This window comes from Seriola aureovittata, chromosome 9 (assembly GCF_021018895.1).
Source record: "Seriola aureovittata isolate HTS-2021-v1 ecotype China chromosome 9, ASM2101889v1, whole genome shotgun sequence".
Lineage (NCBI taxonomy): Eukaryota > Metazoa > Chordata > Actinopteri > Carangiformes > Carangidae > Seriola > Seriola aureovittata.
In genome coordinates, this window is record NC_079372.1 from 11,547,501 (window position 1) to 11,787,500 (window position 240,000).

The window sequence follows — 240,000 nt, forward strand, 5'->3', positions numbered from 1 at the left end:
GGATGGCTCAGATCCGACAGGGTGGGTCAGAGGAAGAAGGGAGGTGGTGTGTGTGTGTGTGTGTGTGTGTGTGTGTATGTGTGTGTGTATGTGTGTGTGTGTGTGTATGTGCGTGTGTGTGTTTGGAGGATTGGATATAGGGAGCCTTGTAGCATGTCATACCGATGTAGGTCACTTATGAAAGACCAGATGGAAGTAGATTGCTGTGCGAATACGAGAAAAAGCCTGAATTAGTGCTGTTGTGTTCTTACAGTTCTTACACAGTTTGCTTTCAAAGGCTCACTTTAATATCACATGCAGTATATATTCCTATACATAAATGTGTATGCCATTGCCATATCCCCACAGTTTATGACCTCTTCAGGGGTATTTGAATGTAGGTAACAGAACAGATTAGCACTGTGTAAGCAATCAATGGAGACACAGGAACAGGTATTTGCGTATGAGAGCTGTCCAAAAAAGATAACATAGTGTATAAGCAGAAAAGTGAAAATGAGGTGAGCAGGGTGTTTCAAAATCTGCCTGTGCAGCAACACAGAAGAGGGATGAATTTGGCCAAAAGAAATTAAAATCTGATCATAAAAAGAAAAATAAAATTCAAAGTGTGAATATTTTCTTATCATTCCATTACCTTTAGGTAATTTAAGTACAAGGAAAAAATGGCATCAGTACAGATTTCATTTCCTCAAATTTACACTTTGATCTCTTAACACTCTGCTCGCACAAATGAGATGAAACTATTCAATTTCACACATTTTAACTGCTCAGTATTGACTTGCTCATGAAGAAACCTTATTTATGGGAACAGGCCAAGTACGAAAACTTGAGCATGCTGTGTAATTGAAACGACGACAGGATTAATTTAAATCACTACATCAGTCGATATTTTGTAAACAAGATTCAGTTATACAATTATCTGTGAATACCTCTAATTCACATTCAACAAAACTAGCTCTTGTTTCTAGAAAACATGATGCACAGGGGCTGTTTCAATCTTTTGTGGATCTTATAGCCAGTGCAGCTCTTCATCAACACTATATGATATGTGTCCTCCTAAGAAAATGCTATTCAAACATTAAAGTCACGCTGTGTGGTATTGAACTCTATCCAATCAAAATATATGTCATGTTAATCTAATGGTATAAGGTTTTTTTTGTAGAAAAATTAGACAATCCCAGTTGACCAATTGCTAATCCCCGCCCCTCATAGTTACCATAGCTACTTTCAAGTTTGCATTCTCACATGGCAAATATGCAGATAACGAAATGCATGTAAATTCTTTGTAATTTTTTTAATTTCTCATTCCTAGCCCACGGTCATCAGTTCTGCCGACTGTACTGAAACTCTCACAGGAAAATGTTTCATCACATCAACAAACTATAGCTAGCTAGCTCATTAAGCTAACATTAGCTCCATGAGTTAGTTGAAAATGCGCTCTCGCATTAACTCATTTGCAAACAGGAACCCTGTAAAAGTGTCTTAAATATGTACTAGATGTAGTAGCTACGTACATGACATCAGGCTGAGAGACTGAAGCTAGTCTGCATCTTCTCCATGAATATGAAGAAACAGCGTTAGACTTGTGCTGAAGTGTACAGCTATTTAGTCCTGGTGCTTTCAATATGATAAGAAAAAATGTAACACCAGACTTTTATTTTGATTTGTTCTAACATACCCCTGTTTGCCAGCTTAGCTTATCTACTTAGACAAGCAAGCCAGAGTTTACTAATGCTTTACTATTTGTATGTTCTACTTTTAACATTGCATGCCAAAGGCTTTTAGGATGAGGACTAACCAAAGTGTTTGGGGAAACATGACATTATTTCAGACAACAAGTCTGGCTTGGGTTGTAAACTTCCCCAGATGTTATAAAGAGCCGGACAGAGTCGATAACACTACCCCTACACTCAATGCATTCAGGACCAGCTTCCACACAGTGAGGAAATACTGTGATTTAGTGAAATGCTTAAGTATGGATTGATGTTAGGATAGTAAGTAAAGACTGGGTAGTGCCAAAGTCATGTAATTTCCAGTTTTACAGATAGTGTCTTCAATATAAGTTGCTATAGAGAGCCGAAGTCATGACACACATCTGAGTTCTGTTCCACAAGCTTCAGTAACTCAGTACAATCTCTCACTTAGTATTTCTTTCATTGGTCTTTCTGGTAAAATGAAGCCTCTTCCTATTAGGAACTAAAACCTTTGAGCACAGTTGTACTTGCAACAATAAACAAAAATATCTTTTAGCTAACCGACACAATCCAGAGACCGGCAGGTTAGGTTGTTCGGTGACTCTAGATTGCTCGTAGAATGTGAGCATGAGTTGTTGTTTGTGTCTGTAAGTCAGCCCTGTGATAGACTGGCGACGTGTCCAGGGTGTACCCCACCGCTCACCCAGTGTCAGCTGGGATTGACTCAGGCCACCCTCCGACCCTCAAAAGATAAGCAGTATTAGTAATGGATGGATGAATAGTACTGTCAGACACTTTAGATAAAAGCATTCACCAAGTGATATGTTATTTTGTTTTATATTGGTTCTGATTATCTACATTTCTTTGTTCAGACTACAGTAGTTTTACAGCTGCTGAGCCACTGTTCCAAGATCAGGTGGGAAATTGTATTGCTGTAAATTTGAATTTTGCACCAATTGCAGTCACAGATACTTTGCGTAGCAGCCATCTGTGTGCGTCTGCCTCAGTCAGTTGTGCAGGGCTGTGGAAATTATTATTGACAGTAAAAGAAATGCAGTTCAGTTTGACTTCTTTTAGGTCACATAACCTTGGCATCCTGCCGACGATTGAAAGCTTTGTAATAGTGCTGTCATGTTGTGACAACTGAAGCTTTCCTTCTTTGACGAATTCAACTTTTATAAAGATATATGGAATTCTTTTTATTCATTTAAACTTTTTGCCATTTGACACAAGGTTTTCATTTTGTCCAGTTTGTGTCATTGGGACGTTATAACGAATAAAGCTGCAGACAAACATGCGCAAATGTGAAAGACATTTATCATGAACATCAAAGGAAGATTTAAACAGTGGTTTCCATCTCCAGGAACAACTGCAGGGTCTGTCAGTGTCTTGCCTTTACAAATCTCTTGCTTACTTTTCATTTGCTGTAGAGCACTACACAGAGACACGGACAAAGAATGACTGATTAAAACATGCAGCACCCTTCTTGTTGCCTTGAGTTGGTGGAGAATAGGTGAGGGAGAGCAAAAGACAAAGCTCTTGACTACAATTTCTCTTTTAATTTTTTTTTTTTTTGTTATAATTGTGAATGCTGTTATTTCAAAACAAGTTGAATCACTTAGCACATATTATGTTCTCCAACAACAATACGCAACCTAATTTGTGACTTCTCTGTTTCACTGTGTCTGATTTACTTTGTTCTTCTCTTGTCATTCAAAATCCCAGCTATGCTGTTCAACACATACACTTTAACCTAGCAACCTCAACTGGGACTATAGATGAAAGTGATTCTCACCTAACTTGAAGGCAGTTTAGTATTAACATGTTCAAATTATATAAATGTAAAATCTTTTGGACAGATGAGTGCTAAACATGTGTTAGTGGGAGTATTTTCTTAAATTCTTTCTTAAGTTGTTCTTAAAAAAGTTCTTAAGAAAACTCCAACTCAGATTCATGAACGTGTGCACACGTGTGTTCTTTTGTGTGTTCTTTTCTATTGATGAATGACAATCATGCCAGTTGGCCCTAATAAGCATCGGTAAACACCCGAAAATGCCCTTAAACAGTGCAGACACAGACAGAAGTCACAAAGAGATACCAAAGTTGAGAAAATGCCAAAACGAAAATCTAAAGACGGAGCACCAGAATCGTGTTAATCTAGCGTTCACTTATTTTAAAAGACCATAATGCTTTGTAAAATAACAAAAGTGTTGAGTGTTTGTCAGCACTCAAATGTGCGTAACAGTACTCTTCAGTGTGCGTAGATTCTGTTCTTACATAAGAACGAATCCCAAATAAGAAAACATTGGTGAATGTAAGACTCTTCTTTAAAAAGTGCGTAAGTGGGTTTTAAGAAGAAATTTGTTCTTAAGAATGGTTATGTATATTTAATGAGGCCCAGTGATTGCAAAAACTTCTTCCAATTCACACAACATAAAAATAAAAGCAAAATCTTGTCAAAATGACACAATCTAAAAGAAAATAACAATGAGCAATGAATTCATGTTACCTTCTATTTCAAGTTTACTCCCTCACAACAACAAATTCAAGCAACAACACCAATCATTTGCCTTTTATTCATTTTTCATTGAATACCCGAGTGCACACTGGCAGAGCACACTGTCAGCTGAGGGAGCAGCAGACACAACCAATGTATTACATGAAGGCATTTAATAAAAATGCAAAGACCATAAAATTCAGTTCAATATTGATGACTGAAAATGAAAAATATCAGTTGTGTTAATGGCTGCAGGCACCACTGCACTGCAGAATTCCCAGCCAATCAGATCTGCGGCAGCATCCTTTCTCTGCATAGTGTGATTCAGTCTTTGTATTTTCCTGGACCACAGTAATGAGTGTTGAGACGAGCTGGGGCTGAATCAGTCTTTTTGAATTGGAACTATCCTAATCAGTTTCCAGGCATCAGAAAATGTCTGTGTCCACTTTGATCTCTCTCTAGTCTATGTGACATCATGTCAGAAGAATAATACTTTCAAACTTCAGCCAGGCTCTCACCTCCTCTTCTCACAGTGACACAGAACAGAGCACTTATAGCACAGGGACGCACACCGGCCCCCGGCCGCCACCTCAAGGGGACAATCCTTGGAATGCAGGCAGACCTCCTTTAACCTCACACCCCCAGATGCTCTCACAGGCCTCAGACTCACAAAGCTGTTCCCCTCGCAAGGACCTGTGACACTGCTAAAAGCCAGGCCCTGACTGGAGGTCAGTGTGAACGGGAGTCTGGGAAAAAAAAAAAAGTCTCAGTGGAGAGAAAGTGAGAAAAGAAGCCATGTTACTGCACAGCGTCGAAGCTCTAACAAAAGACTCTCTGGTTAAGATTTGTGAGGCCGCTGTCATTGAAGTTAGACTCACTGTTTTAGCTTCTATTTGAATAGTTTATTATTTATACTGTATCATAACCCCTTCTGAATCCTTCAGACTTCCATTCATTCCTATTGCTATTTATAGTTAGAGGAGACTGGAGGCTGCATTATTCATAATTCAGTATTACTAAACTACACAATATGTGCTCTGTTAAAGTGCTTTCTTTTGGCGAATAAAGACTTAATTTTACCTTCACCCTATAAAAAGTAAAGTTGATAGTCTCATTCTATTGGTTAATATAGGGACTTTTTTTTCAAATGCTGTCAATCAGGCTTTGAAAGATACCTCTTCATCTCTTTTTTAAATTTGACCTTCTAAAAACTGAACAACAGATATACAGTACGGCAATTTTTTTTTGCACCTGAATTTGCTCTTTTGACAGATTTTGGTTCTGTGTTACAAGCTAATTTTTGCTTTTAAAATATGAAAAAAAGGCCGGTATTGCTGGCACTAAGTGGGGCTTCTAAGAACAAATTCAGACTTTAAATGAACACAGTTTATGGCTTTGTGGTGGTGAAAAAGCTGTTTTTGTATTTATGCAGGATGCCATCAGTCAGAGTGAAGAGCTGCCTGAGAAAAAAAAGGCTTTTGTGTACTTGCAGGGAGACAGAATATTTCACAGTATAAATAAAATCTTTTGGAAGGGGGAGGAGGGGTAAAGAAATAATGTTAAATGATGAAGATGATGATGATAATGTACCACATTAACTTCCAAATTGACCATGCTCATATATCTCAAATGCCAAATATACACTGATGAAAACACTGATGTTTTTTCATTGTTTTTCTTAATGTGTACAGTCTGTCTTGCATTGCTTGTGTTTTTTTGTGTGTTTTTTATGTCTACTCTATGTGCCTTTAAAATTTCCCCCTGGGGACAAATAAAGTTTCTTGAATTGAATTAAATTGAAGAACAAAATAAAGTCAATGTGTGTACTAGCGGAGCAAAATGAATAAGCCAAGCAGATTCAATATAGGGGGAAAAAAAGATAAAAAAAAAAAAAAAAAAAAGCACAAGTAAAAAGGAACTGTACAAATAAACCATCCACTTCCACATAACCTCCTGTGGAATACTTCTATAACTTAACCATCAACCACTGAACAACAGATTCTGTAGAAAGTCACCTCTGTGAAGGTTTACGCCATTATCTTCATCCTTGCTTCTGTGATTCCATAATGGGAGGTGGTTAAGATGATAATGAAAACAGGCTGGATGTCTGACCACTATGAATTCAAAACAGCTGGAAAATCTACATGAGAGTCCTATGAAACTGTGGTTGCTAAGGAGGCATTTATGTATATTAACCCTGTAAAGTAGCCTCTTTAAATTCATGAGAATCAGCAAGTTCACCTCCCCTCCCCCCAACCCAATCCAAACTCTCTGCTCAACAAAAATAATTTCCTCCCGTCCCTCACCACCACTACGGGTTCACTTTCACGTCAGTACTTCAAATGGAAAAGTTTCCCACTTCTCTGCCAACTCTCTGTTTATGTGCCTGCGTTATAGATAATGTGCCTTTGGAAAGATGGAAAATAACTCCTGTCATGAGTGGACTTTTCACAATCTACAAGTGCTGCTCAAATCCCCAAACTTTATACAGATATTTCCATATAATTTATCCTGCTTCTCTACAGTTTTGATGCTCCTCCACTGTTCTCGTTTGCATGGTTCTGACAGTCCATCCTCCAGTTCTCATTACCCAGTGGGCGTGTGGGACAGAAAGCTGTAATTCTGATGATGACAAATTGTCATGAAGGTCATTTTTTATTTGTGGACAAGAAATAATGAGTTACAACAACAGCAACAACAACAAAAAGCAAACAGACATATTGTTCTGGCTTTAACAGACTGTAACAGTGAGCACTGCCTAAGGCTGCTCTGTTCAGGTTGGAGGACTTGTTGGCTAATTACAGTGGTGTGACATCCGTGTGGGCAGTGGGGTCGCTAATGTTAAGAGACCTGGGGTGCTGTTTCCCTTCCCAGCAGAGCGATGTGTTAAAGATGCACGCAAACAAACACTCAAGCAAAGGACAACGTTTCATGAGGACTCAAGGTTGGATATATGAATAATGCATGACAGCCAACAATCAAGGCATTCAAAACATTACACGATAAGTGGATGGTGTGTAGGAGAGATTGAGCTCTGTGAAGTTTCAGCAGCTGCGCATGTCTTATAGGTGGAATACATAAAAACCAAAACCCTGCCGGACAAGGTAGAAGGTTTTGTGTGTGTTTCTGTGTGTATCCGTTGAAGTGTGCGAGAGAGGTTTGGGTGACCTTCAGGGAACAGGTGTTGGTGTCAGCATTTACTCTGTCACGGCACATTGAGCAGCACTGTACAAACACACGAGGGAGGAGGGAGAGCGGGAATGACAGAGAGAGGGAGACTCAACGTGTGTGAGAGATAGAGAGAGAGAGTAAATACTTGATATTGTATAAAGAGGACTTACAGAGACAGATACATATTTAATGCCAAGAAGACATTTTAGATGTTGAATACAAGAGATGTGACATGGGAAACACAGCATGAAGACCAGTGAAGTGGGAACTAAGTACATTTACTCAGGTATTATACTTTTATGATACTTCTAATTCACTCCTTTTCAGAGGAAAATATTGCACTTTTTTTTTTACTTTTTTAGCAACACATTGCTAAAGAGTTTTGGCTCTGTGTCAAGTTTCAGATGTCCATTAGTTGTTAGCATTTCCCCTCTTCGCAAATATTTTTGTTTAAATATATGTTTGAGACCAAAACAGAAAAACTCTTCCAGCGTTTCACAAAAATAAGCAGAGATAAGGGAAAAGTCTGAAAATGAAAACACATTTGAGTGGTTTCTTTTTTTCATCTTTCCCACTAATCATCTCCTGACCCCTCAGATTTATCTTAAGACTTTTAAGAGTCTCCACTGACTTAAACCTGCTCACTGTATAAAAAGTAGTTAAAAGTAGTTTCACCACAAAGAGCTACAACAGTTACACACTGATGTGTTGCTATGAATAATGTAGTTTATTATAATATAATATTCACAGGAACAGATTTTTTACTTTTGATTCTCTCAGTTAATTTAGCTGACAATGTCTGTACTTTTACGTAAGTGGGATTTTAAAAGTAGGACTTTTACTTGCAATGGAGTATTTTTATATTGTGGTATTGGTATTTTTACTTAAGTAAAACATCTGAGTACTTTTGATTACCACCACTGCGACATATATCTGTGTGTCAGATGTTTTACTCACCAGTGTTGTCAAATGTGATGCGACTTTAAATATTGTCAAAAACACACAGAGATCACACAAGATTTAATTTACTGACAATATGTTCTTGTGCTGACGGTTTAAAGCCACAGAGGAGATGCTGTGTAACAGTGCAGGGGTTTATTTGCTGTAATTATCTCCAGTCACAGTAATCCATCTGTGCAAAGTGCTGATGGAAAACGTTATATTTTTAACATAAATTAAATGCACCATCTGTAAAAATAGAAACTAAAGCGTATCTACATGTGTTCTTTATTATAGCATGTGCGTCTACACATTCTTTCCCTGCTGTTATTTTTATTTTTTTTTATTTTTACATACATCACAGATTTTATTACTTTTAAAAAGGATAAGAGGCCCATTTTAGACATGTATTTACAACAACATGAAAACCTGAGAGAATCTGTTATTGTCTACTTCGGTGCTTCAGAAAAGAACAACCTCGCAGCAACAAGATGAGAGAAACTTAAACACAGCACACAGCTTGCCAGAAGTCCTTGAATGTAGATTAGCAGGTAATAGAATCCCCATTCATGTCCTCATTATTTAGTAGGTTGGTTAGGAGGGATGTTTTACAGTCACTGCACAGGTGGTTTATGGGTAGAAGGAGCCGAGCATCTGTTTAACCCGCGACAAGAATCAGACAACCATGTTGCGTCAAACTCAATTGCTTTCAATTTTCCCCTCAAACATTCATCTGGACTATTGTAACAAGCAGATCAATATGGGTAAATAAAGACAGAAGACCCTGTGATATCATTCCAGTCAGCCACTGATAATCACTCACACAAGCAGAACCTGCTGTCTTCCCAGACTGCACCTGTTCAATATCTTTCTCTCCGTCGTGAACAAAGAAAAATGATTTCGTTTTCATTTAAATTAAGCTATGTGTTTGTTTTTTGCATGAATGGGTGTGAACATGCAGCCTTCCTGTGAATATAGTGTACATTTGTGTGTGCTTGTGCACTGTGTCACACAACACAGCAGCCTCTGCATCGGGAGCATAATGAGATTTCTGGTTCCGCTAATCGCTTCATTTTTTTCATGCCATTGTCGATAGAGGGAAACACACACTCACACAAATCTGTGTTTAAGAACAGATCAAAAGTGTCTGTAATCTCTGGCTTAGGATGCGGATCTTGGGGGAAAAAAACATGTTTCATGTGAGATGCACTCATTTCCCAAGTTAATTATTGCAGCTCTTAAGACAATGGATTCTTTAAGCATGCAAGTGACAGTGAAAGAATAATTAGATGTTGCAGGCCATTTGAGTTGAGCAACTTTAGGTAAGACTTTTGAATATGAGACAATGGTATAAACCATCTAAATCCTGCATTGAAAAGGTCTAAGTAAGTACAAAGTATTAAAGTACTGGGACCATCTCACATTCTTCATTGTTTTGGCTCTGTACTACACACTACTCTGCACCCTGGAATGGGATGAAACAATGGCTATGTGGTTAAAGTGCTGTCAGACTTAAGGGTTTGAAGGTGTTCGCATGTCAACAAGTCCTCCAAATTCACTAACAAAATGTTTTTCCATGCTTTGCAGAGCAGCACATAGAAGCATTTCCTGATCTGATGCCCTTTTCAGTGGGAAAACATATTTTGTCTGTGCCTTTCAAAGCTATTACAGAGAATAATAAATCGACTTTATGATGTGAAAATGCTATGGTTCAGGTTTGGATAAATTTAGGTGCAAACATGACTTGGTCAGATTGAGGGAAACATTGTGGTTTGGTTTAAAAATTACTACTTCGTTCAGGTTATATGACCTCAGTTGTCATGGTTACAATGATAAACTCTTGTTTAAGGGTTGAGAACAAAATTGGTCATGCGTCAATAAAAACAACACTGACTATTGGTTGTAAATAGGAAGATGTGTCATGTGTCCTGTGTTACCATGGTCACTAGAGGTCTTTATCACCTCAATGAAAAATATGTTGGGTTTTGTTAAGCAAAAACCCATCTGATAATGCATTTCCACTGATCTGTTTAGGGCAGTTATGTGCCAAAACATTTAGCAATGTGCAAAAGGGCAAAAAAATAAGTATTCAAAATATTTTTTTAATACTGGCTTTGCAAATGATTTATGAGGAAAGAAATAAATTCAGCATATTTCCCAGGCCTCAAGGATACACATAATGCCATTTGGTGAAAGATACTGAATGTTAATACAACTGTGCTTGTTTACAAGAAAACTAGTTTATTACAGGAACTTATTCAAGTGGTATCAGTCCTTTAAAAGTGGGGGACTATGCACAGAAATGTGTAAAATTCCTACACTGATCATCTGATATTCAAACACCCTCAAATTAAGTCAAAAATGTGTCACTGTCCTATTATAGGCTACAGTAGTAGGAGCTGACGTTTTGTAGATCAGCTGAGTTTGAATTTCATGTCAGGTAAAATGTTCTCAGCAGAACTATAACCTCATGAATCAGCATCAGCTCAGTGAAGCTTTTAAAGCACAAGTGTTAAGAATTGAATATGTAGATCAGTTAATCATGTTGATTGCACATATATTAACAGGAGATTTGTTAATATATGCAGATGGGGGACAAATTAAAGGAAAAACCTGAATAAATGCAGTAGCACTCATGTTACAACTTCTTCTGAGTTAAGAATTTGAACACAAAAGCTTGCACAAACGGATTTAAAATATCTCACAAGCTCACAGGGTGTGGAGACAGTAGTTGTAACATCACTGCTACTTCCTAATCTCATTCACAAATATTTCTCTGTGCTACCTAGCACTCTGCTCAATCATACACCACTTCCCTCGCTAAGCCCTCTAGCCAAAAAGCTTAACATGCAGTGGTCCTACTACATGTTATACTCTTTCTCCCCTGGTCAATGGTGCAACACTTCCGTCATTCACCCCTCTCACTGAGAGCGAGGTATAAAAAGTTCTGACTCAGACGGATTATAGTTATATACAGATTTTAAATGTAACTCATGTCAGTGATTCCTCAGTGTGATAAAATAATTAATTTAGTTGGAAGTGGCAATGATTCGGGCTGGTGATGAATGGGTAGAAGGAGGTTCTATTGAAAAAGAATATCGGCCTTTATTTATTTAAAAAGAACAGAACAAATGAACGTGAACTATTTCTTTTTTGGAACTGTGAACTTAGTTCAAAATTTAAAAAAATGAACTACGAACGTGAACTAGTTCATTTTCATCTGTATGAACTGAACTTGGAACTTGTTCTTTTTAAGTGTGAACTGGCACATCACTGTTCACACATACGAAAACACATGTGATAAACGCTTCCCACTGCAATCAAACAGGCTTGGGTAACACCTCTGCTCAAAAAGAGCACTCACTCGACCCTGCAAAAATTGCGAACTATCGATTAGTCTCATTACTTCCATTTTTATCTAGTGCTATTGAAAGGGTGGTTTTCAAACAGGTCTCAGAATTCGTCACGGGATGTGACTGTAAGAGCGGCCACTCCATGGAAACAGGTCTGTTGTCAGTGACAGAAGCCCTAAGGGCAGCGAGAGGTTCAGCTCATTCTTCAGTTCTTATCTTGGTGGACCTTTAAATAGCCTCAGACACAATGAACCACTGCATCCTGCCATCCATGCTCTCTGATATGGACATCTCGGGAAAAGCGCATCCTTGATTTGTATCCTGCCTCACTGGGGGCCCTTCTCTTTGCAATATACACCACCTTCTTGGGTAGACCAAAAATGAGGTATTGGTCAACTTCTGGTACAGACCATGATTATCCCTCATCTTGACTACTGAAATGCCCTTCTCGCAGGTCTCCCCTCATGCACAATGAAACCCTTACTGATGGTCCAGAATGCAGTGTAATTAAGCTTTTCGAACAACCTAAAAGAGCATGACACTAATGCCTGCCTACAGAGTGATTTCTGAGTCTGAACCCATCTACTTGAACTCAGTCATACAGGCTAAAGCTCCTTCTTGGCCGCCAAGGAGGAATCCAAGGAACATCGTCCGGCATTACCATCCCTATCTTCAAGAATCTCTTCCAAACTCATCTCGTCTGCAAGCACCTCCTCTCCTAACTCCTTACCACTCCTAACATGCACTTGCTGTGCATTTCTTTACCTGATCTCCTTGCACTTTTTCTTACTGAACAGATTTAGTATTTAGTGATTATTCCAAAGTCTCCTACTGTATTGAAGCTAGTGTTATCCCTCACTTGAAAGTTGCTTTGGATAAAAGCCATATGTGTAAATGTAATATATTGTATCTTTGAATTAAGCCTTTCAGTCATGACAGTGTGAATGACAAATTTTGAGAAGCAGTAGTTTCAGAGAAAACATTCTACATAACAAGCCAAAGTGAAAATAACACTGCATTTATTCATTGCTGGAATCCCACTGCATGTTGTGGGTGTACACTGAACAGTAAAAGGAAGAGAAAACAAGAGAGAGGAATAGAGATGAAAACAATGTGAGTTTCTGGAACTATTTTTCCTCTTTCCTCTCTCTCTCTTTTTCCTCTGCTGTGTTTTTACAGAGGAACATGAGATTCAGCAAACAACTGCTGTCAGCTAACAAAGCAAACAAATTACACAGTCACTCCTCATTGTAACATACCGGTGATGGATGATGATGTGCCTTGAAAACACTGTAAGAAATATTGTCTGTTATTGTAAGTGCTGTTCTTGCGAATAAGAGGAATGTTTGGAAACTATCTTTAAGTTTCTCGCCTTCAAAACAAGCTGCTGACTATTTATCACATTTCACAGATAGCGTTGCTTCCCACATTACATGCATTTCATTATCTGGAAAGAAATGACTTGTCACACAGCAGTCAAATTAATAATGCAAATAGTCTTTCTGCTTTTTCTCTTCTATCTAGAAGGGGAATAGCATCTTGTGACGGATGTATTACAGTCTGGCCAGTGTTCAGATAATTAGTTCCTACTTCAGTCAGAAAAATCCAATTAAGTGGATCTATAACCCCTGGTCAATGCTTCTTTTTTTTCAGCCATAGATTCAAAGGATTGTATAGTATGTGTGGTAAAAAATGGTCACTAGGGAGATCTAAAAAAGGTTAAGAGAGAGATTACGATCTTTTAAATATTGGACTTCACAGTCTAAGAGCTAACCGTGAATTATTTTCAGTAGGAATTAGAAACCTTCAGCAATCCCTCAGCCAATTAATGTCCTGACGGTAGCCTTAGCCATATGCTTCTGCGAGACACCTGCACCTGTACTGCCACCGTTAGCATGTGTTTGGATTACCCTGCATTAAACATCTGGGTCTCCTAAATGCCACTGTTTGCCTCTGAAGTGTCTCAATTACCACTGATGCTATCGGAGCCTAAGTGGGCCCACACCGCGTAGGTTGCAGGGCATTTGTTAAGTGGGCCTTTGTCGTCGAGTTTCAGGGTTAATGTGGAGTGTGAGCTAATCCACTGGCCACTCAATAGCTTTAACAGCGCATGAAATCTCTTTTGTTAGTAAACCCTGTGCTTCAGGCCATATCTGAAATTGATCATGTTCCCACTCCCTTCCTCTCGTCATGGGGCTTTGGTGGAAGGAGTATCGACAGACATCCCTCTTGAGGGGAAATAGGATAGGGACAGATAGAGGCTGCTGGGAGGAATTAATAAAGGCAGGATAGAGTGGGAGCACTGCTGAGAGACTGTCTCTGAGCTTGTATTGTCTAATCTATCTATCCATCCATCTATCTATCTATCCATCCATCTATCTATCCATCCATTAAAGGGGTACCTCTATAAAGTTGGACGAGAGATTTACTAACACTAAACTGACACAGTGGAAACCCAGTTTTCCAGACCCTTAGTCCCTAGTATGAGGAAGGCTCCAAAACACTTCCTACTATTCCCATAATGCAACTCCAAAGGGTCTTTCATGTCACCCTTACTAAGCTGGTGTATGCCCACATATTTGAATCCAAGCACCCATTTTATATTGCAGGCTTTCTATTGAAAATGTGTAGTCTAAAAACCCAAGCAGCGATATCCATGAAATCATCAGAGTTCTTTTCTTAGCCTTAAAAAGCTCCTCCAGGGGCATCAAGTGGCGCCGAGTGGCGCAGTGGGTTGAGCAGGTGCCCCATATGTACAGGCTACAGTCCTCGCTGCAGTCGGTCCCGGTTCGAATCCTGCATCGGACGGCCCTTTACTGCATGTCATTCCCCCCTTCTCTGCATCCCCATTTCCTGTCTCTCTCTACTGTGCTATCAAATAAAGGCATAAAAAGCCCCAAAAAATATACTTTAAAAAAAATCTGCTACAGAAAACATAATACATCATTTTCAGATTGTGTAGAACTCTTTGTTACAAATAAACTGGTCTACTACTACCTGCAGCTCTACTTTGTCATTCATGCTTTGAATGGTACTAAAAAAAAAAAATTGCCTCATTAAGATTTTATTGGATTTAACATGCGAGAGGTTTAGAGTCGATACAAACAGCTACTGTCTACGGTAGCCAAAAGAGTGGAGTTTTACAAACATGCACCCTGTGGTCAGGGCAAATATTGAGACAGATGTCAGTTTGACTGTTGCCCAGATATCCATAGTTTCAGTGCTTCTGACATATGCAGGATTTGGCATTCATAATGTCCAAAATGTCCATCAGAAAACCACGAGCAGTCCAACCTCCTGCTTTTACTGTAATTGCTTTACTGGACTAGCGACCGCTTGGATTTGGAAACAACAACACTTTTTCTTCTTCCAGTTTTATGTTTGTGTACAGAGTTCAATATGGCAGCACAGGTGCCAGACTGAATTTTCATATTGAGTGCTCAGTCTCTCTGTCATGACTTTTAGACTGTGGAAGGATGGATGGTGAGCTGGGAACGAACAAATGGATGGAATTGAATATGCTTTACCTCCACTCAGTTAAACTCTTCAACTGGAAAATGGTGGGCTAATGGTGTTAGAAACAAAATGACAAATGGAACGTTGTGTCTTCACAATGCCCAGTGCAGCCAGATATTAATAATTGTGTTTAGGACATTTGCTGAGCTGAAATATTGATTTTTTTTTTTCAAGGGGTAGTGCTCCCATCAAGTCAGAAATAAATCACTGAAAAGTTGCTCCAGAATCTGTTCATTGTATTCAGAATAAACCCAACCCATAAAATGTTTGTTTTTTCAGTGAAAATAAACACACTGTAATTCTTTAGCCCCAATAAACCAATCATTATAGCCATTAGAGAGCTGTCAGTCAAACCACTAAGTGCGAAGTCCTCTATATTCAACCTGTTAAAAGCTCTGTTTATGTGTTATTATGTACATTGGTCTGCACCACATGAATGCCTTATTTTGCTCCCAAATCACAGCTTTTATTTTCTTACTCGGTTCCTATTTGATATATTGCCAGTGACCACAGAGGCAAATCCAACAGATGTTTCCAAGGCCACTGAAGTGAAACTAGCAAACACTCATTTGATTGTTTTGTGATTTCTTTTGGCAGCCATCGGGACTTTTTGTGTCCTCTCTACAAAAGAGCACCACGAGAAAACTTTTTTCTCCTCAAGTGATGGGAGGAAAATAAAGTTCTGGTGGTGCGGTGCGTGCTCCTCGTATGTGTGCAACCTGTCAGAAAAAAAAAAATCAGTAATCTATGAGCTTTGAGTGACTGACAGCTGATGGCTCCACGTCAAACTTTTAAGGATCTGTCTGTCTTCGCAGCGTCTCTGTGTGTATGTGTTTGTCCTCTCATCTCCAATCGCCCATGTTTCTGAGTATGATCAATCAGCATCAGTGTCTTTAGCTGGAGCCATGCCCTCCACCCCTCCAACACCACCACCACCCCCCACCCCCTCCACCAAATCTCTTCACCGCTCCTCTTTACCACAGCATCTTCTGATCAGCGGCAGCCTTGGAGCGGGCTGCTGTATGTGGGGGGAGCAGCTGCATGGCTCTGTGACACATGACAAGTGCTTCAGCTCTGATCCGTTTTCTGTAAAGAATCATTAGCTGCAGAAAACGCAGCTGTGTCGCACAGGTTCACAGCTCAATCGCTACAATCCATCTCCCTCGCTGGATTCTTCCTCAGAGCGTGAGGAGACAGAGACGTCTCCCTGCACTGTCTCCTCTCTCACACTTACCATCACCAGTTTATTTATTTCATTCTTTAATGAGCTGACCCTAACGAGCGCTGACAGTGTGTCTGGCGTCTGGGCCTCCTCATCACTGTCACCGGTACGACCTCCTCCCAAGTGACAAACTCGTGTCTAAATGGGGATGTGAGAGGCTGCTGGGCTATGTTTAACTAGCAGGGCACCTACAGAGACAGCGTTATCTAAGAAGATGTTTCACATTTTCAATACTGCCTCTCAATTGTTCTTTTTTTTTTTTTTTTCCGGTGGTTGATTGTGGAGCGATTTGGGGTATGAGATGAAAGCCATGTTGTCAAGCTGTCAGTTTCTCTGCTTGACACACACTTGGAAGTTGAGTAGGTGCCATAGGGGGGTCTCTTGTGATGTTACAGACAATTGCACTGTTTCAGTTCCCTTTGTCATCTATCCCACTGTTTATAAAGACAGTGTGACCTGCCTCTGCTTCCTCTGAGAGACGTGGGACTTGACGTGCATTAGCTCAGCCTCTTACACAGACAACAACAGTGCAAATGCTTAAAGTAAAAGTATTTTAATTTTCAAATTGAACATACAGTGGGGTTCAAAAGTCTGAGACACTGTATATTCTTCAAATAAATCCCTGCAAACACTCAAGCCTCTTGTTTTTGTCTCCCTAAATCTCACCGTGCCGGAAAAGACGAGGATGATATGGCAGTGGACTAGTGATAGACTGTCTCTGTCAGAGTTACCTTGCAGCAGAGGAATAATGACGCCTCCTGGTAGAATTAGACTGATGAAACCATTAATTCTGTAAACACAAATTGCACTGAACTTTTCAAATCCCCAACAAACTACGATGGCAAACACTAATGAACAATTTATCTCAATGAATTCATTTGGTTCTCATTAGTCAGCACTGCAGTCAGTGTTTGGGTTTTGCATGCGCTTTGTGTGAGTCCCTCTCCTGAGTACTTACAGAAACTGGCCACATTTTCTTTCTCTTTGCTTTCATCAGCAGTTCTGCTTGGTAAAATGTGAGTGCTGCTCAACTCAGGCTTCGAATAACTAACAAGGACTGTGGTGCTGTAGTATAAATGTTTTGTTAGACTAAGCATTTTTTAATGTTTGCAGCACGTATGTAATCAGAAAAGCTGCACACCGTGATCTCTATCTAACTATAGTGCTTAAAGGCGAACCTTCCATCTACTGTGAGAACCAAAAATGTATTTTAGGTTGTAGTATATTTAACAAAAGTGTTAAGGGAATAGTTTGACATTTTGGGAAATACACATATTTGCTTCTTTGCCAGGAGTCAAGTGAGAAGATTGATACTACTCCTGTGTGTGTATGGTGAATATGAAACTACAGCCAGTAGTCCGGTTAACTCACACCCTTTTTCCAAATTAGCAGGTATAAGCAGGTTTTGTAAACATGAGTACACTCGCTAATAAAAGCTCATTGACTCCTTTTTCCGCTGCCAGTGGAGTTTGCCTTTGTATTCGGACTGAGGACACACACAACTGCAGAGAGCGATATCATCACATGCAGTTACAGAGCGAACACACACAGACACAATGGAGAGAGAGTGAGCTGCTAGCCACCGTGCAAACTGCTAAAATGGATATGTCTCGTCTCAGCTGCGGGTTGGTGCTCCTGTAAAAGTGTCGGAGGCTCCATGTGTGACGCTTCGATCCGTGATTGTGTGTTTTTAAAACTTATTTCACGCCTAAGTTCACTCTTTCATCTTGGGGTGCAGGTTTAACAGCACCGTGCTGGACAGATGACGGGTGTGTCTACAGTGTCTGTGTGCTCAGCAGGAAAAGGTGCAAAAAGTGGCGGGTCCACCCGGGTGTCGTATTTACATCAATGCGGATCGGGGCCCAGAGCCGATAAATACCCACATCTACTGCATTTGACAAAAGCCTGATGTTAGCTGGTCTTAGTGGGTTTTTTGACCAGTGGAAAAGGGGCTTTAATTTAGGATTAAGACTGGAATTAGGCGAACATCTAGCCTGCCTGTCCAAAGGTGTGTTTCTTTTTTCTGTTTTAGCAAAGTACATTACAAAAGTCACAGGGTTCGTGCAGCTTTGCTTTGGCTTTCAGACCCTGTCTATTTTATCTCCATCATCTGGTCACAACAGCAGAAGCTGGATAATACAGTCACAGTTTCTCCTTATCACATCATGATATAAATACAGACTTGTGCTGATGTTAACACAACACTCTCACTCAACAGATGTTGATTGCTGAGATAAACCCTACCACTGGCTAACTGTCGCATTCTGCCTCCCTTTGCTCTCTCTGTGCTTTCTGCTGCCTTATGATGGGAAACTTCAATAAGAATTTGCATTACAAAAAAATCCAGGCAGTGAAGCCAAAAAAAGAAAAGGTGAACAAAAATAAAAAGAAAAGAAAAGGCATAAAGTCAACAAAAACAACACAAGATTAGAAAATATTTTAAAAGAAGGTATTTTTAAAAAAAATAATTTTATACTTTTAATGAAGTTTAACGTTTAATGAAACGGTAGTGTTACACCCCGCCCCCCATAGGTGAATATAATTGTGTGTTGTGGGTTAGGAGTTTGATCTGTGCTGCTCTTCAGGCTCTGTAGGCCTCAACTCTGGATCTTCCCTCCTCATGATTATTGGTGGCATCTGAGGACCAGCCGCTGATCAGTCCAGCCCCTTCACTTCACCTGGACTATATAAGGACTGACGGGCTGCATTTCGCCCTCTCTGCCATGCTGCTTGTTGCCTGCCTTCCTCCATGTCTGTATGTGATATGTGAAAGCCGGTCTGTGCCAGCTTAGAGTTTTAATGATCAATAACTTGTGATGCTGAGCAAGAGCAGTGTATTTTGATGTGATGAATTTTTCCCTTGAATAAAAAAATCCCCATAAGCAACCATTCGGGGTAAAATCTAATGACCAGCATGCCCACCTTGCAGCCAAGATGCAGTGCCTTTAACGAAACAGGCACAATCTCTAACATGATAAAGCCTACAGGGACTAAAGACTACAGGGTGTCTAGGTGGCTCAAGGTAAACTGTTTGCAGTGTTTTTTCCAGGCTAACAGCAGTGACAAGGCCCACAGCGTAGGGGTAACTGGTAACATAAAACAGAACCTGAGACCCAGTTCACACCAATTTAGGACAAATCACTTTGAGGTTTTCAGGAGGGTCAAGTCCATCTAGACCTCTGGTCTGAACAGGAATTCAGAACAAGTGCACATCACACTTGAAATAATCCTTGACATCAAAATTGTACTTGAGTGCTATTGGAACTGGCTCACAATTAATGGGAAGACAACAAAATGTGGAAGAAAAACCTGTGTGCATCTGATGCGGTCACAAAGCCTCCATCATGTGAAAATAGGGTTCACAGCGGTTACACAAAACATACATGTAGCGTACATACATGGCCTGGCATCAGTCACAAGCCATTAAGGAAGTTCATTATAAGGACATGCAGAGTTACGGACTCACAATTGACACTTTGCGACTCTTTCCACCATCAAACTATCAGATTGATAGGAAACAGAGACAAAGCTCTTCCACAAACAGACCATGCTGTTAGCATTGCTGAACGACACAGAACCAGACCAAAGATCAAAGGGTCAGCTCCAGAGGATCAACCAATGGACACCAGATAACTGGAGAAGTGATATTTGATTGTTTCTTGTATAGGACAAGTAACAACAAAAAGGACTGATTAACACTAAGGTGTGAATCCTGGCCTGTCTGTGCCATGCATGAACACACACACACACACGCACACACACAAACACCAACCTCTCTTCCTCTGTCCCTCTCTAGATAAGAGTCATAAACTACAACCCACATTCCAATCCTGGGTAGTGACCAGCAGGACACTCCTCACAGACACAGATCAAAGGATCAATGTAAAATTAAATATCTAACTATTCTCTAACTCATGAGATGTTCCTATGTAATAGTTTAATCCCAAACTTCTATCCCATAGAATGTTTGAAATGTAACATATAGATTTTAAGACAAGGTCCTTCATGTGACCATACTGTCAGCACCCTTCACACAAGGTAACACACTACATGACATCCAGAATGTGCATATTATTATTGTTACAGTCGAAGAACTGCTGTGTAATCCATATGTATAGATTATTAGCTTTGGGAAATGTTTATATTGTTGTTTGATCAATTAACCACTTGTATCATAATTAATTCCAGGTTTGAAGGATGTAATATGAAATCAACACTCCTATTACTCCTCTCTGCTATTATTAGTGCAAGTAGTTTTATGTTATTCCATTTAATGTTTTGTGGTCATGGTGGAAGAAGGATGTGCGAGTTTATAAGTAAACTCTAGATTTAAATTATTCTAAAAGTTCAGTGGAAAATTACTCTCTTCTCCAAGTGGTAACACAGGAGAAGATGGGTGACGCCCATGAAACATGCGCCAGCCCCCAGGGGATAAAACAGTCGTGAACAATTCACACATAGCCTTTTTTCTAAGCCCCCTTTTTCTAAGCCTATTTTCTAAGCCTGTTCAGAAGCCAAAACCAGGCCTAAGCCTAAATCAGGACGACAAGAAGATGCGAGAAGCGAGAAACGATGCAGAAACTAGAAGCTGAGAACTTTGCTCAAAGCTCAGAGTCCCGGCTCAAAGCCCGGCTCTGTAGCCATGTAAACTCTTAGCTCTAAGCTGCTCGCCACAAACTCATGGCTATTAGTCATTTTGCACTTTTCGCGTCTTTTATTTTTCTTTGCCACAAGCTACAAGTAACATGATTTTTGTCTACATGCGCAATCTTTTATTTTTATAAGCCAAGTCAAGACCAACTGAACCAAAGCAACAGAAGTGCCTCAGAGTAATTTTGTAACTTTTAATCATCATCAAGTTTTCCTTTTTGAAGATTTTGACAACTTTAGAGTCATCTGGTCAACGCCAGTCTCCTCTAAAGTTATCCAACCAAAGTGAAGAGCATTAGAGTTTATTTCGCATCAACCCGCAAGAGACGCCAGCAGATAACATCTGCACGACCGCCTGCAGAGAAGCCGAGCAGAAATCAAGAGTTCCCGAGACAGAAAGTCTCCTGGCAAACTCTACCAGAGCTAAACCGCTGAGACACCGGCAGAATCCGTCATCGTGATAACGGGACACGGCCTCCAGGAGAATCCATCTCGATCCCGCGTCTCCAGGGTTACCACGGCAACCACAGCCACCTGGGTTCCAGCCGAGGGTCTTCAGCTACAGCGCAACTCACAGTAGGCCGGTCTTAACACTCTGCTCATGACTGGGTTGATGTCGAAATATAGCAATATTTAATCATCAGACCTAATTCGTAGATGTAGCATCATTAGCTGTATAGTCATAGTGTATAGCCATAACATATTCTCTCCCACCATTGCCAACTCATCACACTGCTCATTCATTATTATTTTCATCTTTATGATTATTACACCTTGCATTTACTCTGTAGATAGTAGTTTAGTTAAATAAACTCATTTATTTACACCCAGTTGTTGTCCTGTTGTATTCTTTTGACGTAGAGACTGGAGATCCATTGAATCGAGAAGTCATGGCTTCCGATATGAGATTGATAAATTTGGCAATGAAGTAATTCATTGTTGTCCTCCTAGAGGACTGGTGCCCCATTTCAACGAGAGTAAATCATTAAATATAGCGTTAACGCTACATACAGAACACACAGACCGACATACACACACTTATATACACAAGTGTTCAGCTATTCAGGACAGTAGTGTGCATTGGTTGGCATTTAATACCCGTTTCCCCTCTTCTGTTTATAATAAAAAAGATATCCATAAGAAGCCTGAGAGAGCTAGTGCTTAAGAATAGCTTACTTTTTGTGTGATGAACTACTGGTCCAAGAACTTACAAAGAAGATGAACCAGTTGCTGTGAACACTGCTGCTTTTATGTCTGCACTTATCAGCAAAGTTCCTGTGTGGATTAGTGCTAATCCCTTGCCATTATGACCACAATAGTTTCATTAAATAACCCGACATATTGTAGCAAAAATGTGTTTGTCATAAAATGAAACTGCAGAGGATATGCCAGTAGGGTGCAATGAAGAATACCCAAAATGAGAGAGGGACATTCAACGTGGCTTAGCCTAATAACACACTGACTAGGCTTGTTATGGCACGAGATTATTATAGGAGGAGAAAGGGGTTTTACTCTGTATGGTATTATTAAAGATTAATTAAAATTCAAACAAAAGGAAATGCTCAAATGAAGACAAAAAATAAATAAATAATCTAAAAATGGCTAGTTTGCATAAGAGCATTAAAGCTTTGGTGTAGACTGCAATTTTCAACATGCCGTATAGTTCCTTTGTGAAAGTCATTTGGTGCTCAGCTGTATTCAAACATTTTATGACTGTTATCTGAAAACACATTAAGATATCATACTTTGTTTTTAATGGAATCCTGTCAGTTTTAACACAAAATACATTTGCTGTACTGAGTGAAAATAAGGTTGGCGTAATGATAAAACATGAGGAAGATCTGTTGAGTAAATAAAAAAATTTAAAAAAGGGCCAAAGATGTGGGTATCATATCACCATTGTTAATTTACACTTGTTTAACCTGTAGAATACAATATACCAGAGAGAGAGAGTTCACCACAATTTAACTGCGTATTACATATGGGTGGGGATCCGTCTCATATTCATACATTAAGTACAGAGTCAGACATACTTAGTCTAGCTTAGCATAAAAATAGTAAGTAGGCAAAAACAGCTAGCTTAGGTCTGACGAAAGCTCAGACAAATATCTCTAAACTTAGCTTATTAACATGTTCTAACTTGCTTGTTTAATCCCTACACATACAGAAATGTAGAATTGACAATTTATAGTTTGGGGGATTACTTGCTGGAAATATGTCAACATCCGGTTACAGTGACTGTCCAAAACATCCCAGAATATCATTGTCACAGTGAGAATATCAGGTTTGGTGCCATCACTTCTTTCAGTCCAGAGAGCTATACCAAAACCTGTGTTGTTGCACCTGTTGCTACATACAGTCTGTATCTGGCCGAGTGTAGTACTACAACAGAAAAATCCCCTGAGGCCCAAAAAGTATTTTCCCCATAGACTGTTGTCATGAATAGACGTCTATACAGACCCGGTTCAAGACCAAAATGACTTAGGGTTCATCTGAAATTAGGGGGGGTGCACTAGTGAACACCTCAAAGTGATTGTCATCCTCCAAAAGCTGATTATAACCCAGTTTATACGTCTACAGCTGGTTTTGACCGAAAGAACCAGTCAGAACTTCCAAATACACATATTTTTATGTCCGTCCATGGTAATAGCAAAGTCTTGAAATTTTAACATGTCTTGTAAGTGAATAATTAAAGCCAAAGAAGTGTTTGCAGTTTAAAGAATCATCTGGCATGACATTTATGCGATTATTGGCAATCTTATAGTATTGTTTGTTTCCAATGTTTATATGTGTTTGGTATGTCTAATAGCCTCCCTATATTTGGAAACTAGACAATAACAACAATGAAAAAAATTGTGTGGATCATAAGCGTGGTCCTCAATGAGCAGATTATGGTGGAACACAACTGGAAAAAGTTGTAAAAGAGGAGTCACACGTGCACAGACTCTTCTTTACCAGGGTCATGTTTGTTGAAGTTGCAGGCCAAGGAGCGGAGGTGAGTGAGACAGCAGGAGTGAGCTGGTGGTAGTATGCACTAAACTTGACACAGCTAGGCTAACTTTGGCTGGAGTCTTTATAACGACTTTGCTGCTTGTAACATTGCTGTTGTCGCCATGATCTGCCTTGGTATTTGCAGCTGTGGAGGCTGTGGTGCTGCCGGAGTTTAACTTCATCCTCCTCAACCATTTTCAAATATCCATGTAACGATATTTGGACGATCAGCAAACACTATTAGACTGACGTCATGCAGCCACAGTTAAAGGCACCCCATTGTGGCTGCGCAGACCGACTGAACGCAGCAGACCAGTGTAAAGACTATGGACCGTGTGGGCAAGGCTAGCAAGAGAAAATGATGGGCCACACAATGCTGAAGCAAACCAGGAAACGCAAAACCTTTTTGGCTTATAAGGTTAGCGAGCGATGTGTATTTAAATGAATGGGCGCCATGTGGCCAGGTCTTATAATACACCCATAGTTCTTAAGCTCGGCTACTTAAGTTCAAATTCCAGCTCCATACTTAAAGTTCAGACATGGAGCTGATATCAAATTTCTCATCTCACTCTCAGAAGGAAACTGAATACGTTTATTTGTCAAAATATTGATGATCTATTTATTTAACAAATCGGCTATAATATCTCTCTATATAGGTAAATGAACAACTCTTATTTTTAATGCAACTTGTGGGGTATTATCCCTTACATATAGCAAAGCAAGGCAAGGCAGTTTTATTGACTGAGCTCATTTCAGACACAGAAGCAATTCAAAGTGTTTTGTAAAGAAAAGAATTACAGCAACATTCAACAACAAAAGCAATCAAATTCAGAATATAAAGTAAGAATAGAATACTTCCCCTCTGTGATTGTTCATATTCTGTGAACATACAGTATTTTTCTGATGACAGAGAAACTGGTAATTAAGGATAGGTACTTTCAATGCATCGCTTGACTCAAATTTTTTTCTTGTGACAAATTTATGCTGCACTTGCAAAAATGTGCTGGGCTTATGAGTACTTTCCAACGGGTGGAGAAGCATACTGTAATTTTCCTACTACCTTGTATGGTGTGACACAGCCTCACAGTGATAAGGTAGAGTCATATACAGAAAAATCAACCAGAAAACTCTGATATTCAATCCAACACTTCTCACTTAGGAAAAATGTAATAATGCATATGTAAAACGATGCTATGAATAGTTTGCAGTACAGAAAGTAATTGTATAGAGGTCGTCTTTTAAAATGCTTTGATCACAAATGGAATGACAGAACTCGGACTGCTGAACGCTACAGTAATGTGCAGTAAAACCAGCCCTGATGTTGGATGAAAGGCGAAGACACAAGACAAAAATAAATTCAGTGGTTTTGAGTTTAAGTCTACTCATGCATCCTTTCATTCATTCAGTCCAGCTGTTTGTGCATACATGTTGTAATTCTACTGTCATTTCAGACCCTGCCACTCCCACCTCCCTGCCTTTCTCGCCAGCCACCTCAACTGCTCCTCCTCCCCACTCACTGCTTTCCTGTTCCCCGTTCCCTCATTAGCTCCAGAGTATATCAATCGGTCCGTTCCCACTTGCTCCTGTGTGCTCCACGCTTAACTTTCTGCACTGTTTTTTGCTCGCTTGTGTTGATCCTCATCATGTTTTGGACCTTGCTTGTGTTTTTTGGATTTTGCTTAAGCCTTTGTACATTGTTTGCATGCTTGGATATTTTAGATCCTTTTTCTTTCTAGGTAAAGACTTTTTATTTTTACATCGGCCTCCTGAGTCGTGCTCTTGGGTCCCTTTTCTGAGAACTGTGACATATGTCACTATAACAAGGAAACAAGAAGCATGAGTTGATCTTAAGTTGGTCTCAGCTCCCACTCAGCTCTCAAGGTCATAATTAATTGAATGAGAGTGGGTATCTGTGGGACTAGTTGCTCGAGAGCCAACACAGCGTTCTATCCTCTGAGTGACTAACTAGTCTCCCAATTACTTGTTGAAAGGTTATATCTAGGGGAGTACAGAGAGACATGCTGTGTTTGAGGACTTAAATGAGACATAAGGGCAAACAAAAGAATCTTCTGGGTCTCAATAATTGATAGACCATTCATTATAAGCACTGAATTACATTAAGGTATTCACTTGAACTCTCAAGAACTCTCCTAAGCGACAAAACATTTGACAACTCAGCTGTACTCATTGCACCGTTATAGATGTAGAAAGAAAATACGGCGACAAACACATACACAAACATACTCACAGACTCTTGCAACTTTAATCAGGACAACCTTTCTTGCTTTATTACCCCTGAGATTCCTCCTTCAGCCTGAGGGCCACTTTGGGAAATTGACAGAGGGCCAGGGGCCAGTTCATATAATTATGTGTTTTGGCTGTCAACCTTTCAACATTTTACTGTAAGCACTGCTCTCAAAATGGCAGGGCATGTCAGCTCCAGGTGTGATGCTGACAAAAATCTAAGAAATCATACAAATCATTCTTTCTACCATTGCTGCGGTGTTTGATTAACTCATTTGCATTCTATCATGTAAGAGAAAATGACATGCTAGAGAACATAATATTCATGAATTAAGGAAATGAGACAGCACTGAATTCAGAAATATAGATCACCTCAAACAACACTTTCTGCATTTGGACCACCTCAGTGAAGCTTGTGAAGCAGACAGTTTCCAACCAGCCCAACGACAAACAGCTTATATAGTCTGCATGCAGTGTCCTAATAGCAAAACTCTGTTTGCTTCTACACCCATGCTAGCAGCCCTGCTAAATGCTACTGCTAGCCTGGCAACATTCTCACAATGACGCGCAAAACATGCTGATGTTAACAAGTATAATGTTACCATGTAACCATTTAACATAACAATTCATACAGCCACTTAAAACTTCTCAGGTTAACCTCATGTTGGTGCTGAATTTCGCATTAGATGAAAGGTCAGGAAATCCCCAAAATCAGTAGGATTCATCCTCTAACATCACCATAAATGTCTGTATAAAATTTCAAGGCAATAGCATAGCAAATATATTATATAAAATTATATTAAAATTATATAAAAATAAAACATAGGTTGAAAAGTATTCAAAGAAGTTGCTACACAATTACTAGTGAGGTAACAAAAAGATCTTTGCTGTTTGCTAACAATAAAAATATTATCACAATGAGTAGTGGTACAGTATGCACAGAGAAATCTCTTTCACTACAGGAGACTGAGTGAGTGAATGAATGAATGAACAGTTTTATTTTGGTGTCTGATTACTTACTTACAAACCAAACATTACTTTAACTATACCTGCTACCATCTAACAGCACAATATACTGACCTCATGCAAATTTTGAAAGGCCACATATACAGTATTAACCCAGGAGATGGGCTACATGTGCACAAAGCCTCACATAAAATACAAACACCATAGAGTATACACATATGAGCAACCACATGACATAATAACATAACAGTGTGAGGCTTTTATCTATTAGGAGTTTCTCTTCTTACACCATCCATTAATCCTTCTAATCAAATATGAACCCAAATAATTAAAAAGAAAATGCTACAAAGCGTGATAGAAAGGACAGTAGAGAATAAAATGAATTTTGTTTTCCACCTCACAAAACTCACAAGTTAATCCATCATCATCCATCCTTCTGCATCTTACAGATTTACTATGTAGGGGCAATATACCACATCTTATGTGAACACTTTTTCATACACAAATCATACTCATACTTGAAGAAGGAAAAATCATATGGATGTGAATGACAAAATTTACCGAGGTAAGCAAGTGCCATAGTTGCTGACCAAAAAACTGGAGCCTTTGACTGCCATTGACATTTTAGCACTGACTCACAGTATTCTAATTCCTTGTTGAAAGCATATTAGAAGACAGCAAAGCCACAGAATCAATTATAATCTGATAATTCTGTTGTAAATAATAAGCTCCTGACCTATTGTGCTGACCTTGTGTGCTGTGCTTCTATGGATAGTTTTGAAACGAACAGAAAGTAACATCTCTGACTATTGACAGACTTAAAGAATTCAGAAACAGAGCAAAACATTGGGCTGTATGAATGGACATGCATTCCCTACTGTTGTCGGTAAGTAACATTTGAAGAGTGTACTGTTGTATGTGGTGAAGTCTCTGAATGGCAATGAGTTCAGAAGCAGAGTGGGAGTACAAATTGGCCTGGGATTATGTACTAAACCTGGTGGAGATAACCCATCACATACAGCCTGTGTCACACTTGAATCATGCACTAAACAGATGGTAAATTAACTTTGATGATTTGTAGAAAAATACATGAAATAGTAACTAGTAATAGCACACAAATAATCCTGTCATGGTCTAATTGTTATTTATATAATTCAAGTACAGATTTGATGATTTCACTATTGTAGTTCAGGAAGAAAAACCTATATGAGAAATACCTTTTCATGTTACAACCCACAAACTGAACAGTACAGCATTAACTACAGCACCAGACATTTTCATTTTAGTGGCTTGTTCTTCCTTTACTGGATGTTTCTGTAAAAATAAATAAATAAATAAAAAAAAGTCTGTCGATCTGAGTTGATCACACAGACTTCGAATGCTTAAATTAGCCTATTAGAATTTCTGATAAAACCAGAAAACAAAGTTACACAACATTATCCTGCTAAATAACCTCATACAAGCTTCCTGTTGTCTTCCGCCTATTGCTTTTGCTGTAAAATCTGTTTATACTGGATTTACTGGGAGCTGTCTTAAGAGCTGAGGTCTTGAACTCTCTCGGCTGCTGTAACCCTAACCCTAACCCTTGGGTTTGATCTTCTTTTCTCTGATCTGTAATATGAATCACCAATAGTCCACTGCTGGCCGCCTCAAATACAATAACAAAGGTATAAAGAGTAAGTGTAGCTAGCTGGCGTTCACTTACCGTTGTAGGAGCTACGGTGTGTTAAACAGTGATTTACTGATGTAGGAACTGGGATGCCTTGAGCAGTGATGTGTTCACTCAGCCTGCTGTTATAGAATACACAGTGAAGCGAACAGGTGATTGGCAAAGTAATACAGTGCACACCATAGTTGCGTTTGTGTGTAAAAATACAGTAGTTCAACTGTTCACAAAATGTAGTTCCAAAGGAAAGGACTATTTGATGGCAAGATAAAGTGTAGAAAAAATGTCAAATATAGCGTGCACTTTAATTAATATTAGCTTTTTTTCTGTGGGCATTTTCTTTAAGAGTCTAAAATATGTTTTAGGTGCTGGTACTGTCCACAACAGCACATTGCTCAGCTTCTGTGCCATTGGCTCCCGACTGATTCTCTAAACTGGAAGATTCGAATCTACTGCAGGTAATACACTGACTTTAGATAACTACCTAACACAACCCCATGTCAAATAACCCAAACTGTCACTTTAAAGGATGTGCTATGATTTCAGTTTGCATTTTTTGGTGCATTATCACCACCTTCTGGTGCATGTTCATGTTCATTCATTGCAAATGGATTTGTTCAGTGCACGATCAATGAATGCATGTTAACACACTCCCCCCACTGCATGCCCACTGTCGATGCGAAAATGAGCAAAATCTCCTTCAGTAATCACTGCCTCATAAAACATTGCCAGAATCAGAAACAACTGAGAAGGTAGCAGAGCACATGTGAGAGTTTGCTATAGCGCAATTGTGCAACAGTAGGTCTGAAAGACAAGGTTCAGATATGGTTCCTAAAAAACGCACCACATTTGGACAAACTGGGATGTAAAGGTAAAGGGAAGTAAATATCACGGCTTACCACTTGCAATAAGGGCGTGTCCTACATACCCCACCTTTAAGACACATCTCAAACATGTTTTTGTCTTTTTTATTCTGTGTATTTTATATTTGTAGTAGTTTATTGTGACTTATAATGTTTTTGTTCTATGTAACCTGCTCAGGGATGACTGATTTAAATGAACATTTTTGCTACAATCTGACATGTTTACATTGTGTATTTTGTAGTGATGTTCATTAACATGTATTGTCCCTATCAAACAAACAGACAAACAAACAAACAAATAAATAAATAAATATGGTGACATCAGGATTGTGAATGGAGAAAAATTACAGCTTGAGAAAGTGGAAGTGATGGAGAAATATAGATCAGTAGTATAGCCAGCGTTAATCCATTGAGAAACAACACAAAATGTGAGGGATAATATCTTCCTTATTGGACGTTCACCGAAGCTTAATTTAAAATGATAGTCGAATTTATACTCCTTTCTAAATAATGAAACAGTGTTTTTTCAGTTTTGGCTTTAGTCAGATTTCGTCTGACAATTTTTCTATTAATTTATCCCTGACATGGTGTTTGCTACAGTGTTAGGAGATAAATCCCAGTTAAAGATTTTACTAGCAACCACATTGGTTGGTAAATCCAGCAGCCTATTATTCCACAAGATCATCATGCTGGCTTTCCATCTACTCTCACCCCTGTCAGTCCCATCCCATGAGTCCATTAACTGACAAAATATGTGCATATTTGTGAGCTCCCAAAGAGAGTCTAATTGCCCTATTATGGACATTTTCACTTTTTGGAAACCCTTTATAACCTCATATTTCTGACAGATAATTTAAAATAGGTCAAAAAATGTTTGACACAGTGTGAAATATATAGAATAACCCTTATCTCTCAGGATTTAAGTTTTTCTTGTAATACCTCCATAAGGCCCCACTTGTAGAGTTTGAAATGATGCACAATATAAAAATAAATTTATCTAGAAAGAAACCAAGACACTTAAATATACCAAGAAACTATGATTCACATGGAGAATCGTCCTTGTTGAGAGGTAGAACATGTCTTCAAATAAAACATATATTTTGGATCCTATTTATCTATTCTAATCCATAAGGAAATTGTTAAAAGAATAGACTATATCCAGGCATATCTAGGGACAGGAACATCTGTGTTAGTGATCAGAGCTACACGTTCAGCCTGTTAAGAGTCTTCCCCACTTCCCAAAGATTTTGACAAACAGATGAAGGATTTCTGACTTCTTTTTGACAATTTTCTTCTATCAAGTTTTTAGTTTCAGCTCTGTCTTTCCCTTCCCGTGTCTCCAACTCTAACCCGTATGAAAGAGACTGCAGGGATATAAAAAAAAAAAAAAAAGAAAAAAAAAAGTGAAATGACGGCCCTTTTCTGAAGGTGGCATCCAGCCACCAAGCTGCGTGTAAGGCATGGATGGACAGGTACACGCTGGGAGACTCTATAGGCCTCCATTATGAAGCATGCTGTGTGCTTTGTCTCTGTGCAGGAAGTCGTACAGTTTACCCTTGATGCAAACAGATCAGTGTGAGACTGCAGGGATGATTGTTTGACAAAAATATATTAGAAGAGACGTCTGTAGTGCCCCTCACCTTTGACATTTTTCTTTTGCTTTCACTAAAATCTAGACATTTTGCATTTATATATTAACAGCCAAACAGATGGAAATCATATAGAATGAAAAAAATACACAAAACTACTTCCAGTATATGAATTTTCGCCAAACAATAAGATTTGGTAATTGTAATGAAAATTGTATGTATTTGATGTTGATACACACCACACTTAAAAAAAACAAAAGATGTAAGGTGAAATTATCATCAACGGCTGGTTGTGTAAAATGGCCCCACAATCCTTGAATGTTATTGGATCGGTGTAATTATGAGATCTAATGACTCCCAGGAGATTACTGCTCATATCATTACAGTTCGACCGTCATGTGAAATATCTGCCAACTGACAAAAAGTGTCTAAGTCTATTTGACATTCTCCAAAGGTAAATCTGTCCTCATTGGGGTGGAAAGATAAAAGATGACTCATTAGGTTATATTGCTTTGCTCTATTGTTGCAGGGGTCAGGTTTTGTATTCCTTACACTCAGTTGTGTTTCTCCTGCACTGACCTGCATTGAAATACATATAGTTTGTGAATGACAGCCGTGCACTTAAGTAAGACCTTTAAAGTGAGGCCGTGCAACTTTTACTGAACAACGGCCAAGTCACTGAGCCAACTCACTTATGTCCTTTACACAACAGTATTTCTGTAAAGTTGGCTAACATTAGCCACCACTAGCTACTTGGTCATTCCAGACCACATCACTGTTGCAGCAAAACCCGTAAGCTTACTTGATCTTGTAAGGGTGTATTTTATTGCTCTATGAAATATGGACTTGGAGCCAATTAGGTTAGCAGAGCTTAGCTTAGCTGAAAGAGTAGGAGCAAGAGGAAACAGTTAACCTGGCTGTGTCTGAAGGTTTTAAATATCCATCTACCCTGATCAGGAGGCACAAGAAGATTCCTGGTGGGCCAGGCTTGTTGCTGGGCCACAAAGGGCCAGTGATAGGGTCGGTAAACACAATAATGTTATTAAGAGATCATGTAGGCTGTCACCTTAGGTCCTTTAAATAAAGGACTGCAAGTACGTTTATGACTTTTATTTAACATAAACTTCACACAACAGGTTTTAGCAGTAGGCTATTGGGCCTGTGGCTCAATGTGAAAAAAGGAATAAAGAGCGAGGGGGGGGAATAATAGTGCTGTGTGTGGTGATCAGTCCAGTGGAGAAGGCTTTGCGGTCCACTGTGGATCTGTGTGGCCGTCATCTACCTCACATCTGCCTCTCCAGCAAACTACGTGTCTTTGTCATTGTTTAAACACAACAGGAATCTAGTCTGACTTACCTATCTAGTGTACTTATTTACCCTATCAAGTTATTTAGAAAACATACATGAGTTAAGTTTGTCAGGCCTCTTCCTTAAGGTGGCACCTACTGTTACTTTACTTTCAGTCTTTTGCAACCACCTTTATAAATGTTATCTATTGTAAAGTGCCTTTTAACGCAGTGTTTTCTATAATGCATCCACAGACACGCACTCAAGTAGACACCCACCTCCAGTTAGAACCGTTATATTGCCCTGGCCTCTCAGCTTTAAGTCTCACGGGTGTTTCATTTTGCGAACAGGGAAACTTTACTCATGACATTGCAGATTTTTACCAGACTTTAGTGAACTATAGCTCTCAGCTCTCAATCACCAAAACCATGGCATCAGCCCATGCAGCAGATTGTAGAGATTTTACCCTATAACTTTTCTCCAGAAGTTGTGTGAGACATGATGTTTCCTTGAGTTTGGGCTTTCCTTTGTGACTAGCTTCCCTTACCGTCTGTTGCTCTGTTTCTTGCCATTAACTTAGACTAAACCTCATGCTCGGTGGCCTACAGAGGGTAAGGATGAAAATCAAACTCATCTCTCTGCCCTGCCAACTGCACTCACATATCTAGCCTCGAAACCTGGAACACACTCCTTCTGAGTTCCCCAGTCTCTTAGCATTACAATAGTGCAGTCACATCTATCAGCACAAGAAACAAGCAGCCACTAACAAAACTGTGGTTTCAGGAGACCTTCAGTTCACTGACTCAGGTTTCAGAAACATCAAGCTCAGCCCCAAAGTCTCAAATTATCAACCCTAAAGCCCCAAAGTCATCACATGGAGGCAATCAGGGGATTTACTCTGCGCTTTTTGGCCCAAGATGTCAGCTTGTCAACTACTGGGCCCCTGGCTCTTTGAAAACCCAGACAATGATCCAGAAAATGACAGCACACCAATACTGACATGGATCCCTGTGCAGCTACCTTTTATTAGCATTCATATCTTTAATTGTTACCATATTGATGTCACTTTTTTCCCCAAATATCTTGACATGATGTGGCCACCAGAGTAAACTAAACTTTTCAATTTTGCAAATCAGGAAACAGCAATTCTCTACAGGTATAGCTGGGAGGGGGCAAGTTAACCTCAGGTTTTTCTCTACCAAATGGAACCGAATATTGGGTTGTAAGATCTGTATGCAAATCAAGTCAATATTAATTTTGGCTCCATAATTTAGTTTCTACAAAACGACTCCCTTGGCATATCTAAAGTGAACATTTGTTACAGAGTATACATGCTTTGTTAGTGTAAGTTGCAAGATCCATCTGGCAGTGCTGTAAGAATTAGTCACAGACATAAGAATTAGGGAACAGTGGAGATGATATAGCCAACCTGAAGCGCTCACTAAAGGAACATTTCAACATTTTGGGAAATGCTCTTATTCGTTTTCTAGGTGTAAGTTGGTGAAATGCAAGGTGGTTTATTATTACTCAAATCTGTATGGTAGCCAGCAGCCACTTAGCTTTGGCTGTAGCTTAACATATCGTCACCTTCCTAAAATAATGGCCTAAGTCATGTTTTGACAAAAATGTTTTTTTTGCCTAAATCACCCCCTCATGATGCTGGCCACCTCTGGTAAAATCGCCTGAATCCTCAGTTGAGGGGAACATGCAATTCTACCCCCGGTTGTATAATGGCCTATGTCAAAAGTGTGACTCTTTTGTTGAGTTTTTTGTGTTTCCTGAAAAACCTCAAAAAATGACTTAGGCCATTATTTTAAGAGGGTGTCGATATAATAAATAAATATTACTAGTTGTCGATCTTCTCATATTACTCTTGGAAAAAAAGCTCAAATGGACGTCAGAAACTAAGTAATGCCTGCTGTAGCCACAGATGACGGCCAAATTTCAAAACTTATGGTCTGACAACAAAAAGCAAGAAGTGAACTTGAGTGGATACAAATAAATGTCTGCATGTATATCATACCATAGCCTGCATATCTGTTTTGCCACAGGGCATTTGTAGCAATCTTATATCTTTGGTGGTGGTGACTCTTGTCCTATGATGAAACCTACACCATGTGAAAAATGCAGGTGATTTACTAGATGATATGACAGAACTGGAGGAATCCTTTGGACTCTTTTCAGTCCAATATTATTATGTCAGAATGGGAAGTAGATGAAATATAAAACAGAAGCCAAAGTAAGTGCTGTACTGTAATGAGAGCCATATCATATAAACCTTTTTGCTGTCAAGCGTCTCCTTATTCACAACTACAACTTGCCGCTGTTCCCTGCAGTTGGGTTTTAAATTTATAACTAAATGGGGGAAGGAGCCAATGGGCAGATGAGATGACAGAAACTGGAGACACTTAACTCCTTGGCATAATCATCACATCTGCCAGATATCAGTAATTAATTACCATGAGCAAGTGGCATGATTTTATCAGCCATGAAAAAAAAAATGGAATTAGTGGGGGTTTATTAGCTTCTATTAATGCATTGTTAGGAGCCTCTAATGGGCTGATGAATATAATATTCATCCTCATTTGGATAAACGGTTGTTGGGGGTGGGTTCTGGACAGCAGAGCTGTCTCAAAAAAAAAAAAAAAAAGTGTTAAATCAAAACATTCAAGCAGGACAAAATCATTCAGAGTCTGGCTAACAAAAGCAAATTTCCATTTACTGTTGTTTGGATTCTTTGAAAAATGCAAAGAAGTACACCATAAAAAAACATTAATGTTATTACCCTCATAATTATTTCTTACTCTTGAAACATCGGAGTTGACCGCAACACTTCCCCTTGTTTATCTCAAATCCATCAGGTAATTAACATCAATTTTGAGGCAATGTTTGGGAATAGGTTCTAATTTATATCCAAATGTCTCTCTAATGTTCCTTTTATTTCTTGTGTTTGGTATCCTGAGAGTTAGTAAACAAATATATTCTTAGAATAAATCACAGAGAGGGAGAATAATAAACCACCAGGAGACTCAAGCTGAATATTTAATATTGACTGATAATTACCAGTGTAAAACAGAGTAAATTAGAAAAATGCAAAATTAGGCTTTTGGGTCAGTGCTAATTTGAAATCCATTATCCTATACTAGATTAAATGTGCAATGTTGAGACTTTATAGGTCTTAGCTGCTCTAAAATGCAGCCAAATGATATTTAATTGTGAACTGCAGTTGGTGAGGTAACGTATTTTCACTTTACGAGTTTACAAGGACCACCTGAAAGAGCCACTCAACCAAAGTAAAGACATATGCGGCATGTAGGAGGTCATGAACATTGGAGGTTTTCCTTTTGTGATAGCAGTAATAGAAATTGCTTTTCAGGCTGTCTTGAGGGCTCAACTTGATTTGTTTATCGGTTTCAGTTTATTCTTCTGAGTGCAGAAAAGCCCTCAACCTCCTATCTGTTGTCAAAGGGTGAAATGTTTACAAAGCACATATTGCTCCTTTGGATGGCTTGTATCTCTGATGAGAGTGACTGAAAATAGGAAATACAAATCTTCAAAGTAGATCCTTTAGCTCAAATCAAGATGGAATGCATATGGTGTGTTTGCGTAGTTGCTACCTTTGAGCCTTCGCTTGATAATAGTCATCCATTTTCGTCTATAGCAGACCACTGGAGTGGAGCAGCTCCCTCATACTGACACATCTGCTGCAGTTATCATTCAAGCAGATGCATGAAAAACAGAATGATTTAGAGGGAAATGAGAAATATTCTGACGGATTCATTTTATTGTGTTTGCCATCGACGGTCAGCGATCTGTAGCAAAAGCCTGTAAATATATGAGCCATTCTGATTTTATGAGTCAGATTTACCCTCTAACAGAGCAACTTTCATCAAAATGTCAATGTCGAGAGACCCTAACGGTGCCATGTACTCGGGCAGATTTATCGTTTTGAAAAGTTTTCCAGTGCTTTCTCTTGTGACTTGAGATCGTTTCAATCTCAGCTGTGTCATTTCTTTCATTTCAAGACTGTATGAGAGTGTACTTTTGTAAATATGGTGTCATCTTTCCAAGTACTGTATACTGGATGTGCAGCAAGTGGCTTCACTACCACCATTACAATCTCATCCTTCTCTATATGCACATAAGTGCCTTCACAGTGCTTACTGTGACTGCAAAACATGGTCTCACCTTCCCTATAGTGAGTGTACAGTAAGTGTATTTCCATCTTGTGGTGGCATTGGGTCACCTTGCAGGTGCAGCTGAGGTATTAAGAGATTAGGGGCAGCAGCTCACCCTGCGGAAGGTTCTGGTCTGTGGTGTGCAGCCACATGCCTGGACCTTAATTGGCTCTGGTGGCAGTGAGTGCCCTGCCGTTACTGAGCTGAGCGCTGGTCAGGGGTCAGCCCAAAACAGCTCCTTCCTGTCATCCTTCCTGTCAGCCTGAAGGTCAGCGCTGTAGACCAGCATGGCAGGAAGAGTGGGTCTCAGCCACTTACCACGGTGTGTGGACAGGTGTACCACAGCGACCTGAGGATGAGACGGAAGGTTTCCAGGTGGAGGAGAGAAGTAGAGAGGAAGTGGAAAAGTTTGGAGCAGGGTTTATTGTGGCTCACAAGTTCAAATATCCCTTCCTCGAGCCATGGTGTTTGACTCCAAGAAGTTTTAAGACTCACGTCTGAGGTGACCGATGTGTTTATAGGTTAGTATTGGGGAGTTGTCACTGCCAACGGTATTGATCAGAGAGTTGAGAAGGAGAGTTGGCTATGAAATGAGCTGCAGCACATTGATGGATGTGGACAGGAATGAGAACCAAGAGACTTAACAATTAAAACACCAGGAGAAAGATTTGACTTTGAATCAATGATGGAGCTTGTGCCTGGGGCTAGGACAGAAGGAGAAAAGGAAAAAGAGGAAAACACTGGCAGATTTCAGATGATTCACAGTCCTGTGTCCTAGAGACCTCTTTGTAGGAGAGAAACAGACAGAGCAAGAACAAGACAGAATGAGGCAGCGAGAGTGAGAGAGAGCTTTGGGGAGAGGGAAGGTTTCTGAAAAGGGGCTGCTCTTTACAAAATTTTTCTGAATAAACTTCTAATAAGTAAAAGTAATTTAATTTTCCTCCCAGACATCTTGTGTCACAGACAGAACTTATCTGGCTGTTGTGAAGCTAAAGGGGTTTTGCCTGAACAAGATATATGGTTTATTCTGTTAAGAAGAGGCCTTTCGAGCTGTTGATTAAAATGTTGTATCAAATGCTGCGCTGGCATTCCTTGCATCTTTAACAACTCCTCTGATATTCAGAACCACAGACAAACATAGCTTTTGCAAATTAAATTTTTATCCTATGTCACACCTTTGTTTTTAACTTTATTGGCATCACTGAATACGCAATTGGTCTTTTTATTTCACTTGTTCCTAAGTTACAAGTGTAAGTGCAATTTGCATAGCTAATCCCAAAGAAATAATGTGTTTTCTTTTATGTAGAACTCAATTATAGAGACCAGCGTGGTACACCACATTAACAATTTTATTGGATTTGTTTGAAGCAATTTATCAAGATCCTGGAATGAATTACAAAAAAATGCTCAGACAGTGGGGAGCATTTGAAGAGACAACACATTTTTTTGCGTCATATTTATTTGTATTTTTATGGATCTGGAAATAACTCTCATACATTGTAAGTTAAAGGCAGATTTATTTTAAGTGCTTTATCACCAATAGGAGCAAAGGTCAAAGAATAAAATAAAAAGCTACAAAATCACACAAGCAGACTTACAGATAAAAACAAGATGAAAAAAAAGATCATAGATCTTCATTTTCCAAGTTATAACTACAAAAACAATTAAGTGTTACCAAAGGTTTAAGTGTCAAGTTTTCATTTCAGATAGTAATGCAACATATGTGATGCCACCCACATCATCACAACTGTGGAAGCCAAATGGCCAGTCAGTATAGGATTCAATGGTCTTTCTTGGGTTCACCTTCCACAAGTTTGAACAGGGTAAGTTACCTTTCCAATAGTGATTGATTCTTCAGTTCTTACTTTTAGAGTCTTGTATGTTAAGTGTATAGCCAAAGGTTATTTTTGTCATGTAATTATGTGTCATTTGAGCCAGATTTCTCATTTGAGAGAAATAAATATTTTTTTGAACCTACCATTAACTTGAGATCCAGTATTTCAATTTTAATTTAGTTTTTTTTTTTTATTTGAAGTTGTATGTCGTCCATCTGGAGGTCACTTCTTTTTTTTTTTTTTTTACTTGCTTCTCCAGATGGACTTTATGTACATCTTTTACCAGCATCTGGGATGAGAGACAACATTTTGTTAGAGGAGGTTATAGTGTTCTTCTCATTTTATGATTTCAGTTAGACACATGAGTGATAAAGAGACATATGAAAAGCTATTCCTGTTGTGCTAAGATGTGCTGTGGAGTTAAATGGGGAGGAAGGTGAACAGGCAGCCATTGTCTGACTGGACGATGACAAGTAAGGTTCTAATCTGTCAACAAATAATAATTAGGGTAATTAAAGTTATACCTCCATAGGGCTCTCTGTAAATGTGGAGAGAGTCTCACCTTCATCCAGGAACACAAAATGTTTAAGTATAGGCCAATGAAGCCTATGCATCAGGCAAACTCTGTTGAAAACGAGGCACTTGCTGATGGAGGAATGTCCACATGATTGAGGACTCCTTCAGTCAGTGGAGATTAAGGTGGTTAGATGCAAAACTGTTAATCAGCGATCAGCCTTTATTCAAATATGGTAAACCCCTCATTTGTATGAGCACCTGTCGAGTCCTGACGAGTAGTTGGCCCTGATGAGCTAACCCCACATATACCATCCATAAAAGGCTTTTCCATATCTTGGCTCACCACCAGCTCTGAAGTCGGGATGAAAAGGTAGTGGCGGGGGCTTTCCACCTGTTTTACGGGCCTCTACTTTCTTCCTGTTAACTCGACTATAATGCCTAGGGCTAAATTTACAATTAATGAAACAAATTAGCTGTGAAGTAAATAAAATATTACTTGATTAAATAATGATTTTGTATATGACCTGTATGTTTCACACCACTGGGGTTACATCTTATTCAATAACATAATATGCAGTTACCTGGTGCACAATACACAGAAGATTATTTTTTCCAAATTCTCAAATGTTATTTTAAATATTGAATGCAAAATAACTACTTCGAACAACTTGATATTTTTACACATTAACTCTGTCAACAATCATTTGCCACACTATTTCCTTCCCCTTTGCTGCTGTCGCTGTACTACTGCTATTTAAGAATATTTGTCGGTGGTCTTGGTAATGTTATCGTGGTCGATGGAGTGCTGCTGAGATAGTCGTCTTTCTGGCAGGTTCTCCCATCTCTGCGGAGAACTTTTGAAGCTCTGTCAGAGTTACTGTTGGGTTCTTGGTTACCTCCCAGACCAAGGCACTTCATGCCCAGTTACACAGTTTGGCCAACTCTAGGAAAAGTCCTGCTGGTTCCAGACTTCTTCTATTTCACTCAAGAGTTTGCCCTGATCTATGCCTCGCCACAATATTATCGTGGAGGTCGGCAGAGAGTTCCTTAGACTTCATGGCCTGGATTTAGTCCAATGACAAGTAATGCAGTGTGAATTGCGGGACTTAACATACACAAGTGTGTGCCTCTCTAAACTATGTCCATTCATTACACTTGCCACAGGTGTCAGGTGGACAATCAAGCTCTAGACACATCTCATAAAGCAAACAGAAAGCACTTGACCACAAGTGCCACAGCACTAGCACAGGATCTAGATACTTTTTTTTAAAAGAAAGATTTCAGTTGTTGATTTTTAAATAATTTCCCTTTGTCATCTTGGGTTATTGAATGAAATCTGATTGGCAACAATTTTGTTTATAAATTAAATCTACAACACAATGAAGTGTGCAAAATGTAACAGGTCTGAATACTTTATTAAGCCACTATATATCACAGTTCCAACATTTCATTTCTAGTCATACATGACATATAGTGAGCAATCATCATTCATAAGGGCTCCTCGTATACAGGAAATGTTAATATATGCCACTTACCACAGATATAACTCAATTCTTACACCCACACCAGGCCAAGTGTTGGATAAGTTATTTTTTCTACCTTCCACACTCACTCATAGCACACACAGACATTACACAACCATATGCACACACATATACACACACTTGTGTAATTTCTGCAGAGACTCCACATTGTTCTCTGCCTGTATCTGAAATTCGTACTGACTGATAACGATTTGGAAACTTTGATACCTTTTTTTGTTTCTGAAGATTTCGATTCACAGAGAAATAAATGTTCCCAGTCCCAAAAAGTACAGATGTTAGCGAATCTTTACAAAACTTCCTTTTGTCCTTCTATCAAAAAAATCTCAGCAAACAGCGCTCCACTTCACGCTGCACATCTCCTCAGCCACTCAACTTGTGGAATAATGATGCACTTCTCTCAGCTCTCTCTACCCCGTTCGCTGAGCTCATTAGAGGCATCACGCACAAGAGAAGTTTCAACGTTTTGATGATGCTGTCAAGTATATACACGTCTATCATATTACCTATCAACAGTTTAGGCAATGAATTAAACATTAAGATGCTGATATTGTCTGTTTTTCCTCAACAGATAAATTATTACCACTGGAGTCGACATTCTGTGTACCTTTAACCACAGCTGCACACAAACAAGCACTCAGACAGATAAACACAAACATATGTGATACTTTAAGGAAGACCTGCTGTCATAAATACTGTGCCGAATTTCATTGAAATTCATTTTATTTACACATGTGCACCTTTTTAGGGATAAACAAGCGGATGTAAACAATCTGTTATTTACCACTTTATCATGAATATGGAAATTTGAGATTTGAATAGAAAAGCTTAGTTTACATGTGCAATCCTAAAATATTTTCAGCTGACTCTCAATGGCAAGTGGTGCAGCTAAACCTTTGACCCAAAGGTGTCCGGCTGAAATGCAAATATACAGTATCCAAATGCTGGGTATAACTTCTCTTTTATGTCAATGTGTGTAACAGCTAAAATATTGGACACAATAGAAATAATGCACATTACCACACTGCTATCTGAATTATGACAGAACCAGAAAAAAAAAATTGTTTTGTTGCTCACGAAATATGACTTCCCTGGCAGGTCAGTCTAAGACCCTGGTAAATGAACTCTGCTCACAACAACAACCTTCTGGTTACACTTTTTCCTCATCACTAATCAGTTGTGCTTCACTTTCTAAGTGTCTGAATTATGTCGATGCTTAAGCAGTGTCACTTAATTGATGTTTTGAACAGCTACAAATTTGAGAACTGACCCTCCAACTCTCTAATCCACTTATCTACAAGTGGTTTCACATTTTTCACACCCACAATCACTTCCTCCGGGAGTTATGACTACTCCCGATCTAAACATACATAGTGCCCTGCATTGATTGACAGTCAGAGTCTCTTTGCAACATCATCACTGTATTTTTCATCATAACAGTGGCATGGCTCTAAAGAAGGCAATGTCAGTCTGTTGGTGAGTCCAGACTGAAACATCTGAATATCGGATGGATTGTAAATTACATTTTGTACAAACACTTTTTTCCTCAGGGAATCAATCCTAATGACTTTTGTGACTTTTCTTCAAGTGACACCATGAAGTTGATAATTGTGGTTCAGAGTGAAATATCGTGAAAACTTTTGGTGGATTGTGTTGAAACTGGCTACTGACATTCAAGGTTTTTAATGACTTTGGTGATACATTTGCCAGTCCCTTATCCAGTGAAATATCTTAACATCCACAGGCACAAAGGTTTGTGCAGGGTTCCCAGACTGTGAATCCTAGTGACTTTGGTGATCCCCTGACTTTGCTTCTACTGCCACAATAAAGCTCACATTTTTAGTTTTTATTGAACAACTATTGGCTGTGAAATTTGTCACAGACATTCATGGTCATCATGAATTTTAATTACTTTGATCCCTGGATCTTTCATCTTTTGCCATGATCAGGTCAAAAACAAAGCAAACAAAGTGTATGAATGCAATTAAAGCATGGCATATTTTAAAAACAGCAATGCTTTGAGCTAAATGCTAACACCTTTTCAATGACAACAGTAACTGATATATAACTGATATTTAGCAGGTATAATATCTACCATGTTCACCATTTTAGTTCAGCACATTAGCGTGCTAACACTCACTAATTAGCACTACGCACAAAGAACAACTGATAATGATGGGAATGTCATTAGTTTTACAGATCTTTAAAAGTATTAGTACTGTGCCTAAGTACAGCCTCACAGAGCACCTAGTCTGGCTCATCGCTGTTGGACCAACACACACACACACACACACACACACACACACACACACACACACACACACACACACACACACACACACACACACACACACACACACACACACACACACACACACACACACACACACACAATAAATGAGCCATCACCAAACACTGATGCCTTTCATAATCTTTGAGAAGTTTTATTAATACCTCTCATTTCCATAAATGCTGCGCACACATCCTCACTCCAGGCATAACTGACACCCCGGTCTCCTCTCTACCGTTAACAACACCTCTCCACAGGAAGAAGTGTGAGAAATGTAATTTGGAATTGCAAGTGCTTGAAAGAGACTGAGATATCACCTGGCTTGGTAGCACCCACTGAAGTTGAATATATTAACAAACAGATCAATCAGTACGTAAGTATCACTTTGGAACATCAAGACAAAGCATGTATCTCCTCCCTGGATTTGTTTTTCATTTGACAATATGCAAGTGACACTCACATTCAATTATGTCAACTCCATGTACCACTTGCACATGAATCACTTTAAATCACTTGTGAAATACATATGGGGGAAAGTGTAGCAACAGTGAGTCTATTTTTTGCAGCATTACTAAGTAGAAGTATCCTCCCTCCGGCAAAAATGAATAAAAACATTTAAAAGGAGAGACCCAGCTGTACAGGATGGATGGGTTTTACCAATCTTACAGGAATTACCAATGAGCTTTCATCCAAGTTTCTCTGGCTGAATCGCATTACTGAACTTTTTCAGATTCAAAATAGCTGAGAAAGTTCAAAAACGGTTGAAAAGTTATAAGCTCAATTTGCACTGCTGTTTATTTTGTTTTGCTTTAAAAGGTCCTGAAACCATATTCTCTCTACCAGCTTCTTTCTGTGAGTGGCAGGGTTCTACATGAAAACACAGTTTTCTGCTGAAGTTAAAACAGTTCTTGATATTTCCCATGAGAGATTTCTGTATTTGTGGTTGTTCTCGGTGCTCTTCTTGGTAGTTTGAGGTGGACGGGGCTCATTTGACCAAGACGATGTCATGTATTTCCATGCACCAATCAGGATTTAGCAACATTTGAATCAGAGGCTGATGATAATCAACTGTGATTAAACTACACCCACACAATTTAGCAGATTAGCTGGGTTTACGACTCTTATAAAGTAATGACAAAGCTTGTTTGTTATTTGTTTTACTTTAAATTTGATTGTTGCTTATTTAGTCATGAATATATAATGTTATTGGGAACACTTAAGATTTGAAACCAAGGTTGTGGGTTTTTTAGTAATATATATATATATATAAAACGTATAACGTACCCAAAATTTTATATCCTTCCTGGGCCCAGCTGAAGATGACAGTTTGCCATAACGTAAGGAAAAGCTTAAGTCAAAAAGTCTATTTGTTTATTTATGTATTTATCTAAAAGCCCACTTACAGACAGCAGAAACAAGCTGTGTAAACAAAATACTGACATATCATCAATGAAGTTGATATGGTGAACTTGTTAGCTTACAGTTACCTATTTACACATCCAGCAGATACAAAGTAACGTCAGTATTTATTTGGAGATGTATTTTTGGCCAAGTGGTGAATGTTAAGTGCAATATTCACTCTCATTTTAGGTCTGTTTTATGTTCGCTGCCAACCTGAGGGAAATGTCTGGCTCTTTTGCTGCAAAATGCTCCACCATGTTCACCAACTGATGGCTATCTGCTGTTTGGTGCTGGGCATGTGGCATACAGTGGCTTTATCTGAGCTTTTTCACTAGCTCCTTTCACACAGCCTGTCAAAGGCAGGAACGTTGTGCCTTTAATCCACATCGCCGCTCTGTATAAAACACGGAATGGCAGGGCATTATTGTTCAGCCTTTACGGCGGCAACGGAGATTGTCACAGAGCAGAATGCCAGAGTAAAAGGCAGAGCCAGCATGGCAGGACAGACTCTGATGCTGTTGTGTTACAGGTCACGCTTATGATTCCATAACGCCAGCACACTATAAAAGCACACACGAAGGCGGCGTTATGGCGCTGTTGTTTAGTTTAGTGTAAACAAGCAAAGGTGGCAAAAATAAATGGTCTTCTTAATGGCAATATAGCAGGATCTCTATGTAAAAAAGGGCAATTGAAACAAGCAGCCTGCTCTGACTGCAAGAGATGCTATGAGAGCTATGAAACTAAACCAGTAAAGGTCTGGGCTGTAAAACCAAAACAACAAGCTGAAAGATGCTAAAAAGCTCTACAGGGACCTGCAGAGTCAGTCGATAATACATTGTGGGTTTATCATTCATGACCCCTTACATATCGACACCCTCTTAAAATAATGGCCTAAGTCATTTTTTCAGGTTTTTCAGGAAACACAAAAAACTCAACAAAAGAGTCACACTTTTGACATAGGCCATTATACAACCGGGGGTAGAATTGCATGTTCCCCTCAACTGAGGATTCAGGCGATTTTACCAGAGGTGGCCAGCATCATGAGGGGGTGATTTAGGCAAAAAAAAACATTTTTGTCAAAACATGACTTAGGCCATTATTTTAGGAAGGTGACGATATTAGACATAGTGATATGATGCATTTGTTATTATAAAATTAATTCTGTATAACATCAAGTGAAAAAACAACAAACATTTTGGTATGATTTATTAAGAACACTCATAACTCATGGCTGTGTGGTTTGATTAGATTTAACTGACAGTAACCAAACACCAACTGTCACCAGATTTGTATTCAAATGGTGCTAAATCCTGCCCACTTCAAAACAGTGAGAAGGGCACAAACAAATGCACAAATTCAGAAATCTCTCATGAGAAATAACAGAAACTAGTCTAACTTTGGTGGAGGTTGGTGTGTTCATGTAGGACCCCATCGCTCATAGTAAGAAGCTCAGGGATTTTAATTTGACCCAAAAGCTGGAAGTGTTCAAGTAATCAGGTAGTTGGTGTTTGGCTGTTGTGTCAAGGCTGAGCTTTACACAGACTGAATCTTATTCACCGCAGTCATTTGCAAAACTAATTAAAGTTTAATGGCAGTCCCACAAAGCTTACTACGCGTTTCAGAGGAGAGAGGAGACAATTCAAGCTGCACAAAGAGTGTTTGGTAAATGAATCGTTTTGGTAAAACCAGAGCTACAGTATCTAATCTACATTAAGTTGATTAAACAACATGACATTCATTCCTCACACACTTGAATGTTTGGCATGGTTACACTTTGAGCTGCTTAAATAATTGAGGAAAGAAGTCAGGGGGGAGCAAGAGCATCAAGCGTTAGTCTCTGTGGTGTTGGCGTTTCTAGTCTGTGTCTATCATGCAGATGAATCTCCTGTTTCTGTGGATCTAACTGCGGTCGGGCACGTGCACAGGTGCCACTTTCACTTTTCTCCCTCTCGTGTAATTTTCTTAATTAGCTAATTCATGGTTTATGCATAGCCAATCTATTCATATATATTAATGAGAGTTTGATTTTGTTACCATCTCCCACTGTCATGATACGATATTAATGAATGAAAGCTATTAGTCCTGCATTTAGAGTGAAATGAAGGTTTTCCCAAAGAAAACACATTTTCATAACATCATGATCTGGAATTTCACATTCAGCCTTGCAGCAGCTGCCGAGGAAAAGGATATATCCCTCCTCTCCGTTTTTGTATTTCATTTCAAGATTATGTTTGGGGTACATAATTATGACACTCATTAAACGCTCCTATGCTGAAACAGTGTCAAATGGGGGAAAATATCCTTGGCTGCAGTCCAACTCATCAGAATCCCTGATGACGCTTTATGGGATCAGCTCTTTTTTTTTTTTTATTAGCAGCCACTATTTACTATAGAGCAGAATGGAATTATTACAGTAATAACTTATAATTATGTGCGAGTCCAACTGTTAATTTGAGTCGGTGACGGAGAGGCAGATTGCGAAGTGTGGTCTGCCGTGCCAACAGTCACAGAGGTGAACGGGCATTGTGACAGCTCCAGCCTCGTCAACATGGTCATCTGTTATTTTGGCCCCAACATCAGAGTGCTGACAATGAATGTAACAATACACACGGCTCAGAGTTTGGCTGAGAAGGAGCAGAGCATAGTTTCTCAACTTTGGAGTCAGAGCCCGTTGTGGGGTTATTGACAGGGTCACAGAAGATTTTTCTAAGATTCATGTGTTTCATTAATAAAAGAGCCCCACACATGCTCCTGAAAATATAATATAAACATATGCCTTATTTATATTGACAGCACAACATGAAAACTCTTTAACTGCTGGGGGTCAGGATTCATGATTCAGTAATATTAAGGAATCTAAGCTCATGTCCAAAACCGCAGTTTCAGTAGCAGTTTCCTAAAATACAAGGTTATATCCAACTAACAAACTAATTTTATAATACTCAATGCCGTCCATTGATCGTTTATCTTGAATATATCTGCAAACTGTTCACTGTCAACTTGTTTTATTTCTTTTCCCTACAGTATCTTCTCTGCGCAACCAAAGCATTATTGGCGTTTTTATGGCTGTTTAAGCCGCTCAAAGCACTTGCTTAAAAGAATATAGTTTAACATCTGGGAACATACAGTATGTGTATTTTCTTTGTCACAGAGAGTTAATTGATATGATTGATACCTGTCACATGTGAGCACATGAAATAGAAGTGACAGCCAGCAGATGGTTAGCTTAGCTTAGCATAAAGACTGGAAACAGGGGACACAGTGAGGTTATGTCCACAAGGTAAAAAAATCCACCTACCAGCACCTTTAAATCTCACTAATTAACATGTTATATCTTGTTTGTATAACCGAAATCTAAAAAAAAGACAAGTTGTGGTTTTACAGGGGAGTTGTGTGCTGGACTATTTCTTTCTTGTCTTTACTAATTACTCTAGCCAAGCTAATCATCCCCTGCTACATAATCCAGGTAGCAATTACATTTCAATCAATTGTCAATTTTTTTCCACATTTCGTCCACACTGCACTTTGAATGAATTCATTCTTTTTGCAGGAGCCTCTTTCCTACTTTTTTTGTCAGTAAGCTGGAAATTGTTCTATGAGACGGCAACAGCAATTATGTTTCCTCAACAACAGGGCTGTGCAGTCAGACACAGAAGGTTTCCACTGTTTTGTGACAAAGAAATACAAATAGCAAAGGTTCACAATGACAGTTTGACACCTAGTTTGGAGTCCTGCAAGCACGTCCTGCTGTGCAGCTTTAGACATTTGTAAATTTGAAAGTCACTTAATACAAATTATGATGTCTTTCAATCACAGGATCATGAATAATCAAAACAAGGACTTTGTTTGACAAGGAAAAGGATGAGGTCCTTAACTTGCTGTTTCAAGGAAAATCTCTTAAGACAAAAGGAACCTTTCTCCTCCAAAGAGATTAACAACCTCTCCACTGCTGAGTGACACATTACCAATTTTGATCATGTCTCTTTAAAGTAAGAGAAATTGAAGGTCGCTATCCACTTAAGTACCATTTAATCTTACCAGACAAAAGAGGAAGACTGTGTCTAGATTATGTGCAGGTGGCTGCAGGCCTAAAGTATTGTACCATCTCGATTATCCACCCAAAGCTTAAATGTTCTCTCCCCTTGTGCTGCTGAATTAAATCCACTGCAAGTGAACTCTATCTCACTCCTAATTAAGAGTGTGTGTCCATGTGTGATATTGTTTCTCATTTCATAACCTCAATCCGCTCCGAACAGCAACGAGACAAGGACTGAGGGTGGAAATGTTTGCTTTGCTTGTTTGTGTGTGTGTGTGTGTGTGTGTGTGTGTGTGTGTGTGTGTGTGTGTGTACACACTTGTTCGCTTAGCCATAGATTTATGTTTGTTATGTGTATTTATTTGTGAATACACACAGTACATTCCAACCATTCAGTTGACAGTGCAGGTGTTTTCCCTGGTGTTGTAGACAGCACGACACATACCCTCATACTGACACTTCTCAGAGCTTTCATCTTATTGCCTTATTGCTGTTACCAAACTAAAAAGCTTTAATTGGCTGTTCTCTTTGCACTGTGTCCACTGTGAATTCTTCCGAGTTTCTTTTATTACTCACAAAGCTGCTCAGAGGTCAAAGATCCATGACCTGGGATGTTCCTGCCGCATCAGTCTCATGACCCGCAGGGGCCAGGTGTCAGCAAAAGCAAAGTGCATTCACACTCTGCTTCAGTGAGTGCAGCAAGGGCGAAGCTCTGGCTGTGTGGTATAAGTTCTTTCTTATCTGCGTATTGGAATATTGTTGGTTTATTGAATAAAGATTTTCAAAATGGACAACAAAGACTGAAAAGCATTTGTTGTCATCAATCTGTGTGTTTATCTATGATTAACAAAAACACATGTACTGTAAGGTAACGGCTGAGGAATGCCAGTCTGATTTAGCTTTGGCTACAGATGAAAATTGTTTTACCATCAATTGTTTCTGGCACACACACACACACACACACACACACACACACACACACACACACACACTTCATATCAGCACACTGAGGGAAATGCACAAACAAAATCTATTGTCTCCCTGGTGATGTGATTTTGTGCATTGGGTGATAGACTGTGCTGGGATGGGGATTGGCAGCATCTCAAGATGGCTCTAAGGCTTCTCTCACTGCCATGCTTTATGGTTAAGCAGCCAGCAAATTGGGGAAGTGGCTTTATCTAATTAGAAAATACATTCCTTTAGCAAGTAGTCCCCCAGGCAGAATCATCATTATTTAAGCTGGCTGGCCTTGAGAGAAGCAGCAAGCGGCATTCTGATACATATCTAATGCTCACCATGGAAATGACGATGTGCAGCGGATATGCTCATGGTACAGTTATTGGATTTTTGATTCTTCTTTTTCCTTTCCCTCTAAATAAAATGCTCTCTTTCTATGTCACCCCTCTTAGTCTCCCAAATCTCTATTGTATATTAAAAGGCTAAGTAATAATTATCTTAGTGCCTTTTCATTAGACAATTTTCATGCTGTGGTGAAAATGGTCTTGCAGATTGTCTCAGTATGTTGTTACTCCACATTAATGCATCAGAATTTGTGCAGTGGGTGCTGCAATCACCAGAGGAAATTGGTTTAAACCACTTTAGGCTATGCAGCCATACACAGACCGTACCACCATAATAGACATGATATCTTGAACTGTAATTATGTGATATCTTCCACAACATATTAGGATCAAATTGTGATTCACAGCAACACAATGGCAGCACACTTTAATGTATGCCATAGATGCCAAAGGCACAGAGGGATTAAAAGGAGACCTAATGGACAGATGCTGGCTCAGACTGGGGGCTATGCAGCATTGTCTAAGCTAAACAACATGATACACACCATAATGAGCTTTGGCTTAAAACACACAAGATCTCTGCGCAATGCACACGGCTGTGCTTTGCACTACCTTTCTTGAGTTTGGTCTGTAAATGTGTGTTTTTCCCCTGTGTGTACTGTGCATGTGTGTCTGTGTAATTCCCACTTTGAAGCTTTTGTTTGTACAGTGAACAGTCTCTCAGTATCTTAGGCTACTGTGAGCCCTCCTATCACCCAGCACTGTTAATGAGGCCTCTGGGAATGGACACGGAGGTGTGTGTGTCAACACATAAATCCATAAGTCTGTGCGTGTGTGTGTGTGTGTGTGTGTGTGTGTGTGTGTGTGTGTGTGTGTGTGTGTGTGTGTGTGTGTGTGTGTGTGTGTGTGTGCGTGTGTGTGTAAGAGAGAGAGAAAGAGATATCACAGGCTCCTTTTAGCTACTTTTGGATTAGTGTCCCTCCAAAACTGGAACAATTATCATCATCCACATGTGCAGTGTTAGATTTCCTCAAGTTGTGCAAACTTACTGTATGCACATGAATGTATTCTCACTTTTCTCTGCCAGGTCGTGTATCCATTTTTTAACTAAAGCCTACAACCACACAAGAAACCCAGTGAGGCTGGATTCTCATTACCAACTACTAAATCTTATTTTCATCCACATCTCAATATGAACACTTGCAATAGCATCTTCAAGGGGCAGCGCATGAGCAAAATTAATCAGGAAAAAGCTATCCTTAATGTTCTCTACTGCGTTTTGGTGTCCTTATTGTCGAGCTGCAGTCTCTCCTCTCTGAGACACACACTGGACAGCACAGTGGCAGTGGTGGAGACCAATGAACGTTTTACTGTAAACATTATTGTTGCTACTCTAGAAACTGATTTTGTTTATTCTAATACTGTTCTAAATTTTATTATTTTCAAATATAATAAGAACCGATAGGAGTTTCAATAAAGAACCAGATAAGCTGTATGTTGATGAGATAGGATAAATATAACATTAAATACAGTAGCAACTCCCAATGAGAGGGTCTCGACTGTCTCACCGCTGGTGCCTGGCTGCATGGGTCATGCCTTCACACCATTTGACCAATCAGATTAATTCCCAGCTAGCTGGCATCTACCCTCAGATTAATTGGTGTCAATTTGGTGCCAACTGTGAGGTTAGCTAACACTATTGTAGAGGAAGACATAGGAACTGTACAAGCATGCTTCAATATTTATTCATCGCAAGTCATATCGTCATCGCAATATTGAACAATGTTATTGCACCTTGCAGATTTCCCTCATATCGTGCACACCTATTACGCACCACATAACCAAACTGTTCGATAGATGAAACAATTAGAGAAAACTTTGCTCCTGTTAGAGCCTTACTCCTAGTGGGGCAAACATATGTAATATGTGTGACACCAGAGAAATGGCTAGATATTGTCTAAATCAAAAGTGTTAAACCAGTAGATCAACCAGCTCCTACTGTAGCTATAAATCAATTAACCTATAACCAGGTTACTTTCATCATAACTCTAACCATTGTTTTACAGTCAGATAACTCTAATTACATTACATCTAAGCCATTAAGTCCACAGCGTGGAGTCGCTTGATTATGGGGGAAAATTGCAGTCATAGTGATATCCACTGTTTAAGGATTATAATCAGCGGAGGATTTGGACCAAGGTAGAGAAAAGTCATGTTGTTATTTGCATTAAACCTATCCACAGTTCTCTTTGTATATTTGTGTGTATGTGTATGAGCGTCTCTGTATACATGTGTGTATCAAGAGAGTGATTTGAATCAAACAGCAAGAGGGAGAGATGTGAGGCAAAGCTGCTGCATGATGTGACAAGTGACAGTTGCACGATCTTGCTTTAAAAACAACTGGGAGTTAGTATTGCAGTCTGGCCTGCTGATCTGCCCTGCTTATCAACACGGTCAGCAGCTGGAGCAGCAGCAATGACTGTGACACACAGCTCATGGAGACAATTAAGGTACTTTAAAACCCTTAGCGCCCGATTGCTGCAATCTGCTGCAATTCATATTCCCTTCTCAGAGTCAGAACTCAAATCTGAACACAAACACGTAAAACACAGATTTTTAGATTCAGTGTTTCTGTTGATATCAGTATTCTCAATTGTCATCATAAATAAATGTACATAAAGCCAACTAGAAGAAAAGAAAAGATGCCTTACATGTCTTATTGAAAACCTGATGATTCAAGGCATGACAATTGTCTGTACATCCCAGGATACATGAGGAAAATGACCTGGTAAGAGCTAATTAAGCACAGTTTTAGTGGTGGCAGACAACAACAAAAAAAAAAAAGAAGTAAAAAAAAGAAAAGAAAAACAATAAAAATAAAAAAAACTTCCACACTGTCAGACTTTGATAAAACCTGGAGTATACAAATATATGTAAACATTTTTCATGCCTGGAAACTGAAATGAATACATTTGGTGAAGTGCATTTCATGGTTTTAAAAATGTCAAAAGTAATTGTACATCTCTGGATGCAATGAAAATGTTTATAGCCAAAGTGGTCTTAATGTTTTCTGTAAACATTCAGAGGAACCTGACGACAAAAAGCTTGACATTGAAGTTAAAGCATGAAATAAAATATTTCATTGAGGAGCCAGAAGGCAGGAAAACGGAGATACAGAAAATATGAAAGTGATGAGGGAGGGCAAAGTGGATGAGATGGATATTTAGAAAAATACAGTACCTAAAAATGGTAGCAGTTGACCCTTTCATGCTCTGGTTGACAATGTAAGATGGCTCTTAGCCTGGATTCCCATGATGACAGACATTATCTAGGCTCAGATAGCCTGTGTACAATGAGCTATATAATTTAATGAAAATGAACTGCTTGAAAGCCTACTGCCCGAGATGGTCCTGAGTCACTCTTCTTAAATCCAGATTTTCTGAAAAGAACTGATTAAAATCACTCTTGTCTGTCCATAATAGAATTAACATGCAGGGAAAATTAATTATGCATTGCCATGATTGAGTTTTTGCTTTTAATCATGACAATTTCAGGCTTCACGAAGCTTAGATTGGCCAATTTAAGAGGAGGTTAATGGGTTCTTATTATGGTTACATTTCTCGCTGTACAGTGAGTGTGCCTGAACAACAAGGGGATCCAGAATGACCATCTTGCTGATACAAAGGCGACTGTCAAACTAATTTTCTTTGTGAAGAACACTACATTATCTTCCTCTGAATATAAAAATAGGAAATTTTTGAAACTGTTAAGGTTAATGGAATCTCAGAGGACTCCCAGTACGGCCTGATGCAGAAAAATTCAGTGGTTGTGTATTACATGTAATAATTAATGTCAAATAATTAATATCAAAAAATGACATTGTGCTAGCTGCTCTTCACAATTTACTGTCCTAGACTATTTTTCCATTCAGGATTGCAAGTCTATTTTTAATGATATAAAGTATAAGCAAAGGTACAAAATGTATAGTAGCAATGAATTCAATAATGTATTGTTTTAATATTCTACTAATTTGCAACAGTTAATACATTTTAAGAGAACTGCAATATAGCACAAATGAATTTTTTATCAGCACCATGAGGAAACATTTTTAATAAACCTATCTGCCAAGTTGCAAAATATCTACATATTTGCAAAACATGTACTTGTGACATTTCATTTGTTTTCCTACAAAACCCACTTTTTGATTGTTAAATGTTTTGTGGTTGAAGGAAGAGACTAACGACCATTAAATTGGGGACAGCTTGTCCAAGTGTGGACAAAAGCCATCTGCCGAGTTGGGAAAAAGCTGATTTTTGGGTCAGTGATCAAGGTTAGGGTTAGGCAAGTCCTGATGAGGGTTAAGGTCAGTCTCCAGGAAATTAATGCAAGTCTATGCAATGTTCCCAAAAGTAACCAATGACAATAGATTTTGTGTGTGTGTGTGTGTGTGTGTGTGTGTAATTTCCAGATATGGCCATTAGCTTCAAAACGTTTAGCAATCAGCAATGAAAAAGCAACACTTCTACTGAGTGAAGATAACGAGAAAAGATGCTTGAGATGCTAGGTGCTGAATTTCACTTCTGCACCAACAGTTTTAGCATCTGGACGCACTAAAATATGTTGAGCAGTTCGCCTCCTACTGATTGAGGGACCCGTTTGAGGCACCCTGGGAGTCCTGAAGCCACTGATGGCCACTAGCAACACTGCTGGTCCCGTCACCTCACCAGAAAAAAGAAAAAAAAGGTTTGAACTCAGCAACCACCAGACTTGCATCCAAAACTGCCAAAATTCTGAAAATTCTGCTGTAGAGAAACTACTCTACAGGTTTATTTTACATGTGGTGTTGCTTATTTCTACTGCACCCTGTTGTTTCTTTATTTTTTTTTAAATTTATTTCAATATCACCATTATGAAGGTCAAATTCTAGCCTTTTCAAAACTTTTCACTGTGCACTCACTCAGCCCACACAGCAAAACACCAGCCCACATGGGGTGATGTGGTCACTTGTGATGAGTGGAGATTACTCCACTCAAGTCATCAGTCTATCAAAATAGGTCAGAAAATACTAAAGAACCACCCACGACAGGGAAAATATCCAAAGAGCTGAAACGAATGTAAATTCATATACAGAATAATTGTGTCTAGACATCAAAACATCAAATTAAACCTTCTGAATGGACTTGAACAACACATCTGCAACCAGACTGTCCAGTTTGATAACTACGCACATGCAAACCATACCTGCAACAGTTACAGAATAAAAAAGTTCAGTGTCAGTCATTAGTCTCTCCTTGATCCCCTCACCTGGCAATGAAAAGAAGAAGAATGTGTGCAGCTTATAGACAATAAAGGGGTAAATAATGCAGTTGGCTTCATTTGGAGCAAGGACTTTACCCTTTAAACTACTTTGGGCCATCGACACTACAATATTAGCCTGAATATAAGACAATTTTCTGGAAATTAGGTTTGGAAAAAGTGGGTATCGTCCTATATTTGCTTTACCTCAGTATTACTGGGCTAATGAGCATTCTCAAACCTGTTTATTGTGTGTCTTACAGGGTTTGTCAGCCCTGAATGTGTTTGGTTAGTCCAGTTTAACCTGCAGGAGGATTTGAAAGCTTGTGCATCGTGTTTTGTAGCCAAGAATTACAGCTGTCATGGACAATGAACTCAGAAAGACTGAAAATTCTAAGTGTCAGAGAAAATTACATTTACCACTTTAAGAGTCTGACAGGAGAGAGTATGAGTCTGGGACTGATGCACAAATGTGGGTGTTACCTATTACTGTATTTCATGTTTCACTCATAAAATAAAAGGCTTCCATGATGACAACTCTCTTTCCTTGGATTAATGGTATCTTGGGGACGAGTGGAAATTCCTGTGCTTGTTCATTTAACATATTTTATTACTGATATTTGTTCTGTTTATATTAGTGGGATAGTCTTCATGGTCTTGACACAAGGACACATATGCTGATATTCCTGATAAACAGAGTTGAAGAGGACAATAGTGAGAAAATGCAAAAGAGCCCCTCTATTGAAAATAGTAATTTCTGTTGTGATTTCTACATACAGGAAAGGAAAAATTATGGTTTCAGTCAAAAAGGTAGTTGTGCTGATTACAGAGAGCTCCACAGAAACTCTTAACTCAGCACACATTGATAACAAGCGGTAGTACAGCAGGTGTAAGCTTCATTTCAAGGTTTATTATTGTTTTTCAGACATGAACACAGTAGCACTTTAAAAACTTGTAGGTGCAGTCATGGTCTAATTGGCAGTAAAGTATTTTGTTCTTATTTATTTATCTATTTATTTGCTGGCTTCGACTATTGGGGTCAGTGGAGCGCAAAATTACTCTGCAAATGTATATTATTCACTACATGGCAGATTTATCGTCTCCATAGAAACTGGTCTTCATTTTCCCTCGTTAAGGCAATTATCAGACAATAAGGTCAGGAGCAAGCGTGGAGTAAACATGTAAAATGTTAAAATAAAAAGACGACAAGTGTGGACATGGAGGAAAGAGGAGGGGACAGAAAATCAATCTTTATAGGGAGAGACAACTGTTAATCTGTCCCACAAATATCATCACAATCAGCCCATTCCACACGCGTGAACAAATGAGTTACAGGAACACACCATACACACACACATACATACACAGAGGCAGAGTCAACATCGAACAGCAGCGTCTGCTTTAGACTGATTGGTCAGGTAAGCAGTAATGGGCAGCATGAATAACTTCAGCTGAGGTGACACTTCAGCTCCAGCTGTTTTTCTATTAACACAGTCTAGTGGTCGACAGGTGTACTCATTTCATTTCATGATTGAGATTGCCAGCACACGGACGTGAAATGCACTGATGCATCACAAATGTTTTCCAAAAGAGAGAGCCACCATTTAATGGAGATGAATTTCACGTTTTCATCCTTTTGGGGGTTTCTAGACCAAATACCTACAACACATCTTACTCGGTGAATATGGACGACAGTACATGCAACGCAATATGGGACATCTGCAGGCCATTCAAGCGCCTGCTGATCCATATGTCGTCATATGTTGTTGATAGTTATTTTACTTGAAATGTATGGTGGCTCTGAGAGCTCAACGCACTGCAACTTAAGAAAACACACAAATTAAACACAAACAAATTCAGAAAACATCAATTTCACAACATGTGCTGCAAATACAACAACCAAATACACAATCGCGCTGCAAATACTTCCAGGGGACACAAAAAAATGATGAACCCGGCTGGGAAGCACTTGTATGGATGTATTATAATACACCTATGTGCACTTATTGTTCAATGCTTTTAACTTCAAAAGTCACAAAGCATTGAACGAGCGCACTACAGGTCACCAGCCACCATGGAAATGTGATGATTGACATGATAAAGTGGGGAAAAAAAATTGTATATAAGATGTCTGAGATCACATACTGTGGTTAATGCTGAGGTTACACATTAACCACCCATGGACTGTTCTGCAAATCCAAATGGGAACAGCAACTATCAAGGGCAAAGGGCATAATAATTGCCACATTGCTGTGGATGGAGCGCAGTCAACCCCAAAGTCCTACAGCAAAAGACTGTTGTTGATGTGACGAGATGTGCATCTCAGTTTAAGTATAGAGTAAGACTCTAACCGCTAAAAGGGGGTTTGTAGTCATGACTGACTACACAGGGTGCATTTTACTTAATATCGCCAACAGCTGTTTCTTCTTTTTTAAATTTTTTTTTTTAAGGGTCTAGGGAAATCACATTGATCTGTGCTACAAAAACATTTTCCATCATACTCAAAAACCCAGTTGCATATTTCACTATTTAAAAAGGGAAATAAACTAAATCAGTAACTCTGTTAGTTAATGTGTTCATATATTTATTGGTCAGCACTGCATGTGTGAAAATGTGCAATTTAACATTTACTGTATTTTAAATAAAAAATAATGAGAAATGCTATCAAATCCAAACTTTGATCCGTCTGAAGCAGCTTGGAAGTAGACGGTGAAAGAAAAAAAAAAAAAAAAAAAAAAAAAGGTAATCCTATGACTTCTAGAAATGCAGCAGATAAAAGAAAAACCTTCTGATACACTTTCAGTTTCACTGACACTTTAAATTTGAAATACACATTGCAAAGATTTGCCTTTGAAGTTGGTGTGCTCTAACATATTTTCAGTTCTGTTTTCAGAGGAAGGCTGCTATGAATTAGAGGAATTTATAAATCATTATTCAATATTCATTTAAGCCTCATTTTTAAAGTTTTTGTGTGAAATAATTTTGAGCTTAGTGTTCTGCAGTGGTCAAACAGCAATGACTTCCTAAGTTCAAATGTAAACTGTTAAATACTGTGTGCACATTTTAATGCAAATGTATCACTGTCCTCCTCTGTAGCTCATGTAACCAGCTGAGGTCAGAATTTCAGACCATGGTAATATTTTAAAGTCAAATGTACGTTTTGTCCACACAATGATTTTCTGTTTAACAAACCTGTTACAAGTAGAAAGAGTACTGAATGTTTTTCCCCTCGATAATGTCTCATTGATTAACTGATGAGAGTCATCATTCTCTCATCAGTTAATGCATCTCATCTCTTCTTTATTTTCTTATTTAACTTCCAATTTTCTGTTTGTAGTGTTTTCTTTTTAATATTACTTTTGATGCATAGAAAGAATTGTCCATCCATTGCTTGTCACGCTAAAAAAACTGTTAGAAAAGCTCATGTGTCTCCTTATTATTAAACGTGCACCACACACCACTGTGGTTTTGTTTTTAACCGTTTAACTGGAGAGACGTTAATTCAGGAAAGGTTCCTGCGGGTGGTATCACAGGGTAAAGCCAAATTACCTATTTGTTTTTTTTTTTTTGTTTTTTTAATTTGAGGACTTGTTGCAGTCATCATCACCTGTAGCGCTGATATTGCTTATTCCTGGGGCTTATCACCATACAAGCTGCTAATCATTACATTATACCTTTCTGAAATGCAGAAATGTGTTCTCTCTTTTCAACAAGCACAGGCCCCTTTGTTCAAGCACAAGTCTTTGTACATCCAAGGGGTTCCCTGCCGTCTGAGACTGCATATCCTCTATAATATTAAAGCCCTTGGAGGCGATAGGCAAAAAAAATACGGATGAATGCCAGTAAATGAACACTGGAACAAGAGACAGGCAGACAGAGAAAAAAGCAGACAGACCAAAAAATCAAATAGTGAATGAGGACTGATGATGAAGACTGGTCCGGGAAATGTATGTGCTCACAAGCCATTAATTTCCCAATCCCCCATCCTTCGCATCTGCTCAATCTTCCTCCATTATGGACCACAAGTATCCCCCAGTGTGTGCAGCGCCAGTGTCATTTCCATCCGACACTTTGCTCTTACCTCTGGTGTCACTGGAAAATGACAAAACTGGAACCACCGCGGAACTTTCTGTTCCACACACCACAGGCAGAAAATTGCCCTCTTTTCACTCCTCTGGCTCTACTTCATCCAGCCGTAGCAAGTCTGCAGTGTATGCATGTTCATTCACTGAAATCCATGCCAGACCTCGTCAATTCTTTTCTGCACTGTATATGTGCAGTTTATTCAGAATGTACAAGAGTAATGAAGTCAGATAGTTTGCACAAGGAAACATAAATCAACTTGTCTAAATGACGTCTAACACAAGTTGTGTTTTTTCTTTGAATCAAAATGATCTGTCACAGAGAAGGATTAGAAATCATTCCCCGACTTTTCTTAAAATGTCTCTAATCCCATTTAATTCTGTACTGGCTCCTGCACTAAGGCTGCAATCCCTGTGTTGTTTACTTAGGCCTAGTTTATTCAGATATAGCACCTGCCATCCCATCACACCCACACAAATAAACCCAGAAACCACCTTCGGAAATACTTTCTCCTGCTATCTCTTTCATGCAAGTGCTACTATTTATGGGCTTTGTCTTTCTAACTGGATGTGTGTGTGTGTGTGTGTGTGCGCGTGTCTGTGTGTGTGTGTGTGTGTACACATCACTTTATGCCTGTGTGTAGTGTGTCTATATATAAGGTATCATGTGAGAAAGCAAATAAGACAGTATTACAACTTAGCTTACATTACCTTATGTTACCTTACTTTGAAATTTAGAATATATTCCTGCCCTTAAAAAATGAAGAGGAACGCCATTAAAGAAAGCAAGCTGACTACTGCTCAGTCCTTAATACAATCTGAAAGTGACATATATACAAAACGTATAGCAAGAATCCAAAGTTATCTGGCTTTCTTAATTCACCTTTCTTTGCCCTTTCAAATTACAGCAACCTTAGTCAGGTTGATGAATGTGGCCACATAGGGACTTTTACATTTGCCATGATTTGCATCCTTTAATCACTAGGAATCATTTAAACACCTGCTGACTGATTTATAAAGCAATGTTTAAATGAAATCCCAACCCTCTGAAGGGACACATCACATTTGCACCGCTCCACCCCAGAAGGCTGCTCTAAGTACACTGTGAAGTAATATAGGCTGTTCGATGAGTTTAAAACGGCAAGTGAGTGACTAAGCAGTAGCAGCGCAATAATGCTCCTATCCAGTAGAGTGGGACATTGGGAATGAAAATGAGTGCAGGGCATGACGTTTTGTCATTTTATGTGTATTCACTTGGAAGAACATTCCTACATGACATAATCCAAGCAGTAACTATGTTTCCCCCAAAACCTACTTGGCAAAACTAATAAGTAGTATGTGACTGTAATTTATAGAAGTCAGGGATGGTTCTAGCAAACACCGCCATCTACAACACCCCATGACACACCGATAGGAAAAATAGCATGGCAGAATTTTTTGTTTCCTCTTGGCTATTTTGACGACATGCACAGCTGCTGTGTGAAGTCTGTCTCCAGCCACTAATGCACAATCACCTTCTCACATCATGCACGTCATGATGGATCATAAGTCATGCTTTTAATGTGTTGTCTGTCATTTCTCTCAACCAAGTTATGACAACCTAATCTAAGAAGGTGACCATCTCAGAAATTGTAAATGTTATGTAATCTGATCCCATTTTAACTCATACAGTACCATAACCAATTCAACCCCAACAAACTGTTTTCATTCACTCTGCAGCAGCTCTTTTGATTTGCCGTTTCAGCCGTCAAACCTCTCCTGGGAACCCTCCAGCCTTCTAATAACTGAATGATGTCACCAAATGAAAGGTTGAGGAAAATATTTTCAGATACAAACACCCAAATGTGCCCTGGATCAAACACCTTCCAACTAAATATCTTCTCTCATTCTACTGAATGCTCAAGTCATTAATCCTCGATTTCCATAAGAGAAGCATTTAAGCCAGGGGTCTCAAACTCAACTTAGATGGGGGCCGCTGGAAGTAGAGTCTGGGTGAGGCTGGGCCGCAAGTATTCAAAAAAAAAAAAGTACAACAGATCCAATCTTCTCAATCTTTATTATTAACAGTTCTTCACGTTTCAACCAAGTTTCAACCGTCGCTAATTCGCGCTGGACATTATGGTGCGTTCAAGTTGTGCTCGGAAGTCGGACTTTCTGAGCTCCGAGTTGGACATTTCAACTGGAAGTCTGAAATCCGAGTCGTTCCAATTTACAAGTTCCAACTTAACGGGAACGCACCATAACTTGACAACAAACGCGACACCGAAAGCTGTCATGAGCCTGCGCTATGGTAGCCCATAAGTGAAAAATAAAAGCCCAGGGCAAGCGTGGCTCGCCCAACAACTCGGCAAAAAGGTGCGTTTGAGAAAAACGCGCGGGCCACACTAACACTAAACTTTGATGTCAAGTAGGGGGCCACAAAATAACGTCCCGCAGGCCGCAATTGGCCCGCGGGCCGCGAGTTTGAGACCCATGATTTAAGCCTAAGTCTGCAGACCTCATCTGAAAAAGCAAACTCTTGCACTACAAATTTTGTCCGACATGATTGAAGTTTCAGTTGAAGTTTCTGCTGAGCGGTAGGACACTCGTAAACTCACTTTTTAAAAAGGTTCCAGCAAACATCCACTGAAAACTCTTTACACTGCGTCATGAATGACGTCCTGATGGGACATGATAGAACAACCACTTTTTGTTTTTCATGCCTCAGTCTAAATGTCAGACTTGACTATCACCTCGCTTTTGATGGTTGCATAATGCAACTTTTAGGAGGCCTTCGTCTACTATCTGAAGAACATTTTAGAGCTGTGTCTAACCGACAAAGTCAAAGAAGCAGGTGCAAGCCTTTTATCCCCTTCAGGTATGAAGGTCGTTATGTCTGGCAGAAGTCCCCACCATATCCACATCAGCGCTAACAAGGCCATGTAAACAACTGACTTCCCAGAGTTCAGTATCACAGGACAAAATTTAAATGTGATGTCCTGACCCTCCAGTGTATACACAGAAAACTCCATCCACTGTACCTTCTAGGAAACTTCTGACCGCACACACTCCCCATGCACACCCTCAGGTCAAACAACATGCTGCTGCTCATAGATCCACATCACTGGGGAATGCTCTTCCTGTGTAGCTGCGCTCCAACTGTGCAACAAACTACTTGACAACTTGACACCTGAGGGTGTCACAGAAACTGCGTCCTATCAATCCTAAAAATCTATGTTTACAGAATGCCATCTGCTGTCAATGAATGCCTGGGATTTTTGTCTGTTTGTTTGTTTGTTTGTTTTTTGGTCTGGATTGAATGATTTAATGATATTTTTTCCACCTTCACACTTCCTTAAAGTGTAGAGGATTTTGAGTTATCACTATAAATATTAATATTATTAGGGTTTGTTAGGGTTGGAGGACTTTCGTCATCATGGTTGCAGTGATAAACACAAGCAACATTGACTGTGAGTTTGAAACAAGAAAGTCCAGTATTTTGTCGACGTATCCAAACACCCCCACCCTCCTCCTTCTAACAAAGACTTTGTCACTCTATATACACTACTAATCAAATGACTTCTTCCTTTGCTCCCGTCATAAGTGCCACTAGAGGGCTTTGTCACTCAAACATAAACATATCATTTTGGGGCATTTCCTGAAAAATAACAACATAATCTAATGTCAGTTATTATGCTGTTGTCAAAGTGAGCATTCATCTGGATGGCTAACCTGTCATGTTTTCAATTATACATGTTAAATTATAAATCACAGAGAAAGGGTTGCCCAAGGAGACCATTCACCCAATCTGGATACTTAAGTATGCAGTATGTCACGATTGTGCAATACACGTCTGCACAGCTATTTTTAGTCAAGAGTTGCCACCCTCTGATGATGTACATCTTCGTGTTGGTGAGCTCACCTGGAGCTACAGGGTCTTATCTCCCTCTGCTCTGATTTAAACCCACAAAAATGAGAGTGCTGCTCAGAAGTGCCTCAGCAAAGCATGCAGTTTTGAGTTACGGGTAGGTCGGTAATGTCGGTAATGGAAACTCAGCCTTCGGGTGATATTGGACGCATGAGTTTTCTCATCAAACCAGAGTGCATGGTAATATAGTTGGTACAGACAAACCTGGAAGGGTTGTGGTGAGTCGAGGAGGACGGTTTCTGAGGTTGGTTAAGGTTTGAGATGATGATGTAAGAAGTGAGAGAAAACATTATGCTGCGAGATGAGGGCTGGTATTGCTGAGGTCTCTGCGCAAAGGGGAAACTAAGAGAAGCAGGAGGATTTGTCACAGGGCTGCGCTGAATGTTGTGTTTTTGTGTGAATGAGACGTTGTCCCGACTTGTGAGGATTTTCCAATTTCCTGTCGAAAGAATGATGTTGTCTTGTGAAATGTTCGGCTTGTCACATCCTGTAAATGCATGACATTCTTGGAAAATGTAATTCTTCCAAGGAAAAGATGTGCCAATCAAAAGGTGTGGTATAGTTCCTATCAAAGCAAGAATAATGCAAGTGGAGATAATCTGAAGTGCATACGCCAAAAATGCGATAGTACTCACCCTTGGTATTTGTCACAGCAGCATGACTAAACTTTTAGAGAGGTGGTCATTTCTCACTTCATGTAAAATATCTCGGATATTACTTTGAAAATCTGTATCACTGCAGCCTATTTTCTCCTTTAACCAACAGCATTCAGCCTAATGGGGCGAAGAGACAGTCTGAGTGATCTGAACAAACGATTTCAGAGAAAAAATGACTTCAGCTTCACCAAGTGTATCAGCCAGCCAAGCATTGATAGCCTTATCAGAACACTCCACAGAGAGCTCCCAAACTTTTCACATCAGTGTGCCGCTTCTGTTGCTTGTGTGTTCGGCGTGGAGAGACAGAGAGTGTGTGTGTGTCTGAGAGTGAGAGAGGGAGAGACAGACAGGCAGAGCTAGATACTCTGTAATGAGTTTCCATAAAGCACTCTCAGTGTGCTATCATTTTCGTGATTTTATGAATTCATCATAAAAGAGTGAGTAAATGTCACAGCTGAAGGTAATAGAACAGGATGCTGTGTTCGAAAAGGAAGGCAGAAGATTGAGAGAATGAAGAGGGGGAAAAAAGGAAATTGTAGGGGCTCCTGTGATGATTCAGCTGATAACAAAAGCCAGGGCCGGTGTTGTTCAGGTGTGCTTGTCTTTACCCGGGGACTCACAGAGATACGGGGGGTTCACTGGGAGGGAGCTGGACATGTCTCCAAATAAAACACGACATTGATTTATGAGTGTGAACCTGCTACGAGTGCTGCAGGTCTCTATAATCACTCACAAACACACACACACGCACACAAAATCACAATGCAGTTATACCACTGAGTAAACTCTTGCACTGTACATTTCAGCAATTCTACTTCACTTCTACAGACAGAGCACAGCTTTGGGCACTGGCGGTTTTTTCCACTTTCTACATTTTTTTATTTATTTATTTATTTATTTATTTTTTTTTTTTTTTTTTTTTAGGTATTATTCCTTCCACAGCTGCTTTCCTCTCAAACTTCAAAATACTCTTCAGCCTGCATCATCACAATGAAATTAACTTCAAAGCAGAGAAATTATTTAATTAATGAAAACCAATCACTCTGCATTTCATTTTGAGCATGAAAGTAACTGGTCTGTTTGTGTGAAATGATTGATACTGTGGCGTTTCCATCCCACCACACTGAAGTTTAAACATAAAAGTGGTGACTAACTTCTGTGCCAGGCCGGCAGCAAATACTGTAAACACTGAGGAAGTAATCACTTGTCCCTGGAATTGCCCGTTTAAAATTTCCCCGTTATGAGTTGTTGATGCTGTATTAATACCGCTGCTGTTATCTTGCTCTGCGGCTGGGTATTATGCTTTTGTCTCATTTATGTACTGCTTTAATAAAAAGCAAGAATGACAAGGTTTTATAACATTAATTTTATGTCTGAGACAAATGAGCAGAAACTATTGTCTAGAGTCACGGCAATAATACACTTAACTTTATAAATTTAATTAAAGTTCCGCTGCAAATATCATCAAAACCAAAAGGTCAAACATGAGGCAGAAAACAAGAAAGAACTGTCATTTTAAAATAGAGAAAGACATTTTCAGGAAACGAAACAAAAGACAGATGATATGCTTGAGGTAGTTCTTCACTTAAAGGTGGATGTGCTGGAAGTAACATCCGGTGTTCCTACACAGCAAAATATGCATATATCACATTTCATATATGTAAATGGGAAATACAGAAAGTGGCTCAGACCGAGTAACACAACACTATTCCAGCTGATCAGCAACAGGCAGCATTTGTGCTCGTCCACACGACAAGGGAAAGAAGAAGAGATGAGGGGGAGATTTTCACCTTTAAGGGAGCAGGGATCAGCAGACACAGAGGAAGATGGAGTGAAGAGTTGGAGGTGCTGCAGGGAAAGACTGAAGAAAACAGAAACAGGTTGGTGAATGCAATCTGTGAAGCACTTCACAGATTGGAGAAAGGTTCACAGGAAGGTTATCAGGAAAACATACAGGTAAGTCAGAAAGATTTGACTTGAAATCCAAGCACAGAAAGGAAACTTGATGACATGATGAAGAAGTGAGAGGAGACTACCACCAAGTTGACTTTACATCATTCAGAGAGTAAAGTGGGAAAAACTTTCACATCAGCCCCACACCTGCATTTCTAAGTAGGAGAGATCTATAATTTTTGACACCTATAATATCACTTGTTGAAAAACCAATGACAAAATTACTGGCTGTCACATTTAAATAAATTTCAACATTTAAGGAATGGTTCTACATTTTATAAATACGCTTATTCACTTTTTGGACGAGAGTTAAATGAAAATATCAACACCCCTCTCAGTGTCTGCAGTAAATACGAAGCTACAGCCAGCAGCTGGTTAGCTTAGCAGTAACATCCATGAAGTTACTGGATACAGCCAAGAGGTTGACCTTGCGTAAATAAACTGGAGCCACTGGGAGCAGCTGAGGAGTTATCAGAACAAAGAGGGGCGGCTGGATGAAGGCACACAGGAAGATTCAGGACCTGTAATGTGATGCACAGGACTCAGCAATGCCCTATGTTACTTTGACAATTAATCTGATTGTAATGTGTGCAAGCATGACCCTGGAGTAGAACCAACTTAAAGAAAACCAACTCTTTTTGTGAAGCATTTTAGATTAATGATGTACGATTACTGTCATTTTTTTTTCTTACCCTGCAGTACTTTGAAAAGCTCACGCTGCGATCCATTAAATTAACCAAAGCCCTTTTAAATGAGGCAAATCAAAGAGTGAGCCAACAATTAATACAGCTCTGAGAATAGCATCAGCTGAGCTGACATAAAATCCCAAGCACAGTAAAGAGCAGTGGTCCACTTTAAGATGAAAACTTTGGGGTAACAAAAAAACAGCTAAATGAATCTTAAGTCCATATAACTGTCTGTATAATTTTTTGAATGAGTTGTGATTTCAGTGTGGGTTTTGTAGAGTTTTCTGCTCTCTCACTCTCACTCTCACTCTCACTCACACACACACACACACACACACACACACACACACACACACACACACACACACACACACACACACACACAATCAGGCACAAATAATTCCAAAATGAATTATATTTGAGTCCCCTTGCTTAATGTGTAAAGAAACTATTACAAGAGAATAAATTGTACCTTAGTTAGATGTAGGGTAAAAAAAAAAACAAAGCAGCCTGAGTTGTCAGCGATTCCACAATCAGTGCAGACATTATGGAAAATTAGCCAGAGCAGTAAGAAGTGACAAAGCCTAGGGACTGAAAGCTGAAACAATAATTGCGCTTTTATTTTATTTTTTTATTTTCATCAAACTGATTCGTTTTTTTTTGTTTTTTATTCTTGCAATTTGCTTTTTTTCGTTCGGTATAAGGTTGAATGCATGTATCACCCCTTCAGTGTAGAGCGGGTTTTTTTTAATGAGTATTATCTCTCCATGCAAGGTTTATCACATTTTATTCAAATTTAACAGCAACTGCACTTCTAAAATGGCATTCATTAATATGTGATATTTCAAAGCCACCCACAACAATGGTTGCTATTACCCAGTTTCTCCTTTTTTTTCAGATGACGGAACTTTGTGGGTTTCACAGCAGAAAACAATGGGACAGGCGACTGAAAGGTCTGCACAGCTGCAGACGGACAAGGTGAATAGATTGGAAAAAGTCACCGGCGTCACCTCTGTACCTGAGCCCCCCACTCCACTATTCAGTTTCATTAAAGCTGGGAAATGCTGTTATTTTCTGTTTCCTGATCCTTAAAAGACAAGTAGTGTGGATCATGGAGTGTGAAATAAAGGAGTTATCGCATTTGTATACTTTCTCATAAATGAAGCAACATCAGATGTAAAATAAAAAGCTCTTCTGTGCACAAAATGCTGCTATTAGTTTATTTTTTTTTTATTATCATTCCAATTTGAGAACAAAGATTTTGGGGTGAGAAAATGAGTGCTGTAAGAAAGTGGTTAGTTTGTCCATGCATGCATTATCACACTGTGCCAATGTCACTATCTGTAATAGCTACTTTAGATATACTCTCTCATAATAAAAGATTCTCTCTCATAGTAGATTTTTCATTATAAATGTTCCCGCAGTGCAGTGTTTGGTTGATTCAGCCATACTGACTCTCAGCAAGCAACTACAAACAAATGTTTCACTTGACTTCATGACAGAAGAAAAGATTTAAAAAGGAGTAAAAGCTGGTTAGTTTAGCTTAAGACTGGAAACAGAGGTTCACACTAGGTAAAGCTAAGCTAACTGGCTGCATGTGTATATTTTCTCATTACAACTGAGAGTGGTATCAATTTTTTCATCTAACTAGATGTATTTTGTTTCAAACAATATATTGAAACCCATTCTCTTGAGTATTCTCTGTTGCCAGTGAAGTGAAATGTCCTCAATTAAGACATTATTGTAAAAGACAGAATATAATACTATTTGGTAGCTATTCTCTCTTTTTATGAGGAAAACAAAGCTATTTTGCTGTTCTAAATACACCATCCAGGTACTGACAGTACACTGCATGTTGCTGTACTTGTGTGAACAGGCTTATGCACTCAAAATAGCAGGTGTGAGTATGGAAGCACGCAAATTGAGACACAAAATGAATGTCGGGAGTTCCAGTGGAGTTTTTTTGGCTGGACTGCAACAGCGGGGCGGTGACAAATCTAGCAACTTTTTGGGCAAACTTTGGGTACTTTGAAGAGAGGCGTCGGTAATGCCTGCTCTCACATCTACTCTGTTCAGTGAGTGGCAGAGAGGTGGCGCAGCAGTTTGCAGTTAGAAACAAAATAAGAAAGATATTCTGTCACTTCTATATTTCGCACTGAGTGATCAAGTACATAAAGTCGAAATCAGCAGCAGAGCAGCAGCTTGGAAATAGCTTGGAAGTTAACACCTACTCTTAATTGGCCGCATTTCAGTCACTATTTCAAACTTGTCCTGTTATCTGACAACAGAAAAAACATGAGAATAATTTAACTGTATTAAAATAGTGTATATGTGAGCACAGAGAAGGGGAGAGAAGCAAACAGATAAATGGTTGAAACCGGCTGACACGAGGCAAGATACAATATGATGATGATGTCAGATGTTTACAGTGGTTCCACAACAGTTATAAAACTACGTCCTCAATTCCACACATGTACCATACGCAGTCCAGCCACACTTGCCAGTGTTTGTCAAGAGATGTTTTCCAGACTTAACCTGAACTCCATTTAACTGATTTGCTCATATCATTATATAATTGAGAGGTGGAGTCATACCACACATTGAAAAAAAAAAAAAAAAAAAAAAAATTAATAGTAATAATTACAAAATGTTTACCGTGCGGGGCGTCGAGTGGAGCAGTGGGTTGAGCAGGCGCCCCCTGCAGTCGGCCCCGGTTCGAATCCCGCATCGGACGGCCCTTCACTGCATGTCATTCCCCCTCTCTCTGCCTCCCCATTTCCTGTCTCTCTCTACTGTGATATCAATAAAGGCATAAAAAGCCCCAAAAAATATACTAAAAAAAAAAAAAGTTTACTGTCCATTTCTGGGAGAAATTAATCAGACTCGTGAATTTCTTTCCACGGCATCCACTCAGATCTATGTTTGCTCCATATTGACTTAGTAGCTATCCACATCTCCTCTATGTGTCACTTTCTATGATGTTTTAATTTACAGCCTTGCAATCACCTTCCCGTCCGTTTGCAGTTTAATCTATGCTGTTGCTCATGGAACTTTATTTAGTAAACACAATCTTACGGTCTTTCAGATTTATGTTGAGTATGAGTGAGAAAGTCACAGACATTGTGTTCTTCCTTTCATGTCATGTAGTTTCGTTATGCATATTTATATTGTGGAAGCTTGTGAAGTATGTGCTTATATGAAAACATTGCAGCACAAACACAAGGGTCTTGTATGTTGTCAAAATGTGTGCTACAGCAAGTGTGATTTTTAAAGTTTCATGAGAAAGGCTAGGGTCTAAATCACACTGATTGAATATTGGATCTGACAAGCAAAAGAAACAAGCACTATGGGAAAAACTGAATAATCGTAACGTGTCAAAATCAAGAAGCTCATCCTATAAACGTAATTACTCGGTTAGGGCTCTTATGGTGCACCAGTAAACACAATATACCACTTAGAGACTATTTCAACAGCTCAGTGCATCCTCAGAGTCAGACTACAGCAGAAACAGTCATTTGAACACGATGCGTTGCTCTGTCATGCAAGGTGGTGCCAACTTCCATGAAGTGTCAGATTCAGAAACCTCAACCAAAGCACCAGTCAGGCAAAGACTTTTGAAAATGGAAATGAACAGAGGGTTCAACAAAGGGGGAAAAGCATTGCAAAATAATACAAACTGCAATAAAACAAGCATAAATCACCTGTGCCCTTTAGCTTTCAAAATTTAATTTGTGAACACATTTGCATATTTTGGTGACTGGCAATGCTGCTGCCCCAGTTAGACGAGGGAGTTGAATATTCTATTCTCGGGTTCATTATGTGTTTGAGCTGAGTGGGCACATTTAAACTGTAGCAGGTTACGTATATAGCCGATTATATAGCAGTTTTGTTATGTACCTAAATGACACCAGCTCCACCTCCTCTTTGCTCGTCTCCTTGTCTCCTGTGCTGCTACTCGTATATGAACAGAGCTCTGAGGGTTCACTGAAGATCACATCTGGAACAGAAGCCACTGGTGCATACGCTATCGGGCTGCTCCATGTGTGTGGAGATGTGGCATTTGAAAAAAGACGAGCTTGCGTGTTAAAAAAAGACGAGGTGGAAGGGGGGGAGGGGGCAATCGAGCGGCAAAGGTACGCCAGCGTACCGTGCGCCAACAAAATGCCTTGCGCCTGCCTGCTGCCTGGTGTGGGGAGGGAGATGCGACCTGTCAGAGAGTGAGGGGGCTGGCTGAATGACTTCACATCACCCTTTCAGCTCCAGCAACTTCCCATTTATATTGTAATGCAAATCCATGGCCTGTCCCAGATGGTGCTTTTCCAGCATCGTGGGTGCATAGAAATATGATTATTTATCCCAAGCACTTCTCAAGTCTTTAATGCACCCTCCTCCGTCTGCTTCCATTCCCTCCTTCTACTGGCAGCGGTTTTAAGTCTGTGCATTCTGATGTGTCTCTCCATAATGGTTAAGGAGAAAAAAGAATAGACAATACATTTGGGGAGAATTTGACAAGGGAGCACCTAAGAGATTACAGAAAAGTAAGAGAGAAACAAACCTAAGTGCATAAATCAAGAGGGATAGAAAAAAAAACCTCAGGTAGATCATTTTCTTGGCTGAGTATTAGGCTAAGAGGCATAAGCAGTAATTCTTATGACTCAAAAATGCATTTAATCACCTCTGCTGGGCAAAACAGTCCACCAGCCCATTTCAGAGCTGAATATGATCTTTCTAAAAGCATACTCAGAATTTTGCCTGAATAAATTCACCCATCTCTGCCTGTGTGGGACACGTAAACAGCATTTTTGTTTGTTGCATGCATCAAAACAGCTCAGAACATGTGTAAGACACAATGTGTGTCTTAGACATTTCGCTGTATTAAAATGTAATGAAGAGTTGGAAAACGAGTACTGTAGACATTAATGAAGTCATATTCTGGAGCCATTTTAAAGATATGACTAACAATAGATAATGGGACCTCAAGGCAAATGATATTACACCAAGGTTAGAGTTGTGAAAATGCTGCCTGAAAATATTTTTTATCTCGTCTAAAATCATTTAAAAGTCAATTTTCAGGCTGCTTTTTAAGTGACAGCACTTTGTATTCATTGTTGATGGGATCATGTGAGCGGGGTTATGCACAATAGCATAAACAGCATAGCTGGAGGTTTCTGAGTGTCAAACAGGAACATCCTGAGAGACTGTGTGTGCTGTAATCAGCTGTGTATATGTTATAAGTTGCTCCGTTATACTGTCAGCATTTCTATACTTTCATCATAACACCTTCACCAGATCTGTCACCTGCATCAGAAGCTTTTAGGCAGCACTTGACACTTCCTACACATAGTAATTAAATCACAATCTGGAGTCAGATCAACTCCTCGAACCCCTGTCACATCATTATATTATATGCTCTGACAAGCATCTGTATCTCTAACTTCAGCTGCCTTGACACAAAGCTTCAGTGAAGCATGGAAGAGAATGACTGAATGACGATTACTGGAAGGTGGTTAGCAGTAAAACCAGGTGTCTGCAGGTGATGCAGCAGTGCAAGGCACAAAGATCATTTAGGAAAGCCAGATTTTTCAAATATATTTGTGCTGAAAAAGGAAAATAAACTTTTATGTTGCAGGATCATTTCACCCAAATCACAAAAACCACATTCTCTTACTCTTCTCTTGCCATGCATATAGTTTTGGACATTAGTACTGGGTAAGGGCGTATCGCGAAGCTATTATCTGTACCTGCTTATGTAAAAAAAATAAAAATAAATTCTGCATTGAGATTTATTCCAGGAGTGGACAGCATGCACCAGAAGCTGCTAGAAATCATCTACATTGGCCCATTTTTTGTGATAAATTTAAATCAGTTTAGCTGCCAAAAAATATATAAAATACAATAAATATATATATAAAAAAATAATAATAATTTTACCATGAAGCTAAATTAATAATTAAATAAAGCAGCATTAGTATTCAAACCAGTTAGTAAACTGTGTTTATTTAAGAAATGTGTGACTGTTAATGGTCCTGGAAACGGCTAATGGGAGGTCTCATCAGTGGGAAAATACAAGTCGGAATTACATTTGGCCATATTGCAAGATCTTTCTTTAAAAACTGGAGCTTGTCTTAATAATGGGAAGAAAATGTAAATGTGGTATGAAGCTCATTGGGTTATACTGCATAACTTAAAAGAAAAAGGAGCATGCAATGTGAGGAGGTCCAGGTGAAAAAAATGGGTTGAAGTTTCTATGAAAGAATTAAAAAGCTATACAGACAAATAGATGAGAGATGGATTGTTGCCAACTTCTGGTGAAACGTTGTTGAGGATGAACCTTGCTACAAAACTGAATATTGAACCTAATCACCCCTGTGCTTATAGCCTATCATGTTTGTTTATATTTTGGCAAATCTCCACCATGAAAAGCCATGCTGCTTTGGCTACCAGCATTTCCTGTTCACAGTGCACAGAGCACATTATCTGTTCATATCCACAATATTCATATATGTTTACATCCCTAGCCTTTCAGATGTTTGTTGCTGAAACTTCTGCTCTGACCCCAATATGATGGAGGTGAACTGAATTTTGGTTTGGCTGCTCAAAAGATGAGGGGACAAAAAAAACTGCAATTTGAAAAACTCAACAACAAAAGCTGTTTTCTAAAACAATGTCCTGATAACTCAGGGTAATCCACAAACCTTGCTGTCAACAGTTTTCCCTGCGACTATTTTTTGAACAGAAACTGATGGAAACTGTTCACAGTCACGTCTAAGTGTACTTCTCTGTCTCCTCACTGGATATATAAAGGAATACATTTACGGGATTAAAGTCTTTTTAACTGGTTCAACTGTTGCCATGTCAGCCATTAACACAGAGTGAGGTAGAGTACAGCCAATGTTAACACCACACAGATTTTAACAGCTTCTGTATATCTGCATGTAGTTGGCTTATTTCCATAATATATATGCCTTTATTTTTCTCAAGCTTTCCAAATAGAGCAAATTAAAGGCAATCTAACTTTGACCAAATGTAAATGGCTTAATGGAGCTATCCCCTGTAATTGCTCCACTCAGTCAAGCATTCATTAAGTGCTAGGGAGGCTGACTACTCTGTACTTTTTACACAAAGCAAAACAGATTTTCTCCTTGAACAACTTTCACTTCAAATTCTCCTCCTTTTATTTTATGGCTTTTTCTGTGGGCCATACAACATACATACACACACACACACACAAGCTCCTTACATGCTCTTTGAACAGTATGGGAACAGTATGCCCGACACTAAATTTCACCACAGATCTGTCACTTACTATTTCAATCTCCTCTGGACTTGTAGCTGAGCTCGGACAGTGAGTAGTAGGTATTCATGGTTTCATTGACCTTTGGTGGAACTGCAATCATAGATCAATCCAAACAGATGCATGACAACATGTCCCGCGGTTCCCAAAGAGAGACGAAGGAAAATCGACAGTCACAATAACCTTAACTGGTCAGAATGTGAGGTGAACCATTTCATCACTTCTAAAAGCGCAATCAAATCCATTTCAGCCCCTTTTCTCATACCCAACTGCAAAACAAATTGCAGAATAAAACACTTCAGACCATTACAGCTGAAGTCACAAGTTGTCCTGCAATCGGGCCTTTTTTTTTTTTTAAAAACATTCTCACACAATTGCTTATTTTCTGCAAGAGGAAAGATGAAAACAAACATCTTTATTCAATGATCCAGTCATCAGGAGATTATTGTGTTCATTATATCTGGCCTGTTGTCATTCCACATCACTCCTCCAAACAGTTTACCTGCCCGCACAAAGAGCAGTAGTTGGCCATAAGCCTGGATGGTCCCCATAGTTTCATGTTGTTCACCATCTGTGCTCAAGCAAAACCTCACTATGGCCATTATTGTGAAGGGCCAATGAAAGAGATGAGCCTGGGAGGTGACTGGGAGGTTAATGCAGCGGCTACTCTGTACTGCACATTCAGAAAGAAAGACGGAGGAATGAAGTTTGTGAAAAGGACAAAGGTAGTGGAGTGTGTTTGGGAGGTAGCAACTGACAGTGGATTTTGTGGACTGAGACATTGACTGTTGCTCGCAGATTTTATCAGCTGTAGCTAGCTAGTTTAAATTCATGACACTCCATGAGCTGGTTGAATACTCCATTTCCGCTGGCTTTTAAAGTTTCCAGCTGATTTGTTTTAAAATGAGAAGCCTGTGAAAGGGTGTGTTAACTCGCACTACACACTTTAATTTGCCTTTCTGCACGGCCAGAGACTTTGACTTTTACGCTTAAACTGTACAGATCAATCGACTGGCTGCGATGTTGGTGCTCACACTGAACATAAGCATGGAATTTTCGATTTTGTCCATTGACAATTAACCAATAAAGTTTATTCAAACAAAATGACCACATCGTAAACATTGTTGGCAAAAAGAGAGAGAGGAAATGTTACTTTGTGTAATTCTAATGAACGAAAAGTAAGAAGAAAAAAAAAAAAGAAATACGGAGCCACAGATGGCTGGATGATGCAGACAATATGTTCTGTTTGTTCTGCAGGAAGTTCAGTTTTATATCACAGCACGGGCTGAGTCATAGGTTTAGCCACAACATATAAAAGACGATTCTAGTAATATTAAAAAATGCTCACTACAGTTTATAATGGATTTTTTAGACAGCAGTCATGTGGGAAATTGGAACATGGACCTGCTCAAACTAACCTACCTAAAAACAGCCAACCAATATTTCTGGTATGCCAGAAATCAAACCAATCACCCGAGAACCAAATCAATGATCATTCAGGCAATTAATCAGACCCATTTCAGACTGGACGTCAAACCACAACTGAATTGACAGAAATTTCGCCTTATTCTAAAATTAGTCAGCAGTGACCCATTCTGGGCTAAAATTGGGCAAAGTCCATACACTACCTGTCCCGCTTTAAATGTGCACATGATAGCTTTGCAAATAGTATAATGCTAAAAGACTGAGGCTGAAGCATCCTCACCAGCAGATGTAGTTGAAACTGTTCAAACATAAACCTTGAAAAGGTTAAAAGCTTAAAATAGACCAAGATACTTGGACAACAACACAATTGTTAAAAATTTAAAACAGTAAGTTTCACTTTTTCAAGAGAAAAGAATGAAGAATAACTGGGTGTTTGGCAAAGATAACATTATCTAACTTAGGTTTGGCTCAGATAGCTGGAGTGTAAACCTCCTCAAACCAAACAAAGAGCAGGCCTGAGCTGCTATTGTTACTATAAATACTGATACAGAAGCACTTTGGTTCCCATGTAGTGAATGTTCAAGTCCTGAACAGGTATTTTTCCACCATAACCTGTGACCCTATAATGCAGTTAGCTACTGACATGCTTGTTGCCTTTGGAAATAACAGTGGGCACTGTTGGTAAAAAGCTACTTAGCCATGCAAGCTAACATTTGCAGCTTACATTAGAGCACACAAGCACGCTGTTTAATTCCTCCCTCACACTTTTTCTGTTGTGTTGTTTGGTTTTGGAAAGAAGATTTAAAAAAAAAAAAAAAAAAAGACACCACCCTCCAAAGTGTTTAGACTTATCACTCTTACAACAGCTTCCTGCACACCACTTCAACATGTCAAAAGCTTAACAGACCTGCCATGCCTCTATGGTTACTTAAGATATGATTGGACAATCGCTGCTTGGGGGTCGTGTTAAGTACACCTTTGACTGGCCAGAGTATTCAAGAGGAATTACCACCATTAATCACCATTAAATGAGAGAATAATTAAGAGATACTGGAAGAGAGCAATGAAAAAGGACTGAGCCTTGATGCTGGAGACAAATAAAAACAACTAAAATAAAAAATAAAAATCAAGGTAACAAGACTCCCAAACACAACAAAACAAACCTTACTCCAAAATAGGCGTACACCTGCAACTTTTGACCACAGCTATCTCTTTGTTTTGAGGACGGCTATTAACCAATCCCCAAGCAAAGTGAAATCATGGTGTTTTAACTCAACAACAGCAAGTGCAGCATCACCATCTATGGGCCAGAGAGGCAACAACACGCTCCAGAGCTGTAACAACAGCTGCCTTTTACACAGTCCCTGCTCACCCTGTAGACACACATTGTGCCCACAAACACCACTTTCAGAATCAATTACTCACACACCACAGGTCACGGAACAGTTCATTACTGTTCAGTTACCAGTGAATGTTCAATAGCAAGCCCATTACAGGGGAAAAGCTTCAACCTCACTGCCAAGACAACAGGAGAACGAGTATGACATTTTAATGATACTATTAAAGATGAGATGAGTGCAAACAAATAAATTAAAGCAGATTATGATGAGCTGCAAGAAATAAAATAGGGGAAAAAGTGGGAACAAGCAAGCTGACATCAGTGTAACCAACAGTAAAGCTGACTTCTAATTGTATCGATCAACTGTGCCCCATTAACCCGACTTGCCATTTATCTCCCTGAGATCCATAATGTCATTATGATCTCTGTTAATGCATTTTACCAGCACAATATTTTAAAACTACAGAATAAATGGAGAAGCAGCATGTTTTTTCTCCATTGACTCTACAGGTAGTTCAGCTCTGCATTCCCTTTGATTGCAATTTCACTTGAGAGCAGTTGAAGTCTCTGATGTAGCTAATTAGGTCACACTTGACACACCTTTTCACATCTCTCTCCCTGGCAATTTTTCTAGCAGAACACACTTCTGATAAACAGAGTTTTTTCGTTTCCCACATTTGGATTTATTGTTTCTTTTCTCCACTTCCCGTACATTTCTGTCCCCAGATTCCACAGTCTGCCTCCCAAGTGGAAGACCACAGCACTTGCTTCAGGTTTCATCAGATGAAATTGGACTAGTTGGCAAGAACATGAAAGAAAGGACTGAAATGACAAAAACACTTCCGAACTGAACAATCATCATGCCCCTCGTAGTTGATTAGATAACATCCCTGCAAATGCTCTACAATATTTTGACCTCAAGCATGTTTTTACAGAAAGACAGAACTGTCCATCTTAAAAATCAATTGATTTTTATTCCACCGCAACAAAAAATTCAAACAAAAAGATCTTCCTTGCTTTTCTAAAATTTGTAGTTAATGTTTTATATTTTGCCAGTCAACACATAGACCCAATCTATCTACTTCTTTTAAGAGGAAATCACAAATATTCTCCCAAACTCCCCTACTGTATAATCTACTATAATCTTTAGATGATCGTATATGATGTTATTAGATTGTTAACACAGATGCAGCACTACATAAAGAGCATTTTGCTGCTGTAGCTGGTCAAGGTACAATAGAGCTTATTTTAACTATTTTTTAAACTGGAAGTTTATATCAGTGTTTTCCAACAGGGGCCATGCCCCTTCCCAAGGGTCACACTAGAGTTTTCTCTAATCTTTGCTTTTTGTAAAATATTTTTTCAGCATGAAACAGTTGAATAGAAAGGTTTAAAGGGGAAAATCACTCTTTCGTTGAATGATTCATAATCTGTAAAATTGCCAGATAAATGCAGTGGAGTACAAAGAAGTATAAAGTAGCACAAAATCGAAATACTCAAATACAAGTATTTCAAAATTGCACTTGATTGAAGCCTTGAGTAAATGTACGGAGTTACTTTCTGCCACTGCTTACATCCATATAACAATAGCAGAAATATGAAAGGATACGCTGTCACTTTGATAAGTTACACTTATGAATACAGATGATGTATACGCCTCATATACATAACATTTCAAAAGGCCCAATGTAAGACTAGCCTGGTGACTGAGATGATATATCATCTTTCTGATGCTGGTTTTGTACTTTTCCATCATATGGACGGACACACAAAGGTTTCACTTCCATTTTAAAAATGGATCTATTCAATCTATTGTCAAATTTGACTTAATTAGCTCTAATAATAGTCACTGACACCTTGGGCTGCATTTAATAATGACTGTGTAATCAGTTCTCATTATGACTGCTAATGCATAACAGTATTAAATATACAGCACAATCAGATGTGGGGATACGTCTGAACCACGTGCCAGAGTAGGGAACCAATGGTCAGATTTACGACCCCGTCACACAAGCATACGCATACACACACGTGCTCAAAACACCGGTTCAACAAGCTACAACTATGCAAACTTATTTATTTCTCCCGCTAAGACAAAGCATTAGTAAAACTGCCAACCGTGCGCCCGTGTTGCTCAATGATCAGTCAACAATTAAGAGAAGAAAGAAATTAGGCCATATATGTCACAGGAGCAAGTTCCAGCATCGCCAACAACAAACTTAATCAACTCTATTGATCATTAATGCAGCAGGACTCACCAGTCACTTGTGAACATAATCCATCCTTCATTTCCTTTCTGGTGAGACATCATCACCTCCTCCTGCAGTCGCTGTCTTCAGCTGAAGAAAACCATTCGGTACATCGGCAACTACACTGATGAAGTCGTTCTAGTAGCCGCGACCAAGTGTTAACGCAGGTTAGCATCATATTCTGACAAAAAAAAAAAACGAATGTAGCTCCGAAAGTAATTTCCCCAATTCAACGAATACGATGCGTCTCAGAAAGGGCAACTCCTGCTGTCCCCAAAACACCACAGAGTCCATGAGACGCCTCTATATGTCCCAATTCTTCCCCATCTTCTCATTGTGCACACCTGTCTTTCTCTTCCTCTGCTCATCCAGGTGCAAGTCCACTCTTTAGTCCCCAAAGGTCTTTAACCGAGTTAGCCCTTACATGTCCATCAGAGCTTTGTTTGTTGACTGCCGTAGTTAAAGCGTTCAGTGTTGAAGAGCAAACATGGCCACCGAAATAGTTAATTTTTTCAGCACTTGCCGTTAGCTAGCGGAAGAGTATCGGCTATAGCTAGCATCAGTAAAGTGCGTGCTTGACGAACACTTCGAGGTCCTCAAGGTCTTGGCCTCTTCCTTAGATATATCTCTGTTATTATCTTGTAAACTTCCTCTGGAAAGATGTTTTCCGAAGCAAATCATGCACAAAGTCAATTTCATCGGTAGGCGCCATTCCTGTCGGTTCCAGACAGTGGAACGTTAGCAAGATAGCATAGTAGCGTCACGTGCCTCACAGCAGAGGAAGTACCTTAGCTTAACGGTTCCAGCTCTAAGGAGCGGTGACGGTTATGATAACTGAAATCGACCCAAAACGATTTTTAAATGAAAAATTTCAATACCAATGTAAACATGCCGGATTGTAGCATAAATGCTCAATTACATCCATAGTCCCTGCGCAGGTAACAAAAAACATTACAAGTCACAAATACAAATATAAAACACAAAAAATGATTTTAACAATAACATTAGAATTACTATTATTTACAATATTTTATTAACTAAACATTACACCTTTAAAAAAACGGTAGAGCCTGCAGAGAATCCCCTGACACATCTCTTCTGTGCAAGACTAAAGGGTCTGTTTATCTAAATCACAAAAATAAATGAATAAAAAAATATACAGTATTTTTCCCACTTACCGCTGGCAGTATCTATCCCACCAGGTAGTTTTGAGATATCCTCTGCTGAGACTTTTGTCACCACTCCAATATGTGGAGGTGGGTGAAATTTGGTTTGTGGTGCTCAAAGTATTACAAAATAACATTTGCAAAACTCAACAGCAGTGTGTCCTTCCAGAAGCAATGTTCCAGGTCCTCTGGATTATCTGAAGACAACTCTGTTGACATGTTTGCCCTACTGTAGCTATATATCTTCAGTGGGAGACGGCCCCAGTGAAGGATTAAGTTGAGGCATGGCTAGATACCCATAATGGCAGCTGGTGAAATACAGTACATAATTTATGATATAAGTGTACTGATCCTTTCACACTAATGGGAAATACAATGTGCCACTGTGCATGAGGAGAAAGCTTGAAAGTTAAATGTCTTGCTGTATGAAAGGTTAAGAAACGCATAAATGAGCCAAACTGCTGCTGTAAATACTCACTAAAGCACCAAAAGTGTATTAATCCGTGGCTAAAAGCATGGTCTTTAACAGATACATGATTTACTTCTGTTTGAGTAAGGATTGCTTAAAACAGTGCACAGCTATTTTAGGAAATTATGCAGTGTTTTTTAAATGAAACCATTTATTTCCTGTTTTTAAAGACTTATCGTCAGTGGAAAAGACAGGGCTTGGAGCCAAGAGACAAACAGTGCAGGAAAGGCAGAACAGAAGTCAAAAAGGGATTTGTTGACCCTAAATCAACACTTACTTATCATAAGTGCTTCAATGTTTCTTTAATTTCTTTTGCTGTGCAGTGACAAACACTTAAAATGTGGAAAATCTAAATTTTGATGGAGCTGAATTATCACCGCTACATGGATGTGAAGGTTGTATTCTTCTGACAGTTGCCATTAGCAGCTATTGTTGCAGGGAAGAGGAGGGTGACAGATCAAGCTAATGATAATACTGTTATCAGAGCGATTAATGCAGTCATTATGTAAAAATGATAATGGCTTGTATTTGTCATAGCACAAATTATTCAAACAGGTTTATTTGTTAGAATCTTACTCATTAAGATATTTTGCACCAAAGAGTAAAATAATATGTATAAGAAAAACAAATTTTAGAGAACTGTAAAAAAAAAAAAAAAAAGAAAAAACAGTAACATGAATATATTATGAAGCTGAAAGCCATAAATCAAGCAGAAGACAATGAAAGTGTCAAAATGTTGAATTATTTCAGAGAACACTGCATGTTTGATCACAGCTTTGAATATCCCATGAAAGCGTATTTCCTTCTTCAAATGCTCCCCGCAGAGTGTGGTTGCACAGTGAAAAATAAGAGAAAGAGCAACAAGAGAAAGTTGGCTGGCAAGTGCTGGCTCCCCTGGCATCTTTTCCAGCACACAGCCAAGATGGCCATATTGTGTCTCTAAACAAAATCGAATGGTTGGCACTGTGACAAGCCAGCCTCTGTGGTGTTCAGATCCACCGAGTCAGCACGACTGTGCTCCTTCATTCCCAGGTCACCGCATGCAGCAGCCTGCAGGGAGCTTCAGTCGTGTTTACTCTACTGCTGGATGGCGACTATGCCATTAGTCTTTTGGCTGCGAGTTAAAAAATAAAATAAAGTAAAAACAAGACGCATTGATTACTTTGTGCTAAGTTTTTAAACTAGATGCAGTTCATCTTCAGCTCTTTTCAATTCATTAAGTTATATTGTGACTAAAGATTCCTGCGGCCTTATTTATATAAATTAAAGAACGGGTCTACCCACATGGCTAAAGCTTTCACTTAACAGATTCATCTCTCTCTGGAGCTTAGCAGCAAGCAAACACAAACTGCAACTAAAACATCATTTTCATTACTAATCCCAAACTCAAAACCCAAAGATATTCAATTTACAAGGACAAGAAGCCAGAGCTATACATTATTGCTTGAAAATTAATATAAACGACTAATCATTATCAAAAGTAGCTGTAGATTGATTTTCAGTCGATTGCCTAATAATTTCAGCTCCAATAAATACAACAAGTCCTCCATACAACAAGTAACTGGCCCCGAACATGACACCTTGAAGCATTTTCTGACCTGACACCACTTGCTTTATGATGTGTCAATGCTGTGGTAAAGATTTGGTTAGTTTTAGACATAAGGACAACTCAGTTAGGTTTAGGGAAACACTGTGGTTTGGGAAATGTGTAATTTCCGTTTGCTGTTAACACTGTCAGAGAGGTGTTTCCAATATTTCGTCCACCAATTTTGGGGATAAAAACAAACACAAACAAAAACACAAACACCTGTCAATACAAAATAATCCAGTACGACCAAAGAAACTCCAAGCTCTAAAATGACCGTAAACTGTGTATTTATTAAAGGGCTGTTGAGCTGTATTGTATTACACTTTACAGGAGTTTCTATTTTTCTGCTTACTCATTATATATCCGCGAGTGAATACAATTTACGATAAAGATAAAATACAAAGAAGCTCACATTACTAAATGTACTATATACTGTATATAGCGCTACACTGTATTCCCACATAAAACTGTAATCTAGAGTAGAGAAACCTTTTTGTCTGTGAAACAGAAATGGCTCCTCTCTCTGGGGTGATGAATGTCTATTTTTTACGACAGCACTGTGAAAGAAATATCTTTAGTGGCACATACCTACACAAACCACATGCACACACCACATACATACCTACACAATCGCACATAGACAAAGACTTGACAGCCTCAGACGCACACATCCATTACTGACCTCTCAATAATAGCCTTTTACAGGCAAATAAAGGGTATTAGTGTAAGAGCTGTAAAACCTGTCACACCTCCAGTTATATGTGTCGGACAGTCAAACTCTGAGGAAAAAAAAAAGGAAACATGTCCAATGGGAGATAAAAGAATCGATAAAGGAAAGAGAGAGAGTGAAAAGGGAGTGAGATTAGCCACATAGTGCTGTTTACTCGCTGGGACGCAAGCAGGCTAATTGCTCAGAGACAAACACAAGGCGCTGGGATGAGCAGCATCAGCAGCTCTGATCGATTGTAAGAAGTTCTGGTGATATATGTGCGTGGTGGTGGTGGGGACAGGGGTGGGGGGAAGACACATGGCCCACAGGGATGATCCAGTTCAGATCAGACAGCCATCAGATATTCACAGTAGAAGTATTCTGATCCTTAACATAAGTAAAAGTAGCACTAACAGTGTAAAGATACACTGCACACAAGTCCTGCATTTGAAATCTGTCTTCAGTAAAAGCCTTACATCTGCAGAATGTACCTAAAGCTAGTTTGATCAATGTTTTACATTTTTACACATATTTTAATTCTATATATCAACAATGGATGTGAAAGGTGTTGCTTATAGTGACGAATCACTCTATTCTGTAGAATTTTTTTTATGTTTCTTCCAGCTCATTGTTTTGGTTTTCTGGCCCACAACTTTACTTTGGTTCACTCTCACCACTTTCTTCAGTGTCATTTCGGCTGCAGGAGACACAGTTAGCAACTGGCTGGTGAACATAGTAGAGCACTTAGAAGCTAAAGAGGGAGATATTTCCCTCAGGAGTTGGTGGAGACCAAAAACAGAGCTAAAAGAGAGTGAATATTGGGCTGAAATTCACCAGGTGGCCAGAAACACAACAACACACACACAAAAAAAAAAAAAAAAAAAAAAAAAAAAAAAAATAAAAATAGAAATAGAAATAGAAAATAGAAAAAAAATGTAATTCTCTGGTAAAATCAATGTAGCAAATTGTACTTAAATGTCGTACCTGAGTCATTAGTACTCAGATCCTCAATTAATTTAAGAGTAGTAATATCACACTGTTAATAGACTCCATTACAAGTAAAAATCCTGCATCAAAAAATGTACTTAGGTGAAATCAGTTTGGAATTACATCTTATACAGTACAATAAATGGCGAGTACAATATTTCCCTCTGAAATCTAGTTGAATAGAAGTAAAGTACAACTATTGTAGCACCTGAGTTACTGTCTACCTGCGGATACTGTGGCTGCCTCTGTTAGATAACAATCGAGATTACATTATATTGTATCAGTGATTATATAGATGATTATATCAGTTAAAGTGATTATATGTCAATGGGAAGCAGAAAATGTGAGGTGTCAGTGTCATTTTTTAACCACAGAGCAGTAGACAAAAAAGCATAATTTACACTGCCACAATGAGCAATGAGTATTGGCTATAAAAGATTCCTCTTGTCATCCTCAGCCACCTAATTCCATTTCACACACAGATCAGTTGTATCAGTGGCAGCTCATCCTCATTTAAAACCATTAATGACTTTCCTGCAGAGAATTCAGCGCAGTGGATGTGATTATTTTGTCCTTTTTTTATTCTTTTATGTGTGGGTCGACGTCCAATTTATTTGCTCACATATCAGTTTGAAGTAAGTGTTAAATTATTGTGTTGTTTGAGCTGCGCTACAACGAGCTCTGTCAACATTTGTAGTGAAATGAACGATCGAAAATCTCATATTGGTGTTGGCCTCTTCTTTGGTTTTCATTCAGAAAGATCCTAATTGTTATTCATCATCACTTACCTCCATCTCATACTCAGATCAGTCGTGGCAGGAGTAAAGAGGATGGGGAGGTGGGGAGTAAAGAGGATGGGGAGGTGGGGAGTTTTGGGAGGGGGTGGTGGGGGGATGGTGACAGCACACAAGCTACAGCTGGGCAAACATAGGAGGCACATTGTGTAAGCCAACTGGTGTGTCACTGCCTCCAAGTGGCAACTGCTAAAGCTGCACGGCTGATGCGTCTTCCACCAACCCTCAACTCAGTCTTAGTTTCTCTGACTCTGGGACTTATGTGACGTATAGGATGATTCAAGAGGAGGAGTGGAGTATTTCTCATTGACAGTGGAAAAAGCAAAAGCATAGACTTGGGCTAGTTTTTATCAAACTTGAGATTGCACATGAGAGACTTAGGAGTAAAAATGTTTCTTTGCTGAGTCGCATCATGTCTCCTTTTTCATCATGGCTCAATGCCAGGTCAAGACAGTGAGGAATAGGACACATTAAATCAAGCAACTTACTTCTATTACTACAGCAGAGAAACTTTACAAGCAACTTTCAAGTGATCACGTCATTAAGCACATGTAAGGAATGGTAAATTTCTTTAAAGCATTTGGCTACATCTGATGTATTGTTGGTCTTTAAAAGTTTTACTCTGCCAATATTCTTCAAATAATATTTGATGTCTTTTTTTATTTTATTTGTATGAAATGCTTTTTATCTTTTCTTGCAAATACCAAAAAAAGTCCAACTAATAATATGTAAATGGATTAAAAACTAGAAATCCTGAATGAAATGGGAAGAAAAGGGAAAACCAGACTGCAGGAAATAAATTCCACTGCTGCTAGGCAAGGTACATCAGAGGAAATATAATAAGGAGAATTTAGCACCACACTGACAAGTGAAGGCAATGAAGATGAATGGAAAGTGACTGCAAACAAAATTAAAATCTGCTTTATTCTTGTCGTTTGCATCCCTGATAAATTCAAAAGAAGAATACGTGGCGTAATGTCCTATCAAAGGTTTAAATCAAATTAAAAATAATATTCATCATAGCCAATCATACTTTGTTCAATCCATCAAAACGTGTCTCTTAGGGAACATTTGCAGTTTGATAAACACAGGCCATGGGCTGTATGCAGCACATGTTCACAATCATCAGTGTCATATCTCACAATAAAGAGTTCGGACAGGGGATTGTAGAGCGAAGGCAATAAAGATTTGGTTTAAAGTGTCCAATGCAAGCTTTCTTATAGTCATCAGTTGCTAAATGGAACAGATAATTTAAAATTGACCAGTTATCTGTGTCATGCAAGGTGTCTTTTGGCAAGAGACATATGCTACATATGGGAAAAATAAACAACCTAACAGAAAAGTGACACCGACATCCGCATGGGAATTGCTATATTTTCCCTTTTACATGGATAAAAATAATAATAGGAGACTTAAGGTGAACAACAGGAAACATAATGTTACTTCAAACTAGACCGAATTTTTATATTTATGATTAATTTGCAAAAACCCTCAGAAGACTATAGTTATCTCTCCAAAGATTACTAACACCACCATCCCATTGTGATGAATCTCTATTTGATTATCCCCTCTAAGATCTAACACCTTACTTTGATCCATGTCCTCACAATCCTCACAAAACCTAAAATTGTTTGGGCGGATAATAAGATGAATACATAAGATGAAGGAATACCTTTGTCACCAGGGGGAATTTTCTTTATGATATGCTAATGCATTAGGGAAGAAATAAGTGGAAAAAGCTGCAATGACAACTGTACTGTACAGTGCAAAAAATTGAATTAGCAGCAGGATATACTCTGATTTTTATACTCTGAAACTCATCCTTTTTAACCCAAACCTCTTATCCAAGGACATCCAAGTGAGAGTAGCATGTGAAGTGGCCATCCACAGTGCACCATGCCATGTAATTTGTAACCATTTTAGCTTCTATGTTATTAAAAGTTCGAGCATCTTTGCTGTAATCCATCAATCTAAAACGAATTGTGTTCTGGTTTTGTGCCAATATGTTCTTCGTACCACTCAGCCAGTTGGTTTAATAACTGGTTCCCGGAAAATTAATGTTTCAATCGATGTATTCAGTACAAACAATGTAGCCTAATTTGTATTAGAAATGATAGCTACAAATGTTGATTTGACAGATATCGATTGTCTAATGAAATTATGGCAACAAGGCCAGTCAATGAGAAAAGGGTCTGTGGGTAATATAAGGATCCAGTGCAGCAGCGCACTCGGAGAAATCATCCAAAACCTGAGTTATATTTGTATTTTCCTTTAACTCTCTTTTTGAAACAGTGATACTTGACAGTTAAGAGGATGTGGTTCCTCTGCCACTGAGGGCCAATGAGATGACATTTCAGACTCAGTTACAGTATCTCAGTGTTCAAGTAATAGTGCCAAAAGGAGAAGCTGATCAGTCTCATGTTAGATCACATCCTGGGCACATGAACACACTCCTGTTTCACTGCTTCTGTTGAATGTGGGCACGCATGGAGCGATCAACTCTTTAGTTCACACTGCAAACATTTGTTTTTACAAATGCCTTATATTTAACATGCATGTATACACGATGAAGTAACTAGGAGATAACAGAAATGAATTGTTTGAAATTGTTTAAAGTTTGGAAAATTACTCAGTGATGATGAAAATGTTCAGAAGTAGCCTGTAATAAAGAATTCACCTCATCTCACAGAATATGATACGACAGTATTTTAGTGAAATTTAATTTTAAAAAACATACCAGTATAAGTATTGGTGCTGGTGACTCTGGTCCTGGCATTACTTGGTATTAGATCTAGCATAATTTTATGGTTTCACCCACCCCTGCTTTCTGCTTTCATCTTCATACAAGCATCACTTTGGACAGTTAGATTAATTTCTTTCTCTTTGATGTGAATCGAGGGTCTGAGGATGGAGGTGTCGTACGCTGTGCAGATTAGAAAGCCCCTTGAGGCAAATTTTTGATTTGTGATGTTGGGCTGTATAAATAAAAATGTCTTGACATACATGTTTCTAATTCTACATTTGTGAACTAGTTTGGCAATGACCTGGACAACAGATCAAGAAGCCCCTGACACCACAAGGTCCAAGGTTTAGACTTTTGTGAACCCCTTCATGCCTTCAGATCAACCTGTGCTCAGAGGGTTGGAAACTAAAACCTGATTTCTGTAAAATGAATAAAACAACATTGGCACTATAAGTGTTATTTTGACTTTGTCCAGTGACTGTTGCTGTGATACTGTTCATTGCGTCTGAGTTAAATCAAACTACACTTTCACAGATGAACACAGGGATGAACATCAGCCAGCTCACTGCTGCCACATGGACATATACTGCCCTCTAGTGGCTTAATCTTTCCCACTTTTCTATGTGACTTTCTTCAAACATCCCCAAAGCACTCTCCCCTGCAGAGGGCCCCCTTGTCAAAGTTAATGTATCTTAATTCGCCTCCTTATTCTCTGTCGTAAGATCACACAGAATGATCAAAACCGCTCCTCCATATTTAGAAATACGAGACCAACACATTGTACAATCTGACTTGTTGCACACAATAAACAAAGGTTCATAATTGGAGTATGTGATGTGACAGTGTAAGGAAGAGAGTAAATGTCCCTATTTCTACCCCCAAGCAGTCAGAACAGATGGCATTTCATAACCAATCACCATTTCAGATTCTATTGCCCAATCAGTTTTACATTTATATGTAAAGTAGCCTACTTTTCCAGCAGATCAACAGATGGCTTGAAATGTATGCTTGGGGACACTTATGTAAAGACTTCATGATGTCTATTCCTCATTCCAAACTGAAAACAGGTTTTAAAAATAGCAAAAGGAGGCAATGTGCAGACGTTAAGACACATGATGGGATTTTATCTCATCACAGTTGACAAGGTGTGGTTTTTCAATGACTTGAAATATCGGCTTGGCTACTGCAGTTGGAGTGGAGGTATTTTTCTTCTGTTGCTGTTTATGGCTGTTTTATTGTTTACTTCATATTTCAAACAGACAGGGATGGAGAGTTAGAAACCCAGACCAAAGTCTACACCTTAGTCAAGCCCAGGACACACATATATACACACACATATACATACCCACATATATGCATACATATATACATATAGTAATTTAATCTATAACAGTGTATCATCTTGTTTATGATAAAATAAGATATAGTAATCATATGTTTTATAAAATCTTAATCCATACAGTAACAAGTACCTACAGCTTTCAGATAAAGTATAAAGAACAACATTTGCCTCTGAATTGAAGTAGAAGTATTAACTTGCATGAAATGGTAAGTAAGGTACAGTGTAAGTGCCTAAGCACAATAGCCTACTTGAGTAAATTTACTTTGTTCTGTAACTTGCAGATCAAAAATTTCAAACATTAAGTTGTGAAAAAAGTGATGTTTTTCTAGGTTACATATAAGGCTACTAAGTAATGTTTAAACACCATTTTAATGACTATAACCATCCTCTTCCAACTTTTTTTTTGGTTCAATAAACCTCAACAAAGTCTTGAAACCCTGAAAATAACCAAATGAATGCTAAGTCAGTTAGTCACCATAATTCCTGTTATCCGTCAAAGTAGCATTATTCACGCAATTTTATTTACACACTTTTCCTCTGTACCACTCCTATGGTGCAAGACTTGCAGTAGAAAAGGAAGGAAGAAGAGTAGAGGCCCTTGACTCCTCTTTTTTAATCAAAAATAAAGTCCTGGTAGTTTAAAACAGAACAGAGGAAGACAAATGAACATAAAGACTGAACAACATCACACTAATGTGATTTGATTTCTTAAATCAGTCATCTTAATCAGTTAATAAAATTTGATTAAAATAAATACACTCACACATTTACCGGTCCTTTCCTTTGGTTTAATAAAACAATACTTTAAGAGACTCACATCGAATGTGACTACAAACCGAGTCGACTAGGAAACAACACCTCCCTGGCTGGAAAATGACAACTTTTCCAGGACTGCGGGAAGTTCACTCGTAACCTGCTACATATCTGTTTTGTGCTACATCCATTGAATTTGAATCAGTCATGTAACAAGCAGAATCTCTTTAGAGAGCATCAGTTCTCAACGATGCACAGAAAAGTTATAGCTAACCCCGCAATGATTAGTAATAAAGGGATTTATTAAATTCACTGAGCTAAGAAGCCACATATCTTATGTGCTTGGTCAAAGTTCTTTAAGGCTTTTTTAATATAAAAGTATAATGACATCTTCTAGGTATGGCATGAAAAATTTAGGATTTTGTTTAAAGCAGGAGCACAGTCCATTTAGGATCATTCACATACCTTCACCGAATAGTTATACAGTCATTAATAAGCACTATATACAAAATACTTTTGTTAAAAAGCCCAACCTTTTACATCTTTACATAGCACTCATGCATTCACATTGTGTGCTATACATTCTCTTTAGCATGCACTGCACTTTGGCTTACATGCGAGGAAAACAGCTTAAATAACATAAATAATTGCATGGTAAAAGAGGAAATTAAATCTCATCTTTGCTTTACAAATAAAATGATTTTAAATAGCCACAACAGACAACCTATTCAGTTAACAGAATCATTGTCTTCTGACATGCACAAAAGAGGTGCAACACAAAATACAGTGTCATTGAAAATACTGTTTACAGTCTTTCCCCGCACTATAGTGCTCTTTACACTGACTTTCTCCTTGAACGAGGGAACTCCCGGAAGCTATGCCCAGGTGAGAGCGTGCTTCCCGGGGATGAGAGTCCAGTGTTGTCCCTGGAACCTGGCGAGCAGCCCTGGATCCTATAGGAGACCGAGTTGTAATAAACAGAATTGATATGGCAGCCGTGGTGTTCACTGTGGGACATGAGAGGACTATCACAAATCCCTAAGCGGTAGCACACGCAGGAGCAGAGGGAGCTGAGGCTCGACCCCGGCCTGTGTCTTCCTGCCTTGATCTGAAAATGCAGCCTGTTTTTGCAGGGGCTCCTTTGCCTCTCCTGATCCTCTGCTGGGGAAGCGATGAGGTTGGTGCGGCTGGTTCCCTCCTCCATCGGGAGGAAGAGCGTACTGTGGCTGCGGTTGTGCACTGCATTGCTCCTGTTCCTCTCCCTGTGACTGCCTCTGCTCTGTTCACCTACAACATGGAGACCCACAGCCCCATCCAAAAGGCCTCTGTCCCTCTTCAGTGATGCCCTCTCTTGAGCATCTCTCCTCTCATCCTCAGTGTTCATGGTGAGGAAGCGAAGCACTACCAAATTAAGGAAGGCCCCAATAACAGTTAGCCCCACCAGGATGTACATGAAACTGAACGCCACATAGGGGGTTTTCTCCTGGAGGTCCTCCTTTTTCTGCAGGGCCACAAAGTCCCCGAAGCCAATCGTGGTGAGTGTGATGAAGCAGTAGTAGTAAGCGTGGAAGAAGCTCCATCCCTCAAAGTGGGAGAAAGCTGCAGCTCCCACACAGAGTGTCCCAATGCAGGACAGGAAGCCTACCAGGACCATGTTCTCCATGGACACTTCAGTGCGTCGAAAGCCCATGCACTGCTTTGCCTTATGGAGGAGGTAGCGGACAAATGTGTTCATCCTTTCTCCCAGGCTCTGGAACATGACCAAAGTGAGAGGAATGCCCAGTACAGCGTAGAACATGCAGAAGACCTTTCCTGCATCTGTGCCTGGTGCTGCATGTCCATAACCTTAATGCAGAGAGACGAAAATTACACAGTGACTCATACTGTAGCAAGGCATGGATGGTAAAACACGAACTAATTGTTTATGTAGTAGTTGAAACAAGCCTAAAATGTTCCAGTCACGCATATAAATTTAAAATGCTACACTGTAAATACTACAGCAACTGAGTAAAGCAGCATGAAAAAAAAAACAAAGATGGATGCATTACATTAACTTACCAATGGTGGTGATGACTGTTATGGCAAAGTAAAAAGAGCCAGCAAATTTCCACTGTCTCCCGGCGCGATGGGGCTCAGCTTGCAGCACCACTCGCTCGATTTCGCGGTAGTCGTCCTCGGAGAAGCGGTACTTCTTCTTCATCTCGTTGCGCTTCTGCTCCAAGATGCGCCTGCGGGAGCTCTCCGACTCGGACTCCAGCGCGTCAAACACCGCGGCGCCGACCAGCAAGTAGGAAAACATGCAGAGGATGAGCGACAGGGTTCGGACGTTTTGCTTCTTCATCCTCGGCGTCGGCATGAAAGTCGGGAGCAGATTGGCACAGTTACAGGTGGTGGTACCGTTCTTCAGCGTACAGACTCCACATTGGTGTTGCAGCCTGTTGCGTGAAACGTAGTAGCCTATTACGAGAGGCGTGCAGAGAAATAAAACCTGGAATTGTATCTAACCGGGTTTAAATATCTTGTCAATGTAAAAACGCTCATATTCTGCGGTGCGCATCGAGAGCGATAGATGCTCTCGACACGGTCATCTGTTAAACAAAGTGGCCTCAGCTTGCCTCTTCGCATGCGCAAACCAGTCACCAGTAAAAAGCTGTCTGTAATGTAATATATGTATAGGACACATAGTAAGCTTTGGCACCAGTGTTCGGTCTTATCACACCTGTGTGCAACAAGTCAAGTCCCGACTCGACCCGGCAGATACCAATCTGGGTGGGTTGGTGGGGGGTGGGGGGGTGTTACCATGGACAGCAACCAGTGGGATCTCACATTTAAGCTGGCCTTGTATCTGCGCATCCTGAGCTGTAGACATCCAGAGGTTGAGAGACATGGAAAACAAAGGTTTAGGCAGAGCAGAAGTACAGAGCTATCTCCCCTGGAATTAAATGTATTGTATAAATTAAGGTTTTCTTTACAACACATCAGCACAAGACTTTCCTAAAATGTGAAATTTTGTTTAAAAAAAAAAAAAAAAAAAAGATTAGCCAGTCTGTAAAATGGGTGATGATGGGTGATGACAAATTTAGTTGTGACGTTAAGTTTTTGAGACCTTGTAATGAATAATATACCAACCTAACTAACCAACATACATATGAATACTCAAATGTAAGCTACATGTAAATGTACACATGCATATATACATGCATAGTGAGTTCAAATAATCATAAATAATCAGAAAGCCTTTTGATATATTTTTTTAATTAATTGATTTTGTTAGTAGTATCCTAACAGCAAGATAGACACACATTTACTGGTCTGTTTCACTGGCTTTATGACTTTGTTTAAATCATGTATCGATGATGATAGATACATGTATAGATAAACAGTATGTTTGTGTCACATTAGAGAACTGATTCATGCATGTACAGTGGCTAAATGCACAACATTGCTACACTAGATCCTTCTGGAAACCTACTGTAGATGATGCTGGTTGCCATGGTTACTTATACCAGAAGCACAGACTTGGACTGTCAGTGAGGTTGAAGCTAATATGTAAGCGCAATGATCCAGGCCCTCGTTCAGTGAATCCTGTTGTCACTGCATCACAATATGTGAACAGGTATGATTATTCAGGCTGGACTTTTCTGGTCAAACATGTAGATGAATTTGTATCAGATACAAATTGAATAGAAGCATCCTCATTTTGTCACAGAGCATATTAGCAGCACCAACAGGGTATTGCAGGTGGATTATTGTGTGCTCTTTTGTTCCTCTCAAAAAGAGCAACCTGCTCTTGGTGGCCCTGCTTTCGTGTTAAGTGGCTAAATCAGCACACTTATATCCCTGTTGTGATTCAAACCAGCTCTCCATAAATCAATTACATCTCAGCTGATAAGAGAGGAACCTGAAGCCCTAATAGCCGCCCATCAATCCACACAGCTTGTATTCCCATCCTTTTCAAAGCCCAAGGACCTGGAACAAAGTGAGGAGGCCCATCAATCCACATTGACGCTGTGCTTGAGGATGAGTATTTTGACTCAAAGAGATGCTTCATTGATTTAGTTTTGCTCTCTCTATTCTCTACTCTCAGGTACATTTCATTATCACACACACACACACACACGTATTACCATGTAATTTACAAGGAACAATGAAAACTAAAAACTAGGATTGCTGGCTCCTGCACGAGCTGAAGAAGAGTAGTATGAAGAGATGAAAAGAAAAGGGAAAAAGGGAAGAACAATGCAAACTGTCGTAGAAGCAGGGGGGTGGAGGTGCAAAATTAAAGCCCAGGAAGTGCAAGCCTTCACAGAACACATCAACTTAATGGACAGAAACATCAAATTCACACGAGAGGATGTCAGAAACAACAGCTTGCCTTTTTTCGAACTGTGCTGTACACATTGAAGACGACAGAAGCCTCCACATTGGATTATACCGGAAAGTCTCCCACACAGACCAGAACCAACTCTTTGACTCTCAACACTTAAAGCGTGTGAATACCCTGACTGGATTATTGTGAAATCAGCGACAAGATCCAGGAAGAACACCAACACTGTGGGTGGCGAAGAAAAGAATAAACGCAACAACATTGTCATATGTGTCTGGAAAGTTTGATGGAGTGTGGAGTGATGGAGTGGTGTAACAAAAAATGGCAAAACAACAATTGAATGTGCAACACTCATCCACTGTACCAAAAGTATTTTCAAATTTAAATGACAAAGCCTTTCTAACGTCAATACTCATACATCATAGGGCTTTTTAGAGCCATGTACAATACAGGATCTCGCCTCAAAAATATCAAAATTGGGTTTTCAGAAAAAAACTAAAAAGTTGCTAGCTTGACCGCCGAGCTGCAAGCTCACTGCTAGGGGAGTCAACTAGCTTGACCCCCCTCTCGGGCCGGTGCTGAGCTGCAAGATAGCTCCCTGGGGATGCAGCTTCAACAGCAAGCAAGCTGTCACACATGAACATTTCACTGTTGCTGAAGTTAGGTTTTAATGGACTTTAAATGAACTCCATCATGCAAAAATAATGCAGGAGTGTTGGATCTTATGTGAGGTTGATGAACAAAGCTGCCACCTAAACAATGAACACATGAAACCATAACACTGTTCACAAACCTGTGGGCCCTATCAATCGTCCCCAGATTCGCATCAGTATCCACCTGCACGTCTGGGTGATGCCAGAGATGATGTTCATGTGTGGATACTGCAGGTCGAGGTGGTGCAGGTCTCCCTTCATTGTTGCGAAGGTTGAAGCTGTCCCCCATGATCAAAACCTTGGCTGGATGAAAAAAATTGTAACAGAAAAAACATCTTAATAGTGAGAAATGTATCATAGTGTCCGCTATAGAGAAAAAGGAAAGTCAGTTGCACTCTGATTAGATGAGCTACACACACTTATTTGAAAATACATCATTCCCTCAGTTTGGTTGTAAAGAAAAAGGTCTGCTGTTGTGTTTCGCGTTGAATAGCAATAGAAAAGTAATACTCACTTCAGTGGCATTGTGTGGGTGCACATGTCACGGTGGTTCTCTTAGTGATGTTACTTTTTCTGAAAGAGAGAGAAATAATCATTCCAAAAGAAATTCTGACTCCGTCTTCTACAATGAAATGAACAGGACCTGCAAGAGAGTAGACTGCAAACACTTCACCAAACTTAACATCAACGCACACTCACACATCGGCCGATCTGCTTGTTCTTGGAGTAACAGCACGTTGAGACGCAAACAGTTAACTGTAGTAGGCTAACATTAGCGTTTTGTAACCATGACTTAACTACAATGACAACCCGTTGTCACTAGCTTGCACACGCTAAAATAACATTACAAGGTTACTCCTCATATATGTGATATTCGCCAAATGTGGACATGTATGCAATTAGTCACTAAGATTATTTTAACACCTAGCTATAGAGTTAGCTAACTTTGTTGGCAGCAACTTAGCATGGCGTGGCCAAGAGCCTGGTGCGGCCATGTTGCCGGTGTAGGTGGGCATGATTTGGGTCCTCGGTTCTCAGGTTAGATCCACCCGTCACTCCTCTCCGGCTCCACCTTCACCCCCACCACTCTTTTGCTGAGTCCTAAGTAGCTGTACTCTGCTCTGGTTCACAGCATCAGAGCCTGTATTGTTATCAAGCAAACCAGGGCAGCATCGCACATTTTACGGTTCTCCCTTTGGTTTCTAACTTTAGAGGAGAGTGCTGCATGTTCACAAATATTGACCAAACTGGGGCACAGGAAAAAAAAGTGAATTCTTAAAAATGGTTGGATTCTCCTTTAAAAGCACAATCCATGATCATGATAATATAGTCTTCCATCCTCAAAGCATCTGGTGCAGAAAAATAACAGATAATAATATGAAAGTGATTATAGAAGCCTATAGGGGACTTTATAAAAATGATCACGTAAACTTGAAAATGAAAATCTAATGTTTTACAAATGTATGTGTTCTAGGATTAAACTGGACTTTACTTAATGAATATGGGCGAAGCAGGAGAAGCAGTCAACAGATTCCATTTAAAGGTATTTAATCTTTTGCTTGCAGTCAGTCAGGTCTGAGTGGTTCCAGTTGAATGGTTATATTTCTACAAATGAAAGAAAGCGTACATACAGAACAAATTCTATCATATTATCTCAAATAAAGCAATCAACAAACAATTCTAAATCAAAATCAGTACATTCTCACTTTAAATACTGTATATTATCATATTAAATTCTGGCAAGTCAAGATGCCAAAGATAATTAAAATCAAATTATACGTTTTCACAGGCCTGCTTCTGTTGTTTATATCATGTTACTGCCCACATTCACTCCATTAGTATCATCTTAGTGAGGTTTGCTGAATGATGGATGGTTAGAAAAAGCATTTCTTTAGCAGGAAATTGTAAAGATACAGTAATATACAAATGTTTTTTTAATCTCAAAATCAAAAAGACAACCTCAGTGTCTGTGGTGATGCTGAGAATATGCAGATGGTACAAAACCATTTTGAAGATGCACATGGCATCACGCAGAGAAAAGAGGACCTTGTGCCTTAAGGCGCATTTCTCTACTAAATAAAACCCATCTGCCAATTCTGCAACAACAAAAATGCAAATTTGGCACAATCCTAGAGGGAGGCTTATAAAAATTAAGCTCCTCTGTAAAAGCCAAACTTTAAGAATGGAAAGGGGGTCTTTAGCAGGGAACACCAGCTGTACTTTGACAAGGATAGGAGACAATTACAGATGGGGACAATAGAGGAGTGCAAGATTAGGAAGCAGCTTGATACAGAGAGAAGATTCGTGTGCAGACAAACCTGTTGTCAGTCAGAGAAAAGAGGAAGAGGACGTGAAGACTCCAAGATACGGACAGATGTGAATTTAACTGCAGCAGATCAAGATAATGATCTGCTGACTTCCTTTGACTCACAGATTTGATTAGTCAGTACATATAATGCATCAGAATTTGAATTTGCAGTTCACGGGAGAATGGGCTAAAATGCTGAAAACTGTCAAGGAAAAGAAAAAAAAACATCAGTTACTGATCAATCACTGATTAAAGTCTTCCCAAAAACCTAATTTTGTTCTGTTTATTACCCCATTTGGCAACGATGAAAACCTCTGTGATGCCGTTAGTTATTATCACATTACTTTGTCTATCCCATTAAATTTGTAGATTATGAGCCTGTACAAAGATTACTTAACAGTGTTATCAGAGTCTCTGCCAACTACAGGATACAGCCATAATTGAAAATGTAGATACCTTTTGTTATATTCATACTCAACTCAAACTTGATCACAGTTAACACCTGAACTCTTTTGAGCAGTTTTGGTTGTAAATTAGAAGGATGACTGAAATCATACTGAGCCACAATACATAAACGTAATAGAAGCAACAACAAAAACAAAACAAAAAAGACAACTGGAGGATAACAGGGATGAGGAGGCTTTGGTGTTATGATACAATAGAACACAATGCCTTTATGTGGCAGCTGTAAAGAAGAGGCAAGAAAATATGCCACAGACCTTCTCAAACCGGGCATGATATAGAAATGTGTAAGAAGAGAAAAGGGGATTACAAGGTTTTAAAATAGAAGGCGGACAAGTTCACTTTCCTTAAACATTGCTCTGGACAAATTTTTCAGCAATAAAGAATCACTAAAGCTCCAGAACAGCTACTAAATGGACTTTGATTGTTTCTGAGGGATTGTTTTGTCAGCTATTGTGTTTTCAGTGTCAATAATGAATTTTCTATCTCAGCGTTTAAAGCATGCATAGTAACTGGTTATCAAATGAATCTTGGCCTAGTGGAATAAAAAGGCAATATCTTAATCTGAATTGTAGGGGAGTAGAACTACAAAGTAGTAAAAAGTAACAATACTACAGTGAAATACAACTACTTCAAATTGTACTTAACTAAGTATTTAATTAAATGTACTCTGTAGTTAATTTCCACAAGAAATTTGGTATAATCATATTCACCATTCTACTAACTCTGAAACAAACATATTTCTCAATCGGTGCCACAGATCTGTGTGTACATAAATAAAACCAAGTCATTCTTACATTAACAAAGAATTGGTAGTTAAGTTTCATATATTGTTCGGCTCCGTAAAACTGTTATTCTGGGGAGTTATGGTACAGCTTGTGATGCTACAGAGACTTTCTGTTTACACTGTTGATTGCTTTTGATTGAACAGCACTACAGATGTTCCTTTTTACCAATTTGCACTCACTGAAGTCTTTATTGGCTAAAACATTCTGCAAGTTTTAATGCTGTTCCTTAAGTTTTAAAGGTAAATCAGCTTGAAACCAGCTAGTAGTTAATAAGAACTTTGGCAGGACTTTACACACAAACTTAGCCATGAATCTACAAATAGCTGGTGCAACAATCCTTCCGAGCAGAATTCCCCCAGATGACCCTCGACTCCACCCACCCAGTTCCTGCAGGGATAAACTATAGGAAGCGGTATACTCAGTTAAAATGGGGATTAGATTAGTAAACTTGTTTTAAAGTCACTGAATTCTTGTCAGGGCCCCTACAAATACAGCCAGTATGGGTTTACATATTCATTATAATCTCTGGGTATATTAACAAATCTTTCCATCTGTATTGATCTCACTGAGAGTACAGCATCAGAGAATCCATTTTATGAAGCAGAGGCACTAAATAGCAACAGCAAATACTGGATGCCTGCAGAGCCCTCTGGTTTCCACAGTAACTAGGGACAAAAATAGAAACCCACACCAGCGGCCATTCAACACTGAATCCCCTGTGATAATACACTATTCTATTTATACCTTCTAATGGTGAAGATGCATAAATGCATGTGTCAGGTTACTGTCAAAAGATGGACATCATGGTCCAATTATATGTTCACACCTCTGAGTCCCTCTTTGTGCTGTGGGTTCTTATAGTATGAAAACTAATGATACAGTGTGATACAGTTATACTGAAGATATTAGACACGTCTAAGACACTTCCAATGAGACTGGACCACTAGATAAATTGGACTTTTTGTTTGTGTGTGTGCGGGTGCAGGGTGTAAGAGAGAGAGCATGAGAGCATGTGAGGTTGTGTGTGAAGGGCTGCAGTGCTTTCTAAAGCTCGTAACATAGAAACGCCTCCATCTCCCATGAAAATAAACAGGCTTTCTTGTCACCATGTTACAAACTGTACATCGCTGAATATGATCTTCAAACATGGTCCCTTTTCCTTTTGACAACCTCAACAAAAGAAGTCAAAATTGATCATTTTGGGTATTAAGTTTTAGGGCAAAATTAAGTCATTTTATTTATTTATTTATTTTTTAAGTTATATTTTTGGGCATTTTTGCCTTTATTTTTGATAGCACAGTGAGATAGACAGGAAAGTCAGGGAGAGAGACTGAGGGGATGACATGCAGCAAAGGGCCATGAGTTGAATTCGAACCCTTGGCCGCTGTGGTTAGGACTAAATCCGTGTAGTACGCGCTCTACCAGGTGAGTCATCAAGGTGCCCCAAGTTAAGTCATTTTAAATCTAACTTTCCAAAAAGTTTCTCACATTGGAGGGGCTAATTAAAGGGTTAGACTAGTGGAACCAGATATAAAGTGATGGTGGATGGACAGCTTACCAGCCAGTGGCTCTCAGATCAAGTCACCTATCCAGCCATTCGGACCAGCCACTGTAGTTTAACCCAAACAGATGCAATGAAGATATAAGGTCAGGTTGTGCCGTCTGCCTGAGTGAGGATAGGATGCTTTAATGGTGCACTAGGTTGGAAAATGGTGTGAAAAGGTTTCTGATATAACCATGGATGGATTACTGAACAAACCTTGTTGGTACAGGTCTGCAGGAAACATGGGATTAGGTAGCCCAATAGACCAGAGCCTCTGAATGGACTGTTAACATTTCTTGTTGGAAAGTCAATCAAATGACTACAGCGAGACACAAAACAAGTAAAAATAGACACAAAGCAGCTACAAAGACAATCAAAATGAGTACAAAGAGATGCCGACAACTAAAAGAGATTAAAAAAAACAAGTACAAAGAAGTGCAAAACAACCATAAAAAGACACAAATTGAGTGTGACTTGACACAAAATTACTGCAAAGAGATGCAGAATGACTAAAAAGCAACACAAAATGGGTAAAAATAGACACAAATGAACAAAAAAGAGACACCAAACGAGTATGGCGAAAAATGACTACAAAAAGATGCAAAACAGCTATAGAGACACAAAACGACTTGTGACTCGTAGGTCTTGCTCTTCTGTAGGAGGGGGCGGGGCCTTCTACAAGTCGAGCTGAAGGCTGGGCCATGGAGATACTGCCCATAAGGCCAGTGGGGTTTTAGTTCAGTTAGTTTAGCCTAAGAGGACACAATGTAGATTTAAAACCGGGTCAAGCTGCCCAGTATCTGCTCTGTGCGTGGTGAATTAAAGGCACTTAAAAGGTTGTGTCATGGGCTAGAGAATGGTGCCACCTGTCATGGTGCCCAGTAGATTTATGATGGTACAGCCTGATACCCAGCCCCAGCACGGCTTTGCTATAGGTCAAAACATAATTTAACATGAATACTGGGCTTCCATATATACATACTGTGTATAACTCCCAGTGCATATATTTTTCCAGCCCCATCACCATTGGCACACTAGTCTTGAATATAGCTGAAACGATTAATCAATGAATCCACTTGTCAATCCACAAAAAATACATCAACTATCTTAATAATTTGACATCATTTTCAAGCAGGAACACCAAACATGCCTTGTTCCACCTTGTCCAATGAGTGGATTTGTTGCTTTACTTCGTCTTATGTGATAGTAATGACCAACGTCCAAAATTCAACATTAGTGAGGCAATATATAATAAAAATAGGCCTAGTTCTCATGTTACTTTACATATTGTTATTAGTTTTTAATTTGTCAGTTTATTAGTTATCTGCACGACTATCATAGCCTGACTGTTGCTTTTTGTTATATAACAGTCAAGTGAAAGAGTTTTCTTGTACTTAAGATAGGCTGCCTGACTCATCAGCTGGTTTGCAGTTTTTATCACCATCAACCAACACTGCAAGTGTGCCGCCTTCAACTGTCTCGGGAAAATTTAAATGTTCATTCGAAGGCTCATTAATAACACATAAATAAGTGCCAAATAACTGCAGTGTCGTCAGATGTTTCTGATGAGACTTGCCAGGAAAGGGAAGGAAAAATTCCAAAAAGGAATAAATACCTTCCTGAGGTCAACTAGTGATGAACTCTCCATAATTTAAACTGTAGCTATATGTTCATCCCGTGAGGCAGCAAATCAACAATACATGTTTAGGGTTTTATACTCTTTAGCATAAAATGCCACAAAAACTGTTTTTTTAATTCCGTTTCCGATTAAAGTAATGGCGAACGCAAACGTGTGTCAAGTTGTGTGAAGTTAGATTTGCTACTTACGGGGCGTACTTGAAGGCAGCATCAGCACTGCAGCCGCCAACAGTGCCGCTGTCTGACGATGGTAGACTGGAAAGACGGATGGTCAGGGCCGTCCCCGTCTAACCTGAACATGCAACTGTAACTTGATTCATGTCCGTTTGTAGTGCTAAACCAGGTTAAACGTTTACTTATCTCTAGCAAATAATATAACTGTGTTGTTAATAATGGAGGACGACTGTGTTTGTGAGTACGACTCGACCTGGGACACAGAGAGTGATGGAGACGACCCGGCCGGAGAGAGCCAAACCCGTCGGTCAAGTCAAGACAAAAACAAATCTGGTTGGACTTTAGTACGTGCTTTCATTATTACCAAGCCAACCCGTAACTCACCTAGAAGCTGTCATATCGTGGAATATGTTGACTTCTGAATCGTTGCTTTCCCACCCTGCCAGGCGTTTGTATTATTGCCAAGACTGGAAAGCTAATGTTAGCTTTATGCCTGACTGCTGCAGGCTTGCTAACTAGCCTAGCTAGCCAATAGCCACTGATGTTAGCTCACTTTTGGGGGATTATAAAATCGCTGGCGTTACGTTTATATGATTATGTTGGGCTACTTACAGCGATAACTATCCATAGGTAGTAATTCACAGATAACATTTTTTAAAAGTTAGAATTGTGAAAATCTTTGCGGGATTGGGGAATTGATTAGCTTGGCCTTAAATACATCAACTTGTATAACGTTATGCCAGGTTTTTATGGTATTAGAGACATTACATGATATGCCATCATTAGCAATGAAAACACGACGTGTCATCGTTGCCATGGATTAGGATGCATTTATACAACAGTGAAACATTTGATGTAGTTATTTTACTTTCACTTTTACTTGCAGTGGCATCCTACGCCCAGAAACATGAGGGCAGCAAAGGACATGCAGAACTACAGAAGAGGATACCCAGTAAGTAACGGCAAAATAATACATAACAGCTTGTCTATAACAACAAAGAGTGATGAAATTATGTTTTTGTTTGTTTGTTTTTACAGAATCTTACAGATGATGAGTGCTCAGAAGACAAAATGAATAATTTGCAGTTTTATCTCAATAAATTTCCCTCCGCTCCTGATGGTAATTTATTCATACATTCTTACATGGTATTTTCAGTGTTTCGTAACACAAGTTACTACAAGTTCTGTTTGTAGTTACTTTGTTTTTTTTTCATTTGGCACAGATGTCTTCATTGAGTCATTTCTTAAGGAATGGAAAAATGACTACAAAAGACTGGAGAGAGTTCACTCCTACATTCAGTGGTATGTATTATTCAACCATTCGCCTCTTTTCTAGTCAACAGTTTTCTAGTCTTACCTGTCACTTGAGCTTTCCAAAAGAGAAACAGTGATTAAGTTTACATATTATTCCAGTGATATTCAGAGGGTTGTAATGCTGTTAGTGTTTACTTTTGTGTGCTGTTTCTAAACTGTTTATTAAAGGATGTTTTTTGTGGCTTTACATGGCTTCAGAGTTGTATTTGATGTTTTTCAAGGATGAATCACCAAGAATATCATCATTAAATTAGAGTACAGTTTCATTAGATGTTAATTGGTTTTGTGTTGTTTCTCTCCTGAATCTTCTGCCATTGGCAGGTTGTTTCCACTGCGAGAACCGGGGGTTAATTACATGGCTTCAGAACTCACCAAGAAGGAAATTGAGGTAAGAGGAAACAACAAGTCCTTTAAATGAATGCTCAGCCAAACAGTTTATTCTGCAGAATTTGGCTGTCAGCTGTGACTTGCAATTTTTGGCTCAACATAAAGCAACACAACAAATTTATTTGACCAGTTATGTTGATGCTGCAAATATGTGATGAGCACAAAGCCACTGAGCCAAAGCATCATGAATTTCTGATGCTTTGGCTAGAGATGTCATATCTTAAAAGCTCCAAATGCTATGTTCAGTCAACCAGAGAATCGAGGAGCTGCCATAGTTTTTGTAAAATAATTTCGGTCATTGTTTGAGTGATAAATTCTTTCCAGAACAAGCTACATAGGTTAAACCCTTAGACCGCGACAACACTCATGCCTTTAAGACACTTGCACATCATCACTCATCTCTGTTCACTTGTTTTCCATCACCTTTCTACTGTCAATTATCAAAATAAAGGCAAAAAGCCCCCAAAACTACTGTAGAAGTTGAAACCTGCACGTCTGGTAAAATTGTGCATCAGAAATATTGCATTGTGGTATTAAATAGTTTTTCCAACTTCATTAGCACAAAATTTGGTTGCAGTTCTGTAGTTTTAATAAAAAAAACCTTTACTAGATTTAGTCATGTCAAGTCATCGTGGAGAGTAATGTTTTTAAAAAAAGAGTCAAAGCAGAAGATTTCTTGCCATCAGGAGCAGAGGGAGACTGGGGTTCACCCCATCAGTCTGACCTACTTTTCACTCCCTATCACAAACCCTCCCAAACATTATTTCTTGCATTGTTAGACGCAAGTAAGCTCATGAGCTATTAAGCACACACTGCCATTTATTAACATTGTAAAGAAAATGTTTGTCTGAGAAACCTTCAGGGTGTCATCATTGTATAATCGATCTTATGAACCTTCTTTAAGCTTAAGAAGTGTTTACGAAAAGCATTGTAACTGAAGATGCTCTTGGAAATGATTGCAGATTAACAAGTGCCTCTTTCTGACCTGTAGGAGACAAACAGTATTTTAAGAATCCCCAGAGTCTGCAGGAGGAAACAAAATCTGCATGATTTATTGAAGTTTTTATTCGGCTGTGTTTAGATTAGAAAATAACAAAAGCAAGCACTAATTCAATGATTGATTTGCAGAAACTGATCTGATAGTTTCTATTGTATCGTTCCCCACTCCTTCTTGCCTAATATATTCTCTTCTGGCTGAGCTGACACTTACCTGATGTTAAATTTTCAGGTTCCATATCTTCTTTTTCTTATTTATTTATTTATTTATTTTAAAGGTGTTTATACAGAAATTCACAATAGATTAGAGCATATTCATGAAATTTACAAGAACCACCCCTGCCTCATTTTAGGTTAGATGCGTGTTTAAGAGAATAATGTCTGCCTTGAGAAGCAGCTAAATCAAAGCTTTCCTTCTTACATTTCCACACAGTAACATGAAGTATAGAGGGCAGAAAGCTGTAGACCTTTTGCTGCACATTAAGCTTCATTTTCAAATGAACACTTCCAAGTATAAAACATCTTCTTTTCTATGCTTTTGCTTATGATGGATGTTTTTAATACACAGCACAGCTTACAGACAGTTCAATAAGCAAAGTTACTTTAAAGTATATTCAGCATCAACTTAAGTACCAGAGACAGCTAACGTTCAGAAACTCAATGGTATGCACATGCACTCGCTCTTATCTACTGCTTTGGGAAACTGCATATCTGCTTAACATAATGACTTTCATTTATTTATTCAAATGTTTTGACCCATGTTACTGTCATTACATGATCATAAAAGCTGTAGAAATGTTGCACAATTTTTTGTAATTTATATTATCTCCACTCTATATGCTCCTTAGGCTTTTAAGAAGAATGAGGATGCCAAAAGGAGACTAGTTGAGTCCTATGAACTCATGTTGGGCTTCTACGGCATCCGTTTGGTCAACAAAGAGACAGGTGAAGTGAAACGTGCAGAAAATTGGAAGGAGCGCTTTGGCAACCTGGAACGGTAAGTATTAGATATTGTCACTTAAGCAACTTCTAAGATATGTACGTTTTTGTTTGTAATTTCAGCTTCAACCGTCTGACTTCTTGCAGGAATATGCACAACAACCTACGCATCACTCGCATCCTGAAAAGCCTTGGGGAGCTGGGATTTGAGCGCTATCAGGCCCCACTTGTGCGCTTCTTTCTTGAAGAGACTCTGGTCAAGAAGACCCTTAGCAGTGTTAAACGCAGCGTGCTTGACTATTTCTTGTTTGCTGTGCTGGACAAGCAGAAACGTCAGGAGCTTGTGCGCTTTGCCTACCTTCACTTTGAGCCAAAGGATAAGTTTGTGTGGTGTCCCAGAAAGATTCAGAAACAATTCCGGAAGGCAGAGAAAAGATCTGATGCCATTGGGAATGGAGATGGAAAAGATGAAGTGTATTCACGGGGTAAAAGCAAAGATGGAGAGGCAGTCGTGCAACAAAAAGAGGATGGATTGGATAATGTTACAAAGACTCAGAAAGGAACTGATAAAACAGCAAATAAAGACAAAAACAAACTGTCAGAGGCATCCCCTGAGCCAAAACAAGAAGCTGAGACTGTTGGAAATGGAAAAACAGAAGCTGAGCCTAATAAGGAAATTTTAGGGAATGGAAATGACTCTACAGATGATGTTGATGAAATGGATCAGTCACCCAGTCCTGACACTGTGGTGGCAAAAACTGAGCCCAGTGAGGACAGTGACCACAAATTGACCAACAACTCAAAGGATACCATCCAGGAGCCAGACAACAGTATGCAAACAGATGGGGACATAGACACTGAAAAACCACCGAAGAAGAAGAGAGAAGATAACAAGGTGTTGCCAAGCAACGGCTCTATTTGGGACTCAGCCAGTGGGCAGTTGGAGGAAAAAGCTGGTGCTCATAAAGCCACTGGTCAAATGAGCCCGTCAGCACAAACACCCCATAAGACCTCAAAACACTCTCCCTCTCTTTCTTCTGGGAGGGAGGAAAAAATCCCAAGGACTGATTTTAATCAAGTGCTAGATAAAAAAGAAGGAGACATGTCGCAGGAAAATGTGTCAGCAACAAATGGGTCACTGATGAGCACCGACAAACCTGTGGATGAACAGAGAAATGGGAAAGAGTTGGAGGATATGGATATGGCATCAAACCCCTCAAGCTCAGACCAAAATGTGGGGAATTCATGAATAAACTGGATGATTGGAGAAAATACATGAATTTGACCTTAAATGAAACTTAACATAGGGACAGAGTATGACTTTAAAAAGACTTTCTCGGCCTTATTTCTACTATATTTGATGTTTAGATATTGATTCTTTTCACTTTGAAGGAGTATATGGATTGATTAATTCACCAAATGTGAGACTGGATGTGACTCAGTTTTCGAGGATAAGGCTGGTGATATTCTACTTTTTTTTTTCGTTTGTTTGTTTGTTTGTTTGTTTCAGAAAATCCTATGAAATGACCAAAAGCGTTGGTGTCTCAATACATTGACTTCCCTACCCTGTTTGTGGCACTTAGCTCCATGCTCAATGGTTCCTACTAAAAGAAATGAATCTTTAAACAGGTCAAGAATATCTAGTCTTATTTTTCAAAGGCTACATAGTTTTACAGCTGGTTTCGCCACAGGAGTAAACTGTGTTTTGTTTTCAGTATTGGGACTACAGTGTTTACAGCAGCACGATGGTGTATGTGGGATTGACTTAAACTACAGTGCCTGTGTTTATTGTAATGAAGAAACGTGTCACCAAGTGCAACACTGGATAATTTAACATTGGAAGAGGGGGCAGAGGAATAAACTATAATATGTGAGTAGGTTAAATTCATTCTATGTTTTGGTCTTCTTGGATTTCTTGACAATAAGAAAAATATACAATATTACCAGACTTATCCTTTTAAGGTAGTAATGACTAAGACTGTCAGCAACTGATATGAAATATCTCTACAGAATACATAAGGCACTATTATTAATGTATGTCAATGAAATGATGATTTCAGCATTTTTAACACCGTACTACTTTCACAATCGAACCGTTTTGTTTTGCACTGAAAAATGATTAATTGGAAGAACTTTTTTTCCCCCTTTTTGAGCTGTTTTTTTATGTAAGTAAAAATTACTTCTGTACTTGTTTGTGTTTCTGCTGGATCCAGCTGTTCAAATGGATTTAAGACTGAATGTCACTTAAATTATATTTCAATAATGTTGCACATCTGTATGGATTCATGCAGATTTTGGAAGTAGGCTTTTGAAAAACTGCCAAAAATGAGATGAGACTGATTGATTGTATGATACATATGTCTTCTCGGCAGAACTGATTAATCTTTGGCTATAATTTAAAGACCGCTGTAAGTTAATTTGAGATCGGTGCAGACTATGAATATTAACAAGCCAGGGTGGTTATATTGATGCATCTTTCTATATTTGCACTTCATTTTGAATATTAATTGTTGAAGTTATTGTATTTACATAATGAAATGTTAATAACTTTACAAAAGTGCTGAATTCTTTATATATGTTACTTTTTTTCCCCAAGTAAATACCTGGCTGTTGACAAAGCAGAATAAAGTTATACTATTTTCTGATGCTTTTATGACATTAATCTGTTTAGTCAAAGTCTGAGTCCTGTTGTGATGTATTAAATTGCAGTTCTCAGGATAACACTGTCAGCTTTCACTCCTATTCCTGAGATTCTTCTTTCAGTTCACACTGCAGCAACATATAGTCAAAAATATTGGTCTTTTTTTTTCCCAACAAACAGACTGAGCCGCAGCGAAGTGGCATGACTCACAAGAAGAAAGATGTTGAACAGAGATATTGATGCAACATAGCTTGTTCAGACCTCAGGATCAGTGTGAATAAGGACATTAAATACTGTTTGAGCTTGCTGTTCATTATTGCATTGTCCATGCCAGCCACTATAGCTCTACCCATCCCATTTGGAATATTATAAATAAAATTCTTAACACATTTTGTTGGATTATTGTAAGTTAAGATCCCATAGTGCTCAGAATGTGCTTGTTTGCCATGACAGTGGATTTATATATTTTAAGTTATTTTATACACCTCCGCACCAGCGACAGCCGTGACCGGAAGCATTATGTTTTCAGGTTGTCCAATTCTTGTGAATGCCCATTCTCCCATTCTTCAGATTTGGCACAAACGTTCACTTGGTCTCAAAATGAACAGAGTAGATTTTGGTAGGCTAATGTCAAGGTGACAGTGACCTCACCAAACATGTTTTTGGCCATAACTCAAGAATTCATTCTCTGTTTATGACTAAATTTAATACAGGATAAAATGATGAAGTGATGGCATTTTATATCCAAAAGGTCAAAGGTCAACTTCACTGTGACATTATAATGTTCTGCAAACAACACTTCTGGCCATTATTGAAAGCCATAACTCAGAAACATAAGGGGAGATTGTGACCATCACATTTAGTTGGATACTGAACTTGTGACACTAATGGTGGGTGGCGACCATGGAACTGTGGTAATTGTATAGATTGTTTGTTCTGCTGAGTTGAAGATGTGTGTGAACCATGTATGCATCTGGACAAACATACATGTAACTGCAACTGAACTGGTAGGATTAATTTCACTCAGTTGATCTAATTTAATTGCATAGATGTAACTACATTTTATTTAATCAATTTATTTCCACTCAATTTTTACTTAATTTCACTCAATATATTTTAAGCGAGTAAATTTAAACAAAACAAGGCATCTAAAGACATCACTTTGGGAAACTTTTCAGTATTTTCTGACATGTTATAAACCAAACTATTTATCCATTAATCAGTAAAATAATCTCCAGATTAATTCACAATAATCGGTAGTTGTCTAGTGACAGATGGGGAATCAATAAAAACAATGTTTGGAAACCTGAGCTTTCCACCTTGCCACCCATCCCATTCTACACTGCTGCAAAAAATGGTTCTTGCTGAAATGGTTCTACATGCTGTTATAGTGCTTTAAAGGACCACTAAACTACATTGTCAGATTAAACTGGAAAAGCCTTGACTTCTTGAAGAGAGGTCTTTTTCTGATTCAGATTTCATTCTGATTAAAACCTTAATTGGCAAATGGGAAATCCATCCTATTTTAAATATCAAGACCAGTTTTACTCAACATGAGTCAGTCTATGAAAACAGTTGTACCTGGCCTCTGCAGCTTTGGCAGATCTTACAAAATAACCTTAATGATGCCATTATATCAACTTGGGCTTGTAAATTTAATACCGGGGTTTTAATTAAATATGCTATTGCATTATGGGAAATGTGGATCCAGCCTTTTTGAAGAGTTGATTTATTCCCCTATAAATCTAAATAATATAGTTCCCTCTTTCAGTTGTTGTACTATATGGTAACACTACAGAGCCCCCTAAGGAGCTCAACATTTTCTACCCTGCAGACACGGGGGTTTGTGTTTTAGGTCAGCTTGTAATTGGCCAAATGACCAACCCCTGCATATTTTTAACAGTTTTAGCTCGGCCCACTTTCTTCCTGTCCGGAATGGTCTCCCCTCTTCTTACTGCCTAACTTACCAGTCCCACTCCTCCTCACCCCCCTCATCCCTGTGCACAGCGCGCTACATTGAGTTCAGCCCCTTCGGCTGGAGGCTCGGGTTTATCTGGAACCAAAGAGAAAGCCATTCAGGAGCTGTGCGCCGTGAAGTGAAGGAAGGATCCGTTGCGGACGCTGGGGGGGAGTGAGAGAGGACCGGGAACCGGGGATTTGACCTTTTCCACATAAAATCGGGTTTGTGAGGGCGCGCGGGGAGCCATGGCGGTGTTCTCTGCTCTGTGGGTGCTCTTACTGTGCCAGCTTTTGACATCCTCCTCAGCCCAGGTAAGCGTTATCAAGTGCCGCATCTGTCTTTTCACTTCGGCTGCAGTTTGATTTTGTCTTTTTGCTTGTGGCGGTATAATTCACAATCTGAACTTTTTGCAGTAAGTTCGTGTGACCTGCGGATCCACCTGTTGATAATAAACGCTCTCTCTCGTGTTGATGATGGTACTGATGATGGCATTCGCTCTCTTTCACAGATGCTTTAGGCCTGAGCTGCATCCTTCTTCACCCTAAAACCTGACGCTTTCTCTCAATATTGTTTCTTAGCTGTACAGTCACACACAGTGTATTCTTCCTGTATATTTATCATATGATTGAACACAGGTGGTATTTTGCCTCTCCGGTTCTGTAGGCCTATCTATGTCATATAAGTCTAATTGTGTGCAGGTGGCTGTGCCATTCGCACCAGTTGATGAAGTCGGGGTTATGTTTTCCCTGAACCTGAGGAATGTGCCGATTGGAGATCAGTGCCACAGCGCACAATGCCACCTCTGTTCATTCAGGCTCCCTGATTGAGCTTCACTCTGGAGCTCATTTAGAGAGTCCTCAGTGAAATAACTTTATTTTGTTTAAATGAACCGTGAACTACTAATTTATTTATGTTTTTGTAGAAATCTAGTTTAGCCCTCCTCTTGTGTGGAAAGGGAAGATGTGAAGCATCTCTACACGTTCATATTTGTATCATAGTTTTCATGTTGTGTTGCAGCTGTATTGAAAAATGTATTTCCAATTGTATATTTATAATTAGACTGAATTATTACATGTCGTTGATATTGTCTGGAGTTTACATTTTACTAATTCCCGCTGTCTTGACACCAAATATTTTGTATCACTTTCTCAGATTTACACATCTCTTCTTGAGGTGGCTGCATCAAAAGAAGTGTGGATGCTTTAAAGTTACATCGGGAGAAATGCATGATTTTGATGAAATTTGTGTTTGCAGAGGCCGGGCCCCAGGGGAGCTGCTGGGCCACCAGGACCCCCAGGACCACCGGGAAGGGATGGCACTGATGTGAGTTGACCACACTCCAGGAGTTTCTTTACTTTAAGCTAATGTGTTTAAGATTTAATTGTCAATCTACTGCAGTAAGTAGATAAGGAAAATATCAGCCCCCCTTTTTTTTTTTTTTTTTTTTTTAAATTTTTAAATTTTTTAGTAATTTGTGATTTCTTTACATTCTCAATGCAATTGTCAGATTACAGATCAAGATTACCAAAAATGTGAGAATATTTATTTAAATTTGTGCCTCAGACACTAAAGTGAAAGTTCCCTGGACAGCTCAGTGGCTTCACATCTTATTCAGGATGTATTTCAAGATCAAATTCCAATTCAGTTACCTTTGGTAGAAAGTGTTTTCTTTGTGCATAAATGTGGCTAAAATGTGTCTAGATGTTAGTTTTTATCACACTGACTCCTCCCACAGCCCCACCTACAAGTATTAAATCATAATCATGGATGTCAGGGAGGCAGGGTTTAGACATGTATTTACTCTATAGACTTCTGCGAGTGAAAAACTGTCTAGTTAATTATCCCTTCCTATTAAACCCTCCATTACATTATATTCATAATATGAATGGCCTGTACTTATTCTTTAGTTGGTCACATTAACTCATACAGTATAATATCAGTCAGCCTGACCTGTGTGTATCTTGTCAATAAATGTGGTCAGATCAATAAAAATCCACTGAAATTAAAGCCCCCTGATTCTTTACAGAGTAAGGGGTTGTGCCTGTATGTAGGATATCATGTTGTGGTAGAAATAAGAGTAAAAACGATGCAGTGACACTTCATTTGTACAAGTTATAAGAGGAAATTGGATTATGGGTAAGCCAAGTAAAAAGAAAAACATGGTGACACACTTTGGAAACCCCTCTAAGTTTTTACTTCCTTTATATTTATGTCTTAGATTTTTGTCCAATTTTTCTGCTAAATGAAAAAAAAGTTTCTAAATGTTGTATTTCCATGTCCAAAAATCTCTGTTTTTTTTAGTTGTTGATATTTCTGGGACTCCTGTAAGGTTTAGGCACACAGAGGGCCCATTCATACATTCCCCAACCCTGTGAGACCATCTAGAGTTTCACATCACACCTCCTCCCTGCACCTTCAGCCCCCCCTGTTCAAACCAAACTGAGGCTTTTTTATCATGTGACCAGTCTGCAACGGGTCGGTTTAGAGGTGTTTGTTCTTCCCCAGTCGGTGCAGAAGCTAAATTTCGTATCCTATACACTGAGGCTGCAGACCAGAGACTCACTTCTTGAGTTTCTTTACCACTCCTGTTGTTGGTATTACAAGTTATTGATGAATTTGAAACAGGAAGTCTGACTCTACAGTCACTGCAGACACTGGACATCTTTGGGCCTGTATGGCAGTGGAATTTAAGGGGCTTCATTTGTATAATCCTAGATTAATCTGGAGCGTTCAAGTACCACAAATGAACTGTGAGAATGAATGAAAGGAATGTTTTTGTCTATGGCAATGATATTTATTTGTTCTTTATAATTAACAGGGCAAACCTGGACCTTCTGGACTGCCAGGGAAAGCAGTAAGTATTCGAATAAGTCAAGCCAGTTTTATTTAGGGACTGTATAAAGGTTGCTGGGGTGGTAAAGGTGTCTGAACTTTGTTTTAGTTTTTAAAAAAGAAAGGCCCTCCAAAAAGTTATTTATATTTTCTTTGAACCTTTCTCCTAACTAATAAAACAAATGCAAAATCCTTTCCATGGCATGTCAAAATGATATTGAAGTGAAGTTTTAAGCTCGTACAGTTTGTTCAATCTTGCACCTAAATTTAATCCTTAAACTCATTTTAGAACTTCAAATGTGAACCACTAATGTTCACGTTGACAAAAACCTGGTGCAGACACAAAACATATAGCAAAGCGCATCATCATGAACCGTGGCCCAAAGGAAAGTTGTGTTTTTGATGTTACTGTTTATGTAATTGCAAAGGAAGGCTAAAACAAATAATGAATTTAGAGTAAGAAGAAAATGAAAAACCGCTCCTTGCTCCCCCAAAAATGCCAAACTACTCAAATTTGAGACAAAAGAAAGATCACAGTACCCTTTCCCCTTTTCTGACCCCTGCTCTCTCCCTAATAGTGTTTTACAGTCCCTTATATTGCACAAAATCCTCTATCCCCTCTATTCTTAGACTCTTGATTTCAGTAAGGAATGATCTCCAAATAAAATGCTTTAACCACGTTAAAATAATTTTAAAAAAAGTAGAGGTGCACTATTTCATAAATCTCTGTCTGTGTAGGGTCCCAAAGGGAAAGCAGGAATACCAGGATCACCAGGAAAACCAGGCCTGCCAGGACTTCCAGGGGTGGATGTAAGTGTCCAACACACGCACGCACACACACACACGCACGCACGCACACACACATACACACACACAGCTAATTCTTACACCAACATGAATGCACCACCTCTGCCTTTATCAATGCCCAAACCAGTGAAGTTTCTGGAATGATTCAGTATTGACAATGTTCAAAACAACAGCACTGACATTCAGCTGAATGATGTACCTTGTTTTTCAGGGTTTGACAGGTCCTGATGGTCCTGCTGGGAAGGACGGACCCCCAGGGGAAGCAGTAAGTTTGTTTTAGTCTTGTGATCTTTGTGGGATGCTGAGGATCCACTTAAAGATTCACCCAATTGAGTTTTATGACCTCTCCTCTTCAAACTGCCCCTCATTAGTCAGAAGTCAAACACTTGCAAAACACACGAACAAACATGTACGCAAACTCACCCATACTGATTGGTTGCTGCGGCTAGTGTTTCCCCTGTCTGCCTGGATTTGTCAAGCCGGCTCAGCCTCTTGGTGGGAATATTTTTAATGAGGGATCAGAATTGGATTTATTTCTGCTGCTTCCCTAATCCGGCCCGGAATGCACACTGTTTCCCACCAACCTGCGAGACTGTCGGGGATGATGATCTGTTGCCGTGTTGCTGAGGGAAACAGGTGTTATCCTGTGAGAGATACAAGAGAAGACAGAATAACAACACGTGTGACACCAAACTACTGCTATGTTTTATGATTAAACAGGAAGGCGTTTATTTTCCACATGGAATATAAGATATGAGGGAATAAATATTTAGGGATCTCCGCTGTAAGGCTGCAAAGTCACTGTCAGGACGCATAAACGCCCCCAGCGATTCAACTAATTAGCCAACGTAATGAGGAAGCTTGCATCAACCAATGTCCCTAATTACTCAGATTACTACAGTGTTATTGCTGGCTCATAGTGCTGAAGAGTCATGCGAAGACAAACAGGATCAGGCTGGAGGAGTCGAACAAAGAATAAGCCAATGTATGGCAGTAAAGCAGATATACAGTTATCAGCTAACAGAAATGACAACTGGTCATTTTCACAGTACAATACAGATGGGTTTTTTTTTTTCATAATTTTAGGTACATTTTCTTATTATTGTATTCAGAGGCAATTGATTACTAGTTTATTTGTGTGCCAGTATAGCCTGCTGTCTCGTTTGCACACTGAGGAATGCAGTACATAACTGTAACATCGCTGTGTCAGGCCCGTTTATTTGGAGTCTTTTGCCCTCTCACCTCTCAGACAACACAAATACAGCTGTGAAGGGCAAACAAAGGGTTGCAGTGAGGAGGAGGAGGAGAAGGAGAAACGATCATTGTGTCCGGTTTAGGGGAAACAGAACCCAAAAGCAGCCAACACAAAAGGGGTGGGGAAAAAAAGAAGGTATTTTTAATAAACAAAAGGAAACTTACAAAGCTGGTAAAATGGCAAAGAACTCAAAATCCAAAACGAAGAGCTAAGCTGGAGTACATCAGGATACAACAAGGGAACACTGGAGCAAAACAGGATCTCAACAAGATATCAACAGAGACTGACAAAGACAAGTGAGCACAGAGACTAAATACACAAGGGGGCGAGGGCTGATTGAACACAGGTATAATCCATTAGGGCGGGGCAGACAATCACAAAGGAGGGAAACAGGACAAAGACAGGAAGTAGACCTAACATGAGACACAAAAGGGAAGTGATTACAAAATAAAACAGGAAATAAAACAAATAAAAACAGTCCAAAAGTCCAAACATAAAGTCTGTCACAGCAAACCATGACACACGGTGGTTAGAACGGAAAGAAGAAGGGACACTGCAGTTTGATCATTTATGCGTGAAACAAGTTTTACGTATTTATTTTTCGACAGCAATAATAGATGGAGCTTGTAAACAAACTGAAGTTAGTGAAGGAAAAAGAAGACTTGCAAAACATTATTATTGTGTTCTCCACAATTAACAATGCCAAATACATTGGCATTGGCACACAACACATGCAATCAGAGTAATTGATTTTGAGAAATGATTGTATTAATCACAGTAATTACCGAGATGCAGACACTTTCTTCTCTCAGTATCTTTAACAATTAGTCAATTATTCAAAGGGTTTGTGACTCTCAGCCTTCTCATGACAGCAGAAAAATACTGTTTTTGTGGCGTTTAATCATTAATGAATCATTAATTATATTATCATTCATAAATCTGTCTGTCAGTCATTAATCATGCCAAACAACACCTAAGATATCAAGTGTATTGTCATCACTGATTCCCTTACAGTGAGACACATTTTTAACCAATTTGAAGGTATTTATAGAATATAAAATGAAGCCATATAGAGCAACAGCACTTCCCATCACAACACTTCCTGTCTCTTATTGTGTCGAGCTGGAATGTGACCACACAGATTCACACAGAAAACCTTATGGTTACCACCATTAAAATAACCAAACCAAAACAAAGATTAAAGGTGACCCCCATTAGTAGTCACATTGGTGGTAAGTACACTGGTTCTATGTTATGTGCAAAATAAAACAGGACAGAGCTTTTCATTTTTGTGCATACTTCACATACTTCATGAAAATTATTAGTAATTATCTAAAAAATATCAGATTACGTTATTCTCAAGACTTCTCATATCCTCACTATCTTGGAGTACACTAAGTTTTGTGCTTAAAGACTTCTCTTAATTTTTTTAATAAATTACCAATCCCAAATATCAGTCAGCTATGCACACAAAACATTATGTTCAAAGGGTTCATACGTTGTCTGAAAGGTTGATTGTGACATTTTGCTTTGCTCTCTTTAGGGTGAATCTGGACCTCCTGGGCCACCCGGACCTCCTGTAAGTACCCCCGCATACTCTGTACCACCTGAGAAACCTCACACAGGTACACGACTGTCAGTTCATGTATGGATCCATCTCACTTTGACTATCAAAAATTATCAACAGCCTAAAGAGACTAATTCCTAGAGGCTTTATATACCATTACACAGCTCATACATGTTAACATTAAGATGATGAGGAAGCATCACATGTTTACTTTGATCTAACTGGACTGCACAGGTTCATATTCACCTCACAGCAAAGACCAGCAACAAACTTTCAAAGTGGATTTGATGCAGTATTACATCATGTGGTGGATATTGATGTTGTGAGAAAATCGAATCATCCCTTGGTGTTTGTGACTTAATTTGCCTTCCTGTGTCTTCCGTAGGGCAGAGGGAGACCAGGAGCTGCAGTGAGTACACAGCACTGCCTTTCTATGTCATTCTTACGTGCAGAAAGACGGAGAGAGTGATGTATTTGTATATTTTTTCCACTTTACTATTTTTTGTTTGCATCCTGAGAGCGTATGTTAGTACATGTTACAGTCCTGTATGTTGTAGCCCAGATTGTGTGCTACATCTACACATGTATTCTGATGTTGTGCACACATCCGGTGTCTTTTGTTTCCAGGGACTACCTGGAACCAATGGGTTGCCAGGCGGAGTTGGACCCCAGGGTCCAGTGGTGAGTGTCTCTCTGATCTCCCCAATTAGGCTTCCTGTCATCCTTATTAAGGAGTTTTATAGACTGATTTAGAATGAGATTCTTATTATCTATTTAATTTTATTCCATCTTTGATTCAGCACCCAGTTGGCGACAGAAAACTCGATTAACTTATCATCCAGTTCATTTATTAGTGAATTGCACAAAAATTCCTACATGAGCCTCTTTAGCAGAAATAGTCAATTTCATACAAACATAGATCCAGTAATTTTTTGTTGTATGATCCTAAATTTCCATATATTATAGGAAGAGACAGGAGAATGAGAATAACCAATGAAAAGGAAGGACACGTCACTACGTCAGACAGGCCTAGTGTTTCTGCTGGGTCACGCTTTGTTAGGAGTGTCCAGTGCTCATATTCATCAGCTTATGTGTGATTGAAAGCTCAGTCGGTGTCAGAGGACTTTACAGTATTGTCAGCATCAGTGTGGAGAAAAATGATCAACCAGCTGCACTTAATTCAACTGTTTGGATCCTCACTACATAGTTGTTGCCCATGTCTTTCAAACTCCACACTCCTAGTTTGTTGTACAGTATTATAGTTTGGGTCAGTCTGAGGACTGTTGTTTGGCCAAAGTCAGGGATACTGTAGTCTATGGAGATATTGCAAGTATCATTGACCACTACTTTTTTATCACCTGTTAGTGGAGTAGATTGAAGTAAGTTCCCTAAGTGATGATGAGATTGGATCTAAAATCTCACCAGTTACTTAAGATTGAAGTGCTGAGGATGCTACTAATCTTGCTGCTCTTCTATTAATTTCTCAGGGTGCTGAGGGTCTTCCAGGACTTCCCGGACCAGCTGGCCCTGATGGACCCCCAGTAAGTGGAGTCATCATTTTATACCTGATACCTGGTGCTGCTGGTACAACATAGTCACATATTTTTCCACTGCCACATAGTGGATCTCTTGTTGAACGTCTGTGAATTCACAGAAGCACTGTACCATCTGGTGGGAAGGTTGTGCGCTGATTTCTTGCTGTGTGTTGTCATTTCTCCCTCTCTCAGGGTCTTCCTGGTACTCTTCATGATCTTAACGGTGACCTTCTGGTAAGATTTCAATCATTCACCCTGTGAAAGCAGCGTAATGACAGTGAACAGAAGCTGTGACCTCTGCATACAGAGCCCTCAGTCGTTTTTGTCTCTGTCCTCTGCAGTGTCCTGCAATCTGTCCCCCTGGTCCCTCTGGTCCTCCTGGGATGCCAGGATTCAAGGTAGATATATATATTCCTGTCACGGTTCTTTTTTTTATTTGTTGTGAATTTGATGCTGCTCAATATATCCTTGAGAAAATATAAAACTCATGTCACCCTGCACTCTCACAATACATTTCCTCGTGCACACGCGTGTCTGTATTTACCTCTTGTGTATTTTTGCTCACGTAGGGTCACACAGGACATAAAGGAGACAAAGGAGAACCTGGAAAAGATGGAGAGAAGGTGAGTTTATCATGGGACATAATTATTATGGCGTCTGTCTCTGTGGCTGATTAGGTTACATAAGGATGGACTTAACCTAATATGTGCAAACTATTGGTTTTGTTGAGTACAGCTGCTCGAATTTCTGTGATTTGTTGTTTTGATGCTATACTAAGTATCCTGTTCTGTCTCTAGGGTGACGCTGGTCCACCTGGCCCACCAGGTATTCCCGGCACTGTGGGTCTGCAGGTGAGTGACAAAACAATTATTCAGGGAAATGCCGTATTATTTAAGTTATTGTTGCTGTTGTTTCACATTTTGGCTACTCATAAACTTGGATATTTACTACACCACATCCAAGCAGCATTTACAGAATTATGAAATATTCAGAGTGAGTTTACAATGTGTCCTCACCATGCTCTAATGTTTCAGGGCCCACGTGGTCTAAGAGGTTTACAGGGCACGATGGGAGCTGTAGGAGACAGAGTGAGCAACTTTTATTACATGATCTATTCCTCCCCTCTTCATCTTCTTATCACTCTCAATACAGACATTTAACTTGTGTTCAAACACGTATGCTTCAATTGACCTCATACTCTGTCTGTAGGGTCTGCCTGGTTTCAGAGGCAAGCCTGGCATCGCCGGCATCATTGGGAAGACAGTGAGTCTCTCCTTGTTTGTAACACACTATAAATAAAAACAGTCTTTGATAGTAGTATACAGCTAGAATATACGGCTGGTCCCATCAATGAATAGCTGTGTGTGTTTCATCTGATGTCTCCAGGGTGACGCTGGAGAAAAAGGACCACAGGGATTCAGAGGACCCAAAGGAGAAATTGTAAGTAAAAGACTTTGAGTTGTGACTATTAGTATCACAAGAATATATAAGATGTATAAGTGACACCCTAATGTGTCTTTGAACAGGGTAAAATTGGTCCCAAAGGAGGTCCAGGTGGAGCAGGACCCAAAGGCGAGCCTGTAAGTACATGTCTGAAAAATTACACCTTTTGCATTGACGTCGCCACTAAGAACCACGTTGATCATATTTGATGTGTTCTACAGGGTATTCCTGGCAGAGACGGCAAAGATGGTACACCAGGATTAGATGGCGAGAAGGTAAGTTGCACCTTTTCTTCCTGTATGAGGTTTTGCTTTACGTAGTTACGAGTCTACTGCTATGACAAGACTGATGTCACAGTCACAGCGTTGTTTGTGTTGACAGGGTGATGCCGGACGCCATGGAGTAGTTGGAGAGAAAGGACCAAACGGCCTTCCTGTAAGTATTGAGAGGTAGACTTGTGTGTTTCCTATCTATTTGATAATAAAGGACATCAGTTAAATGTCCTTTCTCTCATTATCTTCATTCTAAGTCTATCTCAGTACCATTCTACACATTCATTTTCTCAAAGTCAGTCCTAATCACTGCTTGTGATTTGTGAAAAAGGTGTGTTCAGCTCCTGAATAGGTAAACCAAATTAGTATAATTATGAAAATATTGTAAGTGAATACTCCTAAACACACCCTCTGTTGAAAAACTGATAAGTTTCATTGTTGTGTATTTTCTGTTGCAGGGTCTACAAGGAAAGGCTGGTGCAAAGGGATCTAAAGGAGTAGTTGTGAGTATTACAAACAGACATCAACCTTAAAGCTAACATTAAGACCATGGTGGACAACTATTATCTTCTGTCTCCTTTTACACCAGGGTGATGAAGGGAAGGCTGGGGAGACAGGACCTTCTGGAGAGCCAGGTATTCCTGTATGTATCTGATGGGCTTTTGGGGATATTACTGGGTTACAGTTCTGTGACATTTACCCACATGAAACTTTAACAAAGTCGAGTCTGGTGTCTTAACTTTCCTGACTTGTCTGCAACATCTTTCCTCTGCTCCCTTCAGGGTGAGATTGGCGTCCCAGGAGAGAGGGGGATAGCAGGACCCAGAGGAGTGGCTGTGAGTTAATGGTTGCTTTATAAGCTAATGTATGTATGTGTCTGTTTTCAAATTGCTGCACTGCTTGCATAGCTATAAATGCTTCAAAAGCATCTATTACAGGACATTTAAAAATAATCTTTGCCCCATTTACGAACCAATTTATGAGACTTTCTTCTGCACAGATGGCCATCTGTTAAATTTAACCAGTTTACAGAATTTAGATTCAGTCTCCAATATACAGCTCTAATAACCAGTCTGAATATTTGAATGCATAATGACTGAAAAAGACAAGGTATTAATATAAAGCACTCAGCTTTAAAGACCGCAATGCATAGCAGCATACAGCATGAATATGAGATCAAACTGGAATAGCAGGATAATAAACTACTGCCCTTCAAAGTTAATGATATTCTGCTACAAAGGCACTAAGATTATTGCTGCTGATTCAGTGGCTCTGTGAGGTGGAGTGAGAAGAAATGGCGGGCCAGTGATGAGAGCAGATTTTCCTAAAAGAGGAATTCATAAACAGAGAAGTCTTTGTTTCTCACATCAGCCCCTGTGGCGAGGTAAAAGGATAAAACATCATAGGAATTAACATACTTCTATCGCACTCTGCACTGCATAATGAATCATACCTCACACAATCATCACGTCCATCTCGTCTTTTCTTTTTCTCTCAAATCTCGACAACAGTGATATGTCAATAACAACCAGTTGTTTTGGGACGATATGCGTTTCCTAGTAGGAGGACATGACAATGTCTGTTTCCAACAGGGAGGTATTGGACCATCGGGCAACCCTGGGCCCCAGGGAGTGAAAGGCTACCAGGTCAGTTGCATGAAATCGCTAATCATCATTTTTTTTTTTTTTTTTTTTTCTTGTTTTTTATTATTTTTTGTTAACTTACCAACTGTGTGCATCATGTGCTGCAGGGGGTGAAAGGAGCCTTGGGGGATCCAGGTCTTCCAGGTCCAACAGGAATCCGTGGAGAGTTTGGTGATAGGGTGAGTTTGACATGTGTGGTAATTTGAAGTGTCCCAGGGTTTAATGCCACCCAGTGTAATCCATGATACAGCACATGATTATTAATGATTAATCTATTAATCAATTAAGCATTTAGTCTATAAAAGGACAGCAAATAGCAAAGATGTACTGTTACGTCCTAAAATGTCTTGTTTTGTCCGACCAACAGTCCAAAACCCAAAGATTTTGGATAACAAGAAAACTTTTCAAACTATAAACTACTAAACTATTCAAACTTGAGAAGGTGGAACCAGAGAATTAATAATTTTTTTTTTTAATCTTGACTCAATTAATCGATACTCAAAACAGTAGCAGATTTTCTGTTGATCACCTAATCAACAAATTGGTCTAATACATTTTATAAATTAAAGACAACAAAAAACAGGTAAAAATCTCCATTAAGGGCCAGTCCTAAAGATTCAAAGATAAAGCTTTGACAAAAGTGTCTGCACAGGCACAGCAGAGATATGTAACTGTCCAGCTGTCTTCATGGGAAGGTACCGTATGTCAATAACCAGGTCGTCCCTCCCCAGTCAGTGGTATAAACTCAAACTGCAGCCAGGAGAGAGCTCAAATACAAAGCGGCCTCCTGTTCAGAATCTGAAGTTAGAACAAAGCCTGTCTTTATACCAGCCCTGGTTCCCCTCAAACAGCCCACCTCACTTCCCTTCATCCCCCCTTCCTTCTCCCACAGCCGGTCTTCCACAAAAGTCTCTACATGGCTCTCATTTATTCTCTTTCTCTCTCCTTCTTCAACCCCTATAGGGTCCAGTTGGAGCTTCTGGAGCTAAAGGAGACATGGTAAATACTTCAGAGTCAAAGTTCAAACGGGTCATGGTTAAATATGACCTCAACTGAACCAGTTCAAAGGTTATACCTGAGAAATTATTATCTTAGATGCTGTTACATGGGTTTCATAAATAAGACAAAAAATTCTGTGTGTTCGTTTTTCTTAACAATGACACTGAAACTGTTTTATCAGCTCAACAGGGAATATTTTCAGTCATGTACAAAACACACATGAAAAAAAAAAAAAATCAAATAATTCAGATCTTCTGTTGTCTCTTTAGGGTGTGGCAGGAAGTGATGGTTTACCTGGAGAGAACGGAGAACCTGTAAGTTTTGTCTTTTGTATGTATTTTATTTTATGTCCTCAGTCAGAATCCAAACACAGTAAATCAGCAGTAATTAGTTGTAAAGTTGATTCTGCTGTCTGACTGGAGAGAACTTGTAACATCTAGAGTTTTTAAAAAGTCTTTATACTGGTTGCCTGTCACTTTCTGTTATGATTTTAAAATTCTTTGACATGTTTATCATGATCTTGCACCAACCCGTTCGGCCCCGTAGGTCTTCTGGCACAAGTCTCTTAGTTATTCTGATTCAAGCTGTTGGTGAGGCAGCTTTTAGTTTTTATGGCACAGTCTGTCTGAGGATCTGAGACCAGCTGAATGTGCTGATGTGTTTTGATTAGAATGTTTTTCAGCCATCGGTTAAATCTTATGTAACTATTCAATTTATTGTATTTATGTTCTAAAATGTTTCAAGTTTTTTGTCTGGTCTTTCTCAGAGTTTTACGTTTAATATTTGTTGACATTGATTGATTGGATCTAAAATCTTAACTTTTTTTCAGGGTCCCTTTGGGCCAGTTGGACAAAAAGGACAGGTGAGCTGCGTCGTTGTTTTCATTTACAGTTTTTGTATTTTAATTATTATTTATTTTGTCCTTTTGCACTTTCAGAGTTTCATAGTCTCACATGAACCTTTTACATCCAAACCAGGTTTCACCAAATATTACCATTACTTTCAGCGAACCATTTGAATGGTTTATCTGTTTCTCGATAACTGACCCGATATGAATTTTTTTTTCTTATTTTATTTGTAATTTCTCTTTTTTTTTCAAAACAGTTGAGCTACTCCATAATCTTTCCACATACCCCCAAGAAACCTATTCCCTCCCAGGGGTACAGGTACAGGTACCCCTGGGTGGGAATAGTGCAGATGTCTGAGCACAAAAAAAACACAGTTAGATGTTGTGTGTGGGTGTAATTAGCAGCACAAGTTTGTTCCAGACTCCCTCTGTCTCTGCTCCCTCACAGAACATTAAAAACTGGTGCCTTGCTCTGAGCTGTTGCCCACTTGTCAGAGTCATTGCACATGATTCAGCCTCACATTCCAGGTTTAATAGGATTAATTAGAGATAGGTATTGCTGCTTTAGCTTTATTGGCCTGTTTGCTGCTATCGCCACAAGGGAGAGACGAGTCACATTAAGCTGCAGCACAATTTATGTAACTAGAGACATGGTAATGATGAGGCTCACTCTCTTAGTCTCATTTACTGTTTGCTGTGCTCGTCGGAGTAATTATCAAGCAACGAGCCGCCATATGAATCCGCCCCCGCATTGTCTCAACAGACCCAGTTTGCTCCTTGGTTGGTGTTTAGTCAATGATCAAATCAGAGGCTTATGGATGTTTTTAGCTCTTGTTTGAAATTGATTTTTTAATTTTTGCAGAATATAATGAGTTATTTAACAGTAATTCTTGTTGATTATAGCCCGGGAAACGGGGTGAACTGGGACCTAAGGGTGTGACAGGCCCACAAGGAGAGCTTGGTGCAAGAGGGCCTCCAGGAAAACAAGGGCCAATGGGCTTCCAGGGGGAACAGGGTCTGCCTGGAATTGCAGGAAAGAACGGTGTACCTGTGAGTGTTTTTTTTTTAATCTGTATAAAATTGTAAAAATGTTCTGACTGATGGAAGTGTATTAAATGTTAATGTTTTCTAATAAACTGCATGAATGAGGTTACTCTTTAAAATGTCTCTTCAGGGTAAACTGGCAAGTGAGCAGCACATCAGAGAGCTGTGTGGCTCAATGATTGATGGTGAGAGATCTGAATTAACATTTGTTCATAATTAATTCCAGTATTGAATAAAAGGGAAGCTGGAAATTCACCTTCTTGTGTTTTCTATCATGCAGATCAGATTGCACAGCTGGCCGCTAACCTTCGAAGACCCCTGGCCCCTGGAATGGTGGGCCGCCCAGGCCCTGCTGGGTCTCCAGGAAAGCCAGGAGTTTCTGGCTCTATTGGGCACCCAGGTTCCCGTGGACCACCAGGGTACAGAGGCCTGCCAGGAGAACTTGGAGACCCTGGTCCCAGAGGTATGAAAAATAAAATCAGCAAGCTCTGCATCATAACAAATCTAATCAGTGGGCATTAAGGGTAACTTTAGCAGAGGGATGGCACAAACTGAGAATCAGTCTATGATGTAAATGCTTTATAGTGAGTCAACAACCAACACAACCCCACAAATTACAAAATATAGCGTATGTCGAAGCCACTTTTCTCCCTCTCTCGCTCACACAACACACACACACACATACAGACTTCACCATGCGCATCATTAGAGCATAAATTGAAATAAACTACATACTCCACTAAACTACACAAATAAATTCAGACAGACACAAAAATCATTCATCATTTTGCATAATAATCATGAAAGGCATCATAAAGAGAATAAAGCGTATGGCTTACCTCTAGAAGAGTTGCAGGCAGCGAGTGTTGGTGCTGAATCTCCTAAACTGGTGTTCTTCCACTAAGTTCTGCATTTTTGGGTGAAGTCCCTCTCAAACGCTAGCTGAACAAAATGGGCCTTTCTTTTGTGGAGCTTTGTCTTTCTACTTTCAACCAGTGATTAAATATTTATTTTTACAACAGGTGATGTTGGTGAGTCAGGTGATAAGGGACCCATTGGCAAAGCCATTGATGGGCCAACTGGAGACCAAGGATATCAAGGTATGTGGCCCCATACGGCCTCTAATATGTGCTACAACATTGTTCCCTACCGATTACCAAGTTACTTTATACGGTATATATAGACCTTACTCATGGCAGAGAGTTTGACTTGTAAATATAGATGTAACTAATAAGATTAATAAAGGCTGCATTCCATTTAGGTGTGTCAGCTCTAGGGGAGGCAGACACACGAATTGTTTACTGGCACAAATGGAAGGGAGCCATCATTAATGTTATTAATTACACCTGTTACAATGTGAAAATGTCCTGTGTGTGAAAGGTCTGTTGTGGTATAATTTGTAGGATTAACATTAACATCAAACCAGTAAGACAGATTTTCAGATTTTCCTTCAACAGGGTTTAATTTGATGCCAAATTGTCAGATCGATTGTGCAATTAAAACTAACTAAAATACTTCCCACAGGTCTTCCAGGAGTACCTGGAATTGTCAAAGATGGGCGTGATGGATCTCCAGGAGATCCAGGTGAGCCTGGAGAGCCAGGGAGGGTAGGTAGGACTGGGCACCAGGGACCTCCTGGAATCTGTGATACATCAGCCTGCCAGGGAGCATCAGTCGCTGGGAAATCCTCCAACCCCAAAAACCATTAAACATGACTTCCTGCAACCTGACACCATCCACCCCCAAGGAGGAAGGGTGAGAAGTGAGGGAAGGAAGGAATGAAAGAAGAGAGTGATCACAAAAATGTCCTCTTTATTTAAATACATGTATCACAAGATGGGAAGAGTAACATCAACAGATGTGATATTTTGAGAGGAATGGAGGAACATCCAAGGAGTGAATACCAGAGCAACTGAGAGACAAAAACATCAAGGTGACATCCAAAAATAAAGTGGACAGAGGCACCGAAGAGTGCAAGAGAACAACTGCATTGCTCTAAATACTATCACATAACAAGACTTGACTTTACAAACAGCTGGAAAATGAATGATGAGTCCTTTGTGTATAAAAACTTTGTACATGTTGTTTCCATGCCCCATTACTTTGGTTAACATCCTTCTGGCAAATGACACTCTAAAAACAACAGTGACTGTCTCTGAAGTGAATGTGCATGTATCATGGCCCATTAATGTAAATCACAGGTGTTACCTCAGCATACAAGCTTACATTGTAAAATATGGAAATAGGTGCCAGAGGCAAAAAAGCCTCTGTCGAGGAGCTGTGTATGTGTTGTAAAAGGAATAAAAAAGAAATAACCAGGTGCCCAGACATTGTGTAGATTAATGCAAAAATTTTTAAACTTTTGATAGTCTTTTTTTTTTTTACAGCTTGTTTTTTTTTAATTACATGTGAAGCTGATTCTCTGGATTTGAGAATCACAAACGAAATAAAACTTGTGGATGCATACATCAGACATTGTAAAATAAGTTTAAGAATCTTAGGAGCAAAGTAAAAAATTCATTTTTTTTCAATCTGCAATGACCACATCCACTATGTACTACCGGTGCTGTAACTATTAAATATACATGACTTTAAATACTATTTATTATTTGTGGGTGACTGTTGTATGTACAGTAAGATGCTACAGCGACATGTTGTAAGAAAGAACAAATAAAGCCACTTTTCAGTAAAACATTACTCTTTTCTACATATCAAATGAACAGTCTTTACTTCAGAGTAATATGCTTAACACCGTGAAAGTTAAGTAACCCAATTAATTCACAAGGCAGCGACACTTATTTCCATGCAAAATATGTGATTAGAGACTAAATTTATGTAGACACGAAAACTGAACACACTGTATGAACCAAGTTTAACCAATGTAAACAATTTAAAAAATACGCGAGTAAACAAAATTTGAATTAGGATTAAAACTATGCAAATATAAGTAAGATTAGCTAAATCAATGATAGTGAAGATCTGAAATCTACTCATTAGAACACTATCTTATATTTGTCAAAGGGAAACAGTGCCACCTGTTGATGACTTTCTTGTAACCAATGCTGGCTCTCTAAGGGGAGGTTAGAATAGCTGGCATGGCAATTGAAACACTTGCCTAGCAATTCAAACCATGTTTGAGCATCACATGGTCTGAGACTGAAAACCTTCTACTTTCTAAATCATTGTAATGTTGTCACAAGCAGAACTTCTCTCAAAAGGAGAATTTGTCATTTAAAATCTAACAACACAGCCAGACCTCATAGGACAACAGCTCATTTCACGGTTAAATGTCCTGAAATATCCGGCTGATTTATTAGATAAGATAGTGATAATTGGGGAGGGAGTGGTGTCATTGTTCTACAGCAAGAGGAATGCTCAGTGTCTCATCCATCTCCCGGTGGATTGTGTCCTGGCCCGGAGAAGGGTTGGATTTCAGAAAGAGTCCTTTCTCTTCGGTGAATGCAGTCTGAAACTCCTGTAAAGAAGAATATTAGATTATTGTGGTTAATTACATATTTTACCACTAATGTTTTATTTTATTTGACTTTTAGCGTATCTAGCCTGCTCCTCCCTTTTATTCTAGGTGGTGCTGGTGCTGCACAGTGTTAGCATAATGTGGTTGGATATATGAGGGCTTGTTTTAATTCACTGCCATTCTTTTTTCAGTACGTAAATCAATTGAAAACTGCAATACTGGATAATCCATCACAGTAAAATGATAAAGTTTATTTGATTTTAATCTTCAAAACTAAGAGGAATTTGATTTGAACTCTCTAAATAACAAAAGTCATATCGAGTCTGCTGCAGTATTATAACTCAACAAGAGGAAATGTAATAAAGCACTCATCTTCCAGCCCCTGGTTTTGAGTCTCAAATAATTCAGTTGCAGGATAATCAAGTCAAAATGTTTTTCATCAATGTTTTAACTCAACAACTCCACACAAACGTACCTCTTTGAAGGTGTCTCCGTAGGTTTTATTGATGTAGCTGAGGAAGGCAGTGGTCCACTGCAGGGTGGTGACTTTGTCTGTATCTGAGTCACAGAAAGGCACCAGCATGTTTAGCTCATCACAGCACAAACGAATCCTCCTCCTGCACAGCAGCACAGGCAATACAGATGTTAATGAGTGTCTCTTTAACTTTACAGACCTGTGACCTTGTTCTTTTCCTCTGTGCTCTCTCTTGTTCTCTCTCTCGCTCTCTCTCTCTCAAACCAACCGGTCGAGGCAGATGGCCGCCCACCCTGAGTCTGGTTCTTAAAAGGAAGTTTTTCCTTGCCACTGTCGCCTAGTGCTTGCTCTTGGTGGGAATTGTTGGGTCTCTGTAAATAATATTATTATCTAGACCTGCTCTATTTGGAAAGTGCCTTGAGATAACGTATGTTGTGAATTGGTGCTATTCAAATTAAAATTGACTTGATTTGACCTTGTCTCATCAGCTTATGTAAGACATAATGGGATCTATCTATGGCTGCAACTAACAATTATTTTCACTGTCATATAAAACATCAGAAAACAGTGCCAAATGCATGTCAAAAGAATCTGAGAGCCGAAGTAGATGTCAAATACTGTCTTGTTTTGTCTGACCAAGAGTCTATACTAAAAATATTCAGTTCTCTACAATGTCATCAAGAAAAGTGGGGAATTCTCACATTGGAAATATGTTAAATACGTTAATTAAAGACATATTAACTTATATCTAACAAAAAAAAGCAACTACACATTAGGTCACAAACCAAAAGATGATAAATTCTGTTTCAAGAAGTACAGATGGAACTACAGAATGCTTTTATAGTATTTTTTCCATTTTCAAAAATGTTTACAAAAACAAATCTTTCCATCTTTCCTTATTTCTGACAGCTGTGGACCTGAAAAATTTGTTGCAATACTACTGACAGCCAGAAACTGAGAGATCAACAGTCTTACAGTAGCTGCCACATACCTGTATATTTAAGGGTTTTAAATACAGTAATTTGGCTGTACCCGTGACTGTAAATGTTGCCTCTGTTTTTCACGTGAGGAAAAGCTCTTAAATATGTACAGTAAAAAATGGAACTAAATGTTGCAGCATTCTTGGCTCATACTCAAGGCACCCAAGGGTGTTGCATCAGCAACTTTGGAAACTCCTGGACAAAACTACTGAGTGTTGTTTATGTAGGGAATAGTGTGTAGTGAGAAAAGAAGAGAATAATTCTGGACACAGCCTGTACTGCACTTAAAATTTAACAATGTTACACTCCCAAAGTAATATGTAAGTCCTGAAAGAGGCCACATTTGTGACTGAAAAGAAAAAAAATGTATTTGAGTATTGTAGTAGAGTACTGAAATGTAATGAGTATTTCATCAGACCATGTCACAAATTGTGGAGGTTGTAGTGAAACTTTCAGCTGTTGTAATGACTGCTCACCTGCGTTCCCTCTCCTTACTGTTGTGTCTCTCCCTGCGCTGGCTATGTGACATACAAAACTGAGCTCTTTTCCTTTTGCTGCTCCCTGACTCTCCAGCTGACTCTGAGGCAGCGTTTGCAGCCTTGATGGGTTGAGAGCCGCAGGCACTACCACTTTTCCTGGAAGCAGTAGGTGTCACCTCATCATCTATGAAAAAATATGAGTGTGTGAGACTCAGTTAAATACAAACTTTTGTGTGTATTTGCGGTGTAGTATGGCAGACATCAACAAAATAACTACAGTTTTTGAAAAAAGTTAGGGTGAGAGTACTTACTATTACTTTTTATGTTCACTAACTTCTTCTCTTCTGTTGGGTTGCTGCTGCTGGTATGGTGAGCTTTGGTAACAACCCTCTCTGGGCAAACATTAAATGAAAAACTCTTGGGGATGATTAAACCCTGGTGCTTGTTAGATTCAACCATATGAGGAATATGGCCAAATACCTGAAATAAAAACAGATACAAATGATTAAACAATGAATTCTGCTATAAAGATTTAATGATAAAATATCCTGTGTATATTTTCTTTTACCACACCTGACCACACATGTTGGTGACAGGGTTAAATACACCCCCTACATTTGTAACCTCAAAAGGATTTGGTCTGTCAGTTTTCATCCACTTCTGCATCTGTGGATGTATGACTGCCTCATGAGCCTCTGCAGACTGCTGAAGTATTGTCAAAAAACTGAAACACAACACGGATTTTGCAAATTCCATAAAAAAAATGAGTATATCAGCATTATATTTACTAATAAATAGCAATAAAGTATAATAGTCAAGCCTACTTGGTGAGAACTGCTGACTGAATATCATTTCTTGGGGTGTCAGCAGACACTGTGTTGAACCTTTTCTCCAAGCAAACTCTAGCAGCTGATCTGGATCGCTTCAGTGAAGATGTCCTGCTGCTGGCAGGTGGTTCACTTGGACTGTTTTCACCTCTGATTCTGGCCATCACAAAACCTGGGACCTCTGCATAAGAAGCTGGTGTCTTTTCTCCTGGCATCACCAGACAGTGTTCATCTGTCGAAGTTGACAGGTCAATAGCTTGAGTGGTTGTGAAGGGAGAAATCACTGTGGATCCAGTGGCATCTTTAACCGTCAATGTAGCAGGGTGACCTCTGGCATCTGGCCCATCTGGAGACCCGGCTTGTGCCTCCACCTGTGCCTGGATAAGGTGCTGAAGGTGTGTGTATTCAACCTCTGTCATCTCCATCAAACTGAGCTCAGTTCCCAACATCTGCCCCTGATCATGTGACAAACAACCACCTTGGCTCAAGATCAGCCCAACAGAGTCACAGGTGTGTTCTCTGGATGAAGGTGAAACAGGGATAGTTTTACAAGCCGAGGAAAAGGCTGACATCTTTGACTCTAAAGATGGGACAGAGATCAAGTAAATTTTTACTTGTTTTACATTTACACCAGAACAACCCATTTAATAAAATCCACCCAGACTTCAACTAACTACGATGACTCAGCCATAGTGTCATTAAAATACTATCTATGTACGTATTAAAATTAAGCTCAAACAAACTAATACTTATAATACTGAAAATATAGGTAACTCCGAGATAACTAACAAAGAATTATAAAATTACAAAAGCTAGCTCGTGAATTGATGTTAGCTAATGAGGAACGTTAAGCTAGTACACTTGAGTAGACGTTGGGACAGGTTTGCTAACCAGCTCTCCGCCTTAATATTATTATAAACCCCTTAACATTTTAAATAGTCAGTTATTAAGTCGTCCATTTGATACAAGCTGGATATCAACCAAGCAACAGTTATTATTACGTTTTCATTATTACCCTTTCTGTTAGGTCGTCTACTTACTTTACTGCCAACTACTTACTTTACGGCCGCGGTGGTGACAGACGTTGGTGTCCAACTCCCGGTCGTCGTTAGACTTTGGCTAATTATAGAAATCTATTATATTTTGTGTTACAATATCTGAAATACTGTAAACAACTTTATTTTTAATAGAAAGTGATGGAACTAAGTACATTTACTGAAGTGTTTTTAACCTTAGCATAAGTAAGAGGCTTGTTTGCATTGTTTTACAGTTCATGGGAAGTACTCAGCAAAAGTATCAGTAGGCTTTCAAAATCAAGTAAAGTAGTCAAGATGGGGCTAATTTTAATTATCCGAGCTACTTTAATCTTTGATAATACATCACAAGCGAGGCTATCTGTTGACTGTATTTAGTATAAATAATTTAAATCAAGTAAATAGTAAGTAAAGCTTTAATTAAATGTAGTGGTGTATAAAGTAAAATGATTATATCTGAAATTGAGGTACAGTAGTATTTTAGTATAAAATGGAATTATTGTGTTTATTATGTCAGTTCACTGGAGCAAATGAACCTGCATTGGTGTGTATGTAAGTGTAAGTATCATTTTACTGTTGTAGCTACAGCATAGGCAAGGTGGAACTAGTTTTAACTACTTCATATACTGTTAGGCAGTTTAGTGCAGTTGTTCCTAAAGGCCAAGCCCCTCCAAAGGGTCACAAGATAAATGTGAGGGGTTGTAATCAAGTGGCAACCGAGCCCACAACTAAATTACTTTTTTTTTTTTTTTAGAAATTAAAAAAAAAACTTTAATTGTGTTTAATTTCTTAAGCTTATTATTTGTTTTAGTTTGTGTTATTTAATGTAAAATCGTTATCTATAAAGTAACCAGGAGCTACAGCTGTCAGATAAATGCAGTGTAGTCAAAAGTACAATATTCCCCTCCTAAATGTAGAGGAGTAAACACATAAAATGTAAGTTAAGTACTAGTACATCAAGTTTGTACTTAATAACTGGAGTTGAGTACACATATTCAGTAACATTTCACTATTGCAATTACCAAAGATAGATCAATTTCAATTGATCGAAGACTTGAGATATAACTGAATGCTGTCGCCCCCCTTTGGTAAAACATGAGCTCTGCAGGTGGAGGATTATGGACGATATGGCTACTAGCTGACTCAGTCCTCTTATCAGCATAGATCCAATTCGATTCCAATTCAAGACAAACCTGCACATTGCCCTTTTATGATTCAAAATTGTATTTCCCAGCAATCTACATGATACACAAGAATAAATAACATGCCAAAACCATTTCCCTGGAATAGAGATCATGTCATGATGTGTGTCAAAACAGTTTAAGTCTGTCTGGTGCTGCTTTGAACCATGGCAGGTAAAACCCAATAAATTGTGTCAATGGTCAATATTTCTCTGATGCATTGGGAGTATGGAGGGTCTCCTATAACAATACATGTGTGTGTTCTGTGTCTTAAAAGACTTCCCATTGAAATGGATGAATTCAGTGATGGAATGTAAAAAAATTACATTTATTCAAATACTATATTTAAGTTCTTCAGTGTTTATATTTTGTTTAAACCAGACTTTATGTCTATATTCATCTCCTATTGGAGGTTCTTGCCTTGCATCAAGATGACATAACATCAAGCTGTACTGTTAGGCCTTTTGTGGATATTACTTCTGAGGAGACACCAGTCTCTAGCAAAATAGAACTAAATGTATCCCTGACTTCTGTAAAAGACACTTAAATTGTACCTCTAAAAAATTTTTAAAATATAAGTTTGATTTATTCCCACAAACAGAATAGTATTGGTATTGTGCTTTTATAAAATATGTTTTTAAAAGTAACAGGTTTGGGTACTTATGGCATAGCAATCAATCAATCAATCAATCAATCAATCAATCAATCAATCAATCCAAATATCAATGACAAAATCAGACTAAATACAAATTTAAAAAGGTGTATGTACTTTTATTGACTTGAAACAAGTTATCTTTTATCAGTAGAGGAACATAAAAGCCAGATCAAGGTTACTGCACTGACGCTATGGCTATGTTAAAAAAAAAAACAAAGAAACAAAAACTGTACATTTTCTGTACAAAACATTTCTGATTATTTCCAAATAGAAATACACATTGAGTTGAATGCACAGGTTATCAATTAAATTCAAGAGGAATTGAGTCCTAATCACATAACAAAAATAAATGCATTTACTTTGAACAAAACAAGACAGAACTAGAACATAATGAAGCATTTCCATATGCTACAATATCTGATCTTGCATGGCTTTGACTGTACATGAGACATGGACAATCACTGTCCTTGAGAAAAATACATTCAGTGTGTGTTATAGTATAGTATTTCTATCCAATGTGATGGTACTATTTTTGCAGATCTAGTTCAGCAGCCTAACTGTCCTGAGGGGCCCATGGTTTTTTGCCTGCCTCTAACTTGGCTCGACATTGCTTTTATTTCCATCACTATTACCACTTTGATTAGTTTTAGTTTCTACAGATGCATCCAAATTCCCCTGTTTATCAGTTTCATTGCCCATTCCAACACCTGTGTTTGCATCTACAGATGTGCTTATTTTACCAGCAGGACTTTTCTCCTGCTCCTCTCTTTGCCCATGGACTAACACTTTTTTTTGACTCAGTTGTCTACCTCTACCCCACTCCCTATCTGTAGAGAAACCCACTTGTGATTGTTTTGGGCTGAAGAAATCAGGATTGTTGATCTTATGATTTGGGAAGCGTATGAGACCTTCTGTCGGAGTGGGAAGTAAGGCAGCTCTGTGTCTCTGGGGTTTAACTGATTGCTGATTTTGTGGGCTGTCAAAATCTGGGCATAATTTTCCTCCACTGTTTGGAGCTGGACCTGGGGGCCCATTGAACAGTGCAGAATGTGGATCATTAGGACCCTGGAATCTGGTAACCTGATGAGGACTATTGAAATGAAGTAATGCAGTTTTATCTGAATACCTCATAGCTTGCATATCATTCTTCATGGCTGGCTCAGATCCCCTTGAGTCTAAACCTACGCCTATCATGTCTGGACCTCTTCTGTCAGAGCCAGGAACCTCAGTGTTTGTATCCCACCTCCCAGGCCCATGTCTCACATCTAAACTTTTATCAGGTCCTGGCCTTCTCATGCCTGGACCTCTCCTTTCCCTTCTAAAATCATGCTCAAATCCTTGTCTACCTGGTCCATGGTTTTCCATGTCTGCACCTCGTCTTTCAGATCCTTGCCCCCCACAATCTGAAAACCTCCCATCAGTCCCTGGACCCTCAATGTTTGAACTTCTGTTTCCTGGGCGTCTTAAATCATGACCTCCTGGGTCCATTCTATTAAGACCTTCCATCTCAAATCCTTTCCTGTTTGGGCATGAATTCATCAAGTCTGGGCCTCTCTTATGGGCATCAGGTCCTTCCATGTTTGGCCCTCTTATATTCCCCCTGAATTCTGGCTGCCTCCAGTCATTTCTAATATCTGGACCCCCCTCAGATCCTGGTCCTCTAATGCTTTGACCTCTTCTATCATGGCCTAGTCCTCTAATATGTGGACCCCTTTCTCCTCTGAAAAATGCCCCCCCTCCCCTTCTGTTTGGCCCAGCACCCCCTCTACCAGGCACTCTCCATTCATTTCCAGGTCCTCCCCTTGGCCCTACCCCTAGGCACATCATATCTGGATCATCCGGTGTAGGCCCTGGGCCCCTACAACCAGGACCACTCCAATCATCTCCTACACCCCTCATGGGTCCTGGAAGTAGGATATTTGGTCTTTCCTGCATAGGTTTTGGCCCCCTACCTCCAGGGCATCTCCATTCACTATGAGGACCTTGCATACTATGTTCTTGGCACTGCTCATCTGGACCCTCGTGGATAGGTGGTGGACCACTGTTGCCATGTCTTTCCCAATGATTTCCTGAAAATTCTATTTCATTTACAACAGCCTCCATATTGGTCCCTCTTTCATCTAACCATGGTTCTGTGTCTGTCCCTTTCCATCTGTCACCCCGATTTAGACTGTTCATCTCTGGCCCTGGTCCTCTAAAGTTTCTCCTCATAGGCCTTGGACCCCTCAAGTTTTGTTCTGTTCTATCAGGTCCTGGGCCCTCTATATCTCGGCTTTCTTGGATCGGATCTGACCCTCCAAAGTCAGCCCCTCCCCAGTCATCTCTTCTGTCATGTCTTAAACCATCTGTATTTTGACCTCTCTGCCTGATTCCTGTGCCTCTTAAGTTTGGACCACCTGATCTTCTCCACTCAGGTCCTGGGCCCTCCATATTTGGACCTCTCCACTCAGGCCCAGGTTCTCCGAAGCCTGGGCCCCCCAGTTCTCTCCTGTCTGGCCGTGGGCTCTCTGCATCTGGACCTCTAAATTCACAACCCGGTGCTCTAAAATCTGGACCTCTTGGACCTTTCCCTTGAGCCTCCATAACAGTTCTTTCAGGCCCCCCTCTTCTAAAGTGTGGACCTCCCCTGTCAAACTCTGGGCACTTCATATCGGAAGGTCTTTTTTCTGGCTCAGGACCCCCCCTGAACTGTGGGCCTCCTTGAAAGTTCCTGCTGTTTTCTGTTCCCTCCATATCTGGAGGTCTTCTTTCTGGCCCAGGTCCCCTGAAAATTGGACCTTCTGTATGTCTATTGTTAGGTTCTGGGTCCTCTATGTTTGGACATGAATGATGAAGCCCTGGTCGCCTCATGTTTTGACCTCCTGGTCCTCTCCTGTCAGGCCCTGGGCCCTCCATATTTGGATGACTCCTTTCAGGCCCAGGACCCCTGAAGTATGCTTCTCCCTGTGCTTGACTGTGAAGCCCTGGACCTTCCATATATGAACCAGTTCTTTCAGACCCCAGTCCTATGAAGTCAGGTCCAGGACCCCGCATATGAGGTCCCCTCTTATCAGGACCATCAGCATTTTGATCTCCTGGTCCTCTCCTGTCAGGCCCTTGACCTTCCATAAAGGGACCTCTTCTTTCACATCCTGGCCCTCTTAAGTTTGAACCTCCTGGTCCTCTTGAATCAGAGCCTTGTCCCCGGAAATCTGGACCTCCTGATCCTCTCTTGTCAGGCTCTTGACTGTCCATAAAGGGACCTCTTCTTTCATGTCCTGGCCCAGTAAAATTGGTAACTCCTAATTCTCTCCTGTCAGGCCCGTGATCAACCATAGCAGGACTTCTCCTGTCAGGCCCTGGTCTACTGAAATCTAGACCTCCTGATCCTCTTCTGTTAGGTCCTACAGTGTCTATAGCTGGACCTCTCCTTTCAGGTCCTGCCCCTCGGAAATCTGGACCTCCAGGTCCTCTACTGTCAGGCCCAGGACTCTCCATAGATAAACTTCTCCTCTCAGGCCCTGGCCCTCGGAAATCTGGACCTCCAGGCCCTGCTCTGCCAGGTCTAGGACCTGCCATGGATATGTTTCTGTTTTCAGGCCCTGGTCCCCTGAAATCTGGACCTACAGGTCCTCTCCTGTCATTTCCAGGACCCTCCATAGCTGCACCTCTCCTTTCAGGCCCTGGTCCCCAGTCATCTTGATCTCCTGGTTCTCTCCTGTTAGGCCCTGGACCAACCATATCAGGACCTCTCCTTTGAGGGCCTGGTCCCCAGACATCCTGATCTCCTGGTCCTCTCCTGTCAGGCCCTGGACCAACCATATCAGGACCTCTCCTTTCAGACCACGTGCCCCTGAAGTCTGTACCTGCTGGTCCTCTCATTTCAGGTCCCTGACCTTCCATAGGTGGGCCTTTCATCTCAGGTCCTAGCCCCCTGAACTGTGGACCTCCAGGTCCCCTCCTTTCAGTTCCAGGACCGTCCAAAGCTAGATCTCTCCTGTCAACCCCTGGTCCCCTCATGCCAGGTCCTAGATTGTCCATAGTTGGACCTCTCCTTTCAGACTCTGGTTTCCTGAAATCTGGACCTACTGGTCCTCTCCTGTCTTGCAGTGGGACATCCACACAAGGTCCTCTCCTTTCAGATGCTGGTGGCATGAAATCCAAACCCACTGGTCCTCTGGCAGGCTCCTGACTCTCCATGTTTGGGCCTCTCCTATCAGACGGATGGATTCCCCATTCAGCTTGAATGAATGGCCTTCCTTTAACTGAACCTCTCCTCTCTGGGCCTCTCCAATCATCTCTTATATCTGATCCTGGGCCACTCCAATCTGAATCCTTTGCATATGGACCCAGGCTTTTATTTTGAGACCTAGGACCCCTGATGTCAGGGCCAACACCACTTGGTCCTGGACCTCTCCAATCTGGATTTGTAATGTTTGGCATGGGACGTCTGTCTTCTTGACCCATTTGATCATTTCTCCTCTCTAGCCCTGGAACTGAATTTCTTCCTTGCATGTCTGCATCCCTCCTATTTGGACCCATTTCTCCAATGTCTCTGCTTGAACTCCTTGCATGTGACTCACTTCTATCACCCCTTGTATCTGAGACAACCATACTGTCCATATCCTGACCAGGCCTCATATAATTTACTCCTGTCATATCTTGCTTTCTTGGTTCATGTATAGTGTCTGATTCCCTCATGTCCAGGCCATGCACACTCCTTTCAGTCCTAATATCTGTCTTTGGCTCCTTGAAATGTCCTCCAGGCCCACTACTGTCTTGTCCAATGCAGGAAATGTTAGACCCACCACTTTCATAATTTATGTTTGACCTTGGTCCTCTTATGAGTACATCTTGCCCTATATGTGGGACCTGCCTCCCAACTGTCATTGATGGGGATAGTATATCTGTTCTTTGACCTCTACCCTCTGAACCTGTAGATGCATTTGAATCAAAACTCCTTTCTTGACCCACCCTACTAAAGTCTGTATTTCTTCCCTGTGGCTGAAAACTCCCTTTCTGGTGGCCTCTTTCTTCTAAAACTGGACTGCCATCATGTCTTGATTGCCTTTGAACTCTTCTTGAGTCCCTGAAAGATGAACCTGGACTTCTAATATCTGGACTCAGATCTCTCATCATAGCAGATTTCATACCCCCAGTGTGTGGACTTTCACCTCCATCTTTTTGGGTTCTTCCTCTTCCTATAATATCTGGAGCCCTAACTTCTATCTGTGGACCCCTTGGATGATACATAGCTGAAGAAGGGCCCCTTGAGCCACTTATGTCAAGCCCACATAAATCTGGTGAAGGGCCCTTCATGATTGGATCTCTCCTCTCACTGTGTAGCCCTGATTCTCCCATATTTGAATTATCTGGCATTGTACTCCTCATTCCTCCCGCATTCCTACCGCTCATGACCGGACCTGGACCAATTCTATCAGTACTGAGATGCTGAATACTTGGTTCTCTTATATTTGGCTCTGAACTCTGCATCCCTGCCCTTGGGTCCTTTATCTGTGATCCAGAACCCCAAATGTTGGGGCTCAGGCCTTGCATGTCTAGACGTCTCATATCAGGCCCTATCTGTTGTCCACTATGTCCAGGTTCTTTCATATCTAGTCCTGGATTTCTTGGATGATTTGTTGTAGAGTCTAATTCAGGTCCCGAGCCTTGAACCATAATTTCTGGATGCTTTAAGCCTGGACTTTCCCGTAACTGTTTGTCTACCCCTATCATACATTGATTTCTGACACCTGGGCCCTGTAGATGTAGAGGACCATAATTTGAATTTCTAACATTTGATATTGTCCCCTGTATATTGGAAACTGTTGCTTGACCACCAATAGACAGAAAATTATTTTCAACTTTAACAAATGGCATTGAGGCACTGGTATGTATCTCAGGATCTCTGATTTCCTCAGTCTTAACAGAGTCTTTCTCTTCTATGCTGCTAGGTTTCAAGAACTGTGGTTCTGGATCTGGGCTCTGAGGAGAATCTCGAATGGGTGGGTCAATTTCTCTAAGAGGAACTGGGCTTTCAAGTTTGTTTTTAAGCAAGGTTTCATCTTGAGAGGGTTTCTCCACCTGTGTAGAAGAACCACTGACTGAATTATTTTGAAGATCATGGGATTCTTGTGGTTCTGAATTCTCAAGCTTCACATTGTGAAGAAGTTCATGTGAATGAGGAGAGGAGTCAGGGCTCTCAGCAAGATTACATTTTAACTGATGTCCACCAGGGTCATTTTTAATAGTAACCGGGATAGACGATGTTTTGTAACTCTCTACAAATTGTCCAACAACAGACTCTGGAGCATTACATGGAACTCTTGCATGTTTAGATTTCTCAAGGACTTGAGGGGAAGGTCCCCTGTACTCTTTTGGTGAAAGGGACACAGAATCTTTTTTTCTGGGAGATGACGGGGATCTTTTACGGCCACGAGAATGTCGGCGCGTAGAATGCTCCTTATGATGGCGACCCTGGCGTTCAGTCTGGCTTCTAGCTCTATGCTTTGACCTGTCCCTTTCACTTCTTCTGTGTCTATCCCTTTCTCTACGTCTCCGGGAATGTGAGGGAGAACGCCGCTGTGATCTTCTTGAAGGACTTCTATGGTCCCTTTCACGATGACTTCGCTTCTTTGGTGACAGCCTTTGCTTTCTGCTGCGGTATGAATTTGAAGGCGCACCCTTGCGGCTGGAACTATGCCCTGATGAATCACGAGTCTTTACACTACTTCCTTGAAATACATCGTCTTGAATTTCATTAAAAAGTGATTCATCCTCTGGGTCATAAGCTACATCAGAATCTTCAATCTCTCCAGCAGAGGAATACTTGTCACTATCCTCACCATTTTCCTGTGTTTCATCTTGCTCTGCAACAGTATCTGTGTCTTTATTTTTTAAAGTAGGGATAGCAGTGTTGTTTTCTTGCTTAACAGACTGTGAATCCACATCTGATTTGTTCAGAGTCTCTGTAGGGTTGCTGGTCTTGTCTGTTGTTTCTGAAGGCCTTGACTCTGTTTCCATTATGCCACTCTGCAGAGATGACAGTTGACTGAGGGGCAAAGATTTTGTTGGTGGAGACATCAGGGAATCAGAAACAGAAAAGTGAGCCATGAACATACCCACAGCCTCTCTCTGTTGACGTAGTGCCTCTTCCTGCTCTTTCAACTGCCGTTTTTGCTCTTCAATCTGCTTATTAAGCTCCTCAAGCATGCGCTGTTGTTCAGTCAGTGTTGCAGCTGAAACAACCACAGTGCCTGTAGGAAGGTTTGTCATTACTGCAGCTGGGGTAGAAGTTTGCACTGGAGTAGCAGTGGCAGCTGGTGTTACAACTTCGGTTGAAAGCGGCGTTGGGCATGTTGAAGAATCTGATGTTTGCATTGGAACAGGGGCCTTTGTTATAACAGTATCACTCTGCATATCTTCAAAGATAGTTTCATCCTCTGGATCATAGGCTACATCATCATCTACAAAGCCTGATAATGCAGGGTCATCTCTCTCAATTTTTTCTATGTTCTGTGAAGCAACCATTCCAAATCCCATGGCTGGATCATACTCGTCCTCTGGGTCATATGGTCTGTCAAAGTCATTGTCCTCTTCTATCTCTTTTACTTTTGATTTCTGCCCGTATTGTTGGACAATTGGATCCACCATTGCTGCGGACACCTGAGAAAACACTGGATTCTTCTTAGCACTTACTGTTGTTGTTGTTGTTGTTGCAGAACCTTCATCAGGAGAGTCTTTCTTATTGCCAAACAAAGTTTTCAAGATAGTCTGTAGTGGTGTCTTATTACCGGATGCTGTAGTGGGATTTTTGTCAGAGATGCTACTGGAGGCGGACTGAGTGACAGCAGAAATCGCTGAGGTAGAAACAGTAGGATTCGCTCTCATAGAAGTCAAAAGAGATGGCACAGTAACTGAGCCAGAAGACGAAGAATCTGATGGTGAACCAGGGCAAGATGGTGAACCAGGAGGGGTGGTACTAGTAGGGGTCTCTGGATCATAGGGTTGGAATATTTCCAATTTGTCAGACCCATAGAGGACCGGAGGTTTTGGGATCCACATAGGATCTTTGGACATATGAACTTTGGGTCTCTTCTCTTCAATTTCCTGAGGCAAGCTTCCTGGACGTTTTGTCTTCTGGATGATTGCCAAACCCAGAAGAAGATTGGGCCGTTTTTTTTCAAGCCCTGTCAAATAAAGAAAACCAAAAAAATCATTAGAACAAATGTTGGTCAGAAAGGTTAAATAATTATTCAGTTTTACAAAATAGACATAAATGGGTGTCAATGTAGGTCTCATTAGGGCTATGATCAGTAACTGATTTATCAATAAACCAATGATAATAATAGCAATACCAATGATAAAAATAACATACATTCTGCATCCTGGGCTGACACCAAAAATTGCAAGATGAAATCAAAATCACAATAGAACCTTAAAAGTGACTTAAAAGTGATTTAAAAAATGATAGTTTCCTGGTAAACACCTCTGGCAGCTGTTGTTTGTATTCTCAACTGAAGAAAGTTCCCTCAAGTAAAAAATATTTTATCATTATGCTCAAATAATGCAGTTTGTAAATAAAAAATATGACCAAACAATCTTAATTTTAATATACAGCAGACATTTGTTTGAGCATTAAGTGCACAAAATATTCAGATTTCATTGCTTTACAGGTCACAAAGACAGATTCATAAGTCAAGATCACTGCAAGACAGGAATGGCAATATTATATAGCAAGTTCTCATGGCCCTGTGGCGGTTTAGATTTCTGCACTCAAATCGATTTGGCCTATTCAATGAATGTGGCCATTCTGGGCAGCTCAGGCCTATATGATAAAAAAAACACAAATAAAATATTTGCATAGCTGTCAAATTTTGACATTACATCCCTTAGAAGTAAGTTTGTTACTTAATCATAAGAGATGTGAGAGAAATGAGAGATAGTGTTTCACTGGATAACATTTGTCAATTCATTCAGTAGATGGAACAACAAGACCTGTCATCCTCTCAATTTGACCCCATAAACAATGTAATTAAAATGGAAAAACAACAGCAGATGATTAATTTGGTGAGATACTATAGCTGAATACAAGGTGTTACTGTTGATACTGTCAATATATGTGGGTGCTTGTCCAAGCCAAATAATGCAAATGTTCATTAAACAAGCTGTAGTTGGGGAATTATCTCACCTGGTCCTTCAAAAGGTTGTAGTATTGATGGTATTGATTCCTTTGCACTGAGTGGGACAAGGTATACATCCTTGATGGAACGACTGCCATTGGCTACAACACCAAAACGACCTCTGCTGCTGAAGTATGAAAACAGGGAGACATAGGCTACCTCTTCCTCCTCTGTTGCAGGTTGAAACCGGATCACACATAACTCCTAATAAGCAAAAAAAAAGTAATATAGATATTGATATATTTTCACCATTATATACAGAGCAGAAAAAAATACTATATATACAGCTTGCCTTAGTAACAGATGTCTTTAGTTTTGCAACATAGTCCCACACTGTTTGAGGCATGATTCGTCCTCCGATTTGTATGGTATCAGGTAGGTCCTACACACATGAAAAAAAAAACATACAGTAAGTTCCGGTGACAATGACAGATTTGTTTGATATATATCTGTGAATAAAAGTTATCATTGTGCAGCACTATACCGCTTTAAGGTTTTCAGCAGATCCTGAAACCAGATATCCCTTGGTGACAAACTTGGCTACTGTGAGCATGTTTAGAAAGCCTTTCCACAGTATCTCTTGCTTAGCCAGGAACTGAGCCGTCTCACCATCAGATGGGGATTCAGAGATCACGGTCCTAAAATACAAGCCACAGCAGCACAATAACAATTATATCCACATATTATGCTGATTTCGGTCCAATTATTACTACCTAAAACTGAATAAAACAGGAAACACTTCATTAGGTTGGTATTTGCACAGTTCTTTACATACCTTGAGGATGCGCCATAGAGTCTGGGATCTGCTGAGGAAGACGGCTTCATTAAGATAGATTTAGGTAAAGTTTTTGTTGGTGGCAGTGAGGATGCTGGTGCAGAGGGCGAGGCAGAGCTAGTCTCTTTAAGAGGGGCATAAGGGGCTGATTGGTTATGGGTTGCGTTACTGGGACCTGAGGTGCTACTGGATGAGGCAGAGAACCTGCTTGCTGCAGTGCGGGGATCTCGTCTTGTGATGCTTACGGTGGAGACTGCTGGGATCACAACTGGTGTATATGCTCTCTTTGGTATAGTAGCTTTAGGGGTGTCTGGAGTTGGGGAAGCAGGGGACTCTGTGACCGGGGAAGCAGGAGATTCTAAAGTAGGGGAGGCTGGAGAATCCATTACGGGGGAAGCAGGGGATTCTACTATTGTCAGTGCTGGAGAGTCGATGATAAGGCGGGATGAGGGATCCATTAAGGGAGATGTTGGAGAATCCATGTCAGGTGAGTCAGGTGGTACGCGCAGAGGGGAGTCATCTCCTGCAGACTTTCTCCAGAAGGGTTCGTGCTTATCTCTTGTTTCAGAAACCTTGGATTTTTTCTTGGCAGGTTCCTCTTCTTCCACAGGTAGTATCTGGCCTTTTGGAAGGAATAAAAATCTTGTATAGTAAAAGGAACAACAGGTAGTCATTTAATATCTACTAGGTATGGCATAGCTATTGTCAAACGTCTTTTTAATTCACCTGTGCATATCTTGCATTTCAGGTCAAAGAGGTGAGCTTTGTGCTCTGATGTTGTGTCCTTAAGCATACACGTTAAAATATCTGGTGTAGCACTGCTCTGGCTTGAGAGTGCTCTGTTTTTGAGAGCAGGAGCAGGAAGACTTCTCTTCTGTTCCTGGGAAGCAACCTATACCGACACAAACACACAAACAATGAGACTTAATCCAAAAAGACATGCTTGGCCTTTCGTGAGAAATGTTTATATGGAGCAGGAGGCACAGTATAATGAGCGCATAAAAAATGAGTAGATACACACCGTGCTATCAGGTCTTTTGTTGGATCTTCTATCAGGTCTAGCAGGATTCAAACTGGGCAAATCAACCTTCACTGCTTCAGGTTTCTGCGGCAAACTTGTTGCTTTAGCAGCTGCATCTTTAACCTAGATTGACACAAGCAATGGAAGAACATAATCACTTCTGACAAAAAACACAGTTTGACCTTTCTGAACAAGTGCAAGTGTAATATCTGATTTTGTTTTAGTTTTTGTGCACTACATTTTACCTCTGGTGTTTCTTTCGGACTTGGTTCTGGTGCCTTGGTGGCCTGCATATCCTTCTGGCTCATCCTGGCCAGTCTGAAGGGACTGATTTCTCCACGTACAACCCGATACAACAAGCCCTAGAGGGAATCCATAACTGGATTATCAGTTTGCTAAAAACATCACTATAAAAACCTCACTATAGAGACTTCTGCAATATTAGGGTTCTATTTGAATGTAAAACAAAGATCACGAAACAGAAATGGGCTATCAGCTCAGTACAAACCTTGTTTCTTGGGTCTTTTATGTTGAACATTATAGTTCTGTACTTGTTCATGTATTTGCTGTCTGTGTTGCGGAATATGTCGAACATCTCCATTTCGATATTTGCGACAAGCTTTGCAGCGTCGCTCTCTGACATTTCCAAGTCCTCACAATCAGATACCCTTAACAACCAAAAAAGCTGTTAGTCGTCAAATTTGTTGTGCATTGTAACAGATTGAGAAGCAATTTTTACACAATAATTGTTGCAAAATCGTAAAAGCCTCAAATGATATGTTCCTGGAGTATGCAATGTGATGAAAATAATCTGTTTTTGTCAAACAATGATATGTGAGTCATATTATTTACAAAATGTGCATACTTGCTACTGAAATGTAGATGACTGACAGGTATGTAATCTGAGTAAATACGAAATATAACAATAAAAACCTGGTACTGAAAAGAATGGTGGATCATTTTATGGTGTATCTGCACCCCTTAGATGCTGTAGGTTGTAGGTTTGGCTCCTTGAACCATCACTATACTTCAGATTATACTTATGCTTTTTTATATTATCAAAGAATTCCAGACTAAGGTTCTCAGACAAACCTGTAACATAGTTCTCACCTTTTGAAGAGGATGCTGGTGAGGGAGCGCTGGATGCTCTGTCTGACCTGGTTGTTGGGTTGAGAGGGTCTGGAGGAGGGAGCACTGGGTGCAGGAGGCACCGGCAGGTTCCGGGTTTCATTCAGCAGTGTGGGGGCAGAAGAAGTTTTCTTGCATGATGCTGAGGCTGACACGGACGGAGGCTGAGGTCCGGACTGCTTCTTTGGTATGACATATGCAGTCTTAGTGACAATAAGGGCCCCTGTTTCATGATGTCTGGGTGCTGAGGTGGTTGAGGATTGTGCGGCTGGAGATGGACTAGATTTTGCCTGGGTGGGTGGTATTGAGGGATCCGATTCTGCAGATTGTTGCTTAGATACACCACTGTTTAATGGCTCCTTTGCCTTTTCTGAAGAGTCTATTTGTGGTGGGTCTGGCTCAGTGATGGGCTGGGAAGGGGGAACAGCATCTGTAGAGTTTTCCTCTGGAGATTGTGTTGAAGGAGTTACATCCTCACAGTCAGCCTCTACCTGTTTACTGTCCTTTTGAGCTGTTAGAAAAAAAGAACAGCAAGGCATTTTGTGAATAGGAAGTAATATAACTATCTGTGAACTGTGACAACATGCCACAGGATATGTAAATCAGTAGAGTTAGAAACCAAATAAGTAATTAAAGTTTCTTATTGATCCAATCTGCTATTCATAAATATAAACAAATCTGTTTTTTCCATCTAAAAAGATGTAGGACCAACACTGGATGACAATTAAATATAAGTTATGGATGCTTATTGCTGTTGTTTATATCAGAAATATTTCTTAATATTTGTATTTGGAATTTTCTCATTTGAGATATTAACAAAATGCAGATATCTAATCTATAAATCAAACTCTGTGAACATGCATGTGAATAAACCTGTGATAAATATGGTCAGAAAAATAGGAATCATGCCTTTAATGCTGTAAAATTACTACATGGTGCAATAGGCATAAACTGGATGACTGTAATTATTAGGTGGGACAACAAACATACAGTCACACAGATGTGCTCATAAACAGTTTACGTAGATAATTGGTATATAAATGAAATAATTAGATTTTATTCAATGTTGTCAAATGACTCCTCTACAATAACCAGTGGAAACATAACTGTCCTTTTTCTTGCCAATTTTAATTTAATTTTACTACAACACAACTTTATGAACATTCATTAATAGCTGTGTGTCTTTCTTTGAGTTATTCAATGACTACCTCTCTATAATATATAAAATGCTATATTTCACAAAATGCCTGGATTACTTGAATCTAAGATTGAACGTTGCATTCACACACAAATTACACTAGACAAATTTAATGTTTTCTCTAAAATTCTCAATCTGCTTCAGATCTTAAATCATAACATTAAGTTTTGTGTCCAGCCCAAAACTTAATTGTGTCCAGTCCAATTATGATTAACACGATCAAAATCTGGAAATATATTAATAAGTTTGCTGGAAGGAAGGCTCTCTTATCAGCCCTGCAGCAAATTACACAAAACAAAACCTTTCCCCCTGGAATGTGTAAGAGCATATTTCAGTGCTGGTATGACCATGGGGTCAAGATTATTGGTGATTTTTTTCAGGCTGAGAAATAGTTATAATCTGAAAAACGCCCACTTTTATGGAAAATTACAGTCCTTTAACACATTCAACACTGACAGAATTAAAGGTACATGGGGGAGGGAGTATGAGTATGGGTGGGGTGGCATGGTCTGATGCAGTGGAGTCGATAGGGAAAATCCCTCTGTGAAACAGGCTAACAGAGACAACAGGATCCTTCACAGATTGCAAGGCACATCCCATTCCCTTACTATTTTCTATCCTGGGATTTCTCCCCTCTGTGTCAAGTTTAAGAAGAAGGTAGGGTCTTACATACACACATCTGGCACTGCCCTCTGATGTTGAATTTCTGAGAGAAAGTCTCAGAAGTACTTAAGTCTAGTTTTGATAAGGAAATACAAACGGATCCTGGTTTGTTTCTGATGTATTTTTTAGGAGAAGGGCTTTCTCTGACCCAGTGCCCAGCAGAAACCTTTGAACAAACTTCTTCTATTAGCAAGAAAATGCATTCTGTTTCAATGGATAAAGCTAACCAGTGGTATGGAGAAAGCTTTACAATTTTGCCAATAGAGTGCTTGAGCTGAGTCTCACTAATTACCTGCCTAATTGCACAGCAGACCTGATACACAGTGGACAATGCTCTGTGCACTAGCATCCTCCCAGTGCCCCTGTGAATCGCTAATGCTCTCTCCTGCGTATTTTACTGTTTTGCATTAGCAGTATAATTATGATCTGCATGTCTTCCCATGTAATTTGTATATCTACAGGCATTTTTATTATTATCTTATTATTTATTATTTTCTTCTTTTAGGGTCTTTGATCTGCTCTTATCGATGCTTGCTGTCATGTGGGTTTTGTTTTGTATGCCATTATAATAAAAAAAATAAAAAAAAATTAAATCAAATTTTATATTAAAGAATTAACTGTTTTTCGGATTGATATTCATACATGAATACTGGGATGTTGATACACAAGTTTTTGTGACTCCAATGTCAGAGAGTAGCACATCCACAGTGATGATGTGTTCTTTGGAAGAGAACACAGCAGTTGCTCCTAGTTTCCTCCAATGTCCTTCACTTTTAAAACACCACCATTCACCTTCTCTGAAATATCCTCCAGTTCTCTGTCAGCATTTTGTAAGATTTTGGAGGATATGAGCATGGGTGTTTACTGCTGGATCACTGAGGCAGTGCCAATATGCTGAGTTATGATAACTACAGTCCTGTGAATACACTTCACATTTACCACTGACGGGAGTTTTATCCACATAGGCACCACAGTTTCTTTGTTTTTGTATGAGGAAGATCATATACACACAAAATAACATAACATACTATAGGTCTACTGTCTGTTTCACTAAAGATAAGCACTGGTTTAAGGAGGCTTAAAGTCACATAAGCTTTCCGATCATGTCTTTTGCTGTTTTCTATAAAACTTAACAGAAAGAGGCAAGAAAAACTATGCAAACCCTTTGAAATGACCTGTTTTCCTGCATTAAATTGTCATAAAATGTGATCTGATCTTCAGCCTAGTCACAAGTGTAGACAAATACAATGAGCTTAAGGTAATAATACACCTTTTTTAAAATTGGGAATTCATTTTTCCCTCAATGAGGCCAGCTGTCCAGGCCCAGAGGCAGCAAAGCAGCCCCAAATCATGATGCTCCCTCCACCATACTTCCTCCAAAACAATTCAGCTTAGTTTCATCAGTCCATAAAACATTCTCCCAGTAGTGTTGTGGAGTGTCAAACTGCTATTTGGCAAACGTCAGGGACATAGTGATGAGATGAGAGCAGCGGCTTCCTCCATGGTTTACTGCCATGGACATCATGCTCCATGATTTGCATAATGTATAGACTCAGGATCACAGATGTTAACCAGCTCCAATTATTCCTTTAAGCCTTTTGCTATTACTCTGAGATTCTTTGTTGCGTTACAGATCATTCTGCGTTCTGCTTTTGGACTTAACTGGCTAGGGAGAGTAGCTGCAGAACTAAAGCATCTCCAATTATAGACAGTTTGTCTAAGTGCAGACTGATTAATATCTCAACTTGAGATGGTTTTGTAACCCTTGCAGCTTTATGCAAATCAATAATTATTGATTTAAGTGTTCTGAAATGTATTTTTTTCAAGGCATGGTTCAAATCAGCAGATGTCTCTTGTGAATAGCCAACTCAAAATGTTTGAGTGCTGTTTTTAAGTCAGAATAGCCCAAACCCACACCTCCAAATTGTTTCATCAATTGGACTCCAGGTTTGCTAATTCCTGAGTCCAATTAGCATCTGTTGATGTCATTAGCCTCAGGGTTCACAGACTTTTTCCAACCTACACTGTGAATGCTGTTTTCAGTATAAGATCTTAAATGAAGATCGGACCATATTTTAAGATAAATCTATGCATAAATGCAGATAATTCCGAAGGGTTCACTCACTTTTCCTTGCTACTGTGAGTATAGATAACAAAGATACAGATATGTTATTTCTAGTAACATTTTTCACTGGGTACCATCTTAATGAGGATAAACATTAACACCAGAAAATAAGGTTTTGGTTGCCATGGTTTGTTTTCAATGCACCCCAAGGTAGATCCAACCCAAAACTGGAATATACATCTGCCCGACTGTTTATAAAAGGTTCGGATATGGGGGGTTCCGTTGAAGGATTCAATATAAAATTATTATGTTCTGTTATATTATGTATTGCAGCTTTGATGCGTAACATATAATAATACAAAAAATGTATGAATGTACTGTACGTATGTATGACTCCCATGTAAACATTTATTCATAATGCATTATATATATAGAATATGACACCTCTCTGGATGATGCATTTCAAGTCCTCCTTGACGAGACAATGTCACGCAGAAAATCCAGTTAAAGAGGAATACCACTGTATTTAACCATGCAAATACTAACAAATTCTTTGAAAAATATTTATGGCTAGGGGTCTACATCTTCAGTGTCAAGCTGGTTGAGAGAGTGCATGAGCAGTTAGCCATAAATAGATCCAGACACCCTTAATAAAGTGTTTGCATATCTACACCCCTGTCTGCTACACCTGAATCAGTGTCACTAACTCATCAAACGCATCTTAAACTGTCATCAGCAGATGCAGCGAGACCAGAGTAAGCTCTGTAGAAGTTGTGTGGTATGGACTGGTAATCTGATTTGTTACATGTCCAAGTACTTGAGGATTTATGGGGATTTTCTGAAAGGTGGTAAAAGCTGCTTTAGAAAAAGCCAGCATGGTGAAGATGAACATGTGAGGATGAGATGCTGTGGGCTAAGTTTCTGCCAACATACTGTACAGGAACTGTCACACAGAGGTGTGAGTTTAATCATATTTTATTCATTGTTTGGAAAGTCATCCTCTGCCCTCTACCCCTTATACCTATGTAGGAACAGTGTGCAGCAACTGTGCAGCACCTGGAGACTAACTCTAGTTCTGAGATCATATTATGTGATGTAATGTTACAAGTAACATACATGTCTGGGAGGCAACAGAGCACCCGTGAAAAAAATCATACAAACACAAGACCATGAGACCACAAGACCATGCAACTGGGGAGGCTGGGACATTTAGCTAACCACTGAGCCACAGGGCCATGATTTGCTGTACATATGAGTCGACGTGTGATGGTGTAATTCAATGTTAAGCCATCTGGAGTCGGCAAAATTGACTGTGACATCTCTGATGTGAGGAACCTACTCAAACCAGCTTTTCATTTATAAGCTCTTATTGGTTACAGAAGCACTGGGTTACAATTGGGTTGAAATCTGGCTCCCTGCCTACTACGTGTTTCATAGTATTCCTGACAGACTAACAGACTGGGGCAGTGTCAAGGCAAGCTGTAACTACATTAATGAGAACTAATTCTGTACAATGACATGTAGTTAAACAAACAAACAGATGACCAAAGAACATACTCCAATAGATACAGTATTAAATAAAGGAATAAATGAAGTGAGTGAATGATCAAGGTTTAGTGTGTCATCTGAAGAAACGTCCATTTCTGCTTTAGGCCACTGACAAGCAGGTAGACCAATGAATGAAAAAACGAATTAAATAATAAAGTAAGAAAAGAAGGAAACAAGAAATATACAAATATGTGAAAGAGTCACTTTCTTCATCTATGAGGTAAAGAATGAAGAATCTTTATTTATGCATTGTTATGCATATGTGTGTGTACGTATGTGTATGTGTGTGTGTGTGTGTGTCAGTCAGAGTGAGGAAGAAACAAGAGCATCCATCTCAGTGAGTTAATGTGGTTTCAAGGTACGATACACTCATTTAGAACCTGTCAGTGGTCAATAGAGGAAAATCTCAGCACTCCTCTTTAAATTGTTTCAAATACATACTGTTCCTTTGAAACTACTTTGTAATCATACAATCATCTCTTTTTACATTTTGCCTTTCTTCCTCTGTAGGTGAATTTCTGCTGTTTTCTCCTTGCTCTAAACTTCTCTGTTACTTCTGATGTCACCGTGTCTAGCCAATGATTTTTCTTGGAGCCAATCGGCCCATAAGATGCTGTTTGAACATCATTGCAATTCTGTCATTCTGTCTTTCACGCCTTCTATTGTGCAACCCACCCCTTCCCCATCACCAGCATTACCACCAGGATGTTCCAGGAGATTGAAATGAATGTTTCCATCAACCACCTGCTGACTTTACTCCACCACCACCAGCGTCTAGACTCTGGGGGATCCTGGCCTACGTAAACTAGATTCCCTGTGCACTGTGCCGTTTTCTGAGTTCACAAGATGTACATATCTGATGAGAATGAAACACGACGAGGCTGTGAAACACCATTGAGAACATAATAGCATCGGTCTAATTAGTGTTGTATCTGTAATGAGATCGTGATCAACCACAAACATCATCCCCCATACTGTCTCATTTTTCCTTTTTATTGTAACACTGTATTCTTTTCCTGTTTTTCATATAACTTTTTTGTCATTTTCTTCTCTACATGAGAAACTCCTAAGCTCCATAAAAGTCTTCATCCCTTCGCTGAGCAACCGCTCATATTAGAAGGAATCTTAAGGATTAAGATGCTCCATGATTCCAGAGGCTTTTCTACCTTCCTGGAATTTTCTCACATTTTTCCAGAGGAATTTCTCTTAGAAACCAAAATAACTCACTGAATATCACCACTATGACTCGGAAGCTTTGAGATTACAGCTTTGGAGTCCTCTTCTCTGATGCCAGTGACAAAAATGATTGCAATAACTGGAAACTTCTCACCACTACACCTTGTTTTCTGACACGTGGCAATAGGAATTTCCTTGTGATTTGTTCAGCGAAATGAAATGACAATTCAGTCTGATTGTAAAGTAGGTACTAACAAAACGCTTGACTTGGGTCTCTCTGATCTGTAATAGCAACTTTGACAGGCCTTCCTTTGTACAAAGCCAAATTTAAATGTCTGCAGATTTTATTTGCCTGAATCAAATTTCCAAGTGGTTAAGTAGCTGTAGTCATGAATCTATATCTCTACTTGGCATATGTCCACACTTCATAATCACTGTACCAACCATCATGGAACAACACTGTCATAACCAACTGGTCCTATATATCAGTTCTCTTTTTTTCCCCACATGGCTTATGGCTCTATCCTGAAGTCTGGAATATGTTGCAGCAAAGACCAATTAAAAACACAGCTGGAAAGACATTATGAGCGTGTGATAGATTAGGGCAACAGACATTACTGCATTGCTAGTTCATTAACCAAATCATGAAGGAAAAGAAAAAATGTTGTGCTTTGATAAGCAAGATGATACTGACTGAATTTCTTACTACAAAAAATATTTTAAAGTAGTATTATGCACTATATATTGTACAATATTTCACTGTAATTAATTTCCCTATTCTTAAATTTTGTAACTGAAGTTACTGAAATCGTTTGTATGTTATAAATGTTAGTATATTTTATTTTACACTTTATTGGTCTATGGTATACTATGGTCGGACTTGTGTGAGTATGAATGCATGGACAGTTTGGTCAACGTCTTTGCTGAAAGCATTATGATACACAATGTCGCCATTTCTCTCACTTCAGCTCTGTATCTGCTCAGCTGCCTGCATGTGTAAACAGCATTTACTACTGTATGTGAACAGGCCAAATGTGCTGGGGTTGTCTTTGGGTTGTTTATGGAATTAAGTTATCCTCCAATGTGAGAACCAAAGGTCTTAGTCAAAATGTGTAAATCATGTGCCACAAAGGGCCAACAGTCTGCAGAGTTTTATTTTAAACATAAGACAACTAAGTTCCTCATGTATTCATGTTGACATTGCACTCTCCATGCCAGATGACTCCAGAACTGGATCGCTTTCCCTTTTTTTAGTTTAACTAAACTACTGTTTGTCCTTAGAAAAGTAGTAAGACGTTTTAGGAAACAATTCTTCGCTTTCCTGCCGAGAGTGCACTGTAAAAAAGTATATTAAGTTGCAGCTAAGAAAGCATTGTCTTAACAGGGGAAACAACTACCTGGCTTCATCCAAAGGTAACAAAGTCCACCTACTGGCAGCTCTAAAGCTTAGTAATTAATTTTTATTTTATAAGTTTAATCTTGTTTAATTAACAACTGAAGTGGACAAAGGAGTTGTGGTTTTACTGTGGATAATGAAGCATATTATTTCTTGGCCGAGAGAAGTGACTTCCTGAAGTGTTAGGCTGTATAATATAGGCTTATATTTGATGGACAATTATAAAAGCGATATAGATCAAGAAAGTCCCATCAAGAAAACACATGAGCATTTCCCTTTTACAACTAACACATTTTTCCTGCATTTTATAATATTTAATTATATAAGTCCAACTGTAAAGAGACTTTTACAGAATGTGTCTATGGGAAAATATGTAGGAATTCCTCCTTCTATAAAACGACTGACAGACTTAGTTTTGATTTGTTTTGGTTCCTGTATCCTTCTTCCCTTGATGAGAACAGGTTTACATGCGGAGCATAAGAAATTTCATCGCCACACACCCCACTGAAGGGAATACAGCATGTTGATACAAGCTTATTAGACTCCTATTAACTTGGTCAGGGGAAGCCATTAGTCACATCATGAGTCACCATATACAACATGCCATGTGGTTTACAGGGGATTTTTACCTTTGGGGCAATTGACTGTAAGGAGATCCCAGGAGAAGAGCTTGTGTTTGTTAAGATGCTGCATGAAATGTGCAGTCATTATCTGAATAGTTGATACATCCTTACTACATTCTACAAACTAAAAATACAGAAGCATAATCTCTCACAAACTGCGAAATTCTGGGAATGTCTACAGTGTTTTCTGTTTGGTTGCATGTTATTTGTTTGGCCAGTAGAGGGTGCTCGTGTCTTAGAATTAAATGCTTGAGACACTGAGGTACCGAAAATATTGCAAGCGTTAGAAGACCCATTCTGTGGAAAATACAAGCTTTGACAGCATGACATGGAGACACAGTAGTAATGAGATTTAAAATTCAACAAAGACCTACAATGGAGATTCAAGAGAAAATGACAGAAAAGATTTTGGCTTACACCTGACATTATTGGTGGCATCTCTCGTAGTAAATACCTATTTTACTCAAACATAAAACACTTTCTGGACTCACTTCTCAAAGCTGAAGATTACCAGTATGCATTAAACCAAGGTGCGGAAAACAAGCTGCTATCCCTGACCAACATTTTACTGCCAACCAAATAATGGAAATCACATCTTTCTCTTGCCTACTAAACACTACATCATGTGATCACACTGCACTCAAGCTCAACACAAGACTCCCACTGTAAAATCTAGAAATTCAATTTAATCTAAGATAGAAATAATTCAATCAAGAATAAATTTAATGATTTTCTGTAACTACCCAATACCTTGTGGCTAAAAATTGACCAAAAGTTAACTTTAAGGTGTCTGTAATACTGAAATCCCATGTAATGTATAATAATGACAAGTGACCAAGAGACCCCTAGCAGGACGATTCACCAAACCAATGAAGCATCATATATATGTGTATATGAGCTGATTAGGCCTTTTCCAAATTGTATGAAAAGCAAAAAGCCAGCATTGTACTTAGTTGTTTACATCTTCAGTGCAGTGGGGTGAAACTTACTGACAGTGTTTTAAAAAGTAAAAAGAAAGAAACGGCCCTCAGTGAAAGCTTGACTCAGACCCAGTCTTATGGTTCTGCCTGATACAGTTTATGACCTTGCCATCACAAAACAATAACACTCACGGAACACGATGTGCACACAGCAAGGAATTTGTCCGTTGACTTAAATTCTTCCATAGTGAGACGACTGTATCAAGACAGTGGACTTTGTCCCTTCCAGTGATTTCAGACCAACCACGGCTCAACAATGCTTTTATAAACACGTTGGGTGTCGTTGTGTGCTTGTGTTGTGTAACATAGAACAAGATTTGCCATGAGTCAAAGGTGACAGTGATGTTGGCAATAAAGTGCAAGATTTCAACCAAAGGCAGCGGACGAACAATGATGCAGAAAGAGGTCGCTCTTTGCAAAAGCGACTCCCATGGACAGTTTAGATTAGAATAAAAGGGCCCCAACCCTTTTTCTTGAAGAAATATATAAAAATGAGGAAGTTGAAAAGATTAATTCAATACCAGCTGTCTGCGGTTTTGGTGTATAAAACTACATAACTATTTCTTAGGAGCTGTTATCCTTAATATATATAATTATTATATAAATATACAGACGAGTGACAAATCGAGGGAAAAACCTGGAAAAAAACAAGATGACAATGCCCCCATCCATAGGGCGTGAGGATTCACTAAATGGTTTGATGAGTATGAAAATGATGTGAATCATATACTATGCCCTTCTCAGTCAACATGATCTCGACCCGACGGAACACCTATGGGAGATTTTGGACCAGCATGTTAGGCAGCGCTCTCCACCCCATCATCAAAACACCAAATGACAGAATATCTTTTTGGAAGAATGGTGTTCATCCCTCTAGAAGAGTTCAGACTTGTAGAATCAACGCTGAGGAGCAATGAAGCTGCTCTGGCAAGACATGGTGGCCCAACACCTTACTAAGATCGTTTTTCCTTTGTCACCCATCTGGATTTCAAATAAGCTGAAAAAACATATCTTGTAAACAACAATGAACTGGTCTGCATGAATGAGATAAACTTTTAAGAATGTCTTCTTTAATCCATTACACTCTAAAGTAGATGATGAAAAATTATATCCCAGTTCATCCTTCCAATATGCACTTGAATGAAAAATATAAAATGAAAAATAAAAACTAAATTAAAAAAAAGACTCAGTATCTGCTTATGCAAAGTACTTGTTGAAGGGTGAAGTTATTTTATACTTTGTGATAGTTCTGTGTTTCCCTCCCACTAATAGTGAAAGTCAAAAAACACAGGTGGGAAAACTGAATGGGGGGGCGGGGGTGTCATCACTGAAGGCAACTTTCAACTCAACAGATGTGGGATTTAGTAAGCAAAACGTCTGTTAGTGTATGAAAAAAATAAAAGCTATCTGGTATAAAATTCATGCATTATGTATTGTAGGAAAATCCACCTAGAAAACTCATCATTACCACTATAGTCATCATGCACAGATCATCTCTAACCAAACTGTAAATGTTATTTGCTTCTTTTTTTCCTCTTGCTCTTTTTTTGGATACATTATTTATGGATATGTTTTGTCAAGAAGTCACTTTGAACATGTAAAACTTTGTAATCCAGGGCTTTATGGAAATCATATTGTATACTATATATACTGATGGAAAAGAAACATTTTATGAAAGCACAGATACAGGTTGTATGTGTGACAGAAATGTATCAATTTGTCTTAAGCTTTATGAGCAGCAGTACAGTAAGGCACCAACACTGGGAACAGCAACGCCACCGTTCATCAGTAGAAAGTCTCTGGTCACGAGGTCACACTTGCCCTGAGGACTGCTGGTTGGCAGATGGCATCTCAGCCTGCCACATCTCCTGTCCTCAGCCCCATTGAGAACCTGTGAGACGCCCTGCAACACAACGGCCGGAGACATGACCTCTGCCTGCCGAGAGCCAGCAGCTTAGTCAGGGTTTTCTCTAGAAAAGTGTCAGCACCTCACAGCTGCACATTAAGAGGCTCGTTGGCTCCATGGGGTGCCAAGCAGAGGGAGCTGCAACAGGGGATGTGCCAGACTGCTGAATGACTACCATTGATCGTTATTACTTTCAAGAAATTGTTGTAGTTTATTTCCCTGTTATTGTCATTACTATATTTGTATTTTATTGTAGTGATACATTTCTATTTGCCATCAGTATATATACTTAATGGCCATCACACCAAGAACGAGAACTATAACTGTAACTTTAAATATATCATTTTAAAAATCGTTCTAACTCAAGAGGATGGTCGAGTCTCCATCACAACTATAACCACAACAACATTGGCGAACAATATCTTTGGGATCACTTTCAGAGAGATTTGATGAACAAAATACTGACAGCCAATCAGAATACATGACTTCAGGCAGGCGCCTGCCGCACTAACCAGAAATGCTTCAGCCCCTTACGCAGACCTGCTGTACAAAAAGGTAAGCATAGCATCTGATTGACTAGTCAAAACGTCACGCTCAACATGGCAGTTGAGAGTCATAACTAAAGTTCAAAACCCCAAACCCCTGTTTGATAAAGTATACATAATTTATAAAGACACGAACAAGAAGAAAATCTGGAAAGCAGTTGGAGTCACACTCGAGATCAGTCGTAGGTGTTTTGTGTTTTGCTCCAACACGGCTGTGGTGCGCAGTGTGCACTTGGCCCCGCTGTTTACAGAACGCCATTGTTCAGTGTGGATGCCCACATCGTTACGATCATAGGTGTTATTATAGTTATTGTCCTTGGCATGGTCAGGCCTTTACTTAGGTTCCTAGCATATTGGTATTTTTGATCCACAAGTCCAAAGCTTATGTTAAAAGTCTGATGACACACCTTCTCTCTCTCTCAACAACCTATCTAGTTTTTTTTCTTCATGTGGACAATGTAGACAAAAACATACTGTGTGTGGAAGTGTCTAATTAAAAATAAAGTGTAAGTTCACCTAAAGGCTTAGTGGTATTTAGCGACACATTTTTATGGGCCAAGGTTTTTATCTTAGAAACGCCTTGCCACCACTTCAATACTAACTGTAAACTAACCTTTTTCATTGGAACTACTGCTTTACTAGCAAGACGTTATGATGAAAACTAGTATCATGAGGTGTGTGGATTAGCAAAACTGAACATAGGACATTGAAAATATATGTATATGTTTCTTTTTAATGTTTTTTTTTTTTTTTTTTACCAACACAAGCACATCGTGTTCACCTCCACTTTACTGGGCTGGGACCTGACGCTAGTTAATATATACTGTGTGACCTTACTGTGAATTTGCAAGAAAGAAAGCTTATGTTTTAATTTTGTGTATAACGGGGCTCCTTCACATAGCGAGTTAACTGGATGACTAAGCCAAGTAAAGCCAGCCAACACTGGCCTCTTGCAACATGAAACAGGCTTTTAACCTTCATAGGCTTTGCTACCATCATTTCATGTGTGACACAGTTAATACACAGTTCTTATATTCTTCTTGAGGGACGGAGAAGGGCTCTTTTACTATTTATCTCCTAGCTGTCAAACTTGACTTCAGATAGGTCCACAGATGGGTGTCAATTTTACGCTTCCAGACTAAAGTGAGTGATGAAAGAATTAGCCTATTGCCTTTTGGTCGACCTAGTGATGCCAAAATCTCTGGGTTGCATGATACTGACATGTTGACCATTTTGTTTACTCAACAAACATTTTGACTGAAGATTGAATTTCATAGAATTTGAAATTTCACTCGTTAAATAGTTGTACAGGTTAGGAAACGGAGTAAAGGCTGACCCTGGTTCAGTGCTCAAAGGAAACTACAGAAATATTGAGTATAGCAAAAACAGAGATCTCCTTTGTTGTCTGTATGTTTATATGAATACAAAGAGAATGTGGAGGTTTTGCAGCCATCACTTCACATACTTAAAGGCGACCTGTGGAGTTTACTTTCTTGTAAACAAGCAAAAGTTATGTTTACAGTCAGTGTCACTCACCAAAACACAGTGTGTACCTCTAACAAATGTGATTTGTGCATGTGAAATGCATTTCCTTCCTCATCTAACATTTCCAAAGCCTATTTTTTAAATATCTTAAATTGAGCATTGTTTACATCTCTGTTTACTAGCTTGTGATCTTCTTATTCTCTTCCTTTTGTGGCACACTGCAGCATACTCCTGTATTACTGATGCCTGTTAATCAAGGGAAACCATTGGCAGGACTGTGCTTTGAATCACCCCATGTGCATGTGTTTCCTTGTACATACTCGAGACAAACAAAACAGTGACACCCTCATTTTAAAAAAAAAAAACCAAAAAAAAAAAACCATAGCATTACTAGAGGTAAAAAGGAAACTCCACAGGGAACCTTTAATACGCAGTTCTGTCTTTCTTCTGTTTTTGGCTAGTGTTCGTGGTCCTTTACAGGTTCTGTCTTGGCAGTGAGATTTGAGGTTACATCTGTAACATTTTGACAATATATAATATATCTTTTAAAATCATATTTAAGTTTTATACTTTATTCTTTTTAACCTGAAATCTATGTGTTGCATCATACTGATGCACTGATCATTTGGTTCCCTCACCAAATATTATCATTGTATTCTGTTTATATATATCTGCAACAAAGTTTAACACAAAAAGCAAATCTACTGTTTGTTGTATTTACCTTTATGTGGTATACTTTTGTTTATGAAGAGTATTAGTGGAAGTAAGGTGAAGTTGTTCTGTTGTTCCACACTAGTTTTAATGGTTAGAAATATCGGTGCTCAAAGGAAACCACAGAAGAATAAAAGATGTGATCTGATCGTGTTTGTATGGATATATGACGTGGGTATGTGAAGGTGTGAGCAAAACTGAAGGGGATATGGTTCAAAATGTCAGGCGCATGGGTGTATTCATACGGTAGTGGAGTAGATCAAGTAGTCTTCCTTAAACACTATACCCACACTCAGTTACAAAAAAGATGCCTATCCTCCACTGAAGTCCCACAAATCCTCCAGCTCTAGACTTTGTATGCGTGTGCATGGTGAACTGTATGCGGCTTCTCCATTTGCAGACTTTTCTCAGAGGCTCAGAGGAATGGAGAATTTTACTGTCAGAGGCCCACTGACACTTCAGTATCATCTTCATGTAAATGCAACAACAAGTCTTCTTTTCACTGTTGGATGGAGTCCGGGTGGAACCTCTTTCTAGCGTGTGCACTGATGAATCCTCAAGTTCCCCCTGTGTCTCTGCAGCAGCAAGAAGTCAACTCCTCCTCACCAGATTCCCAGTCCCTATTCATTCAGGATGCTTTCAAATCTAATATTGGTGTGTCCGTGTAACGACTGGTCCAAGTGTGTGTTTGTGTGTTGAGTGTTGATGGTTAAGGCACTGTAAGTTGTAGCATCAAGAGACTTGATGTAAAAACAAGGCTTCAGGTATCGCAGACTTGGAAAGTTGTTTGCACATGACACCAGGGCAAGGAAAGTCGTAAAATGTTGTATGTATATGTAATGAAGTGCATTTCATAGATTAAGTACGGCAATTAGTATTAATTTACTCACGCAACTTTTTATGCAACTGCCAAAAAAAAATGTATCCTACAAAATGAATCTTACATTTTTAAAACTTCTGCATCCTTCCTACTTGGCACTTCAACACTGTGGTCCTTCTTTGAAAAACTGAACAATATTTAGAAAATCCATAAGGTTTGGGAACTACGATGTAGTACTGTCAAGCAGGCTTCACAGAACCAGTGTAATCGATGGTACTGAGGAGTTGTGAAAGGTTTGATGTGTGGGAGTCTCAGTTTGATGCCCCAAGGCAAGACATCCTGAGTGCTGTGGCTGTAATTTTAGCTTTCTATCATTGAATCAGCTGTAGATCAACTACAGCAGGTCAGTAAAGTGTTCAAAAATGTTGACTGACAAAAGAAGCTTAAGTTTGGAGAAGTTAATTCTATTCTTCCTTAAAATGGTAAACGTCAATCCACCATTTTTACTGTGCTGTTTGATTTGAGGGTCAAGACCTTGTCTAAAAGAATGTCTTCAGTAGTATATGTGTTTGCACAGCTAGGTTCTTTAAGCTTCTCTTTTTATCTATGTATAAGCATCTTTCCACAGTGGTGTCTAATAATGTCTTTTAATTGAGCTTCAGTGTTTGTTCTTGACGAGCATTTTGACAAAACAAAATCTTATCACAATGTCTCTAAACGTCTGAAAAGCGAGTTATGGAGTTTTTGGAGTATCTGACTTTAAACTTGTTAAAATTGATGTTAAGGGAGCTATTTGTAAATTTTGCTGTTGCTACATAGCCAACATTAGCTGTTAACTTACCAGTCTTGGCAAGAGCTTCAGTCATTGTTGCATTTACAAGAGGTTATAATATGACTTCTGCGCAGGGCTACTTCTTCAGGGCAGACTGGATGCTACAGTGACTTGGTATCAGAAAGTGACAAGACAATCTCACTGGGCCGGGGTTAGCTGGTTAGCATTCTAACTACAGTACAAGAAAAGAAGTGATAGAAATAGAAGCAAAACTAGGGGGTTGGAAAAGAAAAGTAATTAAGTTTTATGGTGAACTCGCAACATTTCTTCCAGACAAGTAAGTAAACAGCTGTTAATGCTAATGTTGGATATGTCACAATAGGAAAACTTACTTAAATATTGGGAATATGTGAACATCTTCCTGTTCAGCACTGAAATTAACATGTAAAAATATACACTTCATGTGGACTCTACGGTGAGAAATGGACCCTAAACCTTGACTCTCAAATCCATTTGAATATTCTTCATACTCTTAACGGCCGGCAGCTCAATTCATAGTATGAGGATGTTTCCAGAAAAAAAGACTCAAGTGCCATTGTGTTAAGCCGTCCTTTTTACCAACTAAAGCTTCTGCGATCTCGTGTTCATCATTCAGTGAGTGGTTTTCATGTATATTTTTCAGAGAGGACCTTTGAGTTTGTAAAAGACCTCAGACAAACTGAACATGGAAGCGGTGTGAAAACCAAGCGCAGTAAAGCACCCTGCCTACCCAGCACTACCCCATATACACACACAGTTGGTGTGTTGCTCAGTTTCCAGTGATGAGACTGGTTTAAGTAAGTGCAATTTGTTGAATACTGGAGTCCTGACTAGTGAAGGCCGTTTGAGCAAAACATTTTGGACATTTAGATTCAACAAAGGAACTATAAAAGTGAACATACTTACCCACTGCTGACCCCTGCTACTTATCAGTCATCCCAGAGAGAAAGAGTTTGTGTATGAGTGTGGGGGTGCTTGTGTATGATTGTGTTACGTACTTGATTGATTCAAAAAGGGACTAAAATCTCTAATGTCAATAGAAACTATTTGTGCACAGTGTTTCAACTGCTGTGTGATTTGAATGTGTACGAGTAGTGAATGGTACATACACGCTGTGTAAAACTTAGATGATGGTATGGAAGTGGTCTGAACTTCTGTGAGACTGGGGTCGCAGGCTAAGGGAGATGCAGCCTCCTTATTCCCTCCATCATCTTCCTTCATGTCCTCCTCTTCACCCTTTTCCTCAGCTTTTCCTGCTAACCTCTTAGACATCCTAACCGACCTCTGACCCTGGGAAGAAAATATTTACAGGAGGTCAAAAATAAAGATAATTTCATTTTTTAAGCCTTCATTTTTACACTGTGGTTTCACATTAAAAACAGACACAAACTATGGAAAAGACCCGACAAGAAAATATCTCTGAACAGCTCAAACATCTGTCTCAGTGTCTAAGTCTCAATGTTCAAATTCCTTACCTTTGCAGTGGGTCTGGCAGTGGCAGCTTTTCTCTGTGGCCGCCCTCTGGACTTAGGCGCCTTAGGGACAGACAGTGTCTTCATAGTAACAGCAGCGTGCTGAAGGATGCAGTCAGTGCCACAGTAAACAGAGTCCGGTAGGGCTTGTTTGGGGCACCCAGGTCCAATGCACAGGGGAAGAGAGCTGTCCATCTCCATCTCAGCTTCGGGTTCAGGCTCTGGCCTAATCACAGGAGCCTCCTCCGCCTCCTCCTCCACCACCACAGTCTCCTGAAAACCGATTCTCATCTTAGAACCAGACACCAGACTTCCTTCATGCAAATCAGCCATTGACTCATAATACAAATATTACACTGTGTTGATTCGTTACATAGTTACTGACACCCAGAAGTGACGAATATTCAACCTACATACTAACTACAGCTGGAAACAAGTTGAAAAGCAATTTTCATTCATTATCTTTATTTTTTGTGCCTATGATCAATGATCCATCTGGAGATCACTGACAATCCAAATGAAATTTTAACCTTCAGGGCTTGCTGCTCCTCATGCCCCTCCCCTTCTTCACCAGAAGGACTTAGTGTCACGCATTCGGAAAAGCTAAGCTCAGGCTCTGGCTGAGAGTGAGGCTCAGACTGAAGTTGCTTCTTGGTAGTGCAGGGGGGGCAGATATACTCTTGCCCTTTTTTCTCCATCATACGGCCTTGTGTTTCACTGATACCAATACAGTTGCCATGGAACCACTCCTGGCAACTGTCACAGCAGATCATGAACCTAGAAGAAGCAGTGAACAAACAGTAGTGATCAGGAAGTGAAACTGACAGATGGTTCAGGTATGCAAACCCCTGGAAGAGCAGCTCAGTCCAACAGATCTTGTTACCAGAAATGAGCATGTACCTTTTATTGTGTTTTTGTCTGCAGATGCAGTATAGGGCATTGGAGTCATAACCCTCAGTGTCCGATATGCTTGAATACTCTCCTACATTCTCATCGTCTTTCTTCTTCTCCTCTTCCTCCTCCTCCTCCTCTGGTGCATCATCATACTGGCCAGGAGTTACATCAGTAATCTGGTCTAAATCAGTGTCTATGATTATGCAGTCTGAGCATGAGCGCTGCGCAGGACTCATATCAGAGTGAGAAGATGAAATCTCTATTTCAGCAAGGCTGCGTGGTTCATTTTCCTCCTCTTGCAATTGCTGCTGTGGCTCGGCGGCATTAAAAAGCATCACCTCATCATCATTGTCCACATCAGCTGCAATGCTTGACTGGAGCTCCACTGCCCTGCCCCTCCCTCTGCCCCTTCCTTTCCCTCTGCCCCTACCTCTCCCTCTGCCTCTACCCCGTCCTCTGGCCTTTCCCCTTCCACCTTTACCCCCTCGAGCTCTCGTGTCTCCCTGCTTGCTTTTAGATGCTAGCTGCTCCTTAATCTGCATCAGAGTCATTTCATCACTGTCCTCTTCTTGACTAGAGATCAACACCACATCATCTATTTCCCCTCCTGCCACATTGTCAGGAGCAACTGTCTGCAAAATTTCCATGTCATCAGCTGATTCCATATTATCAGGCACCTCATCTATAGCCTGAGGAGGAAGGGCCTCGATGGCATCGGTAGCTTCCAAATAATCAGGGGTTGCTAGTGCATCTGGCATGTCCATCGACAAGCCCTCATTCCCGCCAAGTAGTGAGAAGGCAGTGTGGAAAGCAGACCCAAAATCCTGCCATAAGCTGGGGTCAAGGCTCCCTCCTGCAGAAGCTTCCGAGGCTGGCTTGCTTTCCTCTGATGCAGGTGATGATGGAGAAGACCACTCGAGGTCCTCTATAACACTCCTAGTTGAGCATGTAGCTTTTTGTGAGGCACGGGTCTCTGTAGTAGTCTGAGGTGTCTGGTTGGTTCGACGACCTCTGCCTCTCCTTACAAGTGGAGGGCTGTGTGTTAGGTCTCCAACTTCTTCCATGAACTCCCGTCTAGCGATCGTTGTCCGCCTGAAGCCCCAGGACTTTTTAACCTGTGACAGGGTTGGCCTGACGTTCGACTCTGCCCCTTCTGTCTGGCTCTGCTGTTCCTCTATTGAAAAACAGGAACACACAGAATTAACATAATGCGAACCAACATGTCTTTCATGTTCATCTGCAGCTACAGTCTGTCCATGGAAGCAATTTATAGACCACAAAATCAGCTTTACCTGAATTATTATCACCTGTGATGTGGTTATTTTCCATTGGGACATCCGTAGGGAACAAGGCTGTCAAAACACAGAGGATATAATTTGTTGCTATACAAATGTAAAGGAATGTCAACTATTGGTAAATTGGATGAGGCCTTAATGCTGAAAAAAAAGTATCCAAGGTACCTCTACAACTAATAAGTTGATGGCTGCCAAAGCCTAATTTTCAGGACGCTTGAAGTGTCATTCCACTTGTCTTTCTATGTACCTGGGTAAATTAGGGAGGGGAAATACAACAAAGCAACTCCATTAGATTAAAGGTCATTATTGATACACAAAAACATGGCTTAACAGTTTAACTCAATTTTAAAAGACCGACTGGTGTAGGTGATGGCACTTACCGCCATTCATTCCAATTTGAAAGTTTCATTGAAAATAAAAACTAAATTCAAAAACATACCTCTAATACTTCTACAATGCAGTCAATTGCTATTGCATTATGAGAAACTAACCTAAAACCAATGGTGTCTAACCAACATAAATCATACCTTAATAAAGGTTATAATTTTTAGTTTTTGTTGACACTGCTTTAGAGAAGTGTTGATTCAACTACTATAGAATTGTTTTATCTTGATAGGTGTTTATAATAATTCAACAGCTACAGTTTCAACCAGCACTGTATATGATAACCTTCATGAGGGTAGGATTTATTGCAGAGCTCTGGTATAAGACATTGCATTAGTTTTTGCTATGTGTACCTTATAAACTGGTCACTGAATATATATTCACATTTATAATCCCTGACCATGACTTGACATTTTAGGGGTCATTTTTCACTATTTTCGAAAATTTTATACACTGAACTAATTTATTAGTTGCAGCCCCAAGTGGTTATCGTTAAACCTGAATTTTTTTTACTGATTAATCTAGTTATTGTTTAGTGTATAAATGTTAAAAATTGTCTAACAAGACTAGGTCAAAACCTAGTAAATGGCCGAACCATGTATGGTAAACAGGTGAAATTGAGGTTGTAGTTGAAAACTTTTGAAGAACCACTGTTAACAACTACTTTCAAGCTAAAATCTTCACTAAAGTCACTAAATGTCCATGGATGACATAACACACTAATTATCTTACTCATGAATCATCGTGTCACATTTGCATTCTACCTAGTGTCAGTTGGTTTCAGCCATTTTCTTCCCTCCTACTCTTTGCTGACATATACAGTATTTCAATACAGCCAAATTTGCAATAAAGCTATTCTCGTTTACATTAGTTAGTTTCTGTTTTCAGGCAATGGAGCAAGTTTTAAATGGTGACTGAAATGCAGCCCTTTAAGACTACATCTCTTTAGTAATGGCATGATTGTCTGACTGACTTGTTAAATGATCCTTCAGAGACACTTAGATGCAACAGAATTTTTTTCTTTTCTTATTTATTCAGCCTATGTCTAGGTAACAAACAGCTGAGTGCATTTGTACATACTCAGTTTTCAGTGTATTAGGCAGACCTAGCTCAAACTAAGATAAAACCGTCGTGCAATAAATCCTACTTTCCTGAAAGTTATAATGTTTGTTTTTTGTTGTAACTGTGTTAAAGAGGTGTTGATTCCATTCTATATTATTTTATAAGGATGTAGTTTGTGGTGCTGTGTTGCATTACACAACGAGGTGTTTCTGTTTTTTAGTCTACTCTCTTTCATTAGAATGGCATTGAAAAATATCAGAAACATCTGTCAACATAGTGCATCACAAGACCACAAATTGCAGCTTCCAAAAATGACCATACATCATAATCAACACCTCTTTCACAGTTTCAATAAAAACTACACATTATAACCTTCATGAAGGATTTATTCCAGGATTGGTTATTATGTATTAAACTGCATTAGGTTTAGGTGTATCTAATAAATTGACAATTGAGTGGATGAAAAAAAGCAAATGGTTTATTTAAGCAGAGACTGATCAACAGGAATTAGAAATAGGTGGGCTGTCCACAATGCCCCTGTACTCTACACTTAACCAACACCCGTTAGCAAAACAGAAACGAAACAACAGACCTTCCTAATTTCAGTACCAGAACTCAGTCGACTGTAAAAGCACAGAACGAAACGTTCTTGCAAATACTCGTGAGTTTTTCTGGAGAGGGAGAAGTCTTGTTGAACACGACGACTGACATTGTTCTCTGCAGCTAGTTTAGCTGAAAGCTAGCTGCTACACTATCTGGTAACAAAAGCAATACGGTGGGAAGCTAATGGTCTTCAAAGATACCGGCACAGGAGTTAAATGTTGCACAATTGTACACCCACAATCTGAGGAAAACTGAAATCATACCTTCAATATAAATGACAAATTTTCCAGTTACGGTTACGTTCGCTCGGCTAGCTATCTAGCACAGCCTTCCATTTTCTCTGCCGTGCTGATCGTAACCTCGCGAGAAGTTGCAGGCGGAAAACAACCGTGTTTACAGCCGCTGTAGCTGTTAATCTTTTCTTTTTCTTAATTATTTTTATTGAAATATATTTTTTCTTTGCCCGAAATCACAATCAAATTGTCCAACTTTTATAGGAAAATAACTGTAGTCTCGGCTTTTGTATTTTTTTTTTTTTTTAACAATTTCAGTTCACACATTAATAGTAGGCTAAGAAAAACAAATTATACATCATACTAATATTGTAGGGCTGCAAATACTTTGACTATTCGACTACTTTTCATTATTGATCAATCCACCAGTTATCTTTACAATCAACGATCGATCGTTTGTCAGTAAAAATGCTTCTTCAAATGTCTTACAAGCAGTCTAACATCCAAAGATATCCAATTTATTGTCATGTGACAAAGAAAATTATGAAAGCCTCTTATCTGAAAGTTTAAAAACAGCAAATATTTGACATTTCTGCTCACACAATGACTAAAATGATTATTTAATGACCACGATAAGTGATTCATTTTGACTCAACTAAACAAGGTGCAATGGGCAATGTCAATCTGAGTGAATTATTTTCCCAGTGTTCATGATGGAAGTTTGATTTCTCACCACTTTGAGGACATTAAACCAAAACAGACCAAACTGATCAGAGCATTTTTATTTTTGCTTCACGAGTCCATATATTGTATGTACAATATGTAAACAAGTACGTGACACAAGCTCAAAACATACATGCTCACAACAAAGAATATCCAGCCAAAAAGCAGTTTTTCTATTTATACCTACCCAGTTCTTAGACACAGTCTGACCAGGATTTACATCAGCTTTGGATAACCGGTTAAACAGAAACTTCGCTCAGCGCTGACATTCATGTGAAGTAATTTATTTTCAAATAACTTTTTTTTTTTTTAGACACATAGAAATGTGATTTAATTAAACATACTATAAAACATATAACACTATAAATATTGTTCAGTTATCTTCTTACAAAACCTTTGTACAGTTTAAATTTTTTTTTAGTTATTTTTAATAAATCACAGATATTTTTATGTAGGCCTATACAATGTGGAACAACAATACAAAACTGGTATGAGCCAAAAATGTCACTGCTGACATGAAGAGGACATGGCTGAAGACATAATGTGTAAATTTGCATTACTCAAAATACCTCAGTTGATGTGAAGAGGACATGGTTTAAAAATAAAGATGAAACTTGCATAACTCAAAATACCTATGGTGGCACCATGATAAATGAGTATTAACTGTTGATGGCTGTTTCAATAATATGGAGAGCAGTCAACAAAATAAAACCACCATGAAGCACTTAAGAGCAGCATTAAAAATGATAATGTAGCAAATATTCTGTGGGGTGATACAATCTTGCTCAGATTGGAAAAGTGGTAACAGAGCTATAACATAAAACTACAGTATGAAAACATACAGACTCACATTTTATTTCTCAAGACAGACTACGTTCACATGGTAAATCCAACAGAACACAGATTTGTGGAAACTGTGAATGAGGGATAAACCAAAAATGTCATGATGCACATGTGGGAATGGAAAAATCGAAGCGATTTGTTGCAGAGGTGTAGGCCTTCAAGCACCAAGTCTGACGCCACGTTTGACGCCACAAGCCCTACAGCGGCCTTGCAAAGTCTGCCAGAGTTTCTGTAGCGTAGCAGTTAGGTCACAGTAACGGCACCACTGTCCTTACTCTTGTCCATATATGTGGGAGAGTTGCTTTTGTCTGATATGGATCCTGCTCCTGAGGGCAGGGTCTGTGTGGCAGGAGAGTGAACTGATGATTTGACTGAAGGGTCCGAGTTGGGTTCTGCCTCCGGCTCCTGTTGCGAAGCTGTGGCTGGAAAGAAAAGCAAAACAGAAAATGAGAACATGGACACTACCATAGCTGCTTGTGTGTCTGCAGAATCTGCCTCTTACTCCACAGGTTGGAGAAGGGGTCAGGAATGATCAGTTAACCTATTTGTATTTATTCTTGCCAAGTCATACAATACTTGATCAGTATAGATACATCATATTGGCCTTTGAAGAAATTAGTGCTTGTGATCATGGGGATAGGTTTATAGACAGAAGGACAGGGAGGACAGACTGTACTGGGGACAATTTCATATTCATTTTTACACCTGACCCTGAATAGCATAAATAGCTAGAGCAGAGAGGGAGCTGCCTTCGAATTTCAAGCTGGAATGTTAAAAAAAAAAATCAAACTCAATAAAAAGGCAATAAAGCATATTTTTTGTTGCACAACATTGAAATGGTATTGAATAACCCATCTGAAAAAGAATGAGTCTTATATCAGAATTGTATGAGTAGAGAGAAAATAACTTTGCTGCTAAATCCAGGAACACAGCTCTGTTTGACAGACAACAACCTACATCCTCAATACATAATCAGTAAGAGATAATAACTGTGTCAAACACATCATGTTTTTGTATAACACTCAAGAAAAACCCAGAAGTTTTCTTATTTTCATTATAGATTAGTTTCACATCAGGAGAGGCACCCATCCTAATACTACATAAAGTAACATATCCTCCTCCTGTAGCAGGATAGATCACTGATGCAACCTCAATGCCACGTCCTAAATGTCAAACAAGATTTCAGTTTTGTGTCAGAGTGCTTGACGAACATGTATTAGGTGCATCATCCGAAACAGGAAACAGTAACCGAAGATGAAGTGGAGAAGCATTCATGCTGAGCGAACACAGCCCGAGGACCACTCTCAGAAAGTGCCCAGAGGCCATCCTCTATCCTGCCTGTAAATGCATTTTTAAGTGTAAGTGTAATGTTTTGTTTAAAAAAAATGAAGATAATTTTAAAATCTACCAAACAGTGGCTTTGGTATTCATATTTGCAGATTAATGTTTTATTCCAGTTGCAGAACCCTGGTGTCCACCACAAATCAACAACTAAATGTTACAGAAAAGAAAACAGTCTTCTCCAGCAGAGCAAGGACAGAGCGTGCGTCATAATGAGCATGCTCACATTACCTGACTGCGTGCAGGACTTCATGTGCTCTGGCCAGTGGGCTTGCTGGCAGGGGTAATCACAGTAACTGGTGTTCCAGCAGCAGTAGAAGATGGCCTCCTTTCTGCAGTTAGCGCACCACTGTTTCTTTTTGGTCTCATCCACTGCTTGCTGCTTTTCCAACTCCATCTGCTTTTTCACCTCAGCCACCAACCGTTCTCTTTCCTGCTCCAGACTCTGCCTCATCTCTGCCATTGTCAGTTCTGTGTTGAAATCAAACAAACACAAATAACTCAAAACTGATACCACATGTAAAACAGAAACACCTGTAACCATGCGATATTCAGGTAATGACTGGTTTAGTGTCATGTTAACTCTTCGAGGTGTAATCACACATGCTGGGAGTGGGAAACTTACCGAGATTGTGCTTCATCTCTGACAACTCTTGTTGATGCAGCCACTGGAGCTTTTCAATCTCTATCCTTAACCGTCGAATCTGTGGCAAAAATACACAGCGATTATAATCCCTTAAATCTTGCAAATTATTATTACGACACATTAAAAAGTACCCATGTGTATGCCAGTATTCACCTCTGCAATCGTGTTTCCTGATGTGCTTTTGGAAAGGTCATTGTAGATTTCAGTCATTGTCCCCTTTATTGTGTCCATAATCTGCAACATTTTGCCAAAAACATGTGATATTAGTCCACCATTTTAACTTCTTTCACCACTTTAAGATTCATCAATCTTCACAGAGCTGAGAACCGAAACTCACTTTGTTTGTGTACTTGGCTATATCTGCAGCCACATCGGCGGAGACCGTGGGGATCTGTAAGTCTCCTGACATGAAAGAAGAAGAGCTACTGGATGGGACCTGGGCAGCTGTGGATGAGGACGTATTCTGAGGTGGGTCTTTTTGTTGCACTTAAGGGGATAAAGGTGGAAAAAGGAGAAATTATAAATCTTTTAAAGCACATTTTGTGAAGTTGAGTGCTCAGATGAATGATAACGCTGATGAACATACCCTTGACTGCTTGTCTGGTCTGATAGCGGGTACTGGAGGAGGAGTTCTGCTGTTGTGACTGCAGCTGCTGTAGGCTACGTGTTTGCCCCTGAGTCTGGGCCTGTGTTTGCGCTGCTGACTGCTCTCCATGCTGCTGCTGCCTCTGCACCTTCTGCATATGCCACTTCTGAGAGGACGTCTGAAACTTAGTGGGATTCCAAACCACTGCCCGCTGCACAGCCTGAGCTGTCTCTTTAGGCAGCAGAGGGCGCTGTTTCTTTACAGCTGCAGGTACTGGGGATGCTGCGGAAACTGAGGTGGAGGCAGGAGAGGGAGCACTGGTGGGTCCGCTGTTAGTTGTGCTGGCACTGGGCTGTCCGGAAGATGCAGTGGAAACAAGGTTGAGGGCTGCTGTGATGCCAGGTTGCAAGGAGTCTTTCAGGTTGGAGGCAGCTTCCCGTGACGGTGCTGCTGCTGTAGCAGATGAAGGCAGTTTACCTGGGCAGAAAAAAAAATATTGCTCAGGCATTCTGGATTTCTAAATCAGGTGCTTTAATAAAAGGGTTAAACAAAGAGTTAGACTTGAAGCCATTTTATAGTCTTTTGGATTATATTTGTCTCCAAGGAACAGGATTTCTTTTAGAACAATTTGAAATTGAGTAAAGGAATGGATGTGTAAAAAGTCACCTGCAGACTTTTAACATTTATGCCTAATCCTAAATGACTTCGGAAATGGAAGCGATTCGAGAACATTGTATTTTGGAAAACGTGTTGAAAGAATACAAAATTTGTTGCCTTGTATTGAAAAGCGGATATTCAATTATATAGTAGTATAGTAATTATAGTATGTTTTGTATGTATTTCATCCTGTATATTTTTTCACTAAGAGTAATTGTATTTTGTAAATTGTATCTTTTTTTTTTTTTAGAAAAAAACAACAGTAATTTTTTGCATACTTGGTATCTTTGCTGATTTATCATTCACATAACTTTTCAATAGACTGTATATAAGTATGACACCGGAAATGGCCTCAAACGTCAACCTGACAAAGGCAAGATAGCACAGAATGAGAGAGTCACAGGAAAAAGTGGATACAGTACATCAAAGGCCTCACCTTCCAACTTGGCAACATTAGACTCTTTGAGAGTTTTGGCAGCAGAAGCCCCTGGCTCTCTTCTTGCCCTCTTTGAGTCTCGGCCTCCATGTTCATCCCCAAGGTCAATCACCAGCTCTCTTTCAGAATCAGAGTCCTGCTCAGCCACTGATGTAGCAGCGGCTGCTCTGCCCTCCTCTGGAGCTTTAGGCTTGTCAGTGACGGGCTGAGACTGGGGTGTTCTGGGCTTGTCCTGCAGGTCCCTATCTGGGCCATTGCTGCCCTGTTTCTCTTTGAGCAGGGGTTCAGGGGTGGCTTTATCCCCTGTCCCCGTTACTCCCTCCTTATTCTCTCTGTCCGTGCCAGGTTTAGGCCTTTTTTTCTCTGCCTTGTCTTTGTCGTCCTGGGCGGAGCTCTTTGGCTTGTGTTCCTCGTCACTGAGATACTCGCTGTCACTTGAGTCAGATTTCTCAGAGTCTTCAGAGTCACTGTGATCCACACCTTTATACACATCTTCAGAAATCTCATCTATCCCTGTATGGAGAAACATACAGTCTTCATTATATATTTTTTAAAAGTGTGAAAGACTTTTTGTTAGGTAGAGTGAAATAAAGACTTTTTTCTTTGGTAACACCCAAACAGAGTTTCCCACCTCTAATCCCAGTCAACAGCAGTCACAGAGCGTCAGATATCACATGTTTCACCTGCCCCGTGTTTTGGGGGCGAATTCCTCATAATTCATCACCACTTAAACTGGCAAACTGTCTCAAATCTTTTGTAACAACAATCTAAATTCTTATGCAAATGGCCATTTGAGCATCACACAACAAACCTGAAACATTCTTGAAATTACTTTAAAATATAATTGCAGTTGTTTTTGAGTATCAAGAAGCAACATGATGCAAGATGAACAGTAAGAGTTCTGGGCCAAAAAAAAAAAAAAAAAATAGCACCGGGTGATTGTATATGTACCGAGCTGTGCCTTGCAGCTTTCAATAGTCTTGTCCAGGCTCCTGATGTGTCTCTTTGGAGTAGGGAGAGCAGCTGATGCTTGTTGTTGCTGATGTTGTTGTTGTTGCTGCTGCTGCTGCACAGTCTCACTCAGCTCCTTCAGATCCATTTCAGCCTTCACTCGATCTAAAAGGAACAGGTCAATGTTCAATTTCAGTGCAAATTCTTCTCTCTTCATGTCTCTTCAGAGTATTGGCTCGCATGAGATGGGGACTCGAGTGTGTGACTTGGACTCAAGTTGCACTTCAGTCGCACACACTGTGACTTTAGACTTGTCCTCAAAAGACTTCAGACTCGACTTGGACTCGAGATTTGGGACTTGTGAATTGTTACCTCTGCCAAAGAGGTTAAAGTGTTCACCCATGTCTGTTTGGTTATTTGTCAGCAGGACTACGCAAAAAGTACTCAAACGATTTGCACCAAACTTGGTGAAGTGATGGGGCAAGGACCAGAGGAAAAACCCTGTGAAGTTTGTGGCAGATACAGATTATTTACTATGACTTTGAATTTTTGCTAACTTATACAGAGGAAAGTAAAAAAAAAAAAAAAAAAATTAGGATGTACCAATTGTTCTATTTCATTTATTATTCCACAAATCATCATAATTAATGTATCCTCTTTTTACTGCATGATTCTTGTAAAGTGTCATATGGCCATATGTGATGGTGTATGCAGATGGATTTTGGTTGGCAAATGCAAGTCAAAAGTCCCAGGCCAATTTTTTTTTTTTCACTTTTTCCCTAGTTCATTTGACATTGGCATTTTTTTTTTTTTAGGTTTTAAATGTTTTGGCTCATTAACAAGGAAATGTCTGATGAGCTGAATGTCATTCCCTCCTTCAGTATTATGTGTAACTTTATAGATAAAGGAGTGGTGATAATGCAGCACTTGCTTTGATTTGCTTAGATATAGTAATGCAGTGTTCTAAGCGGACTGGATGGCATGCAGCAGATGACAGAACGTTCATTACAAACTTTAGAGACTTGGGACTTGACTTGGACTTGCAAAAAATGACTTGTGAACATCTTGTGTCATGATGATGGAAATGGTGAAACATAAAAATATACTTGTGCTGTTGGTACTGACCCAGGTTGAGATTGAGGATGCCGCCTGTGCCTGCTGTCCTCTCCTGCTTGGGTACGAGTCCAGGGTTAAAGGGCTTCGGGCTTCCTGTTACACTTCCTGCAGGACCCATCTTTCCTGAGACAGGAGACGCTGTAACCACAACAACAAAAAAATTCAACCTTAGTTATTTTTGATTTACATATTTAGGTAAAATGGTTCAAAATGCCATCACTCCACTGAAGGCTACATAGCAAGGGTGATGTTAGTCTGACTCGTTGGATGAAGATTGTGGGTAAAACCCTGCAACTGGCAGTGTGTTTCATGTGGCAGTCTCCTCCCCTTCCGCTATCTACACATTAACATTTTCAAAATCCCCTTCACGACAGGAAACAACAACAACAACAACAACCTCCTCTCAGTAAGAATGCTACATGTCAAGTTTGGACGACGATTTGGATTGTGCAATCACACAGTCGACATATGTCTTTTACTGTTTTTTGGGGGCGTTGCCTTTGCAGAAAATTTGCCATTTTAATGACAGTGATCACTTCCCTTGCAAATGTTCCACCAATACAAGTCCCCTCCTCTGACACTATTTTGCAGGGGCACCGTCAATACATCGCCCACGATGATTTAAAGAAATACAAACAAGCCAGAGTGTTTGTTTCCCCTATAGCATAATCACATTCTCCAGCACTAACACAGTGCTGTGGAGATGGGTATGTATGTATGCATGTATATGATATGTGAGACTTTTGAGCTGCAACTGATTTTTTGGCCACTTGGGGATCGAAGAAGCAGATGTGAACACAACACTGACCTATTATGATCTCTTAAATTGATATGGTGAGCAAACAGTTGCCCATTTACACATCCAGCAGTGACACAACAACATTATAATTTTCAGAGATGCACTGAAAACAACTGCCTGCTGCAACTGGTGATGCTACTGATGAAGCAGTGAAAGTGAAAACTGTATATTTGCAGACTGGACAGCTAAACAATGAGCTGGAACTCACTATATAAAACTCCTTAAAGCTGAGATTCAGATTGGCGTTATAATTCTCTGTAGTTTCATCACTACAAACAACCTTTTTCACACTGTCACAGTGTTTTCACATTGTCATTTGATATATTTTCATTATAAAAATATTGATAATAGTCACTTTATTATTTATTTACCAGAACAGTCCATTGATTCCTCTCCAGTGCTGTAATGGAAGGCAGGATTCCTACTGGCCTTTTCCATGTCCTGCTCCCCATCAGACCCTGTGTGCACTGAAGAGTTGGTGCTCATGGGGGACCGAGGCATGTCCGTCATGGAGACCCTCCGACTCATACCACTGGGTGTAGAACTCTTGCTGAGGACCATCTTAGGAGATGCGGTAATATCAAAGTTGAAGCGAAGTTTGTCTGGTTTCTCCGTCTTCACTGTCCCAGCACTAGGGTTGGAGGGGTCCAAAAGCATCTGTAGCTGGTTGTTGGGTGTGTAAGGAGTACGGAAGGGTGCATAGTTGAAGACCCCAAATTTCTTGCGAATGTTTTCCACATAGACCTCCATCTCTTGCATGGCACTGTTGAAAATGCTTTTTGTCTTTTTCACAGAGAAAGGGATCTCTTTGGACATGAGGTAGCAGTTGTTGATGGGGACCCAGGCCCTGCCGCAGCAAAAAGTACAACAAAACATTTACCAAATTAGAATTGGCCTATATTTGGTCAAACAGCCGCAATACAAGGAAGTAATTTCTTCTGTTGTGCTCAAGAGTTAATCTCACCTGTCATGTTGCCCAAAGAAGCGTGCGTCTACCTGCCCATCCTTTTCCCGAAGTGCTTTTGCTGGCCAGAAAGGAAAACCCTTAAGCTTTGCCCAGACCAGGGGGTGGGGTTGACTCTATTGGGGACCAAAAAAAAAAAATTAACTGTTTCACAGCTCAACAGTAAGCCGAGATGTATAAACACTGTTCAAATATAGTATTTAACATAATGTAAAGACCTACACATGGCTCACAAAACCAATTGTCCCTTTTTTGGCATGAAGACAGGTAGCACTCTGGACACACTTCAATTTCATTCATCTAAAACGCATATTGAATAAGAGGGACATATTTAATTTATCAATTAGAAACATTTAGAGAAACTTTGCTATTACTGAGTTCGAAAAGCTTCTTTACCTCATGTTCACAAATCTTGACAATGACTTTCGCAGTTGCTGTTAGTTTGTGGTTACCTAGAATGAAGTCACAAGCTGATTTGATATTTTCTTTTTATTTAGTAGAAAACTGTGTTTGCTATGTCAAAGTTGCTTACCTCCATTATAGATGATGCAGTTGTGTAAGATCCATTTCATATCAGCAAGAAAGGCTTCTGTGCAGCCATACATTTTCTTTTTGATATTCTATGAAAAAAGGAAAAGTAATAAAATGAAACACAAGAAAAAACAAAAGACAAAATACTTTGCATGTTTTGACCATTTTTGGTGCAAATCAAATCAAATAAATAATGCTACCTTTTCTAAAGTACACAGGTCCATGGGATGGAATATGTACTCAGCATAATCTGGATGCTGTTCCAGAGACACAGGCTTCTGAAAAGGCTCTGTCTACTTACACAAATATAAAAAAAGAGAAGAAGAGAAAAGAGAGAAACAGATGCATTAGCCATAATTTGAATGTCTCATTTCCTGGACTTTTGTTTGACTATGAAACACTTTCTTATACATAGAATGATAATAACACCTATTAAACCAGCATTAAATGGATCTTAACAAGTCTTACCCCTGGCTGTTTAATCTTTTGGAGTGCAAATTTGAGCAAGTAGGACAGTTGGTCTATTGTCAGCATCGTCATTGCCTTGCTCTGGGTTTCAATGCATTCGGCAACTGTTATTTTCTGCAACAACAACAAAAATGATTCATGACATAAATGGAAATATAATGAATGTAACAAACGTCAAGCAAAAGGTCTGAACACAGGTATTAATATATATTTACATCTTAGCTGTTGTAAGATCTACATCATCTGCTGTCTTTTGATTTAGCTTGCACAAATGTTAGATGTTCACAACTGTGCCAGTTAAAAGACGTGCACAGTAAATTTTCCAAAATGTGAAGAAGTAGATTACAACTTTAATCCTCCGACATCTTGCAATCAGTTACGCTTGCAGGGGTGTCATACCATGTGTCTTGGGAGGACCCGGAGAGGTTTTTAGATCAACCTCAGACTAAATTCACTCATCAGTTCCTCCTCTCTGACTGAATGGCACATAATCTGACACCCCTTTTGTCAAACAGGCAAGTGAGATTGTGCCTTGAGTGCCACGATCTTTTGTGTACACCCACACTAATCATACACGTCTCCTGCAAGATACCTCACACTCGGGACAGAACCAGTCGCCCTCGGGCTCGGCTGGTAGTTTGAGGCACTTGGCGTGGTACACCCTGGGGCAGAGCTCACAGCAGAGCACCTGGCCCTCGCGGTGGCACAGCCAGCAGTAGAAGTCATTCCTGCCGTCCTGCGGTACAACATCAACAGGGTCTGTGGTGAGTGCTGGCTGCTTCATATAGTAAAAGGGACCATGTCTTAGCTCTGACTGAAATGCAGGCAAGAGAAACAGGGGGGGAGGTTTCAAAAAAACACGCAGGAACACAAAAAGGTGCAGTGCAACAGAAACAAGGCAGCAGTCAGTTGGGGTAAGCAGGATAAGCAGCATAGAGGGCAATTAAGGTAATGAACCCAACACAATACTGTTTTAATCAAATGCAGTATACAGCAAAACAGTATGCCCCTTGTCAATATCTTTAAAATGTTGAAAAATTCCACAATTCTGTCCATTTAATAAAAGCATAAATATTTGACTAACTAAACTATAATGAAAGGTTCCTATTAAAGAATCTGCTGTAACAAAAGTCAGTCGTCAAAACTCGACCCTGTTAGGTGTGGATGATACCAGCCTTGCAAAAATCTGTGGAGAGATTTTCTGCCATTCTTCACAGATGATTCTTTTCAGAGAGTTTTTTTCAAGAGTTTTGTTGTTCTACCTTCTGCATTAAAATACTCCAAAAGATGTTCTACTGGATTCAAGCCTTACTTAGCCAGGTCACGGTTGCTTTTTTCTTCTTTAAAAATTCTTGTGTGATTTTGTCATGTTGGAAAATCCCTCTCCTGCCAAGCTTCTTGAGACGGGGAGCCATCTTTTTATTTAGTATTTGGCTATAAAAACTTAGATTTAGTGTGGTTCAGGTACTTCGTTACCATGTGGAGCCATGCTGCATTAGACACAATACAGGCCAAAACTGAGAAAGCTGTGGTGTTCAGTTTACCTTATAAACTTGGTCATGCAGTTAGCCTTAATCAAAAATCACAAGTGTAATCAATTTGTTGCAGTGATCACAGGTGGTCTGACTTTTGTTGTACTGAGGTTGCACTTTGGGGCTCGTATTTTCAATGTAGTCTATTTAACCCGTTTGTTATCGATTGTACATGGGACCAAATTCTCCACCATTTAAAAGATGATGAGCGAACTGATGAGACAGTTTTGAATCATTTAACATTTTAGTGATATTGCACAGGGGCGTACTGAGTTGCATTGTCTACTATATAGGATGTCTTAACATCTAGTCATGTGACAGTTTCAGTCAAACAAAACTAACCCAACAGGTTTTAGGGTGTGACCCTAAGAGTAGCTCATCTGCTCACCTGAGCGTAAACACAATGCATGACATGATTGTCTGGTAAGTCCCCAACTGTTACATCACTGGTGCTTCATTATTGGATAAATAGAAGCTGATGCATCTGTTTCACAGCTCAAGGTGATGATGTTTCACTGTCCAAATTACATTGAGTTGACACCAAATAGGTTTTTGGTGTTCATTTATCTTTAGTGGTAACTTTAACTGTCATTTATTTGACCCTTTCCAGAAAATCAAAGCATGTATTCTAAACCTATCATGAAGGCATATGCTGAAGTCAAAAAGACTATAATTATCTTTTAACATCATGCAAGATCAACATGGGGCTAAAGGACGAAGGGGAATCACTCAGCACCACATTAATCTGGCAAGCGTATAATAAAAACATCTGTGTCATAGCCATATACTACCAAAATGCATAAAATTTAAAACACAGCAAAATAACTGGACATAAATGACCATAGGTGATTGATGTCACATTTAAGGAGTCATCAAAAACACAAGAATCCAAAATGTCTAACAAAATAAGTGTATTTGAGTTGACCATGCATTTATAACACAGTCTACACAACCTGCACAAGACATAGCAACTCTCACAGGAAGTCACACCCCTACTTGTTGGTCCATTTTAAGCTGTATGCTGCAGTCATTATCAAAATGGGCATGTTCTCACAGGCAATGTGGCACTGCGCTTTTTGAATCTCGTGCTGCAGTGTGTGCAGGCCTCCAGTCAGAGTTTGTTCAAATTTATATTCTTACAGAAAAAGATAATTTGCCTGATAATTTATATAACTTCCCAAAATCAACAACCATCTTCTTTGGCAACTCCAACTTGTGGTGTCGAGGGACTGAGTACTGCTCCATTCACCTCCAGCACCATAATCCACAGCCTTTGAGAACACACCAGATTTTGAAATGAGTAATCTGAAGCCCTTACCTGGTCTTTATTGTTACAGTTCACGGCCCCAGGCTTCTTCTTTTTCTTGAGAGGGCTGGGGGAAGTGTCTGAGGGAGAGTGTCCATTGGAGGAATGGGTGGGACTCGACACCTTTCTTTTCTGTGGCGCCACTGGTCGTTCTGCTGACCCCGGTGGATCAGGGACTGGACGCAGAAAGACAACCAGGTCATCACACAACACGAGACGGGATTGGTCACCACAGAAGACCAACATGTTACACAAGCTTAAGAAGATTAAAAGATAGATTAAAAAAAAAAAAAAAGTTTACAAATCAGAAACCATAATACATCATTCTTAGAGCTTGATGAAAAACCAAGAGAGGATGTGCAAATTGAAGCAATTCAGTTTTTAGCAATTTGATAATACTGAGTGTTTTTATCAGTCATCAAGAAAATGTTAATATTTAGTACCGACAGCAATCACACTGATCCAAAAGGTAATTAAAAAGAAATAATAGAGGATACCAGTTAAACATTTTGCATTAACACTTGATAATAACAAATGGCCACAGGCCTCCCTCTAAACGAACTAGACCCTGTGTTGATACTTGACACAAAGAGGCAGGCAGCCAGGTATAATGGATTATCTCTGTACTCCTAAGAGACCAACAAAATGCATTACACTGCTCTCGAAGCTTGCAGTAAATAACCTCTACGTTCTGTGAAACTGAGTCGCCTCAGATGTCTGACTCTTAATGCAAGGTACTCGGCCTTAGAGACTTACCTTTGGATCGTAGAGATGCATCCATCCCCTCTACCACATCAGACTCTGTCTTTATCTCCTCCTCAGCCAGACTGCAGAGCACCGAACAAGAGCGAGCAGAAACACAGAAAGAGAGGCAAACACAAAGTCAGAAAGGGTGTTCAGAAACCACAACAGCATAACAGTAAACAAGTGGAACACCACCTAAGGCACCTAGGTCCCAGTGGGTCTGTCAACTGGGATTCTGCAGATTTCCATTGATATTGTTTTCACTGGAATTCAGCACATCTCTGACATGATGGCACGAAGTTCACATCCTTTCCATACTATCGGTGACAAATGAGTCTGAATATGTTCTTTATGTTCCAAGAGAGAGGATGGTAACAATCGCCATGGCAACGCTCCTCTCTGCTAGGCACAAGTTGATATTCACAACAACACGTAGGACCATTTAGCTGACATTACCCCGCACCTCCGTCCGCCAGGAGACGTTGCAGCTGTAATATTTTAGCTGGACTAGGTCCTGATCTTTGCTCTGTGCTTTGTTTATGACAAATGGTGATTAGTCCCATAGTAACAAGAAAGCCAGAGGGAATTGGTCCACATTACTGGAGGGACAGTGTCTCATGGCAATTCGCAGTATGTTTCTGCCTCCTCTCAAGCCCCTTCAGTAACAACAGGATTGCACACCTGAAGGATTTGGGCCCATTCTTGGAGACCAATAGCAAGAGACCCGTCTCATTAGCTTCAAAACAGGGTCCGTCCAAATATTTTTGGCCTACATCTTCATCACAGGCATATTTCAGAAGCCCTGCTGATCAAAGTCATATTTATAATACTGGCATTCTGTAAACAATATGTAATTTATGAACCACATATTATATTTAGTATATATTCAAACAAATGTGGAGTAAAAGTAGATGAGAATTTGGTGTTTCCAATTCATAGCTCAAAATATAGGCTTCATTTACTGCTCTGTTTCCAACCTGATTTAAACAGGCCAATATTAATATCATACATCAATAAACCCATAGATTGTGAATCACTCCAAAAGCTACGAATACAGCCCCCTCTAACACACACTAAAAGCCTAATTTCCCGGGTCTCCAGACCTGCTCTCATTTCCTCTGTAGCAAAAAGCACTGGAATAAAGGGGGTCCTGCGATAAATGAAGGTCTTTGAGTGTTTGGCTCCTCCTTTGTTAGAGCAACAGAGGGCCTTGTTCCAAAGATGTAGCTTTTATTCACAAGCCCCGAGGAGAAAACCCTCGCAAGGACCCCTGACAGGTCACACACTTGACCAGTGCATAGCTTTGGCTGCAGCTCTGGTTTCCAGCTTGGATGATGGCTTTACAGGCTACAACTCAAAGGTCAACCACATTTGTGGGATAAGCTTTTTTTCTCCTCTTCTGATAGTCAAGGAATGTTCTTCAGGTTTCCTTCTCCACCATTATAGAGGCATTCCATACAAAGTCGGTCAAGTGTCAGTTCACTGATAGGCGTATGGAGGTTACCATTCATATCCTAAAGGCTTCAGGGAATCAATTATTATGACAAACCCAACACTATCATATCAGCTTTTAAACCTACACTTATTCAAACACTTGATGTTTGCGTCACAATCCAGAGCTTTAACAGTGAATTAAGATGTTATTTCTACCAAACAAAAAACAAATACCGGTTTACTACCAAGACAACACTAAAACTCACAAACATCAGGGCTTTTCTAAATAAATTCCTTGTGTTTTCAGACCTTAAAAACTAGTGATTACAGACAGCTGATCACAGTGAAACGTAGAAAAATAAATGCATCATCAGCTTGTGGTGTCTGAAAAATGAAAAACATGGGTTGAGCAGAGTTTCTTTAAAAATATGACATGGGTATCTTGTTTCAGCCTGCCAACAGTCTCTCTTACACTCTCTCTGTCACATACACACACACACACACACACACACACACACACACACACACACCCCCTCCGGGGCCTTCCTGTTCCGGACTGAGTGAACAAACGAGGCCCACATGAAAATAAGAAAGCGTTAGCCAAGTTGCTCTGCTACGTGTACCACAGCCCTGAAAAAAAAAAGAAAGAAAGAAAAAAGAACATTCGCCATCACCAGGCAGCACAGAGCTGCTGAACAAAGTGCCACAAGCCTATATTATAAACATCACTAAACACTGCTGCAACTACCAGGAAGACAGGATGACCAGTAGTAAAAAAGCATGCTGATCCAAAGGGCATTTTCAGATCAGGAGCTATGATCCATCACACAAGGAGAGTTAGGCAAATAAATCCTCAGCAGATTCTGGGATATATTCCAGAGAGACCCAGGTTCAAGAAAACACTGACAGTATTCCCATCTGCAAGTGGTACCTGATGGACAAAAAGGAGACAACACTGAGTCAGTGCCTTTAGATTCCACTCCTGTGAGAGACGAGCAGGGTTCTCTCGTCACAGAAAATGGAGGCCACAGCTTGCTCCCCTCCCCCCTCTCCCCCATCCCCCACTCCGAGGCTCAGACTCAGGCACTGGCACATCCATGCAGGAGGACCAGAGAGATGTGTGGAGATTACAGTCCACAGTCCAACATTTTAAAAAACAAGACCATGTCAAAACCCTGATGGTTGATCCCAGAGCTATAGTGGAGAAAGCAGAGAGGGAGACACGGGAAAATCCAGCATAGCGAGAAGCACTCATCTCTCTCCCTTTTTTTTTTTCCTTCAATGTCTTCGATCTTGGCTTCCCTCCTTCCCTGTGAATACTGCTGTCATAGAATAATTAGATTTCATTTTGAAGAAAGAGAGACCAACCCTGTGAAACCACACTCAGATCCAAAGCTATTCTCTATGACTAAAATGATACAGTTTCTACACATCAGACAGACAAATACCTGAATAAATGGCCACATTATATGACAATCCAGGAAAATGCATTCAATACAAACATCATATTGTGCTCTTTACACTGGAACTGGCATTGAAAACACTTAAGATTAATGCCATTGACTAGAAAACATCCTACTCACCCTGCTACACAAAACCCCATTTTTTATTATTTAGATTATTAGGTTTAGTAAAATGACAACACACATTCAGCTTTCGCAAGACCAATAACCACATGCAGACAAACTAATAAATGCATACTATTAGCGTTTGCCTTTCCTGAGATAATCAAAACAATTAAAAGAAGATGTTTCTTGCCTACATTTCATAAAATAATGATTTAAATAACATTAAGATGCCTGTTTTACAATAACTCGCAACACTTAATCAGCAAATAAAGTATACTGCTAGTAGGCACAGAATATGCTGTATGAAAGAAAGATTTGACCTGGATTTTATATAAGGCTGTAAAGGGTGAATCAAAGATGGCTGTGGAATTTTCCAGAAGGCCCTTGCTCTCCCTGCCGCTCTCCCTCTGATTGTCAATCTTTAACCTCAACTGCAGCTGCAATTGGCTGGAGGGCCAACAGGGTGGAACATTATTGGTCGGCTGTGCTATGCCACACGGATCACAGTGTTGCAGGCTCCCCTTGTCCTTTTAAAATGCATTTTTGCTGCAATGCAGAGATTTCCCCCTGCATTAGACGGTTTATTTTCCTCCAGTTTAGCTTGGCTTTCTTGATTATGACAGTATAAGCCAGAGGGGATTTGAAAAAGGCCGTCAGGGAGATTATACTTGTGGTTGTGATGCATAACTCAATGGCTGTGCTATTCAACCTCTGCCGTCCTGGTTATAGACTTCATACACCAGCTCAGAAAGAGGCCCAGAGGACTTGTTCACAACGCCATAACGTTTTGCATATAGATCTCTAACTAGCAATGTAACATATATATTGCATGCTCATCTAGCCACAGTGGTGTCATGCCTTTTTAGTAGTAGAAGCTAACTTCTGGTTTTGGTTTTACAGAGAGACTGAAAAGATGAAACACGGATTGTAACGTTACTATTTTCTGGCTGTCATGTAGATGAAACATACCAAGCCAGCCACAAGAAGAAACAAAACATTCTTTGTCTCCCCCACACAGTTGGGACTGCTAAAATGGTGATAAATGATGTAAAACAATGTACAGTCTTTATATGTTCTCTAAAATAAATATGGAACGTCCATTTTGTTTCAAAACTTTGAAAATTGCTGTTTGTTGCTTAAACACTTTGTGACTTTATCAACCTTAAATTCTATTTTTAATGTTCAAACGAATTTCTTTCTTAATCTTGACAGAAAATATACAAAACCTGTTGTTTTGTATCTATATCTTATGTATCAGTAACATTTCTGTTTGTGCGTCTGTTTGTGCGTCTGTTTGTGCGTTAAAACAGGAAAACCCCACAGAGTCAGAATAGAAAATAGAAAACAAAGCTAACAATCAGATGAGACTTAACACACAGCCAAACATTTCATGTACACTGAGACATTTACATACATACATACATACATACATACATACATACATACATACATACATACATACATACATACATGTACACATCACATAATAACCTGAAAGTCTCATGTTGTTTCTATGGCCTGCTGTCTGATCTATGAAGAGAAACCTAAACATCTCCCAAGAAAACCTCTCTAAATACAAAATGGCCTCTGAGAGTGGAGGAAGCAGTTTCAAAATACTGCTGTGGAGCTGACAGACCCCCGGGTTGTAAACTCGGGCCTATGGCTGTAAACAGTGGTAACCTGTCTCTCAGCATCTAATTTCTTAAGGTTTGACTGGAAGAACTGGCAGAGGATTGCCCTTTGACAAAAGACTTGTTTCATGAGGGTCATCCTTTGACCAGCATGGAGCATAGAAAGTCCAGCCTCTGTACAGTTTATTCCATTTGTACTAAGGCAAAGTTTTCTTCAGTAATTTATTTATTTTACACACACACACACATATATATATATATATATATATATATATATATATATAGAAAATTAGACAGAAACCAGGATTAGGTTATGTCCTGCACTCCTTATTCTCCTAAAAAGCACATCTATTGCCCCCCACATCCATTCCTTAGCCTGGCATGACACACAAGAAAACAGCAGAGAGCCAATCTACTTACAAAGGGTACATAATATCCCCTTCCTCCTCCCTTGCCCATCCCCCATTCTTTCTCTGCCAGGCTACAACACAAGACTGCCACAACAGAAAGGAGATGTGGGTGCCATTTTTAAATCTAACTCTCTTTTGCATTATAAAAAAGGAAAAGGATTTGCCATGGTCCACTCTGCCTCCTGTATGGCAGCCTGGTTGTCTGGGGCACCCATGTGACCCTGAGACACAGAGAGAGAGCAAGGGTGAGAGTCGTTACCCAACCCCCCACCCTCCTCCACAGCACTGTGGAGCAGAGAGGCCTGGCAAGGCCTCCAATCCACCCCAGCTCCTCCTCCTGCACACTAAACTGATTTTAAGGTGTGCACGTTCATCATGAGAAACTAACAGTCACCACAACAACAAGAAGGAAGCCATGTTGTTATCAGAGAGTTGAGATAAAAAAGACAGAGCTTACCTCTGTGGATGCATGGCTGCCTGACACACTGTTATGTCAACACTTATAAAACATGGAGGACACTCTCAGCCCTCAGCCGGGGAAGGCTCCGCTCTTCAGGCAAGGCGATCAGGCCCCAGTGATGTTAGCCAGATCCTGACTGGTCGCTTTCCTCGCAGGCAAGATACAAGGCTGCGCGTGATTGGCCGAAATGTTTCCTGAGTAATTATCTTTGTTCAGTGCAGGCAGGGGCAGCACTGTGAGTGTCAGAGACAGGGGAAGAAAAATAAGCACAGAGCTAGGCCTAAAACCACAAAATAACATGATTAATATGAGTAGTTTTGACATACAAACCCCATATAATAATGTTTTGAAGCTTCCACGTGTAGAATCTGGCGGTAGTTGTCTTATTTGAAGGCTTTAGAAGTAGAAATGGCAGCATGTAGAGTGTGAGGAGCAGGACACCATGGCTTCTCAGCACAAGCCTCCATTTTTTTATGTGGAGTGGGCCTTTGTTTAAACTCCTCCCTCCCTCTTGGCTGTTTCCAGAGAAAAGACAGGCTATAGCTCCTCAACTAGTTCAGCAATTCAGTTTGCAAAAGAAAATAAAAGGATATAAAATGAGATAATACAGTATCTAGTAGACCTACAGTTTTGAGGTAGCTATTCATTTTTATTTAACATTATTTTAACATTACTGTTGTTACAGTTATAACCTTAATATACAATGACCCATTGACAATTTATGTGCAAGCCTATGTTTAGCAAATTGAAATAAAATAAGATAAAATAAAATAAAATAAATATGCATGTACCCTTATCCTCCCTCATAAGAACAAACACTCAAATTAAAGAATGATTTTATAAGTGTCAGTAGGGTTTCCTCTTTGACGCTTAGGTTTGAACAGTGATCATCAATAATTAATGAATAAAGCACCATTTTGTTTCTCATCCTTTTAACTTTTAGCAGCATATTGATGCGCGGTAACATGCTCAGTGATCAGAAAAATAGAATAACATGAAATGTAATGAACTCCTACACCATAACCCTGCCATAAACACAATCTTGGGGACATTGATAACCTAATGATCTTATGCATCTGTTGACTCAAAACTATGTCCTTTACTGAAGCTGTGAGTCAGTGTTATATTGTACGTCCTTATACTGAAAAGTGTTTCTTTCACTTCTAGAAAAAATTGATGTGATGTGACCCAATACAGCACCAAATCAACATGATTTTATTTTACTCAGCCATAGACATAAATGTTTTATCTATCTATCTATTTATCTATCTATATATCTATCTATCTATCTACAATAGATACCCTAACATGAAGAAGAGCCGTGAAAATGAACATCCAGTACCCCACAGATAGAGCAGTGCTAAATCGTGAGATCTTTGTTAACAGTTTTCTGTTATGGTGGAGTCTGCACAGTAGAGCCTTATGTACGCTCCATGAGTGCAGGTGACAGAGGGAAAAAAAAAAAGTGTACCGCCCAACGTGGGGCTCGAACCCACGACCCTGAGATTAAGAGTCTCATGCTCTACCGACTGAGCTAGCCGGGCTGCAACGATTTCGAATAAGATGTGTATCTATTCTTACTACTGCTGTCTTATATAACGTCAGGATACATGTTGCATGGTGTGTGGGCCATTAAACCGAGAAAGGGAGGGTAGGTCACGTATCCCCGGTCTGTCTCGTACTGCCCTCTAGGGCCGAAAAACTATATTGCAGTTAACTCACCTGAATGTTTTTCAGCAATAAAGTTCGACCAATGGCCAGTTCCTCTTTCAGCAGTATGAACGGTTAAACGGCCCATGGCCTGGACAAGACAGGACAGGACAACACTAAAATGACCAACTTTCACTAGCGTATTTTTAAGCATTCGTTTGTCCTATCCTCAAAGAAAACTTAAATTAACGTTTAATTGACTAAATTGGTAATTAGGTAAAGGCAGATGAACGTTAGATATGGGGTGTTACGTCAATTATAAAATTGTGTGACTTTTAGGTCACGTAAACGTTGGTTACCAAACTATTGGTTTTCTTCGGTCAGATACCATCATCACAGTCATAGAAATTCTGAGATATTTAAGATAACGGGAACACATAAAAGTTTGAAGCTATCAAAAGACTTACCACCTCGCAATAGAGTGGCTTTAACTGAAAAAGGTGAGATTGCGACTTCCGGAGTTACTTTTTTTTTCAAAATAAAATGCCAGGCAAGTAAAATAGATAGCCAAGACAAGGTATTAATTCTTGTTTTATAATATTTTGTGTCCCCACGAGAGGTGGAAGAAGGACCCGGATCATTTACATGAATAAAAGTAGAAATTCCACAATACAAAAATACTGCAAATCAGCAAACTGTAGTTGTTATGCAATATCAAGATCAATTTGTCTTTTCATTACTGGCTGTTGGGGCCTTGGTGTGATGTACAGTGAATTTTTTGGAAGTGATGAACACAACAGTCTATTTGTTATGACATGGAAGAGGTGTTAATTTGAGAAAGGTTATTGAAACAATTTCACACATTAAAGCAAAAGAGAGAGCGTTAGAAATGATTTATTAAATTCCTACCATTTGGAATGGCTGGATTATGTTATGGGGCCTCTGGGCAAGGATTGTCCTTATTATTGCTATGCTATAAAATAGATAGACGAAATGATAAAGGTATTGAAATTAGACGTTGAGGGACCTGCCACAGTAGAAATTTTTGTTCATATTTATTTGTATAGGGACAAAGTATTTAGCATGAACTACATGCCACAGCATTTATAGCCTGCGCTATTTTGCATTCTGTGATAGTATACTCAACATGTTTGACTTTTTGACCGGTGGATGGACAACAAAAGCAAATTGAATATGTTCACATGGGCTTCATTGAATAATGATGGGCATTTTTCACTTTTTTATGATATTGTTTTCACCTTGGGAAATAATGAAACTGTCGTGTATAGTGGGGGATAGTAGGGGGTCAGCAACATGTTTTTTATCCTGGGGGGCCCTAATCCAGCGATGTTGTGGTCCCTTGTTTTCTTGGTCCCTGTAGCAGTTGCTGCCTTGCACCGTACATTAACCCAGTCTTGCTATTCATGATATACAGTACGTTTTCCAAATAAGCCCGTCATTGCAGATGATGTTGTGCTAAAATACTACATATCCCCAAACAATAATGCATGACTCAGACTATATACAGGGTGAGTTTTGGAGCATCCGTGTTGTGTATCTCTCCTGTTGACAAATTGAACTTGAACGCTGGGTTCTTACGTGGAGTACGTGAAGGCACCACGGTCCTGGGTTCTCCTTCTACGTCAACGGCTCTGGGCGGTTCATGAATGGGGTTTTGAAGTGGGAGGGCCCGTCATCTGACTTTACCAGGCAGGAGGAATAAAGTGGGTGTTGTGCTGTGGTGTTTGGCTCTGTGCGATGTATCTTCATGACTGTTTTTAAGCACATGAGCAGCGGTTCACTGTGCATACGGACTGCAGTGGAGCGACCGACCCGGAGCAGCGTTACATCCACCAGTTGAGACGTGCAGCGGGAGAAAGCTAGCTCCCAAACCCAGCTAGAACCACGCAGTGACGGCAGAACCTCGGACCCAGAGAAGGGAGAGCCGCTTTGGAGAGCCATGGGTTTCCGTAAGAAGAACAAGAGCCCACCGGTGCTGAGCCACGAGTTTGTGATCCAGAATCACGCGGATATGGTTTCGTGTTTGGCTATGATTATCCTCCTCGGCCTGATGTTTGAGGTACTGTGTGAGATGTAGTTAGCCGACTGATGTTAGCTGCTGCTTGCTATCATTAGCTGACATGACAGCAGCACTCCAGGGGCAGGGCGCTAGCGTGTCTTTCTCCCTCCCTTCTCATGTGTCTCACTGATTGCCAAAGAAGATGTTGAGGAGGCCCACTGGCACAGCTATCAGGTCATTTTACCAGTCGGCTAATTCATTGCCTCCATAGCAAAATAATACATGTATCTGGCCTTTAGCACTAAGATGATCAGGCTAAATGTCTGTCTGCATGCTACACATCTTATCACCAGCCGTTTGGCTTGACAGAGCAACGTTTGAATGAAACAAGATAGCTCTCCTCCCACTCACCTGTCCCCACCCAAACCCAGGCACCAGACTGAAAACATTGGGAAAATATCTATCCACTTCAGATTTTGTCTTAGTCAACCTTTATCTGTGAAGATAGACCTGGGTTGTAGCTTGATACAGAAATATCAATGTCTGCACTTAAAGGGAAAGTGATGGCCATGATACACACTCGTCCTTACACAATGATAGTCATTGTAGCAAAGGTAGTGAACTTAAAATATACCTAATTTTGTCAGAAACCCCTGGGAGCCCTTCCAGGCAGTATACAGAGGCCCCCAGGTATGGGAATTAGTGTATTCAGGACTTTATGGTGACACAGCAGTCCTCACTCACCACATGTGTTCATGAAATGATGACAGAATATTCCAAAATTGTTCGACAGTTTGATGCTAAAAGATGAAATATAGATGTAGTCATTAAATCATTCTGTTTCTGTCCACCTGTCAAAAAAGGTATCATGGCTGAGAGTAAGGCTCACTAACATGGGAAAATCCAAGAAGATTATACATACATTTAGTATGGTTCTAGTTTATTAATACAAAGGCTTGGCTTCTTTTGAATGGACTCTTTTGAATCCTGTTTCGTTCTTTGCTTTCCAGGTCACAGCAAAGTTTGCCATCATGTTCATCACAGTCCAGTACAACGTAACACAAGTCCTCGGTGAGTCAATGTTTATAGGTCCACTAATCATTTCAGTGTTTTGATTTCTAAATAAAAGCCATTAAGCCCTAAAGCCATTGATTGCTTATTCTGCCTCTTTAACCATTGTTTAGGTTTTAAGATTTAAATTTTGTATTTCTGTGTTTTTTGCAGATGAGAAGAGTGAGCCGGTGAACCTTTACCAGTATGGTCCTAAGGATGTGGCCACTGTGTTTTTCTACCTGCTTATTGCGGTCATCCTTCATGCCTTGATACAAGAATATATTCTCGACGTGAGTATCGAAGTTCAACAGCCATCATACTACAGTAGTTCACATTTAATTTAAATGTATAGTGGGGTCCAAAAGAGATGGGAAAGTGGTCTCAGACATGGTATAAGTGAAACAGAAACTTTCTATGTCTGACTTGCAGCTTGCTTGCACACAAGTCTCTTTTTAGAAGAATTAAAGTAAATCATATTAGCTGACCCAACCTGTGTACTCTATATAACAGTCTTTGTATAGAGCTTCATTTCAGAAAGATCAGAAGTATCATAGGCTCCATTATTATATGTGTGTGTCGACTATGATCAGGTCTGTCTGTTCTTTTTGGAGAGCTGTTTGTAAGTGATCAAATCCCACCTTTCCACCTAAAACACTAAAACATAATGACTCAAACAGTTCTCATGTTCCTCCTGACAGCTTTTGGCTTTGACAACAGTTCCCAGTATCATTAAGAGAAAAAAAAAAAATATATATATTTCTTTATTCCAAAAATAAAAATCTTTTTTGGACCACAATCAACACTGTACAAAGACTTAAAAAATTTCTGTCTCTCGTAAAGGACAGGTTCACAATTTTTCTTGTCTGTCTTAAAACGATAACCTGTCACCCATATGAACACCGAAACATTGCTGTAGTCCTTCCTCCTGTTCATACTGGCCATTAAGAGATCTCTTCCCCACTTCACTTAACTGTGGAGAAAAGAATTCAATTTAGGGTGCAGTGTCTTGCTCAAGGACACTTCAGCTTGTGGAATGGAGGGTCAAACAACCTTCTCTACCTCCTGAGCCACCCAGACTGAACACAGACTTGAATAAATGTGAACCTAAGGACTAGGATTACAACATTAAAAAAGTAGAAAACTTGCATGGCTACTCTTTTTATTCTTAGACAATTTATGTTCTAGCTGTGACAGTTATAACTCAGATAAAGGCAGTTTTATATATTATATACCACCACCCCCTTTTTCTAATAGATCAAGTAGTGCAAACAAATCTGCAAATATCATTTTGAAATTAAATGCGATTAACTGAGAAAAATGACACATACTCTTATGATAAAAAGGGAAAAACTAAATGTCCCCCTTGCTAACACATGACATGCAGTATTAATGTGTTCATCTTGTTTAAAATATGGTTTGATTTCAGAAAATGAACAGAAGGTTGCACCTGTCAAAAACCAAACACAGCAAGTTCAATGAGTCTGGACAGCTTGCAGCGTTCTACCTGTTCTCCTTCATCTGGGGCTGCAGCATCCTAACAGCGGTACGAGGGTCAGGAGTCACAGAAACACACCGTCTCAGCCTGCATTAGGCTTTGTCTCATGCAGTGTCTCTTTTTCTCTGACAGGAGGACTTTGCAACAAATCCTACTTTCTTATGGGAGGGTTACCCACACACTTACATGGTGTAAGTAAAGATTTATAGACTCCTACTCATCATTAGATCATATTTTATAACTGATTTATCTCAGAAAAATCAAATCTCTTTGTTATTATTCTGAGCTTCAGTAGTTTCATCTCTGCTTTGATAATGCACAATGCACTTTTTTTCACTTGTTTTGAATTGTTGGGATTCATCTTACAGTATTGTCTATCAATGTCAGCAATCAATGGGGAATAGTGTCAAGCTACACACATGATGTTTTGGATTCTGGGTCAGGCTGTGTTTCCTTCTTGTTTTCTCACTGGTTTGATTTGTTCTGCATGTCACTGTATTGAAGCCTCTGTGCTGCCAACAACCGTGGCCGAAGGCATTGTGTTTCCTTCCGTCCGTCTGACCCTGTCTTGTGAACAAAATATCTCAGGAATGTCTTGAGGGAATTTCTTCAAATTTGGTACAAACGGTTATTTGGTCTCATGGATGAACTGATTCGATTTTGGTGGTCAAAGGTCAAAGGCCACTGTGATCTCACATCGGTCCCATTCTTGTGATGGCAATATATCAGGAACGCCTGGAGGGAATTTCATTACATCTGCCACAAATGCTCATTTGGACTCAAGGATGAACTGATTAGAATTTCGTGGTCAAAGGTCAAAGTTCACTGTGATGTTACAAAAATAAATTTTTTGGCCATAACTCACAAATTCATACAGTAATTATGATAAAATACACTTAGTACCTTTTTAGTAAAATCCTTCAAAGTCTTCACTATATGTATTAACTGCAACTTGAGAGGCAGTAATTCTACTGTAATTTGAAAAGTTACAGAACAGTTCAGGGTGCACACCATCATCTACTGTGTATTATGATAAGATGATAAGGTGATATGATAAACTCTTGTGTCCTTGCTGAAATAACGACTAGGCTCTCACCTCTGCACAATCTGTCCTCTGTCTAGTTTTCAGGTCAAGTTCTTCTACATTTGCCAAATTGCCTATTGGCTCCATGCACTTCCTGAACTGTACTTTCAAAAAGTACGGAAGGTAAGAATCAATTAAAAATGATGTATTTGAAAAATGTTTCAGATTCTTGTATGTTGCCCTAGGCCAGCAGCGCCTCAGTAGAAGAGTGATTAATAAAGAGGATAAAATAGAAATAAATAGTGTTCAAATTATAAGAGTAAATGGAATTAAATTACAAGCTGAGCTGGAACCAATGGTAAATAATGTGAAATATAAAATCAAACCCAATTTCACTTTTGTGTAAAGCTAAGGGCCTGCTACATGAGAGTGCGCTGTATATTCTGCACTGCTCAATTATTGTTCCATACATCACCTGTTGTGTAGAGGTTTGGGGAAATGCATGTAAAAATCCCACTAATCAAATATACATTCAGGAGAAGAGCCGATACTGATATATTTACTTTGAATATATAGTGTGGAGTATAATGAAGTACTTGGTGTATGATGAATGTAGAAGGGTAGGCATAATAAGCTTTGCCTTCAGTCTCCTTTTCAGTCTTATTCAAGAGGATATCGCATATCACGTTGAAGTGTAATTAGGTTTACTAATATGTACATATTGTGCTCAGGTATGTATTGATACAGAGTGGATGATCCTGGTGAAATAAATTAGCTTAATGGACCTCATGTCCAAAATGTTAGAAGTCGTAAGCCGACATAAAACTACTTTGTCGTCCAAACTGTTTGTTGCTGCCATAGAGCGTCTACTCTTACTAACACAGGCTTTCTTTCTTTTTTTCTTTCTACAGGAAGACATCCCCCGCCAGCTTTATTACATTTGCCTTTATGTTGTCCACATCACTGGTGCCTATGTCTTAAAGTGAGTGAAATGATGCATTTTCTGTGTCTGTCTCGCAGTAAGGACTAGTCAGAAACTTATTCTAAAGAAATCTCATAAAGACCTAATTTACCAGAGCTAGATAACATTGCATTAAACTTTTTTACTGGGTTAAGCTGTGTTACTTTTTCCTTTTGCAGGAAAGTGTGTGAAAGCAATAGACACTTTGCTATATCTAAAGTTTATGGAGTGATTGATCTTTTTTTTTATTTTTAATTTTTTGGAGTGATGGACTGAGAAGTGGGTCAGTTGTCAACTTATTGCACTTTATTGTCCTTAAACGATCCCATAAAGATCATATTTAAACTATAAACCAGGTCAACCGACTGACTTTCCCACACAGGGAGTTCATACTGAAATTAAAGGTATCATATTTTACTTTGAGGCCTACCTCTTTTTTTATAACAGTCTCTTTCCTTTGGTCATTTCCTTTCCTGTAAGGCTATTGATCTAAAAAATGTATTTTGCGAAAACAAATTTGAAAATGCTCTTGGACAACAGTAGTTTGTGGTAATTTCTTTTGATTCTGTGTTTCCGTGCTCCTCTCTGTGTGCTGTCTGTTCAGCCTTCACCGACTGGGCCTGGTGTTGCTTGTCCCTCACTACCTGGTGGAGCTCCTGTTCCATGCTTCACGCCTCTTCTACTTCAGTGATGAGAACAAGCAGAAAGGGTATTGTTGTGTTTACTATTTGGTGAGTAGAAGCATCTTGTCGGTCTGAACAATCTGATGCAACAACCTTTTCTTTTTTTTTCCCCTTTACAGTTTTACTCTGTGGGCACTACTTTTTGTCATCGCCCGCCTCCTCACACTCACACTCTCAGTTCTGACGTTTGGCTTTGGGCTTCCCCGAACAGAAAACCAGGGCTTTTCTCTAGCAGAAGGCAACTTCAATGTGCTCACCATAAGGCAAGTCCAGATAGCAACTGACTGAAGAGCCCTGAATGTCTTGTACCTAGCTCATTACCGATGTTATTACACAGGCGAACAAATAGCCAAAGTTTTGTTTTCCTGTTCACAAGCTAAAATGTGTCTTCTCCGCCCTCCTCAGGATGACTTGTCTGGCAGCGATCTGCCTGACACAGGCCTGGATGATGTGGAAATTCATTAACTTCCAGTTGAAAAAGTGGAGGGAGCACAGCCAGAACCAGGCCTCAAAGAAGAAGACAGTCAGCCCAAAGAGCAAGCCTCACAAAAGGGAACCTACAAGGGGTGAGTATTCAGGAGCCTCAGCATCTGGTTAGTTACCCAAACAGACACAATGTGATTCTGTATTTCGAACACTTGATGTGTAAGATTCATTTGCTCTGCAGTATATTCCCTTAATGAGGGATGTTTCTATTCACTTGTCTTGTCAGGAGGTGCTGCCAATGGAGTTGTTAAGTCTGAGGATAAAACATCACCACGGGCAAGAAAAGCCAAAGCTTCATAGAGACAGAAGAATTGGAAGAAAAACTGAGTGAGGGAGTTCTGACAATGTGACATTATGTCTTTACACAACTTCAAATTTTGTCTAAGGCTCTCCAAAACAATGTTTAAGCGCACTAAGAAACCTTACATAGCTGTCCCTTTGGGGTTGAAACTCCCCGTTTGAAAAAGTTTAGTGTTACCGTCTGCTAGAAATGTTTATTATTCATTTGGGTTCTCTGCAGATGGGACGTTGGCAGGGCAGAGCTGGTTTTGATGCTTTAACAGGATGGATTTAGCTCTTCAAAGTGTCCTTTTGTGTAAAACAATGATCACTCGTCGGGTATTTTAAACTGAGTTGCTCTTCAGTAATTTGACATCAAATCAGTGAATATCGCAGTACCTTAAAAAGTGAATTTTGACTTCAGGGCAACTTAATAGAAAGTGTTAATGTACAGATTAACTGTACAGAGTGTAGTTTTAAGTTTGGGCCTTATTCAGTTAAGCTTACAAAACAGTCCACTGGATCATGTCCCAAAATAAAGCCTTTCTTGCTCTGCAAGGCAACACTAAGATATTCTGTTGATGTCAGGAAAAGATCCTACATGAATCGCTCCAGAGGAAGATTTGTGCTATTTAGGTATTTGAAATAGCTGCAGCCTGAAAACTGAAGCTTCTACTTAACTCCTTGATCATTGACTGCCATCGTTTGACAGCCTCTGCCTTTGAAATCCAATATGCTACAGGATTGAGGCACTTTTATATTTTTGTTTGCTTTTATCACTAGCCTGGTAACCAACCTGTTCCAGGGGTTCATCCAGGTTAGGTGACTTACCAAGAGGAAGCTGTACTGTAACCTGTGATGCTGTGCTGTATGCATACAGTTAAATCTTCATAATGGCATGATTGGAAACTTGAGCAAGAAACTGTGTTTGAGGCTGAACTTCAGTCTTTTATATGGTAATGTCAATGCATGATGGTTTAAGGCTAAAGACTTCATGGCTAGTTCCTACCTGTGCTGTTGAGTTTGCATCTCTCTCTCTCACACACACACACACACACACACACACACACACACACAAGCATTCAGTGGCCTTTTTACAACTGCTGCAAGAGGTTTGAGTTATTTATTTTTGTCATATACTACAGATAGTTATTATTTTATATGCTTTGAGAAGCTATAACCAGCAAACACAGCGGTACATAGCATCTGCGTTCAGTTAATCCAAACAATACAATCTTTCTTCAAGTGTCCTTATAACGTCAGTGGTTTGTATCACTCGTTCTGCTTGTGTTGCGTTCTGTTTGCCTTCTGTTTTTTTATTCTTGGGTATCAGGGGACAAGCTATTCACCACTTATACTCTTAAGTTACATCCCGTATTGAAATGGGAAGTGTGTTTTGTGAGGGAATGTTTGTATGCCTGCACACTTACTCGTGAGTGCGCGTGTGTATACAATATTGTTCCGCCTACTGTGTATGTTTGAGACTTGACTGGGCCTGAACGATGATGACAACGATGTTTATTGCTTGTCTCGTAAAAAAAAAAAATAATAATATTATTGCCTGTGTGCAGAGCATGAAATGTGACAATCTGTTCATTGACTCCTGCCCTATTATATTCCACAATCATATCCTGTTCTTCAGTTCATTTTTGCTGGGGCTGTCTCAGTTCCCAACACGCTTCTACGTGTAAAACACTAAGTTGTGGATAGGTGTACGTTCTATAGGATATCGGTTACTAAATGCTTCTGTGTTCTGTCTCTGCCCCTCAAATGCCCTATCCTGTGTGAGAGAGATTTTGTGATTTCTGTTGCCAAATGTGGCATGTTTTGTCCCTCCTGCTTCACCTTTTCAATGATCTTGACATTGCTATGGAGCACATGTATTGTACTGTTGGCCATGCTCTTTCCTGTCATGGACCAAGTCCTGCTCCACTGCTACACCGCTGTGCATGTGAAGCTCTGTACAGAAAAGACTATACTACTTGTCTGCAGACAGTTGGAGTCTTAGTCTAGAGCAGGGAGGAGATGAAGATGCCAATTATTTTTGCTCCCTTTAGTGCTCCTTACTGGGACTTTAGTGGTCATAAAGCCCGTGTGCCCGTCTGTGTGTGGCAGTGTCATAGGAGGGAAGGAGGAGCAGAGGACTTATGTACCAGCCTGTTATTAAACTGTCTCAGATGTAAAAGAGAAAAAAAAACTTAACCCAACACTGTACTAAAATATGTGTCAGATTTTTAAGCTATTTTTATAGAGGGGAAACTGTTGAAATTCACTGTTGTTCAGTACACATGTGTTAATATTTGTTTTGCATCCATATTGATATGAATTGTTTTTTTGTTTTTTTTTTATATATAAGAATGAAGCTTGCTGAACCGTTAGCGTGGGTATACATTGTGGTATGAGTGTAAAAAAATGTACTTAGCCTAATGGTTTATTTAACTTCATGGCCTTATTAGAGCAAAGTGAACTCAGTTGTATAACAGTGCTCAGTTAACACTACGCTGCAGGTGTTCACTGCAGCTTTCACAACTACATGTTTTATGATAGTGAAAAGCACTGTCATAATGACACTAGGCATCTACACATCAGTTTAGAAAACATGATCAGAGGAGCAAGTTGTCAGTATAGTGTTTTATTTGTTCCAGCCCAGCAGGTGTTTTTTCAGTACTTGCGATTACAGGCCAAAGCGTAGAACTAACAAACTATACTTTGCAGAGTGAAAACATCTGTAAGCTTTTCTTGCTCATCAGGTGTCACACTGTACAACAATCAGCAGATGTTTAGGCTCTGAAACATGAGCCACACTGTAGTTCCCCTCGCTTTTAGACACAATAGCCTGTATAATCCCACAGGAATGCACTTTTTTTTTTTTTTTGCATAATATGCATTATGTCAGAGCACCATAACACTGCTCACTTTGGGCTGTTTCTGCATTGATTCTCAATGAATTACAAATTGAAGTTGCTCAATCAAAACTCTGTGCATTGTGTAATTGTTGGAAACTTTAAAAAAAAAAAAAAAAAAAGGCTGCAGTGAATTAACTTTATGAGCAACCTCTAGGTGGCAACAATCATTAATGCATCTGAACATGAGATCTTGTTTAAAAAGAAAACAAAAAAACAACCTGCACAGCAGAGACACGTTTATTGTATTCTATTAATTCATTCTGCATTGTCCTTGATTTGTTTTTATTTTGCTGCTTGTCTATAGATGTTGCGATATATTTCCTTTTTCAAATATGTTGTCTCTGAACTACTCTGATGGTATATATTTATGCAAATTCTTGTGAGTTCTGATCATTTTTCTTTGTCACTATTTTTTTATTTCATGTTTGAATAAAGCTTTTGATCATTACACAGACTTGTTAAACATAATTTTTACATACTGCCCAGGGGTTGAGTAGTAGATCTGTCAGCATGGAAACTCCTTGAAAGAAACATGCAAAAACACTGCAGTTTCAAAGTGCAGTTATCCACTTCTGACATGAACCAGCAAGGAAAATGTCATTCATATAGCAGGGATACTCACCAGATATTGGCTTTTGAAGATTCTCTCTCTCATCTCTTGCTCATTACATCTTTTCACTTATTTCACTTAAGGATATATTTTGAGACTTCAATTTTAAACATTTTTCATTTATACTACCCACTGGGAATGGTGTCAGGAGACATGAGGATATATTGGCCAAAGCATACGTCTCAGCTAATTACCACCAGGGGGCAACACTGAGCTTTTCGCCTGAGGGACAGAAGCAGTCTGCAGGGGCATAGCTGCATACAGACCTGCATTAATAAATCACTAGTCAGAATGCGAAAGACAGAAACATTGTCTTATCACACAGCATGCAGCTCAGCACTCCTAAAACAGTCTTTACCATGCAGTTAATGTATCAACTGATGGGTGACAATATGTATTTATCCAAATCCAAAAGAGTATCATAGATGGGAGATGCCCTCAGCTTCACTGTTGGGGATTTGATTACTAGGGCACTGTAAACATGACATCTGCATCCATGGATGGTACGGAACGAGCACAACACAGAAGAGAGACACCTGCAGCTCACTGCTAATGCATTGTGTTGTGTTGTTTCAGAGTAATGGCTTTTCTCTGGGCAATCAGACAGCATGATGGATCAGTGGGAACCAGAGAGGCAGGCTGGAGCTCTGCAGGGTCAGCACAAGGACAAGAGTTCACACACACGCTCTCCATCACACACACACACACATATACACACACACACACACACACAATTGCACACTGATGGCTGTATCCCCAACTCAGACAAACATGACCTGAACCCTGTGAGGGTGCGCTTCAAAAGCAAACTTGCAGAAAGACTCTGAAAAGCAGAGACCGGCTAAGACGAGGGAAAAAATTGCTACCCCGCTCCTCCCCTTCAACCAATGAGGATAAATCTCTCACTGAATCGTCAGTATTATGTGTAATTTCCATATAAATTAGCTTCATTAAAAGGGGAGTACTTTCTTATTTAACGAAGCTCATTTGAAATTCTGTATTTAATAAGACATGTAATCCCAGACTTGCAGACTAATAGCCAACAATTAGCAGGACTGGAGCATGTGTGTGTGTCCGTACGAGCCTTTGTGTTTGTGTATGTGTGTGTCTGTGTAATCTCTTGGAAGTATTGTAGTCCTTCAATGTTATTTCCATTGATTTTCTCAAATGAGCAAATTGGGCAGCAGCTGCTCTCCCAGCCAGGTTTACTTGCAGTGATCCATGAAGCTGGATGGAGATCTAAGACGTTCATGACCTCACCACGTCTATTTGTGAGCGAGCGGACGAGAGGGGAGTGTGTGAGGTGAGCAATAGAGCAGGTGTAGACCGATGAAGGACAGAGTGTGGAAGGGGTGGAAACATCTGGAGGGATCAGAGGCAAGGGAATAAAAAGCAGACGGGAGTGAAGACAAAATGGTAAAGAAAGTGAGAGGAAGAGAGACAGACGGAGAGCAATGTCAAGCAGAGTGCTATGATTCACAGTAGAACTAAGGAGAACAATGGAGGGGTGTGTGTGTGTGTGTGTGTGTGTGTGTGTGTGTGTGTGCGTGCGTGCGTGCGTGCGTGCGTGCGTGCGTGCGTGTGTGGGGTGAAGAAGAGGAGAGCAGTGCCCTATCAGTGTCCATCAGAGCCAGCAGATGCAAATTAAACCAGACTCCTAAACGGTACAGATAAAAAGAGGAAAGGTAAAATAAAGAGGCTATACAGAACAGTGAGATAAATGAGAGCGACTAAATGACTGGATGAGGGGAACAAGGGGAACAGGAGAATATATGAAAAGGCAGAAAAAAGACATCTTAGTATGTTTATTGTCAACCAGCATCACCCCTCAGTAAATGGGTTTTGGTGTGTGCGTTTTTATGTTTGTGTGTGCTGGTGTGTGTGTGACTGTTTTAATCAAGGTCACTCAATTTATTTGATAATAGCTTGGCAAAAAGAAAAATACTTGATTGAAATTGAGGGAAATGCAGAAAGAAGAGCAACAATAGGAGACAAAAGAGACAAAAAGTTAAAAGGCTAAACATTAGTGACTGTGTGGAAGTTCATTAATGACAAAACAATTGAAAGGGCATGAAACAAATTTAAATGGAAATCATTCTCCAAGTCAAGACTTAAGCAAGCGCAGGGACACATTTATAAGCCAGATTTGAAGAAGCGCTTCGCCTTCTTTCGCTAGATATCCTGTTGCACACGCTCACTTTTGCACGTTTGTGTCCCTTGCAAACAATCTCAAACTCAGAGGAGAGTAAAATCCAGTGAATCTGACCTAGACTTGAAGTGTTAAGGCCCTGTCACAGCAGAATTTAAAACGGGGAGGTTTTGCAGTGAAATTAGTTAGTTTCATTGGTACTGCTGCAATCAGTGAATTCCCCTTGCTGTTGTCCAAGCAGTCTTGACAGTGCTGACCTTCGTGGAGGCGGAAAGCCAGATAGTCCAAAAACGGAGGAAGCTATCATGGCTTATTAGCTGTGTTGCACCATCCAGTTTTATTTAACCTCCTGTCACTGAGTATGCACTGCTCCGCTAAAGAGGAATGGTTTGCAGACGCTTGTGAGACAAGAGTCAATGATACAAATATGCCTACTTAATAAACTGTGTGACCCATTTGAAACCGAGTAAACAAGCTAGCTAGCTCAGAGAGCCTTTTCCACCTTTCCAGTATCACTCGGAGAGCTACTGGGACCGACTGAACGTAGCATGTTCCTGGACTGTTAGAGTGCTAACTGTTAGCTCACTAGCTTCAGGAGTTCACCAGTTAGCCCTGCCAGTTGTCTCAACATCAACAAGCCTCTAGCACCAAAATTTTGGGAAGATGCATACACCCGCATTCACACGCGGTCAAACTTTCTCTTGCGTCCCCCATCCTCAGAAATTTCAGGCCACCGCCCAGTGTGATCCACCTGCTTTGTCATTTGCCTCCAGACAGATCTTAAGAATAGAAGTGAGCCAGCATATTGCCTTGTCCTTTTGAAGCATGATATTCAATATTTGTTTTCAAGCCTCTCCTCAAGTTCCCAAAAGCTCAGACTTTGCCAAAACGGCTGGGCAAAATTATAAGAGCACATGTTGAACTGTGTGCACGCAAAATCAGGATTTTGTGCTTAAGACTTGTTTCATGCCTCTAAATCTGTCCCTGTGTGCTCTCAAACCGAGATTGATCACAGCTTGAATTTGTTCTGTGCTGACTTAGTAGTTTTGCAATTAATAAACTGCCCTACATATGGACACTATGTTTTTTTAAGAGGTTTTGTACTCTTGTGGTTAGTCCTCACTGCCCAAGGGTGTTAACTGATCGTTGGTGAAGGCCTCAGTCATGGAGTCAGCACGTGTCCTATTTGCCTGAAGCGCTCACATTGAGCAACACAGAAATCAACAAAAATGTAGAGGGAATAAGAATATGATTTATGCATGTCCTCTACGCTGTGCGGAATGTTACTGTGTGTGTGCACATGCAGCTGTGCACCAACAAGCCGTACATCTGGATCATGATTCTTTAGACACCTATATACGCATGTGCATGCGCACACACATGGCCCAGCCGGCAACTGGGACAGCTGACAGCACTAGCAAGGTCACGTGTGTTTATACAGTCTCATCTGTTCCTTCACTGCCTGCACTCTCTCGGTAACGCTCAGTTTATGCACTCTTCCACTGTGACGGTAAACACAGAGTCCCAGGCTCCAGCTTCCTTTCTCACTTATTCCTCAGCCTTTCTGGGTTTTGTTTTGCCAAACAGCGACTTCATTGTCCCTCGAGGCTTTCAAGCCAGTGATTCAACAACTGCCCCCGTTTTTGCTTTATCTGTTCAATCATGTTGTATTGATTTTGCATTGGATGGTGCTGAGGTAGGTTTCACAAACAGAAATGGAGACAGAGGGAAATGGCTACATGGGATTGGACCATATGGTGGATTCATAAATGTATGACAAAGTAATTGTTTCCCACAGCTCCTCCTTCATCTTTCAACCTGTCTTTGTGGGCAGATCTTCACATTTCTTTTTCTCATTAGTGACCTCTGTGTAATTTCCTTCCCCTTTGATTACATTATACTGTATATCCATTTGAGTGCTGATGAGCACACTTCAAACTGTGTCTATATTGTCGAGGCCACCTCTTAACCTTCCTGTGTCTTTGTGTTTACCACCAATCCTATTGGATGTGGAACATAAGGACGGCAAGTTCCTAGCAATATGTGTCCTGTGTGTGTGTGAAGTGCAGTTGCTAGTTCACCAGCCAATAGGTGTTTAAGTATCTTTTCAAGCTGCAGTCTTTTATAAAATCACCCTGATGAAGGACCTGCGCTGATAGGTGTTGGTGAAATGAAGAGGATTATTCCAGTTAGTCACCTGCTAGAGTCATTTTTTCACATGTAGCTGTGTGTCTCCAACATAATTTGCACCTCAGCTTCTGAATTCAATCTGGGGCAGAGGTGCTGTTAATTGTACAGACTAGTATTAGGACAAACAGATCCTTGGCTAAGATTAAACCTTAAGGTATATGATAAATGTATTCACCTGGTTCATAATTCATTAGTATATACTGCATATTCATTAGAGCACATACAAAAAGGGCTGTGACTAACAATTTATTTAATTTTTGATTAATCTATCAATTATTGTCTTGATTAATCATTTGTTTTATAAAATGTCATAAAATAGAAAATTATGCCAGTTACAGTTCTTCCTCCAAATGCTCATTTTGTCTGATGAACAGCACAAAACCCCAAACCTATTGTTATACTATCACAATTTATTAACACGTAAAAACCAAACTGGAACTAGGGAATGCTTAGTATTTTTATTTGAATAATTACTTGAGTGATTGATCGATAAGCCAATTAGTTTTCTGTTGATCATTCCAGTTCTACATACAAATGTAACAGCATTTTCTGCATATGGGTTGCCTCTTTTCCCTGTCCATGTCTCACATCTCTGTGTGTGTGTGTGTGTGTGTGTGTGTGTGTGTGTGTGTGTGTGTATGTGTGTGTGCGTGTGTATGTGTGTGTGCGTGTGTGTGTGTGTGTGTGTGTGTGTGTGTGTGTGTGTGTGTGTGTATGTGTGTGTGCGTGTGCGTGTGCGTGCTGGTAGCGGTTCCACTACCCTCCTGAAGCCTCGTTCCTACCTGTTTAGAATTTTAAACAGCTTCCCTGTTCCTCTCACCTTCCCACAACTCCCTCTGCAGTCCCCTAAATTCACTGAGGGACCGCCTCAACAATAAACTGTATGCTGGTAAATAAAGCATGATCATCTCCTGTCCAATCTCTAACCATCTAATGGACAGATATTAGGCAGTAAGTGTGCTTTATTGTATCTTTGAGGATTACGGTCAAGTTGAATTGTGAAGACGACGCTGAGGTGCTGGTACTGTAGTAGTGACTCTGTCGTGTGTGTGTGTGTGTGTGTGTGTGTGTATTTCTTCAAATTACATTTAATTTTCTTCCATTTCCATTCTCTTTTCGCCTTAGGCAGCACTATGGAATTTTCCAAATGATGGACAATAAGTACCATAATAATGTGGCTTTAAATATTGTGGAATTGCAACCTGAAGCCAGCTGGCTATAGAAGACAATTCTCCATTGTTTCACTCGATCAAGAACAGAGCTAATGAATTCAAGTATTTCACTCCAAAATGCAGTAGTGGCAGATATTCTCAAAAGCACTTAATGTTTTCAAAAGATATATTTAAATTAAATGATTTGTAAACAAAATCTGAAATAAACCATATTTTCCCGTTATAACTGCGCCTTGATGACTGTTATGTTTTTAAGAATGAAACTCCAATTATTCTGGCTTTCCCCCACCTGTAAATAACGGATGTCTGTCTTGCCAGTGGTTTTGCCTGCTGTAGCCTATTTATTACAAACATTACTGCCAACCATTGTCCAAACCAAACAGTCAGGTTTTATAATTCTGAATGTCTTTCTCCTACCTTCCAGGCAGCCATTCGTTTCCACTCATCTCTGTCTGATATGAATATGAACTTGTGCTTTGTAAAAAGGCTTATGGTGCTATGACAAAAGACAATTAAATTATTGTCACTGTATCTGTATTTTTAGATTATTCAGTTAATAAATATCCTATAAGATGTAAGTAGTAATGGCACGTTAAATGGGGTAGAATATTTCAATTTGTCTTGTTCACCTCTAACCACAGTCATCAGTGGGGTGTGGTTAGGTGTGGTCAGACATATGCTCTGTTGCACATGCATGGATGGATTATTGATATAACAGGTATACCAGATACAAGCCCTGGGGCCCAAAAAGCCAGGGGGGGACTGGACCAAAGCCTTTGTATGAAGGGACCTTTAATATTTTTTTCAGATAGTCAATCAAACAACTACAGAAAGACACAAAACAACTACAATAAAAACACAAAGTGACCAGAAATAGATGAAAAAACAACCACAAATAGATATAAAACGACTACAAAGTTAGTGTCTGGGGGCGCATTGTGTACACCAGTATTGTGTCCACCAGTACCACCTGTGGTAAAATGTAAATAAATTCTCCGGTATACTGTTTGTTTTGCAGTCATGCATTCACTATGTCCAACATATAACATCAACATAACATCTCCTCTCTGTCACTGACAAATTATTTCAATGTTAGTTTTTACCATTACACTTACAAAACACAAATGGTTGGTATAGAGAGAATATTTAATGTTGAAGGCTACCTACTATGTTGTTTGCTAATGTGTAAATTGACTATGACTCTATGATACTCAATGGTGTCATTAACAGTTTCGCTTCACTCTTTACAGCCCTTTAAGTAAAAGCATTAAAAGCATTAAGCTTTTACACTTTCATTTATTGGTTCAGTACAGCCTGCCAGTAGACCTGAAATGTGCTCCAAGTCTATTTTTTTTTTTTAAAGGAGGCTTAAAACGTCTCCAAATCCTTTGGCTAGGATTTATCCCTATATGTGTATGTGTGTCTCTGTGTTTTTTTGAGGGTGACAGTGTAACATGAAGCACACACATTTTGTTTTTTTTGTGAAATGAGCAGTTGGTTCTTTTGTACGACATGCACAAAAGCGATAAACTTTAATAAAACGTTTTTGGGTTATGCTCCTCGTAACGTGTTTTAACATTTTTTCTGAAACAGTGGGCTCTTCAAATTAAATTCTTAAGGATCTTTTGAAAGTAATTTCTGCTTTCCAGGAACATTCACATTTTTCACTCACTGAGTTATATTCAAATCACATTTTCTTCTCCTTAGCCGTTCTTTTAGTTTTGCCTGAGGAATTATGTGTGACCCATGAGGCTAATTGCTTTAAACCTTCTCCACAACCCTATTTCAACATTTTCTTACTCTCCTTAGTCTCTTACTTTTTTTCTCCTTCTTGTTTGCCCTGCCTCCCTCACTTTCCCATGAAAACTGGTGTAGCTCTACCTTATTTTCACTCCCTCTTTGTCCTTTCCTGCTACAACCCTTCCTCTCCTCCTCTATCACACTGACAACTCCGCATTCTCTTCTTCTCTCCCCTTTTTCTATCTTGTGTTTCTTTAACACCTATAGGTTTTCCCAGCTACCCCTCTCTTCAGGCAATAGGCACCATTTATCATCATCTGTGATCTTGTCTCTGTGTCTTCTTAAACTGCCTTAAACTAAACTCCACTATCTCATCATCATCTTGTCTCACTTCTCTCTCACCTTCCTCTTCTCATCTTCTTTCATTCCCACTGTAATTGACACGATAGGATCCTGACTCATGTTGTGTGTGTGTGTGTGTGTGTGTGTTTTTATATGTGTATCTATCTATCTATCTATCTATCTATCTATCTATCTATCTATCTATCTATCTATCTATCTATCTATCTATCTATCTGTGCTCTTGTCTGCCTGGTATCACCATGGTGACGGATTTTGGTGCTGTCTGTCCCTTGCCTTGTATATCTTGGCAGCAGTCGGGGCACTGTGTCGACGTGGCCCAGTTCATAGGCCACCCGGCTGCGACGTCACTGCTCCACGCTGACCCTGCCAGCTCGCATATGGAGCCCACATATGGGCCTCATCTATAAGAGATAGGTGACCTGGAGGAACCACAGTCCCTCCAGTCAAACAAACCCGGTTCACAGAAGGCTGGCTCCTGTAAAAAAAGGCTGCAGGGATGTGAAGTGACATTTCAGTGTTTGATTAGGAGGACCAACCAAGTTCTGAAAGAAGAACAAGCCTTTTCCTCACATTATATTTACAAGGTATCTGTAACAGATAAACACTGCAAACAATTATTGTCATCATCAATTAATCTGCTGCTAATTTTTTTGGATTAATTGACAAAAAGTGCCCATCACAACTTTGGAGATCATAATGTGACACCTTCAAATGTCCTATTTAGTTTGTCCAAATACCCAAAAATATTTAGTTTACAGGAGGAAATTATTTTGGCATTTTTGCTTGAGGAATGACTCATGATCAAAATGGTAGCAGATTATTTTTCTCTTGATCAATAATTAAATAATTAGCTACTTATTTCAGTTCTATAACAGATACCGACATATAAACCTATAAGTGTCCCCAACATATCTATTATAGTATATGGTACCACATAACCTTAGCCCCCCTATATAGCTGTTATAAGCACAACATAAACATTTAATAAATGGTTTATAACACGATGATGTAGTTGTAAGCAGGTATAAGGCCGTTTTTAAGTGTTTATCCATGTAAACTGTTTCTCAAATGTTAGAATTCTCCTATGAAGACATATCTTATATTATTATATGCGTGTTTTACTGTATTATCATTCATGATCTGTTTATACAGCAGGCTCTACATATGGGTGCCCACAGGAGGAGTTACAGTTATTCATAAATACAGTAACAAACACTTATATCTGCTTCCGGGTAGATTGTACTGTGTTATAAACCATTTATAAAAATGTTTATTTACTGCTTAATGATGTAACCTTGTATACAATATAATATCAACTCTAACATGAGATTTCAGATTTTTTTCTTTTTCACCAAAGTGTGTGAATAGATAAGACATTCATTTCTCAATCTTATTTTTATATTTGAGTTTGGGGACTTTTATCACAACTTAAATCAGCTGTAGATTTTAATTTTACAAAAACCAAAATATAAATCATCAGGATTTTATAATATATTTGACTTACATGACAGGAGATTAAAAAAGATCCCTTAAATTTAGCTGTTGAAAATTATGACCGCAATAAATCAACTTCTCTGTGCTCTCTGGTGCACAAACTATACAGTGGAGATACTTTCTTAATGTCCTCAAGCATACCTTATGTTACTGTCGCCAATACCAATATATCTAAGATAATATAATATCAGACGATATTAGTATCTGTCTAGCTCTTAAGTGAACCCACTATGAGATAATTTGACATTATCTCCATTTTTCCCCATGACTCAGTCCTGACAGAGGGCCTCTATAAGGTATTACATTCACTCCTGCATTCACACATCTTTTTTTCTAAATATACAGCGCTACTTTACCACACACACTCGCACACTATATGCATTGGGGTCAATGTTGGGGTTCAGTATCTTGCCCAAGACATGTGGGACTTGGAATTGCACCACTGACGTTCTGATTTGTGGATGACCTGCTCTATCTCCTGAGCCACAGTGGCCACCACTTTTTTATATGAGAGAGTTTTTAGGCTACAGAAGCTATGACAAGCTGGTACAGACAACTAGAAAAGTGTGTAATAAATCTTAGAATGCCACATAGGGAGTCATGAAATGATTAATAAGAAAAGAAAAGAAAAATATATCAGCGACATAAAAATCAGTTTACGCTCTTACATTGCTATTTTTTGTGAATATTGGATAGGTTTAGTTAGGTCTATAAAACGCTCATAAAACGGCTCATAAATATGTACAGTATAATCTTTGATGAGGAATTGCAAGTTAACTTCATTTTAAAAAAGCACAAGTCATAAAAAAAGTCATAATGATCGATAACCACTGTTGTAGATAATAGCTAATGATGCTCCGTATAGAAATATCATAAGAAATACAAAAAGAAAATAGACAAAAAGTTTTAGAATATATATTGTATATATACATTTAAAGATGAACATAGAAATGATTTACTCCCAACCTTGCTCCGCATGAAAATCAATTTAAAGGACAGTGCTGGTGCTTTTCCAAATTTCAGATCCATAACTACAAATCTAACATAATTTAAATCTTTGCTGACCACATTTGAATACAGGCTGCACTATCCTGGCAGCTGTTGGTTTAATTTATGTATGGTATGAAATTCAAATAACAGACTATTAAAACTTGCTTGAGATGTCTTGAATTTCCGTTAAATTTAGTCAGTAACACATTATTTTTGGAAGGTAATGCAATTAAAGCACAGATTGATTTGAAAATCTTCACTGTGATACCTCTTAACGACAACATGGAAAAAATGATCACAGACAGTGATGTATTAGCAGGGACCAATATCAGACCTGCATTAAAACATTGGTGGGGGCGTGTTGTTTAAGGTACAAGCGAGACAGTGTAATTCGATCCAGGAGGTCTAGTTCACTTCACAACGGTTTTTACTACTCAAAGAGCAGATTTTACAACTCTAGAAACTGCTGCAACTATTTTATTTTTTTGTTGCAACAATTGTGAGGTAAACAGTAGAAACATGCCATTTATGTCAGAGAATAATCCACCCCGAATGTGCACTTATTTGATTGGCCACTGCAGCAAAAGTTGTGCCTGGTTAAAACTTTTCGTTGGGTGACCCTGAGGTGTTTTGCCAGAGCCAACCACGCTGGCACCCATGCGGCACCGCCAGGCAGGTTTCAATCAAATGATTGACAGGGCTGAGTTTTTTTCATGCAAGTCAGTCCAAATGCAGCAAACCTCCCTACCTCACTTATCCTGCGCTTCTTCGGAGAGTTGGTTGTGCTCGTCCTCAGATATTAATATGAGATGCAATTCAGCAAATGACCAGTGGGGGCAACATCACAAAGTAGGGTTAGCTGAAGTTTTGGATCAACACAACAGGGGCGAAAAGCTCTGAAGGGAAAACTCATACAGCTTGTCCTCCTGACAGGTTACTCATGATGTCTCAAGAGTCACCAGAGTTTGTTGTCTGTTTACGTTGTGCAATAGCGAGGGACTTAATAAAAAAAAAAAGCGAGAGACAGAGCCCAGATTTGCCCCCTAGTGGATACACTTTTTACTCCAGATAAGCAAGCCAGCTTGTGAGCAAATGATACTAGCATTGCAGCTGTTGTCTACATGCACACGTATGTAAAATCAAGTATTTCAGCGACTTTAAGTTTAAAGACACAGCTAACAGACTTTTATAATTTATGGAAATGAATTGGGTTTTTCGAATTAATTTGCACTGGTCCTTTAAAGTGTTAACTAATCCCAGATTTCAATAAAGAGGAGGCCACTGGCAGATAAAGGACTTTTACTTGTCCAAATGGACCAACTCCTCATCACTAGACAAGATAAGACCTTCCTGTCCTAATTTACTCTCAAGTTTAGGCTGTCTACTTCTCTGTCACCCCCTCCAGCCAAACGCCTACTTTAAGTAGAAAGTCTGCAAATTGTGCTCTTTATGCCTCTGGGCCTCTTTAAAAAAAACAGTCAGTGTTTGCTTTTCGCGGCGTGTTGGGGTGAACTGAAAATACACACCGTGGCATCTCTCTCTCTCTCTCTCTCTCTCTCTCTCTGCTCTGGTATCGTCGCTGACATCCGTCTGTAGGCAGCTAGACAGACAGTGCCTGCCCCCCGCCTCCACCACCACCACCGCCACCTCCACCTCTACCTTCCTCCCCCCCTGTGCGGTGGTGGAGTCTGCCTGTAGTCCGCATCCGGATTGGAGGAGGTAGCAGGAAGCGAGGCGCTCCGCTCGAGCGAACTCCTTTACCCAGAACCCCCTGCGACGCCTCAACTTACAGAACTGGCTTCTTGGGCTTCGGGAGTGTTTCCCATTTAAACAAACAGTGCCGAAGATGGCGGAGAGTTAATGGTGTAAAGAAGAAATTATCGATCCGGTAGAGAGATACGTCCACAAGGTAAGACCGTGCAGCGTGTTTCATGACATTCAGCTGATTCAACCCGACTTTGCATTTGGTTTACATTTCGATAGAAGGACGGAAACGTACTGACTTGGGTTCCCAGCGGCGGTGCACACACAATATTGGCATCGGCACAGTGCGGAGGGCACAGTGCATGGTCATTTAGTACATGACAGCAAAGGTTTACTAACCTGTTCATGGCCGTGATGAAGTGCATGCTAGGCGTCCTGTTTGTTTGTCACGCTGTGCTGCAAAATGAATAACTGTTTAGCAGATTTGATAACTTGGCGATCATGCAAGCTGGCCAGTTTACGCACAAGCTGGTGGATCACAGAAGTGTTTCCAATTGATACAGTACCTCGGGAAGTTTTGGGGAGAGCACACACACTTTACACTCGCGTAGATACTCAAACATGGTGATAGTTGACTAATTTGTCTTGCTTGCTGCTGACTGTCGGCGGGCGGTGGGAAACTGTGCATTAGCTGAGCCCGACGCTGTCTCAACATGAGGGAATTTGGACCCGAAATGTTTGTTGATCAAGAGCATGCAAACATGCTCAGCTGTGTATCACATGCATCATGTTTGAAGGAGGCTAGCGGTGTAATTTAGCGGCTTCGTTAAGAGGCACAAGATGTTGACTGACTGACTGGATGTATGTCAGTCAGTCAGCCTGCCTGCCTGCCTGCTTGCCTGCCTGCCCGGGTCCTGTGTGCTGAGCGATAAAAAGTGCACTGACTCTCCTGTATGTCTTTAGTGTGCAAGTCAGTACATTGAATGAGGCATGTATTGCCTGTAAGAGCGTGAGGTGGAAGAGTGAATGCTCGCCGTGCTTATGTTTTCCCTGTTTGGTCTCCTTCATAACCTCTCCTGTCATCTGCTTCATCCTCAATAATGTAGCTCACTGTATATCTGCAGGGGGCAGCAACGTGGCCCTGTGCATATACACTGCCCTGTAACCCTGAACGTTCACGGTTTGTTCCCTTGTACAGCGCGCGCGTGTGTGTGTGTGTGTGTGCATGTGCATTGAAAAGCACCGTGTCCTTCAGCATGTCACCAGAGCCCTATTACAGTACCTGCTCAAACTGAATAATAGCAGTGTACTCTTCAGTGTGTGTAAACATAAGTTAAATAGAAGTGATGCAGATGGTTTGTGTGTCAGTGTGGAAATGTGAGGGATGTCAATTTATTATATACAGTGGTCGGAGATTAAATTTATTTTCATTTGCAGCTTTATTTCCTGACTAAATAGGGATACGGCTGACGATTATTTCCATTATCCATTAAGTTGTCATTATCTCTTGTCTAGAAAACATGAAAAAAAATGTGAGAAATGTCCATCTCAGTTTCACAGAATTCATTGTGGCGTCTTCAAATGTCTCATTTTGTCTGATCAACCAAAACCCAAAGATATTCAGTTTATAGAGATCTAAATCTGAGAAGAGCATAGCAAATCGTCACATTTGAGAAAGTGCTACCAGAGAATGGTTAAGAGTTTTTGATTGATAAATGACATTAATGAACACCGCCTTCTTTGTGCACAAGCCTGACGATGACATACCCAAAATAAAACAGTTATTGTTCTTGATCCCTTTTGAATTACATCAAACTATTTTGATCTGAAAGGTTTACACTCAAATTGTCAGAATTAGTTAAACGTGATTCTAGATTTAGATAGATTGATTGATTGATTGATTGATTGATTGATTGATTGATTGATTGATTGATTGATTGATAGAATACACTGAATAATGATATAATAAACTCTACATTAGAGCAATTCTTTAAAAAAAGCTGTACAGTAAGTAACAGAGGCAAGGACATAATGAAAATGTATTGTGAGTTTTTTTTGGCCTACAAACCTGGAAGGTTTAGTCAATTAATTGATTGAAATATGAACATTTGCTGGTTTTCTTCTGTATTTTATGATAATAAACCTGGTTTTCGTCTGTTGGTCAAAAAAAAAAGACATGAGAAGACATCAGCCTGTGTGGTGGAAATTATTTTCTATTTTTCAGTAGAACATAGACCAAATGATTAAGCAACAAAATAACTGACAGGTGAATGGATCATAAAAATAATCATTATTTGCCTAGTCAGTTTATTCTACTTGTATATATTCCTATAAGGATGCAACTACTGATTATTTTCATTATTGATTAATCTGGTGATTATGTTCTTGCTTAATCATTAAGTATATGAAACTTAAAAACATTGTGAACAAGTAACTGATTAATCGACTAATCATTTCAAACCTATATTCCTGTTCCAAAGTATTGTTGCAGCGATATGAGGTTCTTAAATCATTTGAAAGCAGAGATGTCAGTTCTTGTCTGTTCTTTCTGTTTTTTGACCACCTACTAGGGGTTTAAACAATTAATCTATTATTATTATTATTATCATTATTATTATTATTATCAATATATATATCAAAATTGTTGCTGATTTAATTTTCTGTCTATCAACTAATCATTTAATTGATTAATCATTTTGGCTCTTCCGGCCAAACTGTCAATGGCCAAAGTGGAGGGGTGTGGCAGTAAGGAGCCCTCGTCTCGTCTCATGGCACCTCTCTCCTGACAGATTTACAGTCAACTCTGTGGCCCGAGTCTCCGCACACGTGCTGACACACACGCGCCTACGACCTGCACACAACCAGTCGAAGGGAACATGGTCAGGGAAGGGTGTGGGCAAGCTGCTCGGACCCACAGGCACCCATGAGGGGTCTTCGCTAAGCGGATGGCGGGATGAATGCGTGGATGAGGAGGAGGAGGACGGGTGACAGTGATGCATGATGTTTGCTGAATGGGGAAAAAGGGGACAGAGGTTAGCAGGGGATGCTGGTGACTGGGTCAGGCACTGGGGGCAGGGCTCACGAGGCTGAGCGGGAGGGAGGCAGGACCTCACACACCAGCCTTGGAGCATGGGAAGCTCTGGGTGTGTGTGTGTGTGTGTGGAAAAGAGAGGGGGTGTGTATGGAAAGGGGAGGGGCTCAGGTGGAGCCTCTTGCTGGAATTCTACCTGGCATTCTTGTCTTTTGTGTCCTTCTCTTTGTGTCCTCTTTTGTGGAGTCAGGAAGTTTTGTGACTCAAACGATCCACATTCTTTGCTGTTCTCTCTCTCTCTCTCTCTCTCTGTCTCTCTCTCGCTCTCTCTCTGTCTCTCTCTCTCTCTCTCTCTCTCTCTCTCTCTCTCTCTCTGTGGTATGTCTTTCTCTGTCCCCTGCCTCCCCCAGCTCCAGTGTGGTGAGCTGAACTGTTGTCCTGTTGTTGTTGGGGCCCCTCTCCCATGTGTCAGGACGTGTTAAACAGGAATTAATCTTCACCAGCTTTCATTGATTTCGCTTTGTGGAGGAGGGGTCGTTCTCTTTTTTTTTTCTATCTCACTCACTTGTGTCCTCTGTGTCTTTACTTGGGCATCTCCAGTCCAGCGGTGGATACCCCCCATTCCTGTTTTGATGTGATCTCACAAAGTTTCTCCCAATTGGATTGGATATCTTTTGACACTGATCTGATATCACACTGACACTGATATCTTTTGACACTACTGACAAAATTGCAATGATTAGTTGATTCATCAATTAGTCTAACAACATAAAATTGAAACTATTTCTAACATAATAAACAATTTTGATAATCGAGAAATCGTTCTGAGTAGGGATGCTGCGATCACATTTCTTTGCCACGATACTGATACCAATCGTCTGTGATCGATGGCGTGGATTGGCCGATATTGATCATTTTTGGCACGCATTGCAGATGGCGTACGTTACATCAGTCCTGTTTTGTTGTTTTGTTTTGGTGTCATGTCGTGCGCCCGTGCAGTGAACAATGTAGGACACAGCACACAGTGCGTCTCTCAGCCGCAGACATCTGTTGTAAGTATGAGTATTAACCACAGGTGATCGGTCTTAAGCTGATCAGCATTCATACCGATCTGCAGATCTATGTATTTTTAAATGAAAACTGGCTGATCATGATCGGCGGCTGATTGATTGGGACATCTCTCATTCTGAGTAATTTTTAAGAAAGAATGCCAGTGTTATCTGGTTTCAGCCTCTCACATGTATATTTTCTGGTTTTGGTGGTAGACTGAATATCCATTCACATCGGGCACTGGACATTTTTGAAGGGAATTTTAACAATTTTTTTATTGTTATAGAATAATGACCAATCAATTAATCGAGGAAATAATCAGCAGATTTAACGATAATCAAATAATCATTAGCTCTTTCTCTCCCTGACTTTCCTGTCTATCTCTCTCTGTCCTGTCAGAATAAAGGCAAACATGCTCCCCAAAAAATAAAATTTAAAAAACACATTTTGGTCAACGCCAAAACTCGTAATGAAGTTTGATGCCCAACCCTACAAATGAGCAGCTTATGGATCATTCACACAGTCAAGCTTGAAGGGGAGGGAATAAACACAAAAACTGAATTTTGATGTGTTATTCGTATGATTTTGCATATGTCAAGTCAATATTTGTCAACATTTGTGGCCCTCCTCCTGAGCCAGAAGCCACAGAGCCAGCATTCCCGTCTGCAAAGTCATCAAGAGACACATTTTGCCGCTGATGTTCTAATAATAAATCGGAGATGGAGGGGATTTATGTGTTGGCTTTAGCTTTGACACCTAAATTATCTCTATTTTATTGTACAGCTAACAGTTTGAAACCAGAAGTACTACCCACATCCAGTTTAAAAAAAACCTCTTGGCTGCTTGAAAGGCTCATAATGCCACTCTCCACTTAACAATCAATGAAAGTCCTTCATAGTGTCAATTTGAAAGCTTTGAGTTTTATTTTTTATTTATTAACATTTGAGATTTAAATTGACCTCCAAGTGTTAAGAATATTTTAATTGCTAGTTGAATGTTTAGTTATAGAGAGCTTCCCCCTCTGTCTCTCCTTCTCCCTCCCATAAGTGCACTCATAAGTATTTTACACTCAAACTGAAAAAATGATTTATACTTTTAATAATACAACTGTAACTTCCTTTGTTTATTGCTTTATGAGCTGTGTGTTGTGTGTATGTGTGTGAGTGATATGAATGTGCTGTTTGTGTTGGAGTCAATGCTCTAGTGGTTGCGCCGGAAGCTGCTTTCATGAGTCAAGATGATACAGGAAGAAATGTTGGTGCTACAGTGCCACAATTTCTCAGCGTTGACACCACCTGCAGTATCACAAAGAGACTCTCAAGTCAAATGAATCACCAAAAATATATTTTTTAAAAACACTACAGTTATTTAAATGTCACAGTCGATGAAGGCAAACAGACAAAAAGCAGACTTTAAAGGAATAGTTCAACATTTTGGAATTACACTCCTTTCTTTTCTTGTTGAGAGCTGAATTAGAAAATTGATCAGTACAAAAAAAACAACAAAAGTTTTGATTTGCTGGGCTGTGTTTTTGGACACTATAATATGTTAATTACTTAGCTTTAGAGGGGTTGGTAGGCATTGGTTTTAAATGCTTATAGATTATTATTACAGCTAATATTGCAACTCCAAATTTTTTCATGTGACATATATGTATTTAGGAAAACAACGTGTTATATTTTATATTTTACTCTCTGTTTTTTCTACTTATATGTCTTGCCAATGACCCCTTACAGCATCTGTCCCTCCAGGGTTAGGGTTACACTATGAAACAAAACACACTTAAAACCAGCTCATCCTGACTGCCAGGGAAGCACCAATCACTGTCCATGTGTAAAAAGAAAACAGAAGCCCTAAAGGATGATTACAAAAAAAGAAGTAATGTTTAAAAAAAAATCCAGGAGGGGATTGACTCATTTCTCATCTATCACTGATTCACTAGCAGAGAGATGACACTTAAATGGCTCGCCAAACAGTTATTAAGAATGGAGAACATGGACTAAAAGCATAAATAAGCAGTCTCTGCACTGATTTGCATTTTTATTGGTTTATGCAATTTGAGGAAATCGGCAGAAAAATGAAGTGAAACATTTCATGAGAGAAATGTCACTAAAATTAAAATATAGAGGAAAATTAGCTACAGCTTTGGTTGCCTTGAGCACAGTGTGACATAGCAGTTCCCAAAAGAAAGACCACGTGTGAAAGTGAGATTTGTGACTGACACAGACCCTGTGATGCAGCAGAATAAACAGACATTAAAACCCCCTTTGAGCACCAGACTCTCGGTCGCAGTTGTTATTGTTCGTTCACACATGATGTCATTGGTCTGCAAGAAAAACATTGCTGCTATTGTGTAGATTTTTTTTTAAATTTTTTTTTTACCAGAGCTTTTCTGAATCTCAATTTTCACTTCTTTAAAAGTGGTTCCTTATTTACATTAGTACAAGTGTGTGTGTGTGTGTGTGTGTGTGTGTGTGTGTGTGAAAAACATTTGAAGCGCTTCACCTTCTGCAATCATGTTTGCGTGTGTTTAAGATTTAAAAGATTTATTGGAGGAAAGATCTGAATTTGAGCCACTGTCCTGTGCCCTCTTTTTTTGCATGTTTTGTGTCTGTATGAGTTCATCAACAGAGCGATGAGTGGGAGTGAGATGAGGAAATGACATGCAACATGGGGCGTATTTAAACCAGGGGCGTTGTGGTTCATGGTTGCCACCTTAATCCCTAGGCCACCTGGGCGCCCCATTATCCACTATATATGTAGTTACACTAATTCTTTAGTGATTCCTCGGGAAGTAACTATATGTGTTCACTGTGTTGTTCCAAAAACAGTTTCATACCTACAGCTGGACAATAAACCACATTTACTGAATTATCAACATTATGAAGGTCTTACTAAACTAAATGTATTCATATTGCAAAATTCATTAATATCCAGCAACTGATGACAGTTAAAAGAACCAACGATATCTAAGGAGATGTTTCACCAGCCAGTCAGCAATCAGCTCTGTAATTCTTATATTTTATATTTATATATTTTGTATATATTTTTTCTTTTTAATACATCTTTGAATTTTGGACTGTAAGTTGGACAAAATAAGCAATTTGAAGATATCATATTGGACTACAAATGGGCATTTTTCTAACATTTTTCAGCTTTTAGACTAAAACGAGTAATCAGAATCAGTCAGATATTAGTTAATGATAGAAATGATTTCTAAAATTCATTCATAGTGGCATTCTGTTGTCATCAAGGTAAATCGTGTTTATATTGTCCTGCTCTTGTCAGGACTGTGTTAAACACGGATCTGGAGTGAGTTGTGAAACCAGGTCACTTAACACGTGCTGACCTGCTCAGACTAACAGCAAACATAGTTCAGGCCTTCCTCACATTGGCCTGAAATTGTTCCAAGAGCTGTGTCAGTCACTTCTGCTATTTGACCTGTTAGGACATCCAGTTGACCTTTATTTCATCATTTCAGTAGAAAAATTTTGTAAAGTTCAGAAGCTGAAAAGTTGTTTATACATTAAGTATGTGATAATGGAATAACTGATTATCAGGCAGAGTTGTTAGGAGGAGAAGCAGAGGAGGAGAGAGAGAGAGGACGAGCTGATGCTCTGTCAGAACAACAGTTGACGGGGTATCGGTTTCTGTTTCCTTTCTTTCCCCAGAATGCCTCAGTGCAGCTCATATCCTTTTCTGAGAGGTATTTCTTCTGTGAGAGGAATGTCAAGTGCCCATCCTGATGCATTTGTCCCTGTTCTGTGTTTTGTGTTGTTACTTGCGCTTCACTCCTGAATTCTGTCTTTTTTCTCCTCCACTCATCTTGTTCACCTAAGCCTTTGTCTTCTCCTTTGTGCATCTTTCTCGCTGTACACAATTAGCCACTGGCCAGGAAGTGAAGTAAGTTTATGTGTTAATATCAGACATACTGTATTTATGTGCGACCATTGCTATCTTTTGTGTTAGTACTGGTCTATGTATGTGAGTGGAGAGAGATGAGGGGGGGGGGGGCGTGGGGTAGAGAGTGAAGAGCAGAAGGGGGAAGGAGACATGGAGAGTCGTTTTATTAACGTGGCGACTCCCGCTAAAATTCAGGGAGTGCTGTTGCATCCAGCTGTTACTGGTTGCACGAGGCTTCGTTGCCATGGCAACACAGCCCTTCGCGCCTGCTCAAGGTCGTTCATCCAGTTCTGAACTGAGCAGCATGCTACACAGAGGATGCACACGGAGAGAGAGAGAGAGAGAGAGAAAGCGCGAGAGAGAGAGAGAGAAACTACTTCAAAGTGACCAATCAAAAGCACTTTGGTGACGTTGTGGTCTGTGAACAAACTCAGCCCTCCCTCCACCCCCCTCTGACACACACTACACACACATAGACAGAGACATACACACACATGCACAGTTACTTTCTTCAATAAAGAAACAAACAAAAAAGAACCCCTGGCCCTCAGGCTTGTAGGTTCTTTGGCCAGCTGATAAAATATTTAGCTGGTCAGTGGGAGAGAGAGGGATACAGTGGCTGGAGAAGAAGCAAGCAGCAGAGCCTGGCTTTGTGTTTTCCTTTCTCTAATGGTGCATTGCTGTGAAGCTACCTGGGGCTCCTCTCCTCTCCTCTCCTCTCCTCTCCTCTCCTCTCCTCTCCTCTCCTCTCCTCTCCTCTCCTTTCCTCTCCTCTCCTCTGCTGCATGTTTGCCGGCACTGACTGGACCCAGTATAGCACACATTGTACACTCAAGGCCCCAATACACCGTGTCGAAACAACCCTCTTGCAGGTTCATCGCATGTTACAGTGTGCTAAATTGGGTCTAATAAAATCTTGGTGACAATCTATGTCAGATGATGCCTATTTTGAGGCATGTCAGATTCGTAGACTCGTACTGCTTCTTGTTTACTCTATTTACCAGCATAAAGATAGGAAACAAGACATCCAAGGACAGAGTCCTCAGTGGTGCTTGGAGCTAAATGCTAATGCTAGCATGGCAGCATCTTAACAATGACATGTGGTGATGTGTTTGCTAATTTGCACTAAACAAAAATGAGCAGGTATTGTGGTCATAAACCAAAGTATTTAGGGTTAGGGAGTGATTAACTTTGTCCTGAGCAAGGCATGAATTATGAACCATATTTTCCATCCAGTAGTTGTCGAGACATTTAATTTCAAACCACAAATGACAACTTCACAGTAGCGTTAGAGAAAAACATTCATCCTCTGGCCACCATGAATATATGCACCAAATGCCATGGCAGTAATTAATCAGAGAAGCACAACAACACTATGCTGGTATGAAAAAAAAGTTTTTACAAATTTGGAAAATGGCACATTTTTAGATGGGGACTTGTGACACAAGTCCAAATCACACAAGTCATGTCACAAACAGCTGAAGTTAGTTTGATTTTTACATGTAGGACATTTTGGAGTTGAAGTTGGTTTAAATTTCATTATTGATTGGCCAAACTCAACTAATGCCAGTACAGCAGGTCAATCTGCCATCAGATTTTATATCACCATAAATATAGTTAATGCAAAATACATTGCAGTATTATTTTAAGGTCATAAGGCCGTATCTCCCTTTTGCTTATTAAAAAAATCCTTACAATGTCGCCTCTGCCAGTTTATTCAGAGAATTTCATCTTAAATTTCAGACACTGTCAGAATTTGGCTTTCTTTGGGCAAAGCATTAAATTAGCCGTCGGCGTCTCATGGTAATTATAGGGCCACTGTTTTGGATTGATGACAAAAGTTTTGACCTCATTACGATCATGTTTGCCGACTTTTATCTGGAAGCACTGGAAATCACACAGTGAAGGGGCCTTAAGAAACCTGACTCACATGTTGTTGCTCTGCAAACACATTAAGGTCAAACAGCAGAAGACCACTGTCAGCGTGTGTTACAGATAAGCACTTGGCTTCCTATAAGTGAATCTGCCTCAAAATCATGTAAAGACAACATGTGCTGGAGCCTAACATGGACGGTGGCTTTTGTTCTTCTACTGCTTTTTTTTATTTTATTATTATTTTCTTGCTCTTCGCAGGGTGCACACAGAGTTCAGCAGGATTTTCACAAACCAACACAGAGTCACGATTTTCTGGGAGCGCAATGAGGAATCGTGTCACTTTTTGTGGTCAGTGATGTGATGGGGTAGAGCGGCCGTGTGTGTATGTATCATTGTTTAAAATAGAGTTCGAAAAACTCAATCTGTCACCTTTTTGTGAGCCCCAAGCCGAGGAGAGCTGGATTTTAGGTGGAGGAGGGGGTTAGTTTCACATTTCTTCTTGCCGTAAGGTAATAGATGCTTGTTAAAGGGGTCCTCAGAGTGTGTAAGAAGGGGAGCTCTGTTTTTTTACTTATTTTCCATTGTAAAAATCCAGGCTTAGTTCATGTGTTTTAGAGCTCCTTAACGTGCCCGTGCACAGACACGCACGTGCAGACACACACACATGCACACACAAACATTTATGGGGTAGGAGTTGAGGTAAATGTTACCAGCTGCAGCGCAGCGAGCAAGTGGTTTAAACTCTGCCTGAACCCGGTTGTTACGCGACCATCTCCTCAACTTAATTCACTCCTGTCCTGCCTTCTCCTCAGCCGCCACACCTCCCATATCACTCTACCACCCCCCCAAAACGCACACTCACACACACATATACACATAGCCATGTCCATCCACCAGTTCCTCTCTCCAGTGTCACCAGCAGCAGCAGCATCGCTCATATCAGGATAGCAGGAGAGCACTCCAAGGTCTGCTACCCCCACCTCGTCACCTTGGAGTGGAGCAGCGGGCCAGTTGAGCGGGCTTCGTCCGATTGGCTGTCCCTCCACCTCCCCTCCAAGGCCACAGTGTTGGTGCTGTGATGTCACAGAGGCTTGTTTATCTCTATCTCCTGTCAAGCTAAGTTGCAACATACTGTATACAACAGCACCTTTCACAAGCATTGGTGATGGCGTAAATCTTTATTTTTCTTTTGGATCCCCATTAGCTTCCATAAAGTGGTCATTAGTCCTGCAGGGCTCCACACAAAAAGCAATAAAAACAAACAATTTAAAGTTACACAGTATCATTTAAACAAGATAAGGCAACAAGGCAACCATAAAGAGCACAATAGAGGTGAAATCACTTTATATATGAAATGGTAGACATTAGAATTGTAGCTATTTTGGCCTCTGGTTCTGGAAGAAACATTTCTATTCATTTTTCCCATAAATAATGTTGCGTCACTCAGTTGAAGCACTTCTTTGGCTTCAGCATGAAACTCTCGGTCTCCTCATTTCTGAAACAGCAGAGCTCCTCGGATCCTCGGTTTACTCAGAATGATGCAAAAAACATCCAGTGAGCAGCTGTTGTGTAGATGGAAATGCATTGTACATGAGAGAGGTTAGGGGAGAATGATCAGACCAGTTGGCACTGACAGGAAAGCTATGGTTACTCGGGTAACCACCCTTTACAATTGTCATGAGCAGAAAAACACCGATGCACAACACGTTGATCCTTGAGGTGGATGAGCTGCAAAAGCAGAAGACCACGTCAGGTTCCACTCCTGTCAGCCAAGAACAGAAATCTGAGGCCGCAGTGGACACAGTCCCACCAACACTGGACACAGTCCCACCAACACTGGACACAGTCCCACCAACACTGGACAGTTGAAGACAAAAGAAGAGAGAAACAATGCAGCCTGGTCCGATTAATCTGGATTTCTGTTGAGGCACGCAGCTGGTAGAGTCAGAGTTTGATGTCAACAGCATGAATCCACGGATCCAACCTGGCTTCAGTCCAGGCTGGTGGTGATGTAATGGTGCGAGGAATGTTTTCTTGGCACTTTGGGCTCCTCGATACCAATCAATCATGGTTAAAATGCCACAGTTTGAGTTTGTGCATGCCTTTATGGTCACAACGTCATACTACCTACTGCTACATGATAATGCTCCATGGTACAGAGCAAAATTCTCAAACTGGTTTCATGAACATGACAATGAATTCAGTGTACTTCAGTGGCCTCCTCAGTCACCAGATCTGAATCCAGTAGGACACCTTTGGGATGTGACAGAACAGGAGATTGGCAGCATGAATGATGTGATGCAGTCATGTCAATATGGACCAGAATCTTAAATGAATGTTTCTAACATCTTGTAGAATCCATGCCAGGAAGAACTAGGGCTGTTCTGAGAGCAAATGGAGGCCTTACCCAGTATAAGTATGGTGTCGCTAATAAAGTGCTCGGTCAGTGTATGACTTAGGAGATTTTGAAAGCATGCAAATGACGTTCAGAGAAGACGCGGCTCAGGCTTTAGTCAAACTGCTGAATTTCACATTCTGCTGTGGACAGGGACTAAGCAGAGTTACTACCTTTACCCATCTGTTTCTGCCAAGCTGGGAAGTGGAAAGAAGCCCTCTGTGCATCTGCTTCAGCTCAGGCAGGGGGAGCGTCTTTGGTTGAATCAGCTTTTTCCTCTCTAACACCCCACCCCTCTCATTTTCTTTTACTGCCGCCCTCCCTCAATATGAATTTGTTAGTCCTGTGAGATCTGAGTGGTAGTAAACAGGCAGTGACATCCTCATGCTCTCGTTAGAGGAAAAGGGGCCAGAATTTAAATATTGATTTGATGCAATGTGAGACAAAGATTCCGGTTCCTCTCTGTTCCTCTTCCAGGGGCTTTTTATAGCCATTGTGTTGTGTATTTGTAGGTGTTGTCCAGCAGATCTGACTTTACCCCAAGAAAAGGCTTCGCTTGGTTTAAGGCTTGCTGTGTTCACGTGCAAATTCCCGTGTCTCAGTTTGGCATCGGTTAGACATGATGCCCAGGATGAAATATCATCTGCTGTTGGACTCGGCTGCCCACTCAGGTAACCATCAGGTGAGCAGCCTTGGCTTTCCTGCAGATCTACAAGGCTGCTGGTGATGTTTATTGAGCTGATCAAGCTCGACTAATTGAAGACTGTCTGACAGACTGTTGACATCCCCGGTAGATTCAGGTGTACTGTGCTGGGGGAAATGCTCAGTCCCCTGTGAAAAACCAAGTCTGGACAAATGTGTGTAGGTCCAGCCATTTGAACTGATAACAGTAAAGTAACAGGAGAGGTACAGGTAAATAAACAATTCAATATCACAAAATAAGTGACTTTGACCTGATGTTGGCACGAAAAGTGGGCCGATCACCAAAACCATAATGATTCACTGTGTGGGGGCCATGAATATTGGTACAAAATTTCATGGTAGCCCATCTAATAGTTGTTGAGTTATTTCAGCCTCGACCAAAGTGGTGGACGACCCACAGACTGACATTGCCATAGAACCATACCACCAGCATCGCTTAAAACAATAAACATATCACATTTATTGTCTCGTTAGATTCTTTGCAGGATCATAATATTCATTCATTTTAGACAAATAAGACACATTTAGGCCTGCTTCCTAGGGAACAGTGTACTGTGTGTAGAAAAATAAAAAATTACTTTCAATGAAACCATCACAGGTTTTTGAATGATTACTTTGCTGTCCTTTCTATAAAACTCCCTTCCTCATGGATATCCAGCTGGATAGGATCAGATTGTTTTCAATGATCCCTCCTTGTTCCATCCCAATACTCTGTTTTGACATAAGACTCTAGGAATCGCATAATGCTGAGTCATTGTGACTTGAATGGGACACAAAGCCACCGCAAATCACCCAAAGTGTCCCTGAGCAAGGCAGCTTCTTCACTGTCCTCTGTGTCTATGTCAGCGTTTTTACATTGCAAACATTTCAGTAGCATCTCTTTGTAATAGTAAATTCATATTGCTTACGAAACCAGAGAAGCACATGTGAATTGAGCTTCACTATAGTTTAGTTAGTCTCTGTTCTCCATCCCGTACCCGTAGTTTGCTATTGCTAAATGCACCACAAACTAACTAATGCATAGCAAGCTTAAACCTTTAGCGCAAAAAACAACGTAACAACCTGCTTCATCATCTTGTGCACTTCACAGATCATACATTGAAAGGTGCTATATGCAAGTATTTTAGTTTCAAACATTTGAAAATTAACAAAAATTATCAACAGAATGTGAAGAAATAACTTATGTTGTTATGCCAAAGATGTCTATGTATTGTGTTGGAGAGATATCTACTAAAGTTAACCAGCTATCCGTGGCCCGTCCCATCATGTAATACCACTTTGTACCTTAAGAGACAACAGTGAGTCACATAGCGTCCAGTGTGCGAGTTTGAAGAAGTAGCGCTGCTGAAAGGGCACGAAACCTCGTCTGGCGGTAAAGAAGTGAAACAAATGGAAGCAAAATGAGTTAACATTGGCTTTGCTTTCCACTGCTACAGACAGCTCTTGGCAAGTAAAGGAATGTAACGTTTCTTCTAGACTGGTAAGTAAACAGCTGTTCATGCTAACGTTGGCTATGTAGCGGTAGCAAATACTTACATATAGCACCTTTAAGCATGATTGATGCCTGTTATCGTGAGGACTTTACTGTCTACTAGCTTAGCAATATTTAAGTGATACTACAGTCTATACACATACACGGTGGAAACACATGCACACTATATGTGTTAACTGAACACTGTTTTTCTCTCACACGTTGGTGACAGGTCTCCAGTAAAGGCCTTGTGGAGAGTAAGTGTTAGCCCAGCAAGATCTCTCTCCCTATCTAACCAGGGCTAAAAATAACACCATCTCCACACTAGACTTAGACAGAGAAAAGGAGGGAGGGAGAGCAGGGAGTGGGTGGAGGGAAGAGGGAAAGAAAAGGTGGGAACAACTGGATGAGAGGGAGCGGAGTGAGAAAACAACAATCCAAGCGAGAGAAAGGGGAGAGGAGACGGACCGAGGGAGAGCAGAGGTGCAGGGAGGAAAAGAAAACAAGCCATTAATAATTTACCTGGAGGACACTTCTAGTTCGACCTTTAGTTCTGGTCAGCGGTGTTCAGCAAAGAACAAAGTGTTGTATAGTGTTGGGAAACTCTTTCACATGATCTGACTGTTGTGTAGAGTCAGGAAGTCTGTGCCCACAGCAACTCGCCAGGTGTGCTCAGGTGTTCAGACCCAAAATAACACTGGGATTAAAAACAGGTACTAGTCAGAAGATGGAATATGAGTTAGGGAGGACAGTTTGGTCTGTTTCCGAGTGACGCATTACAGTGGGGCAAAACTTGAGCCAGGTTCAAATCCTAAAGTTTTTCGGTTTATTGTTATTTACTGTAATTTCATAGACTATGTGTAGACAACCATGGTTGGAAGGAAATAAATGGAGCAAAGGCAGCAATAAATTCTACAAATGACTGTGCTATTGAAAAATAAAAATGCCTATAGGACATAGCTACAGAGCACATATGTACTTATTAGGCCCTATGTACTACTAGATACTCATAAAAATCAAAGGGGGCTTTCAATTATTTTACAGCTACTTATAAAAGTGTCATAAAAGCAGCTTCACTGTCTTCTGATATCTCTTCACCTTCTGATGCCTCTTCCACCGCTCGTTCTGCAGCTGCTTACACTTGTTCTGGGGCTTTAATCATCACTCTTAGCTAAAGAGCTGTTTTGTTTGCTTCTTTGCTGTACAAGTCGAGATCATATGATCAATTCATTTTCTTTTTTACACCGCAAACTTTTACTGTGAAGCAGCTGCACAAAGTGTTGAGTAAGCAGTCACGCTTAGCCCCAGGTGGCTAAACGATTGAGTATGCTTGTGGGATCATCTGACGGCTCTCCCCTTGCACCTTTTCAAATGTTGGAATTGCTTGGGGCGGTGTCCAACAATTTGTTTAACTTTCTGAAAAACGAACAATTAGATATGCGCACTCACTTTACGTGTACTGAGATTTTGAACTTCTCAAAGTTTAGATTGAAAGCTGTAAATAACGTTGAGTTCTGAAGTAGTCGGTTGAAACTTTGTGCGAACTAATTTGTTTCAAGCACACTCTTAATTGGTTGCTTGGTGAAAGTTCGTCAGGGTTTTTCAACACTTTTCAGCATTTTAAAACAGCAAAGATGAATTATTGGTCTTGACAAAACACAGCAAAAAGGGTGTGAAACAGGAAACAGTCAAGCTTGTATCCATGAGATGAACAGTCTTGATAGAGCACAATCTAAATCACTGGACTGCAGTTTTAATTAAAGATGTGTCCAAAAACAACAGTAGTGTTTATATGTATAATCCTTCCTGTTTCTATGGTGGAGGACTTCCTGCCGCACCTTGATCTCAAAACACAGTTTGGCTGGATGAGACTATGTGCAAAACAAATTTAACACATGCAGAAGGTTTGATCAGTGAACCAGGAGACTGGTTACAAAGCAAACAAGCTGACAAGTCCCCATTTCTCCTTGGTTTTATTCTTTGCATTTCTGCTTGCTGTATATCTTCGTTAGCTTTACGTGTCCTTTTGACACCATGTTACTCAGAGACACACACATATATTCAACTCTGACTAGTCAGGACTAATTTGTGACTGCTCTGTATTTAACCTTTGTCCTGACACACTTCAGCTGCACAAAAGAACAGAAATATAGCCGGAGGAGTTAGAGGTGGTTCAAGGGGGTTGGGCAACTTGTTGCTGTGTGATTACGGTGCTATGGCAAACACGGTGCAGTGTGTGTTTGTTTTTTGAGCACTTTTAGAGTTTGTATTTACCGACAAAACAAACCGAGGTCCTGGATAAGTGTTAGGGACACTGATGCTGATTTTTCCACAAGCTTTTGGCTGCTTCATAGCTTCACTTTACTTCTCCTGCACAAAAGAAAGAAAGAAGGCAGGGTGGAAAGACAAGGGAGAGTCCTAAAGGTTTTCGGTTTTACTGCCACAGGGGGGTTGGGGGGGTTTGAAGCAACAGGAGAATGGGCAATGCAGTTGACATTGTTAAATTTCAAGTGTTTTTCAAACAGTCCATTTACTGTGTAACCTTAAACCCAGGGGTAACACTGAGGCCTCTCTCCCTCAGGCAAGGTGTTACAGACCATTTTACGATAGCAGCTTATGTTAGAGTGCATAGTTTAAACTGCCGTATTTGTGGGTTTGCAAGATATTTGCATAGATTTAATATATCTGTTATTCTTTAACAGTGGTAAAAAAAATCCACCTTAAGAAAACCAACAACCTCAGCAAATTGAAATTTTAACGCTGGGCTTTGAGACAAAGTTTAACTGATGGAAGGAAAAACGCCATCAGTTACTTTCAACGTCTTCATGCTTCTTCACAAATACTCTCAGCCCTCCTGAATTTCACACTGCCACAAAACAACCCACTGGTCCTCTGTCTGACCAAAGAACAGCCAAATGAAGGTGGAAAGACAGACTAAGCATTGAGAGAAAGATAAAACAACACTTTGAGAGAAAGAGGGAAACACTGAAGATGTGTTAATGGCAGGTTCCACGCTTGTCTGTTGGCTGTCAGTTGTCTTTTTGACAGAGTTTGCATCGGGAGATAGTTTGAAATAGTTTTGTTTAAGTTCACATTTAACAAGAGCTAGCTCAAAGTTAAGTTCACACAATTAAAACGAAGTTCATAGTCCCCAAAAATCAACTAGTTCATGTTTCTTCCTTTTTTTTTCTTTTTTTTTTTTAAATGAGCTGCTCTGAACTTTTCTTTGTCAGTAGAACCTACTTTGTTTATAGAAAGTGAAAAAGAGGTGGTACTAACATTATACTGTGGATGCAATAGACGTTTTATTTAGCCCACGTGAGCCAAATTATGCAGCAGTTCAAAAACATAGAATAGATTACAGGATGATACGGGCTCCATCACTTCATTATAGTCGCTAGCTTAAAGATGTGCTATGATTTCAGTTTGCATGCTGGGTGCCGTGAATCCTCAGTCGCTGCTTTAAAGTTCTTCTTATGATGTTTTTTGGCAGTTGGTGAACAGCTTTTTGGTGCATTACCGCCACTTTATGGTACGTTAGAGTTAACGACACTCGCATTCATGTTTATTAGTTGCAAACAGCAATCAGGTCACTGTTCGCCAAAAACACTGATCTGAAAAGTTCGGGTTCTGTTGCACACCACACCAATATTATCAGTGAATTAATATAATAATATAATTATTATGAGAATATTAGTATCAAGTCTTGAAAGACTCACACTTTCCTCATTGATAAAAGTAATAAACATTAAGAAAACAGTTAGAGTAAGGCTGGTGATATTCTGTATTTTTGTAACTGTCCATGAAATCCTGTGAAAGTACCAAAACCAACAATGCTTTTGTCCGTCTCTTGATACATTCAGACTTCCCCAGCCTGTCTGTGGCTCGAAGCCCCATACCCATTGGTTCCTTCTGAAGACATAAATCTTTAAAAAGCGGTCACAAGTATGTATTTTTTACATGTTAAAAAAAGGCTGTGTAATTTCCTAAAACACTGTTGTTTTGGCAAACGTCACTCAAACATGAGTGAATAGTGCCTTTGTTGAGGTCTTTTTTCAGTCATGGATTTAGTGCTTTAGTATGTATTGACAGTAGCAGAACAGTGTGTGTGGGATTGACTGAAAATAAACTACAGTGTCCATGTTCATCATAATGAAGAAACATGTCACTCAGTGCAACAGCGTGGCTCATTTATGTGGTTTTAATAGTTTTTATTGAACACTGGCGCTCTATGCCACAGTGGAATGAGCTACATCAGGCTTTGGATGCACAGACAATACTTGACAAAAGGAAACTTTCATTGTTGGTTTTGGTATTTTAATGGGATTTGTTGGCAATAAGAAAGTATAATGTGATGTATCCTTTCAAGTCCAGCTGATTATAACATACATAATTTAGTCTTAATGGGAACACAGTGTCTGTGAAGAGAACGTCAGCTACAGGTGGAAGGTGGCTTTACCTCTCGTCACGTCTCGGAGTCTGCTCCGTCTACACTTCATCTGCCCACACCCGCGAGATTTACAGCCTGCTGCTCTCATGAGGATGTGCGCTCTTGGGTGTGTATGTGTGTGTGTGTGTGCGCCTGCGTGCCTTATTATCGCAGTCAGGTGGATGGAGGAGGAGGAGGAGGAGGGTGGGGGCAATTGTGCAGCTGATGTGGGGAGAATAGAACAACAGGGAGCTTCTTCAGTGACCGTGGCTGTTAATTAATCAAACACGCACATACACACTCAGACAGTGATGAAGAGGCTATAGAAGAACACACACACACACACACACACACACACACACACACACACACACACACACACACAGCCTAGTCTCCTTACAAGAGGCTTGAAGCCATTCTACTTACCGTCGCCAGCCATGCCGACTCTCTGCTTGCTCTATTTGCAGAGCCACCCCTCCCCTCTCTGATGCTATGATCTAACTGCAGCCTCCTCCCCCTTCACAGATACACACTTACACTCTCACATGCCTGCACACACACACACACACACACACACACACACATACACACACATTATTCAGCACACTGGCAGCATGCGGGGTGTGTCTCTCCAATTGGTCCGTGACTATTTATGTATATGATGTTTTGATCAAGTGTCAGTGCTGTGGCGTGCATTGTTCATCCTTGAGGAAAGGCTGTTGATCTTGTGGTTTTCGACCCACATGCCATCTAGGTGGCGTCTGTTTCAGAAAGCATAGGAAAAGTAGAGAAATGCCAAAAAGCAATAAAGGCTCTTTTCTTTCCCCCCTTCCCCCTTCTCACTATCACTTTAGATCAACAACAGCAACAACTGGGTTTCAGTTATTTTTCTCAAGGACCCTCAAATAAAGATCAGGGGGGATCTCTGTGTGGAAAAGGTGGGAATAATACTAATAATAAACAAACAAGTAAAAAATTGAAAAACGAGAGAGAGTTGGCAGAGCAGCAGAGGCGAGCTTCAGATCTTTACTGTCAAATTCTCAGAGTGGGTCAAAGTTCCCCCAGCAGCCGGATACGCGCTCTGATTGGCTGCGGAAAGGTGAAATTAAAACCACGGTAAACTTTTGACCTCGCAGGAACTGGGAGAGGAACGCCCATCGCTTCTCCCTCCTCCTCCTCGCCGCTGGTCTCCCACCAACCTACCCCTCCTCCTTTCCCCTCTGTCTCTCTCTCTCACTTTCTCTCTGTCTCTTTCTATCTGGCTCACGCCTTCCTCCTCCTTTCATTCCCTGTTAGTCTGTCATTCGCTCTTGTTTTGCTCTCTTTCAGTCCAAACCATCTCTCCGTTTCAACCCCCCTCCCTATCTCCAGCTCTCCTTTGCTGTCTCTCTTTCCCCCGATGAATTTGTGCCTTGCTGCATATAGCCTGATGAGAGGGAGGGAGGGAGGCACAGAGCAGGAAAGAGCTGGGGGAAGGGTATAGAGAGGGAGGAGACAGCCAGAGAGGGGGGATGGGAATAGAGACAGAGGGAGAGAAGCAGTAGAAGAAGAAGAAGAAGAAGACACAGGGAGAGAAGGGCAGGAGGCAGGAGGAAAAGCAGCTTTCTTCACTGTGTGCTGCACACAAACTGCTCCCTGTTAGAGAAGAAGAAAATCTAAAGAGGAGTGAATGTATAAATAGACATGTAACTGTGGCTCTGACTAAGATCTGCTGAGCGGCAGGGCGGGGAGAGCCCATTTTTACTGCTAATGGTTTCTCTCATTACACATCAAACGGCTGGGGGGTGGGGTGGGGTGGGGGGTTTGTGTGTGTGAGTGTGTGTGGGGAGCGGGCCGATTTTAAATGATTTCATGAGCCAACTAAAAGAGCAGCCCTCTCGCTAGCTGCTTTGATGCCGTGTGCATGCACGTAGACGCACGGGCTTGCAGCTGCATTCAGTCATTAGCAATTTCTTAACTACACAGTGTGGTGGAGAACTGTCTACTGTAATTGTTGTTGCTGTTTGCAAGCAGACGATCTAGTACGGATGCAGAAGTTATTTCAGTGTCTTCCTCCTCCTTGTGCCGCACACGTGCATGTGTAAACATACTCTCAGAGCTTGTCATCATCGAGATGGCACATACAGAGCACCGTCAGTTGTCAGATTTTAATGCGATTGAAGTAATCCTTTTTGGTTCGGATTAAGCTCTACGATGAGTCGAGGGGTTGCTACAGCATCTAGCGGGGAAAGGTGTGGAGGAGACGAAAGCCAGAGCCGGTCGTCTAGGATGAGAGGAAGCAGGAGGAGAAAGAAGGCTGATTTTTTTTTTTTTTTTTTTTTGCTTTCCCTGCCAGTAAAAAAAAAAACAGTGAGCTAAGAGAGGAGGCTGTAGATGTTATTGAGTTAACCAGACAGAGCCAGAGGGAGGGAGGGAGGGAGAACAGTGGGAGCTGAGAGACTGGCTCGATAGACGAGTGGATGAGGGCTGCGCTGTGGTGCTCTGCCTGCTCCTGTCGCACAGTGGGCACCATATGGTCTCATAATGTATGGAGCACACATCAAGTTTGTCCTGCTTCCCTCAAACTTCACTTCTTTTCTCTTCTTTCCTCGCCACTCCGTCTTCTCCCTCCCCTACGTCTTGCCAGCCAATTACTTTACCCAAGAGACAGACCATTAGATAAAAAACACAAACACACACACACCCACATTCACCATGCATCCCATTAGGTAAGAAGCACCCCACTGACATGCACCCGCACCATCTTCAAGATAAGAGGCACCCCCAACAAACATTTTTTGTCGACACACACACACACACACACACACACACACACAGTTAGATAAGGGCCCCATCCCCCTCTAATGGGAAAGAAGATTGATACCGACAGAAAAAAAAAGATTTTTCAAGATGTCGCTTTGCCCCTGCTTCCGTTTTAAATATTTAAAGCAACCATGTTTTTTTTTCCATTGCATTATCATGGAATTGTTGATATTCTCTGATGCTAATGCAACTTTGCTGAGCGCACAGAGCAGCAGCAGCAGCACAGAGGCAAATGAGTGGATCCTTGAACGTACAGTTGATGTGTGCTGACAGTGATGTGCGTGCAAGTGAATGCAAGTTGGTTCCTGATTGGGGAATATTGTGTGTAAGGAGGGATTGCTTTCTCCTGCACGCTGTCGTCTGGTTTCAAGGTGTGTTGGCTGCTCTGTGACCAAGTGTGTGTTTGTTTGTGGGTGGTTATGCATGTTGCCATGCAGTTTCCCTGCCTCTCCGGCATGTGCTTTTGTCTGTGGGAGTGATGGATGGCAGGCAGGCATCTAATGTGATTTAGATGCTCCACCAGGAGTGTGTGTGTGTGTGTGTGTGTGTGTGTGTGTGTGTGTGTGTGATGTTTGTGTGTGTGTGTGTGTGTATGCGCAGTGCATGTGTACTTGTCCCATCCACGTGTGTGCAGCTGAATCTGCAGTGTATGTTTGTCTATCTACCTCCCTCCTTCACTCCCTCCTCTCTTTTTCTCTCCACACCCCCCCCCATGATTTTTTTCCCCTGTGCTGTGCAGTTTTTGGACTCTGAGTAAATAAACAGAGGGAGGAGGGGGAGGAAAGGGAGGGAGGGGTGGTGTTTATGTGTCGAATCTGCTCCCTCACTGTCACCGCGGAGAACGAGAGCGTGAGGAAGGAGGCGAGGAGGGAAGTAGAGGTGGAGGAGAAGATGGTGTTCTCTCGCTAAGACCACACTGATGGGTTATTGTGAGCCAATTATGTCCCATTCCCACTAAAGAAAAGTCTCACAGCTTATTCACTCACACTCAGACACACTCACTCATCGTCACACACTTGCATCAGCAGAAGAAGTGCTCTTTCTCCTGGCAGCTTGAGCAGTAAAGAGCTCGGGTTTTATCTGCATGCAATTATTCTTGTGAGAAAAACACCTTTACACTGACATACTGTTCTTTCACACTCACTCTCTCTTTTTAAAAAAAATCTTTTTCAACTCCGCCAAATTTCATTTGTTGACCTTTATTTCAACCTTTCAATCTTACACTACTTTTAAGCACAAACCCTGAATTTTCATACGGGATACTGAACACGTTTGATCATTCACACCTGACTTTTGGCATGGGTTATTTCCTGGTCGCCGCCTTTTACACAAGATCAGTGGTGTCTTGGTGGGTGGGTATGTTGTAGCTTCAGTGGACCTAGTTTCCTGACTCCCCTCTCTCTTTGGACATCCTTACATGTACCTTTATGTGATAATAAATTAAAGGTTGTACTTTGCTCGAATGTTAAATTTGGACCGTTTTATATCTTTGGTTCACAACAATTCAAAGGGATTTGTAGTTTTTACACGTGCAGTTCTACTGTTTACACAGTTTTGACAGCTTTAGTTAATATTTTCTTCACATATTAATATTTTACATTCAAATAAAATGATGATGAGGTGATAGAATATGATGCACTGCTTTACATTCAATTGTCCAACAGTACATAAAATAGTAAAATGTGGTTTACACATTAATGCATCAGTAGTAATAATTCAGTAATATATGTATAATAGTAATCCAGTCACAAGAGGCACTTGTCTGAAATTTGAGTGGCCTACTTTTGATGCTTTTAGTACATTTTGCTTACGTTTCAGTGCAGGACTTTAATAGAGTACTTTCATATTGCAGTACTGCAGCTCTCTGGATCTAACTACTTCCTGCAGTGCAGATTGATTAATTGAATAATCGTTTCAGCCTTAGACAACTGTGTGCTGGGAAGCAAATCATAGCTGTTGATATCACTATGAGTTTGATAGTGTGTGAAATCATTTGCCTGAAGTGCTGTGCAGCTGTATGAGTGTGTGGCTTTTAAAGTTAATTTAACATGCTCTTTAAAACCTTTTCAACTAAAACAGCGAGACAACATAATGAGATATCTCCAGTTCAGTGTGTTGGAGCTTTACAAGCTAAAATATCTGGATTGTTTAAATATTGTTTGCTGTCTCAGTCATACAGGAAGTATCTCATAGTAGCAGAGGGAGAGATGCCTATCTTCACCAGCAGCTGCCTCAGTAGCCCATAATGCACTGCAGCAAAAACCCTCCACTCGTGGTGTTAACACTTTTTGTAAAAGCTGAACCCTCAGGCACACAAAGACATAATAATTAAATAAGATATTTTATTGGTGTTAGATCCTTTAATATATAATAGTATAATATTGAATATATTATAATAATTTAATATAATCTAAAATGCAATTTTAAAGGGCTTTAAATAAATATGAATAAATATTCTGCAATCACAAAAACAATGCAAATAGTGCACAATTTGTCAAATGGCCCAAAAAAAAAGATAAGTTTAACCACAGGACACAATATATCTACTACTTCACTAAAAAGTCAATTTTCAGTTATTTTCAGTTTATGTACACTGGAGATTAAGTGTTGACATCATACTTTAGTTGAATATTGGACCACAATTCGCTTCTAGAGTAACTATGATATGAGAAAATCATCGTATGTACACGTCTTTAAGGTGAGCACAGGGAAAGTTTCTAACTTCAGCAGATAAACAGGAAATCAAACTGTGCACATACTGTACATCATTACTGCAAAGTGAAGTTCAAATAAAGCAACCTCACTTCTGAATGGAGGGGGAGTTAAAATTAGGCCATTAATCATCTGTCATTAATTTTTATATTTTGAGTGAGGGGGAGGAGAGGTCTCTCTCTCATGTTGCCTCCTGGTTCCATGTTTTTTTTTTGTATTTGCATGCTAAATTACAGAGCAGCTACTCTTGGTTGCCAGTTTATCAGGTTCACCTACTGTATATAAAACTAATGCAGTCTAATACAACACCCCTGCAATAAATCCTAACTTCATGAAACTATGTTCGGTTTTAGTTGAAACTGTTTTAGAGAGGTGTTGATTCATGTGTGTGATCAGTTTGGAGGTTGAAGTGTGGTGCTGTTGGAACTGTGTTGTATTTGTCTTGCATATTGTTTCTGCTGTGAAAAGGGGTAAAAACCTGTTTGTTGCAGTGGCAGCAGAATAACCGTCAGAGGCGTGGTTAGAGATGGAGGGGGTTGCTTTATTGATTGACCTGTTCCACTAATTAGGCCTGAACAGTCCGGAAAACTATCCACCTCCACAGCCCATGGCCTCAATGTGCCTGTGCTAAATGCATGTACAGAAAGGTCCCCCCAGCCCCCTCTCCATTTTTGATTCATTTCACCAGTAACTAAAAGCAGTTGACAACTGTTTTTCTGCCTTCTCACTGCATTTTTCTCCTCTCTACCCCATGAAGCCTGTAACTAGGTAAATTATTCTCTCTGTAATGACAAGAATGTTTTAACTGTTTACTCACTCTGAGATATGACAGTCTTGTCTCTCGGCTCATTGTTAATTACCTCACAGAAAACGGCCCTCTATGTTACGATACTGCATAGCTCCTGCATAATTGATGGTTTCCAATGAGGCGTTTTATTTAACCTAGTTTTCTGCATGACTATGCAGACATGTTCGACTGTTAGGTTGATCCACATCACACTTGAACACATGTTCTGACCCTGAGATTTCTTCACAACATTCACAAAGTTAGTCCGCGTGTGTCAGTTTTCTTCCCGGTTCAGCTGAAGGTGAGAAATGAGGACACGTGTGGTTTACTGTCCTTATCTTATCAGAGATGTTTGTTGGCTCTGTAACATTACTGTCATCACTTAACACACAAGAATCTGTCCATTCCTTCATACGGTCCAACCCCCCCTCCCCCTTCCCTTTCTGCACACATGTCCACCACGTGGCCGGGTTCAAATAAAGTAGCAGGAGCTGTTGTTGACATGCTGGTCAGGGTTTGACTGAAACACAAGATTACAGCTCAGCAAAGCTTTTTTAATGATCTTTGTCATCCCTCATTTACCATGATACCGCGCAGCTCACGTTCTCCGAGACTGTTCATGGAAGTAACAAAGAGACTCTCATCTGTTGTACGACCCCCCAAACCTGACTCTGGCACACTAATTTACTGCACACACAAACACAGTGTCAACATTAACACTGAGAGCAATTTGGTGGAAGCACGGGTTGCACTTTTAATGCAGGGTCGGGAAATTTTGACCAAGAAAAAAAAAAAAACTGTATTTAGGTACAGTACATCATGTACCGACAAATGAAGGAAAACTCTGACTTAATGGGTGGAGAAACGTACCAAATGCAAATGCGTCTCTGCAGGGTACAATGGGTCACTGAATGGTTTCAGCGCTTCTCAGACATCTGTATACATGTCAGCATTAACACATCACGATCTGTCCCAATGCCACTACGAAGCAAGGTGGGTGGGCGAATGTAGCAAATGTCACACCAATGTCTGTACAGACTTCCATCGCAGTCTGTCCAATAGTTGTGGAGTTATGCACTCCAGTGCTTCAAGTAAATGTCATGAGTCACAGTGAGCATGTGTAAATTGTAACATGGCTCTATATATCTATATTATCTATGTAGCCCACTGTGTACCACAGATAACCCCAAGTCAAGTGTCTCAGCTGACACTTTTCAGCTGCAGACAACTAAGTTCATCTGTAGAATTAAGAATATGAACAGGAATAAAGCAATGTCGAGGACTCGCAGTGTCTGTGCAAAGCGATCCCCCCATTTTTTGATCTTCAAGTGTGGTCTTCTAGTATTTATACTTAGTGAATTCTAAGAGAAGAAAATTGCCTGTTTTATTACATTGAGTGTCAGCCTGTACTCAAAGCAGATGTTGCACCGTAAAGTCATTTTAAAGTGGCCTCGAGCTGTTATTGCAAAAACCTGATACAATAATTTTTCTTCCATTTCTTTTTATGGTCACTTCTTTTCATCAGTGTGTCCTCTCTGTGAGTTTAGTTAGCTCCTGCAGATTCATTGTTGTGTAGTGTAAGCGTGGTGCTGTGCGCTGTGAGTTTGGTTTCCTCTACCTTCTTGGAAAGGATGACTCATGCAAACGCCTGTTTCCTTTTTTGAATATGTAAATGCATGTTTGATGGCAGCCTACAGCAGACACACCCTGGATGGCTGGATGAGTTTTAGTTTTAGACCTGCCTGGCCTATTTCTGCCCTGAGCCAGATGCTTTCCCTCTGCTTTTCTTCATCCTCCACCCCCTCTTATCCCTGTCTGAAGTGTGAAGTTTGAAGCAGCAGGCTGTGTGCTATGATAGTGGTAATTGGTCTAAAGATGGAAAGTTCACTCTCACTTTGTCACTGAACTAAGAAGCAATTTGTTTTCAATGAGTGGTTTTTTTTTAGCCCGGTTAGTTAAGAACAATATAACATCAAAGCACTATTTAACAGCAAAGAAAAGAGGGGTGTGGATGATGGAGACAGTGGAGAGACTGGCATTTATTGTTCCGAGTGAAAAGCAACGCTCTGTCTTGCACAAGTTCATTTTAGACGGCGCAGGGTAGCTGAGAATGGCTCCCCTCTTTGGTACCCCCTCGTCTGTGGAGGCAAGCTTTGGACTCAGAGTTTTTTATTAGCCTCTGTGGTCTGATTTGTTTAAGGGGAGGCAAGGTGCCAAGATGTGGCTCGGCTCCTATTTTGCTCCAGTGTGAGTGCTGGATTTGTTGGAGGGGGACTGGGCGAAGCAAAACTAAAGCAGAGTCACCCAAAGAACGAACACACACACACACACACACACACACACACACAGTGTACTTTTATGCATTCTTCACTGTGCTGTTGTGTATGCTGGCTAGTGCACACAATTTCCCTTATTCACAGTCTTTACAGAAGACAGACGCATAGAGAGAAAAATCCTGTTATAGAAAGAAGAAGAGAAGGGGGTGAAGAGAGGGAAAAGAATTAAGCTCACAAAGAACAAACTTGTGGATCTGCTTGAATTTCATTTGGCTATCCATGAGTCGCCTCAAGATGTTTCTTAAAGGCACAGATCCTTTTGGCTGGGTGTGAATGTTTTTTCAAAGGGTGTGTCCAACACTCACCTGTCGCGTTCTAGGCTGTGTTGTTGGTATATTCAAAGAAAACTCAATTTAATATGCATAGGGTCGGTTGCCCGGTCAACAACTATCTCATGTAAAAGGATGCGTCTTCACCAGCGTTGGCTTTATATGTTTGTTTATTTTTTGTGAGCTCCTTTCAGTTTATACTAACCAAAATCTGACCTGGGAGCCTAGATAGTCCAAACTAGGCTGTGCTTTGCCAACGCAGGGAATTTGAACATGACTTTGTTTGCAACACAACATCTGGTAAGGTGCCTCCTTAACTGATCACTGTATTGCAACATTTTACCTCACAATAGTAGCAATGAAAGATAAAATGATTGCCCACTTGTATTCATTGTGATAGGGTCCGGATATGACCCCGTTCTGTTGCTGCAGGTATTATGTCTTGTCTCAGTCTAATTCCTGAATGGCTATCAGCTCTGATTGCAGGCTCCTTTTTTGGAGGTCAGGTCTTTTTTAATTTTAAACATACATTAATGTTCGGTTTGGGTTTGATTTCATGAGTCTGTTTCAGATGAGGAACTAGTTTAGAGTTTACTACCTCAGATCCTCTGCTTGACAAACATCACACACTGACTGATTAGTGTCTTACAAATCCGGATCGGAATGGACTTTGTTACCAAAAGAAAAAAAGTTGTTTCTCTCTCTCACGCACTCAACAATATTTACAGTTAGTCTACCAGTTTTCTTCCTGGTTCAGCTGAAGGTGACAGATGAGTACATGTGTGTGGATTCACCATGTGTATGGCATTAGTGCTGTTTATTGGCTGTGTGCAACTTTACAGTGATCACTGACACACTCTCTGAGAAAGTGTCCAGTCCGTCATACTCTGTTTCTGCCAAGCACGTGGCTGCGCTCGGATTAACAGGAACAACACACACTTAACAACACAGCACAGTGGCTCGGCGAATGTGCAGTAAACGTACTGTATATGTGGAGCTCAGCTTGAGGACCACTGGCAGCAGAGGACAGGTCGATGTAGATCACCAGTGACGGGTTGTTGATCCCAGAAGGAAACTGGTTTCTCTGCAGTTGTTATTTGTTCAGATCATGGCCCCGACTACTGAGAAACTGTGATACAGTGAAAGATTTGGTAAATTAGATAACATTGATCAAACACAATAATTGTTTTTAAGCCAAAGTTTGGCTAAATTAGCAGCTTTAACAGAGGTGTGATGAGTTTCAGGGTGATATAAGGCAACTTTTAGGAACAGAGAAGAGGCCCAGCAAACCTTGATTCATCAGCTGTGAGTCCTTCAATATTATCTTGCGTGGAAAGAGGAAGAAAGTCAAAATCAAGTAGCCACTGACTTAAATCTTAAACTCTGACTCTCATGCTTGCACAGCTTTGAAATGCTGAATTGTCATTGCGATCATTTATATCATGACGTTAATGTTTTCTGTATGAGCATTCACAGTAAACTGTGAACTCTGGTTGCATCTGTATTGA

General features: G+C 39.9%; 8 protein-coding genes and 1 non-coding gene across 18 annotated transcripts in view; 4 read left to right on the forward strand and 5 right to left on the reverse strand.

Moving 5' to 3' along the window:
- Positions 1-89,201: 89,201 nt before the first annotated feature.
- Positions 89,202-92,368, reverse strand: kcnk15 (potassium channel, subfamily K, member 15). The gene is made up of 2 exons (XM_056385910.1): positions 91,239-92,368; positions 89,202-91,025 (listed from the first exon to the last, which is right to left on the reverse strand). The coding sequence occupies exons 1-2, from the start codon at positions 91,534-91,536 to the stop codon at positions 90,016-90,018; spliced, it is 1,308 nt and encodes a 435-aa protein (XP_056241885.1). The 5' UTR covers positions 91,537-92,368; the 3' UTR covers positions 89,202-90,015.
- An 8,755-nt stretch (positions 92,369-101,123) lies between these two features.
- Positions 101,124-107,351, forward strand: ogfr (opioid growth factor receptor). The gene is made up of 7 exons (XM_056385825.1): positions 101,124-101,417; positions 101,960-102,025; positions 102,112-102,193; positions 102,297-102,375; positions 102,709-102,775; positions 104,619-104,767; positions 104,857-107,351. The coding sequence occupies exons 1-7, from the start codon at positions 101,292-101,294 to the stop codon at positions 105,956-105,958; spliced, it is 1,671 nt and encodes a 556-aa protein (XP_056241800.1). The 5' UTR covers positions 101,124-101,291; the 3' UTR covers positions 105,959-107,351.
- Positions 107,352-108,925: 1,574 nt separating this feature from the next.
- col9a3 (collagen, type IX, alpha 3) lies at positions 108,926-126,270 on the forward strand. Of its 2 annotated transcripts, XM_056384672.1 has the most exons (32): positions 108,926-109,621; positions 110,565-110,633; positions 112,129-112,164; positions 112,881-112,952; positions 113,161-113,214; positions 115,748-115,783; positions 116,157-116,180; positions 116,399-116,452; positions 117,259-117,312; positions 117,499-117,540; positions 117,648-117,704; positions 117,876-117,929; positions 118,104-118,157; positions 118,341-118,394; positions 118,516-118,569; positions 118,693-118,746; positions 118,833-118,886; positions 118,971-119,024; positions 119,131-119,184; positions 119,480-119,524; positions 119,611-119,664; positions 119,804-119,857; positions 120,614-120,667; positions 120,772-120,843; positions 121,628-121,663; positions 121,933-121,977; positions 122,493-122,525; positions 123,414-123,560; positions 123,685-123,739; positions 123,835-124,017; positions 124,577-124,654; positions 125,079-126,270. In XM_056384672.1, the coding sequence occupies exons 1-32, from the start codon at positions 109,556-109,558 to the stop codon at positions 125,261-125,263; spliced, it is 2,037 nt and encodes a 678-aa protein (XP_056240647.1). In that variant the 5' UTR covers positions 108,926-109,555; the 3' UTR covers positions 125,264-126,270. The 2 variants fall into 2 exon arrangements, with proteins under 2 accessions (XP_056240647.1, XP_056240648.1); XM_056384673.1 differs by lacking the exon at positions 108,926-109,621 and having other exon boundaries at positions 110,603-110,633; positions 116,162-116,180.
- On the reverse strand, positions 125,347-130,509 carry LOC130174637 (transcription factor-like 5 protein). 2 transcript variants are annotated; one of them, XM_056384674.1, is made up of 6 exons: positions 129,788-130,450; positions 129,537-129,687; positions 129,275-129,443; positions 128,961-129,147; positions 127,505-127,646; positions 125,347-127,029 (listed from the first exon to the last, which is right to left on the reverse strand). In XM_056384674.1, the coding sequence occupies exons 1-6, from the start codon at positions 130,432-130,434 to the stop codon at positions 126,904-126,906; spliced, it is 1,422 nt and encodes a 473-aa protein (XP_056240649.1). In that variant the 5' UTR covers positions 130,435-130,450; the 3' UTR covers positions 125,347-126,903. The 2 variants fall into 2 exon arrangements, with proteins under 2 accessions (XP_056240649.1, XP_056240650.1); XM_056384675.1 differs by having other exon boundaries at positions 126,943-127,029; positions 127,505-127,587; positions 129,788-130,509.
- A 2,246-nt stretch (positions 130,510-132,755) lies between these two features.
- Positions 132,756-167,250, reverse strand: si:ch73-181d5.4 (uncharacterized). Of its 2 annotated transcripts, none has more exons than XM_056384664.1 (17): positions 166,646-167,250; positions 164,499-164,580; positions 164,346-164,390; positions 163,045-164,212; positions 162,675-162,921; positions 162,148-162,417; positions 161,782-161,962; positions 144,728-145,256; positions 144,126-144,285; positions 143,863-143,979; positions 143,618-143,740; positions 143,323-143,488; positions 142,597-143,218; positions 142,306-142,459; positions 142,114-142,203; positions 141,830-142,025; positions 132,756-140,828 (listed from the first exon to the last, which is right to left on the reverse strand). In XM_056384664.1, the coding sequence occupies exons 3-17, from the start codon at positions 164,365-164,367 to the stop codon at positions 133,252-133,254; spliced, it is 11,622 nt and encodes a 3,873-aa protein (XP_056240639.1). In that variant the 5' UTR covers positions 164,368-164,390; positions 164,499-164,580; positions 166,646-167,250; the 3' UTR covers positions 132,756-133,251. The 2 variants fall into 2 exon arrangements, with proteins under 2 accessions (XP_056240639.1, XP_056240638.1); XM_056384663.1 differs by having other exon boundaries at positions 164,331-164,390.
- A 132-nt stretch (positions 167,251-167,382) lies between these two features.
- LOC130174635 (MYND-type zinc finger-containing chromatin reader ZMYND8-like) lies at positions 167,383-186,266 on the reverse strand. 6 transcript variants are annotated; one of them, XM_056384665.1, is made up of 22 exons: positions 186,092-186,266; positions 185,759-185,994; positions 185,312-185,522; positions 180,271-180,341; positions 179,527-179,690; positions 177,269-177,490; positions 176,677-176,790; positions 176,409-176,501; positions 176,210-176,297; positions 176,074-176,129; positions 175,900-175,977; positions 175,678-175,793; positions 175,085-175,560; positions 173,924-174,052; positions 172,799-172,963; positions 171,848-172,360; positions 170,755-171,231; positions 170,506-170,654; positions 170,322-170,402; positions 170,148-170,226; positions 169,754-169,993; positions 167,383-168,603 (listed from the first exon to the last, which is right to left on the reverse strand). In XM_056384665.1, the coding sequence occupies exons 3-22, from the start codon at positions 185,440-185,442 to the stop codon at positions 168,425-168,427; spliced, it is 3,621 nt and encodes a 1,206-aa protein (XP_056240640.1). In that variant the 5' UTR covers positions 185,443-185,522; positions 185,759-185,994; positions 186,092-186,266; the 3' UTR covers positions 167,383-168,424. The 6 variants fall into 6 exon arrangements, with proteins under 6 accessions (XP_056240640.1, XP_056240641.1, XP_056240644.1 ...); XM_056384666.1 differs by having other exon boundaries at positions 177,269-177,412; positions 186,092-186,250; XM_056384669.1 differs by lacking the exon at positions 172,799-172,963 and having other exon boundaries at positions 186,092-186,251.
- Positions 186,267-187,232: 966 nt separating this feature from the next.
- trnak-cuu (transfer RNA lysine (anticodon CUU)) lies at positions 187,233-187,305 on the reverse strand. Its single transcript has one exon. It is a non-coding gene; the product is annotated as a tRNA-Lys (tRNA).
- A 1,737-nt stretch (positions 187,306-189,042) lies between these two features.
- Positions 189,043-198,766, forward strand: zgc:113278 (Translocating chain-associated membrane protein 1-like 1-like). Its single transcript, XM_056385560.1, has 11 exons — positions 189,043-189,491; positions 190,442-190,502; positions 190,656-190,774; positions 191,911-192,027; positions 192,112-192,170; positions 193,102-193,186; positions 193,915-193,985; positions 194,569-194,673; positions 194,767-194,910; positions 195,053-195,213; positions 195,360-198,766. The coding sequence occupies exons 1-11, from the start codon at positions 189,372-189,374 to the stop codon at positions 195,431-195,433; spliced, it is 1,116 nt and encodes a 371-aa protein (XP_056241535.1). The 5' UTR covers positions 189,043-189,371; the 3' UTR covers positions 195,434-198,766.
- A 12,034-nt stretch (positions 198,767-210,800) lies between these two features.
- Positions 210,801-240,000, forward strand: part of LOC130174798 (nuclear receptor coactivator 3-like) — a 64,746-nt gene continuing 35,546 nt past the window's right edge. For both annotated transcript variants that reach the window (XM_056385003.1, XM_056385004.1), the window contains exon 1: positions 210,801-210,935. The gene's annotated coding sequence lies outside the window, so the exon portion shown is untranslated. The remainder of the gene's footprint in view (positions 210,936-240,000) is intronic.

Coding starts and splice junctions, on each gene's coding strand:
- kcnk15 (XM_056385910.1), bottom strand. CDS start 91,536: ATGCCGACGCCGAGGATGAAGAAGCAAAACGTCCGAACCCTGTCGCTC. Junction 91,026..91,238: donor AACAGTCATCACCACCATTG/GTAAGTTAATGT, acceptor CTCTGCATTAAG/GTTATGGACATGCAGCACCA.
- LOC130174637 (XM_056384674.1), bottom strand. CDS start 130,434: ATGGGTTGTTCTGGTGTAAATGTAAAACAAGTAAAAATTTACTTGATC. Junction 129,688..129,787: donor CAGTCAGCAGTTCTCACCAA/GTAGGCTTGACT, acceptor GTTGTGTTTCAG/TTTTTTGACAATACTTCAGC. Junction 129,444..129,536: donor TCACCAACATGTGTGGTCAG/GTGTGGTAAAAG, acceptor TTTTTATTTCAG/GTATTTGGCCATATTCCTCA.
- ogfr (XM_056385825.1), top strand. CDS start 101,292: ATGGAGGACGACTGTGTTTGTGAGTACGACTCGACCTGGGACACAGAG. Junction 102,194..102,296: donor ATTTCCCTCCGCTCCTGATG/GTAATTTATTCA, acceptor CATTTGGCACAG/ATGTCTTCATTGAGTCATTT. Junction 104,768..104,856: donor CGCTTTGGCAACCTGGAACG/GTAAGTATTAGA, acceptor GACTTCTTGCAG/GAATATGCACAACAACCTAC.
- col9a3 (XM_056384672.1), top strand. CDS start 109,556: ATGGCGGTGTTCTCTGCTCTGTGGGTGCTCTTACTGTGCCAGCTTTTG. Junction 112,953..113,160: donor CAGGACTTCCAGGGGTGGAT/GTAAGTGTCCAA, acceptor CTTGTTTTTCAG/GGTTTGACAGGTCCTGATGG. Junction 119,858..120,613: donor CAGGACCCAGAGGAGTGGCT/GTGAGTTAATGG, acceptor TGTTTCCAACAG/GGAGGTATTGGACCATCGGG.
- si:ch73-181d5.4 (XM_056384663.1), bottom strand. CDS start 164,367: ATGGAAAATAACCACATCACAGGTGATAATAATTCAG. Junction 144,286..144,727: donor ACCAGCATCCTCTTCAAAAG/GTGAGAACTATG, acceptor TTGGTTGTTAAG/GGTATCTGATTGTGAGGACT. Junction 143,219..143,322: donor GAAATGCAAGATATGCACAG/GTGAATTAAAAA, acceptor TCCTTCCAAAAG/GCCAGATACTACCTGTGGAA.
- LOC130174635 (XM_056384665.1), bottom strand. CDS start 185,442: ATGCAAAAGAGAGTTAGATTTAAAAATGGCACCCACATCTCCTTTCTG. Junction 176,791..177,268: donor GGTTCTGTCCCGAGTGTGAG/GTATCTTGCAGG, acceptor TTGTTGTTGCAG/AAAATAACAGTTGCCGAATG. Junction 176,130..176,209: donor CTGCATCATCTATAATGGAG/GTAAGCAACTTT, acceptor ACTTCATTCTAG/GTAACCACAAACTAACAGCA.
- zgc:113278 (XM_056385560.1), top strand. CDS start 189,372: ATGGGTTTCCGTAAGAAGAACAAGAGCCCACCGGTGCTGAGCCACGAG. Junction 194,674..194,766: donor GATGAGAACAAGCAGAAAGG/GTATTGTTGTGT, acceptor TCCCCTTTACAG/TTTTACTCTGTGGGCACTAC. Junction 194,911..195,052: donor TTCAATGTGCTCACCATAAG/GCAAGTCCAGAT, acceptor CGCCCTCCTCAG/GATGACTTGTCTGGCAGCGA.